The sequence below is a fragment of the Lacerta agilis genome, chromosome 16 (assembly GCF_009819535.1).
Source record: "Lacerta agilis isolate rLacAgi1 chromosome 16, rLacAgi1.pri, whole genome shotgun sequence".
Classification (NCBI taxonomy): domain Eukaryota; kingdom Metazoa; phylum Chordata; class Lepidosauria; order Squamata; family Lacertidae; genus Lacerta; species Lacerta agilis.
In genome coordinates this window covers 35,526,321-35,810,408 of record NC_046327.1, presented here as the reverse complement: position 1 = coordinate 35,810,408, position 284,088 = coordinate 35,526,321, and the positions used below count along the sequence as shown (strand labels likewise).

At 47.4% G+C, this 284,088-nt stretch overlaps 10 protein-coding genes and 1 long non-coding RNA gene across 21 annotated transcripts in view; 3 read left to right on the top strand and 8 right to left on the bottom strand.

Annotated features, from left to right (window-relative positions):
• Positions 1-19,700, bottom strand: part of ALAS2 (5'-aminolevulinate synthase 2) — a 24,082-nt gene extending 4,382 nt beyond the window's left edge. The window contains exons 1-8 of one of the 2 annotated variants that reach the window (XM_033173260.1): positions 19,594-19,700; positions 7,757-7,953; positions 6,720-6,860; positions 6,516-6,614; positions 5,296-5,521; positions 2,708-2,892; positions 1,529-1,708; positions 529-693 (exon numbers count right to left, since the gene is read on the bottom strand). In XM_033173260.1, coding sequence (XP_033029151.1) covers positions 529-693; positions 1,529-1,708; positions 2,708-2,892; positions 5,296-5,521; positions 6,516-6,614; positions 6,720-6,860; positions 7,757-7,931 — 1,171 coding nt within the window. In that variant the 5' untranslated portion in view covers positions 7,932-7,953; positions 19,594-19,700. Of the gene's footprint in view, positions 1-528; positions 694-1,528; positions 1,709-2,707; positions 2,893-5,295; positions 5,522-6,515; positions 6,615-6,719; positions 6,861-7,756; positions 7,954-18,717; positions 18,800-19,593 lie in introns of those variants that run through there. The other variant, XM_033173261.1, reaches the window with a different exon arrangement.
• Positions 19,701-27,035: 7,335 nt separating this feature from the next.
• On the top strand, positions 27,036-62,485 carry PRICKLE3 (prickle planar cell polarity protein 3). 4 transcript variants are annotated; one of them, XM_033173091.1, is made up of 9 exons: positions 27,036-27,080; positions 37,462-37,547; positions 39,525-39,708; positions 43,961-44,074; positions 52,858-52,995; positions 55,497-55,700; positions 58,007-58,193; positions 60,151-60,681; positions 61,486-62,485. In XM_033173091.1, the coding sequence occupies exons 1-9, from the start codon at positions 27,048-27,050 to the stop codon at positions 62,136-62,138; spliced, it is 2,130 nt and encodes a 709-aa protein (XP_033028982.1). In that variant the 5' UTR covers positions 27,036-27,047; the 3' UTR covers positions 62,139-62,485. The 4 variants fall into 4 exon arrangements, with proteins under 4 accessions (XP_033028982.1, XP_033028983.1, XP_033028981.1 ...); XM_033173092.1 differs by lacking the exon at positions 27,036-27,080 and adding an exon at positions 27,273-27,405 and having other exon boundaries at positions 60,151-60,666; XM_033173090.1 differs by lacking the exon at positions 27,036-27,080 and adding an exon at positions 27,273-27,405.
• Positions 62,486-66,949: 4,464 nt separating this feature from the next.
• PLP2 (proteolipid protein 2) lies at positions 66,950-86,313 on the bottom strand. Its single transcript, XM_033173477.1, has 5 exons — positions 86,115-86,313; positions 74,447-74,602; positions 71,987-72,082; positions 70,093-70,183; positions 66,950-67,672 (listed from the first exon to the last, which is right to left on the bottom strand). Exons 1-5 carry the CDS (start codon positions 86,202-86,204, stop codon positions 67,653-67,655), a joined length of 453 nt encoding a protein of 150 aa, XP_033029368.1. The 5' UTR covers positions 86,205-86,313; the 3' UTR covers positions 66,950-67,652.
• A 19,169-nt stretch (positions 86,314-105,482) lies between these two features.
• Positions 105,483-136,169, bottom strand: LOC117060925 (membrane-associated guanylate kinase, WW and PDZ domain-containing protein 3-like). Of its 2 annotated transcripts, none has more exons than XM_033173533.1 (10): positions 136,070-136,169; positions 130,669-130,844; positions 130,463-130,539; positions 126,401-126,946; positions 122,032-122,361; positions 113,451-113,600; positions 112,831-112,913; positions 110,346-110,489; positions 109,097-109,235; positions 105,483-106,185 (listed from the first exon to the last, which is right to left on the bottom strand). In XM_033173533.1, exons 2-10 carry the CDS (start codon positions 130,731-130,733, stop codon positions 105,680-105,682), a joined length of 2,040 nt encoding a protein of 679 aa, XP_033029424.1. In that variant the 5' UTR covers positions 130,734-130,844; positions 136,070-136,169; the 3' UTR covers positions 105,483-105,679. The 2 variants fall into 2 exon arrangements, with proteins under 2 accessions (XP_033029424.1, XP_033029425.1); XM_033173534.1 differs by lacking the exon at positions 105,483-106,185 and adding an exon at positions 108,196-108,408.
• Positions 136,170-145,031: 8,862 nt separating this feature from the next.
• On the bottom strand, positions 145,032-165,363 carry LOC117061190 (keratin-associated protein 5-1-like). Its single transcript, XM_033173876.1, is given in 9 exon segments — positions 145,032-145,477; positions 147,079-147,106; positions 147,109-147,214; positions 147,216-147,282; positions 149,185-149,202; positions 149,205-149,417; positions 150,053-150,178; positions 158,024-158,129; positions 165,244-165,363. Coding segments are annotated over 9 exon segments (1,053 nt in total). The 3' UTR covers positions 145,032-145,208.
• Positions 165,364-182,683: 17,320 nt separating this feature from the next.
• Positions 182,684-191,115, top strand: PCSK1N (proprotein convertase subtilisin/kexin type 1 inhibitor). Its single transcript, XM_033173991.1, has 3 exons — positions 182,684-182,845; positions 186,809-187,404; positions 190,252-191,115. Exons 1-3 carry the CDS (start codon positions 182,795-182,797, stop codon positions 190,511-190,513), a joined length of 909 nt encoding a protein of 302 aa, XP_033029882.1. The 5' UTR covers positions 182,684-182,794; the 3' UTR covers positions 190,514-191,115.
• An 851-nt stretch (positions 191,116-191,966) lies between these two features.
• Positions 191,967-198,654, bottom strand: LOC117061268 (LHFPL tetraspan subfamily member 5 protein-like). Of its 2 annotated transcripts, XM_033173993.1 has the most exons (3): positions 197,726-198,654; positions 194,510-194,752; positions 191,967-192,075 (listed from the first exon to the last, which is right to left on the bottom strand). In XM_033173993.1, the coding sequence occupies exons 1-3, from the start codon at positions 198,156-198,158 to the stop codon at positions 192,047-192,049; spliced, it is 705 nt and encodes a 234-aa protein (XP_033029884.1). In that variant the 5' UTR covers positions 198,159-198,654; the 3' UTR covers positions 191,967-192,046. The 2 variants fall into 2 exon arrangements, with proteins under 2 accessions (XP_033029884.1, XP_033029883.1); XM_033173992.1 differs by lacking the exon at positions 191,967-192,075 and having other exon boundaries at positions 194,179-194,752.
• Positions 198,655-202,941: 4,287 nt separating this feature from the next.
• Positions 202,942-238,873, bottom strand: HDAC6 (histone deacetylase 6). 3 transcript variants are annotated; one of them, XM_033173989.1, is made up of 29 exons: positions 238,724-238,873; positions 235,369-235,475; positions 234,197-234,301; positions 233,528-233,616; positions 228,661-228,745; positions 228,272-228,312; positions 227,130-227,226; positions 226,468-226,565; positions 223,252-223,356; positions 222,419-222,487; positions 222,104-222,230; positions 221,846-221,911; positions 221,693-221,752; positions 220,388-220,477; positions 220,154-220,260; positions 220,000-220,067; positions 219,461-219,635; positions 218,002-218,130; positions 217,671-217,839; positions 215,735-215,868; positions 215,329-215,397; positions 214,430-214,622; positions 213,129-213,278; positions 211,298-211,472; positions 208,870-209,228; positions 206,692-206,802; positions 206,440-206,586; positions 205,335-205,463; positions 202,942-203,091 (listed from the first exon to the last, which is right to left on the bottom strand). In XM_033173989.1, exons 2-29 carry the CDS (start codon positions 235,441-235,443, stop codon positions 203,023-203,025), a joined length of 3,291 nt encoding a protein of 1,096 aa, XP_033029880.1. In that variant the 5' UTR covers positions 235,444-235,475; positions 238,724-238,873; the 3' UTR covers positions 202,942-203,022. The 3 variants fall into 3 exon arrangements, with proteins under 3 accessions (XP_033029880.1, XP_033029879.1, XP_033029881.1); XM_033173988.1 differs by having other exon boundaries at positions 202,942-203,059; XM_033173990.1 differs by lacking the exon at positions 234,197-234,301 and having other exon boundaries at positions 202,942-203,059.
• Positions 231,214-246,148, top strand: LOC117061269. The gene is made up of 3 exons (XR_004428058.1): positions 231,214-231,229; positions 232,900-232,901; positions 246,011-246,148. It is a non-coding gene; the product is annotated as an uncharacterized LOC117061269 (long non-coding RNA).
• Positions 246,149-247,975: 1,827 nt separating this feature from the next.
• GATA1 (GATA binding protein 1) lies at positions 247,976-266,467 on the bottom strand. Of its 2 annotated transcripts, none has more exons than XM_033173665.1 (6): positions 266,270-266,467; positions 255,598-255,800; positions 253,419-253,811; positions 252,123-252,268; positions 251,343-251,468; positions 247,976-248,403 (listed from the first exon to the last, which is right to left on the bottom strand). In XM_033173665.1, exons 2-6 carry the CDS (start codon positions 255,767-255,769, stop codon positions 248,089-248,091), a joined length of 1,152 nt encoding a protein of 383 aa, XP_033029556.1. In that variant the 5' UTR covers positions 255,770-255,800; positions 266,270-266,467; the 3' UTR covers positions 247,976-248,088. The 2 variants fall into 2 exon arrangements, with proteins under 2 accessions (XP_033029556.1, XP_033029555.1); XM_033173664.1 differs by having other exon boundaries at positions 247,977-248,403; positions 266,252-266,467.
• A 13,236-nt stretch (positions 266,468-279,703) lies between these two features.
• The window catches only part of CDK20 (cyclin dependent kinase 20), a 9,902-nt gene continuing 5,517 nt past the window's right edge, over positions 279,704-284,088 (bottom strand). For both annotated transcript variants that reach the window (XM_033173662.1, XM_033173663.1), the window contains 3 exons: positions 283,841-283,964; positions 283,551-283,706; positions 279,704-280,260 (listed from right to left, as the gene is read on the bottom strand). In XM_033173662.1, coding sequence (XP_033029553.1) covers positions 280,072-280,260; positions 283,551-283,706; positions 283,841-283,964 — 469 coding nt within the window. In that variant the 3' untranslated portion in view covers positions 279,704-280,071. The remainder of the gene's footprint in view (positions 280,261-283,550; positions 283,707-283,840; positions 283,965-284,088) is intronic.

The following is a 284,088-nucleotide window of genomic DNA, read 5'->3' as shown; positions in this document are numbered from 1 at the left end:
GAATTTCGGGGCATGCGTAGTGGATCCAGCCGGCGTTGCTGCGAGCCGGCGAGTGAGTGGTGGCTCATGGGGCTGCCCCGTCTGGATAGGTTGCCGGGCGGCGAGGGAGGGGCCGAGGAGTGTCACCCCCCCTCTCCTGGAACCCTTCCTACGCCACTGTGCAGAAACCACCTTCTTGTCTCATCTGCTCAATCTGCCCAAGCCTGTCTTCACATGCAGGGGAAGTTCCTAACTCACCAAGGCTTTGAGACCCATTGGTTACCCTCACCTAATCTAGCATCCAGTCGAAGCTGTTCCAGGGTGTGGCCACTGGAGAACCACTTGCCTCCAACATGGTGTTCCTTCCTGACCAAGTCTGCCCCATCATCTTAACTTGCTACTCTGTGGCACCAAGGACCATAGAGTTTTAGGACACCTACTTCAGCTCAGTTCAGGAAATCTGGCACGAGAACATCCCAGACCTTCACCGTGGTCCATCCCTTCCTGATCCCCTCTTTGTTAGGGTCCGTGGCTCCCCCTCAAACTCACCCAGGGTGCCAGAGACGATATCTATCTTGCCCATCACTCCGTCGCGTTCACCAATGCCCGCCCCGTGGGCCCCGTAAAGTCCCACTGCGTGAACCTCATCCACGAAAGTGATGGCTCCATAGCGGTGTGCCACATCACACATTTCCTCCAGTGGGCAGATGGCACCTGCAGACAGAGGAGACTTTAATGCACGAAGGATGCTGACCTTTACTGGTGACTTTAGCCTGGATTGCAAAGGACGTGTAGCACGGAAACTGTGCAGAGTAGTGTTTTGAAGAACGGACCTCTTGGCTTTGATCAAATCCAACACAGGATTTCTTTTTCTTGGAGGGCCACAGTTTTCCAACCTCTAGGACAGGGGTGGCCAACACCCAAGAGACTGCGATCTACTCACAGAGTTAAAAACTGCCAGTGATCTACCCTCCTTTTTTGGGTTCGGGTCAAATTTGTTGAGCTTTTTTTAGGAAGGGGGAAGGGCCCATTTTGGCTGGGGTGGAAGGGGGTGTCGTGTCAAAGTTGTTGAGTTTTTTTCAGAGAGGAGGAAAAATGTTGAGCTTTTTTTTTAGGGGAGCCACAGTTGTTCAGCTTCTTTGGGAGGAGCCAATGATCTACCAGTGATCTACCGCAGATGTCCAGTGATCTACCGGTAGATCGCAATCTACCTGTTAGACATGCCTGCTCTAGGACAAATGAACTTTCTGCTGGTAATTGTTTGATCATTGCACGCTGAATTTGGATTTTAGAGGGAAATTTGATTGCCTTGTTATTGCTATTGTCATTAACTTAACTTATTACCCATGCTTCACCATAAGGTCCAAAGGTGGCTCACCAACAATTCAAAATACAACATTAAAAACAGTCACAAGAATAGGGTGGGTCCTAAAATATGAATTTCTTAATATGCTTAATTTTTTGTTTTATATTGATTTTGCCACGTTGTCTGGAAAATTCATTATGAAGCGAATAAGAAATATTAACAATATACAAATGTATTACCCACCATCCATGGAATGGACAGTCTCAAAGGCAACAATCTTTGGGGTGTTGGCATTGGCTTTGCTCAGGAGCTCTTCCAGGTGTTGGGGGTCATTATGCCGGAAGACATACTTCGGTGCTCCACTGTTTCGGATGCCCTGGATCATGGAGGCATGGTTGCCTGCGTCTGAATAGATCTCACACCCTGCAGGAGGAAAAGGAGCCTCAGGGTCACCCACCGAGTCTCTGCTCTCCCTGTAACTGCAAGAAGGACAAAGGAACCTGCCTTTCACTGAGCCAGATCCTTGGTATGGGGGAGAAATTTGATCCAGTTCATGTTTAGCTGTGATTCCTGTATCACAGGGACTTGGACTAGATGGCTTTGGGGTCCCTTCCAAACCTACAATCACATGATTCTAAATGATTTCTAGGTGGACCTACATCATTTGCACTTCCCAAATCAAATATGCAAACCTAAACACAGCCATCTTTTGAAATTCACCCTGTGCTGTATTTGCACTATGCTATCCCGGCGACGGGGTGAGCTCCCGTTGCTCGGTCCCAGTTCCTGCCAACCTAGCAGTTCGAAAGCACGTCAAAGTGCAAGTAGATAAATAGGTACCACTCTGGCGGGAAGGTAAATGGTGTTTCCGTGCGCTGCTCTGGTTCGCCAGAAGTGGCTTTGTCATGCTGGCCACATGACCCGGAAGCTGTACGCCGGCTCCCTCGGCAAGTAACACGAGATGAGCACCACAACCCCAGAGTCAGACATGACTGGACCTAATGGTCAGGGGTCCCTTTACCTTTACCTATATTTGCTACGCAGTTCTCCAGCAATGTATGCAAAATTGCACATGCTGGGGTACGTGCGTTGTTAAAATACTAGGAGAATTTTGCCTTAAAATGCTGATAGTTTTTCAGGAGGACTTTTAAAAACTAATGTAGAAACATGGAGAAATGAATTTAAGACTGGAAAAAATGAGAGAAACCAGCATGGTCAAATTTACCCATTCCAAGTCAGACCCACTGGTCTATCTAACCCAGTACAGTCTCCACAGGATTCCAGACCGGGGCTTCTCCCAGCCCAACTTGGAGATGCTGGGTATCGAATTTGGAACCTTCTCCATGCAAAGCCCATGGTCTTTCCCCTATCTTGGCTCCCAGCCGGGCCCTAAAGGCCAACCCACTACATTGTCCTGGTTACCTGGCATCATGCGGGCCAAAGTGAAGAGGGTGGAGTCATTGGCCACATAGCAAGAAGAGAAGAGCAGGGCAGCGTCTTTGCTGTGCAGGCTGGCCAGTTCTTGCTCCAGCTCCACGTGGAACTTACTGGTGCCAGAAATGTTCCTGGTGCCTCCAGCCCCAGCTCCATAAAGATCCAGAGTATCCCTGGTGGGGATAGGGTGGAAGAAGAGGAGAATGAGATTCGCTCCAAAAAGGGCTGATCACACCTGGATCACCAAACCAGATAATACCATGGAGACCCTTGATCAGATCTTGGGTCCCTTTTCCATTCCTGGGCACAGCAACTGTGGGAAACCTGGTTCAGGTTGGGGCCACCCTCAGTGCTAGGAAGGGAAGCATGTTCACGCTTCTTCTCCTTGCCACGATCCCATGAAAATTGCCTCCTCGGACCTGGAAGCTGTGGTTTGCGGCCACACCACTAGTGAAACCTACAGGTAAGTGCTCAAAGATGGTTACATTTTAAAAAGGGGGAGGTTGGGTTAAGTTGCACCCAGGGTTAATTCAGATCAGACCCATTCAAATCAAAGGACTTGTTTCCATCAGTCCTTATGTGTCTGCTCTGAGTAAGATTAATGTTGGATACAATCCATGATAACCCCAGTGGCGTAGCAAGCCTCTGCGCTGCTGGGGGCGGTGGTGGCGCAGAGGCACCCCCCTGGGGGAGGGGCACGGCGCATGCGCCGTGACGTCATCGTGACATCACAACGCACGTGGATGCAGAAAGGGGGAATTTCCCTTTCCACGACTTTTTTTCGGCGGAGGGTGGGCCAGCGAGGAGGGGGGTCATGCCAGTGACAAGCGTGACACCCCCCCTCGCTGGCCCGCGCCCCCCCGCCGAAAAAAGTGGCGGAAAGGGGAAAAAGAGAAGCAGAGCAGGCGCTTGAGAAGCAGAGCAGGTGCCTTTTCCCCCTCCCAGCGGTTTTTTTTCGGCGGGGGGTGGGCCAGCGAGGAGGGGGTGCCAGCGTGACACCCCCTCCTCGCTGGCCCACCCCCCCCCCCGCCGAAAAATAGCTGCTGGAAGGGGGAAAAGGCAACATGCCCCCGTTCGGCCTGCCCGGCGGGGCGGGATGAGGGTGGGCTGGCCAAAGTGTCACCCCCCTCCCCTGGAACTAGGGGCGGCCCGCCCCCCCTTGCTACGCTCCTGGATAACCCATAACAGAAAGTTCCCCAGACAGTTTACTGAGTAAGCTAAAAGCCACATTACAATAAAATACAAAAACCACACCATGTGCTACCTTCATGGGGCTGTTGAAAGAGGGGGTGGGCAGGATTATTAGGATGGGGGAGGGGGCTGACGCTGACAGGACAGGGTCTTGCCTAAGCCCACCCATTCATGGCTGATGTTAGCTTTGAATCAGAGGCTTTCCTGCTCATTCTCTTACTCACTAAGCTGCCTAGAGTCGGAGAAGAAAACACTTAAAAAAGGGTTTAAAGAGGATTGGGAAAGGGCCCCAAGGCATACACACATTGATTTTCTCTCTGCCCCCCCCCCCCGTCTCCTCTGTTTCAAACCAGCACATTTAAAGCTAATGGCTTCCCGCAAAGAATCCTGGGAACTGTAGTTTACCCCTCACAGATTATGTGGGTGAAGCCATGCACTTAAAAAGTGCTTTGAATGTATGGGGTGGACTCTAGTTTGCTCCCTCACAGAGCTACAATTCCCATTATTGATTTCCTACTGTCACCCCTGACATAATGCCTCTGCAGGGCATTGTGCGAAATTTAAATGGCAACTCCTGGACCCGGACACATTTTGATGGGAAAGCCAGGGTGGTCCTGGGTCCTGGGCAGCGGCCTCAGGATGTTGAGGCTGACCAGAGGTAAGAATTGGGGCAAGAGTTCACGGCACAAGCAGCCATCCATTTTTCAAATCTCCTTCATCTCTCCGGAGAAAACAAAAACGCTATTGTCTGGTTCCAGCCTAGGGACTAGAACATCTTTCCCTGTTTGCCCGACCCCATGATCACGTCAAAGGGCCATTACACTGAGTTTCAAAAGTAAACTGGGCAACCAAAATGGTCAAAGGCCTGGAAACGATGCCTTATGAGGAACGGCTTAGGGAGCTGGGTATGTTTAGCCTGGAGAAGAGAAGGTTAAGGGGTGATATGATAGCCATGTTCAAATATATAAAAGGATGTCATATAGAGGAGGGAGAAAGGTTGTTTTCTGCTGCTCCAGAGAAGCGGACACGGGGCAATGGATTCAAACTACAAGAAAGAAGATTCCACCTAAACATTAGGAAGAACTTCCTGACGGTAAGAGCTGTTTGACAGTGGAATTTGCTGCCAAGGAGTGTGGTGGAGTCTCCTTCTTTGGAGGTCTTTAAGCGGAGGCTTGACAGCCATCTGTCAGGAATGCTTTGATGGTGTTTCCTGCTTGGCAGGGGGTTGGACTGGATGGCCCTTGTGGTCTCTTCCAACTCTATGATTCTATGATTCTAGGTTGCAAGGGCAATGTAGAACAGCTTGAAACAGACCATTGGAACTAGACGAGGTGTGGGCCAGAGAGAGTTTGTACTGGAGACATTGCAGGGCAGCTGCCACTCACCGGATGGCCTTCATCACTCGAGGGTGGCGGCTCATTCCCAGGTAGTCATTACTGCACCAGACTGACACCTCACGGGCCTCCACCTGCGAGCCAGAATAGTCCTCAGCAAAGGGATAGGCGTCAGCCCGACGATTCACTGTCTTGAAGACCCGGTAGGTGTGATCTTGCTTCTTCGCTTGGATCTTTGCCTCAAAGAAATGGTCGTACTCAAACACTTTGCCCCCGGCTAGGAAAAACACAGGGCTGGTGAACACAATCCATGTGAATCACTTGATTTCTCTACAATAGATGACTAGCAGCTGCAAGGCTAAGCCCAGAACCTACTGAAAGACGGCAGGGAGGTTCTGTTTGCGTGGAGTCAGGGACAAGTTCTGATGGATCATGGGCCATGCTGTCAGACAGAGTGATGCAGACTCTCCAGGCAAAAGATATTAGGGGGTAGGGAGTGGTGGCAAGGGGTTGGAGGAGGCTGTCGGTTGCTTCTCTGCATGAGTTACTGCACTGACCTCGTGCCCTTCAAATCGGCCTCTCTTAAGAGGAAACTAATTCCACCCCATCTTTGCATAATAATAATAGTAATAATAATAATAATAATAATAACATTAATAATAATTTTATTTTTTATATGCCACCCATCTGACCGGGTTACCCCAGCCACATTAAGTTTGATTGGACATAATGGGTTGTATCCAAAGTACTACTATGTGAATGTCCCGTCAGTGCAAGGACTTCTGCTTGCACAATGGAACATTTTCTCCCTTTCCTCCCCTTGTACACACTCCTAAATCTTTTATAGGGGTTCCCCAACACTCTAGAACAGAACAGGGTGGGGAGTCCTGGCGCACAAGCAGAAATCCTTGAGCTGACAGGACACATTCGTTGGATACTGCTTTTTCAATCAGCCCAACAGGAGGCTGCCTGTTGTGTCTCTGTGTGACTAGCTGCTTTAGGTTTGCCTCTTTTCAATCAGACAGCATGTGTATAACATCAGGGATGGGAGAAAACCCCACAGGGTATGGCCTCCTCTAAAGGTGGGTATGCTTTATTTCTTACACAACTTAAAAGTAATTTTTTTGGTGTCAGGGAAAAAGTGATAGCCAATTCTGACAAGGCTGGAAATCTTAATTGCTAGCTCTGCGTCTGACACACATGGCAGGTGTGTGTGTTACTTACGCTGTCTCCCTGTCTGAGTAGTTTCAGGAGTCCTCCCATTCACTAACCTGGCATGTTGTCCCGAATGAGGTGTGACGCTTTGTCAGAATCGAGCAACTTCCTCTTGAGGCTGGACTGCACCTCCCTTACTAGGGAAGTCCACATACCTAGAAGGAGAAGGACAAGTGGGTCACAGCTAGGGGAAAGCCGAGGATGGGAGCTCCCCCTTCCGCTTCACTTCCCCATATGATGCAGGCCTCTTCATTCCCTACCTGACTTGAAAGGCCTGACGTCTTCCTGGACCTCAGGTTTTGCCTCCTGCACAAACGAATTCTGGCCGCTTTTGCGCTCTGACTCCATGAAAGGACACTGTGTGGAGGGGAGAAGCAGGGGCGCCCTCTGCGTGGTGGAGCCTAGAGGGCAGAAGAAGGAGAGGAGGTGAACCCAGCTGGTTCCATCTTTCAGATGGTGGCCCCCATAGGGACTGTACCCCACTGGCCCCCCCAGACTTTTTCAGAGCTGGATGTAGGAATCTGCTTTGTCGGGCTATAGGTAAAGGACCCCTGGACGGTTAAGTCCAGTCAAAGGCGACTATGGGGTTGCGGCGCTCATCTCACTGTCAGGCTGAGGAAGCCAGTGTTTGTCCACAGACAGCTTTCCGGGTCAGGTGACCAGCATGACTAAACCGCTTCTGGAGCAACGGAACACCATGACAGAAACCTGAGCGCACGGAAACAACGTTTACTTTCCTGCCGGAGTGGTACCTATTTATCTACTTGCACTTTGACGTGCTTTCGAACTGCTAGGTTGGCAGGAGCTGAGACAGAGCAACGGGAGCTCACCCCGTCATGGGGATTCGAATCGCCGACCTTCTGATCGGCAAGCCCTAGGTTCTGTGGTTTAACCCACAGCGCCACCCACGTCCCTATCTGAATAGGTAGATCCATTCATTTTCCACTGGGATTTCATACTGCCATATTGGATTCTTCCAGATCTAATAACTGTACGAAAGCAGCCCCCTGTGTTGAAAGAACGTATACTGTGTTTTGGGGGAGCCTTATGATAACATCCACATCATACATTCAAAGTGCAATGAAAGCAAATAGCTTTCTCCAAAGCATCCTGGGAACGGTATTTTGCCCCTCAGAGAGCTACAGTTCCCAGCACGTTTAACAAACTGCAATTCCCAGGATTCTTTGAGGGGAACCCTGTGCTTTTGGTGTGCTTTCAGCATGTGGACGAGACCTCTCTCCCCTCAGCTGGACATTTTATCCAGAGTTGTTGCCTGTGAGCCCATCCACTGCCTCACCAGTTTCTCCATGGGTCTCTTTTCCGTGCTGCTGGTCAGTATGAGAACGAGAGAAGGCTCGGGCCACCATCACAGGGCAGCGCTGGGCACTGCTGACCAGCAGGGGCCGACATCGGCGCAGGAAGTTGGCCGGGTCCCGGGTCAGGAAAGGGCAGCACTGGAGGATTGAGGCCATTGTGGGGTGCCAAGGTCTGGTGCTACACAGAGAAAGAGAGAAGTCAAGGGAGGTGCTGGGGGAGTCCCTTTGGCTGAGACTATACCACGGATCCATAGCCACAGAATGGGATCAGTATCAAAGAAGGAGCCTGGGCATTGCTCACCAATGTCCAAGCAATAACCATCTTGTACTTGTTGGTTAAAAAAGAGCTGCCACCTGGCTGGATTTGGACTGGAAAGAAGAAGGACTCCCAGCAAAAAGAGGAGCGGATACAAAAACTTATGGACTATGCGGAAATGGCGAAACTTACCGGAAAAATAAGAAATCAAGATAACAAACATTTTATAAAAGAATGGAAATGGTTTATGGAATATTTACAAAGGAACTGTAAACAGATAAGAAAATTGGCAGGATTATTGTAACAACCTGCAGTTTCACAGGAGTAAAGTAGATGAATAAATGAGCAAATTAAGTTAATTTGGACATGCAGAAAATATTAAAAATAAATTTAAAGAACAGCAGAAAGAAATGTTAAAATGACTGTAAAATGACTGATATGTATAAACCTGAAAATCATAAATCACACACACACACAGAGAGAGAGAGAGAGAGAGAGAGAGAGAGAGAGAGAGAGAGAGAGAGAGAGAGAGAGAGATTTGGACTGTCTGCCCCTGATCCCAAGCTGACAGTCTCACCAAGGCAAACATTTCGAGTGGAGAATATCTGATATGTGGCCATAAGGGCTGTGTGCATACTATACCTTCAAAGCACATTCAAAGAATTGTCCCTCAAAGAATTCTGGGAACTGTAGTTTGTTAAGGATTGCAGGTAATTGTAACTCTGCGAGGGGGCAAACTACAGTGCCCAGAATTCTTTTGTGGGAAAGAATGCACTTTGAATTCACTTTATAGTCTGTGCACAGCCATGGCCCAACCAAACATCCATCCCAGCGCTGAGGCAAATGCAGGTGGTTTAGGAGTATGGTACTTTGTGAGGAATGGGAACTCAATCCCCCCCCCCCTTTTCTCTTGCCTCATTCTCTTTCCGTCTTTCTCCTGCACTGTTGGAATATTGGCCGAAAGCTCCTTGCATATGGGGTCCTGAATTCATTTTCTCTTTTCATTGGCCTGATGACTCCCACCAGTAGTGTTTTAATTAATACTAATAGAACAATTTGAATAATGGTGCCTAGAGAGAGGGTTTTCTCAATTGTGGCCACTTGTATTTAGAATGGTCTCCCCAGAAAAGCTTGCTTTGATGACATGTCAGCACAAGGCAAAGATATTTTCTCTTTTTTTCTTTATTTCTTTTAATAAATCTTTATTTCATATTTTAAAATACAATCAATCAAACATGATCAATCTAAACACAAACATACAAAAAAGGAAAAATACAAATACAATTGTATCTCCCCAATAAAGAAAAAACAAAACAAAAAACTTAAAAATGACTTCTCATCATTTATATATCGTTTCCCTAGACTTATAAACAAAGCTTACTCCTCACAAAGAATATGACCGACATAAAAAGTAGACCACTCTATAATATACCTCTATATATTCCCTTGTATATCTCAATCCAAACATATCACCAACTCAGTTTTCATACCTTCTTTAATCAAATAATCATCCACATATTTCCACTCCATTTTGGTTTTTGTTTTGGGGTTTTGACATTTTCATTTTCCATGGGCAGATGTGGGAAACCGTTGGCTGTCCGGATGTAGCTGAACTACAACTCCCATTAATCCTGGCCATTGGACATGCATGCCGGGGCTGATGGAATTTGTAGTTCAGTAACATCTGGAGGGCCAGGGTTTCCCCACACCTAGCCTAGGGCATTCCAGCATGCTGAGATGAGCTGGATTTTGTGTTTTTTATGCCTTCTATTGAACTTGATTGCTTTGTTATAGTCTGCTGGTTTTGCAGTTTTATTGTTTTAATTACAGGTAGGTAGCCGTGTTGGTCTGTTGTAGTCGAAACAAAATATAAAAAATTCCTTCCAGTAGCACCTTAGAGACCAACTAAGTTTGTTCTTGGTATGAGCTTTCGTGTGCATGCACACTTCTTCAGATACAGTGGTGCCCCGCTAGACGAATGCCTCGCTAGACGAAAAACTCGCTAGACGAACGGCATTCGTCTAGCGGAAGCTGCCTCGCAAGACGAAAAAGTCAATGGGGCTGCTTCGCAAGACGAAAAATTTTCGTCTTTTTTTCCGTTTAGCGGAGCGCGGCTGTCATTGCCGCTTCGCTAGACGAAAAAACCGCTAGACGAAAAAATTCGTAGAACGAATTATTTTCGTCTAGCGGGGCACCACTGTACACTGAAACAGATGTCAACCAGACCCTTATATATAGTGAGAGGGTGGGGAGGGGTATTACTCAGAAGGGTGGTGGGAATGGGTGATTTATTTTATTGTTTTAAGTTTGCATTTTTCTGTGTGTGGTTTTTAAGTGAATGTTGCCCTGAAAGCCTACATATATCAAACAAACAAAATCAACTATTATTCTCACAAGAGGGCCTTCTCACTCACTCAGGAAAAATTTGTATGTTTGTGGCATGCATTCCCCCCCCCCCCAAGTAATCTTAAGGCTCTAGCTTCCTTTTAGACCACATAGGATCAGCATTAACTCCCCAGAGCAGGCAGGGAGTACCCTTTAATTAACCTTCAACCAGCTCCCTTCCTAGCACCCCTAAGGCCAGCAAGTTGAGCACTGAAACGTGTCATTGGGAGCTATCTTTTCAAGGTAGCAATGTGTGTTTTTTTAATAATAATAATAAAAAATAAACAGCTGCCTGACTGGCACACTAGTAGATACACACCCACTGTATAATATAAAAAGTGACAAGCTAAATCCACTTCTGCCAATGAGGATGAGGAGTGCCTTTTAGTTGCTAGTGCATCTACAAAAATAGAGGAAATATAGATTTGTGCAACATATAATTTAGGAAAGCAGCCATTTTTAATCTGAATGATGTGTCGTTAGAAAAACAGTCATGTAACGTGAACAATCTGGTCGGCAGGCTTTTTTGTTCCTGTGAAGAGGTGTGGTCCTGGCTCAGGGCAGATCTACCCTACCCAACAAACACAGCTGCTGTGTGTATACTGGTGTCACACCACTGATTCAGTGCTAAGTGTGGACGCCATACACATCTTGACACATGTCTGGGAACCCCGGCCATGTCGGAGTTCCCAGACATGTGTATGTAAGTGGATGCCTTCCTAGATTCCCTTGCTTTAAGTCCGGGATGGGGATCCTGTGGCCCTCCAGATGTACTTGGGCTCCCACCCCTATCACCCCTGACCATTGGCCATGCTGACTGGGGCTTGCCCATGCTGAAGTTGGAGCTGCACATCTGGGAAGCCACAGACATACCAATTGTCATAGCTGTGCAAAGTGTTGTTGTTGTTGTTCAGTCGTTCAGTCGTGTCCGACTCTTCGTGACCCCAAGGACCAGAGCACGCCAGGCATGCCTATCCTTCACTGCCTCCCGCAGTTTGGCCAAACTCATGTTAGTAGCTTCGAGAACACTGTCCAATCATCTCGTCCTCTGTCGTCCCCTTCTCCTTGTGCCCTCCATCTTTCCCAACATCAGGGTCTTTTCCAGGGAGTCTTCTCTTCTCATGAGGTGGCCAAAGTACTGGAGCCTCAACTTCAGGATCTGTCCTTCTAGTGAGCACTCAGGGCCGATTTCCTTGAGAATGGATAGGTTTGATCTTCTTGCAGTCCATGGGACTCTCAAGAGTCTCCTCCAGCACCATAATTCAAAAGCATCAATTCTTCGGCGATCAGCCTTCTTTATGGTCCAGCTCTCACTTCCGTACATTACTACTGGGAAAACCATAGCTTTAACTATGATGTCTTTGCTTTTTAAGATGCTGTCTAGGTTCGTCATTGCTTTTCTCCCAAGAAGCAGGCGTCTTCTAATTTCGTGACTGCTGTCACCATCTGCAGTGATCATGGAACCCAAGAAAGTGAAATCTCTCACTGGCTCCATTTCTTCCCGTTCTATTTGCCAGGAGGTGATGGGACCAGTGGCCATGATCTTAGAGCTGCCCTTAGAAAGGTAAAGTGCCCTACACTGCAAAGTGTAGAGCTGCCCTTAGAAAGGTCACCAGATACATTTTTATCCCAAGTCCTTAATTTTCACAATCTCTTACTTACCCTTGAATACTGATACAGTGGTACCTCGGTCTATGAACTTAATTTGTTCTGGAAGTCCATTCTTAAACCAAAGCGTTCTTAAACCGAGGCCTCCCGCTGCCAGTGCCCTTCCACCGTTCGGCTTCCGAGGCAAAGTTCACTAGCCGGAACACCTACTTCCGGTTTTGCGGAGTTCATTGCCCGAATAGTTCGTAACAGGACTGTTCGTAGACCAAGGTACCACTGTATTGCTAAATCTTTATATAAGTTGAGGTGATATTATTGGACTTCCCTGGGAAGAGGGAATGATTGTTAAACCGCTCTGAGAACTGTAGCTCTGGGAGGGGAGTAAGGGTCACCTAAGAACTCTCAACACCCTTAACAAACTACAGTTCCCAGGATCCTTTGGGGGATATCATGACTGTTTAAGGTGGGGTCTATAGCTAACTAGCTTCACTGTGGTTCCACAGAGGGAGATGACACTGGCAGTAGGACTGAGAAAAACCCATGGTGTGTCTACAAATGTAGCACCTGAACCTCTTTGCAAAGTTTACTCAGAAGTACATTGTAGGGTGTAGCTGAATTAACTCCTCTGCCTTGAGGAGCCCTTGTGAATGGTTGTTCTGGGAGTAGCAGAGAGACCAGCTGCTGCAGTACATGACAAGCTTCCTGTCCCTTTGATAATTGCACAGCAGAGGGAGTTTTCGGCAGGTGCAGGCTTTTCTACCCCTGCAGCACTCACGGCAACAGGACATCACAGCATGCAAGGCAGGGCATCCTGCAGAGCAGGTATGATTTAAGAGGCATTTTCCTGCTTCAAAGAGAACAATCTTCCAAATTCCCAAGGGGTCAAAAGGAAGCAGGGGAGAAACCCACAGGGAAAAAAGAGAGAAAAGAGAGCACCACACATGTGGGCCCCAGGAAATTAGGGGATGAAACTCAGACAATATGCGGCTCCATCTTGGGAAGGAAACGTACACCTAAAAGAGACCACAGGAGATGCAGGTGGTTCATGGAAGAACTTGGCTATTTTGTCACCTTTTTCTCCCCTCACTTTCCCTCTGAGAGCTAGATGACAGGCAGAAATCCTGTAGGTCCGTTAAGTTCAGCTTCTCCCAGCATGGAGAATCTACTGAATTTGCAATCAGTGGCGGAGGAAGCCTCTCCGCCGCCTGGGGTGGCGGAGCGGAGGCACCCCCCTGGGGGCGGGGCACCACTATGCGTGCGCCGTGACATCACAACGCACATCAGCTGCACTACGCATGCCCGCAGTGCATCCGGGCCGGTGCTGCTGCTCCCGCGGTGAGCCGGCGAGTGAGCGGCGGGTCGTGGGGCTGCCCCGGCTGTGCTGCTTTACGGATGGGGCAGCCCCATGAGCCGGCGAGCGAGCGGCCATCCGTAAAGAAGCACGGACAGGGTGCTGGGCGGCGGGGGAGTGGCGGGAGGGGCCAAGGAGTGTCACCCCCCTCCCCTGGAACACGGGGCGGACCGCCCCCTGCGCCCCGCCCTTCCTATGCCACTGTTTGCAATAACAAAACATCTCTCTCTCTACAGCCAGAGCAGGTTCAGTAACTCTCCTGTAACCCCCAAAGACACACTACTTCATTGTCTCCCAAGACAGACGGATGCCATCCATATAAATGATGAAGACAGAGGGTCTGTGTTAGGAGAAAGAAAGCGAGGAGGCAATGGCATTAATGTGAACGCAGAGTTAGATGGGGTCGCCAACAAGTGGGAATGGCTGTATTCGTTCACTTGAGATCTCTAGGCTGGGCATAAACTATACCTTTGAGAGAAAGAATGTGCTTTAGAGCCATAGCCTTTCACATGTGTTCATTCATAAGTCTGTTCCTTTCCCTTTCTGTGTCATGCTGCTGAAAATTACAAACCACATTAAAATGTGTGTTGTTTCTACAAGTTATCCCCCCTGTATGCATTTTCTTTTTGTTTTGTTGTGGTGGCAGTTTGGAGCAGAGAACTGTATCACAAAATCTGGAGAAGTTTCAATACGAAAAGGATAACCATGTTTTGACCCAGGAAGGGCAACTCAGGTCTGTCGGCTTTAAAATGTGGAGCAATCAGAATCCTTGAGTGTCCCTATGAAGGCGGTATCTGTTCGTTTCCACTTCTTCTCTGCTTATATTTCCAACTGGAACAAATATTGCCATGGCCCCCATTTTGCCATTGCACTCTCATGTGAAGGTAGCACTGCCAATGGAACCTCTTAGTGGGGAATGTGCAACAGTCATTCTGTGGAACTGCGACTGCGAGTGGCGTGAATGAGCACAACATTAGGGAGTGTGGGCAGTTATCCTGGATTAATTAATAACGGGATAAAACGGCACCTGTGTTTTTGTACGTGTGTCATCAGAGAAATGAAAAACGAGAGCAATGGCCATCTGACATGGAGCTCAGGCATGGGAAGGGTGCGCAAGTATGTTGGGAGCTGATAACTCCCTCTGAGTTTAATCTGACTTGTAAAAGATACACCCTAGGCCAGCTTGGATGATTAAAACTAAAGAACTCAAGATGCAGAGCTGCATCTTGGTCCTTAAGGGTGCATGCAAAAGATAAGGCTTGGTTCCTGGAAGTAGAAAAAAAAACTGTCTATCATCTGCTCCAGTCCTTGATGTGGAGCCGGATTGAAAATTGCCCCTGCCCCTGGAAGATTTCCTCCAGGTTCCAGTGCTGCTTCAATTATATGCGCCAGTAACACATACAATACAGTATATTAGAACCAAACCACTGAACCACAATCTTTCTCTTGTATTCTCTGTTTTGAAACTTTGGGTCTCTGTACTATAGAGTCTATATCACTGTCCTCCAACTTGGTGCCCTCCCCTCCAGATGGCTGTAGATCAGGGACGAGGAATGTGTAGCTCCCCAAATATTGTTGGACTACAACTCCCCATCGTCTGTGTCCGTGGGCCATGCTGGCTGGGACTGAGAGGGAGCTGGAGTCCCCAACAGCATCTGGAGGGCACCAGGCTGGGGAAAGCTGGTCTGTATCCACAGCAGGATACAGACCACTGAAAGAGCAGTCCAAAATGTTAAGTGGGCATCATAGTCCATCACAGACGCAATCAGTTTATTGTGTGTATGTGTAGCAGCCTTTTGTTGAGTTGCACTAGTGGGAATTGTAGGTTGAATTCCCCACCTCTTATAAGAATATCCTCAAATATCCGGGGGGGGGGGGTCCCCCACCAACAAAACAAAACAAAAAGCCTCGGTCCTGTATACCTGAAGGAGCTTCTCTACCCCCATCATTCAGCCCGGACACTGAGATCCAGCGCTGAGGGCCTTCTGGCGGTTCCCTCACTGCGAGAAGCAAAGCTACAGGGAACCAGGCAGAGGGCCTTCTCGGTAGTGCGCCCGCCCTGTGCAGAGCCGTCTTAAGGGGATCTGCGCCCTGGCGCGGCTATCCCTCCGGCGCCCCCGCCATGCCGCCTCTCCGCAGCCTCCCTCCCGCGCTTGCCGCCCCTTGGGAGGGGGGTGGGCGAGCGGGGGGGTGAGGGGCGTGGCGCTGGAGCGGCGCGGGGCTCTGCGCGCCTTCCAGCGCTTCCGGGATGGGAGGCGAGGGCGGCCGGCTCGCGCTCCGCGCGCAGCTGGACGGCGCGGCGCTGCTGGGCAGCTCGCGCTGCATTGGGCGGGCGGCCGGCTTCGCGCGGGAGCGCGAAGCCGGCCGCCCTCGCCTCCCAGAGCCCCAGCTGGAGTGCTGGAAGGTCGCGCAAAGCCCGCGCCGCTCCAGCGCTCCAGCTGGGGCTCTGGGAGGCGGGGCGGGCAGCTTACAGCCCGCCCGCCGGCGCGCGAGTGCCCGCCTGCCCGTGGGGGCGGGGGCGGGTTGGGGAGGAGGAGCCCGGTATGCCGGCGGGCTCGCGGGGGCGCCCCTGGGGCCCCAGCGCCCTGGCGCACCGCGCCACCGGCTTCTATGGATGAGACGGCTCTGGCCCTGTGGAATGCCCTCCCATCAGAGGTCAAGGAGATAAACAACTACCTGACATTTAGAAAATACCTGAAGGCAGCCCTGTTTAGGGAAGTTTTTAATCTGTGATATTTTAATGTATTTTAGTATTTGTTGGAAGCTGCCCAGAGTGGCTGGGGAGACCCAGCCAGATGGGCGGGGTACAAATAATAAATTATTATTATTATTATTATTATTATTATTATTATTATTATTATCATCATCATCATCATCATCATCAAAACAAAACAAAACAAAACATGGAGGCAAAATAGAGCTTTCCCACTGGCTACAGTAGCAGCAACTTTCACAGCAGCTTGAAGTGCAGATCTTAGCAAAAGATAATGTCCGTGCCCATGCTGCAAAAACGTCACCTGCTCAATTCTGCACATGGAGCTTCTCTTAAAGGCAGAAGAGCATGACAGGATGTTGATGCCTTTTATCTGGTCACTGGGCAATGCTTGGGGGGATTCCGACATGATTCCCTGAATTAGTAAAGTGCAGCCAAAGCAGTCCACTGTTGCAAAGTGAACTATACAAAGCTACGGAAGACTCTCAATTGAGTGTAAATATCATTGGCTACAAATCAGAGGTAGAACATGAGGAGAAGGAAGTAAGCAAGCAAATGCACAGATGCACTCTCTATTCTGCAAAACTTGCCGAAATCATACAGCACAATCTGCAAGTACCTTTGAAAACTAAACAGGAAGCCAGATGGGAAATACGTTTGCTTTTTATCTAGCCATTGTACTTTGTGCCAAGGGGGAAAGGAGTAAGGAGAGTAGAAGTTAAAGACAAGAAATAGTCCAAGGACAGGCCAGTTCATGGAATGGAAGGTAGGTGGGAGAGGAAGAATAAGATACGAATTTATTACATCAAAATTCACTTTAAATGCCAGTTTAAAATACGTTCCACTAATGAGAGTTACCCTTTCTGATACTATTCCCTGCTAGGGTTGCCTCCTTTTAAAAAGAAAAGAAAAAAAAGAAAAGAAAAGAAAAGAAAAGAAAAGAAAGAAAAGGGAAGAGCTGTTTGACAGTAGAACGGACTCCCTCAGAAGGTGTGGTGGACTCTCCTTCCTTGGAGGTTTTTAAGCAGAGGTTGGGTGGCCACCCGTCATGGATGCTTTAGCTGAGATTCCTGCATTGCAGGGGACTAGATAACTCTCGGGGGTCCCTTCCAACTCTACAATTCTATGATTCTATGACAGGGTCCAACGCAGAATGTTTTCTGACTCTCATGCAGCCCTTAAAGATACAGGACCTTGGCCCTTAAAAAGGTGGCAACCCCGATTCTCTGCACAGGTCTCGCAGCACCCAAACATGAAATGCAGTGTTCACAACACAGACTAGACAGTAGGAAAGAGTACATGGCACGATGGGGTGTGTTAAAGCAGTAGAAGATAGGTTACCAAAGACATTTTCACAAACACACACACATTATTATTATTATTATTATTATTATTATATATTTTAACCGCCTTTCACCCTAAGTTCCCAGGCCAGGTTAGAACATTAAAACACAACATTATTAACAATATTAAAAAGAGCTTATGATTACAGAAATAAGGTAGCTCCTAAAAATTCACACCTCAAGGCAAAGAGGCAATAAAAATGCATCTCAGTGTCTCCCAAAGGTTTGCCAACATTTAAACTGGCCATTGTAGCTGTGCCATCAAATAGAAGCCTGATTAACAGTTGATAAGACTCACAAGAATTTCTGCATGCTTATTCCCGAAGATTCAGCTGCAGTTAAAAGCATCAGGATTTTTTCCTGGTCAGATGGCAAGTCTACCCATTTACACTGGCGGAGGAAGGGGTGCAGCCTGCCCTGGGTTATTGCATTTTAATATACTGTTGGAAGCCGCCCAGAGTGGCTGGGGAAACCCAGCCAGATGGGCAGAGTATAAATAAATTATTATTATTATTATTATATTATTATTATTATATTATTATTATTGGCATCATGTGTGAAAATGAACTATTAGAAAGAGACAGGGATACTTCATAATATAAATGGGTTGGGAGGGGAATGAAGGTTAACTTCATAAGGCGAAACAGTGAGTCAATGGGCTGCTTTTGATGCCCTTAAGATGCACTGAGACTAGGAGCCAAGCTGTGCATTGCATATCAGAAATGTGCACCAATCTCCCGGCATTTTTGTTTTAATTAAAACTAAGTCCTGGAAGCTGTGACCCCAAGAGGAATGGCAGGGGTAAAGGATTCCTTACCCCTTCCCCTACCATTTATTTCCTGATCAAAATTGCCTTCATCCAGCTGCTTTTCTATTTGCACACGAAAAGATACTTGTAGCCATATCTTTGCAGTGGGGCATGAGCATAGAAACCAAGTCCTGGGGGCTGAGGTCCCTTCGCCCCAATAAAATATTTGAGGGAGCCGCCTCCCCAAAAGTTAATGGACATTATCATTCAAATGGATGATTATACCTGCCCCCCAATATTTTATTCAAATTGGCACCCCTGGGCACGAGAAAGCAGCTGTGAAGCAACTTAGGGTGGAAAAATAGCTAGGGGGTTAGCAACCCCCCCTCTTTGGATCACAGCATCCGCGTAGCTGTTTTTCAGAAACCATTACGTGCCTCTGCTATATAATGTCTGGTTTCTCCCTAAAGGAGAAACAGTTTAGTTATGCTGAATAATATAAAAATAAAATGAAATAGGAAAGATCAACCACACTTACCTCCTGGATGGCAACTACCTTTTTTTCAGGACAGCCCTTCGAGAAAGGTTTGAAGACTGCTGGGCCAAATGACGATTACCAGCTTTTGAAGCCATCGTTCAAGTTCTCCCTTTCATAGCACTGATAGGGGACGTGGTGCCCTCCAGATCAATGTTGAACTCCAACTCCCATTAGCCTTAGCCAGCACGGCCAATGTTCAGTAAAGATGGGAGTTGTAGTCCAACAAAATAACAGGATGGTTACAGGCCCCTCATCCCTAATTTACATCCATAAACCGATTACAGTGTTGAGCCCCATACCTTGCAAAGCTTCGCCTGTTGATTCCTGGAAATCAAGTCTCAAAAGCAAGCTAGACTGCTTGTTTCCCAGCTAGTTGGTAGTCTTGAGGCCAATGCAGTACACACGCCCACCCCGCCCCCGATTCCCTTCTTTATTTTGGAAGTTTAGTAGAGAAGGGAGACAGCCACCACTCCTCTGAGAGCCTGCATGGACCTAAGGGGCTTCCAGCTGCTGATCCTTAATTTAGGTGATGGGGTGGAGGGCGGGTGGAGAGAAAAGAAACAAACACTGACAGGTAACGGCACAAACGCTGTGTGCACCCTAAAAAGCACGTTCAATGGACATTCTTTCCCTCAAAGAATTCTGTGAAACGTAGTTTACCCCCTCATGGAATTTCAATTCGCAGCAGTCCTTAACAAACTACGGTGCCCAGAGTTCTTCGAGAGAAAAAGGTGCTTCAGATGTGCTTTCACAGTTTAGTATGCTCACAGCCAAAGAGCTGCCTCTATTTTTATCTGTTTTCATATTCAATGAGAGGTAGAAGAGAGAGAAATAAAATCCCAAAGCGTCCCGTTCTCCCCAGCCCTTTCTTCCTACCTGTTGACCTGCACTGAAGTCGAACAACTTCTGAGCGGTCTAGTTAGAGAGCTGAGAAGTCCCCTTGGATCTGCCTCTCCCCACCCACCAGCTGAAGGCAGAGATAAGGCAAGTTCATGGCTGAGGAGGAGATACGGGGAGACGAGAGAGAGAGGAGAGAGGAGTCACCCATGTCACAGGGCCAGGACAGACTTTTATAGGGAAACTTCAGCAGGGCAGAAAAATATAGCAGCTGTGGCCTGCTTCCTGCACCTTTTAGCACCTTGTCTCAAGGCAAATTTATAAAAATGTAACATAAACACCAACAATTGGGAAGCACTTGCCGGCGAGCGCTGCAATTGGAGAACAGCCTTTACCAAAGGTATCATGGGCTTTGAAGAAACCCAAACTCAGGACGCAAGGGAGAAATGTGCTAAGAGAGGAAGGCACATTTGGCAAATCCACACCGTGATCAACTCCCGCCTGGAAACCAATGTCCCCACTGTGGAAGGACGTGTGGATCCAGAATTGGCCTCCATAGTCACTTACGGACTCATTGTTAAAACCGTGTTTATGGAAGACAAACTTACTCGGCTATGAGTGATCGCCAAAGAAGAAGATACACTGCACCAAAGAATCTGGGGAACAGTAGTTTACTCCCCACAGAGCTACAATTCTGAGCATCCATAACAAACCACAATTCCCAGGGTTCTTGGGTGGGGGAAATATATGCTACTGTGTGTATTGTGTGTATGCAGCCTTAGAAAATGCCCACAATTATATTATTGCAAGGAGATTGTTAGCTGCTTTGAGACTCCTTAGGGTAGTGATAAAGCGGGATATCAAATCCAAACTCTTCTTCTTCTTCTTCTTAAAAGATGAAGCAGTCTCTCTGCCTGCAGGAAAAAGGAATGCAGAGGGAAGAAGACTCATCTCCTCACCAGTGCCTGTGTGGTGTAGTGGTTAAGAGTGGTAGACTCGTAATCTGGGGAACCAGGTTCACGTCCCCGCTCCTCCACATGCAGCAGCTGGGTGACCTTGGGCTAGTCACACTTCTCTGAAGTCTCTCAGCCCCACTCACCTCACAGAGTGTTTGTTGTGGGGGAGGAAGGGAAAGGAGAATGTGAGCCGCTTTGAGACTCCTTCGGGTAGTGATAAAGCGGGATATCAAATCCAAACTCTTCTCTTCTTCTTCTTCTTCTTTCTTCTTCTTCTTCTTCTTCTTCTTCTTCTTCTTCTTCTTCTTCTTCTTGTCGTAGAAGAATGAACGGGACCACTTCAGACTACAGATTAGGGAATAAACACACATACATGCACACACACACACACACACACACACAAACCCACAAAGAGAAAGCGAAATCTAACACACCAAGGACAAAGATATGGTCACCTAGAACATTGACTTATTTGCTGCTTTTCTATGTGGAGTTTAATAATAATAATAATAATAATAATAATAATAATAATAATAATTCAAAGCCCTCAAAGTTGTGGATCTCATCCCCCTGCAGTCAGCCCATTCCAGCACCTGCTGTAAATGTGGGAACAGTGTTTTTGTTTGCATCAGGTGACAAGCAAGTTCTATCTGTGATTATTAATCTGTTATCATGGCTAATTTGTGTCACTTTATACGGTCAAAAAGGGTGATGAGCTTTCTCGCGTGAACCAGACCCTGGTGGGCTGCCATGCTAATATGCTTGCAGTTCTGCTTTCCAACACATGGTGGGAGTAGGTTATCGGAGAAGCTCCCCCTCTCAGGCAGGGCCTCCCCAAACTATTAATTCAGCTAACATATTTTTTATTATTACCTGTGATGATTTAATCTATGGCGGTGACTCGTTTGCTCGTGGATGTCGCTGCTTGAAATTGCTGCAGCTATCCAATTAGCAATAGTGCATGCCTGACATGGGCACCCCCCGCTCCCCCCCCCCCCCGCTCAGAACTAGGCAATCCCACTGGGGCAATTTCCTCTTCCAAAGGGTGATGGTTGGATTGGTGGAGCTTCCTGCAATGCTTGGCGGCAGAGCTGTAGCTACAGGAAGAAGAAGAAGAAGAGTTTGGATTTGATATCCCGCTTTATCACTACCCGAAGGAGTCTCCAAGCGGCTAACATTCTCCTTTCCCTTCCTCCCCCACAACAAACACTCTGTGAGGTGAGTGGGGCTGAGAGACTTCAGAGACGTGTGACTAGCCCAAGGTCACCCCAGCTGCATGTGGAGGAGCGGAGACGCGAACCCGGTTCACCAGATTACAAGTCCACCGCTCTTAACCACTACACCACACTGGCTCTCAGGAGGGCTAGCCAGGCTTTTTTGCCCCGGGCGAAGCCTCCAGAGGGCTCCCAGCCTGCAGGTGGGTGGGTGTGCAAATGTGAGTTGTGGGGTGCCAAAATAGTTTCGCCCCTGCTTGGGGGTTCCCAAGGGATGAAGGCATGCATTGTGTGATACAGACCAGTTCACTGGGAAATGCATCCATTTCCTGAGACAGCTGGCCCCACTCTGTCTAATAGCAGAGCTGATCCTGATGCCACTGTCCTGCTGTGCCTCCTCAAGTAGCTCCAGTCTCCCCTCCCCAGCCTGTCTTCCTTGGCACTAGATTTTTTCTTCTTCTAAATTTGCTTGTATTCATAGATGAAGTTATTGTTGTTCTATTTATTTACTGCAAACAAAAGCCAGCCGTGCCCTTTTCCAGATTAAGAGTGTAAAAACTATAAGGGACCAATGGTTATATGTGCAATGCCAGTTCACAAAACGAATTGACCCTGTATAGATGTTCTAGCTCCTTCCCACTTCTCCCCTCCCTTCCAACGCACAAATCACACATTTTTCAGAGCCTGAAGGCAGGGATGCAAATCCACAATATCCCCCCCCATTTTTTCCCATTGCGCCCCTCCCTCATCCCAGCACCCAGCATTCTAAGGCCGCTGAGAATGCTCAGTTCCTACTGGAGTGTTTTGGAATGTGCTCCCACTTCACTTACAGCTTTTTTTCCTGAAATTTGTTTGTTTTGGTACTTCTTTGTTTTGGTAAAGTTGTGTAGAACCAACAATTTGCTTATAAATACAAAGAAAACAAAGGAGCTTTTGGTGGACTTTAGGAAGCAGAAAAGCGATGTCCAGCCTCTTTTGATTGATGGAACCTGTGTGGAGAGGGTGACAACGTTCAGATTTCTGGGCATTGAGTTACAGGAGGATCTGTCCTGGAGTGTCAACATAGGGGGGATTGCGAATAAGGCGCAGCACACAGGGCCGTCTTAACCATTGAGCCTACTGGCGCAACGCGCCAGGGCGCAATGGCCTGGAGGGCGCCTCCGCCCTCCAGCCCTGCCAGCAGCGCCCGCCAGCAGCACCCTCCAGCTGCCCGGCGGAGCGCGGGAGCATGAGTTAGCCGGCCGCGCCGCGCCCTCCGACTGCCTGGGGGAGCGCAGGAGCGTGAGTTGGCCAGCCGCGCCACACTCTTCGGCTGCCCGGCGGAGCGCAGGAGCGCGAGTTTGCCGGCCGCGCCAGGGCGCCTCATATACTTAAGATGGCCTTGGCAGCACAGATGGTATTTTTTTGAGAATTCTAAGGAAAAACCACCTTCCACAAAAGCTGTTGCTTGCCTTCTTTCTATCACTGTGCCATTGAGAGTGTGCTCACTTATGGTTTAAGTGTGTGGTACGGAAGCTGCACTTCTCACGATAGGATTGTGTTGCGAAGAATTATCAAAACAGCAGAGAGTATTATTGGCTGTTCAATCTCTACCTCAGAACGTATCTATACCATCAGGTGCCACAGAAAGGCATTAGATATATCAAGAGACCCATCACACCCAGGTCACCAATTCTTTGAGCTTCTGCCATCGGAACGGAGATACAGAACAATGAAGGCGAGAACGAGCCGTCTCAAGAACCGTTTCTTTCCTAAAGCAATTTTGGCCTTAAATGGAAACTCTGGACTCTGAAGTCATCTTATTTTATTTGTTATATTGTAATAAACTGTACTGTGTCAATAAGTATTTTAAATTATTTGGAGTGCCTTATTTGAGTTGATATAGCAACTGAGGAATTTCTTTGTTTCCTGCAAGGGGACAATGACAATAAAGAACTATTCTATTCTATTCTATTCTATTCTATTCTATTCTATTCTACACACAAAAGCTCAAACAAACTTAGTTGGTCTCTAAGGTGCTACTGGAAGGAATTTTTTTTATTTTTTATTTTGTTTTGACAATGGCAGACCAACACGGCTACCTACCTGTAACTATTCTATTCTATTCTATTCATTCTATTCTATTATTCTATTCTATTCTATTCTATTCTATCTATTCTATTCTATTCTTCAGACTTCTGGGTTTATCCAAGCCTAGGGTTGCATCCCTCTAATAAGTGGAGGTGCCATGACAGATGCGTAATGATCCACAGTTGGAGGATTGAGTTTGCTATGAGAACTTAAGGTGTACATGAACTACTATCAGCAGTACTTCCAACTGCCATGTAAATAAAATGCTGAGTAAAGGTGAGGTATTAGGAGTACGCAAATATAACTACCATTACTCTCTTGTGGATTTGCACCCCTGCCTTCAGGCTCTGAAAAATATGTGTTTTAGAAGGGAAGGAGAAGTGGGAAGGAGCTAGAACATCTATACAGGGTCAATTCGTTTTGTGAACTTACATCGCACATATAAGCATTGGTCCCTTATAGTGTTTTACACTCTTAATTGGCTGCTAGTCTGAAACAGCATGCTTCATTCTGTGTTAGATTGAGTCTACCAGTTTGTTGTATGTATGTATGTTTGTTTTTATGTACGTATTTTTACATGCAGTACATTTAAAGCCCATTTAAGGCACATCTCCCCCAAAAGAATTCTGGGCACTGCAGTTTACCCCTAACAGAGAAACAATTCCCATCATCCTTAACAAAGTACAGCTCCCAGGATTCTTGTTTGAGAGGTGTTTTAATTGTATGGTGTGTGCATGCAGCCTGTATCCTGCTCCTCCTCCTGGAGTTCAGGGTTTTTCTCACAACAGCTCTGCACGGTAGATCTCAGCATTCACAGAGTCAGAGCCGTCTTTCCCATAGGGCTTAGTGGTGCGTCGCGCCAGGGCGCTGGCCTCTCAGGGGCGCCCCAGCAAGAGGGGGAGCTGCGCGGCTTTGCCGAGGGCCTCCCCTTTCCCTGCATGCCCGCCAGCTTTGCCCTGCCAACCATATGGCTGGCGGGCATGCAGCTTGCTTCCCAAGCCTCCTTGGGAGAAGAGCGATCCGCACAGAGGCTTAGGATGGAAGCTGCGCCCCACCAACCATATGGCTGGTGGGCACACAGCTTCCCTCCCAAGCCTCTGCGGGAATCGCTCTCTTCCCAAGGAGGCTTGGAAGGGAAGCTGCTCTCCTGCAGTGGCATGGGGGAAAGTTGTGCCTCCCCCGAAGGCTGGCAGTGCGCAGCTTCCCCCCCCCCAGTATCCGTGGTAATTTGGGGTTGCTGGGCGGACATTTGCACCCTGGTGCCGCATCTGCTAATAAGCCCCTGCACAGAGTGATGGGCTAAGCTCAACAGGCCAAGTTCAGCCAGTGGAGATTTGGACCCAGGCCTCCCTTCGTCCATCCAACTCCAAGACTGCCCAACAAATCTGCTGGTGATGACAGTAGTTGTTGTTGTTCAGTCGTTCAGTCGTGTCCGACTCTTCGTGACCCCATGGACCAGAGCACGCCAGGCACACCTATCCTTCACTGCCTCTCGCAGTTTGGCCAAACTCATGTTAGTAGTTTGGGGAACACTGTCCAACCATCTCATCCTCTGTCGTCCCCTTCTCCTTGTGCCCTCCATCTTTCCCAACATCAGGGTCTTTTCCAGGGAGTCTTCTCTTCTCATGAGGTGGCCAAAGTACTGGAGCCTCAACTTCAGGATCTGTCCTTCTAGTGAGCACTCAGGGCTGATTTCTTTGAGAATGGATAGGTTTGATCTTCTCTGCAGTCCATGGGACTCTCAAGAGTCTCCTCCAGCACCATAATTCAAAAGCATCAATTCTTCGGCGATCAGCCTTCTTTATGGTCCAGCTCTCACTTCCGTACATACTACTGGGAAACCAAAGCTTTAACTATAAGGACCTTTGTCGGCAAGGTGATGTCTTTGCTTTAAGATGCTGTCTAGGTTTGTCATTGCTTTTCTCCCAAGAAGCAGGCGTCTTCTAATTTCGTGACTGCTGTCACATCTGCCAGTGATCATGGAACCCAAGACAAGTGAAATCTCTCACTGCCTCCATTTCTTCCCCTTCTATTGCCAGCAGGTGATGGGACCAGTGGCCATGATCTTAGTTTTTTTGATGTTGAGCTTCAGACCCTCTGACAGTAGTAGGATGATACCAAATATGAATTATCTCCCACAGAGGAAGGGGTTTGCTATCTTCAGGTAACCTGCAGGCCTGCAAGATGGAATTTAAAATTATACTCCCCAAGATGTTTTATTCACCAGTTATAATGGCATCCATTAGCAAATCTAGGCTTGCTCGCCTCCTTTGTTTTACTATGCTCAAGTACGAATATGGGCTATAATAAGTATATACTTAAACTTGGCTGCAGAAGAGCAGTTACACTGGCAAGTCTCCAAATGATGCCACTTTGGTAACTAGCCCAGACTTGGTAGGATTGCATAAACGTCTCACTTGTGCTACTGTGATAGTAATTGTCTTAGATCTTCCCCCACTCTTTGTTATTAGAGTCCACAGTCACAGAGCTGGAGAAGAAGCTCTCTCCCAGGTACACTAAAATCAAATATACTGGTCCTACTATAATTGAAATTTGCTCGGTAAACACTGAGATATCTTCTAAAGGGCCTTATCTGTTTTTGTGTGTGTGTCTATAGCCAAAATTTGACTCTGAATTTGTTTACCTTCATGTTGCAAATTAAGCAGGAGAGAATTAAAATTAATAAGCGATTAGCCTAGCTACTCGGTTGTGCCGCACTGGCACGTTGTTAGGGGCCAAGGGCTAAAGCAATCAAACTGAACGAAACATCTTTATACTGTAGTCTGTAGGTAAGAGCCGAGGAGGCCCGTAAAAAAAGGCATGGATGGAAGAGGGCAGGTGCCTTGTTCTAAAGCGGTGGGTGAAGGAGTGGCTGGGGGTCTGGATAGGAAGAATGTGGCAGGGAGGCCAGAGGAAGGGGAAACGGATGGCGCTGATAGGAAGTGACAGCAGCGGGCACAGAAAGGGTGCGGGGAAGGGGTTTAAAGAGGGTGATGGATGGGAGGTGACAGCGGGAAAGGACGGGGCTGGAGGGACTGGAGGGGTCCCGGCGGCTGCAGAAACCCAGGCTAGCTTGGTGGCGCAATGCAAAGCCACTTGCTCCTGCCCCCCCGCTACTCGGGGGTTCAATCCTGCATGGTGGGTGGCCCCCCCTGACCTCTTTCCGGGAGGCCACCCCACCGCGCGCGCAGAGGTCGCAGGAGGATCGCTCGCTGGATCCTTTTGCGCTCCTGTTCGGCTGCAGAGCCTCGCCATGCGCGACTCCAGCAGCAAACTGGAGAAGCCGGTAGGAGGAGAGCGGCGCGCGGAGAGGGAGAAGGCGATCCTGCGGGGAGGAAGGACGACGAGGAGGAGGAGGGACGGGGAGCCCTGCTGCGTGTAGCAGGGAAGGCGAAGGGGCGGGCCCGGGTGTCTGGCGGCGGGGAGGGAGGGATCGGAACGCAGCACCCCTCCCCTGGGGAGGGAAGAGCAACGCCGCCGCCGCCGTCGCCGCCGCAGCGCCCGGGCGCAAAGCGGGAGCCTGGAGGTGGCCGAGTCGCCCGGGCGCTGGAGACGGCGGGATCGGGGCCATGTTTCAGCGCGGGTCGCGGCGGCGTCGATCCACCCGAGCCGTGAGTCTCTCTCCCTGCGGAGGCGGCGGGGAGCCGGAGCCAGCCTGCCGGGACACCGACGAGGCCCGCGCCGGTGCAGCGCTCGCTGGCGAGGAAGGGGCGGGAGGGCCAAAAGGGGAAAGGGGTTTATTCGGAGGGCGGAGAAGGGGGTCCCTAAGGGGCGTTGCTACCCCCCCATTTCCTCTCCCCAAGGGCTAGTTGCCTCCGAGGGAATCGGGACCTCAGAAGAAGAGCCCCTGTGCCGGATCAGACCCGAGGCCTGTCTCGCCCGGCATCCTGTTCCTTACAGGAGGCGACCCCCCAAGCCGGACGGGAGCGCAGCCGGCCTCTCCAGCGACTGCTGCTCCCAGGAGGCTGCTTCTGAGCTCCTTCGTGGCCAGTGGCCATGGGTCGATTTATTCTCCATGCACTGGCCTGATCCTTTTAAAAAAGCCACCTTGGTGGTCACCACCACGTGTTGTGGTAGTGCATTCCAGTGTGGGAAGCAGAATTTCCTCTTGTCTGTCGCGAATCTCCCTCCCTTCATTTTATAATAGAGGGAGAAAAGCTTGTTTCTATCCACTGACTCCATGCTAGGTGTAATTTTATATACCTGTGTTATATCCCCAACCCATACTCACCTTTTTTTTTCCAACCCCCAAACTCTGCTCTCCTGTCCTCTGATCATCTTGGATTAGCACCTTTCTGCATTCCTCTTCCAACCCTGCCAAATCCTTTTTTGAGTTTTTGCAACTTGAATTATACACCGTATTCCCAGTGTAGTTCTACCATAGGCTTGCATCTTCAGTATTGACAGTTTATTTTTCAGTTTCTTTCCTTATGATTCCCTAAGGCGGAATTCACCCTTTTCACAGCTGCCACATGTTAAGCCAGCCATTTTCACTGACCTATCCTTCACAACCCTTACAGCCTCTTTTGGGGTCTGGGCATCACTATTTCCAGACCCCAAATAAGTTAAGTGCAATTAGGATTTTTGGAGAAACTTTGTGGAAAACCGTATAAAAACCCAAGTACACAGTTTTCCCGCATTTACTCAAAGTATATCTTCTACAAATATTTGTTGCACCTTTGAAGAACTCTAGGAGGATAATGAGACAGGACTTTCCTTTGCAGAAGCCGTGCTGATTCTTCTTCAGAAAGGCTTTTCTCTATTATGCTTGATAAGCTTATTTTTTAATAATTTCTGCAAATTTACCCAGAACAGATGTTAGGGCTAATCTGCAGGTACAGAGGTCAATTCTAGGGAGAAGTTAAAGACAGAAATTTCATATTGAGTTCTTCAGAACTTTTAGGTGGATACCATCTGGGTTCCGCATTGTGCTAAGTTTTAATTGTTACTCAGGCTTCAGCTCTAGTTCACGACCCAGCCTTGCTGGGAAAAAGCCACTTCCAGGTATAGGTGCTCACTTTGGCACTGACATATTGCGAGAATTTTTAAAAGGACTGTGTACCATAAATAAGGCTTTTTCTATGGCTGCGAGGTCGTGCAATAGGGCCTCCTCTGTCTTGTGCTTCAGAAGAAGCTATGGGATACGGGAGTTACACGAGATTGGCTGTGAAAAGCCATCTAGTTTGGAGGTAAAGGTATAAGGGTTTAGTGGGACACTGAGGTACAGGGCGTATGTGTTGTAAGATTTTCATTAAAGGGTTGCTACAAGATGTCGGGGTCTAACTGGGGCAATAATGGGTTCAGTGGGCCCCTGTGTTGTGCCATTGAGCACAGGCAATCCCAATAGGCAATTGCAGAGGAGGTATGTATGGCACCAGGATCTCTTCCTCGCTCCGACTTGTCTAAGGACCAGAGAAGATAGCTGTGAGAAAGGTTGAGGCCTAGACGTTCCCTAGAGCAGTACGGACCCTTGTGGGATAACATGTTGTCCAACTCATGGAAGGACTGCCGCTGCAGAAAATGCTGTCGGTTCCTGTGTTCCTTGGTTTGGTGGGGTGTGTGACCATGCACACCCTATAGAAACTAAGCTGTGGTTGATGACTTGAGGGAATTCTGATGAGAATTGTTGTAGCTGTTACCCAAGGTGATTATAATGGCTTACTCTGGGGTGCCAGGTCCCTCTAAGGCCCTAAAGAGGTGCTATGTTGTACTGTGTTGCAGAGTCCTCAAAAAGAGTTCATGAAGCAGCTCATGGACAGTGCTTGGGATACTTGCAAAGAATGTTATAGAGAGGCTTTTGGTTTGATGCAGGAAGACTGTTCTTAAACAAAGCATATTTTAAGGACCAGACTAGCTATTCCTAACCCTCCAGGATGTTGCTGGACTACAGTGCACATCAATCCTGGCCATCATGGCTAGTTGGTCAAGGATTATGGAAGTTGTAGTTCAACAACTCCTGTAGGGGCGCCATGTTGCCTACCGCTGCCTTAAGAGATCCTGGGTGTGCATTCTTACGGCTTTAAAAGAAATGTCTGGAGTGGGCCATGCAAGAGTAAAGTCAGCTTACTTGAGGACTGCAGCAAATTTACTTTCAGTGTAAATGGTTTGGTCCCTGCCTACATCTAAAGCGCGCACACCTCCACACCTATGTCCATCATGACCAATAACCAAGAGTGTCTGCCTTGCACATACCACCACTTGTACCTACAATTTGAGCAGCAGGCAACGGCATGTGGATTGATGATTGCGTGGGGCCACTTCTTCCTGAAGACAGCACCAGAGACAATGCTAACCTTTGTTTTGTGGGCAAGGTGGGGAAGCAGTCGGTGGCTGGAATATGAAAGTGTTTATTTTAATACATTTAAATATGCTGCATGTTCCTATGAAACACTGCCTTTAGTTGTTTTTATATCTAGCATATAAACATATTCTTGACATATCAGTGCTCTGAAATCGGAAGTATCTGAGAAGTGTGCATGCACACGAATCTCATACCAGGAACAAACTCAGTTGGTCTCTAAGGTGCTACTAGAAAGAATTTCGATTTTGTTCTGAAATCTGAGACTTATAGGCAAGGTACATAGGAACTTTTCCTCTACAGTACTGGATCAGGCCATTAGCCCATCAGGCCAGTATTGTCCACAACTGATTGACGGTGGCTCTCAAGGCCTAAAAAGAAACAATGAATTGTGTGTATGTGCTGGAGCTGTGGAGCATAATGTTGCCAAGATGATCCAAAATGCTTTGGGTTCAGTTCCAGGGCTCACGAGGGATTCTGTGGGTCTCTGAGCTTCTGGAGCTTCTACAAAAATTACAGGGTTTCGTCTCTTCAGTTCCTGTTTTGCAGAGGATATACGTCTTGTCCCTAAATCTTGCCGCTATGGCTGACACTGAGTTTTCCCAATGTATGGATTGTGTTGTTCTTATAGCATTCGTATCCACTTAGTCAAGTGGCATGACACTCTTGACACTAAATGAGTTAACAGGCAAGTAACGTTTAAAATTGTCTCTGTGTGCAATTCATTACTGGCATCCGACCCTGCCCTGTTGTTGTTGTTGGGGTCTGCAGCACAGGAAGAGGCGATTTATCTCTTCCTGCTGCAGCTCCTGCAAACTCCCTATCCCCACCCAGTGACTGCAAAGCTTGGGGGGTGGGGAGTGAAATTCCCACTGGTGCTATTAACTTCTCTTCAGCTGGAGTCTGGAGATGAGGACTAAGGAGTTAAACCAAAGGCTTAATGGAAGAGGTGGGTTTGCCAGAAGGAGGTGGAAAGGCGGCAGGTTGTGTGTGAGAGGGAGGGATTTCCTCCACCAAGGCCTAAGGGGCAAAGGGAGAATGGGCGGAGGTGTTTAAGAGAGCAGGTAACTTTTCGGCAGCTAACCCCAAAGTCCGTGGAGTCAGAGGAGTGAAGATCGCAGCTGGCAGGGATCTCTCCAGACGCAAAGGCAGGGAAATAAGGTGGGAAAGAGAAATCAAGCCTGTGGAGGTTGGGTTTGGGGTGACGGGGGAACTCTGTGCTGCTCCTGAAGAAGACAAACCGAGGCAATATACAGCAAGGTTCCTTTGCTGGAGCGCCCGAAGGAGATGATGCACCAGACGGGGTCAGCCAGTAAGGAAATATGAAGGTTGTGTTGACAAGAGAAGGCTCCCCTGTAGCCATGGCAAACAGATGTGGAGATGCTGTCATCTCAGGGCCTTCTTCGGGTGGGACTTATTGCAAGACCCCTTAGCAGGAGAGCTAGGGCGGTATTCAGCCAAGTTTTACTCAGAGCAGCCCTTTGCAATTAATGCGTCTAACTTAATTTCAGTGGGTCTACACTAATTAAGACTTAGTTAACGCTCACCTGTAGCCCTTAATTTGTTGTGCTCATGTCCCAGAGTTGGGGTGTCCATGGGAGTGGAGGTTTCTGTTGTTTTCCTGGCCTTGCCTCTGCCCCCCTTTGGGTGTGGATTGGGGACCAGGTTTGTTTAACTCTCTGACTGGCCATCCCGGATGACCTGGTTTTCCCTGTTTGAGAGCAGGTCCAGGTTAGGTGCACACCTCTTGTTGGTTCTGAGGCCTTGGGGCTGGACGGTGCAGTTCGGCGCTGCAGTGGACACCTTTTGTGGGTGCATATAAAACTCCAACCCCCCATGATTGCCACCCCAACGGGGCCACCTGTTGATTGTCCCGCTCCCTACTTCTCTGTTTCCACTCCTTTTCTTGGCACGTAGGTGTGGGTTTGAGGCAAGATATTGGCGGGCGGGCGGAGATCCAAACCTCAAGGTGAAATTGGGTCCAGAGACTCACAAAATTGTTTGTGTAGGTGTAGAATGGGTGCTGGTGGGTGGGTCGAGATTGAGCAAGAGAAAAGATAGAGAGATTGTGTAGGAGCAGGAGTTCAATAGGGTTCTCTGTCTATATTGTACAATTTGTAAATCGGCGCAACACTGCAGTTGAGAACTCCGCAGACCCAAATCCTGTCCTAACAGATCAGGAGAAGTATTTCCCTTTCAGTTAACACTGGGATTATTTAAGGCATTTTGGGGTCATGCCGGGCCATGGGGTGGGTGGAGGGCTGGTGGGATTGTCACAGGTGAAGGGGTTCTTGAACAGCGAGCAAACTGTTGTGTGGGAGAAAGCATAGGGGTCGTATATGATGTATCCCGAATCTGGGATTTGGGGAGGTGGGGGTGAGGGGAGATTGCTTATTACGTCAGTCCTGGCAGATTTGATTTCCCAAAGCTGCATCTGATGAAATAGATCTCCTCCCCCTTCCTTGAAATCCCTTCTAAGCTGCAGGAGGATGGGTAGTTGGCAGATGTGAGGGGGAAAGAATAATCTTGCTTGTGGGTACTGTGCACTCTCTCCAGCACCACGTAATAAGTTTTGGACACAGTTTTGCTTCTTCCTGGTGGGGCTGTCACCTTTTCGTTTCAAAAACCTTACCTCTGTGGGCATGGGTAAGGGGGCCTTTCCCTGAGCAGATAAATACTGTATATATTATAGAAGAATCAAAGGGTCACAGTTGTTCCTCTATGAACGGGCAGTTCCCTTCCGGTGGCAAGTTGTTTTTAAAGTTGCTACAACGGCAGAGCCTTTGAGCATATGCAGAGTGCTCCCCCACACTGAAGGGCGCACTCTTCTGTTGAGAACAGGTTCGTAACAACACACGCGTTTAACACACAAATGATCATTTGCTTTTGTATCTTTATGCTATGGCAACAGACTGAAATTCTGGTAGATGGGTAAAAATTCTGGCCAGGTAGAGATCGTGGTTCCCTAGTTTGCTTTTACTTACTTTAAAAGTTTTGTGATGCCTTTCCACAGCTTGAGATGGGTCACATTTTTTTTTTTAAATGAGAACAATATAAAGTCGACAGCAGGTAGTTAAAAGTGAAACTTCAGACTGGGGGGGGGCGGGTGTCCAGGGGTGCCAGGAATATTTTACCGAAGCTCCAAAGCTAGCCTGTTCTACTGCCTCCATCTTGATTCTGTTGTGCTCGGTTTGCCCTTTTTTCCAAAGGGATTTTTTCCCCCTGCCCAGTTTCCAGGCACTGCTTCAGCAATTTTTGCCTTGGGGGAAGTGGGAGCGGCTTCTGGCACCTTCTCTCCCCCCCCCCTCCACCTTCCTGGTGTGTCATCTCTCCTCTCTTTAGCTGTTCATTGGCGCAAGGAAACCCACACCAAAGAGGCAAGACGGATGAAAAGTTAGGAAAGTTCTTGTTCCACATCGAGGCCTTTCCACTTTTACCCTGTTTCTTCCCCCCCCCCCCAATTATTATTTTTTAAGGCACTTTGCTGCCCACTTTCTCAGCCACCTGCGGTGGCAGGAAGCCAACATCTGGCCTGTTTATTATGTCTTGTTGAGCTGAGCTGAGGCAGGTCCTGGCCTGTGGGTGGCTTCCGGCATCCAAATGAAGTTACGCTTCTCCCACAGTGCCTTGCTGCTCTCAGACAGGAATTTGCTTCCTTACAAATCCTTCTTTAGGCCAAAGTGCAGACAGGATTTCACCCACGAGTCTCCGGCTGCTGTGGTTAACAATAATAATAATAATACCGTGTTTCTCCTAAAATAAGACACCGTCTTATATTTTTTTTGGCTCAACAAAACACAGTATGGCTTATTTTCAGGGGACGTCTTATTTTAACCGCGTCGCATCGGTACGCTGCATAGCCACGCCTCTCCAGGCTGTTTTAATGGGAGGTACCACGTCACTATGGCCTATTTTCAGGGTATGGCTTATTTTTGGGGAACGGCTTATATTTCGCAAATGCATAGAAATCCTGCTATGGCTTATTTTATGGCTATGTCTTATTTTAGGAGAAACAGGGTAATAATAATAATAATAATAATAATAATAATAATAATAATAATAATTTATTATTTATACCCCACCCATCCAGCTGGGTTTCCCCAGCCACTCTGGGCGGCTTCCAACAAAATATTAAAATACAATAGTCTGTTAAACATTAAAAGCTTCCCTAAACAGGGCTGCCTTCAGATGTCTTCTAAAAGTCTGGTAGTTGGTTTTCTCTTTGACATCTGGTGGGAGGGCGTTCCACAGGGCAGGTGCCACTACCGAGAAGGCCCTCTGCCTGGTTCCCTGTAACTTGGCTTCTCGCAGCGAGGGAACCACCAGAAGGCCCTTGGTGCTGCACCTCAGTGTCCGGGCAGAACGATGGGGGTGGAGACGCTCCTTCAGGTATACTGGACCGAGGCCGTTTAGAGCTTTAAAGGTCAGCACCAACACTTTGAATTGTGCTCGGAAACGTACTGGGAGCCAATGTAGGTCTTTCAAGACCGGTGTTATGTGATCTCGGTGGCTGCTCCCAGTCACCAGTCTAGCTGCCGCATTCTGGATTAGTTGTAGTTTCCGGGTCACCTTCAAAGGTAGCCCCACATAGAGCACATTGCAGTAGTCCAAGTGAGAGAGCATGCACCACTCTGGCGAGACAGATAGGGTCTCAGCCTGTGTACCAGATGGAGCTGGTAAGCAGCTGCCCTGGACACAGAATTGACCTGCACCTCCATGTACAGCTGTGAGTCCAAAATGACTCCCAGGCTGCGCACCTGGTCCTTCAGGGGCACAATTACCCCATTCAGAACCAGGGAGTCCTCCACACCTGCCTGCCCCCTGCCCCCCCCAAAACAGTACTTCTGTCCTGTCAGGATTCAACCTCAATCTGTTAGCCGCCATCCATCCTCCAACCGCCTCCAGACACTCACACAGGGCCTTCACCGCCTTCACTGGTTCTGATTTGAAAGAGAGGTAGAGCTGGGTATCATCTGCATATTGATGAACACCCAGCCCAACCCCCCTGATGATCTCTCCCAGCGGCTGCATGGTGGAGAGGACAGAACCCTGAGGCACCCCACAAGTGAGAGCCCAAGGGTCTGAACACTCACCCCCCCCCCACTTCTGAACAGGGCCGATATTGCCATCAACAAACGTGCGGGCATCCTGATTTTGGAAGCACCTGTCCATGTTGGTAGAGACCCCTGTCACTGGGGCCGCAGTCAAGGGACCTTGTAGAAATGTCTCTAAGCTTAAGATGGTGCCGCCTGAAGGTTTGAAGGGCAGGCCTGAGGCCATCTGCTTTGCAAGAGCAGACCCTTGTTCCAAGAGACAGTTTAGCAGCCACAAAGTGGGTTCCGCATGAAGCTCACTGGGTTACCTTGGGCCAGTCAGTGTCTCTTAGCCCAGTGTTTTTCAACCACTGTTCCGCGGCACACTAGTGTGCCGCGAGATGTTGCCTGGTGTGCCGTGGGAAATTACTTTATATATAGTCAATATAGGCACAGAGTTAAATTTTTTAACATTTTCTAATGGTGGTGTGCCTCGTGATTTTTTTCATGAAACAAGTGTGCCTTTGCCCAAAAAAGGTTGAAAAACACTGTCTTAGCCTAACCCAGCTCACAGGGTTGTTGTGAGAAAAAAATGAGGAGGCACAGAGCCATGCACCCCAACTTTTGCTCCATGGAGAAATGATGCTGATATAAACACAGTAATTAACAAATAAATGCTAAATATCTTCTAGCTGCATTGTACCCGGCATTGGCTGAGAATTCTAAGAAAACACATTTTGTGGTTTTTTAGGAAGAATTCAACATGTAATCTTTTAACATTGTTATTCTTTGGTTATCGTTTGTTTTTTATTCAATGTTCTTTTTTTCTTTTGTATAGATGTAATAAAGTAAATAAAATTTAATTTTTTTAAAAAAGAGAATTCTAAGGAAACCCCCCCCCAAAAAAAAATCAGTGCAGTTTTGAAATCTGTGTTTTAAACCAGAGTTCCTTGATCTCAGGAACCATCATGTAAAATTTGGTTAACGCTTTCTTCGCCGCTGTACGTCCAAATGCACAGCGAGCTACCAAAATGTATAGTCGAAGATGGGAACAGTCACAAAGGCGGGGACAGCTGGTGTCAAAAGGGAACCGGTGTGTGGTTGCCGATTCCTGGTTATTCAGGATTCCTGACCGATGGGAGCAGATGGACAGAGCTGGTGTCAGTACTGGTGGTAATGGGGGTTCCATATTGATGGCAAACCATAGCGATGAGGGTGTACTGGCGAGATTGGCGGAGCTGGTGAATGGGTAGCGGTCCTGCTGATGTGTAGATGCTGAACCAAAAACAAACCCCTGTGTTGCAATAAGAACCAACCGCAACAATACAAACAGAACACGTAGGCTAATAGTTAGTAGGGAATATATAATAGAATAATGATATCATTCAAATTATAGGAATAAGCCAATACTATTGAGGTAGCTCAGTTTTGTTATCATTCATCGGTTGTATGCCTTGTATCTTATTTCCAGCTGATGAAGGCTATTACGAAACAGTAGTATCATTCTGGAGACACTGTCCTTTTGAGGCTTTTGAGATGTCTTCCATTGAAACTTTTGAAAGACTATTGTGAGACTGTCCTTAGACATCTGTTTTGAATACAGGGCTTGACGGTCCTCGCTACCACTCTGTTATATTGTACATATGAACTTTGATTGACTTATTCCTATAATTTGAATGATTGTTGTTGTTCAGTCGTTCAGTTGTGTCCGACTCTTTGTGACCCCATGGACCAGAGAACGCCAAGCACTCCTGTCTTCCACTGCCTCCTGCGCGCAGTTTGGTAAGACTCATGTTAGTAGCTTCGAGAACACTGTCCAACCATCTCGTCCTCTGTAGTCCCCCTCTCCTTGTGCCCTCCATCTTTCCCAACATCAGGGTCTTTTCCAGGGAGTCTTCTCTTCTCATGAGGTGGCCAAAGTATTGGAGCCTCAACTTCAGGATCTGCCCTTCCAGTGAGCACTCAGGGCTGATTTCTTTAAGGATGGATATATTTGATAATTTGAATGATATCATTATTCTATTATATATCCTCTACTATTAGCCTACGTGTTGTGTTTGTATTGTTGGGATGGGTAGATGCTGGCTTCCGGGTGGGAATGTTCACTATCATAATAATGCTAACAATTTTAGTATTTATGCCCTCCTATCTGGTTGGGTTTCCCCAGCCACTCTGGGCGGCTTACAGCATCTTTAAAAAACATAATAAAATATCGAGCATTAAAAACTTCCCGATACAGGGCTGTATAGGGTATTATCTGGTGATACTGGTAAGTGTGGATGTTGGTGCTACTGATGTTTCTGCGGCTGAATTCTTGCATCTCTGTCCCACACCAGCTGCCTGAGGTGGAGGACCCTGACCGGGGCCAACCGTGTCAGAGGTGCGGAGAGCAGTGCCCAGGCTTCCTAGTGCATGGATGGAGGTAGGAGAATGTGCTGCCCCTCCCTCCTCTGTGTGATTCCCCCCCCAACTGTCTCCATGTTTATTGGACCTCTAGGGATTATTTGTGCTGTGTTGCCCTCCTTTACCATGGGTTGTATCCAGCTGGGTCCCTTCTCTCACTTGATACCTCCCATGCTGCTTCGAAGGCTCCCCAACCCCCTGTTGGCACATTTTGGGGAGGTGGGCTGCAGAAGGAAAGGGGAGAATTGGCAAAAATGGCCTCTCCCCCCCCCAGCTGTCCATGGAAGCCTCCGCTGGATCCAAGAGCCTTCTATGGGCAGAGAAACACAGTTGGATCCAAACCCCTGTGGATCCACACCCTTTTCAGTCTTTCAGGCTGCCACCCCCTTTCTAGGGAGTAAGTCCCATTGAACATGGCAGGATGGATTTCTGAGCAAGAATCTCTTTCCTCCCTCTCTACCTTGCTGATTTGATTCGCTCTGTCTTGCACGCCTTTCATTCCTCCCGTCTTGTACTTAGCGCCCTGCCTGCTGCCCCTCAAGCCTTTCTGAACAGAAATCTAGATACGCAAGTTAAAACCTTGCCCCCTTTCCTCCTGTCACTTTGGATTCTCCTTATTTCACATCCTTATTCGTAGCTCTAATTTGTCCCTTGCCTCTCTGTTCACATTCATCTCTTCTCTTTTCCTCTTGCAGACACATCACTCCAGACTCATTTTTCCTCTCTCTTTCACATTCAGCCTCCCCCCTTCCTAAAAAAAAATTGAATTGCAGCAGGAAAGCAGTGGAGTGGAAGAGCCTTTCCTTTCTGTCTCTTTCCATCACTCGCTCCGTTTCCGCCCGCCCCCTGCCCCCCACCCTGGCGTAGCCCCCATCCCGCATCGTTCATTGTCCTCGTTCATTTCCAGGCGCTTGTCACACAGCTGCCTTGCTGTGGTCTTGCTGCCCGCAGAGACTGTAAGACTCTCTCCCCTTCCTCTCTCTCTAATGAGCTGATGGCCCCGTTTTGCAGGAGGAGCACAGCCTGCAGTTGGGGGCCCTTTTTACCCCACACCTGCATTCCCGTTTTGTGGGGCTGGAGTAATTCTCATGATGAACATTCGTGCTTAACAGCACGATTTGGGGTGGGAAGTAAGTGTGGTCTGTGTCATTCGCAGTGCAGGCTCCGTGGTAAAACACAAACGTGGGAACATGCACTGTAAGCTGTCCTTGGGGGATTTGCATGAAGGAGTGGGGCAGAAATGCCTATAATAAATAACCAAAAAATGAACTTGGTATGGAGTAAGGATGAATAAGCAGAGTGGTCCCCCACCACCCTGCTTTCTCCACATCGTAAAGTTTGAACATATCAAGCAGGGTATAAATAAATTATTATTATTATTATTATTATTATTATTATTATTATTATTATTATTATTATTTATTACAGTGGTGCCCCGCTAGACGAAAATAATTCGTTCTGTGAAAATTTTCGTCTAGCGGGTTTTTCGTCTAGCGAAGCGGCAATGACAGCCGCGCTTTCGCTAGACGAAAAAAAAAGACGAAAAAATTTCGTCTTGCGAGGCAGCCCCATAGACTTTTTCGTCTAGCGGGGCTGCCTTCCGCTAGACGAATGCCTTCGTCTAGCGAGTTTTTCATCTTGCGAGGCATTCGTCTAGCGGGGCACCACTGTATTATTATTATGATTATTATTATGATTATTATTTAGGCTACTCAAACATCCTGTTTCCCCCTTACAACTGGTGGTTACAGAGACTTTTCAGGTCTCTGCCTTTGTGTAGACTTGGTGCACCTTGTAGATTTATCAGGATTGTGTCTCTTAGGGCTCAACAGGTGGGCGAGTTATGGCAAAGCGTTGAGGAGCAGCGCCTGCCTATTGTGTTAAGAGGATCTTGAGGCAGCAGTAGAGCTGTGCTGGGCGGCTTGGTTGCCTCAGGGTCTAGGTGGTGTTTGGGGACTGTATCCCTGGAGGCCTTTCGTTTTCCCTTCCTCTGCAGGAAGATCTGCCAACACTGCAAGTGCCCAAGGGAGGAGCATGCGGTGCGCATGGCGCCCGTCGACCTGGAGAGGATGATGTGCCGCCTCATCTCTGACTTCCAGCGCCACTCGATCTCAGACGACGACTCTGGCTGCGCCTCTGAGGAATACGCCTGGGTGCCCCCAGGACTCAAGCCTGAGCAGGTAAAGCTAGAGCGTCGTCTGCACCAGGGTCCCTTGGGGATCCAGGATTTCTTTAAAATTATTCGCAAACAAATAATAGGCTCGTTATTGAATCACCGTACTTTTCTGTGTATAAGACACATGCTAAAAAGTAGGGGTCGTCTTATACATGCATAGTGCATAGGGTGGACGTTTGATTGGTTGCTGCCGAGGCTGTCAGCAGCAATTGTGCATGTTATTGGTTGCTGCGTCAAAGGTGTTATTGATTGGCTGACGCTCCGGCAGTTGGGCGGGTGATTGGCAGCTTCTGCCGGCGATGGAACAGACGGGAGGTGGATTTTGCGACGCACGCGGGTGATCCCCCTAAAAAAATCTCAACAACCCTGGGCAGTCCTCTGCCAAAAAAGCTGAACAACTCTGTGCCATCTCTCCCCATTTTCTTAAATTTGAGCCCCCCCCAAAATAGGGGGTGTTATACATGGAGGCGTCTTATAGACGGAAAAGTACGGTAATTTGTTGTAATGTTTATACCCTGGGGTTTTGTGTTCTCAAATGCAAAACTGTCTACTTTGGTCTCAGTTTTGTCCTAGTGTAACTGTCATGGCTCCCCCAACACACACACACACACAAAATCCGCAAGCCATAGTTTGGTGAGTGTTCTGAGAAATGTCGGCTGTCCTTGCCTTCCCATCCAACTTGAACTATAGTTCCCAGAGTTCTCAGGAAGAGGGAATGACTTCCAGAGCTAGTTTAGCTTTGTAGCATAAATTGGAGGCCTTCAAAGATGCAGTTTCATGTCACGTAGCTTTTCTCTTTGAAGGAAGTCACGGAGATAAGTGAGGAAGCGACTGGTAAATTTCAGAAGGGGTTGGGAAGGAGAAAAATATATGCTCTGTTCTGTTGGAGCCCTGTTAAGTCAAGAGGAGGCAGTTCTGATGAACCTCTCTGGGCCTTTCTGACCCAGAAGCCTTGCTACACCCTTGGCCACGTCATGATAATCTAAGATTATAATAATACCCTTTAAACTACAAGCTGTTCTCTTTGTGTTATTAAGGCTGGTTGTTAGAAGGGGGAGGGAAAAGCAGAGGCTGGTGACTATAGTAAAGAACCACACTGAGACACAAACGCTGGCCTTTGGGATCCAGGATTCCTGTTCCCCTTAAGGAGTTAAATTAGATCTACCGCCAGACAGGAGCCAATTCAACCAGGTAGGGAGTGCAAGGCAGCTGCCCTGGAGGGTAGAATTCCACAGGCTCCAGGTTAACTAGGAAAATCTTCTAGGGAGAGCCCAGTCCTCTGCCCACCCACTCAAGACATTGAGGGCTATTTGGTCTGGAGAGGGAGGGGAAATCGCCCACCCCCTTCCCTCTCATTTCATACAACTGAACGGAGGGAGAACCCCTTCCCTTAGGAACAGGTGAAAAGGAAAGTGCAGTCAGGAAAGCACTTGGGAAGGACATTCGGTATATATTTATTGCCTACCTTCGGCAGCATAAATCCTTATTCCCCCCCCCTCAAGTTTACCCTCACAATGACCCTGTGAGGCAGGCTGGGCTGAGAGATGATGACTGGCCCAAAGTCACCCAGAGAACTTTTTTTTTTTAAAGCTATTTTTTTATTAAAGCTTGAAAAACAAAGAAAAAGCAACATGCAGAAATAACATCAAATATCAAGCATTTTTTAACATAAAAACTAAAAGAAAGAAAAAGAACAGACTTCTGATTCTCCGTCTATCAGCTTAAAAAACTGATGCAAAACTCTTACTCTGTAATAACATCCGACTTGTCTACTTTCCTTAAAGTCACCCAGTGCATTTTTTTGAGTGGGTGGGGAATGGAACCCAGGGGTTGTATTGAGTGGAGGTTCTGCTCAGCATAGGTAAAGGTAAAGGGACCCCTGACCATTAGGTCCAGTCGTGTCCGACTCTGGGGTTGTGGCGCTCATCTCGCGTTACTGGCCGAGGGAGCCGACGTACAGCTTCCGGGTCATGTGGCCAGCATGACTATGCCGCTTCTGGCGAACCAGAGCAGCGCACGGAAATGCCGTTTACCTTCCCACTGGAGCAGTACTTATTTATCTACTTGCACTTTGACGTGCTTTCGAGCTACTAGGTTGGCAGGAGCAGGGACTGAGCAACGGGAGCTCACCCCGTCATGGGTATTTGAACCGCCGATCTTCTGATCGGCAAGACCTAGGCTCTGTGGTTTAACCCACAGCGCCACCCGCATCCTAGACCCGCTGAAATGAACAGACATTACTAAGTTAGGGCCATTAATAACTAGCAAATACTAATCATTATGAACATGTTCGCATGTCATGGTAAATCAGTGAATGGTTTACTGTAATACACCTACCATGCTCGCATCCAGAGAAAACAATTAAGCCAAACCAAGGATTGTGGTCTGTTTCATATCAACAAACGACAATCAATAAGCTGGAGCAAATCTTCGGTACATATCATAGTTCGTTGGGACAAAGCAAACCACAATTTCTAGTTCGGATGTAATGCTAAGCCAAGGATCTTGGTTCGTTTCCTTCCATCACAAGCAGTAAGGAGAAAGGCAGGTGCAATTCACTTAGACAATAAGCCGTGGATTATTCCTGGTTTACTATGACGTGCGAACTATGATGGGCTGTGTGTGGTATCAAAATCAGTGCAAGGATTCCCACTAGTTCAATGGGACTTTTCCCTCTTCTTCTCCCACCACACACACCCTGGACCTTCCTCAAATCTGCTCTGGGGGGTTTGGAGGGCAACCCCCAGAAGAGATTTAGGGGGCTCACAGTGGAGGTGAAGTCCTGTTGCACTGGAAGGATGGCTACATAGGATACAAGCTTCTTATCTTGCAAGGGGTAAGAATTTTTCACTGAGAGCTCATTGTTGAAAAGCAGTATATAAATGTTCCAAATAAATGGATGAAGGGTTCCCCCCCCTTTTGTCACAAGTGTTTTCCTTCTCTGACTAACCCATAATAGTGAATGGCCGCAATTTTTGTGTATTGAGAAGCGGGACTAATAGAACGCATTCAGGGACACATTTCTAGTGAGGAGAAAAACTACTTCTGTAAGATGCAAATTCAGTCCCTCCACTCATCCTCAGAGCAAAGATGACATAGGGTTGGATCCAGGCTAGCAGTGCAACCCCATAGGTATTCAGAATTGTGCCCCATTGAATTCAATGGGATCTACTCTCAGGTGAGTGAGCACAGAATTGCAGATTAAATTAGTTGTACTTAGGTCCCTTTGAAATCAGTGGATCAACTGATATTCTCAATTTCAGAAGCAATTTACTGGGTCAACTGATGTTCTAAATTTTTCAGGCTAGGATAATCGGTGCACTTTTTTATTTTAAAGGAAGTCATTTGGTCTGATCTTTAACTTAATAAAGTTGAGGATTGTTCAGAACAAAATGGTAGGAAGTTTTAAAAAAGAGGCGGTGTCAATTTAATTACAAACCAGTTGCTGCCTTCCCCCCCCTTTTTTGGTAGGAGGTGTGTTGTGAAACCTGATCACTTCAGCAAGGCCAGGCTGTAATCTGATTAGCACAGCTCTTGTTTTAAGCTGATTACTGAGAAACATTTCTTTAAGACTTTCCATTGCTTTCATTGTATAAGGTGTTTACCCTGATTATCTTGTTGATTATCAGGAGAACCCATGGGGCATGTTTGACCAAGAGAGAGTGCTTTTTCTGAGGCCATGCGATGAGCTCAGAGCGGTCTCTATCCGTTGCACCTGAGTAGCTCTCCCTGTGCTCTGTTTGGATGGAGCTTATAGAGCTACAATTCTCAGAGTTCCCTGTGAAGAAGGACTGATAGTTAAACCATTCCTGGAACTGTGGCTCTGTGAGGGCAATAGGGCATCTCCTAGCAACTCTCAGCACCCTTAGCAAACTACAGTTCCCAGGATCCTTGGGGGGGGAGCCATGGCTGTTTAAAGGGGCATCATTTTGCTTTGAACATGTGGTATGAATGTAGCCCAGGCCCTCCAGCTGTTTTGGGACTATAGTTCCCATCATCCCTGAACGCTGGTCCTGTTAGCTAGGGATGATGGGAGTTGTAGTCCCAAAGCAGCTGGAGGGCCAAGTTTGGCCGTGCCTGATGTAGCCTGAAGGAGATCACGTTCCTATAAAGAACTTGCCTTCCTTGGACTCCTGGAAAACTTGGAGATGGAGCAGAAGGCCTCTGCTTGGGCTGCTGGGCAGCAGGTCTAGCTCTTGTGAGCCTCACTTCTGGTCTCCCCTATTTGACCCACTAATGGCTCTCTTCACCTCCAGGTGTATCAGTTCTTCAGCTGCCTCCCAGAGGACAAAGTCCCCTACGTCAATAGCCCTGGGGAAAGGTACCGCATTCGCCAGCTGCTCCACCAGCTTCCTCCCCATGACAGTGAGGTGAGAGGGGCATTTTATTATTTCACACTGTTGTAAGAATATTAAGGTCTTTTATTTATATATAATAATTTTTATCAATTTTACCAAGCAAACAAGGCCACATGTCTGAAGCAGCAGGCCTGACACCATTTTTTGACTCCCAGCTGTGTTTTCCCTGTCAGGAGGGAGGAGGTGAGCAGCCCTCTGCCTGAGTGCCAGATGATGGGCCATTTCCCTCACAAAGGATGGCCATTAGCCTCGCATCAGCCCTACCCGCCAGGGCAGGAAACCTTTTGTTTTGCAGAAATGTGTGTCTGGGAGGGGTCAAGGAGGGATGGCACAGGTGTGAGAATTCTCAAGTTACCTCCTCTGACCCTCCCAATTTGTGATGTATGTATGATGTATGGAGGGGTGGTCTTGAGCTGGAGGGGGGCAATTTCAAAAGTCTATATAGGAGCTTGCGCTCCATTGTTCGAGGTCTTTTTGCCTACAAAAACACCCTGTTGCAACAGCGATAATAAAGACTTTGCTTCTCAATCTTCTCTGGTTGGCCTCTGTTATATTCTCCTACCGATGGAGAACCTAATAGTGCTCTTGTATACCCCATAAGGGAATAAGGGCAGATTTTTTCTCATAACAACACCGAGAAGGAACAGGGTTATTTAAGAGGGAAAGGGTGTGCTTGCGAGCTCAGAAGGGTAGTGTCGGCGGTACAGATTTTGCAGCAGAATTCAAAAGGATGCCGTAAACCAGGGTCAAACTGCGACTCTCATCAGTCCCATCCAGATTGGTTACAGGTATCCCTGTGGGTGGTGACCAGATATGTGTTTTGCAAGCCCCATCACTGAAGGCTGCAATTGAGGCCTTGCTGTTTAGTCCACTACTTTTAGAAATACAGCTGGCGGGCGCTACGGACCGGGCCTTTTTGGTGATGTTGCCTCACAGTTATGGAACTCCCTCCCTGGGGAGATCCAACAGGCTCCTTTTCTTTCTGTTTTTGAGATGGGTTTTGGAAAGTTTTCTTCATGCACGTATTTGTTGCGGATTTTCTCTCTGTGTCTGCTGTTTCCTTATTGCTGGTTTAGTGTTTTTATTAATATTTTTGTGTCTATATCGCTTTGAGTGCATTGGTGATAATATATTTTTAAATAATCATTTTATTATTTGTGCCCCAGCCACTCTGGGCGGCTTCCAGCAGATACAAAAACATTAAAAACTTCCCCATATAGCAGAATAGCAGAGTAGACTTTTTTGTTTTATATTAACATTCGTTTTCTTTGAGTAGGACCTGCCAACTCTCATTCATTCCTTTGTTTGTTTGTTCATTCATTCATTCATTCAAAGGCGGCAATGCCCTCTTATGTGGGGCTGCCTTTGATGAGTGCCTGGAGGTCTCTGTGCAACGTTCCTCCTCCTGGCAGGGGCAGGTTGCTGGGAGCACATCAGTCAGGGCTCAGCGTCTGCATCGGCTTCACATGACTTTCAGGACTCAATTCTATATGCGACTTTTGATTTATAAAGCTCTTAAGGCCTTCGGGCCTCATACCTCAGAAACTGCTTTCTTTCCTTTTCATCTTTGCCTTTTCAGATCTGCTGAGAGCACCTTTGTGACTGTCACAATCCAGGCACTGTGTTTGAACAGCAAGGGCGTGTACAGATGTGCCCTTGGTGGCTGCCCCACAGCTGTAGAAAACTCCCCTAGGGGCTGCTCCAAATCCAAAATTTAAGACCTTAAAGAGCAACTTTGCGAAAGGCTTCCATTAGCAGTCCAGGGTTCCTAATCACAAGGAAGAGACTTCTATGTGTACCGTCCTTTATTATTAATGTTGTATGTGGGACTGCCGGATGGCTGGGGGCTGCAGGCTGGGCTAGTCTAGGGGTTCGGCACACTTCTCCCTCACATGTTAGGGAATGGAGAAGAGAAGGTTAAAGGGTGATATGATAGCCATGTTCAAATATATAAAAGGATGTCATATAGAGGAGGGTGAAAGGTTGTTTTCTGCTGCTCCAGAGAAGCGGACACGGGGCAATGGATTCAAACTACAAGAAAGAAGATTCCACCTAAACATTAGGAAGAACTTCCTGACAGTAAGAGCTGTTCGACAGTGGAATTTGCTGCCAAGGAGTGTGGTGGAGTCTCCTTCTTTGGAGGCTTGACAGCCATCTGTCAGGAATGCTTTGATGGTGTTTCCTGCTTGGCAGGGGGTTGGACTAGATGGCCCTTGTGGTCTCTTCCAAGTCTATGATTCTATGAATGCATGTGGGGGTGCTTGTCTCCCCACACATTGCTTTTGAACTTCTTATCCTACAGGTGCCACATTAATACCAGTTCTGTATTCGTGAGAATTTGATCTTTTTAGCGTGGCAGCGCCTGTTAAAAACATCCTCATTTAGGCAAGCTGCTTCAAAATGCTGATGTGAATTTTAACATATTTTAGAATTTTAACCTTTGGTATGTTTTTAAAGTATTGTTGTAATTTTTTCTTGCTTTTATCTTTTTTATAAAATGCTTTGGGGGTGGTGTGTTGTTGTTGTTGTTTTACAATCAAATGGTATATAAATTTCATGAAATAAATGATGATGATTCCTTAACAACAATAACAAACAGTCCTACTTCCCTTTCCAAACTTTATTTTTCAAGACGAAACCCCCCCCCCCGCCCTCCTTTCCCCAACTTGGGCTTGCCATCCGTTTGGCAAGGGGGAGTTTACAGATCCGTTCACACAAACCAAGTGCCCACTGGGGTAGGAAACTAGTGACCTTCTGTATGTTGCTAGACTACAACTCCCATCATGCCTGGACCACTGACTATACTGGCCGGGGCTGATAGGAATTGGAGTCCAGCAAGATATCTGGAGGGCAGCAGGTTAGCCACTCTGCGCTTAACAATTGCCAGCTACAGAACTGGAAAGGAATTTCCCCAGGGTGGTTGTGTTTGTTTTGCTTGCTTCTTTTGTTGTTGTTCAGTCGTTCAGTCGTGTCCGACTCTTCGTGACCCCATGGACCAGAGCATGCCAGGCACTCCTGTCTTCCATTGCCTCTCGCAGTTTGGCCAAACTCATGTTAGTAGCTTCGAGAACACTGTCCAACCATCTCGTCCTCTGTCGTCCCCTTCTCCTTGTGCCCTCCATCTTTCCCCACATCAGGGTCTTTTCCAGGGAGTCTTCTCTTCTCATGAGGTGGCCAAAGTATTGGAGCCTCAGCTTCCTTCTAGTGAGCACTCAGGGCCGATTTCTTTAAGAATGGATAGGTTTGATCTTCTTGCAGTTCATGGGACTCTCAAGAGTCTCATCCAGCTTCTTTTAGGTGGGGATTATTGGTTTTTAAAATTATATATATATATATATATATATATATATATATATAGCCTTCTCACTTTCTGTGCGTGGCTTTTGTCCTCTTGCCTTCAGTCATCAGCAGGTATCTGCTCTGCAGGAAGTGTGTTCCCTCTTCCTCCCTCTTTGCGATCTGCACTACTGGGATTAATCTGCCTGCGTGTGGCGGGCTGATCATCACCGGTGGGGGAAAGCAGGCATTCTTCTCGAAAACGGGTCGTCGTGCGCTTTACGCTAATTAACGCACAGCACTTTGTGTACCCTGTTTCCCCACCGCTTTCCTTTTTAAAAAATTATTCGCCAAGGTAATCCAGATCTTTCATCAAGGGGAATTTGAACTTTTCAGAATGTAAAAATCATGCAAGTCACACAGTTGTGTTCCCTCCCCAGCCTCTGCCCTCTCACTTTGGACCCTTTTCACGAAGCGTGGTTCACATACTACGTCTCAATAAAGGCTAGAAATTTTTAATGAAAACTAGAGGTCTTAGGGCAGGGGTCAGCAAACTTTTTCAGCAGGGGGCCGGTCCACTGTCCCTCAGACCTTGTGGAGGGGGGGGGGGTGCGGAGTATATTTTGAAAAAAATATATGAATGATTTCCTATGCCCCACAAATAACCCAGAGATGCATTTTAAATAAAAGGACGCATTCTGCTCATGTAAAAACACCAGGCAGGCCCCACATATAACCCAGAGATTCATTTTAAATAAAAGGACACATTCTGCTCATGTAAAAACCCCAGGCAGGCCCCACATATAACCCAGAGATTCATTTTAAATAAAAGGACACATTCTGCTCATGTAAAAACCCCAGGCAGGCCCCACATATAACCCAGAGATGCATTTTAAATAAAAGGACACATTCTACTCATGTAAAAACACGCTGATTCCCAGACCGTCCGTGGGCCGGCTTTAGAAGGCGATTGGGACGGATCCAGCCCCCCCCCCCGGGCCTTAGTTTTCCTACCCATGTCTTAGGGGAAACTGTTTCCACACTTGAGCAGGGCTGCCGAGCATTTCCATTACTGATTGTATGTATGGGGGGGGAGCGAAGGGGGGGGAGAGATCTGTGGCCTGGGGGGTCTCCTCCACTTCAGATTGTAATCGGATGAAGGTTGCTGTGCTAAATACCTTTGCCCTTCCCATTCACAGCGCTGTTGTATGTTGCTCCCAGGGGGCTGGATTAATGATTAGGCTAAGTGCTCTCCAAAGGAGAGGGCCAGCGCAATGCCATTTCCCAGCCGGATTCCGCCTCTCGCTGCTCGAAATTGCTAGGCCAGGTCTGCACAAGGCAAGGCCAAGGACATTGCCAGCAAAACACTTTCCGTGGGGAAGGGCTGGCTTATGATGGGGACGCGGACAGATGGTATGTAGTGACCATTAACTGACTGGAAATGTAAAATGCTGTTTGGGCAGGCCTTTGTTTTTATTTTATTTCTATCCCGCCTTTTCGCTTGCCAGGAGCCTGGGGTCTTAACCTGGGTGTTTATGTGATATTATGGGCACACGTGTGTTGGGTTGCTTGGGTGAATTGTAGCGTTGCAAGGGACCCCCAAGGGTCATCTAGTCCAACCCCCTGCAATGCAGGAATCTCAGGTAAAACATCCACGACAGGTGGCCACCCAACCTCCGCTTAAAAATTGCCAAGGAAGGAGATTTTCTGCCACCTTTCATTGGAGTCCGTTCCACTGTCAAACAACTCTTACCGTCAGAATCTCCTTTCTTGTAACTTGAAGCCATGGGTTCGGGTTCTAGCCTCCAGAGCAGCAGAAAACAAGCTTGCTGCATCTTCCATGTGGCAGCCCTTGAGATATTGGAAGATGGTCTTCTTTTCTCCATTGTGCTTGTATTCAAACTACCAGGCTTGGGCTCTCTCTATACTTGCTTGTTATCAGGAACTGGTGTTTTGTCTGTTAATTGTCTGGATTTGATAGGCTGCCGGGTGGTGTCAGCCTGGCTTCACCTTGTGAGTGGATGGTTCTCCATTCACATCGGTGGCGAGGAATCTGTGGTGCCCTCCACCAACCGCAACCAACATCTGGAGGGTTGCAGGTTCCCCATCCCTGGTGTAGACACACAAACACAGAAACACCTTAAACTTTAGGACTCTGTGAGATTTGTAGAGGTAGGAGGAAAAAGTTGGCACCATGGCCACCGGCCATGATTCCTACGGGCGTGGAGTGGGATTGCTATCCCTTGGTGAAAATCCCCTGTATTTGGTGTTACAGTAGAAAACCACTTCTCTTTCATATTGGAAGTTCTAATAAGGATTATTTCCCAGGAAAGAGGCACCTGACTCCTACCATGTACCCTCCCCACCCTGTATAGACCCAGAGGCGTCTTAGCCATTGAGCCTACTGGCGCAAGGCGCCATGGCCTAGAGGGCGCCTCTGCCCTCCAGCCCCACCAGCAGTGCCGCCCTTGCCCACCTCTTCTTGGGGTGCGGACGCAGGGAGGCCATCGGCAAGCCTCCTGTCGGTGCGGCAGCCAGGGCTCCCTGGACGGCAGCACCGTGCCGCCGAGTGCCGCCGCGGTGCTGCTGTCCAGGGAGCCCCGGCTGCCACACCGACAGGAGGCTCGCCGACAGCCTCCCCGCGTCCGCAGCCTGGCCCTGCCCAGCGGAGCACGAGTTGGGCGTCCCCACCCGCCACACCGTGCCCTCCAGCTGCCCGCTGTGCCTGGCCCTGCCTGGCGGAGCGCGAGGGCTGCTGGAGGGATCTTCGCACCAGGGCGCCGGATATACTTAAGACGGCCCTGTATAGACCTAACGTTTGCTTTCCCCCATGCGGCAAACACTTTGTGGGTCCTTTCTCTGAAACCAAAGGAACAAGGCCAGCAAACACAGGGAGATGAGGGAACTGGAAGAGTTTCTGCACACGGAGAGATTGAAAAAGATTAGGGCTCTCGAACCTTCCCAAGATGATGAAGATGGGGAGGGGGGGAAAGGATCGGATAAAGATCCTGATTAGTGTTAGGGAAACCAGCTGTGGGGACTGAGGTTTATCCTGCCTTGTAATGAGAGGGCTGGAAGATGCCCAATGCCATTCAGCACGCTGGAAACAAGTGTACAGTAGGGATTTCCTCATTCAGGGTGCAATAAAACCACATGGCCCTTTGCCGAGGGATTTTGGGATGGCCAGATAGTGCCAGGCGCTGCACTCTGGGAGGGCAAGGACTGCAGTCCTCATCCGACAGGTGCCAGGTTAACAAAGCTGGGTTGCCATTCCAAGGGTGCGCCTTGTCCTGGGGCAATGGTTGGCTGGAGCCCAAGGCTGAGTATCTGGTGGGTTCCTCCAGGTGGGGAAGGAGGGTGGGGCAAGGACGAGACAGGTAGGCAAGCATTTGATGGGAGCTGCAGCGCTGTGCAACCCAAGAGGTTTCTATAGGCGCTGTCCCATGTCCATCGGTAGCCAGTCAGGATGGAAGGGATGGAGGGAGGGTTAAGGTGGCGTCTGTAGTTTATTTACCTCCCAAGACCTGGCCTAGAGTTCCCAGTTTGAATCTCACCACATTTTTAAACAGGGACTAAAAACCAAGTTTGGGTTTCAAAAAGTAAGACACAGCCTGCGATTGAGGCGATGGCTGTTAGGGGGACACAAGCTAGGAGTCAAGCGCAGCTCAGACTGTATTTTTTGAGAATTCTAAGGAAAAATTATCTTCCACAAAAGCTTGCCTTCTTTCTATCACTGTGCCATTGAGAGGATGCTCACTTATGGTTTACGTGTGTGGTACAGAAGCTGCACTTCTCGGGATAGGATTGTGTTGCGAAGAATTATCAAAACAGCAGAGAGTATTATTGGCTGTTCACTCTCTACCCTAGAACGTATCTATACCATCAGGTGCCACAGAAAGGCATTAGACATGTCAAGAGACCCATCGCACCCTGGTCACTGTTTCTTTGAGCTTCTGCCATCGGGACGGAGATACAGAACAATACAGGCGAGAATGAGCCGTCTCAAGAACAGTTTCTTTCCTAGAGCAATTTTGGCCTTAAATGGAAACTCTGGACTCTGAAGTCATCTTATTTTATTTGTTATATTGTAATAAACTGTACTGTGTCAATTAGTATTTTTAAATTATGTGGAGTGCCTTATTTGAGTTGATATAGCAACTGAGGAATTTCGTTGTTTCCTGCAAGGGGACAATGACAATAAAGATTGTTCTATTCTATTCTAAGTTCAGAATTTCTCGCGCCCCCCTCAAAAAAAACCCCTCCTATCATTGTCAAAAGCTGAAGGCGAACTCTTTATCGCAATCTGCACTTGCATGGAATGGGAAAGAAGACAGATATTTCAAAACAGCGGTGAGAGAGCAGGGATTGACTTGCACCTTTGCCCTGCTCTTGTGTCACAGACACCATTAGTTGCTGTACAGTAGTTAAGATGGTAAGCCAATTGGGGCAGAGCCCTGGCTTGCCTCTTAATGTTAACTCTGTAAAGCCGTGTTACGCCAGTGGTGCTTTGTAAATAATAGCATCATTCCAAAGGGGCAAATTCTTAGCAATTTGCAGCTTCACTGCAGGAAAAATACAATTTTCCAGGGAGAGTTTTGATGGTGGAGGCAGCGCTCTCTGAATCCCACCCACCTTCATTGTATGGGTAACCGCTGTGAATTCTAGTTACAGGTAGGTAGCCGTGTTGGTCTGCCATAGTCAAAACCAGTGTTTTTCAACCTTTTTTGGGCAAAGGCACACTTGTTTCATGAAAAAAATCACGAGGCACACCACCATTAGAAAATGTTAAAAAATTTAACTCTGTGCCTATATTGACTATATATAAAGTAATTCTCTTGAATAGGAATCAAATAAACACAAAGAAAGTATTGTATAATTACTTTTCAATTTTTCCCACGGCACACCAGGCAACATCTCGCGGCACACTAGTGTGCCGTGGAACAGTGGTTGAAAAACACTGGTCAAAACAAAATAAAATAAAAAAATTCCTTCCAGTAGCACCTTAAGAGACCAACTAAGTTAGTTCTTGGTATGAGCTTTCGTGTTCATGCACACTTCTTCAATTCTGTGAATTCTCTGTGTTAAGACATAGTCTTGAAAAAGACCTTCAGATATGCACTGACATATCTTTCCCACTTTGCGGTTTCAGCCTTGCAGGGCAAACGTTTTATTTATTTTCCTTCTTACAAAGTTTCACCTTCCCTCGAGTCACTGCTTGGCTGCAGGGCTGTGTGGATCTACTTGTTGCTTCTGCCTTTGATCTTTGTGCCCCAGGCCTGGAACCAGAGTGAGAGCTAAGCAGCTGAGTCCTCTTTTTTTGGTCTTGGTTTTAATTACAACATGTCTTCCTGGCCCCTTTTTCTTTGGGCGCTCCCTTTGGGGACATAGGCAAATTGCCTCTGGAACAGCAGCAGCCACCCTGTCCCAAAGAGAAGAAGACATCTTGGCGGTATTGCTTTGGGCCCTCGTTGACTAACTCTTCTCTCCCCCACCCCATCCCAAAAAAAATCTCTGCCCAGGCTCAGTACTGCAGCTCTCTGGAAGAGGAAGAAGCGAAAGAACTGAAGTTATTCTCACAGCAACGAAAGCGAGAGAACTTGGGACGTGGGACCGTCCGGCTCTTCCCCGTCACCATAACCGGAGCCATTTGCGAGCAGGTATTGGGCCTCACTCTGGCACTGCCAAGTGTCAACACAGTTTGAGAACCAGGGCAGGGTTGAAGGATGGTTGGGGGACTGAACACAGAAAAGTCTTCAGAGCCAAGCTAGATATCTGGCAGAAGACCTGGGGCTGGCAGCCCAGTCCACTGCTGAACATTGAGAAAGCAACAGCAGCAGGGAGGGTCTGTGATTTTGGAGAGGAGAAGTGGCAGGTGGGAGAAACTTGCTTAGCCCTTTTTCCGCTTGCCACTTCTCATCATGCATTCCACACTCCCTGGGTCAACTTTTGAAGAGGAGAAGAGGAGGTTAAGGGGTGATCTGATAGCCATGTTCAAATATATAAAAGGATGTCATATAGAGGAGGGAGAAAGGTTGTTTTCTGCTGCTCCAGAGAAGCGGACACGGAGCAATGGATTCAAACTACAAGAAAGAAGATTCCACCTAAACATTAGGAAGAACTTCCTGACAGTAAGAGCTGTTTGGCAGTGGAATTTGCTACCAAGGAGTGTGGTGGAGTCTCCTTCTTTGGAGGTCTTTAAGCGGAGGCTTGACAGCCATCTGTCAGGAATGCTTTGATGGTGTTTCCTGCTTGGCAGGGGGTTGGACTGGATGGCCCTTGTGGTCTCTTCCAACTCTATGATTCTATGAACGTTGCCCAGCTGGTGTCTCCAGACATGGCATACTCAGGCTGAGGGGAGGAGAGCAGGAAGAAGCGGTCACCCTTGCCCTTCAAATTGTGGCCTCCTCCTCTGCCCCACACTGGTTTTTAGTGGGAGACCTGTTAACTAGACAAAAATATTTCATCCAACGTTTAGCACTCGCAGCAGCAGATTCTCAGGGTTCAGCTCAATGTGTAGAAGCCATTACAAGCCTCTGGTGGCTTGCTAAATCCACTGTGCTGAACCTGAATCCAGACGTTCAGGTCTTATCAGTTGGGCTTCATTATTAGATCCATACTTAGGCCCAATTTGTGTCGTGCGAATGGTCTTTCCTGGTGCTCGGGACCAGCATCTCCATCCGTGGTCATGTGTGCAAGCGCTACTTAGGCTGGTCTCTTGATTCATGCTGTTCCTTCCCATGCTAGTGCTACAGGGAATTCTGCGCGAGTGGGGCTTGCATAAGTTGCTCTTTGGATGCTGAGGTTGCTTCACGGGAAGTTGAATCAGGGTTGTGATCTGTTGGCAAGGGCAGCAAATTCCAGGTTGATCCCAGAACACACCCTTGCTTATATTCCGGGTCATTCCTGGGCCATTGTGTGTTGGTAAAGAGCTCCATTCTCCACCCATCTCTGCATGTCAAAGATAAGAATTGTTGGCACGGCTCTGATTCACTCCTTGTTGCGAACCTGGGCAATTGTAGCAGCTAGCATTTCTGACAGCTGCTACAGTCCCTTGGCGAGAGCCTCCTTCCAGCCTTCTGTCAGTGTCGCTGCCACATGCCTCCTTCCTCGCCCGCTCATGTTGGTGGACGACAGTTCCCATCAGTCCCAGCGAGTGTGGTTGCAGGGGGGAGTCGCAGCCCCCCAAGCAACTGGAGGGCACCCAGCTGTCAGAGGCTGCAGTAGGCAGTGCGTTATGACTGCTGGATTCTGTGTGTGTGTGTGTGTGTGTGTGTGTGTGTGTGTGTGTGTGTGTAGACACACACACACACACACACAGACACACACACAGACACACACACACACACACACATGGCAATTCCCCAAGAAAGTTATGAAGGTAGCTCTGTTTCACTGTATTTGCGTTCAGTGATACACAGGAAGGGTTGGTCTGTCAAAAATTTGGAAGAGGAAATATGTGGGCCATGAGCTGCACCTCCCATATGGAAATTTTGAATTTTGGCTCCTGGTACAAGAGGAGTGTTAAAATACATTGGAGGAGCAACAGCAACATCTAGTGTTCAGATGAGGTACTCGGCTCTTTTAATACACACAAAAATCCCAACCCTTGGCTCTGTTCTCCTCTTTTTTTATTTAAATTATGTTGATTGCCTTTCAGCGAAAATTCTCAAATGAAACAAGAAATACAAACTGTGCACAAAAGCAATAGAGCGACAACAAGGTCATTTCAGAGCACGCTCACCCTCGTGAAGCTTCCTGTGCAAACCAAACTCTTTTTGTGAGCAGCCCCAGAAGAAGTGTGGCTTCCTAATGGAGGGTGACAGTTGTGGTGCCACCCCTGATGAGCCCCTGCCGTGAGCCTTGGGGAGTCTTTATTTCTGAAGAGGAAATACCCTTCCCTGAAGGCCTCTAGCCTCATAGGGTTATATGGGAGAAAACAGTAGCATGGTTAGGGCCTGGTCTGATTTATGGCACTCTGGGTAATAAGCAGCACCTTGAATTAAAAGTCTCGAAAGGTGACCACTGCCTTGGACAGTTTGGGTTTAAATTAGAGATGGAGAGCCTGTGGCTTCTGTAACGTATGTGCGGTGCTTCGAACCCTTTGCAAAGTGCTATATAAGTAAGTCTAAAGTGCTCTTGGTTTCTCATCCCTTGGCAGTGCGGGAAGCAGATATGTGGTGGGGACATTGCGGTCTTTGCCAGCCGGGCCGGGCATGGCGCCTGCTGGCACCCACAGTGCTTTGTTTGCACCACCTGCCGGGAGCTCCTCGTTGACCTCATCTACTTCTACCAGGGCGGCAAGATCTACTGTGGGCGTCACCACGCAGAGCGCCTCAAACCGCGATGTGAGGCCTGCGATGAGGTGAGGGTTTGTGCCAGACACTCTGAAGGCCACAGGGTGGGGATATTGGATGGATGGAGATAGATACCGTATTTTTCGCTCCATAAGACTCACTTTTTTCCTCCTAAAAAGTAAGGGGAAATATCTGTGCGTCTTAAGGAGCGAATGGTGGTCCCTGGAGCTGAATTGCCCAGGGGCCAAAAGAGGATCATGCTTTTTATTTTACAAAGAGAAAAGGGGGTGTTGAAAGGACCCCGCTCAGCAGCTGATCAGCAAGAGATCAGGAGAGAGATAAGAGTCCCCGACTCCCTTTCAGCCCTGCCCTCTTGCCCCGCCCTCCTTTGTTGAATGTGCTGCAGAGGGAGGTTGTTTGTTTCCCCAGCGACATGTGACTGGCTGATTAGATTATCTGTCTGGAAACTGTAGAAAAGGCTCCCTTTCCTTTAGAAGCTGCAGAAATGCGAGTTGAACCCCATAAAAACGGGGCTTTTCCTCTTTGCTTTTCCCCCTTTGCAAAAGGAGCTTTGCTTTCCCCCCTTTGCAAAAAAGCTGCAAAACTTTTAGCTGATCCTCAAAAAAACAGGGTTTTTCCCTTTGCAAAAAAAGTTGCTAAACTTTTAGCTGATCCTCAAAAAAACAGGGCTTTTAGAGGAGGAAAACCAGAAAAAACAAATCTGGGTTTCCTCCTCTAAAAACGAGGTGCGCCCTATGGTCCGGTACGCCCTATGGAGTGGAAAAATACGGTAGATAGATAGATAGATAGATAGATAGATAGATAGATAGATAGATACTAGGGTTGCCATACATCTGGAATTTCCCAGAGATACCCAGAATACTGCAGTCAGAAGCAGTGTCTGAGCAGAAATCGGCAAAATGCCCAGGATAATCCAGACGTATGGCAAGCCATGTTGGTCCAGATTTTCACTTTTTGAAATATGGCAGCCCGGATACACAAATGCGCGTGCACACACGTTTTGAGATTTCTCTCCAAATTGTGCACCAGGTTGCATGCTTTTATGCCAGACGTTGATCAGACCTAGCTTTGCTGAGTCAAGAAGCAAATTTCTATTTAATTTTTAAATTATTTAACACAACACAGAATGCTAGGAGATATGACTGTGGGACAGGGGGGCGATGACTAGTTTTTAGTTTTAAAAGCAAAAATTGGGCACTGGTTTACCATATATATACTTACTTACAGCGTTAGTATGAAACTCCACAATATTTCTGGTTGGCTTACAATGAAAACCAATGTAAATATAAAGCACAAAAGCATGAAATCGGAACTACATCTCCCTAGGAAGTGTAGTGATGGCCTTTTACAGTGTTGGCTGTAAAAGGGGTTTTGACCAATTCATGGAGGATAGATCCATAGATGTTCCACCTCCACTGTCAGAGGAAGTCGGCCTCTGAATACCATTAGCTAAGAGTTACAGGTTGGGGGAGCTCCGCTGAGCTCAGGTTCTGCTAGGATGGGCCTTGGGGACTCTTCTTACTCTTAAAATAAGGGAAACCTTTTTGGCTTAGCTCAGCTAGTATCTGCACCTGCCGTCTCATTTCTGCAACCTTGCGTTTTTGGAAAGCCTTAAAGTCTCAAGTCATTTTTGCCCTTGCTTCCTCGGTGGATCATTATTATGTCATTGGAATTTGGAGTCTGTTTTTATTTCTATGACTGTTTCATTCTTGGTTTTAGTAACACTGATTTTTTTAGTTACAGGTGGGTAGCCGTGTTGGTCTGCCATAGTCGAAACAAAATAGAAAATTCTTTCCAGACCAACTGAGTTTGTTCTTGGCATGAGCTTTCGTGTGCATGCACACTTCTGAAGAAGTGTTCATGCACACGAAAGCTCATACCAAGAACAAACTCAGTTGGTCTCTAAGGTGCTACTGGAAAGAATTTTCTATTTTGTTTCGACTGTTTTTTTTTTTTTTAATACCTGTCGTTTATATTATTGTAAACCACTTCCAGCGAGGAACCAAAGGGAAAGAGGCGTGAATTTCAGGTTCCCAAACCTCCCTGGCAGAGCAGATTTCTACACGTTCAGAAAGGGCAGTTGGTGCTGCTCTCCTGGGACTTTACTTCATGAAGAGGCGATAACTGTTTGCCATGCCTTGAGTTTCGGAAGGGATTTTCCGGTTGGCTTAATGCCGTTGGGCTCCCCTCCCCCACATTTCCCTCTTTGCCCCTTGGCTCACTTGCCTGAGTTGCTCGAAGTTGTTGCGTTGAATGTGAGTGGGATTCCCCACAAAGGGCTGCAGGCGCCTGCTTCTGTTTACTCCCCCCCCCCCCTCTGACTTGTGGCTCCCTTTCTTGCCCCGCCCAACAGATTATCTTTGCAGACGAATGCACAGAGGCTGAAGGCCGCCACTGGCACATGCGCCATTTCTGCTGCTTCGAGTGCGAGGAGGCGCTGGGTGGGCAGCGGTACATCATGCGCCAGAGCCGCCCCTACTGCTGCCGCTGCTATGAGAGCCTCTACGCAGAGTACTGTGACGCCTGTGGCGAGCACATTGGTATGGACGCCCAGAGTTATTTATTTTTTTCATAATCTTTTTTATTCAGTTTTACAAACATACAATATATTTATAATTCATTGCTTGTTGAACATTTTGTATTTTGGCCTCTCTGGGCCAGGACTTCCCTCAAGCCTTCCATATGGTTTCCAAAAAATTCTTTCTTTCTTTTTATATTTATTCCATATATTATTGCTTTGATATTCATAACTAACATAATCATTGCTTATTTCATCATACAATAATATTTATTCTTTACTACAAAGCCTCCTGTAATCCTACTAACGTACTTAATTGTGTATTTTTCTTCAAATAATTAACAAATTTTTTCCAATCCTCAATAAATTTCTGATCTCGCTGTTCTCTAACTCTCCCTGTCATTTTGTCTAACTCTGCATATTCCAACATTTTCATAATCCATTCCTCTTTCGTCGGCAATATGCCCTGTTTCCATTTTTGTCCCATTAGAATTCTGGCTGCTGTTACCATGTATTGGAAAAGTTTTATATCATCTTTTTTAATTTCTGTACATGTAATGCCTAATAATAAAGCTGTTTTTTTGACAAAATTATATCCTAATATTTTTTTCAATTCGTTATATATTTCATTCCAATAATTTTTAACTTTTTTACATTCCCACCACATGTGGTAGAAAGTTCCAACATTTTCTTTGCACTTCCAGCATTCCCCAGAGTTATTTTGAATAGGCAGGTGCTTTCCGCACAGTCTATTTGGCTCCCAGAACTAAGGTTTCCAGGTGGACTTTTTGTAAGAAATGGGGCGATAGATGAGATGGGCACTGGGCAAGGGGGGAGTTTGGGAAGAGGGTTCTCCTTGCGTTTCTCCTTAGATAATTGGATCAGGCTATGCTTTACGGGGAAGCAAGGCAAGGCTTGTCTCCAGAACATGGTTTCCATGCCAGGGCTCAGTCAACTTCAACGCTGTGCTTGCAGAGTGTTCCTTTAGCATTGGGAAAACTCAGTTTTGGCTACGGTGCAGCCACAGAAAGATACAATGGGAAAAACTCCCAGCAGTGGCAGACTCTGGGGGTTAGAATTTCAGCAGCGCCCTGTGAGCTGCCAAAATTTAGTGCCTCTCGCCTTGCAATGTTTTTCATTGTTGTGGCAGCCCCTCGGTGCCTAGCGCAGGCAGAAACCCGTCGCACTGCCCCGAAACCCACCTTTGCTGCCAGCCCAGAGATGACGTGATCCCCAGATAGGGTGGATTTGATTTAAATCTAATTGATTTAAATCACGTTTAAAATCACAGTTTAAATCACTGGTCAGTAAAACTTGATTTAAATCTTCTTTTTTACAGAAAGATTCGTTCTTGCTGGTATTATCTTAATATTTACAACCAGATGAAGGTTTCATTTTCGGAATAATAAATTTTCAGAGTAGTTTACTGATTTGGTTATACTATTAGAAATACATCATAGACAGATTATTATGAACTTACTGTGAGGTTTAATAAGTCAACTGTTTATATTTGGACAACTTTTCTGCTGTACTTTATTGGAAGGAGAAGAATAATCATTTCCTTAATAACAATTTATTATAACTAAAACAATAACATTATAGCATATGTATCCATGTTTGTTAACTGATGTGGTTAAACATTTTTTAAAAAACAACTTAGACTGAGTTTTAGCACACATGAAAAATTTAAAACAAATCCTTATTTCCTGATGAATAGCCTTTGGACTATAATGTAACTTAAATGGAAAACTTTCTTTAGAATTTTTTTCCTCCAAAAGCATTTTATTTTAAAAATCCAATTTAAAATTTTAAAAAATCTATTTTTTTAAAAAAAAAATCTGATGTAAAGCCAAAAAAATCCGATTTTTTTTTATTTTTTTAAATCATTGATTTTTATCCACCCCAGATCTCCATTGTGTGGTCTTGTAGAAATGAAGCACTGACCTGTCCCCTGCTCTGGCCTTGTCCTTTCCCCGCAGGCATTGACCAAGGCCAGATGACCTACGAGGGCCAGCACTGGCATGCCACAGATGCTTGCTTCAGCTGCTCCCGCTGCCACCAGCCTCTGCTGGGGAAGCCCTTCCTGCCCAAGCAGGGCCAGATCTTCTGCTCTCGGGCCTGCAGCCTGGGCGAGGACCCCAACGGCTCAGACTCCTGCGACTCGGCCTTCCAGAGTGCCCGCTCCCAAGACTCCCGGAGAGCCAGCTGGCAGCAACGGCGGGTTCAGGCCCAGCGCTCGCCCTCCTCCTCCCATGTCGCCCGCTCCATTTCCTTTGGAGGGCAGCCGGCACCCGCTAGTTCGGCCCCGAGGATCCGAAGGAGCTGGAGTGGCTTAACTGGCGCTGGGGAGGAGGTGCCCACGGAAACAGAGGAGCTCTCGGATCCAGATAGCAACGGCTCGGGCTGCAGCCAGAGTTGCGAGGAGCCAGTCAAATGTACATCTCGGGGTACTTCCACTTGCCCACCACCAGCCATGGACCAGGAGCCAGGAACAGGTGAGGCAGAACCAAGTGTGTGGGTGGATTGGGGGGACGGGGCGGATGTGGCATCTTACGACCACCACAAACTTCTGGGTGTTATTTGGGAAGGCCTTCTGCTTTGGAGTCTGGGCCTCTTTCTCTCTCTCTCTTTTTAAAATATTGTTTATTAAGTTTAGCATTTTACCTCATAATCCATTGGTTATACATATCACCAAAAACATTCCTCAAACTGAGCTTTCACTCCCCCCCCCTCCTTCCCACTCTCTGGCTTTCTTAAGAATTCACTTGAATCTTAGCATTTCCATAGCCACTTCTTTACCTTTCCCCCTATCTTAATTGAATTTACCTTATTAATTGTAAATCAGTTCCCAATATTAGCATTACAAAATATTTTAACTCAAACCTACGAACGTTTTTAAATGTTTACAATGCTCTTTCATATATAATATACAGTGGTGCCCCGCTAGACGAAAATAATTCGTTCTGCGAATTTTTTCGTCTAGCGGTTTTTTCGTCTAGCGAAGCGGCAATGGCAGCTGCGCTCCGCTAAACGAAAACAAAAAAAAAGACGAACATTTTTCGTCTTGCAAAGCAGCCCCATTGACTTTTTCGTCTTGCGGGGCAGCTTCCGCTAGACGAATGCCGTTCGTCTAGCGAGTTTTTCGTCTAGCGAGGCATTCGTCTAGCGGGGCACCACTGTAAATTTACTCCAGTCCTTATCAAGCAGTTCGTCGCGCTGGTTTCGGATCTTCCCCATCAACTTAGCCAGTTCTGGGTATTCCATTCCGGGCCTCTTTCTCTAACATCTTGTTTCTCTCTCCCCCACCCGCCCAGGGACTGAGAAGCGACCGTGTTTCCAACGCACATCCCCCTTGCGCCATTCTATGCCGGAGCTGGGCATACACCCCTCCAAGATCCCAGACTGGAGCAGCAGCTCCGCTTCCAAACTCCAAGCATCTGCTCAGCTGCGACCCAGCGAGGGGCCTGAGCTGGGGATGGCGAGCTTTGCCCGGGGAGGGGCACCCCGAGTTAGCTTCCGGGAACCCCTGGTCTCGGGAGAGCCCAGTGCTCCCGGTCTCGAGAAGACCTCCGTCGACGCCCAGCTGCTTCAGAACGGAAGCGTTAGCCGGGGACACCCTCGCTCCACCTCGGACAACTCTCTCAACCTGGGGAGCCAGGGCTGGCGGCCGCCAAGGAAAGGCGCAGTGGAGGGCAGAGGAGCGAGCCTCTCCTACTCTGCTTCCGAGGGGGCTTTTCCTGCCTGGCACCGGCGTTACCCACCCCGGGGATGGGACTTCAGCTCTTCAGATTCCTCCGATTCCTCCTCGGAGGAGGAAGGGTATTTTCTCGGGGAGCCGATACCCTTGCCCCCCCATTTACGAGGCGGAGCTAGCCCCACAGAGTCCACGCCACCCCCTGACTCGATACGTAAGCGGCAGCGCCGAAGGCTGCGAGTGGTCCGGGACAAGAATTGCATCATTGCATAGACCTGACTTCCACCTTCAGGACTTTGGCCACAAGAATCCACGTATGAAATCAGGATTTGGGCTTGGAACCACGGATCTTTGCTCCGTCCGCCATGACTGCTTTGCCAGGGATCCTCTTCCAAGTGACCTCTCCATCGCAACCATTGAAATTCCCTCACTTTTCCTCAGGGACCCTTGAGCTCTCTCTTTTCCATGGTGACCTTTGATCTTTAGATGTGACCCTTCTGTGAAGAATCTTAACTCCTTCTCTGGTGGTCTTTGAACTTTGGTTGTGTTTCTTTTCCATTGTGGCCTTTTGACCTCTCAACTGTGACCTTCTGAACATGAATTAACCCTTCTGTCTTGAACCTTCGGAGTGATGGTCTTTTGAACCTCTGCACTGTGCCCTATGAACTTCCAACTACAGTTTCTTACCTGGGAACCCTTGAACTTTGGTTTTGACCTTTCCACTGTGACCTCTGAACTTATCTCACCTCTCCTGGGTTGACCCTTGTTGATCATTGACTTTCAAGTTGCCATTATCAATTGCCTGCTTTCAAGCTCTGGGTGCTTTTTATTCTCTATAGATCAGGTGTTTGGTGTGTATGTGTTGTGGGGGTGAACTCCTTTCTAAATCTGGTACAGGTTTGCACCCAATCGAAGATGGGCACCAGGTGTCCTCTATAGGGCAAAGCCTGCAACAGATCTTCTCGATCCACCTCAAACTACTCTTCTCTGTCCTGTCTCCTTGCACTTTGTGCATCTCTTGAGTTCGCAATTTTTAAAAATTGGGTGTTGTTTTTTTTTCTAATTGAGGATTTAATTTAATTGAAATTTAAATAAAAATATATGAAAACACTTCTGTGCTGCAGTGGATTGTCGCAGGGTGTTGGGCCGTAACAAGGAAAGCAGGGTTCTGTGCAGCGAACACGCAGAATGGTCCTCTGTGCAGGAGGGATATGGTGACTTCTTGCATCCCCGTCTTGAACCAAGGAGGAAATGACAAAACACTCCAGTGCACTCTTCACTAGTTTCATAGTTTCATAGCGAAGCCCCTGGAAGCTAACCTAAACATACAAGGCAATTTTCTCTGTCCCCCAAAACTGTATGACAGGGTAAGGGACCCCTGACCGTTAGGTCCAGTCGTGAACGACACTGGGGTTGCGGCGCTCATCTCACTTTATTGACGGAGGGAAACGGCGTACAGCTTCCGGGTCATGTGGCCAGCATGACTAAGCCGCTTCTGGTGAACCAGAACAGCGGACGGAAACACCGTTTACCTTCCCGCCGGAGCGGTACCTATTTATCTACTTGCACTTTGATGTGCTTTCGAACTGCTAGGTTGGCAGGAGCAGGGACCGAGCAATGGGAGCTCACCCCATCGCGGGGATTCAAACCGCCAACCTTCTGATCCTTTGTTCCTTTGTATTCACCTCTTCTGTTTTACCCAAGGGTGCTTCCTTCACCAACATACCAGTACACTAATGTAGCCAAAAGCAGCCAGCTTTGGAGATTTCAGTGGGCAGGTGCCGATACACTTTTAAGACTGCCTTGTAAGCATATGGACAAGAAACGTGACAACTTGTTTTTAAGAAATCAAAATGATGATTCGTATGTTGCCCACTCTGTGTACCTACAGAAATACAAAATACACTCAGCCTTGATTACCATAGTAGACTAAGGACACTAAGTAATGCGAAAGTTTCAAACAACTCAGTGGAGGCTTGTACCCATTTATTTATTGGAGAATTTGTGTACACAGCACTTGGGTGTGTGAGCTGGCCCTCAAAGAATTCACGTTGAAGGATAAAAATAAAGCAGAGTCATTCACGCAGCAGAGTTAAGCTCAATATAGCCACAGTGTGCTGCTAAGTTAGACTTAGTCCTCCGGGGATAAGTCCCCTCCTTCCAGGGGGGCAGCCCATGTTTATTATTTATGCTCCTGTGCCAAATTCTTGGCCCCAACTATAACCGGCAACACATGAACTTCCCTGGCATATGAGTGCTTAAGGAGTTGGGCTGGGTTCACAGCCAGGTTGTTGCCATGCTGGGGTTCCCAGTCGGGAACCGTTGAGGTGTGTGAGCGTTTCAGCCTTGTTAAGTTTAGCGTATGAACATGTTGATGAAGTCCGTCCCTTGAAGAAACTACACTAGTGAAACGGTGATAACATAAGTTAGCCGCCCGTCGGAGGACACACGAGGACGCCTGAAAGACTTTGGCACTTTATTACATTGGACTCTTTGCACATTGTACGTTGCACTTTTTGAGCCTTATCTGGCTCTTCAGAGACATTTGTATTTGCTATGTATTTCATCCCCTCCGGTTGCACATAGAATCATAGAATCCTAGAGTTGGAAGAGACCACAAGGGCCATCCAGTCCAACCCCCTGCCAAGCAGGAAACACCATCAAAGCATTCCTGACAAATGGCTGTCAAGCCTCCGCTTAAAGACCTCCAAAGAAGGAGACTCCACCACACTCCTTGGCAGCAAATTCCACTGTCGAACAGCTCTTACTGTCAGGAAGTTCTTCCTAATGTTTAGGTGGAATCTTCTTTCTTGTAGTTTGAATCCATTGCCCCGTGTCCGCTTCTCTGGAGCAGCAGAAAACAACCTTTCTCCCTCCTCTAGATGACATCCTTTTATATATTTGAACATGGCTATCATATCACCCCTTAACCTCCTCTTCTCCAGGCTAAACATACCCAGCTCCCTAAGCCATTCCTCATAAGGCATTGTTTCCAGGCCTTTGACCATTTTGGTTGCCCTCCTCTGGACACGTTCCAGCTTGTCAGTATCCTTCTTGAACTGTGGTGCCCAGAACTGGACACAGTATTCCAGGTGAGGTCTGACCAGAGCGGAATACAGTGGTACTATTACTTCCCTTGATCTAGATGCTATACTCCTATTGATGCAGCCCAGAATTGCATTGGCTTTTTTAGCTGCTGCATCACACTGTTGACTCATGTCAAGTTTATGGTCTACCAAGACTCCTAGATCCTTTTCACATGTACTGCTCTCAAGCCAGGTGTCACCCATATATACAGGATTGAATGCTTTCACGGTTTACGTTATTTCTATACATCACATTCTATTTGAGTATATGTTATCATCTTCATTTGTTAGAGGAGCACACGTGAGGATATTACGCCAATTGAATTTTCCAGTAAATAACCCAAAGAATGACCAAGGCTATTCTGCCAACTTCATGGTGGAACATGGATCTGGCCCAAAATCCAGTGCTGTAGCTGCTGTTTCCCGCACCCTGTGAGTTGCCTTAAAAAAAAAAAAAAAAAGATTTCTCTGCATGTACCATGTCATCAAAGAACATGGAGCTTGGCGATAGCCCCTGTGTAGGCAGTTTGGGGGTTGGAAGGCTGGCCTAGCCTTCATTAATGTTTTCACTTCCCACTTTTCCTTTCGGGTGCAGCATGTATCTGGTTTTTTAGGTGGCCTCAGGCATTCTGTAGTGTCTGTTTCACTTCAGCAACGTACCTTTGGATCGCTTCCTAGCCCCAAACATTTCTGAGTGTAGAACGGCAATGGCCACATCAATCTAGCGCCCCTCTGAGATGGCAACAGCTTAAAGGAGGTCTTCAGTGGGATGCGAGCAAGCAAGGAGCTCATGATTGTCCTTCTGAAGGGGATCTTTTAGGAGACTTCTCTTTCCGCCACGTGCACAAAATCCAATGCAATTAAGAGATTTAAAAAACAGAAACCCCGACAAGCTGCTTCAGGGGCCACATTTGGCTGATGGGCTTCCATCTGGCCATCATGGCAGCAGAGAAACTAGACTGCGGCAAAGAAGGCAGCGGTGGAGGGGAGCAAGGAAAGTCTTACGGGGGGCTGTACAGAAAATTTTGTATGCGGCCAAAAGTCACTCAAAAGAGCAAGCAGATGTTAGTACTAAATCAGCCATGTTTTATTTGCATTTAAAAACATTTGTTTCACTGAACAAGCACACACACACACAAAATCAAGCTGCCTGAGGGACAGATAGGAAAGGGAAGAAAGAGCAATAGAGAAGGGGGTGGGGGGTTGGATAGTAAAAACATGCTCCCCCTTCCTCCCTTCTCTCTGCCCACAATCCATAGGGGGGAAAGATGATAATCTTAAGGATAATGTGATGCAACAGCTCCTCATTCCCCAAGAAGGAAAAAGCACCTGTACCCTTTTTGCATATATATCTATATTACCCAGAACCCAGAACCAAGGCTATGACCACTTTGCATGACAGCAAAATAAAAAGCAGAAAAAGCACTGGAGCCCAACTCTCTGACCCCCCCCCCCCAAATATGACTCAGACCCCCTCACCCTGATATAAAATTTCAGCAGGTGTCACCCACCCAGCTCCAAAACATATTTGCAACCACATTTTTGTTTATGCAGAATTGCAACACACGAAGCACAGAAGTGCAAGGAGTGGTGGGGGAAATGACTTGATATATTTATATTGTTGTGAGTTGTTTTGGGGGGGGGACTCCCCTAAACCCTTGAAATTAATAAATGGTAGGATTTTGATCATCTGGAGTACTGAAGGGAAGATTGCAGTCCAACGGAAAAATTTGGGCTAAACTTTTTCCAAGCCAGGGCCTCACCTGGAATAGAGGTGCTAACATGACAAAAACGTGTTGATGGCCCATTTCTGTCTGGGCCTGGGCAGACAGAAAGTTGCCAGGGTAACTGGATGTGAGGTGAAAGGTAAAGAATGTATTTAGCAAAATGTGCTGGGAAGAAGGAGGAGACCCATCTTGGGCAGGCTGGCTGAAGGCTGCCTGGGATAGATGAAGCTTGAGTGTTAATTCAACAACAAAAAAAAGACAATCACTTCCATTATAATTGGCTGTCAAGGTGGTTTAATAAATTCTCAACAACATTCAAAGGAACTAGGTCCATTGTCTTCTAGAGTCATCAAAACACCCGCTCCTTAAGCTTTTTTATTATTATGTTTCTTAAAAACAGTGATCTCTTAGGCTGGAGATCCCAGAGTGAGAATAAGCTAACTAGATGCAAGCACCAGCCTCTGGTCCACTCTCCCCATTTTAAATGAGGAGAAACTGAGGCACAGAAAAAGGAAGGCACTTAAAATGAGTCTGTGGAGTTCTCTTCCACTCCATTCTCCACCCCACATTTTCTAGAACTGGAGATAGAATCCAGGGGTCCCATTTCCTCCCCCCTCAGCCCACTGTGTAAACTGCTTGAGCCCCTAAACTGATTTGAAGCTTCCCCTCTCCGTCCTCCCTCAACAATCCCATTTATTGGGGGCCAATAATTATTTTGTCAAGTTGCCAAAAGCTGCCTTTGTTTTCCACAATTAAGTCAGACATAGGAGAGAGAGAGAGTTGGCGGAAATAAGAGTGGAATTATCTTTCTCAAGAATTGGTGAACCTCACTGAGACGTCCAGAAGAGAGGGATGACATTGTCAAATTTATAGACTGGGGTAGTTTTCTACCAGGAGATCCAGCAGGAAGCTAAAGGTGATGGGTCCAGGATTGGGGCCTAGTCACGATGTGGAAGCAAGAGAATGGCGTGTCTTCACACCCCATCTGAGGGACCTGTAAAGGAACAGACAAATGCCAAAAGTGTTTTTTTCCCCTTGTTTAACATTAAATCACCATGTTTTCAATGTAACAAGTAATGATAAAGAACAAGGAACAACAAAATCGGCAGAAAATAACGTAAGATAAAATAGCTCTATCACTAATACAGAGACAGAAGGAGAGAGATGGCAGCCCTCTCTCTGGAGGGCAAAAGAGGCAGACACCCCTGACTTGCATGGTTTCCACATGAAGAAAGTGATTCTTCACATCCAGTACCTCCAGTATATTTAACACAAATGACCATTCAATTTGGTCAAGTGCTTTGAGTACATCTAGTTACACTTAAGGGGATGGGGGTCTTCTGGGTATGACTTTAGTATATAAGCCAGTGTTAGAAACTCAGATATATAAGCTAAGGGCCAAATGTCTCCGTAAACCAGGGGTCAGCAAACTTTTTCAGCAGGGGGACGGTCCACTGTCCCTCAGACTTTTGGGGACGACGACTATATTTTTTGGGGGGGAAATGGAACAAATTCCTATGCCCCACAAATAACCCAGAGATGCATTTTAAATAAAAAGCACACATTCTACTCATATAAAAACACGCTGATTCCCGGACCGTCTGCGGGCTGGATTAAGAAGGTGATTGGGCCAGATCCGGCCCCTGGGCCTTAGTTTGCCTACCCATGCCCTAAACCAAGGTTACAATCGCCAAAACGGTATGTCTAGTTGCCATTTTGGGGCAAGACGGCTTTAAAGTCTTATTTTTCAAATGATGGGACTGACTGGGATTGGATCACAGTTAAACATCTGAGTAGTTCAGAGGACAACCTTGAGCTCAGTTCAGAGCTTTGAGAACTTAAAGAAGAAAAGTCCCTTGATCCAGGGACAGTCCACATAGATATTGGCCTATTCCGACCTCTTTTTCTTAACTGTTCCTGCTCCTGCTCAGGTTGCACAGAAAAAGCATTTTAGTTCCAGAAATTCATTCCGATTATGCAGATAAAATATAACGTATAGAATTTGACAGGATGGGGTATTAGTGTGTGAAAACAGTCCAGATCCAAGGATTCCCCAGGCATGTATCTCCAGGTGGTGGATATGCCAGACACCATCCTGGAGTCCAGGCATCTTCACTTGGTCAAAAGCCAGGTGCAAAATGTGCTAATTTCTAATGCTGTATATAGCAGTTAAATATCTGGTAGACTGGGCGAGACAGCAACAACAAACGAACAACCATCGCAGAAACACAGACAAGGCACCGTCAAGTGAGTGGTGTATTACTCGACCTACAAATGCCTGGATCTTGCAGTGCAGAAGAGGAGCCACTATGACTGTAATGCCATACAAAACATAGCTCCTGCCCCCCAAGTGGAACAGTGTACCTTCAACAAGGGAGATTAGACAAATGGTGTAAGCAGCAAAAAGATGAGTCAGTGTGACTTGCCAAATCACAAGATCAACTTGCAAAACTTCCCTTTTTCCTGGACTGTTGAATAGGACCTGGCTGCTGTTTCACAATGTTCCCTCTTCTCTCCCTTGCCTGACTTGTCCATCCTGCTTCTCCATCATCTGGTTTCACTGCATATTCTAATCCCAAATCCATCACAACTACAATGTGAAGGTCTGCAAGCACGGACATCGCCTCACACGGTAAAAGGGGAGAGAAATTTGCTCTGGGGTCAAACTGCTATTTTAAAACGGAAGCTCTAGCTGTGGGGAGGCCCGACGGGGCCCATCCCTGCCATGGGTAGGCCATGGAAGATTGAGGGGACCTAGTCACCTCCTTGAAAATTCACCCCCCCAGCCTCTTCTAAATGGTGCCCCTGTAGGGTTACATATCAGAACAGAGTGTTTATAGTACTCTCAATCTACCATGCTAGCAATGGAAATGAATTGTATGCAGAGTAAGTAAACAGGAAAGAGCACCCAGCTTCTGAAGAAGAAGAAGAGTTTGGATTTGATATCCCGCTTTATCACTACCTGAAGGTGTATCAAAGCGGTTAACATTCTCCTTTCCCTTCCTCCCCCACAACAAACACTCTGTGAGGTGAGTGGGGCTGAGAGACTTCAAAGAAGTGTGACTAGCCCAAGGTCACCCAGCAGCTGCATGTGGAGGAGCGGAGACGCGAACCCGGTTCCCCAGATTACGAGTCTACCGCTCTTAACCACTACACCACACTGGCTTTCTGAGTAGTTACAACTTGAATGGCAACTCAGCCTGGGGTTTGAGTGAGGAAGGCTGGGGCTTGCAAATGAAATGAAACCGAGCTGGGCTTGTTCAGCATGCAAACTCTTCAACCGTGTGTGCGTACTAGCTAGCAAGTTCTCTTATGTCTGTCTGTCTGTCTGATTACTGATGCACCAAGCAAAAGCCATCTAAGAGCTGCCCAGAGCCACAGGATCACACACTTCCTTGCAAAGAGAAGACCTACCAGTGGGAGCTGCTGCATGTGATTTCCTGAGGGTTGGTAAGATGGTGTAGGCATCGTAGCCAAAAAGGATTCCTGTCAGCATTCCAATCACCTGTCGGGAGGAAGTGCAAGTTTAGTATGGGCCTCTATCTGCTTTTAGGAGTACATTTCTGCAGTTGTACTTCAGGTAGGAAGTGGGCCTTTTTATATTATTAATGGCAGTTGCTTCTGGTAGAATAGTCCCATTTATTCCTCTGTTTGGGTTGTCAAGCTTCATTTTGCCTCTTCTAAATTAAAGTAGCTACTTGCGCCGAGAGGCATGGCAATTTTGATTCGGTTGCACTGATTGTGCATTTGTTTGGGGCATGAGCTGGACAAAGTTAAGCTCTCTGAAGTCCCACTGAGTGCAAGTGGGAGTGATTTATAGCGCATGCTCACCAAAAAAAAATCAGCATGGCTTGGAAGTACCCAACAGTATATCCATTGTTTCAGACTCCTGCTTGGGAAAACGGTGACTGCAAAAGTGAAAAGGCCATAAGCTAACTTCTTTGTGTTTGGGAGATGAAGAATAGACCCAAGAACTCAACAGGAGGAATCCCAGTGCAACACAAAGCTGTAGTGCACACTAGACCTTTGAAGACCCTGCAAAGTGCAGTTTATCCTTCTGAGTTACAACTCCCAGGAACCCTTAAACTTCAGTGCCCAGAATTATTTGAGGGAAACAATGTGCTTTGAAAGAATGCAGCACAATGGGCCCCAGTTGTGTTTATACAGGATTCACAGCCAATCAGTTTCTGAAAGGCACCAAATTTATACCACTGAAGGACCATATGCAGTGCTGTCAAGTATCCCGTTTCCCCCGGGAATCTCCCTTATTTCAAGCAGTTTCCCACTGCTATCCCTTGTTTTTTATATCCCTTTAATTTCCCGTTTTTTCAAAGGAAGCAGCTCCTCTCCCTCCCCCTGCTGGCCAGGGACTGGGAAGACCTCGCCTCCTTGCAGCCTCAAAGCAAGCGGGAGCCATTTCCCGCGCTTACAGGCATCGTAGCCCACGGGCAGCGTTTCCAAAATACAGTAAGCCTACTGCGTGCGTTCATACCAGTGCCGCCCACTTTTGCTTCTGGCTCCGCCCACCACTGCCATGTGACTGTCCCCGGGATAGGTGAGGCTGCTGATAACTTATTTTCAAATCCGAAACTTGACAGCTATGCATATGTAGTGATCACTTTTGGGTACGGAGGCATGCGATCTTGCACAGACAATTGGGCACAGTATTTGGGGATTACCCATGCACATTGACAAGACACCCGCAGCAGTGGTCCATGCTGGCTAATTTGCCACATACCGAAGAGGCAACGGGTTCATGGAGGCTAAGCCAGACTGCTTGCTGCTAGGGCTACGACACAGAATATGATACGAACCTGGACTGGTAGCTGGGCCTCCTGAAGGAACATAACAATAGCCTGCAGGATCAGGCCAAATGGCCCATGTAGTCAAGCATCCTGTTCTCAAACTGGCCAACCAGATGTCGGTGGGAAACCAGTGAGCAGAACAGGAGCACAAGAGCCCTCCCCCCTCCCGTGGTTTCAAGCAACTGTTATTCAGCTTCGTTGAAGTTCAGCTTCGTTGGGTGTCCACAAAGTGCTATGGGAAAGGATGAACAACTTTTATCTCTCCACGTACTGCATGCATGCCATATAGCTGTGCCTGCAGAGAGCCCTCTTATTGTGTCTGGAGGTCCTTTCTCATGGGGTGTGGAGGAGATCCTTACAGGAGTTCTCCAGCTAGCAAAGCCCAAATGTGCCACGTGTCTCCCCGTTCACAGCAACATCCCTACGTATTCCCGCTGCTGGCCAAACCAGCACTCCAGCTTCCTTTCCCTGCCCTCTGTGAATATTTGTTAGCTTTTATGTACCGCAGCTGCGATGCCAGCTCCATCTTTGTGTCCTATGAGAACGATAAGGGACGTGATGAGGAAAGCAACAGCCCCGATGAGAGCCCTCATGAAATCCTAAAAGGAGGCAACAGAGAGGGAGAAAAAAAGTTAATACTGGAACTAGGGATGTCAAAGAAGTTAAAGCAGGATTAGTTGAGCCAACCACCTACCTCTCAGCCAATCGTTGACACATATTTTAATACCACCATAACTTTAATGTAGATGGGGGGTTTTTTAGACTTAAGGTGGTCTGATAGAAAAGAGGACAGGGTCCTTGCTTTTTTAAAATAGCGAATTATAAAGGTAAAAGGGTAAAGGACCCCTGGACGGTTAAGTCCAGTCAAAGGAAACTATGGGGTTGCACTGCTCATCTCGCTTTCAGGCCAGGGGAGCTGGAGTTTGTCTGCATACAGCTTTCCGTGGCCAGCATGACTAAACTGCTTCAGGCACAATGGGACACCGTGACAGAAACGAGAGCGCACAGAAATGCCATTTACCTTCCTGCTGCAGTGGTACCTATTTATTTACTAGCACTGGTATGCTTCCTAACTGCTAGGTTGGCAGAAGCTGAGACAGAGCAATGGGAGCTCACCCTGTTGCGTGGATTCAAACCGCCGACCTTCTGATTCACAAGCCCAAGGGGCTCAGTGGTTTAGACCACAGCACCACCTGCGTCCCTAATAGCTAAGTAAAGAACATACAAACACATTGTATGGGTTGGCAGGAGGTCGCCCTCCCCTGTTCTACTCAGCGCAATGTAGGCAGGGTATTTTAAAATGCAGAATTTGGTTTGTTTCAGTGGAGAACCCTTGGCACAGACAGACACAGTGGCCCAGTTTGCCCATTGCTTTAAACCAGGGGTGGGAATCCTCAGGCCTGGGAACTCAGTGCTGTTTTCCAGGACTCTGCCTGGCCCTGGATCAACGTCCAAGTCCATGCACAGACCACCACTCTTCGCTGGTCCTGCTCCGCACTCTCCTCAGCTAGTAGGAAAGTCTCAGTACCAGATTACCAAATAGGTTGAGTAGGCACCAGTCTATGGGTCCCATGCCTTTTAGGGGCACCGTGACAAGGGGTCAAAATAATATTGATTTGATCTTGAAGGAAATGTACAATCAATCTTTCCTAGTTCAATGTCATCCCACCTGAGTGCCAGCACGAGGTGGTGGGGCAGGGTTTTGCTTGCCTAGGGGCCTCCGCAGGGCTTAATCCGGCATAGGGAAGTGTCCGTGAACCACAACAATGTCTGTTGCTTGCTTGGGTGGAGATGGGGAGCTGGTGTGTAGAAACCTCGGAAGCTTGCATGGCTGGAACAAAACCTACTGTACAAGGGCAAGAGTTGCCTCTTTCACCCTGACTGCCACTAGCCAAGCTACACCCAGATGGGTTGTCCAAGAGACACCCCCCCCCCGATCAAGTAAATCAATAGAAATACTTAACTAATTGACCAATCACATTGGTTCTGCCCCCCCCAACAAAGTCCTGCACCCTCAACAAAAATCCTGGCTATGCCCATTGTTCTCCACAAGGAAAACCTCCCCACCCCACCTCACATTTTAAGCCAGGGGTCAGCAAACTTTTTCAGCAGGGGGCTGGTCCACTGTCCCTCAGACCTTATGGGCCAGACTATATTTTTTTGGGGGAAATGAACGAATTCCTATGCCCCACAAATAATCCAGAGATGCATTTTAAATAAAAGGACACATTCTACTCATGTAAAAACACACTGATTCCTGGACCGTCTGCAGGCTGGATTGAGAAGGTGATTGAGCCAGATCTGGCCCCCGGGCCTTAGGTTGCCTACCCATGCTTTAAGCAGTTTCAAGTGAATGAACAGCAGGTCAGTGCACAGTGCTCGGATCATGGTCACTCCCTGTCCTCAGTCAGTCAGCATGGGGTGGGGGACAAACTGCAGAATGATTTCATATTGGTGTGCAAAGTGTTGTTCTTGAATTTGGAGGGGGGGGGACATCCCGTGAGTGCTGGTTGACAAGCAACCTGAAGACAGCCTCTGGTTTGTTTCCTCCCCAGCACACTGGAGGAAGGAGCAGGGCAGGAACAAAGCCTATACCAGGCGTAGGCAAACTCGGCCCTCCAGGTGTTTTGGGACTACAACTCCCATCATCCCTAGCTAACAGGACCAGTGGTCAGGGATGATGGGAGTTGTAGTCCCAAAACATCTGGAGGGCCGAATTTGCCTATGCCTGGCCTATACTTTTAAGCAACAGACACATGCAAGCTGCTCTCCCCCATTGAACCACAACCTAATCTGCCCTCCTCTCGCCTGCAGTCCAGATGATTTGGGCATGCGGACTGGGAATGATGGAAGTTGTAGTCCCAGGTGGGGAAGGCTCTTGTAAAGTGGCGTGGGCCCCACATTCCCAGGCTGTGCGAGTGCCCTGCCCCACCCCAGTGCCAGGGGCAGAAGAGAAGCCTTACCGTCCACCCCCAGTGGATGAAAGTGATCTGGTGGTGCAAGTTGCACATGAAGAGGATGAAAATGACAATGCCGTAAATGAGCATGAAGATGGCTAAACCCGTGTAGCCTGGTGTCCAGGAGGCTCCATAACAGATCAGGATGAGGATGCACGCAATCTGGCAGAGAAAAGGAGAAAAAAGAACAATCAAAGGGCAGAACTCATGAAAAGGAGAGGGGAAGACAGGCACCGAGAGAAGAACGGGGAGCCAGGTGGGTGGGGTACAAATAACAGACTTTTATAGTAATCATAAATGAAGCATTTTTCAAAGAGCTAATATTGTAGGTTGGGGTTCAGAAGTAGAACCCTGGGGCTGAAAATTACCTGTTCCAGCAAAAGGTTTAGGACACTTTAGGAACAGGGACTCCAAATGATCTCATGGCCTGCTCTGTAGAGCAGTGGTCCTCAACCCCCGGGCCACGGACCGCTACCGGTCCCTGGATCAAATGGTACCGGGCTGCCCAAGGAACACTGAATTATTTCCATTTTATTTACTGTGGTGTATTTATCTCGGGTTTGTGCGACTTTCCATGGACGAGAGGTTAACCGGGAGCTGAGAGACGTCACCTAAAGCCGCACCAATACCGTGCATGCGCAAAATCTCATGATTTCAGGGCCCCTCGCTGATATCTCCTTGCTGGCCCGCCCCTCTCCATTCCCCAGCTCCGCTCTGGGAGCCCAGCGGTCAAAAAAGCCGCTGAAAGGGGAAAGCCCCCTTTCAGTGGCTTTTTTCGCCGCTGGCTGGAGGTGCTGATCGCGAGGGGGGGGCACCCTGAGTGTCACCCCCCCAGGGTGCTACCCGGGACAACCTGCCCCCCGCCCCCTTGCTCCCCCCCCCAGCTATTACCCCCAGATGGAACCGTCTCATTGCAAAGAAACAAGCTCAGGGTTCTCATTGATTTAGCGTTCTAGTGAGTTAAAATGTTAAATCACTTTATATTCATTTTTTGGTGTAACTGTATTTTATTCTGAAGGCATGTTTAAATACAAATAAATTAAAATTATTAAATCAAAACAATCTAAAATATAAACAATCAACTACCCCCCCCCGCGGGCTGCAGTAAAACTATCAAACGTTGACCGGTCCGTGGCGATAAAAAGGTTGGGGAGTACTGCTGTAGAGCACAAATCATCATTATTATAATTAATTTGTATACTGCCCTTCACAACATAAAAATACAAAATGAGAACACAAAATATATAATATTTGTACAGACCAAGCTGCAAAAGCTGCAGCGAGGCCGGTGTGACATGTGTCTGTTTTTATCCTGTGAGAAAGCCAGTAGTCCTATATCTGCTTTCTCACACATGTGATGTTATTGTACTTTACTTTCAGTTCTGGCTCAAGAGACGCTAGACGCTTTTATGCGCAGCTCTGACTACCTGAGCTGGCTAGCAGAGACATATTCTGCATTTACCTACAATAAATAATTAAGCCTCATCAATGGCTCGCCTGTGTTGTTCTTCACACTGGAGAGCAATCGCCTATCGAATGTGCCACCGGTCGAGCGTAGCCGGGAATGTGCACAAGGCTTTGTTCCAGTCTCGGGGAAGTCTCACAACTGACCCCGGGCGGGATATTTGCCAACAGAACAAACTCAAACCAGTAACGCCCCCTCCCACAAACACATTTAAAAGGACGTAGAATGTTAATCAGCCAAAGGCCTGATTGAAGAGAAACATTTTTGCCTGGTGCCTAAAAACCTATCAACAGCCCTTGTTAGCTAGGCAGGCAGGTATTTCCCTTTTCCGTAGACCTATTGCTATTACTGCTCAGCTAGCAGCCACAACGGCTATGTTCTCCCTCCACTGATGGAGCCTGTGGGTGGAATTCAACATCGTGCTCAGGAGATTGTTCTGTCAGTGTGAGCATTTCTGCTTGTGCAGTGGAACCATCTCCCCACTCCTACCCCTGGCATAGATCAATATACACTGTATCATAATGTTTAGGTGGTGATATATCACAATGTTGAAAACAGGATTTCACCCAGCCCTGGTTAGTTTTTGTAAACAGGTAATATAATGACATATCATTTTACGAGGGGAGAGAGACTTTCTTCCTCATCATCAGGCAATGCCATTTCCACCTGCTTTGCCCCATATTCCAGCCCCGGAAGCCCTTCCCAGACCAACAGCTGGGAAGAGAAGAGTTCTGGGGTATTATTATTATTATTATTATTATTATTTTAAATAGTTTTATAAGTTGTGTGTCCTTGTTTCTCTGTTTGATCTTTTTACCTGGTTTTGTATGTTTCATGGTATTTTGTGCACTGCGATTTGCTATTGTTTTTATTGATTATAGATTGGTAATTCCTTATTGTGGTTGATAAGTGTAAACTGTTTAATTTTACTGTTTACTACAGTATTAGATTCTGATGGATTTTTGAATGTTGCTTTGTTTGATATAATTTATTTTAAAGTTAGTGTGACTTTTTATATTGGATCAGATTGTTACTATTAATGTTTGATGTTTTTATATGTGTTGGAAGTTGCCCAGAGTGGTTGGGGCAACCAGCCAGATGGACGGGGTAATAAATAATAATAATAATAATAATAATAATAATAATAATAATAATAATAAATTGGTATATAGTTGGAGTAGACAATTTATTTCTCTGATATCTGGTCAGGTTGTTGTTTAGTCGTTTAGTCATGTCCCACTCTTCATGACCCCATGGACCAGAGCATGCCAGGCACTCCTGTCTTTCACTGCCTCCCGCAGTTTGGTCAGACTCATGTTGGTAGCTTCAAGAACACTGTCCAACCATCTCATCCTCTGTCGTCCCCTTCTCCTTGTGCCCTCCATCTTTCCCAGCATCAGGGTCTTTTCCAGGGAGTCTTCTCTTCTCATGAGGTGGCCAAAGTACAGTGGTGCCTAGCTAGACGAAAATAATTTGTTCTACGAGTGTCTTTGTAGAGCGAATTTTTCGTCTAGCGAAGCGGCAATGCAGCACGGAGGTTTTCGCGCTGGAATTTTTTTTTTCATCTTGCAAGGCAGCCCCATTGACTTTTTCGTCTTGCAGGGCAGCCTTCCGCTAGCGAATGCCGTTCGTCTAGCGAGTTTTTCGTCTAGCGAGGCATTCGTCTAGCGGGGCACCACTGTATTGGAGCCTCAGATTCAGGATCTGTCCTTCTAGTGAGCACTCAGGGCTGATTTCTTTGAGAATGGATAGGTTTGATCTTTTTGCAGTCCATGGGACTATCAAGAGTCTCCTCCAGCACCATAATTCAAAAGCATCAATTCTTCGGCGATCAGCCTTCTTTACAGTCCATAAAGCCGAACTGGTCAGGTATTACCAGGATTGTTGCAGGATTAGCTGAGACTCAGTATAAACCATTAGTAATTCTGGTGTGAAAACAAAGAAATGAAAAATGCTCAGCAGCCTTCTTGGGACTGCATCACTTGGAACACCTGGGCAACAGCCACCTCAGGCAGCAGGATCGACAGGGGCAGCATATCTAGCCGCCAAGGAATTGCAGTGACAGCAACGGCTGCTGCATGCTTCTGCAAGGCTGGATCTGCCCCCTCCTTGGCCACCTCTATAGTGGCCTCTTGGCAAATCGGAGGTGCTGCTGGTTTCCTTCCATCCTTGTTCCCAATGTACCGGTAGATCTTCACTCAACCCTTCTTCCCTGCGGAGGGCGCCATTTTATGGTTCACCTCAGGTGCTGAAATTTCTTGGGCTTGCCAAGGTGGTCTGATATGCTCAGATCTTTTCTTTGTAAATACTCCAGCATATATTAGGGTACCTCTCCACCTGCCCCAGTACGCTAGCATTGCACAACATAGGCAAACTCGGTCCTCCAGATGTTTTGAGACTACAATTCCCATCATCCCTGACCACCAGTCCTATTAGCAAGGGATGATGGGAGTTGTAGTCCTAAAACATCTGGAGGGCCGAGTTTGCCTATGCCTGACCTCTAGATGCTTTTCACAAAGAAGCATTCAGCCATAACCCTCACGTGCATTTGAAACTAGTACATAGTATAGCCTAACCTCAGGTATCCCTTATATTTGGTCCAGTCTGCCAAACTTCTATCTCCAAAAGTGTCCATGCTCCATTGACCAGACGTTCCAGCCTTTCAGAAAAAAATTCTCCACAATCTCACAGGAAACTGGTGGGAAACTCTGAGTCAGTGAGTTGTGCTCGATGGCATCAGGGCCTGTTTTCCTTGCCAAGAATGTGATTCACGAAGCTACTTTCACAGCCCAAGAAAGGGGTGAGCGCCTTTAGAGATTGCTGAAGGCAGACTTTCAAAAGCGTGGCTTGGACACACGCTAGATCTCTCGCACTCGGGCCCTACCTGGCCTTGCTTCTCTGCGCAAAGCCAGCATGTTGGGCACCAGGATAAATTAACAGCTTAGTGGATTTCCAGCCCCCAAACCGAAAACCAGAGATTTATATTTGCTTGCATTCCAGGTAGCTGGCAGTATGTCTGGGTACACACACACCCACACCCAAATGCAAGCTACAAAGTGACATTATGCTGCATGTAAAATGAAAAAGTTTTCTAGCTTGGTAACATAATCTAGCAGCCATTTATTTTCATACGTCAATGTATCAAGAGGGGCACCACAAAGGATATCTGGGTGTGGTGGGGACTGTTGCTACATAGGTACCTTGGGGGAAGGGATTTTCCATCTGCTCTGTGGCAAATTAACCTGCCAGAGCCTGAAGAACTAGAATTCTATTTACGGGCAGATCTTGGAGAGAAAAATAAGCATGCCTTGGCCTCAAGTCTCTCTCACTTGTGCTCTCTATATATAGATGGGGCAGGGGGCAGAGTCTCTACCTCTCCAGTTCTCAAGTGTGGGTCTCCCTGCCTGGCACCCACCACCCAGCCTTGCTACCAAATATGTTTGTTTTTATTAAAGATTTTATTGATTTACAAAGGTGTGTGCAATGTCTCTCTCATATTTTTTCCATGTAATATTTTTACAAATCAGTTTTGGCTGTTGAGACATTGGGGAGAGAAGGGGGAAAGAGGTGGGTGGGATGGGTGAGGTGGGGTGACGATGTTTCTATTTTACTTAATATATGTAGGGTTTGGTGTCAGCGTTGTTTGTGTAGCTTCTCTGTTGTTCACTTGTGCTTCTTTGGCGGTGAGAGAGGTCGGGATTGGCGTGGGGGTGTGATTGTTCATTTGTGGTTAGCTGTGGTGATCTTTGGGCCAAATATGTTTTCAAGCTAAATATGCCAGGGATTTAACATGGGTTTCCTAGGCATGCATTCTCCAAATATGTCTGAGGGCACGGGGCTTCTCCTCCAAGGAAGGAAGAGCAGTTGCAGGAAATGTTCCAGCTGTGGCAACTGGGAGACACAATTACAGCTAGACATTCCAGTTGTGGACCTTGGAAACAAAGGGCCAATCTGTTCGTCAGCACACTGGGGTTGCCAGCACGCCAGGCGGAAACAGTGTGTGTGTGTGTGTGTGTGTGTGTGTGTGTAGGGAATCACTGGGGCAACAGCTAAACAAACCAGGAGCCTCCTGCCAAGTATGCCAAGGTCCAGAACAAAAAACGTAAAGGAACAGGCCTCCACGTTCACAGAGCAGGAATAAAGGGCGTGGAGAGAATTGCCACAGGAAGAGCCCAAGAGGCATGAATGCCGAAGCGTTAGAAGCAGCAGCGTAGACAGATCTTCTAATACAGGGGGTGGCAGAATCAAAGGAAATAAATGCACACGATAGAGCTGGAGAAGGATAGCAGCCAAGGGAAGAAAACATGCACCCCTTCAGGCACAATGCTGGAAGATGAAGCAAGAATGCAAGCCGGACCGTCGCCAGTTTAAAAACACCCCCTGAGCCATGAACTCACCAGGTTGCCTTACGGCACCAAACCGCTCTCATCCGCAAGATGGGCATAGCGAGGGTGCCCTACCTTGCAGGAGCAGCTGGATTATTATCAGGCTAATGTATGGGAGGTGCCTTGAGCACCAGGGAATCCCTGCATGTGCCAAATCATTGGATATGTTGGTAGGATATGTTGAGTTTTCCCATAACACATGGAAAGGAATTAAGCATGCGTCCTCCACCCCAGGCATGGGATACAGAGCTGTTACATGGGCAAAGTTGAGAGAGAAAAGGAAATGGGTTTTTTAAAAGGGCTTGGAACAGACAACTGAAGTTATCTTGCCAACTGTGCAGAAACGGATATAAGCTCTTGAGCAGATGAGGCCAACCAACCACTGCTTGTTGCATAAGCAAGTGAAGCTTGTGACAGAGTGGCAATCGCCATTACCGTATATACTTGAGTATAAGCCTAGTTTTTCAGCACATTTTTTGTGCTGAAAAAGCTGCCCTCGGCTTATACTCGAGTGAGGCGGGCGGTGGGGGCAACAAGAAAGAAGCCCTTTCTCTCCGCTCGTGCCGCCGCCCGCTCACCCCAGTCAACCATTCCTTAAGAAGTGTACAAGAACGGCGGTTCTTTACTCTCCCCAGGCAGCTTGTTCCATTCCTGAACTGCTCGCATAAATGCAAACTTGGCAAAGGAGGAAGAGGAAGGAGCAGCCCAAAGGGCTGCTTTCGGGCTGCTCGTTCCTCCTCCTCCTCCACAGCGGCAAAGGTGAACCAGCTTATACTTGAGTCAATAAGCTTTCCTGGGTTTTTGTAAGAAAATTAGGTGCCTCGGTTTATATTTGGGTCGGCTTATACTCGGGTATATACGGTATCTCCTGCGCATAGAGCTGCTTTCAAATACTGATCCGTGGGCTAGTTTAAAAACACCCAAAGCAAACCCAAACCCTATCGGAGACTGTGACATTCAAACAGTAGTGTGGTTTTTAGTTAGTCCCAACAGAAGTTTTGTGATATTTGAAAGTGTTCTCCCCACCCACCCCGAGTGGATCAACACTGCTGTCTGCATTTATTTATCTACTTTGGGCAATTCTGAATTTAGCTACCTGACAGGAGGAGGGGAATCACAGGACTCGGCAATTAGCTTAAATAATAGAAATGTGTCAGTGGGTAGGGGGAGACTACAGGCCCTCCAACTACTAAACTATACTACCCAATTTGGCTTCTGTGGATTCCACCCCTACTGTGATTTTTAATCCAGCTTTCGTAGGCCAAGAACCAGCCAAATATCTTCATACTTGCTATCAGCCTTACAAGGAACCCATTAGTTCCAATGAATGCTAACTGAATTAACTGCATGCTTGTACATTTTCCAAAAGGAAGAGTGCGTCTTGTTCTAACTAACTAACCTAATTCAACCCACAAGTCTCAAAACGACTGATGAAAAATACTGTATATTGTTAATATCTTCTGTTAATAACAGAATCTACTTTCCTGTAACATATAATAATAACTACTGCTGATCCATATTAGTCTGTGGATATTTGCAGACAGCGGTTCTCACATTTATTCTACCAGCAATGTATTTTCCTTCACTCTTCCCCCCCCCCTTTTAAGGCCTGAGGGATATTTCTGTGGAACTTGAAATATAGTTCACTGTTTTTCTATTCCATTGGTCCTTAGTAATGCTGGTTGGAATTCACACCCCCCCCCCACTCCCAAACCATGACTAAAAGATGATGGAGAGATGTGTGTTTTCTGCAGCTTGTCGTTTGCTCCAATTCACCAGTAAAATGTAGCTGTTCCTGGGGAAAAGCGCTAGGACAAAAAAACAAAAAACAAAAAAACAAAAAAAAAACCTGCTTGGTTGCAGAGCTTTAAAGTATGGACTTGTGTCTGGAAAGCACAGAGCAAAAGGAAGTCTGGAGGAACTCTAAGACCAGAGTCAGAAATCACCTAACTGCAACACAGAGCAGGAACAATTTCCCCTCAATTCCCAAATGACAGCCTCTTGCACACTGTCTCAGAACCATCCTTGCATGTGTGTCACCTGTATAGCATGGCAAGGAATACACTCGGAAGACACAAGGAATGCACTCAGAAGACACTGTCGACAAAAGACTGGGTAAAAGTAAAGAATGGGTTGAGTGGCCTAAAATATTAGTTTTCCTTTGCCAGGCTATATCAGGGGTGGGGAACCCGATATATAAGAAGGGGTAGCTCAGTCGGGAGAACAGGGCCATGGATTTGAGCCCCAAGTTGGGCCAAAGATTGGAGGCTGAACTAGATGACTTCATGGTCCCTTCCAACTCTACAATTCTTCAATGGTATGATTGGCCATAGCTCAATGGTAGAATATCTGTTTGGCATGCAAAATCTCCCCTGTTGAATGCCTGGCAGGTTTTAGGTGACATTAGGCTGCTACATTATTCCCAACTTCTCAACTAGCTCTCCAAGCAGTGCTGGACTCTGACTCCCATCAGCGCCAGCCAACAGGCGCCACGTTCAGACATGATGGGAGATGCAGTCCTGCAGCAACTAGAGCACACCAAGTTCCTCATCGCCAAACACTACACTGGCTTAATACAGGCAAAGCGTGGTTCTAATCTGACACAGCAACTGTACGTAGACTGAGCAGTAGGACTTACTTCACCTCAATCGATATGGAACAAATCCATGTTCTCTTCTGTATTTGGGCCTTAACGCGGCAGTCAGACACAGAGAGTGTTGTTTTGTGTGTCCCACGAAGATGGGAGCCACTGTGGCTTCCGATGGATAAAGAGAAATTGACTCAATGAACATGTGGTCTTTGCTTGCTATTTTAATAACAAGGCAGGGCAGCACCTGCACCCAGAGCCCTTGGGAGTGACAGGGCGTAGCACAGCACAGGCAAGCATAAATCCTTCCCTTGTTCTCTTCACCTTCCTTGTGGGCCTTGTTGGGACCTGCTGTTTATTCCTAGCCCCCGCTTTTTTGAAAAAGGGAAAACCCTCTGTCATTCCCATGCAGATACAACACCCAGCCCTGAAGCCTTAAAGAACATGCTCTCTTCTAAGATTAAAAAGTAGATTATTGGTGCTGCAGCATTTGAGTAATAGCAATCTCCTGTTTGGTTTCCATAACACAGAATTAGTGTGGTGCTGCGGTTTTAGAGGGCTGGATTAAGACTGTGAAATCCCAAATTATAAACCCAACTCAGCCATGAAGCTCAGCGAGAGTTGTTGGCCCGGTCACTCTCCTCAGCCCTACCTCACAGGGTTGTTGAGAGGATAACATGGCAAACAAGGAATCGTGCAAAAAGGAGGAAAGTCACAACTGTGCTTTAAGATGTCTAAAAAGCTGGCTAAAGCACATCCTTTTCAGACCAACCGCCTGACTTTGCATGAGGCAGCTTTCTACATTCCTAAGACCCTCCAGTTTGTGAAGGTAAAATACTTGTATTAGGACTCAAGACGTCCAGGTTCTGCTTCCAATTCTCAGGGCTGGAAAACTGAATTAGGAAAAAAAAAAACGGTTTCTGTTAATTATTAATGGAGGTGGCAAAGATTTGTGAAAGAGGGAGGGGGGAGAGCAACAACAGATGGCAGAAAAAGGGCTACACCCATAATGGAGACAGAAGCCATATTGTCCTATACCTCTTTGAAAAGACTAGGATCCTGCTCCACTCCTAAAAGTAGGTAGGTAAAGAATAGACAAGTGGGATTTGCACAGAAACATAGCAAGGTGCCTTTGACTGAATCAGACCTCTGACCACCAACACTGGCTGGCAGCAGCTCTCCAGGGCTTCAGGATCTCTCCCTGCTGTGTCTAGAGATGCCAGGGATTGAACCCTGGCCTTCTGCATGCAAATCAGATGCTCCGCCACGGAGTGACAGCCTTTCCCCAACGCAAAACATTACCCTGTACGTTGCTCAGGGTTCCTGCCAGCTAGCTACTGGTATTCACTGACGTTACTGCCACTGAACGTGGAAGCTCTACTTCCTTGTCTTGCTGTTAATAGATCTATTCTCCCAATGATTTGTCTAGAGGCTTTTAAATAAGCATTTTTTTGGGGGGGGGGAGGGGATTTAAAACCCCCAAGGGCTACAGAGCAAAGCTACCTGGTAGTGGCAACCTCTGGTCTGAAAGACCCCACTAATCCCAGGTGGGGGTGTGTGACTCCATTACCCACCCCTCATGCTCAGAAACACTCTTGTCCCTTCCACATATTCCAGCGCTGAACCCTGGTATTGAAATAGGCTGCGCAGCTTCCTTGCTCTGGCTTACATTGCCAAAACAGGTTTACTTGGAAGCAGTTCTTGTGGGCAAAGTACTACATGTACTAAGTCCCAGCCAGGAAAACTAGTGAGCATAAATATACAGCTATTCAGAAGGGTGGGGAGAACCTATCCTTTCCCTATGTCACAGGGAGGTGGAGCAGGACCACATGGTCCTACAAGCTTGCAACTGTTTAGCAACTACTGCTGTAAATTCAAACCGCAAAGAGACACTCCCCAGTTACAGTGCCAGACACACACACACTGTGCCCAGCGACCGGGAACGGTGAGTCACCCGCTTTCGCGCGCACCCGGCGCTCCGGGGAGGCGACCAGCAGCAAGGCACACGCTCAGCCGCACCCAAAACCAAGGCCCTTCGCGGGCAGGGAGAGGCAAGCAGCCAGACCGTCAAGCAGCCCAAGGCCGTCGAACAACGGCCAGCCGTGGGGATAGGAACCTGCCTGGGACTGCAAGCACCTTTTCCTCCTCTGCTTTTCCAAACCTGCAGGCATCAAGGGGAGCAGGGGAGGACTCCGGCTTGTTTTAAGTCTCTGGCTCCCTATGCTCGCCATGCCCCCGGCCCAAGGGACGCAGCAACCGACGGGTCTCTGCCCCGCGGAGCTTAACGATGCCGAACTCGCGCAAAGCAAAGCGAGATCGAGCTGCAACAGGGAACAGGAAGGGGAAAACGCATCAAGCGGCAGCGAGCAGGAAGAGAAAAGCGGGGCTGAGCGAATGCAAACCGACGCACTTAAGGCGTCCAGGGCTCACTCGCCTTTGGAAGAAACTTAAGGGACAACTGCCCTTCGCTCATCCATCCCCTTTGGGCTTGCGGGGCCCCCGCTCGGTCCCCAAACACTGTCCCTCCCTCTCTCCCCCTGGACAGCAGCCGTCCCGTGATCCTCCTCCTCCACTCGCGGCCCTACGACGCGCGGGAGACACGTCCGCCGCCCCTCCTCCTTAACTCTTCCTCAGCCAAGGCAGCGCTGCGCTGTCTGCCCAGTCAGGGCGTTTCCCTGCCCGGCACAATCTCCAGCGGGGCCGGAGAAGCCACCCTGGACGCCTGGGTTCCATCCCCAGCGCGGGGAAGCGGGCGGGCGCGGGCATCGAGGATACTGGGGAAGGTTTGGGTGGCGAGGGGCTCGAGGGAAGCACCTCCGCCCGGTGCCACACATGTCAACAACTTTCTGCGGGCGCCACTAACGGACGTGACCGCCTGTTCTTTCCTAGCCACTTATAAAGCGGAGGTGGGGGGGGGGGCAGAGCTGGGAGGGACGGGGTGGGTGCCAGGCTCCGTCCACCCCACACAGTCATGTTGGAGCACCCCAGCTGCAACTTATTCCCTCCGGCTCCGAACCCTCTCCTGAACCACTTTGGAAAGCCTGAACTTCGTCGATTTGCTGGACGTGGCGTCCGGAGGGAGCTGGGTTATAGAAAGGCGAGAAAGAAGTTTTCTGGGAAAAGCGCAGCAGCGTCCCCCCGCCCCGCGAAGTTAGAGACCCACCCAGTCTCCTGTCCTGGGCGCCCCCCCCCGCCTTTGCAGATCGCGCCATCCCGCCCGTGCGCGCCCCCTCTTACTATTTCGGCCAGGAGGATCATTCCCTTGTGAGTGCGCACGAAGCCGGTACATTGCCCCATGCACCCTTCGGAGTTGCTCGACGACTCCATGGCAGCAGCGCGGCGCCCCTCGTCGGAAAGGGGAGACGTCGGTTTCGCTTCCCGCCGCGGCTCTTCTCCTTCTCTTCGCTGCAGACTCCTGCCAAGCGCGGGCTCCGCAAGGCGAGGGAGGGAGGGCGGGGAAGGCGGCCCGCGGGGTGTGGCGGCGGCGGGCTGGGCAGAGAGTCTTGGGTAATCACCGCTGCCTCTTTAAGGGCAGCCGGAGGAAGAGGGCCGGCCGGGGAGCTTTCGGATAAGGAATCGAGGCGGGCAGGGGCGGCGCAGCAGAGCCGGGCTGGGTGGCACTGCCATGCCTCGCGCGGCGGTGGCAGCCATCCCCACAACTTAGCCCGCTTTTACTTCGGATTCAATCCTACTGAACGTAGCGGGCGGCGGGTTCCAGCTGCTTCAGCGACACCCCCCTCCCCGTACGTTTCCGCCGAAGGCCACGTGGGTAGAGGAGCCAGGGGCTGCGCACCTTTGGGTGCTAAAACGGAACGCCAAGTCCCGAGGCGAGATCGAGAATCGCCCACCCCACAGGTTAAAAAACCTCTGGGGAAGGAGAGTCCGCCACTTCCAGGGAAGTGTGCATGCACACGAAAGCTCATACCAAGAAAAAACTTAGTTGGTCTCTAAGGTGCTACTGGAAGGAATTTTTTTATTTTTTATTTTGTTTTGACTTCCAGGGATGTTACTGCAAGCCGACCAGAGATGAGATGAATCTTAGAATTATACACTTGGATAGATCCCGAGCAGGGGTGCCAGCTTGAATACAATATGGGGTGGGGGGTGGGGAGAGCAGGTAAGCCCAACCCCGCATAATCACAAAACGCTGTGTGCGCACACCATTGGAATGGCAATGCCCATTAGCTGGGGGGGGGCGCCCCCTCATATATTTTATTGTGGAGGCAAAGGTTCCTCGTTCCCTAGGAGTTGGCTGGTATGATCCCGAGGATCATTCTAGTCCTAGTCCAATCTCCTGCAATGCAGGAATCTGAAATAGATCATACATGATGGCACACCTGTGCTCCAAGCTCCCCCCCCCCCCAAGTTGGGCGGAACCTGGTGCCTGTGGTTGTGTCAGAAAAAGAGAAAAGATAAGAAGATGATAAGATATAGAATATATGTTAAGGAATATTTTGGTTTAGATAAATTTAAAAAATAATAGAATATTGAGTTTAAGTTAATGACAAAAGAAATGAAGCTACCTTAAAAGTATATTTGTTTTTGAAGACAGAGGAGGGACCAGGGGAAGTCCCCCTAAGAAGTTAAAACAAGTTTAGAAACAGAGATAAGTATTTAGCAAGGTTTGTACAAGTTTGTTTTGCTGTATGGTTTTGTTGTATTTTTGTATTGTTGATTGTCTATTATGTTTTTATGGTGTTTATGCATGTAGGTTTAATGTTGTTTTGTTTTGTTTCATGGAAAAATAATAAAATCTTATAAAAAAAAAAAAGAAAGTTCTTCCCATGGGTGTAGGAGGGGGGCAGCTGCCTCTCCCAATCAAGTAAATAAATAAAAACACTTAACTAACTGACCAATTGTGTCACAAATAACTTGGTTCTGCACACACCCACACACCCAACATAAAGTCTGTCCTCCCCCTGAAATAAATCCTAGCTGCGCCCATGGTGTCTTCTGATGTTTAGTTGGAATCTTGGTAGAGAATGACGTGTTTGTGTTGCAGAGGCTGTGATATGACTGAGCACAACTCAAGCAGCATTCCTCGATTCTCATTCATGCTGCCAGTACCAAAGAGGCTTATGCAGTTGTCCCATGTGTGATGTTCGTTCTCAGCTCTGCACTGAAATCTCCCAGCAGAAATAAGTATTCGCAATCTGGTTGTCTGTATATCGCTTCCCTTAATAATGAAACAAAACTTGTTATACCTTATACAATGATTGAAAAATATATAACTAAATAAATAGCTCACATTTTCATACAGACAATTGGAAGTCAATTTTTAATTGTTATTTATAATTCTTTGCTTTCTTCTGTGTGTTTTGTTTTTTCAAATATTATTTTTTGTGGATTATAATGTCTAGATTATATGTTTCTTAGGGGGTTTGTTTCTATTGGTTGATTTGATATGGTTGTATTTTAGAAGTCTGAAATTAAATAAAGCTATTTTTAATTTTTTTTAAAAAAAAAGTATTCACAATCTGGGAGCCTCCTGACAGCCTGGTCCAGTTCCTCATAAAACTGACCGTTGGTTTGTATGTCAGAGCACATAGACACTGAAGGTGTTAACCAGACTGGAAGTGGATGTGAGACGGAGGGAAAGCAAGTGTCATGAGTATCCTGAGGTCAGTGGTTCTATGAGGTCCGCACTGTGAAGCCTATTCTGGATGACCTCATTGCCAGAGGCAATGCATCTCAGAGGCCTGCAATCAAAGTGAGTCTGGTCTCCTGTAGAGCAGCAACATCAGTGTTGAGCTGCATTTTCGGTTCATGGTCAATGATGACCATGTTGACCTGCAGCAAGTCGGTAAACAAGCCACGACACGTGGTCCTGACATTCCAGCTTGCTAGGTGCAAGACGGTTTGCTTCCTTTCTTTTTTGCCTAATTTAGAAAGTTCAGGACACTTGTTGAGTCATGCTCTGAGCTCCAGGCACCCATTGAAGCAGTAGACAGTGGCAGGTCAGCGCTTTAAGGACCGTGGACTGTCTGATTTAAGGCAAGCTCACCAGTGAGACACGATGATCTCTGCCACCAACGAAGGTAACCCATAGTGCTTGTACCTCATGCCAATCAGGCTGAACCTATAACTGCTGCCTCCCCAGGGGCGTACGAAGTGGGGGGCGGAGGGGGTGGGCCGCCCCGGGTGCCACTCTGGGGGTGTGTGACAAGATGGCCCCTTCCTCCCCCCCAGCTGTAGAGCGGCCGAGGGCGTGCGCAGTCTGTAAGGGCGCTGCTTGTGCTGTGTCCGTACAGGCTGCCTCTCGCATGGCGTCCATACAGGCTGCTGCGCATGTGCACTCTGTACGGAATGCCACACATGCGCAGTCCGTATGGGATGCCACTCATGCGGCAGCCTGTACAGTCGCCATGCAAGCAGCAGCCCGTATGGAGACCGCACAAGAGCGGTAGCCCGTACGGAGTGTACATGTGCAGTATCCCATATGGACTGCGCATGTGCGGCATTCCGTACAGAGTGCACATGCGCACTCCGTACGGGCTGCCCCGCCCCAGATGCCGGAGAGGGTTCCTCCGCCACTGTGCCTCCCATATTATTTTTGTTGCATTTGCAAAGTGCAAGGGTTCAAGCCTGGGACTGCCCAGATGACAAGACCCCCCTCTTGGCCTCACTGTTGTGGTCCAAAGGAAAGCAAACTAATACGGCAGGAGTTGCTGGAAGAAGGCATACAAGGCATTAGGGACTTCACTCTGGATTTGTGTAGGGCAGTGTGTGGTGTTTCTAGTTGAATTACCACGGCACGTACTTAAAAGAATAGAGAAAAGACAAGGACGTTTGAACCAGCAAACGACCTGTATGAGGGTAAGTAAGAAAGAGAGAGAGAGCCTCCTCCCAGCCCTCATACAGGTATTTTTATTGACAAAAAACCCGCCTTCCAAGATTCAAATCATCCAATCACAGTGTCCAGAGCAAACTTCCCCCACAGGCCATGTGGCCACGAGGAGAACAAAGAATCTTTGAACTTAGCAGGAAACTGGTTTGATCTAACCCTACTTCCTAGGCTACAGGTAATTAGCATTCCAAGATCAGGTAGAAGAAAGACACAAGATTGATAGGAGGAAGTGAAAGAACAAGCATCCTGGCCATATTGACACTTCACAGGCCTCCAGGATGTTAGCAGATATACTTCAAAGAAACAAGAGGGACAGATGCTCTGAGGTTATCAAAGATACACTCATTGCCATGTAGTTGTAAATTAAACAGCAACCAAATTGGAAAAGAGAGACGTGACTCTGTTGCTAGCCAGCAATGGAGTTTTAAGACACAGCCAATTAATGCAGCCAGATTCAGGTCATGTAGGATAAATATGAAAATCATATTTTGCCACTGGAACCAGAAAGGAGCTTTGCACTCAAGCACAACCATAATTGGTCTCGGAATGTCCCGCTCTACTTCCACAATGTTCTTAGGCAATTTATTTATTCCTTATTTATCCAGTATGAACACCACAGCAGTGGTTTTCAACCGGTGTGCTGTGGCAAAGGTGCCTTGAATGACGGTCAGGGGTGCCGCAGGCAACACTGGCCTCTGTCCCTCTTTCCTTTCCTCCCTCCTCTGATGCCCTTTTGGGTCTCTGCCTCCCAAAGGCTTGCTTGCTAACAGCTTCTAGGAGCCACAGGTGAGATCTGAGTGCAGGATGGGGACCAATGGTAGGCAAATTACCCAGAGGAGCACAACTATCCCTCACCAGAGGTACAGCAGCCCACTGCAAAGGCACTTTTTCCTGTTTCTTACATCAGGCCAATGGTAAACCAACCCCAGAAGCTACAGGGCAGCGGGTCTTATGTTTTGCCAATGGCTTACTATTATCAAACAAAACAGGCCACATCAGCCTTTTGTTTCTTCAAAGAGGAAGCCAGCCAGTATTATTTCCAGCCCTTGCTAGATGCATGAATTTATGAGTTTGCTCAAATTCTAACCATTGTAGAGATTATGAGGGGTCTGTCCCCCCTGCAAAATCATAACAATGTTTTCTTTCTCTTTTTCCAGATTATTTAAATCTTTCGAAAATGTACTAGCTTTAAATCACCACGCCCTCATATAAAGTCTTTGCCAGTTTAATCAACATGGGTAGCGACACTTTATCAGGCCTTTCAGCAGGGCAGAGTGACACGGAAATCAGTCGGGATCTAGTCAAACAGGGTGGAAATGTTTGCATTTGACAAGAGCCTTACTCCACTTCCTGCCCTCAGACAGGAAGCCAACATCACGACACAAGGCAGAGAAGCAGGTAGCAGCCAGTGGGGAAGTGGGCTAGATGGAAAAGAGAACCGGGTGCCTATATCTTTAATAAAGGCAAAGGGACCCCATAAAATGGTAAAGAGACCCCTGACCATTAAGTTCAGTCACGGACGACTCTGGGGTTGCGGCGCTCATCACGCTTTATTGGCCGAGGGAGCCGGCGTACAGGTTCCGGGTCATGTGTCCCGCATGACTAAGCTGCTTCTGGAGAACCAGAGTAGCGCACAGAAACGCTGTTTACCTTCCCGCCGGAGCGGTACCTATTTATCTACTTGCACTTTGACTTGCTTTCGAACTGCTAGGTTAGCAGGAGCAGGGACCGAACAACAGGAGCTCTCCCCATCGCAGGGATTCAAACTGCCGACCTTCTGATCGGCAAGCCCTAGGCTCAGTGGTTTAACCCACAGCATCTTTAATAGTGGGATGGAATTTCTGCAGGTGCAGCCCTGTGCAATTTTCACCCATCCCCCGGGCAAAAGCGTCTGAGTTCCCAATTTGCACAGCACAAACAACCACAGTTCTGTGCATGCTTACCTGGAAGTAGAGATGGAATGATCTGCCAGTTGCAGTTCTCTCAATTCCTCATGTTTTCCAATGCTGTAGTAAATTCAGCTCCCTACATTTCTACAGCAATTTCTGATTACTATTATTTAGTGCGGATTTCACTTTTTGTTGTACGCTGATTTGACTGAAGTCAGCAATTTATCACAGTATAATGTCTTTTGTTATATTCAGGAATATATTCCTTTTGGTATGCACTTTCCCCTAATTTGTGCATTTTTGTAAACTTTGGTTGGTTGGAGAACTACATCACAATATTTGGCTGAGTGTGAATTTCAAAGGCTGGTTGTGTTTTGTTTCTCACATTGTTTTAGAAAGTGCAAATTTTATAGACTTGGGTTTAAATGAGAACAGAATCAAAATTTATCCCCCGTCCTGACTTGAAAATGAATCCCACTGTATGCAGTGGGGATTATTCCAAGCAAATGCATATAGGATTGTACCCTTAGGCAATCTAATCCAGAAAGCAGTCACAAGGGGTGTCCATTCGTCACCAAAATAAAAAATTCCTTCCAGTAGCACCTTAGAGACCATCTAAGTTTCTTCTTGGTATGAGCTTTCGTGTGCATGCACACTTCTTCAGATACATGCATGCACACGAAAGCTCATACCAAGAACAAACTTAGTTGGTCTCTAAGGTGCTACTGGAAGGAATTTTTTATTTTATTTTGTTTTGACTACGGCAGACCAACACGGCTACCTACCTGTAACATTCATCACCACTGAGTCCTCTCCTCTCCCGAAGTTACACCCAGAAGTGTTGGCCATCACCTAGTATAAAGTTACAGGTGCTTAGGAAGACCATTGGTTTAAAAACTGGCTTGTGACCAAGTTGCTTTTACATCAGGATTTGCACACATATCTCCACGTTAACCCCCTCTCCCCCCCCCACATATCCCTTTGTGAGAAACAATGTTTTTGTTAAAGGGAGGGGAAGAGTAATTTTTAATTTCGTTTTGCAAAATAAGAAGTGAGAGGTGGCAAGCCCACAGGACCATTTTTAGCTGTGTGCATGTGTGTATTTATGGAACTTAATGGCGTTGGGATATCAACTGCACATATTTCTGTTTTAAACTCTTTTGGGGGCTCTTTTGGCTAAAGAGTGGCTCAGATCAGCCAGTAGAGCATGAGACTGTTAATCTCAGGGTTGTGGGTTCGAGCTCCATGTTGGGCAATAAATTCCTGCATTGCAAGAGGCTGGACGACCCTCGTGGTCCCTTCCAATTCAACAATTCTATGAATGTGTCTATGTCCCAAACATTTTTTGAATTCAGGCAGTCGGCCATTTTTCCCTTGCACTTTCCCACATTATGGGACTTCAGGATTAACAGGCATTCCCCACTTATTCCCCTGTTATGTACTGAGTTGAATAGGATCCAAAATGCAGCAGTCTGATTGGTCCTAGAATAATATGATCCAGAATGCAGCAGTCTGATCGGTCCGCAGGAGCCACCCAATCCAGCTCCAGGTGGAAGTGAATCCGCAACCTGATTGGCATACAGGAGTATCCCGGAATTAGCCAATCACATGGGGCCCATTGTGTAAATAATGTATATAAAGCAGACGTTTTGGGGGAACTTCCATCTCTCGCTACTATGAGCTGAATAAAGAGCAAGAAATCCACACTTGACTCTGAGTATATTTCATCCCCAAAGTGCAGCCTTTGGGGGGGGGAATTGCAGGGGTAGGAGGCGCAGCCAGGGAAAATGATATTTTTCCCACCTCCTCATTTCTAGGCTATTGCTCTTGTCCAGGTATCTGCCAGCTTTGCCGGTCCCCCAGAGAGAAAAAACAAGGCAACAATTATTTCTACAGTGTCTCTTAAGCACCTGACTGTCCTCACTGGAGAGCAGGATTGAAACCCAGCTGCATTCAGCAGCTGCTTGGTCTGCAGAAATCAGCAGGTGATGTTTTTCTCTGCATGGCACGCCTAACAAACATTATCACCAACTAATGTCTGCGCAAATAAAAACTACCTGTCTTAAAGACACAAGTGCTGTGGCCAGTTGAGAAGATGGCAATCCTATGTGTAAGGAGTCTCCTCCCATGTGTTTTCATAACCCTGGACTGCCCAGATGACACTCCAAGTTGGCAGGAGCTGGGACAGAGCAATGGGAGCTCACCCTGTCACGTGGATTCAAACTGCCAAGCCCAAGAGACTCAGTGGTTTCGAACACAGCGCCACCCGTGTCCCATTTACCGTTGCAGCTTCCAGGAGCCACAGGTGAGAGCTGAGTGCAGGGTGGGGACCGAAGGTGGACAAACTACCCCAGAAAGAGCACAGTGTGTTCCACACTATAGGTGCTACCTGTACAGATACACCCTTATCATGGTGTAAAGGTACAATTCCCATAGTTCCCTGGGCAGAGGGATAGAGTGTCAGACCACTCTCAGAATTGTGCTGTGAGTGGAATAGGGATCTCCTATTAACTCTCAGGACCCTTAATGAATGACAGCTCCCAGAATTCTTTGGGGGGAAGCCACGACTGTTTGAAGTGGTAACCTAGAAGAAAAAGGATAGGCTGTCAAATATATAATTTGAATTAAATAATGTGAATTTTAGGAGAGCATAGAATGTAGAAATAGATTCAGAAAATGTTTTTTGTTTATTATTATTTTTAAAATATGTGATAGATTTAAATTGGGAAGTTACGTAAAATATTTTGTAAGGGACGCAATAAGGGGAAACAGGAGGAAGTCCATTTAAAGATGTGAAGAAAGTTGAGATTTTTAATACAATAGTTTATTTTTGTTTTTACTTTTTGTAGAATGTTTTGTTTTGTAGTTTTGTTCTTTTTTCATTTTTGTATGTATTTGTTGTTGTTTTTGGAAAATTTTAATAAATATCATTTAAAAAAATAAAAATAAAGTGGTAACCTAGTGCTTTAAATCAGGTGTGGCCAACTCCCAAGAGACTGCAATCTACTCACAGAGTTAAAAACTGGCAGTGATCTACCCGCTGTTTTGGGGGGGTTCAGGTCAAATTTGTTGAGGCATTTTTTAGGGAGGAGGAAAGCCCAATTTTTTAGGGGTTCAGGGCAAAAATGTTGAGCTTTTCTTAGGGGAGACAAATTTGTTGAGCTGCTTTGGGGGAGCCAGTAATCTACCAGTGATCTACCGCTGATATCCAGTGATCTACCGGTAGATCACGATCTACCTGTTGGACGTGTCTGCTTTAAATATACAGTGCGCATGTTGCGCTAGTCTCTTGTTCAACCCGTAGCTCTATGTTGAAGTCTTCTGGCAGATGGGAACCAGAAGCGTAAGCTCAGCTGGCCAGCAGGACACAACAAAGTTGACCAGGGCAGTAGTTGTGAGCACCATGTTAAACAGGCCGCAAACACCACCAGCTCTAGAAAATATTGAGGACAACAAACTTCTCCTCCAGTCAATTAATTAATATGGGCTAAATGCCACTGGTAGTTCTGTACTCATACAGACAACTCCACTTTAGGATGGGAGTGGACAAAACGTGGCTTCAGAGCCTGGGCCTAATTTCATGCAGGTAGTAGAAAGGAGGGAGGGAATACGAGAGGAAGACACAGCAGAGGGGGACAGAAGAGAGAGTCCCGCTCACTTTGCTTGCCTCAGTGGGGCAGGGTGGGGAGGTTCCCCTGGTTTATAATTTTTTTTCAACATGTCTTTGAACGAGGAGGGAAGCTGTAGGTCTGCACTGGTGTTACAGCTTTGGGGCAGTCTTGGTTCCAAACCACACAATCTTACTACTGTGGCCTTAGGGAAGCCATCCTCTCCCTGCTTTAGCAACTTGTGGAGAATATTGATCTTCCTTGTAGGATTTTTAAAGCCCGTTGATGCCATACAGTTGCCATGTTAAACACTTGGAAGACTTGGTTACAGGTAGGTAGCCGTGTTGGTCTGCCATAGTCATAACAAAATTAAAAAATTAAAAAATTCCTTCCAGTAGCACCTTAGAGACCAGCTAAGTTTGTTCTTGGTATGAGCTTTGGTGTGCATGCACATGAAATATCATTTTTTATTTTGTTTTGGAAGATTTGGGTGAATTATTGAAATGCAAAATGTTTTTATTGCATTCTGTAGTCTGTTTAAAAGCAGCCGAGAGTGACCTCTTGATGACAAAACTACTTCTTAGCTCAATTGCTGGAAATGACACCCAAATTATGGGGAGTTTATAGCCCTTTGGTGGCTGGAGCACCCATGTGTTCAAGAGCTTTGACACATTTTCTTGTGAAGACTGGGATTAAGGTGAGGCAGGATCTTAAAACACATTCAGATGCTTGTGGCGATAAGACCCTCATTGAAAAATCTTTCAGTGGCTGACAAGATTGTTGGAGTGAAGCATTGGGAGTCATTAACATGCTCCAGAATGGCTGAAGAAATCACTTTAGATGGGCAGAATTGGCAAATTGGCTGCTTTAATTAACTGTCGCAGAGATGGTTATCATGGTATCATTTTGCTGAGTAACTATGGAAAGTGTGCTCAGTTAGAAGAGCATATGTTTTCCATTTGGTTTGGGTAATGTATGATTTTATTTAAAACAAAACAAAACAAAACAAAACAGGACTTCGCTAATTTCACCTTCTATGGCTGTGTTTTTGTACTATGAAGACATGAATAAGAGAGATGAGTTTCCAGTGACCCCACAAGTATGAAACTCTGGTAGGTGGCTGCGATGTCACACCCTACTGTACTTTGTAGTGTGCCCAGCCACCTTGCAAGCAAAGGGTTTTTAATTTTAAGTGTTTAAAAGAAGTGAAGGGGCAGGAGATTTGTAGCCTCACACAAAATACCTTGGGCTCAAGTCCACACAACACCCTTGGGCTGTGTGCACATTATGCATTTAAAGCACATTTAAAGCGCAAACATACCAAAGAATTCTGATTTACTGCAGTTTCTTAAGGGTACTGGGAATTGTAGCTCTGTGAGGGGGCAAATTACAAGTCTCAGACTTCTTGGAGGGTGCATTAAAAGGATGGTGTATAATGCAGCCCCCTGGACAGGCCATCACAGTTTCAGAAATTCATGACCATCACAATTGCCTCGAATGTACGATGGACCTCTCAGAGTGTCAGAGACACCTGGCCCATTTGCAGAAGGGAAGGGAAGGTTTGTTTATATAATCAGCTGATCAGAGAGGAACATGTACATCATGATCTAAGCTTGTGCCATCATAATTTTTAAATAAAAATATCAATTAACAATTATTATTAACGAAGTAGCTATTAACAAAAATCTGTAACACATAACAAAAAGTATATCTTCTATCAAGTTACATATTTTATCCGCATAAATTTGTATCTCTAAGCAGCGAGTAACACATTTTAGTCTGATGTGCATAAAAACACAATATCAAATGCAGGAAAACCCACAAGGGTCTAAATTTGAGGGTCCCTTTGAGCTCAAGGCCATTTGGCCCTGAATGTGTGTCTACTTCAGTATATTTATGCAGAATAGAAAAAGCTACAACCTTGCGCCATCTCTTGTTAAATCCTGTCTCCATGCGATGACTCAGCCTAGGTGGGCTGATTCCTCAGACACTCCCTCCAGGTCTCTCCATTCCCAGGACCAACAGGATTCCCGGCTCTGCATTCCTCCTTGGCACAGATGGGTCCCAACACGCTTGCCTGGAATTCCACTGGAGCCCTCAACTCTGGCAAAGGAGGGGCATGGAAGAGCGGGCAACCTGCCGGGGCTGGCATGCTGCAGCTCGCCTGTTGCAAAGGAAACGAAAGTGGAACGGCGCAGACAGAAGAAACGCAGAGCTCCGAGTGTTTCATGCCAAACGTTTGGGTGGAAGACCTGTGTGGGTCCCTCTCCTGATCCTGTAAGGGCCAATTCACACAACTAAAGCTGAGGACATGTGAGTGGAATGAAGCGGGGCTGAGCTGCACTGTGTATAAACAGCAGGCCGGTTTCTATCCTGATTTATACCCAGTCGCCAGAGACTGCACTGCAATGTGCTATCTGCCACACAGTCCCAGAGGCATCCGCTTGCTGTTCCTTAGCTGCTGCAGTCAGTATCCACACTGGGAGCATCACACCGAGCTGTCTTTGCATAGTACTGTTGTCAACAGAGCCAAGCATTTTTGTTGATTAGTCACCTGCCTTTTAACCAGCTAGTTAACGGGCGAAGATGAAATACACGCATATGTTTTCAAATCACCTCTCACGAGGAAATTGGAAAAAAGCAGAGGAGACAACCCTCCCTTTCCTAGATACTTAAATGACTAGGCCCAGAGCAGTTGGTCATGGAACTGACCACAGTGACGCTGGACTTAATCTTGAGTGGTGTCCAGGATGTGGAGCGAGAGATGTCCGCATTGTCCAGGCAATTTGGAATATGGTCACATCGTGCTGTTAAATGGAATAGGCGTGTAGATGGGCAATTGCCAAGAAAATGCAACATGGTCTCGTGTGCTTTCAAAAGAGTGCTTTTGATCTTGGCAGCTGGCTGGGTCACTGCAAGAACAGGATGCAGGACTAGATGGGCCATTGCTCTTCAAATATTAAATAATAATAATAATAATAATAATAATAATAATAATAATAATGTGTGTTTTGGGTGTTATTGTTTATGTTTGTTACTATGTGATGCATTTTTTTGTGTTTTTACATTGTAAACCCCCCCTGTGATCCTCAGATGAAGGTGGTATAGAAATTTAATAAAAAATAAAATTATAAAATGTTCTCCCGTATATGTCCACCCACAGTGCTATTGGGGTGTGGGGGTTCACCCCCCCATTGGTAGGATTGCCTCCCACCTGTTTTCAAACTGACACACTGTACAGACTCAATGCGCAACGAGGTTTTATTTTTGGACTGAAACCTGTTTCTCAAGTAGCACTATTTGGGGGCCAAAAGATATGCAATAGATCTAATTTGTGTTTGTGGACTACATAGAAGAAACAATTCTGCACTGTCAAAAGCTTGTCATGTGCGTGCTGGTGTGTTGGGACTCATACTGGCTGACCATGTTTTGGCAGGGGTGGGAATCCTCAAGCCTCAGGGCCAAATGCAACCCTCAAGAACTGTCTGTCTGGCCCTCCAAATCCTCTTCTGGCCGATGCCTGACCATTTACTAGGTCTTGGTCACTTTGACATCCACATAAGAGCAGAATATATGTCATAAAGAACTAAGAGCATACAAGATTATTACTCTTATTTTAATTGTAGCTCACCTTTCCTGCAAGGAGCTCAAGGGAGTGTACATAATTCTGTCCCCTCTCTGGTTATTCACAACACCCCTGCGAGGTAGGTTAGGCTGCAAAACTATGACTGGCTCAAGGCAACGCAAGAAGTTTCATGGCTTGGTGGGGATTTGAACGTGTGCTAGTCTGACACTAACTACTATGCAACACACTGACATCAAGATGATACATGGTTTAGTTATTTACAAAGTCTTTCTTCATCTTCCTGTCAAGCACTTCAAATGATTATGCAATCATCTTGTCCTTAGCAAAAGCAAAACAAAGCGGTATTTGCCCCTAGATGAAATCATTGTCCCAGTTGCAGGTACAGGTACAACAAAACAGATGTATATCTTTTGCTACCTGTCTCGTTTTTTTACTGTTTGCAGGTGTGAGTTGGCCATGTGCAGCAAACCCCCTCCCCATCCCCAATTACTTAGGCAGTTTTCTAAGATGAATGAAAGTTCACAAAAGAAGGTAGGGAAAGGATTGCAAAGGCCTTCTCGGTAGTGGCACCCGCCCTGTGGAACGCCCTCCCATCAGAGGTCAAAGACATAAGCAACTACTTGACATTCAGAAAATACCTGAAGGCATCCCTGTTTAGGGAAGCTTTTAATCTGTGACATTTTAATGTATTTTAATATTTGTTGGAAGCCGCCCAGAGTGGCTAGGTGGACCTAGCCAGATGGGCGGGGTACAAATATAATAATAATAATAATAATAATAGTATCAGTAAGGTAAAGGTAAAGGGACCCCTGACCATTAGGTCCAGTCGTGTCCAACTCCGGAGTTGCGGCACTCATCTCGCGTTAATGGCCGAGGGAGCCGGCGTACAGCTTCCAGGTCATGTGGCCAGCATGACAAAGCCACTTCAGGCGCATGAAAACACCGTTTACCTTCCCGCTGCAGCGGTACCTATTTATCTACTTGCACTTTGACGTGCTTTCGAGCTGCTAGGTTGGCAGGAGCTGGGACTGAGCAACGGGAGCTCACCCCGTCGCGGGGATTCGAACTGCCGACCTTCTGATCAGCAAGCCCTAAGCTCTGGTTTAACCCACAGCGCCACCCGCGTCCCTTATAGTATCAGTAAGAGGGGCAAAATAGATGAGATGCCAGAGATTGGCAATGAAGATCTCTCCCCCCCCTTTTTTTAAATCTTAAAAGCTGCCACAGGGCAGGCCAAATCCATCTGCACTCTCACCAACTGAGCTGTCTCTTATTCTCCTGATTTAAAGCTCTCACCACAAGTTGCTCTTTGTCCTGCAAGTGCAAGCATTCTTCATATGGGTGATTTATATTTTTCCACTGCAGAACAAATGGGCGAGGCAGGGTAGGGATTGAACTGGGAAGATGACCAAGATGAGATTTTACACCCATCTCTCTCAAGTCTATGAAACCAGGCATGGAGGAAACCTCTTGGCCACCCAAGGGTGGGGGTGTCGTGACGTCACGGCGCACGTTGGACGGACTGCACATGTGCGGAAATGCCACGCATGCCGAGTCCATCTGGGCCGGCTCTGCTGTTCCCGCGGTGACCGAGCGAGCCGCTAAGCGAGCTACGGCTCGTGGGGCTGCCCTGTCCGTCCGTAAAGCAGCACGGATGGGGTGCCAGGCGGCAGGGCTCGGCTTGGGGAGTGGCGGGAGGAGCCGCTGAGTGTCACCCTGGAACCCGGGGCGCCCCGCCCCATCACCCCTCCCTTGCTACACCACTGTATGAAACTGATCTGAAGAGGTGAGGGAGCATGCTGAGGCTGTCTTTTAAACTTTTTAGGAAAGTCCTAATCTCAGATGTGGTTCTTCCTAATGGTGAATGTGTTCAGCAACCAAACTTCCTTCCCTGCCCCTCTCATTAGTTCACTGCCCCAGTATCACAAAAGCCCAGCCATTAAAACTTAGAATCCATTTATTCCTGGGCATCCCAAACGCAGCAATAACAACAGAACACACTCACAGTTGCAGTTGCAGTTCAGGATTTAGTTTCCCATGGGTGAGAGTGCACTGGATATTTATGCTGTCTTTTCCACAGTTGTGGATTCACTGACAAAATTAAAAGTGGAGTGCAATGGTAGCAATGTAAGACTCCTAACAGCAGGAAGTAGATCGACTAACCCACCCTCAAATTCTCAGAAAGAGGCCACCCCAAGCGCTTTCACCTTTGGCTAGCTCCTATCTCTGACCTTCTCTTTCTCTAGGAGGAATCTACACACATATAAAAAAACGCTGTGAAAATGTGTTTTTTGTAAAAAACGTTTTGAAAAATATATTGAAATTTGCAAAGCTCACTGTGGCCATCTAGCATCACATTTGCATATTGCATTTCACAATACATTTAAAATGTTTTATTTGCAGCTGTGTAGATGAGCCCATAGGATCTGGCTCCGAGCAGTCTGCCTCTCTCTCCCTCTGAGAGGTCACCCTCTGAAAGCAGGGGAAAGATTCTCCAACATTCAAACCTGGGGTCAGCAAACTTTTTCAGCAGGGGGCCGGTCCACTGTCCCTCAGACCTTGTGGGGGGTGAGTTGTTTCTGCTGTGTCCTCCACAGCCAGTTTCAAACAGTCTGCTGTCCTGGTGGCGCTGAGAGTGGATCTGTGTCCCCCTGAAATCTGTGACAGCCACTTCAGCAGAGGGCTTCAGGGCAGGCATCCCCTTCAGACATACCGGTATTTCTGGGAACACTTTAGGATTGGAAGGTTCCCAAGGCTTTGGAAATTCATGCTGAATAAACCAGTTTATGAGGTGGCAGGCAGGAGCCTTTCCTAGAAAACCAATCTAACCAGCAGGGCAGGAGTTGTCTCTGGCCGTTGAAATTGTTGGCTTGTGTGCTGATTTGTAAGGAGGTATTTATCCATATCCTCACTTTAGGGCATTCTGACTTCCGTACAAACTCTTTAGTCTGGACCAGGATGGTGCAACATGTGGCCCCAGGGTTGCATGTGGCCCTCGAGGCCTTTTTGGCAGCCCTTGGCAACATTTGACACCCCCCAGCCCCAGCCCTCATACTGCTGCCTTCCCAAAGCCGGGTGAGGCACTGGGCTTTGGGAAGATGACAGGGTCCTAGAGTCCTCCCACTGCTTTCCCAAAGCATAGTTACATACCCTCCAACATTTCTCCAATGAAAATAGGGATGTTCTATTCCATAACAATTATTATTTATGTCCTGCCCATCTGACTGGGTTGCCCCAGTCACTCTGGGCAGCTTCCAACATATATTAAAACATAATAACATAAAAACTGTTCGCTGTTTCCCTGTTGTTACACGGGACTGTAAACTGGATTGGGGGATTTCTTATCACCTGCAAACTACAGCTCACTTTATCGCTCTTGCTTCATTCAGTGAGTTCACCAGGCCTAGGCAATGATTTTTCCATCCCTAAAAAGGGTTCAGAACCTCGATCATGAATTATGCAGTTTGAGGAAGCAAAGACAATAAATCAAAAGCAATTTTTAAAACAAAATCAGAAACTTTTAATTTATAGATTTTATAAGATTTTATTTCCATTTTTTTAAAAAAGAACATTTCCTATGGCATAACTGCACTGCCAGACATATCTAAAGCAATTTCTTGTGTCGCCGACATTCCCACCTCCACCCGAATGGCACCTGCACAATTATCCAAAGCACAGGAGCCCTGTTCCTCCTCTTGTATCAGCTTAGCCAAAAGCCAGCTATTTCCGCATCTGGAACAGTAGAAGACCCAACCTGAGTCCTTGCAAGTGGGGGTTCAACCAGGGCAGGTCATAGAGCCTTAGGCTCTTATGTCATGCATTGCTTAAAACTGTGGGTTGGGATTGCAGAATGCTTCTGAGCATGTGAAGTGAGCCTTTCCTTCTCACCTCTGAGATGACCCACTCCTATAAATGCACCAGGAAATAGGTACCAGGAAATAGGTACTTGCAACCTCCAGGAAGAATTGTGACCCAGCACCTCTTTGTGTGGGTGGTAGTATTGCATGGGAAGATAGCTTCTGGGGCTTTGCATGGTGGGTTTCAAGCTTGACTGCCAGGTCCTCTGAAGGCCTCCTGAATGCAATGGGGCTGGGCTTCTGAGGTGCGCCATGGCCTTTGACATGCATATCCCCATGGGTTTGTCTTACATGTGCCCATTTATGTGAATCCCCCACCCCACAGTTGTATAAAGCAGAAGCCCTGCCAAGAGCTCATCCAAATGCACCCCGTGGACACATGCACATTTCATGTCAGTTCATGTTTTGCATACAGCATGCAATGCATATGACCTCCCATGCCCCCCTCCCCAGACAAAGGGTGGTGACACAAGGCAGAATTTTGGCCTGTGTGCCCCAGGATTGTGCTAGCACCCCCTTCGGATATGCTGCGAAATGTCTGCAGAGATATATATCAGAGAAGGAACGGAGAGCTAAACAGGAGATGCAATGTGAAACCACAATCTTTTTTTAAAAAAAAAAAGTAGCGAGAAATTTAGATTGTAAATTTCTCTTGGTTTTATTCCATCACGCCACCTGCAAAGAAAACCTAGGAGCGTGCCGTCTCACTTCTTTACCCCACAATCCTTTACCAACACAACAACCCCATGTTTGCTGTGCCTTTTCAGCACAGAAGGCCAAACAATGCTCACTAGTAGGGGCAAACGGTGCCCATGATTGATTAGGAGAAGCTGAAATAACTTGCCCGGGACAATACATTCTCCTTCGCAAATTAACAAGAATCTATATATTATACTCGTTTTCATAGCATCAGGTGGTGGCATGTCTGGGTGTGCACATGGCACAGAAATACATGGCTCTTCTGAGCCACAGGCATCCCGTATGGCATGCGAAGCCTGCGCTCTAGCACAGGAGGGCTCTCATGCACACCGTGGTTGGCACTAGCAGAGCGAAGAGTACCATTGCATTCTGAGCGGCTGGGGATGGATCACCAGCTCATGCAATTGTGGGGTGGCTTGAGGCACCAGTGGAGTGGAAAGGTCCGTGAGGCTGGTGGACCACTGCACAGCCTGAGGGAAGGAGGAGAATGAACTGTGGCTAAGGGGCAGCGAAGGGGAGGTGGTTCAGCAGCAGAGTGGCACGGACCACACTGCACAGCCTTGGAAAGTGATGTGATAAGGACACTAGGCCGGTGGTTTTCGAATCATGCTCCAGAGGTTCTCTCGGAAGCATGTGAGTCTTCTGGGAGAAGATCGGTCATGGCAGAAGAGGCCCCCCAAAACTGCCCACTCCAACCAATTTTCAACTTCCCGGCAAGGGAGGAGTGTTGGGCATGTTCCAGCAATGTGCTTTGCTTGTGTGGGACAACTGACTGCATTGCCCTAAAGTAATTCTACAGAATCATCTGAAATATGTGGGCTTTTCAAAAAACAACAGCAGGTGCTTAGGGGTTCCTTAGTAGATGAGTCACTATGGAATGGGTTTGTTTGTTGATCTGTTGCAATTATACCCAAGGAGCTCAAAGCACCATACCTAGTTCCTCCCTGCTATTTTATCCTCACAGCAAGCCTGAGTGAGAGGTTAGGTTGAAAGATAATGAGTTGCTCAAGGTCACCCAGAGATTCGAACCCTGAGCTCCCCAACACTGCTACCGAGTCCCAATGGATTTTGTGAATGGAACATTTGGGTCAGCGGTTTTCAAACAATCAAGTCTCAGGGAAACCCTTTTCCCATTAACTAACTGCTGACAGGCTTCCGGTGTGCCTCCCACCCACAGAACATTCTGGGCTTGTTGTTGGCAGCGTTGCACCTTCGGTTTGTGCCAAGTACCAGTGAGACCCGTTGGACGCAGTCACTGCCTTGTGCAAATTGAGAGCAAACCCTAGAACAGCAGCAGGAAAATGGATGCGGATGGAGGGCCAGTCGCAGCAGCCACCTGGTGTCAGGTGATCCAGAGGTGGCATGCCCCCTCCATCAGCCGCGTTGACAGTGGCCAGCTCCACCCTGCTGTCAGTCACCTGACGTCCAGTAATATTAATTTTGAAGGGACGCAGGTGGCGCTGTGGTCTAAACCACTGAGCCTCTTGGGCTTGCTGATCGGAAGGTCGGCGGTTCAAATCTCTGCAACGGGATGAGCTCCCATTGCTCTGTCCCAGCTCCTGCCAACCTAGCAGTTCGAAAGCATGCCAGTGCAAGTAGACAAATTTTGATCAGGGGCCACAAAGGAAGAATAAGGAGTGTACCCTAAGTGCACTTCCAATTCCTGCCTTTGCCGGCAAAAGTTGACCTTTTAAAAACCTGGTGCTGTCTTCTGTCGCTGTAAACCATAGTTTGAAGTTTCCTGTGCCTGACATCATGATAAAGGGGTGTGTGGTTCACTCAGCATGGCCTGGCGGGCCAACCTCCAAGGCCTGGCTGACCATATTAGGCTGCAGGTTCCCCACTACTGCCCTGGGTGGGCAATAGCGGGCAAGCCCATTTTCTGTCTGCCATTATGGATCTTCTCCCTGGATAAAACGTCTCATAGCCCCCCTGGGATCTTCGCAACGCAGCTTCAGTAGCACTGCAATAGGTTACAGTCCACCCAGGGCAGGAGGCTGCATAAGGGGTGTTACCACCGCAGTCCTTGGGAGCGGCGGAAGCAGCAGCAAAACGTAAGATTGCCTTGCAGAATCCCAAGGAAGGAGGCTTGTGTTTGTGTTTAATCATTGCATAGTATGGATGGGGGGGGGCCAGGGGGGCAGGGAGCGCAAGAAGGAAGCTGCCATTGCATAGTACGAATATGGGGAGCGGGCAAAGGAAAGGAAAAAAGAAAATCATATTGCATAGTCCGGATGGGGGTGGGCAGGGCCATTGCCCCAGGCACTGAGTAGTTCCCGACACGGCTGCGTTGCGGAGCCGCAAAGAGTGCTGGGTTTAGCTGCGCCTCTTCACCTCCATGCTTTTCCCTCTCCCCGAGTCACCCTTTTGCTCTTCCTCCTCCCCCTGGCCCATGCAGACGCCCCACAGAGCCCGGGACAGGCGCTCCTTGCTGGGCACGAGCCAGGGACCAGGGACCAGGTCTGAGCGCAGCTTCCTGCTCGGCCTGGGGGAGAGCAGCTTGCAGCTGTCCCCCCCTCCCTCCACGCCCTTCCCTTGCTCCCGCATCCTCCAGCCCCCTTCTCCATCTTCGTCTTCCTCCCCTAGAGCCTTGGTGGAGCTGCGGTGCGGCCAGCTGGGCTGGCGGGCTTTGGGGAGCTGGAGCTGGAGCTGCTGCCGCGGCTTGTTGCTGGGCGATGCCTCCCGGCTGCCCCCGTCACAGGGGGGCTGACCCAGATACTGGGGACCCCCAGGCGGGTTTGCTCTCCGGTGCCGGTGCCTGCCTTTGTCCTCGGTCTCTGGCGCCTGCTGCAACCTGGCAGGGCTCTGACTGTAGTCGCGGTCTGGGGGGAGGAAAACAAGAGGGGTGGGCAGAACAGGAGAGATTAGACCCTGAAGACATCCTTCCTCAGTATAAGGCATAGGCAAACTCGGCCCTCCAGATGTTTTGGGACTACAACACCCATCACCCCTAGCTGACAGGACCAGTGGTCAGGGATGATGGGAGCTGTAGTCCCCAAACATCTGGAGGGCCGAGTTTGCCTATGCCTGGTATAAGGCAAGGTGGGCTGCATGGAGGGAGTGGGTTTTTGGTTTTGTTTTGAAAAAGAAAAGAAAAACTTCTCATCTCAAGCTACACCTTGCCTTGGGGGTAAAGTTGCCAAGGTTTGATTTCAAAATGCTGGCATTCTGGGCAAGGCCAGGCAGGCAGATCCTGGTGGGGTGGAGACAGGACAGAATGTGGAATGCGGCTGCCTCTCTGTTACCTAAAATAATCACCAGCTGTATTTTAAAAATACTCCTTGGAGCAGGCTTCCTCAAACTCCGCCCTCCAGATGTTTTTGGCCTACAACTCCCATGAACCCTAGCTAGCAGGACCAGTGGTCAGGGATGATGGGAATTGTAGTCTCAAAACATCTGGAGGGCCGAGGTTGAGGAAGCAACGCTGTGGAGCTCCAGCGTCCAATTCTGCCCAGGAATCCACATCCCTCAGGATACTCTGGTATGATCCCTCATGTCTGAAACCTTAGGGCAGCCTTCCTTGACCTTTGGTCCCCAGGTACTGTTGGACTACATCTCCCATCATCCTTGACCATGGGGCCATGCTGGCTGGGTGTGATGGGGGTTGTAGTCTAACAACATGGGGACTCAAGATTTGGGAAGGCTGCTTTATTGGGGGGGGGAGATCTGCTGCTTTCTGGGTTTCTTCAGTCTGCTGCCCCTTGAGTCCTAGGCTCTAGGAGTATGGGAACTTGCCTCTGGAATGTTTTCCACTGAGAAGGCCTCTCTGCCCCACCAGTTTAAAGTGGTTCAGCTGTTGTGGCTTCCCTCCAAGGATCCCTGGGCAGCATCCTCACATCTCCCAGGCTGCTTTCCTGCCCTTTGGGCTTCTAGAGCAAGGATCCTATCCAAGCTTCCCTTCTGCCTTGGGGTGCCACCACAGGCCAGCTTGGCAACATGGCACTTGGGCGGTTTGTGTAGCTGGGATGGAGGGAGGCTTCTAGAGGGGGAAGGAGCTAGGTGGGGGCAGCGAGTTGGAGTTGGAAAGAGGTTTGGGAAGGAATCCAGTATTACAGGTACAGGTCTATAACGTCTCACAATGTGCTAATATGTGGAGGAGGAATTCCAGACAAATCAGTGAGAAATGGAAAACGGGGGAGGCAACCAGAGGCAATGGTAGCTATGGCCAGGGCACATACAAAAAAAAAAATCGCAATTCTGCACCATGAAAGCTGAATTATGCAAGCGTGAATATTTAGATTGCATAATTTATTCTGCTTCTACTAGTCAATGGCCTCCGCAGGTCACAGAAGTATCTGCCTTTTAAGTTTTTGTTTTTTTTAGCAAGCACTGTCCGCATGCTTTAAAGACGGTCTTCAAAACCCCAGGGGTAAGAAATTTGCTATTAAAAGAGAAATTATAATGTGTCACTCAGCCAAGACTTGCAATTTAACAAGTGACTGCATGGGGGAAATTGACTCTGTGACGTTACAGCCACCAACCAGGCAGTGCTGCTCGTGGCTGGCTTCTGCTATTTGAGCACTTCCAGCCCTGCAGAATGGAAGTATTTTTGGACAGAATGCACATGTGTCCCCTTGCTACGAAAAAGGGCACATCTTTCTTCAGCCCGGGAGTCTGAAGCGGCTGCGTTATGCAGCTCAAACCAAAATTCTGCTCCTTTTCTGTACTTGTGCAGAACTGCAGAATACACACAGCCTTGGCTTGGGGGGGGGGAGGTCTGTTGGGGTGATGCTGGGGAAACAGAGGCAGGGAGACTAGGGAAGGGGTCTAATGTGGTGGTGGGAAGTCAGGGGAAGGAGGAGAGGGGGCTCCACCTGCTGCAGAGTTCTTGTTGTTCTGGTTCTTTGAGGATGATTCCCTGGGAGACTATGGGAGAGAAAGGGACTGGGCTGAGTGGTTCTGCTGGTCCGACTGGGGGCTGGACACCCACCATTTATGTTCGACCCGTCCCACGAGGCAGAAGCAGGGCTCCCCCCGGGGGGAGTTGGTCACGCAGAGAGCCAGACTGGCCAGCGGCTGCCCTGTGGGGCGGAGACAGATGGAGACTTGGGGGGGAGGAGAGGAAGTGATAGGGAAGTTACAAGGCCAGCACAGACCGGGAATAGGGGATGATGGAGCCATCACAGACCAGGAAGGCAAAGCAGACCAGAAAGGTTAAGGCGAGGTTGGCACAGATTAGGCAGAGAAGTGGGGAGGGGGGGGAATAAGACAACACCATGGGTGGGTCGGGTGGTGTATGGTGGGTCAGACGGACGAAGGACGGCAGGGCAGGAAAGAAAAAAGAAGAGGAGAGAGGGGTGAATATTGCAGACCCAGAACCTGCCTCTCTGCAGACACCCTCCAAAGAGAAGAGACGGGGAGTTTGGAAAATCTGTTTTGTCCTTAGTTTTGTCCTTACTTCTTATTGTTGCAAGCCCCTCAGAAAAGCAGCAAATAAATATATATTTTTAAAGAAACTGGGAGAAGTCCATTACAAGGCCTATCAACCTGGGTAATGCCACCTCTCTTGCAACAGAGAAGCTAACCATGGTTTTCCTCCTCTCCCTTAGGGGTCAAGGGAAGAGTTGCTGGTGGGGCGGGGGAGCGTGCCAGACTATTCCCACCTGGGGCATCCCATCTTCCCTGCGATCATTTTTCACGTGCTGCATTAACCGTGGGGTCGGCTTGAGCCTGACTACTGTATCTCTACTGTGGAAGAAGCGAGGGCAGAAAAGACCAGGTCCGTGGACGTACCATAATCAGGAACGAACCCGTTGCCCCTCTTCAGCAACAGGCGTATCCGGCTCCCCCCGTTGCGGATGTGCTCCACAGCTTGAGCATGCGTCATTCCTGCCGTAGGCTCTCCGTTGATCTCTACCAGCTGGTCGCTCACCTGCCAAGGTGTAAAACTCACCATCACTGCCAAGAGCTGGCTGGGGTTTTGCTTTGTTCTGGAGATTTCACAATGTGTTAACACACATTGGATAGGCATGGTAATGGGCCGTCTCGGTAGCGGCGCCCGCCCTGTGGAACGCCCTCCCATCAGACGTCAAGGAAATAAACAACTATCTGACTTTTAGAAGACATCTGAAGGCAGCCCTGTAGCGGGAAAATTTTAATGTCTAATGTTTAATTATTTTCCATGTGCTGTAAGCCGCCCAGCGTGGCTGGGGAAACCCAGCCAGTTGGGCGGGGAATAATAATAATAATAATTGTAATGCTGGATGTAGGGGCGTGGGTGGCACAGTGGGTTAAACCACTGAGCCTAGGGCTTCCTGATCAGAAGGTCGGCGGTTCGAATCCCCGCGACCGGGTGAGCTCTCGTTGCTCGGTCCCAGCTCCTGCCCACCTAGCAGTTCGAAAGCACATCAAAGTGCAAGTAGATAAATAGGTAAAAGGCGTTTCCGTGCACTGCTCTGGTTCGCCAGAAGCAGCTTAGTCATGCTGGCCACATGACCCTGAAGCTGTACGCCGGCTCCCTCGGGCAGTAACGTGAGATGAGCGCCACAACCCCAGAGTCGTCCGCGACTGGACCTAATGGTCAGGGGTCCCTTTACCTTTACCTTTAATGCTGAATATAGAATATGCACAGCTCCACATAAAACACGCACATATTGGTGCCCATTCAGGGAACCTGATAATCCTAGTCTGTGGCATTAAGGTAACACTTTTTGAGTGTTCAGAATGTTCCACATGCATTATTCTTGTATATTCTTTTTAAAGCATGACTGTTAGGCCAGTATAATTATCCCTGGTGGAAAAAAATGTGTGTTGAGGATTAGTGTCTTGCTTAAGAGTAGTTAGCAAGTTCATGGATGATGGTAAAATTTGAGCTGGGCACTTCCTGACTCACAGATCACATTTTTAGAGCAGAACCACATTTCTGTAATCTTCCCAGGTGAGGCTCTTCTAGTGGTTTCCCATTCAAGGAACCAGCCAGGTTCGCACTTGCCCAGCGCCAGCATCACCGCAGCACTGGGTGTTCCCAGAGCGCATCACATACCTGAATCTTGCCACACTGCTGGGCTGGTCCACCCTCCATGAGGGCCAAGACATAGATGTCCATGTTATATTCACTTCCGCCTCTCAAACTGAAGCCAAAGCCGCTGGGTCCTCGTAGCAGCTCCACTGAATATTGGCCAGTCTCCTGAAGAGCAGAGAGCCAGAAACCACAAAGGCAGGTGTCAGGTCTGCGTTTGGTTGCTCACACGAGTAAGCAGGCATGAGTCCAAACTGTCTTTTAACAGTTTTATTGTGCAAACTATTTACAGTGGCAGGGGCGTTGCGAGGGGAGGCACGCTGGGGGTGGTCCGCCCCGGGTTCCAGGGGAGAGGGGGGTGACACATGTGCCAGCCCCGCCCCATGGGCGGAGCCAAGCAAGCCATGGAGCGAAGCCACTCCGCCCCACGGCCCGTCCGGGGTCCATCCACCGGCACCGCTATGGGGCTGCCCCACGCGATCCTTCCGACTTGTCCTCTCTATGTAGAACTCAGGCAAAACCTTATAGCTCCACTTTAACATCAATTTAGCTTTTTATCCAGAGAAAGACAGGTTTTATACTTACTGAACAATGTCACTGGAAATACAGCCTCCCAGGTGGCTAAATTTCTTTTTTCTTTTTTTAGCTTTTAAGCGTCATAAGATTTTAACTGATTGTATCGATATGGGGCTATCTGTTTAGCTCCATTCCATTGTGGGTTATGTTTTTACTTTTTTTCTTCAAGGTTCCTTCAGAGGTTTTTAATTCTGTACAAATGTTATTTTTTCTGACTGACTGTCGGATAAAAGAATGTATGTGTGTGTATGCGGCAGCCACGGCTGCTTTCGAAAGCTCACAAGTGTATGCACCAAGTTACAGCTGACTTTGGGGGGCTCATTGTGTGTTGGAAGGCCTGGTTGGGCCCTCCGCTACCGTGGGGAGTCCCGACAGGGCTTTCCACCATCGCAGCCCAGCCCCTCATGATTAGGGGAGGCTCAGCCCTGTCCCCACATACATTGGGGGGGGGGGAAGAGCTGAGGTGTCCTGAGCCCCATAGAGTTGGCACCTATGCTCACAAGGAGGGTTTGGAGGTGGCAGTCATCCCCCTTCTTGTTGCCTCCCCTCGTCTGATACTCAAAGAGGAATACTGCCCTAGATCACAACTGCTTCCACTTGGTTAGCTTGGGCAACAGGTGTGAATAGCTGCAAATTTCCCCAGTCCCTTTTCAAAACTATCTAAAGGGCCTGTTCACGCCTGAATGCAGGAGATGATGGAAGGTGCCTGCCTGTGGCAATAGGTTTGCAATGGTGCATTCACACCTGCAAGTCACCAGTGCAGTTATGTGTGAGGGGCCAATGCCAAGGCATTGCCACACCTTGTGGTGGCATTCCCACTTGGCTCAGAACTAAATCTGAATTATAGTGACACCCAGCAACCTAATCCAAACTAGAATTTAGTGGCTCTTGAGACATTATGTTAAAACTGAGCCATTTGCCCCTTTCTTCTACAGATTAGAGAAGCTTTCTCTTTCACAACCCAGACAGAAGGAAGTGAGGGGCAAGCATCCTTTGTAAAATATGACCCAGGATAAGGAACCGTGTCCAATTCATGAAAGAGATGAGCTGACTATGGTTTAGGCTGGCACAACACCCAATCAGATCACTTCATCTCTCGACATACTACAGTATATTTCGCTCCATAGGGTGCACCTCGTTTTTAGAGGAGGAAACAAGAAAAATAATAATCTGGTTTTCCTCCTCTAAAAGCCCTGCTTTTTTGAGGATCAGCTAAAAGTTTTGCAGCTTTTTTGCAAAGGGAGAAAAGCAAAGCTCCCTTTGCAAAGGGGGAAAAGCAAAGAGGAAAAGCCCCGTTTTTTATGGGGTTCAACTCACATTTCTGCAGCTTCTGAAAGAAAGGGAGCCATTTCTACAGTTTCCAGACAGATAATCTAATCAGCCAGTCACACGTCGCTGGGGAAACAAACAACCTCCCTCTGCAGCACATTCAACAATGGAGGGTGGGGCTGAAAAGGAGCCCAGACTCTTATCTCTTTCCCGATCTCTTGCTGATCAGCTGCTAAGCGGGGTCCTTTCAACACCCCCTTTTCTCTTTGTAAAATAAAAAGCATGATCCTCTTTTGGCCCCTGGGCAATTCAGCTCCAGGGACCACCACCAAGTCTGTCCAGCTCCACCAATCCTGGATCTCTTACAGGCAGCAACAGTGGAGCGGGCAAAGACAATGGAGCCCACAGGTCATTGTAGACACGAGAAACTGAGTGGCACAGGGGAGGGAAGTAAATGCAGAGCCTCAAGGGTGGGATCGGAAAAAAAGGGGTGCAGGGCCAGTCCTTGCCTGGGGCATAGTCTTGCCAGCCAGCCCTGACTCACCCTTCACTCTAGTTCCATTCCTCCCCCACCCCCACCTCTGACCACCTTTCAAACCTAGCACCCAGACAGCCCCTTCCCCATCCAGGGTCCCCAGCTACCCATTCCCAGGGCCTTCAATACCTGGGGCTGGGTGAGGCGGTAGGTGGGGCTCCGGGGACATTCACCTACATCAATATCAGCTGTGTTCAAATCGCTGGAAACTCCTGGAAGTGAATCGAAAGAGTCAGCATGAGGAGGAGATAGTCTCCACCGCCCTTTCTCCCCTTTCTCCCCTTCCTTCCTTCCTTCCTTCCTTCCTTCCTTCCTTCCTTCCTCCAACCCCCCTGCACCTGTCCTTCCTCCTCCCTCAGGCCTCCAGAAGAAGAGAAGAGTTTGGATTTGATATCCCGCTTTTCACTACCCGAAGGAGTCTCAAAGTGGCTAACATTCTCCTTTCCCTTCCTCCCCCACAACAAACACTCTGTGAGGTGAGTGGGGCTGAGAGACTTCAAAGAAGTGTGACTAGCCCAAGGTCACCCAGCAGCTGCATGTGGAGGAGTGGAGACGCGAACACGGTTCACCAGATAACGAGTCTACCGCTCTTAACCACTACACCACACTGGCTCTCCAGCTTCTGCAATGCTCCCACAACCCCCCCCCCTTTTCTATCCCTGCTCACCTTTCTTTCCTAGGCTCCTTTGCTCCTCACTTTATGCCCCTCGCCACCCCCTCCCCCCCAAACGCCCGCTGCAATTGCTTACCCGCGTCCTTGCGGTTCCGGACCCTCATTCGCACCCGGCTCCCCGCCTGCCGGAAGATGCCCCCGACATCGCCATGGGATAGCCGTGCTAAGAGCCCACCATCTTCCTGATGAGAGGGACCCTCTTCTGGATGGGGCAACAGGGAGCTGGCTGGGAGGAGAGAGAGCAGATGGATGAAAGCGCAGCCTCCCACTCTTTAGAAGGGCAGTAATTTGCCGTTTTCAGAACTGGGAGACACCATTAGCCCCAAGGTCCATTTGGGGACTCATTCTTCAGCCACCGTGGTGTGGCTGTTACCGGGAAATTGGAAGGGGGGGTGAGAAACTTCCTCCCATGAACCTTGCCTCTCCATGGCACGAGGCAAAGACAAAGAGACTCCGCTGCCTATTACCAAATGTAGCAATTCACTGATAAATGTATCTGTGTACTGGCTCAATGGGAAAACGCTAGAAATTCATAAGAAATCACATCGTTGTATCGATCTTCTCAGTTCCAATGGCATTTAGAACCCAGGGAAGTGATGTCTAAGGGGAGGTTGGTGAGCCCACCTTAATCCCCACATCAGCAGGGACTTCCCAAGGAGTCACACAGATGATATCCTGCCCCAAAAGTGCCAGACAGATAACCTTCTCAATCACAATGGCTACCCACCCCATAGTGGGATGAAGACCAGACAAGACAAAGGGGTGTATTTGACTTGACTCAGGTATGTGTGAAAGACTATATTTGAGTGACAGGGGCATGCCTGGATCTCAGGTTCTACCTGAGGCCACACCTTTTCTGTCACATATCTATGATGTCTTGATGATGCATCCGGAGGTGTATTATGGGGAACCTTGGGAAACTTTAAAATACGGATGTAAACCATCGCTCAGGGCTTCTGGCTGCTTCATCTCTATAGTGGTGGGAAGCCTTGTTGCAACAATAAAGATCATGCCTACAGGCCGCTGTTTCGCTTCTATCTCCTGGCTGAAGTCTCTTGCTTGTGACCCCCAACCTGAACCTATGGGAGTCGAGTCAAGGTTAGGCAATTGTGGGGTGCGCCAATGACTCCCTTATACAGGCCTACTTTGGGATAAGTAGGTGCAGCAGCGAGTGCTAAACTGAAGACGACTGCCTTGGAAAAAGACCCTCCTTCACCAAGAATCCTAGAATCCTAGAGTTGGAAGAGACCACAAGGGCCACCCAGTCCAACCCCCTGCCAAGCAGGAAACACCACCAAAGCATTCCTGACAGATGGCTGTCAAGCCTCCGCTTAAAGACCTCCAAAGAAGGAGACTCCACAACACTCCTTGGCAGCAAATTCCACTGCCGAACAGCTCTCACTGTCAGGAAGTTCTTCCTAATGTTTAGGTGGAATCTTCTTTCTTGTAGTTTGAATCCATTGCTCCGTGTCCGCTTCTCTGGAGCAGCAGAAAACAACCTTTTCACCTTTTATATATTTGAACATGGCTATAACCCAGCTGCCCCTCAGATTATGGCCCCTATACCAGAATCTTCTGCCCGTGAAGTCACATGAGTTGAGTCTGCCAGACTAGGAGTTCGAGAGGGAATTCACTTAAGAAATTCATTAGAACCAAGACAACTTATCTGATGTGGGACAGACCCAGTAACTGGTATAGAGGCATCATGCCTCTGGCAGGGAAGGCAGAACACAGCTCCCAGGGCTAGTAGCCTTCAACAGCCCTCTCCTTCAAGAACCTGCCTATTTTAAAGCCATTCCAGTTGGTGCTCATCCCTGCCTCTTGTGGCAGTGAGTCCCACGGGTTTAGCATTGCACTGCGTCCGCCCAATAACACTGGTCTCAGTCCGCCAGGAAATTTTCCTCACCCAAAGCTGCTAATCATACATGCATTTTGAATCACCTCAATTATCACCCGGGAATCTTCCCTTGCATCACCAAAGCTCACAAATCGCGCCTTTTTCTCACTTTAAATATCTTTACATCCCCTTGAGCTTATGTGGAAGAAGATTCTCCCCAATATGCCTGCTCTGGATGCTGGTCTCCACTGCCTTGTGACTTGACCCAGATGCAATCGGATTCTCTGTTCTCCATTGAAACTGGCAGGAACAGGAGAGGGACTTGGCAGCTTCACTGATGCCTGAACACTTGTTTTTTCTTTTCTTTTAAAAAGATCTGTGCAATGCTGTGTGCACCAGCAAGGTTATGCATGCCTGTCCTTGAAGGGTCAACCCGCCGCCACCCCGTCCTCCTGGGCATGACAGCCACAATGGTGGCAGGGAAAGGGGTGGAAAGCAGGTGAGAGACAAGGCTATTCCTCCAGTCTTGTTCAGTTCCTAGGAGAGCAGATTGGGGGAAAGTGAAAGAAATCAGGATAGCTGGAACACTATCTATTTTATAGGGAGATAAAAGTTAAAATGTGTTTTGGGAACAAAAAAAATATTATTTGTTTTCTTAAATTGCCCACTCGGATTAGACTAAACGTACATGCCATTCTTAAGTACAAAAATGAATGTGGCTTAGGTTTTTCCAGTCCAATGGAAGCTAGTTTTGGGAAAAGAGCATTAAATAGCTGTGTTTTCCAAGGAACTACAGGATTGGTATGGACTGTGGCTCACATCATGAGTGTGTGGCTTCAAAAACAAACAGTGGGAGCACACAAGATGTGGAGTATGGGGAAAGGTGAACATACCTGTAGTTCTTCTCTCCCCAAAATACTGAGAACGAGAGCTGGCTTTGAAACAAAAACAAGCATGTTCCAAAAATGCGCTTCCCCTTTCCACATACCCTGTCCTGGGTGTTTGTCTGGTCAATGTTTACGTGCCAGAACCTGAAAATTTAACTCAGCGCTGGGGCTCTCTCACAAGCAGGCTCACTTATGTCATGGAATCATAGAACAGAAGAGTTGCAGAGTTGGAAGGGACCCTGACAGCCATCTAGCCCAACCCCCTGCAATACAGAAATCTCAGCTAAAGCCATTCAACCTCTGCTTAAAAACCACCAAGGAAAGAGAGTCCACCACCTCCTGAGGGAGACCATTCCACTGTGAAACAGCTCTTACTGTCAGAAAGATATACCTGATATATCTCCTTTCTTGTAACTCAATCCCATTGGTTTTGTGTCCTTCATTCACATAAGTATATGCATGTACACACACACACAACCTAAGACACAGTCACTCTCTCTCTCTTGTCTTCAGTACAAACTTCATGCAACCTTTAAACACTAAAGGGATTCTCCAGGATGGTTCCGGCTGCTTTCTCATCTACACAACAGGTGATGCTGATGAACATTGCCAACAGAAAAATGGACAAGACCCAAGTTCACATCAAAGCCATGTTCTGCTAAACAATGTAGCTTTAATGATAGAAGTCAGAAATGCCATGGGCACCCTGCCCACAACTCCCCCCTCGATAAAGCTTTCCGTCTCATCTGGCCTCTAGGATATCCTCCATTCTTAGGTGGGTTCACATAACACCCTCACTGGCTCTTCAGCTTCACTCCCCCCCCCCCAAAAAAAATTAGTTGACTTGCCTGAACTCGAAAGACCAAGGGCTTTCGCAAGGCTGAAGTCGTGACTCCGATTCGTTACAGATAAACTTCACCCACCCATACGCACACATTTGCAACTTGAACAATATGCAACCACCCCAACCTGCACAAATCCTTCCTCTCCTGCACAACAAACCACAAGTCCTCCCCCGACACCCCGGTCTCACCCTTATAAGTACTGTAGAGAGCCCCCGCTCCCCCCCTTTGGCAGGAGAGACGAAATCACTTTGAAGTATTCCTCCCCGTTGCGCACCTCCCCCCCCCCGCCACACTTTCTACAAGGTAACACTTCCCTCCCGCCCTTCGACTACAAAGCAGAAAGTGGTTGCAGGAGTTAGGTATTTACGCTTGAAGTCCTGGATATGGCGCAGAAAGGTTTGGACTTGCTCAAACATTTCCAGGGTAGATGCAGAACTTAGGGAAGCGGCCAGGTCCAGGGGGAGAGTGGGGAGTGCTTTTTCCAGCAACCCTTCCCCACCCCTCTCTCCTCTGCCCCCTTCACAGGAATTTCTCCGCACAAGGCTTTGCCTGATAAGCCAAGGGCTTTTGGGGGAAGGGGTGGAGTGAGTGGCTGAAGCTTAACCTGTTCAGAGCCACGAGGGACATTTTGTTCCCTGTGTGTACAATGAGAGTTCCTGGTTACGCCACTTTCAGCACTTCCTGCTCCAGTTTCCCCAAGTACAGGGCAGTGTGAGAGACAGGTGCTTCTTCAAAAGCAGCAGAAACTGCCATTTCCCCATCATGAACTGTGGAGGAGAGAACTCTGCCTTTATTCCACCGGGACAGAAGACAAAAATGTATGTCTACACTGTTGCATATGCTTTTATATCAGTTTCCCTGTTGCAGCTTCCGCCAAACTATTCCAGGAGTTGTGAGGAAGGTGCCTGACAATCCTTAGCTATCCGATCCCAGCACCCAAGAGCCGGAGTTCTCTGAGTTCCATGGGGAAAAGGAATAGATGTCAAAACCAGCCCATCAAAGGCATTTGTGGCACCTTAAAGACAAACAGGCTCATTTGTCAGGTGCACCCAAACACTCTGGAAAATGACACCAGTTTTAAAATCTGTAGCATATATATGCCCAACGGGGATGGCAAACCAGCAGTTATGCCTGGCAATGTTATAGGAATTTTATGATCTTAGATATATAATAAATGTCCATAAGTGTATCAAGCAAACACATACATGAATGTATAGGCCGCATGTCTGAGAGGACAGTCCTGAAACCATTTTGACTCCTAAAACTGACCAAATGTTTCTCTGCAAGGAGGGAGGGGGTGAGGGAACCTTCCCATTGTCTCAGGAATGAAGTAATTACCACCTCAAAGGAACGGCCAGACTACCAGGAAAGGCAATCAGATAAGGCATTATCATATAACCTGGCAGACCGGAGATAAACAACGCACTCAGATTTCTGTTCTAGACACCCCTTCTGTGATGTATGTATGATGTTTCTGGGGGTGATCTTGAGCTCCAGGGCAGGGAAAGTAAAATGTCTATATAAGGGCAGACACACCTTTGTTTTGGGTCCTCCTCCAAACTCCTGTGCAACAGCTTTAATAAAGATCAGGCTTACTAGCTGCTTTGCTTCTCAATATTCTCTGATTGGCCTCTGTTATTTTCTCCTACTGATGGAGAACCTACAAGGGGCAGATTTTTGTTTATAACAGCAACCACTTGGCAGCGATGAAGAGCGGATGACACCATAGATGCAGACATTAACAAGTGATAGTTATATATTGGTGTCAACATTGGCAAGTGAAAGATCACTTGCCACACTGTGTTCAGGAGAAGCTTCATATTCTGCTTTGTGGGTGACTCTTTGCATTGTCCTATTCCAAATAAATTAGCTAATAAATTTTACTTCTTGGACCTTATCCATATGTTCACATAAGCAGCTCATTTATAGGAGTGCAGGAAGCCAGTGCCTCATACTGTGTCATACTGATTGGCAGCAGCTGCAGGGTTTCAGACCTGGAGATGGCCGGGATTGAACCTGGCAGCTTCTGCAGGTAAAGCGAATTCTCTACCACTGAACTCTGACCCTTTCCTTTCTATAAAGTTAAAGGGACCCCTGACCATTAGGTCCAGTCGCAAATGACTCTGGGGTTGCGGCACTCATCTCGCTCTATAGGCCGAGGGAGCCGGCGTCTGTCTGCAGACAGTTTTTCTGGGTCATGTGGCCAGCATGACTAAGCCGCTTCTGGTGAACCAGAGCAGCGCACGGAAACGCCGTTTACCTTCCTGCCAGAGTGGTACCTATTTATCTACTTCCACTTTGATGTGCTTTCGAACTGCTAGGTTGGCAGGAGTTGACTTCCTTTCTATAGGCATAATTAAAAGCCTAAATCCCTACATAGTCCTGCTAGGTTTCCAGTGTACCTGTAATGTATGATATGATGTAGCTTCGATGAGGGGCATGATCCTTAAATGCTCAGGAAGATCTAAAGCATGCATAGGCAAACTCGGCCCTCCAGATGTTTTGAGACTACAACAGGACTGGTGGTCAGGGGTGATGGGAGTTGTAGTCCCAAAACATCTGGAGGGCCAAGTTTGCCTATGCCTGATCTAAAGAAAGGGTGTATGAACAGTTCACATAATCCATAGCATCTGATACCGTAGCTGTTCAGCTTTCTGAAACTGAATAGCAGGGAAATTTGGAAAGGCACAGGCTGTATCTGCTGACTCACAAATCAAAGGGGAGCTTGGAAGTTTCCACTGAATAGGGATTCTATTCAGTGCATAGCAATCCATAGTTTCCAGGTTTTCTGGGTGCCACCGCTTTCTGTTCAGCTTTTTACCATCAATCACTGTAGAACATCTTCTAGATGGGACCCTGCTTTAACCCCCCCCCCTTCCTACCCAACTAGACTGATGGCAACAAGTAGAAGGCCCTTTGCAGCACAGACTGCTCTGAATGGCCCTCCCTCCCAAAGACTTGCTGTGTTTTAACTTTCAGTCTGATTCAGAGGGGGGCAGCTTTTCATTTCAGCTGGCTTTTGAAGCAAGAGAGAGAGAGGATGGCTGATTTAAATTTGAGGTGATGCGGTTGGGCTGCTTTTAGGTTATTTAAATTTCTTTAGCATGCTGCCTTTAAGAGGCTGAATTTGACGTGGGATTTTTGTGATCTTGTGTTTTTCTGTGTCCCTTGGCAGTGGTGGACCTCGGCGTCTCAAATTTCAATTGGCGCCCTGCCTGGCACCAAAATCCGGTGCCCCCCTGCCTCTTGCCTTCCGTTGGATGTCATAGTTGTGGTGCCCTAGCCCAGAAGCTCTGTACCCCATGCACCCAAACGGGTCACACTCCCCTAGATTGGCTTTTGCTCTTGGTATGTTGTGAACCACCGTGAGGGATTTGTAGAACAACACAGTGGGGTTTAAAAATAAAGATAAGAGAGCAAACGAGCCATTTTTTTCCTGATTCTGTATTAAAGCAATTACTTCAATGAATAGCACATTAAAACATGTCACTCAAATATGCAGAACCCATTTGGAGCAGACTGAATGCATAATTTGGAATGGGGGGGCAGTGGTAGGCGCAAACTATTCCTCAGTAGAGATAGGTCCATTACGGTGAATGGGATGCCACCAACATGTGTCTGCCCTCAGCAAGCCCCCACATGCCTGCCATAGCTGTCAACTTCTCCCTTTTCTTGCGAGGAATCCTATTCGGAATAAGGGAGTTTCCCTTTAAAAAAGGGAAAAGTTGACAGCTATGCTGCCTGCCTTCTTACTCAGTCACCCCAGAGAGTGGCTCTGCCTGTCTGCGTCCTCCTTTTGTGTGTGGAATCTATTCTACACACATATAAAAACAGTTCTGAAAATGCTTTTTTTCTACCAGTGGTTTTTAAAATACACAAGGCTCACTATCGCCATCTAGTGTCACATTGTGCACTGCGCTTCAAACACATAACATTTTACATCCTTGTGCAAATTAATTGAAACAACGCATGTTTGTGATTGCCACATCGATCAGTCTGTCAAGCACCCACAAAAGAAGATGTTTTGTAGATGCTTCAGTTATTATGGTTTCGGAAGCCTGCAGCCAATAGAAGGAATGATGTGCTCACCACAATATATTGAGGTTCTACGAAAGAGAGCTATTCCAGAGATGGAAAAGATGTATCCTGTTGGTACTGGGATATTGCAGCAGGACCTAGCCCCCTGTCACACATCGAAAGTGGTGAAGAAATTCATGACAGAGCAGCAAATACAGGTACTTGATTGGCCAAGGAATTCCCCAGACGTAAATCCCATTGGGAGACTCTTGAGAGTCCCATGGACTGCAAAAAGATCAAACTTATCCATCCTTAAAGAAATCAGCCCTGAGTGCTCACTGGAAGGACAGATCCTGAAGTTGAAGCTCCAGTACTTTGGCCACCTCATGAGAAGAGAAGACTACCTGGAAAAGACCCCGATGTTGGGAAAGATGGAGGGCACAAGGAGAAGGGGACGACAGAGGATGAGATGGTTGGACAGTGTTCTCGAAGCGACTGGCATGTTTGGCCAAACTGCGAGAGGCAGTGGAGGATAGGCGTGCCTGGCATGCTCTGATCCATGGGGTCACGAAGAGTCGGACACGACTGAACAACAACAAATCCCATTGAGAATTTGTGGGCTATATGCAAAAGTTGCCTCCATGCTGTAGACTGTACGACCATGGAGAAGCTCATTCAGGAGCTGATTCAAGTGTGGTACAGGGATCTGAAAATCAACAGTGACTGTTCGAAACTAGTAGACTCCATGCCAAACCGTGTTCAAATGCTGCTTAAAAACAGCGGAGCTCATGTCCGTTACTAATGTACGTATATGTGAGTTTTGTACTACTAAATTCATTGTTTGTTTCAATTAATTTGCACAAGGATGTATTTGCAGCTGTATCTCTGAGTCCTTAGTCTCAGTGTTGACTTCATGGAACTTAGTGGGGAAGAGGATGGGGCCAAAGCCAGAATGAGTTGGCTCTGCCTGTCATTTGGGCTCCTCTCCTTCCACCCAACCAGTCCCAATGGGCAACTGCCACCACTGCTCTTCCCTGCTGCAAAGGGACGTGCCTCTTACCACAGCCTCACCTGCTCTCACAGCTCCACTTCCATCTGTTGCTGTGGTGACGCCGCTGTTGCATCCATGGTCTTCTTTGGGGCCATCCACACCTCCTGTGGGCTCCCCAGCCCCTCCCGCTGGCCGGGGCCTCCTCAGCCTCTGGGAGCAACGAGCAGGACACACAAGTACATCCCGGGGCTCGGGGCCCACAAAACTGGTCACAGCCAAAGTGTCAGCTTGGGGGGCTCCCCAAGTGTTAGGAGTATCTCGGGAAACTCCTTTATTGTGACAAGAGTCAGGCAAGAGGTGTTCTCGTCTGAAAGAGCAGTTTTCCTGGGGATGTCTCCGGGAATGATGACCTGCAGGGACAAGAAGGTAGGGTTGAGTAGGTCTGAACTAACACCAGACCCCGTCACCTACCACAGCGATCTATCTGGGGCTTGCAATGGTTAGCAAGCCCTCACCTCAAGCTTGTATATCCACTTCTAGCTGTCAGAATCACATCATATTCCTGATAATTCACATTTGTTTCAGTTACGGGTGTTTTTTTGTGTGTGTAACTGCTCTGTCCACTTGGCAAATTGCTAGGAAAAAAACAGGTCATGGCTTTCAATAATGCTACTAAGCATGGCATTCATTTTGTAAGAGGTAGCGTCTTTCTGTTACAGCTGAAATGAATTTGCACCTCTAAAATTATCCCGTGTGAATTTTGACAGGCAATAGTTCCTTCATTACATTTATAGCCTACTTTTCTTCAGTTAAGGTGGGATCTGTGTGGATCCCAAGTGGTCTGCCATCCAGGTACTGACTGTGGGAGGATCTGCAGGCAAATCCCAGATTTCATGGTCTGTGACAAAGGACTCTAGGATGTTTAAGGATTGTTCCCTGCCTGACTTCCATCACTGCATCTGTTGAATCCTGGCAAGACTTTTGATGTGAGTAAACCTTGTATTTTTCTTGTTTACTAAATGGCCTGACAGTGATTTCTTTCATAAAAGGGAAACATAAAACAGGAAAAAGATAATCCAAGTCTGCCTATATCACCCTTGGATATCGTAATTGTTCTAGAAGGTTATGCAACCTTGTCCTAATAGCTTCTAGAGATAAGCTGTGCATTTTAACTCTGCTAAAATAGATATTTGCATTCTCACAAAAATGAAAAAGGAAGGGTAGTTATTAAATGGAATATCTGCTCCTACTCATCTAAATCCATCTAACACTGACCAGACCCAGGCCTGCCTCAGCAAAGTTTATGACTTTGCTCAGATCACAGCCCTCTGCATGTGTGCACGTTCACTGAATATTTGATATTTCACATTAGCGTTCATCATCCAGTGATCTTTTCAGTAGCTGTCAGACTTACAGTATCCATCAGGATTTGGCAGCTGACATACAGGAGGAGACAGTGCCTTGACAGTATCTTACATGTACCAATCAATATTTGACAGTATCTAACAGCGGGATGTGCAGTGGCATTTAATACATTTTGTACTAAAATAATTCATTTATTTACCCAACCATGGAAAAAAAATCCCACCCTTTGATAGATTTAAAAAACACATACACACTAAGCAAAACAGTTAAATTGCAAGTGTTGGTGTAAAAAATTGAGTTTGAAATTCAAATGTTGATGGGGGGGAGGGAATCAGATGTTGAAGTCAGCATTTTTAGATTCGTTGAACTTCAGTTAAGAAAAAAAGATTTCGTACTACTTTCTGTATAATCAGATGGTGTTGGTTTTGGGGTTTTTTGCCCAGCAAATTCCCATTGGTCTCGCTGCACATCTTTCTTTCAAGGTGCTTACTTTGGTTGGGAGATGGAGCTGTCTCCTGAGCATTTACCCAAGGGCACTACTTTGTACCTGGGAAAATGTGAGCCTCCTTCAGAAATCACTATTGGTTGCGATTGCGATTAGTGCATGGAATGAGATGGTGCAGGTGCCACAGGCAAGCTGTTTATTTATTTCCCACATCTATGCCCCACCTTTCCCACAAACCTGTGAGGTCAACACTCACAATCAAAGTAAGATGGCTTACAATCAAATACTGGATCTGATCTCTGCTGCATGTATATACAAATAAATCATTTTTATAGCACTTACAGAGAGACTGTCTCTGCGACTCGAGCATTACAACAAACTGGTACTGTATTGTTATTCCTATGCTAAGATGGTGTTTGAGGCTAAGGGAACAGTAGCCTCAAACTTTCTAAACCACAGGCTGCAGGTACAGGATTTACATGGCAGCTTCCTGCTATAAATACGCTAAACACGAATCACAATAGATGTGCCTACTTAAACACTTCAATAACAAATCCTTAACAGACCAAAAATCCTGTACATTATATTTAAACATAAACCAAGCACATTTTGGCACAAAGGTCTTCATCAATGGCCAAATATGATATCTAAACAAAAAAAAACTAAACATAGCAAATCTATAAAAAATAAAAAAGCTCATGAAATCAGCACTTTTTATTATTATTATTATTATTATTATTATTATTATTATTATTAACCGCATACCTAGCCACCTGCCCTGCCCCATCCCAATGAGCTTATGGCTTGTGTTGAAACATAGGGTACACAGGATTTGGCCTAAGAAGGATTTATGATTGGAGTGTTTGTATATGCGATCCCTCTTTATTGTAAGAAAGGGTTCTGATTCCCTCCTTCACTCCCTGTATACAAGTTTGGGGTTCTTTTTGTTGTTGTTAAAGATCATTCATTTGTTTGCAGGGCAAGCTCAACCATTTGATTGTGTGAGGTGAACGTCTCAGGAGGTACATTTCGAGAGAATTTAACATTGCGTTCTTCTGATCGTTCCGTCAGTGCAATCGTTTCAGCTTGCAAATGAAACAATCTCCCCTCATTATCCCCATATGTATTATCATTGCATTTTTATCTTTAGCTTAGCTTGCCTGGGTATTATACACTTTGACTTGGAGGGGTGGGGGCGTGGGGTGCAGTGGGAAGGGCGCCGTTTGCCGCTCTGCTTTGGGCAGCAAAATGTCTTGGGTCGGCCCTGGTTTTTCACACTTAAATAACCAAACACCTGCTTGAGAGTCCTGAGTAGACCACAGCTCCCTCACGCATGTAATGGGTCTTTCAAGCCAGTGCATCTGCCATTCACATCTGCCACGCATTTGCTACTGGGGGAGGGGAGAGAGGAGATAATACTCACACCCTCCAACATTTCTCTGATTAAAATAGGGATGTCCCATTCCATAATGATAATTTTACTATTTATACCCCACACGTCTTACTGGGTTGCCCCAGCCACTCTGGGCGGCTTCCGACATATATAAAAACATCATAAAACATTAAGAAAACTTCCCTTTACAGGATTGCCTTCGGGCGGCTCAGGGGTCGGATAGCTCCATACGCTCCAAATTTTCTCCAGTGAAAATAGGGACATTCTAAGGAAATGTGGGACATTCTGGGATCTATTTGGAAACCGGGACAGTTTCTCTAAATCAAGGACTTCCCTGGAAAATAGGGACACTTGGAGGCATAGCTGTCAAGTTCTCCCTTATTTTAAGGGAAATTCCATTATGCCAAATAGGCTTCCTCATGAGAAAAGGTAAAACTTGACAGCTATGCTTGGAGGGTCTGTGCCATATAAAGTGTGTACCTGCCCTGCCCCATGGTTTCGTGACTACAGGTCCAGTTTGAGCTGAGGCACCCTGGTCTCGTGGCTAGCACTGAAGTCACTTGACAACACCAGCTTATTATTATTACCATTAGCACAATTATCTCATGCTTGCAGACATTTCCATGATTTTTTTTTTTAATACTACATCTATTTGTTTATTTTAATCATTTCTTTGATGACTATCTATTGCCTCTTTTGCAACAGGGGATTTGACGACATCCAATGACCCGAAATGGTTGCCGGGTGCCAAGTTAGCCATAAAGGCAAACTTGGAACCCGCCTCTCTTGCTGAAAGAGCGGCGCCTGTCTCAGCAAAGCAAAACTCTTGGAGGAAGAGCCACGGCCTCTCTTCCTGGCGGAGGGGCACAAAGACACCTGGGGGGCATCTGTTGCATTTTTGAGGACATGCCTGAGCACCCCAACCAGCTGAAGAGGGCAGGGCAGACATCCATAGATGAGTGCCACGCTTCTAATCCCTTTCCGTTGTCCTGCGATTTGTTTTTTAAAAATATTTTTTGATTGATTTCCAAAGGGCTAGAAGCACGGCATTGTTATAGGAGCTGTTGGAATGGAAAAATCAAGATAATACCGGCGAACCCTTGGCCATTCTTGCTGCTACGGTTGCAAAGCAAGATGCTCAGCAGGTTGATAAGATGAGGGAGGATGGTGGGAAGGCCTGGCGAGACTTGAATCTGCCCTGGGCTGTGAAAACCTCGTGGTGGCCCTGCCTGCTGTCGCGGCTCACCTTTCCTTTCCACCAGAAGGATCACATCTCCTGTCCGCGTGTGCTCCTGCAAGACACTCTCCACTTCTCCAGGGCTCAGATCCCGCACGTCAGCCCCGTTCACCTTTGCAATGACATCCCCTTCCTCCAGCAAGGGGCATCGCTGTCGGTCCCAGATCTTCACAACCCGAGCCCCCGGCCTGCCCCCACTGAGAGACCCCACTCCAAACCACGGCCCAGAGGGGCTGCAGGGCAAGGGCACTGGGGTGAGGCGGCTGCAGGGTGCCCCCCGATGGAGGTGCCGCTCGGCATGTTCCTCTTCGTCGCCCAGGCAGGCCTTGGTGCAGCAGCGGACGCTGAGTCCACGGGTCCTGCGGGATGGGGGCGGTCCAGCTTCTTGGCCGCAAGCTGGGCCCCGGGGGACAGTGGGGCTGGGGGGCACAGCGCCGTACGTTGGCGGAGGGCGTCGGGACAGGAGAGGCTCCCCATCAGAAAGGCAGGAGCAGGGTGACTGGCGATGGGTATACTGCAGGATACAGTTGCCGTCCACCACTACTACGACATTCACTGAAAAGGTGGAAGGAAAATAAGAGAGAGGCAGGAAGACAGTACCTTTCAGAGCCAAGATTAGGGCTGAAACAAATTTTTTCCGCCATAAAAAAATCTCTTCCAGATTCTGCAGAAATTTAGTCAAATATTCATTTGCCAAACAGTCACCCGATATTTGATATCTGCATTTGACGTCCTATGATATTTGACGCTGCTTGGCATTATTTGGAACTAGGTGACATGTAATGGTATTTAGTACTTCATTTAATAACTGGCATGCAACATTTTTATGTTTTTTTAGTAGTCAATAATATTTAATAGCTAATAAGCAATGGGATTTAGTATTTGATGGTTGGCAAGCAATAGTATTTAGTATCTGATTGTATTTGGTAAGTGACATGTAATGGTATTTAGTATTTAATAAGACTTGATAGATGGCATGCTGTGGTGTTTAGTATTTGACAGCTGACAGCTTATGTGGTTTCGTATTTCTTTACGCTATATTATGGATGTATGTCATGAGCGGCTTTAATAATCTAGTGGAGCTGGTTTTAACGAAGTATATATGTGTAAATAAACAAAGAAATGCCTGCCAAAAGCACCAAGAGATGCCAGCAAATCTAAACAGTTTTAATTCAGAGGCACAATGTCACATTCCAAATGCACATGTAAAAATGGTGAAATTGGAAATTTCAGTGAATTTCAAATACCCATTTCAGCTCTAGGCAAGATGAGGCATTGCTATGGAATGCAAGGCCATAAACTCGTTATAAACTAGCCATTCATACATTTAGAAGGACTAATATTCTGGAATCGTCTGCTTGGAGCAGTTGCAGGAGCCAAGATACCCATTGACTGCAAAACAGAATTGGATACATTGGTAACAGGTATATCATTATTTCCTTTTCCGATATCTCATTGGGGGCCCTTTGGATTCAGAGAAGTTCTCCCCTTGCCACAAAGACCTTGGACATTTTAAATCCTTCCTCAGGAGCATCAGACATGACCACAGTTGAAGATGAGGTGCTGTGATTTTCCCCTGGGGGTAGGCTTGAGGGCATTGCTTTGGGATTGCAGCACATTGCCGTATTTGTGGCTGTGAAGGAACTGTTCCAGGTAATCCTAAATAATGTGGAATGTAGTTGTGCTGTGTTGTAATAAACAGGGATGATTCTTCCACACAGGAGTGCCAGCTTGGCCCTGCCACCATGGGTGCCCAGGGCTGTGGTTGGCATGCAGGGTGCATGGCCGTGCGACCAAAATTTTGGGGTGCCCAGTCCCTTCATGAGGAATTTTTTGGGTGCTTGGGCACTCGGGGCCCCAGGGAGTTGGCACCCCTGCTTCTAGAGAATGGTTTCATTAAAACAGACCGTCTTGACCAGGCATAGGCAAACTCGGCCCTCCAGATGTTTTGGGACTACAACTCCCATCGTCCCTAGCTAACAGGACCAGTGATCAGGGATGATGGGAATTGTAGTCTCAAAACACCTGGAGGGCTGGGTTTGCCTATGCCTGGTCTTGACTCTACTGCCAGAAAAAATATTTTTTTTAAAGTCAAAAAGCATTGAGGTCCCCCCCCCCATTGGGTTTTATTCCACAAGACGAAACTTTCAATGTTTCAGGCTTCTCTCTCTTTTTGCCTGTATTTCAGGAGAGAGGCTGGAATTCTGGCCGTTACATTTGGGTTGTACAGACTTTGCAAAGGCAGGAAAAACCGCCATAGCTCTGACAAGGAGGTCACGTTGTTTGAGGCGTTTTCTTTCCCTCAAAGAATTCTGGGAATAGTTTGTTAAGGGTCGCTGGGAACTGTAACTCCTGTGAGGTTAAACTAGAGGGCCCAGAATTAATGGAGAAAAAGAATCTGCCATGGATGTGCTTTAAAAATGTGTGCACAGTCTTTTCTAAAGGCTTTGGGGAATTCTTGTTCGCCACAGGCAACCCGTTATTTATCAACTGGAGGAGAGTAGGTTCTCCTGCTAGCATGACTTAATGGTGGCATTCACACAAACTCTAACTCAGGGATCAGCAACAGGAAACACAGGGGACAAATCTCCACCCCATGCAATCCACTTCACTTCTGGTTCCCAGCTGAGAGGCAGGTGAGGGATTCCTTCCTTTCAGCTTGGGCAGCAGAGGTGGCTTTGGCAGTGCTCTTCCTTAAATCACCTCAGCTGCTCATCGTCACATGCAAGCCAAGACACAAGGAAAATGGTAAAGAGAAGCATAGCTGTCAACTTTTCCCTTTCCTTGTGAGGAATCCTATTCAGAATAAGGGAATTTCCCTTTAAAAAAGGGAAACGTTGACAGCTATGAAGAGAAGGCCCTCAAGCGGAGGTCCTCAGCCTTTGGGGCGATAGGGACCCGAAATCCAAGAAATGGTTGGGGGCACCACAGACATACCCATTTCACAGAAGAAAAACTGGCAATGCTTAGACTCCCTGCCCCCCACAGAAAAACCAACCACATACCCCCTCAAAACAAATAAAACACAGAGGGGGGGAAAACAAGTGATAACCCCTTCAAAACAGAAGAATCAAAAACAAAACAAAGCTCACTCCTTGATTTAAAATATATCAGGAGGAGCAAGTCCCAAGAGAGTATTTTTTTCTCTCACACGCAGACCCAGGTTCTAAAGGAAGAACTCTACCAAGGCCTGCAAGGTGGAGGGAATAGAGTCCTTTGCCTCCATCTTGGTTTGAGTGGGAATTAGGCCCCATCTGCACTATCACTTTCAAAGCAGTATCACATACCCTCCAACATTTCTCCGATGAAAATAGGGACGTCCCGTTCCATTATGAAATTTTTACTATTTACACCCCCCCCCCATCTGACTGGGTTGCCCCAGACACTCTGAGCAGCTTCCAACATATATAAAAACATAATAAAACACCAAACATTTAAAAAAATCCTGCCCTATACAGGATTGCCTTCAGATGGTTTGGGAGGCCAGAAAACTCCATAACCGCCAACATTTCTCCAATGAAAACAGGGACATCCTAAGGAAAAGTGGGATATTCTGGTATCAAATCGGAAACCGGGACGGCTTCTCTAAACCAGGGGTGTCCCTGGAAAATAGGGACACTTGGAGGGTCTGGTATCATATCACTTCAAACAATCATGGCTTCCCACAAAGAACCCTGGGAGTTGTAGTTTGCTAAGGGTGTTGAGAAATGTTAGGCGATTCCTATTCCCCTCAAAGAGCAACAAATTCCAGAGTCTCCTGCAAAGGAGCGATTGACCATTAACCCACTCTGATAATTGTATCTCTGTGAGGGGAATAATGGTCTCCTAGCAACAATCAGCACCCTTAAGAAAGTGCAGTTTCCAGGTTACTTTGGAGGAAGCCATTACTGTTTAAAGTGCTATAATGTTGCTTTAAATGTACAATGCAGATGGGGGTCTTAAAGAGCCAATATTGCTGACCATTCTGCACTTACTAGGCTGAAAAGGACCCCATTAAAATCAATTGCCAATTGCGACCCCCACCGTAGGGTGTCCTATTTATAACAACACCCAAACTCCCTCCACACTCACCTCCTGCAGCTGGGGTGGTCTCTGTTGCAGGAATACGAGCCTCACAAGTCACCTGGGGGCTTTGTCTTGTGCTGCAGCTTTTGGAAGGGGGACAACAACGAGAGATGAGTATTTCTCAGGAAGGCGGACTCCTCCATTCCCTTGCTCCCCACTTCAGTTGATCAGCCCTCTCAGGTGGAGGAGCAGCAGCAGCGCATTGGACTGACCTGATGCCACAGGGCTCGATTCTCTCTGAACCCCAGTCATGGACATGGGGGCCAGCACCCCCCATGACTGCCCCACAGTCAGCGCAGCCAGGGATCTCACTTCGGGGACCCAAGCTCAGTCCCCCACATCCAACAGGGGGGCTTCGTAGGGTCCCCAGAGGTTGCCTCAATTTGTCCTGTGCAGAGACACAAATGTTGACACAGCTCAGATTCCAGTATGCTTTGTGCATTGACTAAGTTTTTACTCAGACTAGACCCACTGAAATAAATGTGTGAAGCGCCTTAACCCCAATAGGCCTACTTAGCTGAAAACCACCCAGTGAGACAAAAAATACATTTTTAAAAAGACCAGAATTGTTCCTGCTAAGTATCCTGCCAGAAGAAATTAAAAAGGAAAAAAGAGTATTATGTATGTATGGCACAACTGCAGCAAGAATGCTAGTGGCCAGGAATTGGAAAAATAAGGCGGTACCAACTATAGCTGATTGGCAAAACTTAATGATAGAATACTTGCAGTTACCCAAAACAACGGGTAAAATAAGAGGACAGACTACCCAGGAGGTATGGAGAGAATGGAGGATATTTAAAGAATATTTAATGGATAGTGGTTTAAACGGAATCCTAGTAGCAGACCTAGATTGAACCTTAGATTAAGCAAATAGAAATTGTGAGAAGTAAAATATGAGTAACAAATGGGAATTATAACTGTACGTTATGTTAAACAAAACAAAAAAAAGGTAATACAAAGAGGATAATTGGAAGTTTGAGAATGTGTGTGTCCAAGTGTTGAAAGTTGGTTTGCATGGTATGTGAGTATAAATGGGTGCATGTAAGTAAGTATGTAAGTAAGTATTTATGATTGAAGTTATGTATGTAAATAATTAGGTTTTAATATGTTTGAATACGTAGTTATATGTGATGAGTATGTTTTATTTGTTATGATTTTAAACAATAGAGATATTTAAAAAGAAAGAAAACCACCCAGTGAGAGCCATAAGAGGGCAGGGAACCTTTTTCAGCTGGAGGGCCACATTCCCTTCAGTACAATCTCCCAGGGGCCGCATGTTGGTTTTGTGCAGTGCCGGAGGCAAAAATGGGCAGAGCAATGAGTATAAAGTCCACCTTTGTACAGTAGTCAAGTTGCAAGCAAGGGTCGTTCGACAAAAAGGACTCAAGGAGGATGTGAAGCAAGGTCCCCAGGGCCCAGAGAGGTGTGGGAGGCTCCATTTGGCCTCCGGCTTGCGGCTCACCAGTCCTGCGTTGAAAGGCCCCCTGAAAGAGAGGTTCTGGCTAGTCCAGCTTCAAATGGCCCGCATGAGGGTGCTTGTGGGAACACCTTCTCTTGACCGCCAAGTGCTTGACACTCCCGCCTTGAGTTTGTTTGTGCAGCCACAGAAAAGCAGGGAATAAAGGAGGCTTCTCAAGCCCCTGACAGGCTGCCCTATAAAGCAGGTGGTCTGTGCCTAGCCTGGTGGGACACACTCTCCTGAATGAATCCCCTCTGTACCCAAAGAGAATATATTATGAGGAGGTTCTTGCCCTGCCCTCTTCCTTCAGAGAAGTGAAAGGTATGGCTTATTTGTTTGTTTGCAACATTTACAAGGTTATTACCAACAAAACGGGGGTCTAGCTAGCCGAAGAACACAAAAAAGAAATCACCTCAGACTGGTATTGTTACAAACAAAACCTGAAATTACTCCGCTCAGTAAAATAAACCCAATTGTAAAGCGTTTCAGAAAAAAATGAATCAAACCATGAAAAAGAAAATGTACATAGAAGGGCTTATTGAAAAGGGGAGAAGCTTTCTTGTCCATGGGAGGGGACTTTTTAAAAAAGCAGGGGGAGAAGAAGTGCTGCAGCCTGTTTGCTTCCTCTTTGCTTTGCTGCCTGCTGGCCTTGTGGAGCAAACAGCAGCCCTGTCCCTGGAGCAGTTTTTGGAAAGTGGATGTGAAGCACAGGAGCCATCATTTTGCTGCTCTGCTTGTTTTGTTTTGCTTGCTGCCAGCCACATGAAGCGGTAGGTCAGCAGCTACCTTTTTAAAAATGTGTGGGGTGTGTGTCAGGGGCAAGCATGGCAACTGCCTGTTGCCTCATTTTGCTGCCTGTCAGCCATGTGGCAGGCAGCTGCCTCATGGAAGTTTTGAGGGTTGCGAGAAGAAATGAAACCCATTGCTGCTACGTTTTTTTTGTTTGCTGCCACATGCAGCAGACACAGTGTTAGAAACTCAGGTATATAAGGTAGGCAGCAAATGTCTCCTTAAACCAAGGTTACAGCTGCCAAAACAGAATGTCTAGTTGCCATTTTGGGGCAAGACGGCTCTGAAGTCTTATTTTTCAAATGATGGACTGACTGTGATTGATTATCAGTTAAACATCTGGCTAGTTCAGATGACAATCTTGAGCTCGGTGAAGAGCTTTGAGAACTTAAAGAATAAAAGTTACTTGATCCGATGACAGTTCACATATATAACCCTTTTTTTCTTAACAATGACTGCTCCTGCTCAGGTTGTACAGAAAAAGCATTTTGGTTCCAGAAATTCATTCCGATTGTGCGGATAAAATATAACGGATAGGATGGGGTATTAGTGTGTAAAAACAGTCCAGATCCAAGGATCCCCAGACGGTGGAGATGTCAGGCGCTATCCTGGCACTCAGGCATCTTCACTTGGTTGCAAAATGCGCCTGGCTAAATTTGAACACAGAGCAGGCAGCAACCAGAGAATAGCATCCGTTGAATAGAAGGGTAAGGAGGAGATGTGGAAATCCTTTTTTGTTTATGTTGCATGTCATACAGCAGGAATTGTTCCAAAGCTGTTGGTGTGGGAAGGCCAGTGCAGGGGCACCTTTATCCCATTTTCCTTATATTTCACCAAGTTGTTTTGGGGTTGGGGCAAATTGCAGAGGCATTATCACTGTTACTGCTTCAGAGGTTTTGAGACCACCTCATCTAACCTCCCCACAAAAAACCCGGAACGATTGTTCATGAAATAGCCAGTGTTGTCAAATCGCCCTGTAAACAAATCAGGGTGAATGCTCAATAAACAGGGTATCTGGACATGCTCTGTGAAAAATGTGGCACAGCTGAGTACACACAATCTCACTCCTATGCATTAAAATAACATCTGAAAGGGGCCGTACAATCAGCAGAGTCAAGTGGGAAGCCTTTGTCAGGACTGCTCTCTCACTGAAAAAAATTCTCAACCCTGCACACTGAAAGCTAGCATGTCAGGGAGAAGCTGATATTCCAATGGATAAGTTTTTTTGTGCAAAGGGAGTTGGAGGGGAGTATTTAAAATGGTAAAAGTACATATAGTATGAGAGACAAAACATGCTGTGTTTTATACAATATGGCAATAATATTTTCTGAATGGCTTACTATCTCTTTTTGAATCATCCTAGAGCATGCTCAGTAGTAGATGGTATCTTTGGTTAGGTCACCTTCTGAGAGAGCTGGTGTGTAGCAAAGTGGCCATGAGGCAGAGCCCTGATCCCGGAAATATTTTGCTCAGGTGTCACCTCTGCCATAAAACACAGTTAAGTACCACCCCACTGGCAATATGAGAATAATAACAACACTATTTTACTGAACGAGGCTGTTGTAAGGATTACTGAGAATGCATGGGAATTATTCATAGGCTAAGTAATATTATTATATTTATAGGGTTAAACCTATTGTTGAACGCACTAAGACTGGGCCATTTGAAATTTAAATGCCCATTTTGAATCCCCATAAAGTAGAGCTGCATGAACTACCCTGCAGGATGCTTGCTGAAGTGTTATGTGTTACTAGAAAGCCTGCCTGAGGCCAGAGTATCCTTGATGCAAAATGGGCATTAAACCCCCACATAGCTGATTCATGTAAAACAACAGTAACATGCAAATTCACTTCTTTTCTGTCTCTAGAACCCATGCGATAATATCTGCACTGATAACTGATTTCTAAGATTCTCTCTCAGGTTCTGACAGCAAATACTGCAGTATCTTGAATGTTATCAGTGATAACAGTGATTCCAAAATCACAAATCCCTTTCTTTAGTGGCTACTACAACAGTCAGTTCAGACACTGCATATAATAATATTTTGCCTCAAAGTGCATGTCTTCTCACCTGTGCTGTGCTTCACCTGACATTTTACTGGCTGATCACCTATGCATACCACCTCCCAAGAATCCTGGGAAACGTAGTTCGCCCCTCACAGAGCTACAATTCCCAGGACTCTTGAAAAACTATAGTTCCCATGTTTTTGGGTGTGTGTGCGTGTGATTTAAATGCGCTTCAAATGTATGGCGATAGCTCAGAGAGAAAGACCATCTTCTGCAGACCACCACAGTGCATTTGGATTTCATTCTCTTGAGTCATATATCATCATGCAAAGGGCAAAGCATCACTGGGTCCTTTTCAGAACGGAGGCAATTGTTTGGGGGAAGGGGAGAGGGGAGAAAGACTTCTACTGCTGGGTCCTGGGCCCTCTGCAAAAGGAAGGGGTTCCTGTCAGGACCCATAAGCGGAACACTCTAGAAAGCAGGCCGATCCCAGGAGACCCAAGAAAAGGAAACACTCTGAGCAGTGGGCAGAGGAAAACAGAGACTGGGTTCAGCACCTAACCAGCCAGGTGGAAGGATGGAAACAGGGAGCAAATGCTCTGCTGAACAATCACAACCCCTCTCTTTTCCCTGTTCCAGGACCAGCAGTTAAAGAGTCCTAGGATATGGAGTGGGAAATCCCGGCACCACTCCATGTCAGGATCTGCTCCTTACCTGGGTCCAGGCTAATCCCCCCTCCCCCCTCTCCACCCAGAGCTGTCTGCCTTGTCAACCCCCTTGTTGGTTCGTGGGGTTGCAGCAGGTAATAAGCAGGTGGTTTCGCGGGGGTAGGGGGTTGCATGCCCATTGAACCCGCTGCTGGAAAGTGCCCTGTCACTTCCATTCAGCACCCACCGAGTCATCCATCTCCTCGCTGGCCTGTCACATCCTGTGCGTTCCCTGCTCGTCCCCAGCACCCCTCCCCTCCCCTGCCCGGCTGTCAGGTCCTATCCATCTCTTGACATCATCCATTCACCTGCCCCCGCCTCCCCGCCCCCGCCTCTCATCCCTTCCCTCTCCTCCTTTCTCCCCATCAGCAGCCACCCCCCTCCAGCCCAGGGCACCCATCCCCAACCCAGCAGCCAGCCACCTGGTTCTCCCAGTCCCACCCTCCCCCCACAACCCCACAACCAACTTTAACCCACTGCACTACAGGCCGGCTACTTATCTTCTCCTCATCCTCCCGCTACCCTTTCCCTCCCCCCCCCTGCAGAGTAGACCCGGGAATCCTATTAGATGGGCTGATCCTCCAGCCATCATCGCCATGCTGGGGAAAGAGAAGCGAGGAGGAAGGAAGAGGAGGGGGCGCCCTTTCCTTACCTCTGTGGGTGCCCCCGCCGCCAGCGCTGTTCTGGCTCGAAGCAGCCCCCGGCCTCGGGTCCCCTAACCTCCCAGGAGGGCCCCTCCAAGCAGCAGCAGCAGCAGCCGAGGCAGCAGCCAGAGCCAAGGAGGTTAGGAGCAACCTTGGATGCTGATGCTGCCCGAAATAGCAGCAGTTAGCAGGGGAGGGACCATGGGCCGTTGCCAAGGCAACGCGAATCGCTACCCTCCTTCTCCTCCTGCCCGGCAGAAAGTGATGCGGAGGGTGGGAGTGGGGGGGGGGAGAGAGAGAGACAGAGCGAGAGAAAGACAGAGACTCTGGCCAATGGCAGAGCGCAGCAGCGGATAATCCGCAAGGCTGTGGGACAGTCCCCCCCCCCTCCCCGCATCCTGCGCGCATCCCTCCCCGCCGCTGCAGCGCGTCTTCTCGCCTCTAGGGGGCGCATCGTGGGCAGCGGCCTCGGGTTGCAAACACTTTCTTCGCGAATGGGCACGAGCACGAATTAATTTCCTGCTTCCCCAGACCGCGTTGGTTTGTGAATGATGCCTGGTGGAAATAAAGGACAGGAGCTGGCACTATGGTTGCGTCGCGCTGCTCACCTAAGTTAAAAAAGAGAGAGAAAAAGATCCTTTTTCTTCAAGAGCCCTTTGAAAGAAGAAGCTTTTTCTCGGGTGAGTAGCGCGGCGGCAAGACCACATTCCCAATTCCAGCCCTTCCTTTCCACCATGCACGCCCTCCGCCGTCTTTTGGGGCATGTGCTGTCAGGGGTGCCAGATCTCCACTCCAGGGCTGACCCGAAGTCTCCAGGAGGCAGGTGTGGGGCTTGAAGATCTAGGTGGGCGACTGAGAGAGCACCTTTAAACAAGCATCGTTACTGATTCAGAAGTCTGTGCGGCGCGCAGCTTGCAAGCTTCATCCTTGCCAGGCAAGGAGCTGACTCTCAAGTTACAGCTCGGGAGTCTGTGGAGTCATGGAGTGGTGCCGACTGCGTCCACCTCTCGATTTTAAAACCTCTGCAGGAGTTCTCTCACCAAAAAGGAATTGCCCCTGGATCTTGGCATCCAGTAAATTCTCCTTTTTATACTCCCTTTCTTCTTGCCACAACCGACAACAATCTGGTTAGGGAGCGCCATGAACGTCTTCTTGAGCTCCTTGAAGGAAAGGTAGAATTATTAGAAATGTAATAAATAAATAAATAAATAAATAAATAAATAAATAAATAAATAAATAAATAAAATTGCTTAGAAATAAGCTCCACTGATATAGGTAAGAGTGTATTCAAGGTCACTTTTTCCCTGATGTGCTTCAAGGCACTTTTTAATGCTGTAGCACAGACCAGAGAGGGAGTGGGAGTATTTTCACCCTATGAGCAGGGGCATAGGAAGGGAGGGGCGGAGGGGGCGATCCTCCCTGGGTTCCATTCTGGGAGGGGTGACAAGATGGCTTCTGCCTCCCCACAGCTGTAGAGTGGCCGAGGACGCGCACTCACACGGCGTCTGTACGGGCTGCCGTTCACATGGCAGCCTGTACGGTCGCCATGTGTGAGCGGCAGCCCATATGGTCTCGAGCAAATCAGTATACAATAAGCAGCACACAAACGGCGCACACAAATCTACCAAACCACTCCACGTATTGAATTCTATATTGGTAGTCCAATCAAAAAGTGAGCAATACAAGAAGTCAAACAAAGAAGCCACAAACAGAAAACTCATTCAAGTTAGTACAACAGGACAATTTCAGTCTTTAAATGTCTTTAGCCAGGCTCCTGTAGATATTGATGAAAATCGGTCCAGTCAGATGATACGCACAGATGTTAATAGATGAAAGCAAGTCCAATCAGATGGAATATTGATTTTTTGATTGGACTACCAATATAGAATTCAATACGTGGAGTGGTTTGGTAGATTTGTGTGCGCCGTTTGTGTGCTGCTTATTGTATACTGATTTACCACGAGTATTGGCAGCATAGGTTTATTTTTTCAGCATATGGTCGCGAGCAGCAGCCTGTATGGACTGCACGTGTGGCATTCCATACGGAGTGCGCAGTCCATACGGGCTGCGCCACCCCAGCTGCCAGAGAGGGTTCCTCCGCCACTGCCTATGAGCATGACCTGATTTGTTTTGCTGCACCAAATTCCTATTCAGTGAGGTTTGCACATTCATCTGCGCATGTGCACCAACTGTCTCAAATGTACACACCTCAGCTTCACTGCATTTTACTTTTTCCAATCACACAGGACAGGCGTATTTCTCAATAAACTATAGGAACCACATGGATCGTAGCTAACATCATGCGTGCACAGCTTCAAACACGAGCAGTTGGGAGCGCACTTGCGCCTCTGTCTCAAGTGAATGTGTTTAGGTTTGGGGTATGAGAAAGGCAGGGACCAGGTGTGGGAATGTTCAGGGTGGCAGGAGAGGATATATTGTTTATTAATATCCTTCCTAAATTTTGGGCACCTTAAAACTAACAAATGTTATTATGGCACAAGCTTTTCGGTGAGTTCACAAAAGCATATGCCATAATCAAAAGTGGTGGTATTTAAGGTGTCTCATGAATCTTTCAGGGCCTCCAAACTGTCCCTATTTTGCAGGAGGGCTTCAAGTGACCAGATCTTTAGGTTTGTGCAGTTAATGGGGATTAAAGAACTCTGCCATATTAGCATGAAAAATCCACTGTTTAAAAAATGCACTTTTTGCAATTTGAAAAGTGAAGGGGGAAACGGACTGAAAAGTGTGGGAAGCACAAATAATGGGAAACAAACAAATCAGGATGAGTGATCTTTTTTCTTCTTCACTGGCAAGTTATTTTTATTAACGCATGAAAAACCAACAAAGAAAAAGCAGTATACAAAAGTTAACACCAAATACCAAACATTTTTTTAAACATAAAAACTAAGACAGGCTTCCTCAACCTCCAGATGTTTTCGGCCTACAACTCCCATGATCCCTAGCTAGCAGGACCAGTGGTCAGGGATGATGGGAATTGTAGTCTCAAAACATCTGGAGGGCTGAGGTTGAGGAAGCCTGAACTAAAAGAAAGAAAATAAATAAAAAGGAATAAAAGAAAAGAGAAAGAAAAGACTTGCAATTCCCTGTCTATCAGCTTTATAGATATATGCAAATGTCTTGCTCCATAATAGCATCAGAATCTCCTACTTTCCATAAACCAATTTCTTTTCAGACTTTAAACCCAGATACTACAAGCTCATTTTTTCTTTTTACTTAAGAAGTCCATAAGGGGTTTCCAACCATTAATAAATGTCAACAATGATTTTTCTCTAATTAAACATGTCAACTTTGCCATCACAGCCAAATCCATTAATTTCAATAACCATTCTTCCCTAGTAGGTAATAATAAGTCCTTCCATCTTTGTGCATATAATAGTCTCACCACTGTGATCATATATTGCAGTAATCTTTTATACTTTTTTCTAGTTGTACTGTATATCTACTTGTCCCAGCAGGACTAATTAATCCCAGCAGGAGTTCTGGTTTCAGTTGAACATTAACCTTCAAAAATTTCTGTATCAGTGTGTGCATTTGTATCACATTTTAATAGCTTTTTTTTTTAACAGGTCCACCAAGCAATGGTGGAGGAAGCCTCTTTGCCGCCCGGGGCGGTGGAGGGGAGACACCCCCTTGGGGGCGGGGCGTCACATGCGTGCGTCGTGATGTCACGACGCACGTCGGATGCACTGCGCATGCCCGGAATTTCCAGGCATGCGTAGTGCATCCGGGCCAGCTCTGTTGCCCCTGCGAGCGAGCGGCGGGTCGTGGGGCTGCCCCGTCCATGCTGCATTACGGACGGGGTAGCCCATGACCTGCTGCTCGCTTGCTTGCTGTGGGAGCAGCAGCACCGACTCGGATGCACTGTGCATGCAGGGAATTTCTGGGCATGAGTAGTGCATCCGGGCCAGCGCTGCTGCTCCCGCGGTGAGCCGGTGAGCGAGTGGCGGCTTGTGGGGCTGCCCCGGCCGTTCGTAAAGAAGCACGGACGGGGTGTCGGGCAGCGGGGGAGTAGCGGGAGGGGCCGGGGAGTGTCACCCCCCTCCCCTGGAACACGGGACGCCCCGCCCCCTACGCCCCTCCCTACGCCACTGCCACCAAGCAGGATAAAATGTCCCTTCATTAGGCAAATTTAAACATGTGCTTCATGGCAGATGTTGGGGGACAGTGGTGACAGGCCCCCCTTGCTCCTAAGATCCCTCACAGCCAGAGGAGGAGTGAAGAGATAGGGGGAAATGGGATAAACCCAAAAATATGATATGGCAAACGCATATGTAACCAATTTAGAAAGCCTTTTTGCTTTAGTTGGAAAGCAGATTTTAGCTCCGGGGAAAACAGCATGTCACCTGGTCATTAGAAACTTTGTGTGGCTCCTACCCCAAAAGTGAATATTGAGGTGGTGTGACCCTTTGAGTCTTATTAAGTGAGCTCTGTGTGTAGAAAGGCCTTTGCTTCTATCAGAATGCCATGCTCTCATTCGCCCAGCAAGAGGCAGCAAAGTTCTGCATCCTGGTCTGAGATTGCAGCCACTGACAAGGAAGAGAAGTAATTGTTTCATATATAATAAGCCCAGCTGTGACTGTTTTACGGAAGATATTAATAAGAGCGTTAAGGTGATCATATCACCCATGGTCAATGTACTCATTTTTCTGAAGCTTCCCATAGGAATAACTCCAATTGCTAGCGTAGTCATGAGTCCATTGGAAAAGAGAGGTGAAGCCTCTATTCTAGGGACTGGCACCCGAAAAGCTCTCTCTTGCTTGCTGTGCCTTGGGAGCAGAGCCTTGTTGTGCAAGGGAGAGCTGTAGCCCCCTTTGTATCCCACAAAGGCTCTCAAAGCAGCTTACGAAGAGTTCTTGCAACAAAATTAAATTTAAGGGTTGTGTACATGGGCGTAGCCAGGATTTATTGGAGGGGCAAGCTTTATGTTGGGGGTGGGGGGCAGAACTGAGCTATCTGCAATACAATTGATCAGTTACTTAAATATTTTTGTTTGTTTACTTGATTTGGAAGGGGTGCAGCTGCCACCCCTGGCTACGCCCATTTGCTATGGGGCATCCCTGGCCGTTGAACTTGCAGATTCAAAGGCATCCTGTTGGGCAGAATCTGCAAGTTCAACGGCCAGGGATGCCCCATAGCAAACAACCACTTCATATATTCTCTCCCACTCTCTCGCATGACACAAATTTCCCTGTGGGTCTTTGTTTTCACCCCCCTCAAGTTGCCAATGAAGAAACCAAACAGTGAGCTTCTATTTCAGGGGTCAGCAAACTTTTTCAGCAGGGGGCCCGTCCACTGTCCCTCAGACCTTGGGGGGGGGGGCAGACTATATTTTGAAGGGGGAAAAATGAACGAATTTCTATGCTCCACAAATAACCCAGAGATGCATTTTAATTAAAAGGACACATTCTACTCATGTAAAAACACGCTGATCGTCCATGGGCCGGATTTAGAAGGCGATTGGGCAGGATCTGGCCCGGGCCTTAGTTTGCCTACCCATGTTCTAGTTCTTTGACCATTCTATAATCTTCATTAACTGTGTATTTTCATTATAGTTGCAATCCCTTTAAAATTTAATGTCTAATTTTGGTCCATCTCAAGACCCCTCTCATGTTAAAAAATATTTCAGGGCTTTCTGCTCTTGGAAAACCACTGCCAGTCAGTGTAGACCTGGGATCCCCAATGTGGCACCTGTGAGCACCACAACATCCTCAGATACCACTGGCTGGTGTCTGACGAGGCCCCAGGCCCTTCCAATTTTTATTTTTAATCTGGGTTTTGTTGGACAAATTCCCACCTCTAGTATGGAGTGACTTCTTCCATGCTTATCTCCTTACTCCCCTCACCTGGCAAGTGCAGCCTGGCACCAGGTTCCCTTGTTTTGCTTGCTGCCGGATCAAAAACATTATGATGAAATGCCTTTTTTTAAATGCTGCAGACAGTCTCATTTTTAAATCAAGGTTTTTATTGCTGCTCTTTTTCTGTTTGTTTGTTTGCTTGTGTGTGTGTGTGTTTCCTCTTCTGAAAGCATAGTTTCATCGTATATGCTTTATGATTTGTAAATTGCCCCAAAGCACCTTTTAAAAGCAGAGGTCTTGATTACACAAGTTCCTATTATTATTTATTAAATATCTATACAGTACAACCGCCCTTCATCCGAAGATCACAGGAAGTTTACAATATAAAAACACAAAAATACATACCATAATAACAAACAAAAACTATAAACCCCCATAGTTTAAAAGGCCATAGATTTATTCTTATATATTAAGTTATAGATAAATAATGCATTTCTGAAGGAGGGTGCTGTGTTCATGTCAAGGTTCAGCCAGGCAAAAAGACATACCAGTATCCAGAGCCAAATGGAGGGCTGATGCTGCAAAGAATGTACTGTACAATATAGGAGCAGCCCAAAGCTTATTTTGAGGTGCAAAAGCATTTTGTGGGATATATCCAACCTCATATAACCAACATGCTAAACTCCGATTAATGCACGAGGGGTTAAGACCATAGAGTAAGCTGTCCTGCCAAGCTTAGCTAGGTTACACCCCCTCATCTCAGGAGGAAGCTTTAGCAAACTATTTGCTCTCTTTCTTTTCCACCATGTGAACCCTACCAGTAAGGATGTCTAAACTGGATATCCCAAGCTTCGACTGTGTGGCTTAAGCAAGCCTTGTGTTTCTATACAATTATTTCAGAAATATTTACCATTTGAAGCTAAGTCAGGCTGCCTGCCTTTTCTTGCTGCTGCATGGAAAAGCACTTGAATCTGACCCTTTATTTGTTTGTAAGTAAACCATTTTTAACTTACCAAACTTGTGGTCTCTTTCTATGCTAAGGGAAGTGGGGAATTTTGGAAGCAACTTAGAAGAGGCTATTTTAAAGGTCTAGCAGTCTATATTTCCATGCTTTATTTTGATGCATGTTTTGTGATTTTAAATTTCTGCCGGGGGCTCTCTCACCAAAGAGTACTTGCCCCAAACCTGGGTCTAGGCTTCCGGGGAATTCACCTTTTTATTTTACCGTATCTATTCTTTTCCTTATAACCCAGTTATAAAACACAAAACACCAACACATATAAATTCTGCTTCCTGTTCAGGCTGCAAATAGGGCAGAATCACAGAGTTGGAAGAGAGTCTGAGGATCATCTAGTCCAACCCTCTGCGATGTAGGAATATGCAGCTGTCCCTTATAGGGATCAAACTTTCAACCTTGGCAGAATCAGCACCATGCTCCAACCAAGGGATGCGGGTGGCGGTGGGGTCTAAACCACTGAGCCTCTTGTGCTTGCCGATCAGAAGGTTGGCGATTCAAATCTGCACAATGGGGTGAGCTCCTGTTTCTCTGTCCTGTCCAGCTCCAGCCTACCTAGCAGTTCGAAAGAACGCCAGTGCAAGTAGATAAATAGGTACCACTGTGGTGGGAAGGTAAATGGTGTTTCTGTGTGCTCTGGTTTCCGTCACGGTGCGCTTGCCGATCAGAAGTTTGGCGATTCAAATCTGCACAATGGGGTGAGCTCCTGTCTCTCTGTCCTGTCCCATCTCCTGCCTACCTAGCAGTTCGAAAGAACGTCATTGCAAGTAGATAAGTAGGTACCACTGTGGCGGGAAGGTAAATGGTGTTTCTGTGCGCTCTGGTTTCCGTCACGGTGTTCTGTTGCGCCAGAAGCGGTTTAGTCATGCTGGCCACATGACCCGGAAAGCTGTCTGTGGACAAACGGCGGCTCCCTTGGCCTGAAAACAAGATGAGCGCCACAACCCCATAGTCGCCTTTGACTGGACTTAACCGTCCAGGGGTCCTTTACCTTTACCTACCAATCAACTGAGCTATCTAGATGATATAATAATGTAGCTGTGTGTTGAATAAGGAACTGGGAACTTGTCATCAGAAGGAAGCAGTCTGCAGTTCACAAAGGCTTAGTATTTACAGCACTACAAGAGTCTTTGGGTCCCTCCAAACCAGGGCCAGGCATAGGAGTCCCAACACCTTCTGGAGGAAACCACTTTGGCTTCCAGACTGTAACATTACAGTCACACAACTCAGGCCCAACAACACAATAACTTGTGGGGAAGAGATGTGAGAACTTTTGGTGCAAGCAATGGTGGTACAGAAATAAAGCTGAATTAACAGATGCTGGCTTCATTAGTTTAATTTAAATTTATTTTACAATCAGGCATCCTGATCAGGCACAAAGAAATAGTCATGTGAGAAACACCAACCTGGAGCCTATAGCCCATTTAAAGTTCACATCAGAAAACACATCAGGCACTTCCAGACTGTATAGCTATTTTCAGGTGGGATTCAATCACACACTGGCAAATTCAGGGAGGTCTTGCACAACAAATCCACTCCCTGAAACAACTGGACATTTTGGAATTAGGAAAGTGACAAGAAAATGCACTGGAAAGAGTGGGACAAGACTTTTTTTTTTATGCAAGGCCTTCTAACTTCCTTGCAATCAAATAAAAAGCAATGCTCATTAAATATCCAACCCTGTCTAATCTCCCTGCAAACAAATAAGGATGAATGCTCTATAAGCGGGTAACCTGGAAGCATTCAGCACAGGAAGAGGAATTTCTTTGGCTCTGGGGCATATTCAGCTTCAGTCCATTCAGGTATATCACAGCATCAATGTGGTTTTTTTTGTCACAGTTAAAAAAAAGGAGCGAGATTCCATCCACAGTTACATGGTGACGTCTGTTGAAAATGCATGGCACGGATTTTTCTGTAATATTACAGTGCGTAGCAGAATAGGCTTGACCTGACAGGATTTTGTAGTGCGAGTGGAATTTATCCTGTCTTCAGTGCGAATGCAGCTTAGCCTTTTTGGTGACATCATCACAATGTCTGGGTGTGACATCACACAATTGAAACAATACTTAACGGGCCTCATCCCATCCAGTACAAACAACAGGCTCCAGCTGTGTGCATACAAGCAATGCGTTTTGGGCTGTTACCATGATATGGATGTTCAAAGGAGTTGGGGCTTTGGTAAGAAAAGAGGCCCAGATTAATCTCTTGCCATGCTTTGCAGTTTGGTGGGATGGGATTCCCAAAGGGATATACACACATCCCAACACAGTCCAGAACCACGGAGGACAGGTGGACACGATCTCCGGGTCCCTGAATTCAGGCTGGGAAGCAGATAGAACAGCACTCCAGGCAGATCTCAAGACAGTCAGAGGAGCCGCAGCAATCCTGCAACATCCCGCAGCCTAACCCACAGGGGCAATTTCCTTCACCTGCTTCCCCACAGCAGCTCTCGGCAAGGGACTCCCCTCCTTCTCCACCACAGCAAGCCTCTAGGCAGCCCCCGCAGCCCCCACAGTCCAGGGCAAGTGAGCAGAGGGACATAAACTCACAGAAGAGGCAGGCAAGAGCACAGTGTGCACAGCGATCTGGAGGAGGAGAGAGAAAGGGAGAAGAAGATGAGAATCTGGGAATCTCACCACAGTTTCCCGAACTTCCTACATAGCAGAAATTGCCTTCCAGGCATATCTTGACCTCAGAGTGCCACTGAACTTTTGCATGGAGTCCAATGTGATCCAGAAACTCAGTTCTTGGAAAACTAGGCGTATTTTTGTTTTGAGGTGAAATGAATGAATGAAAATCATAAACAGCTTGCACACCGAGACTAGATTTGCTAATCCCGATGTGGAGACCATTTGGCTCTCCAGATGCTGCCGAACTGCAGCTCCCACCGTCCCTGGCCATTGGCCATGATTCCTGGGGCTGATGGGAGTTGTGGTTCAGCAACACTGGGATGGCCAAAGGTTCCCCACCAACGGTCCTAACCAACAAATCAGCCAGAGACTGAGAGCTGCAGCAAGGCTGGCTCTTGGATTTTGGAAAAGTTGCCCTCGGAACATGCACAGAGAGAACGATCTCAGGAAATGCACAGGGATAATGATCTCCCACAATCTCTGGTCATCTGGGGTGCTCCATGTAATGTGAGGGTGGCAGGGATGTTAGGGCCACGGGCCCTTGGGCAGCCTTGAGGCCCCAGCAAATGCTCAGCCATGCCAGCCTCTGGAGCCAGGGATGTGTCAACCAGGCTGGGTTAGAGTCAATGTAAAGGTAAAGAGACCCCTGACCATTAGGTCCAGTCGCGGACGACTCTGGGGTTGCGGCGCTCATCTCGCTTTACTGGCCGAGGGAGCTGGCGTACAGCTTCCGGGTCATGTGGCCAGCATGACTAAGCCGCTTCTGGCGAAACCAGAGCAGCGCACGGAAACGCCGTTTACCTTCCCGCCAGAGTGGTACCTATTTATCTACTTGCACTTTGATGTGCTTTCGAACTGCTAGGTTGGTAGGAGCAGGGACCGAGCAACAGGAGCTCACCCCGTTGGGGGATTTGAACCGCCGACCTTCTGATCGGCAAGCTCTAGGCTCTGTGGTTTAACCCACAGTGCCACCCGCGTCCCTGGGAAGAGTCAGTAGATACTGTATAACTAGTTATTATTCAATTATCTATATGCCATTGAGGCAACTCATGCAATGAACAATCTAACAAGAATCAAAACTGACAAGGCAGCAAGAACAGTTGTTAAAAAGACTAATTAAAACAGCTAACAGAGATTAATATATCAACTATATTCAGTAACATAGTTCTCTAGGAGAGAAAACTTATTTATTTATTTTTTTAAAAAAAGTGTTTGGTTTTTTTTTTTAAGATAAATTAAAATCCACATTTTTTTAAAAAAAAAAGTGTTTGGTTTTTTTTTAAAGATAAATTAAAATCCACAGCACAGAAAGCCATAGGCACTTCTGAGGTGAGAGAGTCCCATAGTCTGGAGAAATATCCCCGGAAATGTAAAACAATCCTGCAAAGAGAATTGTGCACCAAAAAGCCAATCCGACTTAAATATATTCAGACCAAAGTTTGCTCACCTGCCAAAGGATCCCAGGAAGAAGTAAAGATTAGTAGGAGACATCTTTGGCAGCCAAGGTTAGTGATAGCACAGCTCAGACACTTCCAATGCAAGTTCGAGACAGTCACCAGTTTGGTAGCATAACTCCAGGCCGGCCCCTCAAACCGACAGCAGCAGCAGCAGCAGCAGCTCTGGGGGTCCGAGCAAAAGCCCAGAAGCCTGGAGCTGCAGGATGGCACAGGGAAGCAAGAGCAGAAAAGGCCCAGAGAAAAGCGGCAGGATGTCCGAGAAACGGCAGAAGAGGCAAGCTAAGAGGAGAGTGGCACACAGCTCTGTGGAAAGGAAGGAGAGCATGAAGGCAAAATAGGAGGGCTATTTGGAAGGCAAATTGGAAACACCCTGCAAAGTACAATTCTAAAGCATCATTCCTCTCCAGGTCAGACTCTGGAAATACCAGCTCATAGGTATCTGAAGAAGTGTGCATGCACACGACAGCTCATACCAAGAACAAAACTCAGTTGGTCTCTAAGGTGCTACTGGAAAGAATTTTCTATTTTGTTTCGACTATGGCAGACCAGCACGGCTACCCACCTGTAACCAGCTCATAGCTGTCAACCTTCCCCCCTTTTTGTGGGAAATTCCCTATTATAGCAGGGGAAACAGCAGGGAGGGTTGACAGCTACAGGTGAAACTTGAAAAATTAGAATATCATGGAAAAATCCATTTATGTAAGCAATTGTTTTCATTAGCTACTGGAGTTTAATATTGAGATAGACTCATGACACGCAACACGAGATATGTCAAGCCTTGTTTGTTATAATTGTGATGATTATGGCGCACAGCTGATGAAAACCCCAAAGTTGAGATTGTTAATTTGGGGTTCTCATCAGCTGTACGCCATAATCATCACAATTATAACAAATAAAGGCTTGACATACCTCGCTTTGCATGTCACGAGTCTATCTCATATATTAGTTTCACCTTTTAAGTTGAATACTGAAAGAAACGAACCTTTCCACGATATTCTAATTTTTCGAGTTTCACCTGTCTGTACCAGCTATGCATTTCTGCAGAAGCCAGCTGTGGATTATCATACGCAATCATGAAGCTGTCTCTCTCTCTCTGAACCCCAATCCCTTAGGCAATTTTGCTTTTTATTTTTTTAAAAGCAACAAGTGAATTTAAAAAAAAGTGGAAAACGTACTTTGGAAAGCATACAAGAGGAAAAACCAGTGGCTGAACTGCCATTAAAATTTGCTGGAATGCATATTTGTTATTTCATCTGAGAAGCTGGGAGCCAGGCTCACATGACAACAGCCGAGGCACACTGAGAGCCAGTGTGGTGTAGTGGTTAAGAGCAGCAGACTTGTAATCTGGTGAACCGGGTTCGCGTCTCCGCTCATCCACATGCAGCTGCTGGTGACCTTGGGCTAGTCACACTTCTCTGAAGTCTCTCAGCCCCACTCACCTCACAGAGTGTTTGTTGTGGGGGAGGAAGGGAAAGGGAATGTGAGCCGCTTTGAGACTCCTCGGGTAGTGAAAAGCGGGATATCAAATCCAAACTCTTCTTCTTCTTCTTCTTCTTCCTCCTCTTTAGGCGTGCGAAGGCAATTGGGAAACATCTGGCTTGATTCTCTTTAAACTCATTAGGCACTCAGCAACAGCTAGCCTGAAGAGTTGGTGTCTGAAGCCAGAACAGTCACATGGTGCAGCCCTGTTGGAAGGGCACCACTTAAGGCCACCAGCAGGGAAGGAGACTGCATGCTTAACTGCTCCCCTGGGTAAAAGAGTGCATTGCTCTTTAACCTCTGGGCTTCCCCAGGGTGAGCTGGCTAATGATCAGAGCCTCTTTTGCCTGTTTCAGAGCACACAAGAGGTAGGAGGTCTCTTAAGGAATGTAAGATGCCTCACTGTTGCCAGTTTTATAAGGTGTGCCGTTGCTTGGATTGGTTTCTGTTTGATACTTATGCTTCATTCTTTTATTGGTGGGCTATTTGAAAATGAGACTGCAGTTTTAATTTTGAATTTTTAAATTTGTATTTTAATCTGTATTTTAAATTGATTGTTTTTATGTTTTTGCTGTGATTTTAATTAGGTTAGCCGCCCTGAGCACCGGTTTTTGGCTGGGAAGGGCGGGGTATAAATAAAAATTATTATTATTATTATTATATTATTATTATTATTATTATTATATTCCCAAACTACCTCCCACCCTCAGTGCCCATTGCACTCACCATCCCCAGCTACTTCTGGATCTGAGATGCTGTGGACTTGCAGCTCTTCTTACTGCTGTTGGTGCAGACGGAGGCGGGTGAGCTGATGCGCTGCTTCTTGGAGACTCGCGGCTGCTGCCTCACGGAAGCCGGGGGGAGCCCACAGCCGTTGGCGCAGTAGGCAGGGTGGAGGGTAGCCTTCCCCGCTTGGAAAGAGGAGTTGTCGATGCCAGTGCCGATGGACTGGGGGAGCTCTGCAAAGAAGGGAGAAGTAACCTGAAGCCTGCAGGTGCAACGTTGGCACTGGGTGAAGTGGGTTCTGGTCTGCGAAAGCTTATGCTGCAAGAATAATAACTGGCCTACAGCAGTTTTAGGAGGGGGGCAACTTTTGGCGGCACCATTGACGGAGGGCAATGGTTAAACCTCCTCCTTGCACACTGTGGTTCCAATCCTTCTCAACCCCAGAGCCAGTGTGGTGTAGTGGTTAAGAGCGGTAGACTTGTAATCTGGGGAACCGGGTTTGTGTCTCCGCTCCTCCACATGCAGCTGCTGGGTGACTTGGGCTAGTCACACTTCTCTGAAGTCTCTCAGCCCCACTCACCTCACAGAGTGTTTGTTGTGGGGGAGGAAGGGAAAGGAGAATGATCTCCTGGGGACCAAACCCCGAGTGCAAAGTCTGCAAGCAAGTGTACAGCTTCTGTGTGCAGAGACTCAATGTGTGTGGCCTTGATCAAACATAAAGGGCTACAGTAGATAATAATGGGGCAGCAGGGGGATTACAGACCATTTACCGTAATCCAATAAAACCAAGATCTCTATTTAGGCTCTTGTTTCTTAGCTTCCTCTGTTTATGAAACTCTCTCTCCACTCCTCCCCACTTTAGTCTTACCATTTTCCGCTTTCTTTGGTAGCTGGGCTGAAGGAATGAGGGAGAAATCTTCACTGGAATTAAACTCCCCAGGCGAGTATCTCTGGTTTTCAGGGAAAGAGATGTTTCCAAATGATTCCTCATGCTCTGGCAATTGAAAGAAATAATTTGTTATTGTTATTTATTGATTTATATACAGATTATATGCCAAAATGGCTCCTAAATTAGGGTTGCCAGACGTCCAGAATTTCCCAGACATACCTAGCCAATATCTACCCTGGGGGGCAGCATGGGGGGGGGGACACATTGAAATGTGCAGGAAAATTTGGACATGTGGGAGCCCATGTCAGAAGCATAAATTTTGACAAATTTTATTTTCAGCAGGAGGCCAGTCCACTCTCCCTCAGACCTTGGGGGGGGGCAGACTATATTTTGAAAAAAATATATGAATGAATTCCTATGCCCCACAAATAAATAGTTAAAGCTATGGTTTTCCCAGTAGTAATGTATGGAAGTGAGAGCTGGACCATAAAGAAGGCTGATCGCCGAAGAATTGATGCTTTTGAATTATGGTGCTGGAGGAGACTCTTGAGAGTCCCATGGACTGCAAGAAGATCAAACCTATCCATTCTCAAAGAAATCAGCCCTGAGTGCTCACTAGAAGGACAGATCCTGAAGCTGAGGCTCCAGTACTTTGGCCACCTCATGAGAAGAGAAAAGAGAAGACTCCCTAGAAAAGACCCTGATGTTGGGAAAGATGGAGGGCACAAGGAGAAGGGGACGACAGAGGATGAGATGGTTGGACAGTGTTCTCGAAGCTACTAACATGAGTTTGGCCAAACTGCGAGAGGCAGTGAAGGATAGGCGTGCCTGGCGTGCTCTGGTCCATGGGGTCACGAAGAGTCGGACACGACTGAACGACTGAACAACAACAACAACAAATAACCCAGAGATGCATTTTAAATAAAAGGACACATTCTACTCATGTAAAAACATACTAATCCCTGGACCGTCTGCGGGCCGGATCGAGAAGGCGATTGGGCTGGATCTGCCCCCCGGGTCTTAGTTTGCCTACCCATGGCTTTCACACTCTAGCTTCTGCCTGCAGCCTGCTTCCAGATCACACCCAGCCTTGGCTTTTGTCTTCCTCACTGTCAGTCACATGAGCAAGGCAGCCCACCCATTTGCCCTCTGGGACAAAGCCACCTCCTTTGCTGTACTAAGGACCAGACTTAGGTGGCAATGACAGCCACATTATCTCGCAAAGGAACTGGCCTGGCTCGTTCAACAATGGAATTCTCCATGAGATTTCACCCTTTGTTGCATCCAGGACCCCTGGATACAGACTGACCCCCTCCCTTCCAAACTCACAACAATACATTAATAAAAACACACAATCACAATTCCATCGGAACATTAAAACACCATTCATTAAACGTTTTAAAAAGTAAAAACAAGAAGTTCAAGTTCAGAGGAATGCTGGCCTAACCAGGTGTGTCGTGGTGATGGAGCCTCTTGGATTTCAGCGAGGCCCCCCAGACAACCTATTTATTTAAAACACAGCCTGATTTGCTTGCACAAAGCTTACGTGCAGGTTATAATATATCTGGTCTTTATTCAGCATTCGGTTATATGACCCTGAGCATTCATTCTGATTTCCTTGAGGGGCATATCATTCATCCCACACTTTTTCTATGGATTTCCCCATCACTTTCCTAACCACAAAAATTCAATTTCTTTTAAAAGTGGATTAGCCTCACTAGGGCAGGGGTAGCCAACATGACACCCTCCTGATGTCATTGTACTACAACTCCCATAATCCCTTGACCATTGGCCATGCTGGCTGAGGCTGATGGGAGTTGTAACCTTTTGGCTACCCTGGTGCTTAGGCAACACCATGCTTTAATCCACTTTAACTGCACCAATATAAAGTTGCGGTATGCACTTGAATCCCCACTGCAGAATCCTAACAGCCTGGATGTGCTTGAATTCCTCCCGCAAAACGGAGGCAACCTCAGACTGACTTTCTCTCTCATTCTCACCGAAGTGCGACTTAATTTGAGCCTGATTCCATTTAGGGCTGAGGTTGCAATCCTATAGTACAGGGGTGGTCAATTCCCAATAGACTATGATCTATTCACAGAGTTAAAAACTGGGGGGTAAGTTGTTAAGCTTTTTTTTTTTTTAGGGAGGAGGAAGGCCCGTTTTGGGGGGTTCAGGTCAAAGTTGCTGCTGAGCTTTTTTTAGGGAGGAAGAAAGCCCTGTTGAGGTTTTTTAAGAGGAGCCAAAGTTGTTGAGCTTCTTTGGGACGAGCCAGTGATCTGCCACAGACGTCCAGTGATCTACCGGTAGATCACGATCTACCTGTTGGGACATGCCTGCTATAGTATACACAAATACCTGTAAGTCCCACTGAACGTGGCAGCACTTACCTCTGAGTGGACATGCCTAGGATCGCACTGCATGCCACCTAATCTTGTTTTCACAGCCCTGGAACACACATCATTTAGGAAAGGATGGGAGGGAAAGGAAGTGTCGCTGAGGGAAGGGTGGGCAGAGGAAGGGCTCGACCCACTCCCCTGCGCATTCGACTATGTGGTTATTCTTCAGGACCACTTAGACTGCTAATTATTATGAGGTAAAGCAACCACAAAAATGCTCTGGGAATACATGGCCATTTGGTGGAGGGGGATAATTTCCCCTTTATTTACTTATTTTTAGTTTGTCTTGTTTGCCTTTATTGCTATTTGTTTCTTTTTGTAAAATTCTGTCACAACAACATAAGATGGGGTTGCTTAAGGACCTACCCACGTGATGCTGACACAAAAACCCTATGCAATAGGTACCCGGTAGTTTTCCCTTCTTGACTAAATACAAACGAAGGCTTCTGAGCCTCATTATGAAGAGTCGGACACGACTAAACGACTAAACAGCAACAACAATGAAACTTGCCACCCTTCGGACGTAATGTTTTTGTTCTCTCTCTCTTTCACACACACACAAAAACGCCCAAGCCTGAAATAGCACCACTAGGAACACAAAAATGAAAGGCAAGGATGGTTTTGCCCTTTTGATGGCCTTAGAAATGCATCATGGGTGTGCTGGAGCCAGGAATCGCTCCTCTGCCCATGTGATGGCCTGGGATTCTGACTCAGATCCTGAACTTGAGGGATCCCAGCCTGCACAGGATTCCCCGCCTCCAGAACCAGCAGAGCCGGGGCTAGGGCCTGAGTCTGAAGGGTCCTCACCTGTGCTGGATCCTCAGGTGCAGGCATCTGCTGAGTCTGCTCTGGCTCCTGATGGGATGGAGGACCCATTGCCTGCAGGTGCTCCACTCCCAGCCCTGTCAGGAGAAGCTGAGGTTCTGGTGAGAGCGCCATTGCTGGCGGCTGGGAGCTGTCTTCATTCCGAGACAGCTCCGGTTTTCCCGGAGGCCAGGAGACCCGCAACCGCGCAGCGGGCTCCGGTAAGCCACAGGAGGGGCGTCCCGGGGTCTGGGCACTCCGGCGGGCCCCTTTGCGTCGCCCCATTCTCATTGTTGTTGTTGTTCAGTCATTCAGTCGTGTCACGATCTACCTGTTGGACATGCCTAAGAGCATCAAATCAACTTTAATTGCGCAATCTGAGTTTTCTAGTATGTGACTGAATCCCACCTGAAAATAGTGACAGTCTGGAAGTGCCCAAAATCTCAGAGGGACTCAGAGTGGGAACCAGATGCATTTTGTCTGCAGCATTAACACCAGGCATTGCAAATGGCAATTGGCAAGGTGCCTTTTGAGCTGTTGATGCTCAGCCATGGGATGGGAATTAGGTCCGCCCTTGCTAGACTCAGCTCAACTCTCTATCCAGCAACTCTCCTTGAGAGCTGAATGCAGCTTCCTTGCCATCTAGTTATGAAAATTGTGCCCTTACTGACAGGATGTGAAACTTTAAAATAATAGCTTTCATTATTTTAAATGAATAATGCAAAGACCCAATTAATCACTCCATGCACCCGTAATAGTAAAAGCCATAATTTAAACATTGAATTAAAAGGCACTTAATGGAAGTCTAATTGCCCCTTTTGAATTAACTTTAATTACAATTTCAGGGTTTTTTATTTTTTAAAAAATAGATTCATCAAAATAGAGTCTCATCAAATAGCAAATCGTAGCTTTAGATCCTCAAATTGCCTTTCGAGATATTAGTGCCACCAGCTTCAGTAGCAACTACGGTACATTGCTAAGTAGTAGCTGGAGGAAGGCGGAAGCACAACACAGCTCTACAACAGAGACCCTGCGTGGCTTTCCCTGTGGGGTGGGCGAGTGAGAAGAGTGCAGCCCTAGTGGCAGATGAAGATGGTGGACTTTGCAGAACTGCTGAAGCCGACAGGAAAAATCCGAAACCAGCACGATCCGGTATTCCAAAAGGACTGGAGTAAATTTATACGATATGTGAAAGATTATTGTAAGCAATTAACATCACTAGCAGGGCTGTCTGTAGACTTGTAAAGAGAAATTTCCTCTCTTTCTATTTTCATTTAAATTTTGAGCTATTTTGTAATGAGTGTAATTAGAACGGGAAAATGTACAAAATGCAATGATATAAAGGTTAATTTTGAAAGCCATGAGGCGGGAGGGAAGGAAGTCGATAGGCTCTAGAGAGCCAAAGCGGTAAAGTGGATAATGATGATGTGAATGTATAATATTAAATGGAAAATAAATAAAAATTATACATATAAAAATGAGAGCAGTGCAGCCCTTACGTCTCCCACAGAACATTGCTTCCTGGCTCTCCCACAATGGCTTGCAATAGAGATGTCATTTGTCACAGAGGGCCCTGTCCAAAACACTTTGGGTGCCCAAGACAGAAAATCCAAATGGTATTCCCCACAGCCATTAATCACCAACCAGCATGGGAGACTTGTGATATAGGGCTCCTATAATCTTTCTGAAACCCCAAAGCCTGTGAAGCCTGGCCCTTTCTCTGTTCCTCACATTCACCTTCAGGCATAATCCAGTGTGGCAGTTCAGGAAAATGGCAACAACCAGGAGGGAGTGGGTGGCTCAAGGTGAAGGGCCAGGCCGGAGCTGCTGCTCCTCCATTTCCCACAAGATTCACTATGCCTCTCAAAAGAACAAACAGAGCCCTGCTAAGTCACCTATATATGTTGTTGTTGTTGTTGTTGTTGTTGTTGTTGTTGTTGTTGTTGTTATTAATTAATTAATTAATAATAATAATAATTTATTATTTGTACCCCGCCCATCTGGCTGAGCTTCCCCAGCCACTCTGGGCAGCTCCCAAACGAAATGTTAAAACAATACAGCGTTAGATATTAAAAACGTCCCTAAACAGGGCTGCCTTCAGATGTCCCTTAAAAACAGGATAGCTGCTTAGTTCCTTGACATCTGATGGGAGGGTGTTCCACAGGGTGGGCGCCACTACCAAAAAGGCCCTCTGTCTGGTTCCCTGTAACCTCACCTCTTGCCATGAGGGAACTTCAGGTATACAGGACCTAGTGACCAGCCTCCTGTTTTCACAGTGGGCAACCAGATGCCCATGGACATTAGCATGGCAACACTCTCCCCACCAGCTCACGGTAGCGCCAGTAGGACGGGAGAGAGACTTTCTTCCTCATCATCAGGCAATCCTGTTTCCACCTGCCTTGCCCCATATTCCAGCCCTGGAAGCCTTTCCCAAACCAGCAGCTGGAAGAGAGGAGTTCAGGGTGTTGTTGTTTTTAAGTTTTATAAGTTGTGTGTCCTTGATTCTCAATTTGATATTTTTACATGGCTTTGTATGTTTCATTGTATTTTATGCACTGCGATTTGCTGTTATTTTTATTTATTGTTCAGTCGTTCAGTCGTGTCCGACTCTTCGTGACCCCATGGACCAGAGCACGCCAGGCACGCCTATCTTTCACTGCCTCCTGCAGTTTGGCCAAACTCATGCCAGTTGCTTCGAGAACACTGTCCAACCATCTCATCCTCTGTCGTCCCCTTCTCCTTGTGCCCTCCATCTTTCCCAACATCAGGGTCTTTTCTAGGGAGTCTTCTCTTCTCATGAGGTGGTCAAAGTACTGGAGCCTCAACTTCAGGATCTGTCCTTCCAGTGAGCACTCAGGGCTGATTTCTTTAAGGATGGATAAGTTTGATCTCTTTGCAGTCCATGGGACTCTCAAGCGTCTCCTCCAGCACCAACATTCAAAAGCATCAATTCTTCGGCAATCAGCCTTCTTTATGGTCCAGCTCTCACTTCCATACATTACTACTGGGAAAACCAAAAGCAGAGACATCACCTTTGTAGGCAAGGTGATTCTCCGCTTTTTAAGATGCTGTCTAGGTTTGTCATTGCTTTTATTGATTACAGATTGGTAATTCCTCCTTGTGGTTGATAAGTGTAAACTGTTTAATTATTATTTGCTGATGTTTAATTTTACTGTTTACTATTAGATTCTGATGGATTTTTGAATGTTGCTTTGTTTGATATAATTTATTTTAAAGTTATTGTGACTTTTTATTGGATCAGATTGTTACTATTAATGTTTTATGTTTCATCATGTTTTCATATGTGTTGGAAGCCACCCAGAGTGGCTGGGGCAACCAGGCCAGATGGGTGGGGTATAAATAAAATAATCATCATCATCATCATCATCATCATCATCATCATCATCATCCTCTACCAGTTTTTACTTTGCACCTCTAACCAGCTCAACTGCGTAATCTATTCTTAAAACAAAACAAACAACAACCCACGACTTGGCTTGTTTAGGAGTGGGAGAGCTGGCCTAGCACCTTCATTTTCTGGAAACTGCCCCAAAAGCACATGACAACGACAACAACAACAACAACAACAACAACAACAACAACAACACATACATTATTTCACTTAAACAAAAAAAGAAATTTCTAGTTGCTGTGGTGCCTGGACCCCATTGCGACTGGTAGGGCAAGAGACAGGGAGACCAACAGCAGGTGGAGCCAGAGCCAATTACAGGTTGGAAGTCAGAAGACAGGCAGACGGGCAGCGGCGGAGGAAGCCAATCAGGCACCTGGGGCAGGGCGAGCCACCCATAGGGGAGGGCGCACTGCAGGGCCTCCAGAGTCTGCCTGCCTCCTCCCACTTAGTTGCCCTACAGGGGGGGCAGTGGGCGAACCGTTTGGGCAGCGCGGAGCCTGCAAGCACCCAAGCCACTGCGTCTCTCCCAGGAGAGATGCATGGCTCAGGCATGCTGCAGACCCTGTGGTGAGTGCCGCCCGGCATTTTGTGACCCCCCCAGTGGTGACACCCGGGGCAGCCTGTACCCACCGCACCTGCCTTCCTCCGCCCCTGCAGACAGGGGCTGGCTGAGAGCAGGCTGTGCTTGGTGAGGCAGTGCCCCCTGGCAACACTGACTGTACAAGGCATGCAGCTGCTTGGCGTGGCAGAACACCGTGAGCTGGGCCAGTTCCTTCTAAGGCAAATTGCACTGCACCCAGTGGCGTAGCAAGGTGGGGGCGTTGAGAGCGGTACGCCCCCTGTTCCAGCCTGGAGGGGGGTGACACTCGGCGGTGCCCCCCCCCGCGACTCCCAAGCCGCCGGCTGGCACCACTTCCATGCGGCGGCTGCTCACACGCTGCAGCCTTACAAGTTGCCGCGTGAGCAGTTGCCGCACAGTTGGGCTGCCACAGCCCATCCGTGCGGCGGCTGCTTGCGCCCAGCAGCCTGGACGGACTGCACTCTGTAGCGCACATGTGTCGTGACATCACGCCGCACACGCGCTACAGAGCCGCCCCCGCCCCCAGCCGGTGTCTCCATGTTTGCCACTCCGAGTGGCAAAGCAGCTCCGTACGCCACTGACTGCACCCCCATTTCTGTTGCTCACCAATATCTTTTGCTGTGGCTAGCAGCAACAATTGACCCAGGGAGAGTATTCTACATGCATGGAGCTGGGAGCAAGGCTGAATATTCCATTTGGCTTACCTGTAACCCAGAATAATTTAGTATATTGAATTAAATGATCAGGTTACTCACCTGAATTGGGGGTGATTTTTGTAGCATCCCCTGTGTCCCTTCTGGATTCTGTCTTTGTGCCATCAGGCCTGTTAGGGACCCCTGAGTGACAGCTGACATCTGGGAACTAAAATAGGAATAGGAGAAGTTGGAAATCCCACATGGTATTATGCTTAGTGCCAAATGGTCTCCACCCCCCTCTACTTTGTTGATGGGTGGATGGGTCTACAACACTTATAGTCACAAGGGTGGCCATCCGTACAGAGGTCAGTCCTCTATTTCAGATGTGGGGCATTCTGCCCAGCAGACTGAGGTCACCTGGCTGCAGTCTTCCCAACTATGGTGAGATGCATTTCTAGAGAAATTACAGTAAGTATTTCTAAATTGGCATCTGTGTAATATGCTAGCACAAGCAAATTCTCTGCAACTCTGCATCTTCTTTTATGGTGATGCATTTCTTCTTTTTAAGCGATGCCTGAATAACATATGGGACGCGGGTGGTGCTGGGTTAAACCACAGAGCCTAGGGCTTTTGAATCAGAAGGTCGGCGGTTTGAATCCCATGACGCAGTGAGCTCCTGTTGCTCAGTCCCTGCTCCTGCCAACCTAGCAGTTCAAAAGCACATCAAAGTGCAAGTAAATAAACAGGTACCGCTCTGGCGGGAAGGTAAACGGCGTTTCTGTGCACTGCTCTGGTTCACCAGAATCGGCTTAGTCATGCTGGCCACATGACCCAGAAGCTGTAGGCCGGCTCCCTCAGAGATGAGCGCCGCAACCCCAGAGTCGTGTGCGACTGGACCTAATGGTCAGGGGTCCCTTTACCTTTCTAAATAACATATAGACCCTATAACATATAGACTCCCTCTTCATTGGGAACCCTTACCAGTTTTGACTCTTGCAATGCGGTCAGCTGACGTGGATGATAGTTTTGGCCTCTGCAAACCAACACAGCCACCTTCCTCCCTCCCTGAAAAGAAGCAAATGGGAGGCAGAACACTGTCAATCTATTTTATCAGAAGGACATGTCAGAACTCTTGACATGTGGTCTACTGGAAATGTTCTCATCCTCCATGACCCTACACATCAGTCCTTCCCGTAGGTATTTGCCACCATTATTATTGTTCATAGGCTTGTAGATAGCAGATCCCCTGAAACTGAGTTGTATTCAGTGTCGCATTAAGAAAATGGTTCCATCAGCACACAGATTTCTGCTTGCACAACAGAACGATCTTCCTCTCCTCCTGTGCACCCCCTGAATCTGTTCTGGGTTTCCCCACAAGCCTCCAGAGCAGATTTGGGGACAGTGTGTAGAGGGAGAGGGGGGAATCCTGTTGTGCCAGTACTAATCCTTGCACTAGCACAACCATCTCGTTTAATAACACCCATTGCCCGTTATGCTACCAAGCAGGGCATTGTAATTTAGAACCATTGTTTTCCCGCCATTCCCTGCTTCTCAGGTCAGCATCATAGTACAGTTGATCGCCGTATATCACCACCGGTGATTCCTTTGGCTGCCATGGTAGATGGGACAGGTACCGTTGGTTAGTAAAAAAGTAGGCAATATTTTTTATGGACTTGCCATCATCAGAACATCATCAGAACATCAGAGCATGGGAGGAGTGGGACTATGACTTCAATTAAGTCCCTTTGTGTTACCTTTAAGAAAGAAAGAAAGAAGAAAGAAGAAGAAAAGAAAGAAAGAAAGAAAAGAAAGAAGAGGAAGAAAGAAAGAAAGAAAAGAAAAAGAAAAGAAAAAGAAAGAAAGAAAGAAAAAAGAAAGAAAGAAAGAAAGAAAGATAGAGAGAAGCAACTAGTAATTTGAATGAATGAATGAATAAAAGCCATAATTTAAGCCAGAAGTGTGTCATGAAATAACATTGGGCTGTTATAACCACTTTGATTGTTAAACCACTTTGGGAACTGTAGCTCTGTTAGGGGAATAGGGATCTCCTAAAACACAGCAGTCCATCTTTTTCATACCAAGTAGGCCTCAAGAGTACTTCAACATGGAACCTGTGCTGGGAGTGAGGCCAGAATTTGACACACTTACCCATCCTTCCTGCTGCCTTCTCAAAGCTGAATAAGTGCAGACCCTCCAAGTGTCCCTGTTTTCCAGGATATCCCTGATTTAGAGAAGCCATCCCAGTTCTGATTTGTCCCACTTTTCCTTAGGATGTCCCTATTTTCATTGGAGGAATTTTGGAGGGTATGGGGTTATCTGACCCCCCCCCCAAGCCGTCTGAAGGCAATTCTGTGTATAGGGAAGTTTTCTTAATATTTAATGTTTTGTTGTGTTTTTATGTGTGTTGGAAGCTGCCCAGAGTGGCTGGGGCAACCCAGTAAGATGTGTGGGGCAGGGGCGTGCTGGGGAGGGGCGGTAGGGGCGGCATGCCCGCAGTGACAGGGTGACAAGCTGTGGGTGGGGGGTGACAAGTGTCTGCCCCTCCCACCACTCCCACGCGCCGCCGCTCCCTCCGTCACCCCGGGAGCAGCAGCGCTGCACGGCCGAGCGAGCACCCCGTCCGTGCAGCGCTGTTCCTCCCAGGGTGACCGGTGGTGTGTGGGGAGTGGTGGGAGGGGCCGCCGCATGTCACCCCACACACCGCCGCTCGCTCCGTCGCCGTGGGAGCAGCGCAGTGTGTGCGGTGCTGCTGCTACCGGGCAACGGAATGAACGGCGGCACGTGGGGTGACAAGCGGCGGCCCCTCGCACCACTCCCACGCGCCGCCGCGCCGCACCCTGCCCGCTGGGCTCAGGGGCGGAGCCCGGGGGAAAGGACAGGGGCAGGCCAGCTGGCCCAACCCCTCTCCTTTTCCCGGGACGGCTCCGCCCACGGAGCGCAGCGGGAGAGGGGCGGGCCAACTGGCCCCGCGGAGGCGTTGTTCCGTGCGCATGCGTCATGACGTCATGTGCACGGAGCGACGCCCCGCCCCCATGGGTGCCGCTGGGCTTGCCGCCCCTGGCAGCCCAGCGGCTAGCTACGCCCCTGGTGTGGGTATAAATAGTAAAATTATCATTATGGAATGGGATGTCCCTATTTCCATCGGAGAAATGTTGGAGGGTATGTAAGCAAGGAGCTTTGGCAAGGAGGCACAAGGCACTGGCAGGGTCCTAGAACCCTCCTACCTACCATCTTCCCAAAGCTGGGAAAGTGCTAACCAGGCTTTGGGAATGAGGTGGAAGGACGCTAGGACCCTGTCAGAGCCCTCACGCCTCCTTCCTAAAGCCTAGCACCTTGCATTCCTGGCTTTGGGAAGGCAGGGCAAAAGGGGGTGCCCAATGTTGCTGAGGGCCACAAAAAAATGGCCTCAAGGGCCGTGCTTTGGACCACCTTGTCCTAACAGCTGTCAGCTCCCTCAGCACTCTCTGAGGAGTCTCTAGGGAAATCCATGGTGAAATCTAGACACATATAAGAATGCTGTGATTTTTTTTTTAAAGTTTTGAAAAATATATGATTTTGCCATAAGCTCACCATTGCCATCTAGTGTCACATTGTATAAGGCACTTAAAACAGACTTAAAACGTTGTATTTGCAGCTGTATAGTTCAACGTGTGTGGTATAATGGTGCTTTTAAATGTATGGCGTGGGTGTGGCCTTATCCAGGGGCGTAGCAAGGGGGGACGTAGGGGGTGGAGCGCTCCATGTTCCATAATGGAGGGGGTGACAAATTATCAAGGAACAATTACTGTTCTACTAGGGCGGTTCATAAAAAAACTTTTTTTTTTTTAAATGCCTGCTCCAAAGGTCTTATCTTACTATACTAGGGATTGTATAGCTATATATGAAATTTCATGCATATCGGTTAATATCTTGACCCTCCTCCACCAAAATAGCTGTTCACTTGGCTGTTTCCCTATGTCTTGAAGGCTGAAATTTCAGTTCAGTGGAGCACTTACTATTCCCAACCCTAACCCTATGGAAAGCCATCTAATTAGACTTTAATTCGATTTTGAGATGTTTTTAGGAGGTAATTTAATTATTGTTTGATTTTACACCAATGTTATGTATCTGATGTTAGCCACCTTGAGCCTGACTTCGGCCGGGGAGGGCAGGCTATAAAATAAAGATTATTATTATTACTACTTGTATTATCCTTTGTAAGAAAATTGAAGTAACATAAAACCATTTTTGTCCGGGGGGGGGGAATCAATGGGGGGGGTGACAAGAAATTTTCCGCACCGGGTACCACCTGACCTTCCTACACCTCTGGCCTTATCTTGAGAGAAAAGCAAGAGTCCAGAAGAGCAGCTCACTGCAGCACATTTCAACTTGGCTGTTGTACTGGAGGACAGACAATGTGATAGAAATTAGACCCTCACAACAACAGTCGGCGCCCTTGAAGGGGTCACTCAGTTGCCCCTGAAAGACTGGAGGTGCACTGGGGTGTGTGGTTGGGGAGTTGGATTTCCCTTTTTTCTAGGATGGATGGATCAGCCTGGCCAAATATCCACCGCTGATATGAAACCGCTGATAAGAAGGCCAAGCATTTTTGGGCTGAAGCTACTGATGAGCCCAGTCAAAGTCAACTTCAAGTAAGTTTGGCATGTATTTCCGTTTAACTGGGTTATAGGATCAGGTTGTACGTGTGCGGCAGGGAGCTGAACGGGGCGGAGATGAAAGACACGAGGGGCTCAGAGGTGAGGCTGCCGCTGGGTTGCGGCTTCCTGAGCGCTCGCCAATCCTCCCCAACCAATCCAGTCAGTTCAAAGCCCTGGGAGGGGGAAACAGGAAACAACAGGCCCATTAACCTCCCACCCCACTGGGGCTAGAATAACAGAGGAAGGCAAAACAGCAGGAACAGAAACGTAGAAGCGGGAGGGGGGCCCCGGACTCCTGGGTTTTCAGGCAGGGAGGGCAGCATAGCTTCAGTGGGCTGGAGCGGAGGGGCTAAGAGGCCAGGCACATCACACACCCTCCAACATTTCTCTAATGAAAATAGAGATGTCGTTTAATAATATAATATAATAATAATAATAATAATACTCCACACATCTGACGGGTTGCCTTAGCAACTCTGGGCAGCTTCCAACAGATATAAAAAAAACCATAATAAAACATTAAACATTAAAAAAAAAACTTCCCTGTACAGGGCTGCTTTCAGATGTCTTCTAAAAGTTGGTTACTTAACTCCTTGGCTCAGGGGGTCGCACAACGCCATACCCTCCAACATTACTCTGATGAAAATAGCGACGTTCTAAGGAAAGCGAGACATTCTGGGATCAAAACAGAAACTGGGGCAGCTTCTGTAATTCTGGGACTGTCCCTGGAAAATAGGGACACTTGGACGGCGACTGAAACGTGATTTCTTCCTGCTAGGGTTCTGTGCCTTTTAATAGATGAATGACCAGCAGGAATTTCAATAGCAGAATCTTTTCCCAATATGGAGATACAGAGATGGGGGGGGGGGGGGGAAATCACCTGCTATGTTCTACAGGGTTGTCGTGTCAGCTTTCACAGCACATAAGCTGGGTGTGTGTGTGAGAGAGGAGGGGGAAAATATTGGCTACGCTAACCAGTACCCTGCCCGAGCAGCAGGTGTTCACTCTCCCATCGAAATCAACGAGACTGAAAAGTGCCCAGATCTGGCTTGCGCTCCAGGCTTCTGTATTTCCCCACAGACAGAAATGGCTCATCGTATAGCAGCAAGGGAGCTGCTTCCTTTCTGGTTAAGGATATGGATCCAGTAACGGTGAAGTGGATGGTTGCTGAACATTTGTGCCACATCCAGCCATGTCAAATGGCACCTTTTATATTATAGAGCCAATCTTTTCCCCTCCTTATGGGCGCACCATCTGGACAATGGGCAGCACATCAATGCACACCCATATCAGGGCTGCCTGCGTGCCAAACACTTAAAGCACATGACTTCTCCCAAAAGACTCCTGGGAACTATAGTTTCCCCCTGACATAATTACAATTCATAACACCCATACCCAACTACAGTTGCCAGATTTTTGGTGTGGCCTTTAAATGCATGGTGGCGTACATATCTTATATCTGTATAACGCCTACCCATCGTAATTTCCATTTGTTCCCATACACAGATTCTCATGAGGCACTGTTCTAAGTTAGTACTGCATTGAGGTCTCTCCACGAAGCCCCCTTCCTCCTTCCCACTTTTCATGCTGTTCAGATTGTATTTAATTTAGCTGTTTAATTTGGCTGCTGCACTACAGATCGCTATGATCCATTTCCGAGATTTCTTCTTATTGTTTTAATCCACCGTGAAGGGGAAAAGGGCAAACAATGAAAATATTAACAAACTAACAAAATGATGGTGTCAGGCTGTTTGGAGACGATAGACCTCTAACTTCAAAAGGCCAAGTACAATGTTATTATTTATTATTTTTTAAAGAAGGGTTCCCAGTACATCCAAGATCCCGAAAAACTTCAGATGCAGGCCTCTTCTCAACCGTGGTTATACATGCTTCTGGTATCCACCCCCCCCCCTACAGAGATACATTTTGCCAAGGTTCCTTGCAGCAACATAATTTGGTTTAATGGCTGTTTTGACTGCCCCTTCAGCATAACCAAGTATTTGGGTTTGGTCTCGGCCGCCACAGAAGACGTCTAGATGAGCCCATGGTAATTAAAACCAGTTTACAGGAGCATACGAAGCTGCTGTATACCAAGTCCATCCAGTCCAATACTGTCAACTCTGACTGGCAGCAGCTCTCCATTGTTTCAGGCAGGTGTCTCTCCCAGCTCCAACTGGAGATGTCAGGGATTGAACCGGAGACCTCCTGCAAGCAGAGCAGATGCTCTGCCAGTGAGCTAGAGCCCTCATCCTACGTTGCCGCAAGTAATGGTACAAGCAGAGATGGCTTTGCCCCCGAGATGAGATAAATGCCTCTTTTAAAGCAAGCTGTTTGAGCAGGAATTCTGGAGTGCCATTCAAGAAGGCAGATTGTGCAGAGACAAGTACCTTGCAAAATGCTGATTAAATAATTTTTTTAAAATGCATAGCTTTCATGCAAAGATTAGTGACATGATAAATGGCATGCAGAAGGAGGACCCCACCACCAAAGATAAACTTCCAGACTCCTGTCAAAAGGCATGCAGGGAAGCCTTCTGGAGAGAGCTGCCGGGATCACACTCATCCAGGAAAATGTCACAATTAAGTGCAAAAGAACCGGGTATTACGAGGGCGATGGGTGTTAGAGAATCTGGGCGCCAGCAAGCCTAGATTTACCTGCAAGCAGCTCAAGGGACAGGAATGGACCCCCGGGTTTCCTTCTCACTCCTCCACAGCACTTGGCCACGCCAAGCACACTCGGAGTTTGGCACAGGCTCTCCTCCCCCCCGCCTTTCACACTCGGTCCATTCTGGGCTGGCTGATGCTCCAGCTCGTCTGTCGTCATAACATCCTGACTGTAGCTCAGCCTGATAGCTGGGGAGGGGAACAAAATAGCCTAGGCTATCACACGAAATAGCCACTCCCCTGCGCCTGCCTTGGTGCTGGGCTGGGGTCCAGGGAGTGGGTGGGCTAAATTCAGTTTAAGGGAGCCGTTTTATCTCTGCACAAAATGCCACCAGACCAGAAGCTGCTCCACCCAAGTGCCACTGACTCTCAGCGCCTGGCATAATAAACAGCTGCCCTCCTCCAGAAGGAGCAGTTGCACCTCAATATATCTGGTCTCCTGCTACAAAATATATTCCTCCCAAGCCATTTTGTTGCCCGAGGCAGAACAAGTTTTGCATCTTGCTGTGTCTTAGGGGAGAACTGGGTTTTTCTTAAGCCTGTTCCCAAATTGCAGACCCTTTTTATTTTCCCTAGTAGTATTGATTTGTTACAGTCTCGCCTTACCTGTACTTTGAGGGGTACAGGGCAGCAATTGTGGTTTTGGCCCCTTCCACCCTGCTTTGTCCTCACAACAACCCTGAAAGGTAGGTTTGGCCAAGAGAGGGTACAGATTTGAAACCGAGTCACCCCAGTCGTTGTCCTAAGGGTGAGGAGAGAGACTGTCTCCCCCCCACAAGATTCTGACATCTTCAGCAGGGGCTTTTACCGATAATTGGTTTGGGGCTGCCCTGGTAAGAATATTACTGAGGTGGACGATGGCGACTCACTGTTGAAGTCTAACCACACCCTGAAATCACCGACTAGGCCGGCCCACTCATGAGGCAAGGTAAGGTGACTGCCTCAGACAGCAGGATCCACCGGGAGCAGATCCCGATGCAGATCTTTCTCCCCCTGCCCCTGTTCCTGATGGAGATCTTCCCTCACCCCTTCTTTCCTGGTGGAGAGGAGGGCACATTTGGGATACACCTCAGGGGCCAAAATGTCTTGGGTCAGCCTTGCTCACTGGGTAGCCCCAGTCAAGTGACTATTTTCCTACTCCACAGCCTGGGGATAATAATGACAGCCTAATCTAGAGGAAGAAGAAAAGAAGAAGAAAGAAGAAGAAGAAGAAGAAGAAGAAGAAGAAGAAGAGTTTGGATTTGATATCCCGCTTTTCACTACCCGAAGGAGTCTCAAAGCGGCTCATTCTCCTTTCCCTTCCTCCCCCACAACAAACACTCTTTGAGGTGAGTGGGGCTGAGAGACTTCAGAGAAGTGTGACTAGCCCAAGGTCACCCAGCAGCTACATGTGGAGGAGTGGAGACACGAACCCGGTTCACCAGATTACGAGTCCACCGCTCTTAACCACTACACCACACTGGCTACACCACACTAGAGGGCTGTTGTGATGATTACCATGATGTGAAATGCTTGGAAGGTTTAGTAGGAAATGTAGCATGTCAGTATTATTTCCACTCCCAAATTAGCTCCCAAAATTACTATTTTCATATGGGACCTAAAACTAGACACACACACACACACACACACACACACTTGTAGTTCCAACAATTGTAGATCAGTGGAACTTTTTATAAAATAGCTCTCTGTGGCGTTCTGGCTTCCACCTTTCTTTTCAGTTATCCTGCATGTATTATTACAGGAATGGAGAATCTCATAGCCAGGGTTAAATGCATCCTTCCACATCTCTTGATTTGGCACCCAGGGACTCTCCCAAGCAGGGGCATAGCAAGGGGGCGGGCCGACCCAGGTTCCATAATGGAGGGGGTGGCAAATTATCAAGGAACAATTACTGCCCTACTAGGGCAGTTCATAAAAAACTTGTTTTAAAAAATGCCTGCTCCAAAGGTCTTATCTTACTATACTAGGGATTATATAGCTTTATATGAAATTTCATGCATATCGGTTAATATATTGACCCTCCTGCACCAAAATAGCTGTTTACTTGGCTGTTTTCCTATGTCGTGAAGGCTGAAATTTCAGTTCAGTGGAGCACTTACTGTTCCCAACCCTAACCCTGTGGAAAGCCATCTAATTAGATTTTGAGGTGTTTTTAGGAGGTAATTTAATTATTGTTTGATTTTATGCCAATGTTATGTATCTGATGTTAGCCACCCTGAGCCCGACTTCAGCCGGGGAAGGCGGGATTTAAATAAAAGTTTATTATTATTATTACTTGTTATTATTCCTTTGTAAGAAAATATGAAATAACGTAAAACCATTTTTGCAGGAAGGGGGATGACAAGAAATTTTCCGCACTGGGTACCACCTGACCTTCCTACGCCTCTGCTCCCAAGGCCACACTGCCTCTCTCAAAGCCACTCCCCCCTCCAACCACACCCCCGCCACTATACAAAGGGCAAGTTTTGATTTATTGCCCCACCCACTCTGCCTCTGGCCCCACCCACCACTGGCATGTGGCCCCTAGAAGGCTGCTCAGAAGAGAATGGAGCCCTGGGGCTTATAAGGCTTCACGTCTGCATTCGACGTTTGCTACTTTTGGGCATCCCATGCTGCTAAACCAAATGGTTGCCTAGCAGCCCAGCCGTGGCCCAAGCATTTTGGGCACCTGAGGTGGACCCCAAAATTGGCCGCCCTCCTGCCTGCCAGAGAAGAAGAGGTGAGGGAAGATCTACATCAGGAACAAAGTGGGGTGGTGAGGGAAAGATCGACATTGGGGCTTGCTGCCGCAGTGATTCCTGCCTCACCTTGCCTCCTGGGTGGCCCTGATAGCCAGTGCTGTCAAGTATCCCGTTTCCCCCGGGATTCTCCCTTATTTCAAGCAGTTTCCCACTGCTCTCCCTTATTTTTATTTCCCGTTTTTAATGGAAGCAGCTCCTCCCCTGCTGGCCAGGCACTGGGTGGGAAGACCTCGCCTACTTGGAGAGAAAAGCCTCAGCCCTCAAAGAAAGTGGCAGCCATTTCCCGTGCTTACAGGGGGGTGTATTCCTCCCCCTGCATCAGCCCCTATCCGTTGCCGCCGGGCCCCTCAGCCGGCCTATAGGGTTAGCTGGCGGGTGGAGCCTGGCTGCCTTGAGCAGCTGCTGCTTCCTGGTCCTGTTTTGATGGGATCAGACAAGAAGACGATGGGGCTCCATCGCGCGGAGCACATGGCTGCCCTCCTCTTTGCTGGCTGCCCTCCTCTTTGCTCCGCTACCGAGCCCGAGCCCGCTTGCTTTTCCCCGGCTGCCGACACGTTCAATGCTGCTCCGCCCACTTTTGCTTCTGGCCCCGCCCACCACTGACAGTAACTGTCCCCAGGATGGGTGAGACTGCTGATCCTTTATTTTCAAATCCGAAACTTGACAGCTATGCTGATAGCAGCCAGCTGGCTCTCAACCTGAACAAAGCTACTTGCATGAGCTGAGGCCTTTGGCTGGTTCTGTGGGCTACAGCACCAACATTTTTTTAATGGTAATAAAGGTAAGAAATTATTGCTTGCCAGTAGAGGGCAAGGGCAAGGAATCAGGAAAACAAAAGTCTGTGCTTCGAGGGGCAGGAAGATGCAAACAGAGGGGTGGACCTAAAGAGGCAAAATTGAGCAGTGCAGTGCCTGGAGGAACAAGCATGTTCTCCAGGAATTTATCCATATTTCCCCAGCTATTTATGCAGAGTTATTATCACCCAACAGTGCTGGCTTCCAGGATTTGGGGACCCATCAAGTGTGGCAACCTCAGTTGACCTCCCTAACCCGTAAGAGGAGGGATGTGAACACTGAGAATGTGCCTGCATCAGATCTACTTGCAAAATGGAAAGCCCTGCTGTGGTGGGTTGGACACCTGTTGTTTTTGGTGTCCTGGGTAAATGCCCAGCCTTGCCACCCTCTTGTGCTGGCCCTGTTCTTCAATTCTGGGAGACAGATGCTTTGCACGGCTGTTTTGTTGCAGGATTCCTCACTTAGCTGCCTTTGGGGTATGACCAACAATCCTCAGCCAGCACACCCACTGGCCAGATATGATGAGAACTGTAGTCCCAAACAATGCTGGAGAGTGTTGTAGAGAGAGGTATGGAAGAGAGAGCTCTTACTCTCTTGTAGCCAAGTGAACTGATGGTGATTGCTCTAAGCCATTAAAACTTGGTTAGATTCTGCCTTCATCCACCTTTAAACAAAACGTTCCCCATGGAAATACTTAGGCTAGAATAAATCACAGACACTTTGCAAATAAATGAATATTTTACTCACAGAGTTTCCAGAAGTTGTATCAAACAAGTCTCTACATGTTGACAGTGAAATAAGAGATGAAAGAATGGTTCCAAATGACTTAAAAAGAACTTGGTTTTCTTACGAAAAGGATCATGCAGTCTTTGGATTAGCAAAGATGCAGGCTATAAAAATCTCATTTAGGGGAGATTCAGTTGACTTGTAGGGAGCCCAGGTTGTATGGCTTCTTGCTTGTTCCAGGAAGGCACAAAGAGAGAAGGGAAAAGGGGCAGAGCCTGCTGGGAGCCGGCTAAGCCACATCCACTGTCACCAAAGCTCAGGTTAACCCTTGTGAGTCAATACCTGTATATTACAAAAGAAGGGACCCATCTGGGGACGGCACTAAGATAGATAGACCAATGGTCTGACTCAGTATAAGGCACCTTCCCATTGTCCCAATTGCTTAGATCAAGCAACTGTTTCAAGATACAAGAGCAGAGAATGGTTTTAAAAAAAGAAGTTGGCAACCCTAGGCCCCTAATCAAAACAGTAGTCCAAAGGAGATGTGTGACAGCATTTGACAATGGAGTTCTCAGTCCAATTATTTCCCCCCATCTCACAGGGTAGCTGTGCCATCATCACCCCACTGAAGAGCCAGTTGAGCGCAAGAGGCAGCCACATTCGAGGGGTTGGCTGAGGGGAAGCGAGGTCAGGCAGTTCAAAGAAAGCTGTGTGGGAGACCAAAAGACACAACAGCAGCATAAGAGGTAATGGATTCAACCATAAGTAATTCATCCCACTTAGGAGAGTGTGAGAGCCAGTCTCCCAGGGGTGGGCTATGCCTCCCAGAGCCCCAGGCCAGGCTAGGATTACTTACAGATTTCTAAAAAGCCATTAACTTGAGGCGGAATGGGAAAACAGGCCAGCAGAGCTCAGCATCCACTCACGCCCTAGATGCTATAGGCTGGAAGAGAGAAGGGGCATCAAAGCCAGCCACAGAGAGCCTGTGGCTTCACAAAGAGAGCAGCGGAGGTACGTGGGGAGTTGTGGGCTCTTAACGGAGGGGCTTTGGCTGGAGTGTGGGTGTGCTGCAAGCCGTCTCCAGAAATTCTGCATCTCTTTGGATCCCAAGAGCATCATCGGAAGTGGGGATGCATCTGTTTCATTGCGGGTTGAGTCCAGGCCAATCCCATCGTGCACCACACCTGCCTCCTGCCACAACCCGCTCCAGTTCCTAAATGAGTCATTATGTCTCCATGGCGATGGATGCTGCAGAAAGCAAAATTGCAATAAATGTTTGGGTGAAGAGTGGGGGGGGGGGAGGACAGAGAGCACATAAGTGAGCTTGCGTTGCAAGGGTGTGTGTGTGTGTGTGAGAGAGGAGAGAGATGACAAGGCACAATATTCCAAAATCTACTGGGTCCAGTACACATTTGAGAGACAATCGCCACGAGGTATGCTGTTGCTATTGCCTTCCTTTTTTAAAAACAGAAAGATGGAAAAAACTAACCAGGATAGAGATTGGGACAAGGTCTTCCAAAAAGCATTTTTTTCCCCGATACAAAAAATAGAACTACAAATTCGAACAAGCATGGTTAAAAGAAGAAAATTATTGTTTAAATTAGAAGTACTGTTGTGGATTTGCTGTTGGACTCATTCTTAATAATCAATCCCTGTAGTTTTGCTTAAACTGACTTTGAATGAGAATCTGGGATTTGATGCAAAATAGTTTCATGACCAAATTAGACCTGGGATTAACTGCAATTAACAGTTCAAGTTTTATTTGTTTATTTAATGCAACTTCCAGGCTCCCCCCCACCCAACAGGATCAGATGAATGGGTTTTTTTTTATGCATTCCTTCAAGCTGATGAAAATGCTGCCCCACTCTTAAGCTGCTATTTACCCTGGAAGGGAAGCTTCCAAAGTCTGTATATATTTCCTGACTGGTCAATTCATCTGCAGGGCTGGGGCTGAGATGAGTGCTTGGGAGGCTGCCTGGAGTTGTCTGAAGGCTGGGGAGCTGGTGGTAGGAGTAGCAGATTTGCCTCCATGTAGCAGTGCCTGCAAGAAGATCAAACCTTTCCATTCTGAAGGAAATCAGCCCTGAGTGCCCACTGAAAGGACTGATCCTGAAGCTGAGGCTCCAATACTTTGGCCACCTCATGAGAAGAGAACATTCCCTGGAAAAGACCCTGATGTTGGGAAAGATGGAGGGCACAAGGAGAAGGGGACAACAGAGGACGAGAATGCATGGACAGTGTTCTCGAAGCTACTAACATGAGTTTGGCCAAACTGCGAGAGGCAGTGGAAGACAGAAGTACCTGGCATTCTCTGGTCCATGGGGTCACGAAGAGTCGGACACGACTGAACGACTGAACAACAACAACAAGCAGTGCCTGCTGTTTGCTTCCACTCGGGCTCCTGCTTGCATGTTCATAAATGAATGAAATATTACAAAGAGGCCATAATAAGTCTCCCATGCTTCCCCATCCAAAGGAAACCGAACCCAGGAGTGTTGCCCCTGGAACTTTACTGCCACTCAGCCAAAAGAGGGAGACTGGACACTGTTGCAAAGAGCATGCTGGCCAAGGCTGCATTTTCTAATATGAGCCCAGATCGCTATTATTCCCATTCTACAGATGGAAGAACTGATAGTGATTTGTTCAAGGCCCCTCCGGCTGTGGGCATACTTGAACTGGCATCTCCCAAGTTAAACTCCCCTTCCTACAGAGCCACAGACACTTTAGATTTTGATCGTACTTCCAGCCTGCAGTATTCTTGTGATCCCAGGTCTGTGTCTGTGTACGGATTGGGAAATACAACACTGAATTGCATTTAACTGGAATAAAGTTCATGTGTCAAATGAATTATACCCCAGATTTTTCATCATAGTGAAATAGGCAATACAGTAATCATAATAATGGAAACCTTGGGTATAATAATAATAATAATAATAATAATAATAATAATAATAATAATGGAATCATTGGGTTCCTTGGGTTCCATGATCACTGCAGATGGTGACAGTAGTCATGAAATTAGAAGACGCCTGCTTCTTGGGAGGAAAGCAATGACAAACCTAGACAGCATCTTAAAAAGCAAAGACATCACCTTGCCGACAAAGGTCCGTATAGTTAAAGCTATGGTTTTCCCAGTAGTAATGTACGGAAGTGAGAGCTGGACCATCAAGAAGGCTGATCGCCGAAGAATGGATGCTTTTGAATTATGGGTGCTGGAGGAGACTCTTGAGAGTCCCAGGGACTGCAAGAAGATCAAACCTATCCATCCTTAAAGAAATCAGCCCTGAGTGCTCACTCGAAGGACAGATCCTGAAGTTGAGGCTCCAGTACTTTGGCACCTCATGAGAAGAGAAGACTCCCTAGAAAAGACCCTGATGTTGGGAAGATGGAGGGCACAAGGAGAAGGGGACGACAGAGGACGAGATGGTTGGACAGTGTTCTCGAAGCTACTAACATGAGTTTGGCCAAACTGCGAGAGGCAGTGAGGGATAGGCGGCGTGCCCTGGTCCATGGGGTCACGAAGAGTCGGACACGACTGAACGACCTGAACAACAATAACAACAACAACAACAACAATAATAATAATTTATTTATACCCCACCCATCTGGCTGGGTTTCCCCAGTGCTAAAAGTGAGATTATTACTTACCCAGGCAAAAACCAGCAGCTTCAAGTCTGTAGCCAAGTCACAAAGCACTAACCTAATGTATTAATATTTGTGTTTGTTTACAAAACATTAACATATAAAACACTTTAACAGTGGGGAAGTGATTGCAGGTAGGGGGAATAAGCTACACAAATGAATACTTCTCTGTCTCCAAGACTTTCCTCATTTGCCCGATTCCTGACTTAGCCTAATATGAGAGCTTGGCATGTCATTTTAATGTCACGTTCATCATGGCAGTGTGTGCTTAGGACTGAAGCCTTAGATGTTCAGAAACTGGACACAGTACGCAAGAATCATCTCTCTCTATGTCTGTCTTTTTTATTTTTTATAAGATTTTATTATTTTCCAATAAAAGAAAAAGAGAACAAAATACAACATCAACACATAACATAAACATCAATAAAAACACAATAAACATTAAACATAATCAACAATAAACATAATCAACATTCAAAACAATAACAACAATAAAAACATAAAAATAACATATACAAACCTTAACCAGTATCTTTCTTTGAATATTTCTTGTTTCTAACTTCTCTGTTTGGGGACTTCCCCCGTTCCCTCCACTGTCTTCAGAAAACATATACTTCTTCAAGGTAGCTTTATATATTGTTCAATTCACTTTTACCCAAATTTTAATATACTTAGCTTTTACTTAGTCAAATATCTCAATAACTATGTATCTTATCTTAACAACCTATCTTAACATATTTTGACACATACATCTTCACCTAACAACAGTTCCTCTTACCATTCATATCTAACACATATCTATCAAAGCCGATGTTCTGTTTAATTCTGCTCAAATATTCAGTTTAACTGATTTAACTAAATAGTCTTTAAATTTTTTCCACTCCTGCGACGCCTTCCCCTCCCTCTGGTCCCGGACTCTGACGGTCAGTTCTGCGAGTTCCATGTATTCCATCATCTTCATCTGCCATTCCTCCACCGTTGGTATCTCTTCACCTTTCCATGTTCTCGCCAATAAAATTCTAGCTGCTGTTGTGGCATACATGAAAAACACTCTATCCTGACTGGGTATCTCTTCATTGGTTATGCTCAGGAGAAATGCCTCTGGTTTCTTACAAAAGGTAACTTTCATTACCTTCTTAAGCTCATTGTAAATCTTATCCCAGAAAGCGCTTACCGCTGGGCACAACCACCACATATGAAAAAAGGTACCTTTCGCATGTTTACATTTCCAACATACATCTGACATTTTGGTATTCATCTTAGCAATCTTAACTGGTGTCAAGTACCATCTATAAACCATTTTCATTATGTTTTCTCTTAAACCATGACAAGCAGTAAATTTGATACCTTTTTGCCACAATCTCTCCCAGTCATCCATCATAATATTATGTCCTACATCTTTTGCCCAATCTATCATTAAGGATTTAACCAGTTCATCTTTTGTATGCCACTCTAGCAGAAGGTTATACATTTTGGAAAGGTTTTTGAAGTTCGATTCTATCAGTTCTGTTTCCAGTTTTGATTTTTTCTACTTGAAAACCAACTTTTTGTCCATTTTAAATGTTTCATAAACCTGATAATAGTGCAGCCAGTCGGGGACCTGACTTTTTACTTGATCATAACTTTTTAGCTTAAAGGAGTCCCCTTCCTGCTGCAATATGTCCATATATCTTAACCAGTTTGCAGACATATTCGGTCTCTTATATGCCTTGGCCCAGGGGCGTTCCTAGCCCCTCGGCTGCCCGGGGCGGGAAGCCAAGGGGCACCCCTGGGGGGCGGGGCATCGTGGCGCGTGCGTGCATCATGACGTCATGACGCACGCGCGCGCGCGGCGACGGCCCGGCATCCCGGGGGCGGGGCATCGCTGCGTGTGCGTCATGACGCACGCACGTGCAGCGACGCCCCCGCCCCTGGGGTATGCCGGGCGGGGGCTTGGGAGCATCGGCGGGCTACAAAGAGCCCCGAAGCCGCAGCCATAGCGCAAAGGGCTGCCAGGCTGCGGCTTCGGGGCTCTTTGCAGCCCACCGAGGCTCCGGAAAGCGGCGGCCCGGCATCCCTGGGGGCGGGGCATCGCTGCGCGTGCGTCATGACGCACGCTGCGCGCAGCGACGCCCCCGCCCCTGGGGTATGCCGGGCGGGGGCTTGGGGGCATCGGCGGGCTACAAAGAGCCCTGAAGCCGCAGCCATAGCGCAAAGGGCTGCCAGGCTGCGGCTTCGGGGCTCTTTGCAGCCCACCGAGGCTCCGGAAAGCGGCGGCCCGGCATCCCTGGGGGCGGGGCATCGCTGCGTGTGCGTCATGACGCACGCGCGCGCAGCGACGCCCCCGCCCCTGGGGTATGCCGGGCGGGGGCTTGGGGGCATCGGCGGGCTACAAAGAGCCCTGAAGCCGCAGCCATAGCGCAAAGGGCTGCCAGGCTGCGGCTTCGGGGCTCTTTGCAGCCCACCGAGGCTCCGGAAAGCGGCGGCCCGGCATCCCTGGGGGCGGGGCATCGCTGCGTGTGCGTCATGGCGCACGCGCGCACAGCGACGCCCCCGCCCCTGGGGTATGCCGGGCCGCCACTTCGGGAGCCTCGTCCGTGCAGCGCTGCTGCTCCGGGGTGACGGAGGGAGCGGCGGCGCATGGGAGTGGTGGGACGCGCCGCTGCTCCCTCCGTCACCCCGGGAGCAGCAGCACTGCACACACCCGCCTAGGGGCGGCACCAGGGGCGGCCCGCCCCCACCGCCCCCACCCTACGACGCCCCTGCCTTGGCCTCCACTGGAGAGATCCATCTAGGAGTCTTTCTCTCTAACAAGTCTTTGTATCTAGTCCAAACCTGATATAGGGATTTTCTCACAATATGAGACTTAAAAGTTCTGTGGATTTTAACCTTGTCATACCAAAGGTATGCATGCCAACCAAACATATTATCATGTCCCTCCAAGTCCAACACATCAACGTTCTCTAGTTTAAACCAATCCTTTAACCAGCAAAAGGCCGCAGCTTCAAAATAAAGCCTTAAGTCCGGCAGGGCAAAGCCTCCTCTGTCTTTAGAGTCTGTTAAAATCTTGAATTTTATTCTTGGCTTTTTGCCCTGCCATATAAATTTCGATAGGTCCTTTTGCCATTTTTTAAAACAGTCTAGTTTGTCCAAAATTGGTATGGCTTGGAATAAGAACAGCATCCTTGGTAGGACATTCATTTTAACCACTGCTATTCTTCCCATTAACGACAGTTTAAGTCTTGTCCAGATCTCCATATCTTTTTTTATCTCCATCCACAATTTTTCATAATTATCCTTATACAGGTTCAAGTTCTTGTTTGTGAGATTGATACCTAGGTATTTTACAGATTTGACAAAATTGAGGCCTGTGGCTTCTTGAATTCTTTGGATCTGTTCTGCACTCAGATTTTTACCTAAAACTTTGGTTTTCTGCTTATTTAATTTAAAGCCAGCTACAAGTCCGAATTGTTCAATTAATTCCAAGGCTCTGGGGACACTGCCTTCTGGTTCTTGCAGGGATAGCATCAAATCGTCCGCGAAGGCACGTAATTTGTATTCCTTCTCTCCCACTTTAATTCCTTTTGTCTGTTTATCTTTCCGAATCATATTCAGAAGGACTTCCAGGACCGTAATAAAAAGTAAAGGGGAGATAGGGCACCCTTGTCTTGTTCCTTTCTCTACTTCAATCTCCTCCGATATCACACTGTTTACAATAACTTTTGCTCTTTGTTCTGTGTAAATGGCCTTAATGCCATTTAAGAATTTTTCTCCAACTCCCATCTTTTCCAAATTCTTTTTCATAAATGTCCAGGATACTTTATCAAAAGCTTTCTCTGCGTCCACAAACAATAGTGCTGCATCTGTGTTTATGTCTCTCTCCAGTTTTTCTAAAATGTCCACAATAATTCTCGTGTTATTGCTTATTTGTCTTCCTGGTAAGAAACCTGCTTGGTCTCTATGTATATGATCTTTCAACACTCTTTTCAACCTTGTAGCCAAAACATTTGCAAAGATTTTATAATCCACATTCAAAAGGGATATTGGACGATAGTTTTTCATTAGAGTCTTATCAGTATCTGGTTTTAAGATCAGTGTGATAAAGGCTTCTTTCCACGTCTCTGGTGCCCTATCTCCTTCTAGTATTCTATTGCAAATTTCTCTTAACGGCTGTGATAGCCAGTCTTTCAATATCTTGTAATATTTTGCTGTTAATCCATCCGGTCCTGGAGCCTTCCCCAGTTGCATGTTGTTTATTGCATCTTCTATTTCTTTGTGTCGTTATTGGGTGGTTGAGAATTGTTAGTTTTTCCTCTGGGACCTTTTGCAATCCGTTCTTCTCCAGAAATCGGTCTATCTCTACTTCATCTATCTTCTCCTCCTTGTACAGTTGTTTATAGAATCTCTGAAAACACCATCTGATTTCCTCCGGTTTCTCTACATTTTTTCCATTTACTACCAATTTACTGATGACATTTGCCTTTTGTCTTTTCTTTAATTGCCAAGCTAATAGTTTTCCACATTTATTTGCAGATTCAAATGTTCTTTGTTTCATCATTTTCACTTTCCATTCGATGTCTTGATTCATGATATTCGCGTATTGGGATTGCAAGTATTTGATTTCTTTTTGGATTTTAACACATCTGGGATGTCCTCTTAGTTCTTTTTCCTTTTCTTTGATTAATTTCAACAGTCTCTCCATCTCTGCACTTTGTTGTTTCTTCTTTTTTGCCTTTTCACTAATGAGGAATCCTCTCATTACCGCCTTACTTGCATCCCAGGCAATCCTTTTCTCCACATCTGAATTCCAATTAATTTGAAAATATTCTTTCATCTTTTTCGCCGCTCTTTCTACTAGCTTGGTATCTCTCATCAATGCATCATCCATTCTCCACCTGAAAGAATCCTTGGAAATCATTTTTAGGTTTACCTGTACCGGATTATGGTCTGAAAGCGTTTTAGGACCGATTTCTGCTTTTTGTAATTTTGGAGCCAATTCATTCGAGATCCAGATATAATCTATCCTCGACCATGACTGCTGAGATTCGCTGAAGTACGTTGCCTCTGTTTCTGTGGGATTTTTTAATCTCCAAGAATCTACCAAATTCAAATTGTCCACCATTTCAAAAAAAGTCTTTGGGAGTTTCCCATCATTTGTTAATTTTGTTCTTTGAGATCTGTCCATTAATGTGGAAACTGCCCCATTAAAGTCTCCAAGGCAAACTACCTTATAGTCCAAATAATCCAACAGCAAATCATGGATTTTTTTGTAAAAAATCGACTTTCCATCATTTGGTGCATAAAGTCCCAGAATCAAAAATTTTTCGCCTTGTACATTAATTTCAATTGCGATGTATCTCCCTTCTTCATCTTTAAATAGCTGTCTTGGGCTATATTTCTCCTTTGCATAAATCACTACTCCTCTCTTCTTGACCTTATCCGATGATATGAACTCTTGGCCTAATTTTTTGTTCTGTAGCAATCTTCTGTGACGCCGAACTATGTGGGTTTCCTGTAGACATATTATATCCAAATTCTTCTTTTCTATGCTGTAAAACACTCTGCGTCTCTTTGGTCTCTGATTTAATCCCCGAACGTTCCAAGTCATTAACTTGAGCGCCATTTCTTTGTTTATTCCTCTCCTCCAGTTGCCTGTCCTTTCTTATCTTGTTCTGGATCTTGGCTTGGTCCTGGTGGTCCCGGCGGTGGTGGAAATACTTCTGGAAACTTGTAAAGCTGTGCTGGATCCAATGGAGTTCCTTTGAAATGTTCCAGATGCTTGTCCAAAAACTTTTGCTTATCCGCCAAGGACCTTATTCTTATCTTTTTCCCTTCAAACGTGAATGCCAGGCCTTCTGGAAATTCCCAACTGAAGGAGATTTTTCTTCTTCTTAGCTCCGTCACCAGGTCGTTATAGGGAGCTCTTTTATCTAAAAAGAATCTGGGGATATCCTTGTAAAAAATTACTTTATTCTGCTGTACCACCAGGTTGTTTCTGTAGTGTAAATCCAGAAAATAGTCTCTGTCGTGTCTATCGTGTAGCACAATCAAACAGTCACTGACTGTTTTAGTGCTTTTCTTTCCTCTGGAACCTCTTGGTCCAAATCTGAAGGCCTTCACTATGCGTGCTGAGACGTTTACCTCTTCTAACTCCCAAAAAGTCGAGAATAGTTCCACAATATAGGCTTTCAGGTCTTCCCCCTCCAATTCTGGAAGACCCCTTATTCTTAGGTTTCCTTCTCTCTGATGTAGTTGCAGAAAAGCAAGAGACTCTTCCACAGTCCTCTGTCGTGTTCCAATATTTTCGATCTGCTCCAAATCCAAATTGTCCAATTTTTCCTCCACCTTTTTTATTTTTTCTCTGACCACTTTAATTTCCTCCGAGTCCTTTTTTAACGTGGTCACCTCCTGCCCAATTTTATTAATTTCGTCTCTGTTCTTTCTTACGTTTTCCTCAATTTGGCCAATCGATTTTTCTAACGTTTGGGTGGAGGCTTTAATATCGGCCTTAATATCCATTTGGAGCTTTTCTATTGCAGAGTTAACTGTTGTATTCACTGATGCACCAATAGCATTCACCGATTCTTGTGTTTGCTTCAACCCTTCGGTGACACTTTTCAAGCCTTCTGCAATTTCTGCCACACTTGCAGCCAATTTCTCCATTTGTTCCTGAAGAGTTAAGGAAACAGAGCCTTTCCTTTTTTCAGAGCCAGTTCCTTTAGATCTAAGTTCCATTCCTTGTGGGCTCTGTAACTGTAATCTCAAGGTCACTCCAGTTGCTATAGTAACAATCTCAGACATTCACAGCAGAAGACCAACAGTCCCAAAAGTAAACACCAGGTGGCCTGCAGCTAACTTTCTGAGAACAAAGAGGCTGCTGAGCCAGGAGTCCACAATAGTCCATTAATCCAACTTTTAGGCAAAGAGTTCAGATTTTTCAGAATTGTAAATTCCTTAAAGCCAAGAAGAGTCTATTTTAAATAGCCCAAGCCAGTAACTGTTTTCTCACTTGCAGTGTAACCACCAAGTCTTTAAAGTAGCTTGTATCTGGCTGTAAAAGAGTCAAAGTATCTCCACTGGTAAACAGTCACTGTAACACTGGAACACCAACAAAGAAAAAATGGCAACAATATATCCCAGCCCGCTACTGACCCGGAATCCTAATCCAGAGGGTGAGGGGCTTCTTCTTTTGCCATATCAACTGTTTTTGGATCTTCAAACAAACTTTAAACAACTTTTAAATCACTTTTAAAAAGTTTGGCAGAGTTCGCAAAACTTTCCCATTAGCCGCGGCTTTGATCCTTTAGCGCTACCAAGCTCGCGCAAACAGTTCAAAGGGAACAGGCTTCCTTTTGGAGTTTCCTCTGCAAGCAGTGCTCTTTAAACTTGTAAAATAATCCAAATTTTTGACTTACAGAGTTTCTTTGGAAGTTTCTATGTAGGAAGTGCCGGGTGCTCAGGTCTGGCGGGATCGCTGCTTTGATCCTCCGCAGGCAGCCGCTTCTTCAGTCCCGTGCTGGGGCTCCGCTCGCCCGATTCTCCCCCTTACGAGGGTAAATCAGGAGCGGAGACAGCACGTCTGGGACCCACGAAGCCGTCGGTCCACGGGACGCTCTTCCCGTGGCTTTAAGGGACCCGTGGCGCAGGCACGGAGCTCCCTATCGCCTAACGGAGGACGGAGCCGTCGGACTCCCGTCCGCCATTGACTCGGCACCTAACCGGAAGTCCCATCTCTCTCTATGTCTGTCTGTCTCTCTCTCTGGGTGGGTGGATCTAAGTTCTCCAAATGTCAAGACAAGATGAACCCACCATTAAGGAGAGAGAGAGAGAGAGAGAGAGAGAGAGAGAGAGAGAGATCTGGTTCCATTATGTGCAGATTATACACAGGAGGAAAATGTACCATTGACCTGAAGGGGTTGAGGGTGGATGCAGGAAAGGGAGAGAAGGATGGATACATTGAGACTAGAAAATATAGGCTATGGAGAGCAGAGCAGGGATGCTGCTTTTAAGGTGTGTGTCCCCGCTCCCCAGTGCGGAGAGCAGTGTTGCTTAGAGGGAGTTGCCCAATACATTTCCTTGACAAAGAAAGACAAGGGAGCAGACCTTCTAAACGCTGCTTCAGTAATGCAGTTAGGTCACTTTAGATAATACCCACCCCATCCTCTTTAGGTATATTGCTTTTTAAAAAAATCACAGAATCATAGAGTTAGAAGGGACCCCAAAGCCCATGGGTCATCTAGTCCAACCCCCGCAATGCAACGTTGTGGTATGGAAAGTTACAGGATTTCAGCAGGAAGAACATACGGGGCACGCACTGATTAGAAACGAAGAAGAATATCCATCCCAAAGCTGCAAATAGCATTGGAAGTGGAATTGTGAGTAACCACAAGAAGCACAAATCACCACGAATGCACAAATAGACTTTTAGAGTTGGCTAGTATCTTAAAGGTGATGCCAGAGGCCAGAGCCACTGTGTAGGGGACAACATACTGGACGTGAGAAGCTGCCTGGCCACATAACTCACTGGATGTTCCTTGGATTGGACGGTTGGTAACTCTCAGCATAATCTACATCGCAGGGTTGCTGTGAAGATGAAATGGGATATGTCCCTATCCCACCCTTGGTGGGTGCCATGGGTGCTAAAACATTTTTTAAAAGGGAAGGAAAAGGAGATGGGCTAAATGAGGCCCTGGAAGGAATAAGAGAGCATGAAAGGGGAATATAATGAGGGTTGGAAGGTTGGAAGCAGGAGGTGAAAGTAGGAGAGACGCCTGGAAGCTTCCCCCTTCATTTAAGTTCTCTCTAAGTGGCAAGGTGAATGCACTCTACACATGCTCAGAAACATTTGGTCAGCGTTGCTCTATCTATGCCAGAGAACCTGTGATCTTTGGATGAAATTAATAAATTTACTTTAAATTTAATTTAATGAATTTAATAAATAACTAATATAAAATTAAATAATATTGCACCCCCTTTCATGGCAAGCAGGCCAAAAGTGAGTTCTGTCTGAAATTAAACTCCACAGAGTGTGGGGTGGAGCTGGGGAAAGGGAGAGAGAGATTAACAGTATGATTCCCTTCAGGAAAAGGGTTTGTTCTTTAAAAATAATAATTTTTTAAAAAAAAAAAAAAATTTAAAATTAAAACCACACCTTGCTACAGTCACAGAGGCTGTGCCTGTGCTGATCGCTTGGCGCCAAAAGGGATGCACTTTGCACGCGCTCCGGGGCACCGCCTTCCTCGTGGAGCCCCCTGTCCTTGGCTGGTGAAATCGGACTCGGCGGCAGAGGCGTGGCCGTGATTCTTCTCCCCCCGCACCTGGCTAAGGGTGGCAACTTGAATAAAATATTGGGGGGGGGGCAGGAAAGCCTTGCCCGCCCGCATAATCAATCATAAGACCATTTGAATGAGACAATGCCCATTAACTTTGGGGTGGGGCTCAAATACAGCATGCTCAAATATTTGGGGGCTCGCGAAGGAACCTCGCCCTCCCCCCCCCTGTTGGCTCCTATGCCCCCCGCTGTCCTTGAGACCCGGGTGCGGAGCGATGGGCAGAGGCGGGGCCGCGACGGCGAGGCGGAGCTCCGGCTCTTGTCTGGCGCCGCCGCCGCCTCCTCTGGCGCAGTCCAGGCTCGGCTCCGTCGCTCGCTTGCTGTCGCCGCCGCCGCCGTCTGGGCAGCCTCGGCCTCCCGTCCAACCCAGAGGGAGAGATGGGCCCAGCGCTGCTGCTCGCGCTGCTTTCGGGCCTCGGAGCCGCCAAGGTAGGCGACTCGAACCCAGAACCGGCGCCTGAGCATCAGCCCGGCGGGCGGGCAGGATGACCGGGGAGACGCGAGCCACTTGCGGGATGGGCTAGCATCCGCGGAGGGGGCGAGGGATCGGATATTGCGAGTTACGGGTGCCGGGTTATTTGGGGACTCCACACCCAGAGGACACGTAGACGAGCCCCTGGCCCTGCGGCTTGGCTTCCTTGCTGGAGCGATCCAGAACCATTGGCTCTGCCAGCACCTTTCTGTGGCGCACCTGCTTTTCTGCCTCTGCGCAGCCAGCCGCGCTCTGGAGTGCGCGCATATGATTTCTGTAGAATGAAGCCGGGGCTGACTGAATAGTCGTCGTTGGCAGCCCAGGGGGGAGAAAGGAGACGGGGGGGGGGGCACCCAAAAGCCCAATTAATGGGGCACTGTGGGGATGGCAGGGGGGTGAGGAGCGTTCTTCGTCTAAATTTTGGTGATCTAGAACAAGGATGCTCTCTAAACTGTGCAGGACATCTGGCAATCTGTGTGCGTTTGTGTGTTGGGAAGCGAAAAACAGCGAGTCATTTGTGCATCTTTTTCACCCGCCGATCCAAAAAAAAGGCGCTCGTGTGTGTTTTTGTGCGTATGCTTGTGACTCATGCCTGTTCACTCTGTGAGCAACTGGAGGGTTTTGTGGGTGGAAAGGTAAGGGATTATGCGTTACGAATTCAGCTGCTCCATCGTTTCAAAGAATTACGCACAGCCGAATACGAGGGTGCATGTGTGCAAAGGGCCAAGCAAGTGCTGGGGGCGTTGCTGTGTACGAAGTGTGGGTCCGTGGGACTAAGGATGAGCTAAGGGTGTGGGGCTTTTGCGGGGTGTTTCTGTGTGTGTGTGATATCTGGGTGGGCAGATGGGCCACAAGGAAGTCCACCGTGATGATGATACCTGTTATCCATCTGTACAAGACCGAGTGTGTGCGTGTGTATTTGTGTGTAAAAGGAGGTGCAAAGTGAGGGGTACTGAAATACATGCCATGTACTATTTGTTTTAAAAAATAATTCAGGGCATGTATTTTGGGGCATTTTATTGAACAAAATTCATATACTGATGGATTGTAAATAGAGCCTCTAAACGAGTTACAGAACAATAAAACCTGCATTAAAATCAAAACATTTTTTTAAATGCCAACAAAAGACAAGAGTTAAAAGCAGGAATAAAACATATATCAAAGAATACTTAAAATCTGCAATAAACTGGAAACATATTAAGACACAATTTTCATCGGTGGGCTTTTATGTCAGTGGCCTGCCTGCTGTGCGTTGCCACCCATCTCAGCTGCAGGAGTCTTGACTCCTTATTAAGGGGCAGGGGTTGTTTGAACAAAGCCAGAAGCAGATTGGACGTTGCGGGGCTTTTGCACATATGTAGAATGCGTGTTTAAGGTGGGAGGGGCTGAAGGGAGCCCCCCTTAGCTCAGGAGAGCCTCACAACCACCAAAGTGATTTCTCAGTGTACCCAAAACAACCAGGCTTCGCAGCATCCGTCCTCCTGGCGGTTGTGACTAACTCTGCAGGAAGACTGCGGAGGACATTCCACTGTGACACATCCTCAAGGGCTTCTGTGCACATCCTTGCAGAGATGCCCAGCCTGAGTCTGGCCCATCTGCCTCCTCTACTGTCAGATCTCCCTTGCCCCCATTTCCAGAGGGTCTTTCAGCTCCTGAATCTCGATTACGGCTCAAGTCAATTTCTCCATTTGGGTAGGCGTTAGTCAGAGGAAGTTTGGTTATTGGTCATCAGATGTGAGATGGGAGCATGGTGCAAATCGATATCTTATTAATAATGATGATATTAATCATTATTAATAATTAGTAATGTCCTGTAATTTGGCTGCTGTTAGTTACATAGATATGGCTTATATATGGAGGACATGTGGTGATTTGCAATAATCAATCTGCAATTGGGAAAAGAGTGTGGCTGGTATAGATCATATTTGTGTGTATTAGGCTGGTAGGTCAGAACTTGGAAACAGGTTTCTATCTATGTGTGTGGTACACACACACACACACACAAACACACAAAATAAATAAATCAGCCTTTGTTGTTCTGTCTTCATCAAAGCCTTTTTACAAATGTGAAGAAAAATAGAAAAATTGATGTGATTCTAACCAATAATACTATCTGGAGATGCAGAAATATAAACTCCTACATTTACAAAGGGAGAAACAAAATGCCATACTATGGCAGTCTGGGGGCAAAATAGTTTATTGTGACATGAGCTTTTTGGTCCCTACAACTGGTCCTGCGAAAATCTACTGCAAATGATACACTAAACCAGTTGCCTCACCAGAAAACCAATCTCATTTGCTGTCCTTTGGCTGTTGCAGACTTATTGCAGTTGCCACAAATCTGACCAAAATCCAGAGTGAAACCAAGGAGAAAAATCTGGAAAGAGTCTAATAGAACAGGCTCGGGGATAGTCTAGTTTTCTGGCTTTTTTTTTTTTTTGAGTCTCTTAAGTTTTTTAAATGTCCTTCTAGACGTCACAGCAGGAAATGTGCAGGCAGTTTTCGGCTCAATTACTCACTCAAAATTAAATCTGCCTCTGCTTTGTAGTATTCACCTCCAAGCCTCCCCTAGCCATGAAGCTCACTGAGTAATGCTTGATAATTCAGCATAGTTGCGCCCAAATACCAGGGCTAATCCAAGAGGTTTTGCTGCTGGAGGCAGAACGTCAAATGGCACCTTCACCTCCAAAAGTCAAGGTGCTTCGTGAGCAAGACTGACCGAGTTACAATCGTAGAATTGTGGAGTTGAAAGGGACCTTGAGGGTCATCTAGTCCAACCCCCAGCAAAGCAGGAATCTCAGCTAAAGCATCCCTGGCAGATGGCCATCCAACCTCTCATTGAAAACCTTCTGCCGCATCCAAGGGAGACCATTCCACCATTGAGCAGCATTTATTCTTGGAAAGTTCTTACTAATGTTTACTTGGAATCTCCTTTCTTGTAACTTGGTTTGGGTCCTACCCTCCAGTCAGAGCAGGAGACAACAAGCTGATTATTGTGGCACCTGAGGCATAAAATCCCACAAATTCGTTTCCCTGGGAGTAAAAAAAAATACAATGACAATAAATTAGTTAACTAACCATTTGCTGTTCTTTTGGGACACTCAGAATTATCTTCCTGTGGCAGTTACCTCAACACCGTGTCCTGCCAGGACCTTGTTGATTTCATTTAGAAGGCTAAGCTAAAACCAATAAGGTCACATCCATGTGATTTATTTTAAGCACGTTGCTTCCCCCAAAGGACCCTGGGAACAGTAGTTTGTTGAGGGTACTGGGAATGGTAGCTCCACGTGGGATAAACTAGTTTCCAGAATTGCTTGGGAGAAACCAGGACTGTCAAAACCATTGTAAACTTGCTTTAAATGTATGGTTTGGATCAGGGGTAGGCAACCTAAGGCCCGGGGGCTGGATGCGGCCCAATCGCCTTCTAAATCTGGTTCGCGGATGGTCCGGGAATCAGCATGTTTTTGCGTGAGTAGAATGTGTCCTTTTATTTAAAATGCATCTCTGGGTCATTTGTGGGGCATAGGAATTGGTTCATTTTTCCCCTTCAAAATATAGTCCGGTCCACCACATGGTCTGAGGTTCGGTGGACCGGCCCACAACTGAAAAAGGTTGCTGACCCCTGGTGTGGATGTTACCTAAGATGTAAAAGTGCTTTGTTTTCGGTTGAATTTTGCCCTTTACCATTTTTGTTCTCACTTTAATTCTTAAGTGACTTTAAACATATCAAATGGCTTGCCCTTTTTCGTCCTTCGCTGTTCCATATTGACGTATAATGGCCAATACCACAAAATGCCCAGCGACTGGCTTGCTGTGGGGCAGAGGTGGTATCGTGTTCCCCTCCCTGCGGTTGCTGCCAGCCTGACTTCTGACCTTTCCTTAAAATTCAGTTTGCAATCTTTCCCCCCTGTTTCTTACAGCCTCTCCCCACCACAGGGGGCTCCCGCGGAGGGCTGAACCACAACTTATCTGGGGGAGCCCGAAGGGTTCGCCGGGAGCTGCAGGGAGTGCCCTACGAGGCGGTGGAGACTGCATTGGCCAATGAGGTGTATTACCCCGAACTCGTCCGGCTGGCAGCGCTGGAGAGAGCCATGTCGTCCCCTGGTGGTCAGCTGCAGGAAGAGCATCTGGCCCAAGCCTTAGAGAGAGCCATGGCATCCTCCGGTAACCAACTGCAAGATGACCGCTTGGCCCAGGCGCTAGAGAGAGCAGTGGCACCGCCCGGGAACCAGTTCCAACCGGACGAACGCCTGGCCCTCGCTCTGCAGCGCCTCCTTCAGGACGGGCATCGCCGGGACCAGGAGTCTGCCTATCTGGCCAACTTGCTCAGGCTTTGGGAAGAAGCAAAGGGTGCCCCATTGTACCCAGAGTATGATGAGACCGGCTTAGCAGGCAACTCCTTTCCACCTCAAACACAGCGAAATCGCCACTGGGTCCCAGAAGGAGGATTTGAACCCCAAGAGGAGCTGGGAGGGGAGGAAGAACCCACTGGGGAGATGGACCCTGAGATGCTGAGGTAGCTGGGATGGGATCCCTAGGGAGGGAGCGCAGGAGTCTTCTTTGAGCCCCAGAACCTGTTTGGAATGTCATTCTCAGCTGTGTAACACAGGAAGCAATAAAGAAGGGAGTGCCTATGAGCATGTGCAGAATGCCCACACATCGGCCTCCCTCGCTGAATAAACTCAGGCTGCCTTCATACACCTCTCTTTTTATATATAATTAAAATAACAAGATCGTACATTCAAGGAAACAGTTAATGGAACAGGAAGTGGTACATAACAAATTTAAGTGGCAGTTTATATTTTCACCAGAATCAAGCAGTAAAGCGTTTTCCTGGGCTGGTTTCAGGTTTCAGGTGTGGGGCTATGTATGCGTGATTATCTCCACTTTTTAAAAAAAGCAACACAAAAAACGCATGCATATAGAAAAGAAGAATGTCGTGGAGAAAAGCTCACCAAGCCTTCTCCCTGGCAAGCTCTTCGTCCAAATGCAGGGAGTTTGCTTTGCAAGAGGAACTCATTCAGCAATGCAAACCCTCACCTGAAATGGTGTAATCCAGTAATGACTTTCCATCTCTTGTATGATGAAACTGGCTTTTCGGAGTAGAAAAATAGTTATCAAATAATTCAAGAAGATTCAAACAATGCTTGGGAAATGTGTGGTTTTAAATAACACAGCCTGCCCTTTCCTCACGCACATGGAAACAAGGGGCAAGATTGCGAGGCTGAAGAACATGGCATGGGCTCCAGCACTTTCACCTTTTTTAAAGAAAACTACAGCCTGGGAAATATTCAGTGTAGGAAATCTGGGCCCTAGAACCGCCTTCTTCAGCCTGAGGTCCTCCTGAGGTCCTGGACTACAAAGTCCCCTCATTCCTGACTGCTCGCTATGCTAGCTGGCACAGATGAGAATTGTAGTTCAAAGCATCTGAAGGATGCTGCTGGGCTCAACGGCCCCTCCCCCACCAGGATATTCCAGGTAGGACCCCAGATTTGCACCTGCCGTCTTATTTGCAGGTGGAATTCTGCTATTTTAATTAGTGCATTGTGCAGTCACTAATTTCTCAGTAAGGAGGGAACCTGCTTCGCTTTAGGTAGATTTTGGCATGTAATAATTTTAGAAAAGGTAAAGGTAAAGGGACCCCTGACCATTAGGTCCAGTCGTGTCCGACTCTGGGGTTGCGGCGCTCATCTCGCTTTACTGGCCGAGGGAGCCGGCGTACAGCTTCCGGGTCATGTGGCCAGCATGACTAAGCCACTTCTGGCGAACCAGAGCAGCGCACGGAAATGCCGTTTACGTTCCCGCCGGAGCAGTACCTATTTATCTACTTGCACTTTGACGTGCTTTCAAACTTACATTTAGCAAAATGTAATAAAACCATGATATACAGCATTATAGGCTGTCTGGGTTCCATCTAATGCTGTCCTTCCATTTGTGAAAGGCTAGTTGATGTAGCAGTGGCACCTTCCGTGAGTGGAAAAGAGAGGGAGGAAGGGGGGGGGTTGAGGAATTTCTCCTTTTTCCTACAGCTCCTGCACTGCCTTCCATGCTATTCCAGAGGAATTGGAGCATGTGTGTGTGTGTGTGTGCAGAGGTCTGGAGAAGGATGGCAGGAGGAGCAGTAGAAATGGTCTACTCTCCATGCCCACTGGATCAAGGAGCCCTTTATAATGGAAGGACAGGGCTGAGTCTAAGTGCTTGCATTTCTCTGTTTGCTACTTTAAGGGAACCCTTTCCCACATAGACATGGCTGGTGAGGAAAGCTTGTCTATCAGCTGTGTAGAACCGCAGTGAGCCACAAAGTACAGTGCTACCTTGGGTTACAGACGCTTCAGGTTACAGACTCCGCTAACCCAGAAATAGTACCTCGGGTTAAGAACTTTGCTTCAGGATGAGAACAGAAATCGCAGGGCGGCAGGCCCCATTAGCTAAAGTGGTACCTCAGGTTAAGAACAGTTTCAGGTTAAGAACAGACCTCCAGAACGCATTAAGTTCTTAACCCGAGGTACCACTGTATTGTGGGGGACACACAATGGGAGATGGTCACTGCGGGGGCAAGCTGTTTCCCCTGCAAGTCTGGACACCAGTATTGATATTGTCAGTAAGAAATCTCAGATAAGCTTTCAACTTATCTAAGAAGCCATTATCCTAGGGTATGGAGAAGGGGAAGACTAATCCAAGGAAGAGAAAAATGCAGGTGTTAACTCTTGGAAATCTAGAAGCGCAGACCCAAACTAACCAATCCATGCCTGGGAGCTTCAGTGGCATCCTTGGGTTCTGTCAACGAAAGTTGGGTTTAGTGGCAAGTATGGGAGGGTATATATAGGGACGCGGGTGGCGTTGTGGTCTAAACCACAGAGCCTAGGGCTTGCCGATCAGAAGGTTGGCCGTTCAAATCTCTGTGATGGGGTGAGCTCCCATTGCTCGGTCCCTGCTCCTGCCAACCTAGCATTTCGAAAGCACACCAGTGCAAGTAGATAAATAGGTACCGCTCCGGCGGGAAGGTAAACGGCGTTTCTGTGTGCTGCTCTGGTTTGCCAGAAGCAGCTTAGTCATGCTGGCCACATGAACCGGAAGCTGTATGCCGGCTCCCTCGGCCTATAAAGCGAGATGAGCGCCGCAACCCCAGAGTTGTTCGCGACTGGACCTAATGGTCAGTGGTCCCTTTACCTTTACGGGAGGGTATAGTTGTATGCCATCAGGAATTGCAACTTCAGTCTCCAGCCTTTTTTGGGAGAGGGGAGATGGCAGGAAACTTTATGAGTCAAGGCCTATCCTTGGCTCCTGCAAAGGATTGTGGGGAAACGCGGAGAGGGCTCCTTCGTTCAACTCACCTCTTTCTTTTTCTTTCTTTTCTTTGCAGATACCTGGTTGGCCGGATCCTGGCAGGAGCGGGCAACCTGACCCCCCAGCGTTTCCCAGCAACCCCCCGGCGCCTACGGCGCGCCATCTTTGATGGAGGGGACCTACCTGAGCCCCCCAATCTTCTGCGGGTCAAACGACTAGGTGGGGAGGCTGTGGGGGAGCCCCAGCTGCAACGAGTCAAGCGGACAGAAGGGGAAGGGGCCGGCGGGAGGAGGGGGGTTTCTGGAGGGGTGCAGAGGCTTCGGTATCTGCCTGAATAGGAGGGATTGGCATAAAAAAGATTGGGGCAGCCACCTCGCCCCTGCCCCCCACCTCTCTGGCAGTCTCTGAATGTCAGTGGACTGTGACACCTAGTGTTTGTTCCTGCCTCTTTTCTGCCTTGTGACCCCAAATTACTGAGGAGGAAGGGGGGAGCCTTGCCTTGGGCTCCCCAAATCCCAGTTCTGTTATTGTATGGGGAGGGGCTCTTTCCCCCGCTAAACTTCTGGGCGTCCTGATAGAAAGCTGCAGTTTGATGGTGATCCTCCCTCCCATGTCAAATGCAGAGCTGGGGGCCATCTTGGCTAAAAGAAAAAGAAAAAGAAAAAGCTCAAATACCCCCCCCCCATCCTGATTTTCCTTCTGCCTTAATAGCCCCATTACTTCAACCCTGTCTCTCATCCCTTGCTCCTCCCTTGGCCCACCAGAGTTCCCTCCTGCTTGTGTATGTCCGGTTTGTAAGATGCCTTGTGCTCACCCACATTCATGTTACACAAAAGACATATGCGCCCCCTGCTGATTTGTCACCCTGTTTGATCCTGCTTGTGGCCAGAGTTTTTGGTGTTGATGAATTAATAAAGAGCCCGCCAGGTATTTTAATGTAGCGCTGACTTCATTGGTGTCATCTTCTCAAACCTTTTTCAAATACCCTACCGGTGTTCACTCTGTTGAACTACGGAGCTCAACTGAGGTTCAAGTCTCAATGCCCTTGGGAACTTTTTACAGGGCAGACTTGAGGCAACTCAAAACTTTCGTCCAGTCTCAAGTTTCTCATCTGTTAAAACAGGAAAAAATATTCACCGCTTTGGAGGGTTCCAGTGAGAATGAATAAGATAAATGATTTTCAAAGCTATAGAAATAACTAACAACCAAGGATGTCCGGAGGCACACTGTCCTGTGTTTGTCACAATCAGTGCTGTTTGTTCTCCTGCAGTTTGGCTCCCACTGAAACCTCCGTTGTTCATTTCGCTGTCCGCTATTGGCCAAAACTGAAAAAAATAAATTACGCAACTGACAGAATAATTGCATAATTAATTTCAGTGGAATGAAGAAAATCAAAAACTATGCAGAAAATAAAATGATTGTTTACATAATGATCAGAAACTTTAAAAAGTGGATTTCAACATAGTGCTAAGTGTGGAGTGCGTGTGTGCATGGGGGGTGGGGTGGAGCGTAACAAAATCTACGTAGGTTTCCCCCCCCCCCAACCCTCCAGAGAAGATTTAGCGGGTGGGATGGAAGTCCTATTGCACCAATAAAACTTGTTCAACACAAGCAGCGACTTAGTTGACTCTCACCCACTGATAGAAAAGATATATTTGCTCACATGACTTGGACAAAACATGCAACCTGCAGCAATTTCTGCTTCCGTTTCAGTTTCCACTAGAATTCTCCAACATCCCTACTAATAACACATCACAATGCAGCATTTTTTAAAATGAAAAATATCTTTATTGCAGCAGCTAGGCACAGCAAGAAAATGGTTCTGTTGTGGTGAGCGACCGGCTCTGAAGGATGTCCGTTGGGAGGTGAGATCAGTCCGGAGTCAGCGCTGAAGTCACACCTGTGTGCATACAGGGAATGGGGTGTGGATGGGAAGACAAAGACCTGGAAAGATACTGATCTTCTCGTGTCCCTGCCTAAGCAAGACATTTGCTCTCTGAAGGAGAGCCCCAATTCCCCCACCCCACCAAGGCCAACACATTTTATTCCTGCATTTCAGGGGGTTGGACTAGATGACCCTTAGGGTCCCTCTTCCAAGTCTACAATTCTTGGATGCACTGGTCAGAGAACTGTTCATGCCCTCATCTGTCCTGCGCTCCTTGTGCTACTGCCTGGAGCAAGTTGCTTTGTCCTACAACGAATGAATGCAGTGCTGAACCTGTCTGTCTTGCAACCTGCATTGGATCAGATGACTTTTGGGGTCCCTTCCGGCTCTACAATTCTACAATCCCATAACCTTCCCTCTGAACTCAGGCAGGCATCATCATAAGTGATATTGTGGCACATGCCCTGTGAGCATATTTGGGTACAGAGGCCTTGGCTAGTGTCACATTCCAGCGTACCAAATTTCAGCTGCCTCTATAGTGTACTAGCAGTTCGAAAGCACGTCAAAGTGCAAGTAGATAAATAGGTACCGCTCCGGCGGGAAGGTAAACGGCGTTTCCGTGCGCTGCTCTGGTTCACCAGAAGCGGCTTAGTCATGCTGGCCATAAGACCCAGAAGCTGTACACCGGCTCCCTCGGCCTATAGAGCGAGATGAGCGTCGCAACCCCAGAGTCGTCCGTGACTGGACCTAACGCTCAGGGGTCCCTTTACCTTTACCTTTAGTATGGTCATTATTTTTTCCTTGGTCTTTTAGGTTTTAAAATAAATATAAAACAGTGTCACCACCATTATTTTAAAGGCATTTTTAAGGACAAACTTCACACACCCAAGCTGCTTCCCCCCCAAAAAATAATAATTAAGTGCTTCTCCCATGCTGTGGGTCAGGGTTACAAATACTGAGGGAGGAGGTGTGAGCAGTTGCCCAGCAAGGCATGAATGACTCTCTCATTTCCTCCCTATATACGTTTTCATGTTCTATGTAACTCTCAGGCTGACCTTCACTTCAGACAGTCAGGCTGCATACAAACCACACATTTAAAGCACATGACTTCCCCCCAAGAATCCTGGGATCTATAGTTTCTTTAAAGTATGCTGGGAAGTGTAGCTCTGTGAGGGCAAACTATAGCTCCCAGGAGTCCTTGGGGGCAAGCTGTCTGTTTTAAATGTATTTGTGTGTATGCAGCCACAGTTAGATGATTTATTTTTCTGTTGTGGGGAGGTAGCTTACAGATTTTCTGCTTCAGGAACCAAACTGAGCGGAGCCTTCCCAGGTGAATATCCTGTGGCTTTAGTGCCAGGCCTGAGATCCTGAGACATACCTCATGTGGGGCTTGGCAGGGTCAGAGAAAATACACAGCCAGGCATCAAGTTACAACCAAGATGGGGGCATTGACTGCAAGCGGACCTCTGCACACAGGCCTCTAGCATGAGCAGTGGTGTAGCATGGGTTGCCAGTGCCCGGGGCAAAGCAAGTATCCTCAGCACCATCCACTGATAGGTTGGAACAAAGGGGCAATAGCTCTGTGACCTACCCAAGTGGCAGATGCAGCACCCTGTGAGTGTTTAGCCGGGTGGAAAGCAAGACAGGGGATTGGTATCTTTCTAAAGCCTTGCAACCGGCCATCACCCAAATCCGCTCCTCAGTCTGCCCATGTGAACACAGAGATTTTCTGTGTGGGAAGGGCACACTATTGTCTATTTATTATTACTTTTTAAAAAATTGTGTCCCTGAGAATTTTGAACCCAGGGCAACCGTCCCCTCCCCCGTGGCCCCACCCATGCTATGCCACTGAGAGTGAGTTCTGTATACTCTATACTTTCCCTTATAACCAGTTGAAATTGCACAAAAAAGCAATGTAGGCAAATCTGCAATTCACAGAGTGGCTGGGGTATAAATAATAAGATATTACTATTATCGCAGAATCCCAATTTTGGTGGTGGTGACAGTAGTAAGGCAAAGGAGCGCAGCCTTTAATTTCTTTACACAGGGACCAAGATAGTGCTTCGAAAAACACTGGAACGGGGTATGAGGAGAAAATGGTGCCTCCTCCCTCACTTTGGTGGCAGCAGAAAAGCCAGAGTCCTTAATCCCAGCTTGTGGCAGAAAGGGAGAGACTTCTGAACACATATGCATTAGCAGAAGCATCGTCACCAGTCTTATTTGTCTGGTTTGGAGGAAAGCGAGGGGCTTCAGAGGTTCCTGGAAGACTGGGCTTCTTTGCTGCAGCCTCCAGCCCCCTCCACTCCCCCCCCATTTCAGATGCATCCTTGTGTCTCATTGGCCGTTGCTAGGCAGCAGCTGACAATCCTGCCAGCCTTGCATCAGAGCATCTGTGTTGGCTCCCATCCTTGCCCAGAATAACGGGGACGGGGGCTATTCTGCTGCTTACCTCTTCCCCCCGAGGGTGGCACATAGCCTGCTGGTAGCAGAGCATCCTGCCGGTTCCCCAAGACGAAAGCGAGGGTAGCCAGCACCAGGGCATCGGCTATGCCCAGCAGGGCAAGGGTAAAGGCCCAGTGTATTGTGCAGGCGCCCAGAGTGTAGCTCCTGGCCCGAGGCCCACAAAGAGCCCTGACTTCAGGGGCACCCCAGCCATCTGGGAAAACCAGGCAGCCAAGAGCCTGACAAGTTGCTGTGAGACAGAGAGAGACAGAGTTAATAAAACTTATCAATTTGAGACTAGACGATATCGAACTGCAGCATAATCATATGTTGGGGGGGGGGAGTATGTTCCCATTGGCATTTGGGTATTACATCTACGCAGTATCTCCCATCTTACTTCTCATCCCTTACCACTGCAAAACATCGTTTTTGTGTTTATTAAGGCAAGGTGTAATGCCTTTCCTTCCGGGGTCATGTCACATAGATTCTCTAGGGGTCGTGTATCAGATTTATGCTCGTGTGATGAGTTGTCGAGGGAATACCTCCTGCATATTGTTTTTATCTGCCCTTTATACAGTGATGTCAGGAGAAATTTGTTGAGCCCACTGGTCCAAAAATTCTCTAGACTTCCAGTTGAGATCCAGCTTACCCTTTTACTCCAGGATTCTAACCCAACAGTAACCTTGCAAGTGGCAAGGTATCTGACTTCGGTTCTGAACCCTAAGAGGCGAAATGGCCTATTACAGGAGTCCTAGTGGTTCTTTTCCACCCCTTTTGGGCCTATAACTCCTGATAGTATCATAGGTTGAATTTATATTTATTTCTCCTGATTGTAAATATTTTATATTATTATTTTTATTTTAATGTAATTATTTTAGCTGTTTTTGCATGGATTGTAAGGCAGGTATGATTTGCATGTCTATTTATGTATGAGCTTATAGCTGCAATAAAGTTTTATTATTATTATAAAGCTGATGTCCTTACACACACACCCCATAGGATGATAATCTACTATTGATTCCCGCCCCCGCCCCCCATTCTTGATGCTTAACCCATAGCCTTGGGACCTACTTTCCCCATGCTAGCTCCAGAGGGATGAAAAGATTGGGCATTTGCCAGGACCCTGAAGACCAGCAGAGGTCCATTGCCCCCACCCACAGTACTATAATTCACACTTTGCTCAGAATGTTCTAGGAGATCAGGCGCCGTCTAAGAGAATTCTCTGTTTGCACATCACACCTCGTCTAGGTTTGGGGGAGCTCAAAGAGGGGCACTATGTCCGAAGGCCCTCAGCATCCTGGAACCAGCACTGTTCCCTCCCTCTACTCCAATCCTGGTGGCGCAAGACAGGACCCCATTCCTTTGCCTCAAACATTTTGGTACTTAAGGGGGAAATCTGAATGGTGCCGCCCTCCTGCTAATTTATAAGGGGCACAATCCACCAGGAAGTTGTTTTGCAGAAGCCTTATTGAAATGCATAGGAGCTGCACAAGAGCACTCCAAGGGAACTCTGGCCCTCGGTCGGGGCTCTGTGTATACTGCAGTTGAGCAGGAACACAGAAAAAGCACGGAATGTGGTAATGGGTACAAAATTCAGCTTTCCAAGAAGGGTAGCTTTTACTCTTCACAGCAGGTTTCTGGCCCTTAGGGCAGCAAAAGATATGCTAGAAAGAGTGCAGGTGGCATCTGCAGAAATCTCAAAAGATGGATGGTTAATCTGGAGTCCTGCATAACTCCTTGCCCCGCCCCAGTGGCTAGCAAAACCAGAAGAAGACATTGTTCAGAAATAGTGACAATTGCAGACTGAATTCTGCAAAAGAAGAAAATTATGCAAATTTGCTCAACTTGCATAGTTCATAGGAAAATCTCTGCTGAGTCAGAACAAAGGCTTGCCTACCCCACGGTGGCCAACAGGATGCCTCTTGGAAGCCCAAAGCAGAGCATGAGGGCAATAGCTCTCTCCAGCTGTGGCTCCACTGTTGTCCCTCAATGGACAGGTATTCAAAATACCAATGACTGGTATTCGGAAAGGTATTAATGGTACCTCTGATAATGGAGGAAGCATATAGTCATCAGATTCATGACTAGTAGCCGTCCTCCCTGTCCATTGGCCTTGCTGCCTAAGAGTTGAGAAGCCAATGGCATCTAGAGGGTCGCACATTCTAAAACAGATACATTTTGGTGGTCATGGTATTACACCCTTTTAAAGGGCAGGCTTTTTATCTGTCTCACTTCCACTTCCATATTGGCCTGACAAAACATGAGAGTAGCTCTGTCTTACTTGTGATCCTCTTCATCTGATATTTGGAGCTGTTGTGTCTCTGATAGTGGAAGTAATACTACATGCTCACCATGTTTAGCAGCCCCTGAGAGTCTTCTCCTCCATAAATTTGTCCAGCCTACTTCAAGTCAGTGGCCATCGCAAAGCCTTGGGGGAGTGAATCCCACAGTTTAACTGTGTGTTGCGTAAAGAAGGGCTTTCTCTTATCTGTCCCCATTCTGCTTAAGCCGATGACTCAGAGTTCTGGACTTATAAGATGCAGAAAATACCAGAACCCAGGATTCCACCAATAAGACTGAACATAGGGGGAGATTCTGGGGAGATAAAAGGAAGGAGCCCACAGCTCAAGGACCTTGTTGGTCAGGCCAGGCAACCCACAGTCAAGGGTAGCAGTCAAGGTTTATTCTCACTGCAGTTGAGTATTGGGGGATCCCACTTAGGTGGGGAGACACCTGCTGCCAGGGAATCCTACTTATTGAGAATCAAGCCTACCTGTGGGTGCATAGCCTCATATTGGATTGGGTCTGTTGGTCACACCAGCACGTGACTCACACTGTTGTTTGCCTTCTAAATATGTTACCAAGCAATCACATGACTGGTTTCTGCAGGATATGACCCCGGGCAACCAGAGTTGTGTGTGTGTGTGTGTGTGTGTGTGTGTGTGTGTGTGTAAGAGCTGTTTGGCAGTAGAAGAGATTCCCACAAGAGGCGGTGGAATCTCCTCCCTTGGATGTTTTTAAGCAGAGGTTGGGTGGCCATCTGTCATGGATTCCTGCATTTCAGGGGGTTGGACCAGATGACCCCTGGGTCCCTTATTCTATGAATTCATTGCCCTCCCACCCATTCCTTTCTAAAAGAAGGTAGCCCAGGCCTGCCTGCTCTCATCGCACCCAGCCAGGAAACCTGCCATTTGCTCCCACTGAGAGGCACATTCTCTCTCACCTGCTGAAAGCTGCTGCCAGGCACACACCTTGTAGACAGTCCCAGGGCTGCAGACCCAGAAGAGGCCCAAGGAAGCCACACTGCCCATCACCAGGACCAGGGCCATCAGGACAAAGACCGCGGCTGCCTTGAAGGATGGGATCGGGGTGAGGGTGACCAGTGACCCCTCGCACTCGAGAGTGCCATCTCGCTCCTTGCAGACTTGGTAGAGGCCAAAGGAGCCCACGGCGCTGATGCTGGGGTCAAAAAGGACCCCAGAGGGGGGCAGCTGGTAGGTGAGCGGCGCTGTCTGCACCCACGCCGGCTGGATCAGGACCACGACCTCCAGGACCCCGAAGCAGAGGGTGCAGCCAGCCCAGAGAGCGCCCACCGCCCTTGCATTGCGCACGAAATCCGTCTGGTACAGAGCAGCTGCTTCTCGGGCTGCCAGCATGGCTCAGCCCTCTTTCAAGGGGCCTGCCCGTCCTCTCTTGCACCCGGGACAACCTCCACGAGGGAGAAGCTTTCCAGAGAAGGATAAAGTTTGGGTGTGTGTGTCGCCGTGTCCCTTTTGCTCCACAATCCGGCGTGTACCCACTCCCTCCGGCTGCGGATGTCCTGCTTTCGTTTTCAGCTCCTGGCTCTTCTCCTCCTCTGGGCAAATTTCTGCATCCCTCGTCTCCAGCAGCTTAAGCTTTCCCTGTCGCTGGTTCCAGGCTCCCTCTGGGGCGAGGGAGGGCTGCTCGGCTCGCTTCCTCTGCAGTCTCTCTGCATTCCTTTGCTGGGGCTGCTACCTTCCTTCCTTCCTTCCCCGAGATTGGCTACCTTCCTTTGCGGGGCGCCGAGGGAGGGAGATGCTGCTCCCCGGCTCTTCCCATCCTCATTCCACAAACCCGGATTTATTTCCTCCAGCGACGGAGGCAAAAGCAGCTGAGCTGCCACTTGGCCCGGCGCCCAGGTCGAGTTGGCCGCTTCGTCCTCGCCTCTCTCTCTCTCTCGGTCGCTCAGCAAGGAGCTGCCGGGAAGATGCTCCTCTGCGCTCCCTCCACCTGCCCAGGGCGAGCTCCCACACGGCGAGGATGGAGGCACGCTTTCATTTCCTGGGCTTGGAAAAACAAGGAGCAGTGGTTTGGGGCTGGGGAGGAAGAGGGCCCAGAATAGCTGTTCCTCTCCTCCAAAATGCACATCGGCTACAAAATGCAGGAATGCAGACAGACATATATTATGGTCCTCTGCAGACAAGGGATTGGCGTTTCCAGCAGGGGGCAGGCAGCACAGTAGGTTTTTAAATATTAGTAATGACTTACATACGGCATATATATCCACATGGTCATAGATCTTGGGTACCAGAGTCTGTTAGTGAATGGTAAATATAATAATAAAGGGTAGTATTTAAATAACCTTTGGGATATTAAAGGGAAAATACAGACTGCTGCAAGCACTTCTCCTGAACTTGGCCAAACATCCAGTTACAGGTGGGTAGCCGTGTTGGTCTGCCATAGTCGAAACAAAATAGAAAATTATTTCCAGTAGCACCTTAGAGACCAACTGAGTTTGTTCTTGGTATGAGCTTTCGTGTGCATGCAGAAAATCTGAAGAAGTGTGCATGCACACAAAAGCTCATACCAAGAACAAACTCAGTTGGTCTCTAAGGTGCTACTGGAAAGAATTTTCTATTTTGTTTGCCAAACATGCAAACTATGAAACAATGGACATCAAAGGAGGATCTTTGGGTCTCTGCAAAACAGGGGTGCCAAGGTTGGCGGGTGGGGAGGCAGGCGTGATGTCACACAGGAAAAATGTGCCCATTTAAAATTAGACTTGGAATAGCAAACAGAAAGAGGAGGAGTTGCTTGTTCCCAGCGGGTTTCTGGGAACAAGAAAGGAAGTAGACAGACCTCCATGCGGGGGCCAAAGGGCAGAGCCATCTTGGCAGGTTGCAACAGAGGCAGAGAGATGGCTGCAATGCTGGGGGAACAAGCCCCTCTCAAGATGCAAATGCTTTAAAACTGTGCACTCCCTCCGTTGAAAGCTTCTGGTGTAAATGTGTGTAGAATAAATAGTATTTCTTAATGGCACGGCAGTCGCCACCGCACCTTGATTCCCAGTGGAAATGCACCCCAGGGTAAGCGCCTGGGACTCCAGGGAATCTCCTACTGCTTGGCGGAGATTGGGAGTTGTGCGCAACTTTCGCAACAATATGTTATAAAGAACAACCGTACAATGTTCTAGTTCACGGAAGTTACAAACCTGTGCCTGGGCTTCGGACTGCTAGGGCTCACATGCTGGGAGGCTCCTCCATACAAAGAATTTAAGCCATTACTGACCCCCAATTACAGACGAGCATTCAGCTATGTCAGTTGCGGTGATGCAGTTCAGACACAAGGCGAGCATCACAGCGAAAGCTAGACTTAAATACTGAGCTCTGAGTTCTCTGTGAAGACCTTGTCGCTGCTGTGCATTCAAGTAGGTGGTGCTGGCAGTGGTGTAGGAAGGGCGGGGTGTAGGGGGCGCTCTGCCCTACAACTGGGATGCGGGTGGCGCTGTGGGTTAAACCACAGAGCCTAGGGCTTGCCGATCAGAAGGTCGGCAGTTCGAATCCCCGCGACAGGGTGAGCTCCCGTTTCTTGGTTCTTGCTCCTGCCAACTTAGCAGCTCAAAAGCACGTCAAAGTGCAAGTAGATAAATAGGTACCGCTCCGGCGGGAAGGTAAACGGCATTTCTGTGCGCTGCTCTGGTTCGCCAGAAGCGGCTTAGTCATGCTGGCCACATGACCCCGAAGCTGTACCCCGGCTCCCTCGGCCAGTAACACGAGATGAGCGCCACAACCCCACAGTCAGACACGACTGGACCTAATGGTCAGGGGTCCCTTTACCTTTACCTATGTGCGAAACCAAGTATCTATTGTAAACTGCCGTGGCTTACTCAAAGACTGCATCCAGTGAACTGGCATTTGCCAGACAGGGATAAGGAGGTGAAGGAAACTTGCCTGAATCTCTGGAACAGACTGGGATAAGTACAAATTTAGAAGCAGAATGATAAACCCACACATCTGGCAAAACACCCCCCAGCCTCAGCCCCAGCTGCATCCTGCACACAGTTCTGACAGATGGCCAAGGGGGGATGTGTCAGAAACGGAAGAGAATGAGTTTCTATTACACACAGAGGTTCTGGCAGGTCGTCAGGTGTGCAAAGCCTCCCCAAGGGTATACATGTATATGCAGTCACGAGGAAGCAGAGAGGGCACTGGCAGGCAGTGGGCGGAGCACAGGCCCCAGTGGCAGCCCACAAGGAGGGCATAGTCATGGGATCACAGTTTAAATGGCTTAACATTGGACCAAGAGATCTGTCCCCGCTCCCCAGATCTAAAACACAGCCACTCCATTCACAGAAACACTTTATTTGAATAATTAGAAAGATTATAAAATCGAGCAGAGAAACAATGGCAAAGGAAGTAATCATATGCAAGGGATTTTTTTAGGCTATAATGTAACTAACTTCCCACTTCTAAAGGTTCAGTGAAACCCCCCCCCCTCCTTTATATCATGGTATGAGTTCAGCCCCTTTAGCAAGGAATAGGGGAGAACTGTGACCCTCTAGGTGTTGAACTCCCCAGTCCCAGCCAGCATGGCCAATGTGGTCAGGGATGATGGGAGCTGAAGCCCAATAACATCCGGAGGATGACAGGTTCCCCATCTCTGTCCTATAGCCACGCCTCCCCTGCCCCCCAGCTTACCAGGGCCGGCCCTGATAAAACTGACACCCCACCACCACCCTCCCCATAAGCCCTTTACAACCCACCTTTTCCCAAACATATTTTTTTAGGGACAGTGATGTGTTGCCTTGGCCCTGGCCCCATTCAGTTTTTTTAATTAGTTCAATTGGGGGTTGCCTGGAATCCAGTAAGGAAGGTGGACCTCTGAACCACTTTGAGCCAGATGGGGTAGCCAAAACCTTTTCCATTTGCCCCCCCCCCCCGCCACTCATTGCCCAGGATACAGCTCTCGGTTGCCCTTTGGAAGGACTGGCCATGCTGCTTGCTTAAGACGACAGCCCAGCAAACATTTCCTACAAACACAGTAACCAAGGCCCAATCCTCACATTCTCCTTTTGCAGCAGAACTGCAGGATGCCCAAATACTGCAGGAAACAGTGTGCGAATAATGTAGCTCTGGCACGCTGAAAGCAGTTTTAAATGGCCCCATTTCACACCCACCTTCACAGATGAGCTGCAACACACACACACGCACACACACAATTTTGAGTCCACATACAGTGATGGGGCAGGAATGGGAAGAATGTGAGAATCTGGCCTTAGAAGAATGATAAGATACCCTTCACGGCATCAGACGAGAGCCTTTTAGATCCCATGCTCCTGTCTCTATAATCTAGAGAGAAAGACCCCTTAGGCCACCCTCTCAAGCATCTTGCATGTTCTCTGCTAACATGCAGCACCAAATGCTGTAGAACATTGGAACAAGCAAACCAAAGACTCCCATCAAATATATATAGGTGTATATAATTGCGGGATGTCACCCAGTTTAGAGGAACTTGGACCTCCAGCCGTTTATATTTCAAGCCTTCTGGAGATGAACCTCTCGTAGCCACAGGATTCCACCTGCCCAAAACATGCTTTTGTCTCAACTAGTTGAAGAAACATTCTTGATTAATGGGGGGGGGCAAAGGGGAGAGGAGATAAGAGGAATACATCCCTCTAGAGTGGCTGGGGAAACCTAGCCAGATGGGTGGTATATAAATAATAAATTTTCATCATAATCATCATTATCACCCCTCCTTTCTCAGTTCAGCATGGTCTCCCTCCAACCTAGCATAAAGCAACTTTAGTATGGAGGAGAGAGGGTGATTGGGGAAAAAAATATGTGGCAATTTGAGACAGGATGGAATAGGTGTGTTGTGCAATCAGACTCTGGAAATGTGAGCAGAGATAAGTGCCTGCCCCCACCCCAACCCTTCCAAGAAAAACATGCGCTTCTTTAGCATCAGGGAAAGCAAGTCACCTCTGCCCGGAAGTGAAGAAATCCCCAGTTGATTTGAAATGGACCCAATCGTGGAATACCCCAGAAAGGAACATTCTGATGTTTTGCTTGTGGAAGCAATGAGGTCGCTGGTGTTTGATTCGTGGCTGCTGGTGGTATTGCATTGATGACTGCGGACTATTATTTGGCACATCAAGAGCCCTTGAAGCATCAGGTTCAATTCAGTGAGGTCAAACGATGGTAGATTGTGCTGCATTCTGTATTAGCTGCTCCTTACAAAGGGAGTTGCTTTAGGAAGGTACTGCCACGTCCACGCCAAACTTCAGCAGGTGAGCCTGTCTCTTGGCTTCAAAGAGAATCTGGGAGAGGGGAGAAGCCCAAAGGAACAATACTACTACTACCAATGATAATAAACACACAAAATAGTGTAAAAATCAGACCACAATTCAAGAAAGCATCAGGCACAAAGAGCATTGCTGGTGGTGAGGGTTCCTCTGCAGTGGATTCTACCACTGCACCCGGGTGGGCAGCCACCTCCCACTAGTGGAAGGAAGTGCAAATCCCCCAAAAAGGGGAATGTGGAGCCAGGGCCCTGGAAGATTTCTGTTGTGTGAGCACTAAGTTGTTTAACTCATATAATGTCTTGGTTGAAGTCAACCCAGAAAATAGTCCCATTAGGAACAATAGAAATCACTCCCTAGTCTAGGGGTAGCCATAGAGAGTGCCTTCCAGATGATGGGAGTTGTGATCCAAAACATCAGGAAGGTAGCACAGGGGCTGCTCCTGCCGTAGTCAAGGAAAGAGGAGCCTGTGCTCTTTCAGATGTTGCTGAAATCCAACTCTCATCATCCCTGTCCTGGTATTCAAGAGGGGCACTGCTGCTGAACACGGAGGCTCTGTTTAACTATTCTGGCTGATCAGTGGCATTTCTAGCAGCACAGCCGGAGAGAGAAGAAGAAGAAGAGGAGTTTGGATTTGATATCCCGCTTTATCACTACCCTAAGGAGTCTCAAAGCGGCTAACATTCTCCTTTCCCTTCCTCCCCCACAACAAACACTCTGTGAGGTGAGTGGGGCTGAGAGACTTCAAAGAAGTGTGACTAGCCCAATGTCACCCAGTAGCTGCATGTGGAGGAGCGGGGATGCGAACCCGGTTCACCAGATTACAAGTCCACCGCAGGTGCAGTGGGAGGGGCCTGGCACTTGGAGCACCTCCCACTTTTTGGACGCATCAGCTGCCACTATTCCAAAGCAAGAGCCTAGGATTATTCAGGAGACGGGGCTGGAAAAGAGAAGTCACGTGCTTTCAAAATACTACTTCCCACCATGCTGTTTTCCTGAAGAAGTATGGCTCCTGTTTTGTTTCTCTTTCTCATGAAGGGAAAATAATTCCTTTGAAGGAGTGTAGCTTCTTACTGGGTGGAACTTTGCACTCTCCCTCCTACAGGAATGTTGGAAATTTCCAATGGGCATGAGAACAGAAACGGCCAGTGTTCGCTTATTCATCCCATGTCCGGAAAGAAAATCAATCCAGTGAAAATGATTGGCATTCACTGTAGCTGTTTTCAGTCTGCAAATGATGACATTTTTACCCCATTTGCACTGGTTTCCTTTGCATTAAAATGAATGGCCTCTGTGTTGAAATCAGTGGTGTGGGTTAATGTCATGATAAAGTAATTAACTACATCATTAATTACATAAAATTCCACCATAGCAGACAGCGAGGCAAAAAACCTTCAGTGCTGCCAGCAGAAACACATTCTATGCAGTTCACAGAATCCTCTCTGCAAAGGGCGAATTTGCTATGCTCTCAGCAAAATGGAATGGAATAGCCCCAGATGGGAGAGAAATCCCTCTGGAGTCTCTGTTAATGGAAGAAGTTGGCCCCATCAGAGAACAATCTCCTGTCAATAATAATGGAACATTCCACTCACACTCTTCTTTAATGCTGCTGTCAATCAAACTCTTTTCTTAAAAAAAAGCTAGAATGAAACAAAGCCCTTATTTGCTGTTCCCAGTGCTTATTTTCTGGGGGTACGCAGGAGTACGCATACATTTTATGAAACTTTGTACTTTTGTCCATTTACTGTATTTATTTTTCCCGATTTGAACTATAAAATGGTGATTTTCTTGAGTCAAAATGAGAGTACCCCTAAACATTTTTTAAAGGGAAAAAAGCACTGGCTGTTCCTGTTCAAAAGCTGCCACGTGGGTGGCAGGGCTGTGGGTGGAGGAATCATTTTGCCTTTGTATCTCAATGGGGGAAAGCATAATGCAAGCAGTGAATTCAGTACCCAAGTAACCTAGTTCAGTGGCAAACTAGATTATGTCACTCGAAGTGCACTGGGGCTGGATCCCCTTAAAAGCAACAGCCATCAGATTATCTTGGGGCTCCCTTAGAGGGGTGCAAGCTCTTCACACCACCTCCCAAGCCTCAAGTAATGATTTGCAACCCCAGCTGATGTTTCACCAAGCAATGCAGCTCAGATGGTTGTGTATCATTTGTGTTGAATGACAGGACTGACAGGGGTGGGTGTCCGTTCCCCAAGCAAATGTGCATCTCATCACACTGGTTTGGTATTTCCAAGCTGAAGGGCAAACCCCTGGGAAAGGACCAAAGCATGACACAACTCACCGGGTGGTGGACATAGGCTTGGCATCCATAGCACCAGACAGAGAGGTCTGCAAAGCTAAGAACCAGCGGATGCCCAGATTCTGAGTTGTGAGCTACCATGTGTTGCTTAATGTAGCGGCCACAGCAAACCTGAATGGGGTGGAAGAAGGTAGGCTTAGATAATGATGGAAACGGCTCCAAAAGACAAGACTAACCTTGGGAATGGACCAAACAGACCCATTTGAAAATGAATATATAGTTGTACCTCTGGTTACAATTGCTTCAGGTTGCGTTCGTCACGGGATACGAACGCGCCGAACCCGGAAGTACCGGAATGGGTTAATTCTGGGTTCAGCAATTCGCGCATGCGCAGAAGCGCTAAATCACACTTCACGCATGCGCAGAAGCACCAAATAGTGTCGCGCACATGCGCAGATTCGGCGCTTCATGTTATGTGTTGCTCATGTTGCAAACGGGGCTCCGGAACGGATCCCGTTCGCAACCAGAGGTACCACTGTGCCAAGGAAAGCTACCTGAAGCTCAACTCTTCTGCTCTTAGAGGATGAACCACACATCAGTAGCCCACCTGGCATGTATCAGAAGCAGAGGAGGAGGACAGAAAGCAGATACTGTGGAGTGGATCACCTCAGAGAAATCAAGGGGGCAAGTCAGCAGGCCGCAGAAGGCAGTCTGCACAGGGCCTCAATGTGTTTAAGGACAACACAACATGGAGAGAAATCTCCTTGCCTTGCATACAACAAATACAGTGAACCCCACAGCAAGGAAGGAAAGGGGGGGGGAATCAATCTTTCCCAACGAAAATGTAACTGGGGTACAAAAAGACAGCAAAGTGTGGCAATTAAGAGCACTGGACTGGGACTGGGGAGATAAAGGTTCAAAACCCCACTGAGTCATTAATAAATCTCACCCTAATCCCCCCACCGACTGCCATCATTTGAGGTTCCCCCCATTACCGAAGCTCCAGTAGTGACAGCTTAGCTGTTAAACCAACTAAAACACAACCCTAAAAAAAAAGCTAAAAACCAGGCACCGTTAATTCACTTTATGGATGGTGGGGGTCACTCCTAGTTTACCTAAGCCCCCGCCCCCCGCTTGCCCACCTTACCTTGTAGCAAATGAGACAGACCCAATTCTCTGCCACGCTGCCACATTCTGCACAGGGCTCCAGCACATTCAAGCCAACGGAAGGCACAGGGAGCACCGAGTCAAGGTGGGGGCACCATTGCAAGGGAGTCACAGCATAAAACAGCCCCTAGAATGAGAGAGAGATTATCATCTCTGCATCCTGGCACCCATTCCCAACCTCAAGCCCAGAAAATCCAACCCCAGGTACCCTCCCATCTCTTTCCAAACTCACTTCATCTACCAGGTCTTCTTCAAGCGGCTCACAGGAGGAAGAGCAGCCACCTGCAGCTTCGTCAAGCAGAACAACCTCCACTTGCATTGGGGGTACAGCCGGTGGGCTTACCTGGTTGAAGGAGGGGCGATGGAGGAAAGAGAATAGAGATTTAGGGTCAAGTCTTGCCTCAGATATCAGAGAGACCTGAAATCCTGTGATTTTCCATTCCAAGCACACCACGGGCAACGCTACAGTTCTAGAATAAAGGAGCCTCCAGTATGTAGAAACACAGGCAGTGAAGGGGGGGGAGCACAACCAGCCCCCTGCCCTCTTTTTGGAGGAAAAGGTTTGTGGGAGAGCAGCTTAGCCCCCCCCCTTTCTGTTGAGTTTTCTTATTTAGAAAATAAATGTTGTTTCAGGGGGAGGAGAAAGAAGACAGAGATTTGGGAAAAAGTTGAGTGGGCATCATGCCACAGGATGCGGTACTGGGTCCAAAAAACCAGAAGGATTTAGAGTAGTGGTTCAACGCCACCGTCCCCCAAAACAGGGCTCTTTATAGCAGGCATCCCCAACCTGCAGCCCTCCATATGTTTTGGCCTACAACTCCCATGAGCCCTAGCTAAGAGGATCAGTGGTCAGGGATGATGGGAATTGTAGTCCAAAACATCTGGAGGGCCGAAGGTTTGGGATGCCTGCTCTATATGACCTAGGACAGTGGTGGCGAACCTTTTAGAGACCGAGTGCCCAAACTGTAAACCAAACCCCACTTATTTATCACAAAGTGCCCAAACTTGTTGAGCTTTTTTGGGGGGATCGCACAAAAGTTGCTTTGCTTTTGGGGGGGCACCCCAAAGCTGCTGAGCTTTTTTGGGGGGGAGAGAACAGAAATAAATGACAAATAATACCTTCGCTGGAATTAACATGCAGCGCCGACATCATCGTCTGCCAAAGCGCCAAAAAAACCACACACACAGCACAATAAGGGTTAAAAAACGAACGCTGTTATGCCCAATCAGAAACAACTACTGACGCAGCAAATTGAAAAACAAATCAATCGCCGAACACAATCTCCAGCGACTAGCAAAAAAAAAAAAAAGTTCAAGGTTTCAACAGCGGACGCAAGCCTGGGGAAAAAACAACAACAGCAGCACGGATGGGCCGATGGTGCGCATGCCAGCAGTGAGGGCTCTGTGTGCCAAATCTGGCACGCGTGCCATAGGTTCGCCACCACTGACCTAGGACAAGTTCCCAGAATAAGCTTGCCCAGCACTATCAATCTTCTCCCTCCAACTTGAAGCCACGGAGGATGGTTGGGTGGTTTCTGGGTACATTCTGCGTACAAGTAGGGCTGGTACCTCAGAATCCTTTTCACTGTGCAGGAACCATGTGGCAAACAAGCCAATGGGGAAATTATTCCCTAAAGAAAAAAAGTGGGTAGTCTGGAAAAGCTACTGATCTAGAGAAGAGCGTGTGGCAGGTACAGCAAGATTCAACTGAGCACAGGCCGCCGTCACAGCATACATTTAGATCTCAGGGACAGCACTACAAAAAGTCATGGCTTCCCCCAAAGAATTCTGGGAGATATAGTTGTTAATGGGTGCTGAGTTACTACCTCACAGAGCTACAATTCCCAGAGTGGTTCAATAGTCCATCCCTCTTTCCAGGGAACTCTGAGAATTGTAGCTCTGAGAGGAATAAGGCTCTCTTAACAACTCTTAGCACTGTTCATGAATTACAGATCTCAGAATTCAAGGATGCCGAATTTTGTTAGGAGTTGCTAAGAGATTACTATTCCCCCTCACAGAGCTACAATTCCCAGAGATCCCTCGCAGGATCACTCCTCCTTTGTCCCTGACAAACCTTCAAATGTCTGTTCCATTTTTAAAAAGCTCCAGTCAGATTTACAACACAAATCAGGGCTCATCCACACCTCTGCTTCTCCCATGCCGAGAAAGCACAGGCCCAAGCAGTTTTCCATTTGTCTCTTGCTTTCCAGGCATGGGTTTGCCTTCCCCCCAGAAAACCTGCTCTTTCGCGCTAAATCGGAGCTAACGCCAATCCGGAGAAAACCCAATTGCTTTGCTCTGATTCAGCAGTAAACAGCGTGTTTCCCTGGGGGAAAACAGCAAGGCAAGCACAAATGTGGATGAGCCCTCGCACCATCGCTTGCACTGGCCACAGCTCCGTGGCACCTACCTCTGCCTCTTTGCCAGGAGACTCCGCTCCACCTGTGGAACTTCCCGTCGACATGCTTTCCTTCTGGGTATCCACCGCTGGCTCAGCTTCTCCAGGGGAGGCCCCAACCTTGTGCCCAGCCTCTTCGCCCACCGGACTGGAATCGGGAGAGAGGGAACTGGAAGCTGTCTCGGCCTCCTCAGCAAGACGGTCTTCCAGCTGGAGGGAGCTCAGAGCCAAAATGGCATCATTCAAGGTATTCACAGGTTGAGTACTGGGGCTCTGAAGCAGCTCCTGGGGGGCCTCCGGAGGGATTTTATCTGGAATGGGAGTTCCTTTCCCAGCTCGAGTCCTGGGCTTCTCCCACAGAGGAGCAGGCACTGGGGAGACAAGATTTAGGTTACTCCTCTTCCCACACCCACTGAGCTACTGTCTAAATGGTCCAAACCAGGGGTAGGCAACCTAAGGCCTGTGGGCCAGATGCGGCCCAATCGCCCTCTCAATCCGGCCCACGGGCGGTCCGGGAATCAGCATGTTTTTACATGAGTAGAATGTGTCCTTTTATTTAAAATGCATCTCTGGGTTATTTGTGGGGCCTGCCTGGTGTTTTTACATGAGTAGAAAGTGTGCTTTTATTTAAAATGCATCTCTGGGTTATTTGTGAGGCACAGGAATTCGCTCATTTCCGCCCCAAAAAATATAGCCCGGCCCACCACATGGTCTGAGAGACAGTGGACAGGCCCACGGCTGAAAAAGGTTGCTGACCCCTGGTCCAAACGGAGCCAGGGAGGTAGGAGAGTGCCAACTCCAGCTTCCCTTCCTGGCCTGTTTTGCCTCGTCTTTCTGTCTCCTGGCACCTGCTTCTCACCCCTATCCACAGGCCCCTGCCTCCTCCCCCAACTCTCTCCGGTCCTATTCTGAAGCTCACCCCCCTGGCAGTGTCATGTAGAGAAGGGGATTTTGTGACATCAGCAGTTATTCTACCAATCCTCAGTGCCATCTCAAGAGGAGACTTCTTTGCCCTCCTCCTGAGGTGTGCTGGTTGCTAGGTGTGCAGGATCATAGAACTGCAGAGTTGGAAGGGACTGTGAGGATCATCTAGTCCAGGGGTCAGCAACCTTTTCCAGCCGTGGGCAGGTCCACTGTCCCTCAGACCATGGGTGGGCCGGACTATATTTTGGAAAAAAAATGAACAAATTCCTTTATCCCACAAATAGCCCAGAGATGCATTTTAAATAAAAGCACACATTCTACTCGTGCAAAAACACCAGGCAGTTCCCACAAATAACCCAGAGATGCATTTTAAATAAAAGGACACATTCTACTCATGTAAAAACACGCTGATTCCCGGACCGTGCGCAGGCCGGATTGAGAAGGCGATTGGGCCGCATCTGGCCCACGGGCCTTAGGTTGCCTACCCCTGATCTAGTCCAACCCCCTGCAATGCAGGAATCTTTTCTCCAACGTGGCGCTCGAACCCACGACCTTGAGATTAAGAACTGCTGACATCACAATCGCCCTGAAATATCCACCCCCAACAAGCTGTCCTACTTCCTTCCCTATGTTGTTTTTGCAGAAGAGGCAGATATCACCGGAGATTACTCCCAGATGAATGGTTGAAGCTTGCCTAACATGCACCTCAAAGCTTCAGGAGGAAATAAAGAGAGGCTGCCGTGAGCTGCAGTGATCTTCCACAAGTGGCTTAGCAAAGGAAATGTGGGGCATTCCCCACATGATGTGAGAAGGCAAGGCATGTGCCCTGTGGAGAAGGTGGCTTCGACCCACACTTTCTACATTCCAGGGCATTTTCGTTAGAATAGCCACGGAACTATTCCACCACAAAGCCTTCTTCCCCCTCCATCTCTTTGGAGTCTCAGGTCTGATCACTGCCTTACCTGTGCACTTTTAACTCCAGGCCTCTCCTCTCTGCTTCCCCGTAGACTTATTCAGCTGCAGCCTCTCATTTTGCAATGAGTATTGAAACATGGCCCACACAGAGACTGGGCTGCACCTATGTGGGAGAGTCAAACCCAATCTCCACCCCCTGTCTCACGTATTGGCACTTTCTTGGCAGTTCCCCTCAGGCCCTTTAAAGCTGCTCAGCAGGTTGAGATGTGCCCTGCTGCTGCCTTTCATCTGCAGCGGACACCCAACTTGGCAGGTTGGAACTGGTAACATTTGATATGCAAAGGTGACAGAGTCCAGAATTCACCACCCCTGCAGTAATGTTTACATTAACCCATTAGTGTTGCTCCCTGACCCACAGGAGAGGCGAGGGGGGCAGGGTGATGAGGCTGACAGACAGAGCTTTGCCTAAAGGCCACTCTGTGTATTCATAGCAGAGGCCTGTCAACCCCCAGCTCACACCCTTAACCTCTACATTGCAATAGTTCTGATGCAGAGCATTTGCCACCAAGAAACAGAGGAGGGCAGGAGAGAGACAATTCACCTTCCAGTCGGAGGCTTGCCCAGTACTTGCGGTGCACAGTGGCTGCATTGGCCAAAGACTGCAGGGCGCTGGGGTGGGGGGCCTTGAGGCGTCCCAGCGGGGGGAGAGGGTCCCCCAGGAGGCTGCGTGTGCACATGGTCATGGATTCCGAGATCGATTCTAGGTTGTAGCCGCCCTGGAAAAGGGGGGAAGGGAAAGTTCAGAGAAATTGCGCCCCAGATGCAACCACGTACGAGTCTGCTGGACAAGTCCTGCATGTTCAGGATGGAGGTGTGGAATTTGCTATCCCAAAGAACCTCTGTTGGCATTCAAAACACAAAAAAGGAGCTTCTAGTCCTCGTGACCCACTGTGAATGGGTGCACTGGGGAGGTGGTGCCATGAATGATGATGGCTGCTGAGTGCCATGATGGAGGGGAAAACATGAGGAAGCAACAATGAAATGAAGGCCGAACTTTACTTTTCTGTCTGTAAAATGCCCCCATGTATAAGATGCTCCCTATTTTGGGGAACTAAAATTAAAGAAAATGGGGGGAGATGGCCCAGAGGATTGACCAGAGTTGTTGAGCTATTTGGGGGGGGGGGGGTGATGCAGAAAATCACTCACCCAACTGACAAACACTAATAATTGCAAGCAACGCACACGAAATTGCCAAAGCAGCAGCCAATCCAAAGCAGCCCTTGACACATCCACAAATAACCCACCCAATCCCTAAACCCTGCTCACGGCTGCAACCAATCACCCGTCCCCCCCCCTGCACTATCCATGTATAAGATGACCCACCCCCATTTTAAACTTTATTCTAGAGTAAAAAAAAAAACCTTGTCTAATACACGGAAAAGTACGGTGCATAATTCTCGAGGGTACAACAGACTTTGCACCTATGTGGTAATTGTCACAACAAATATTTTAAAGCAGGCCAAAAATGATTATAGTCAGGCTATCATATCACCCCTTAACCTTCTCTTCTCCAGGCTAAACATACCCAGCTAGTAGTAGATACTACGGGGAGGGTAAGTGCAGAAATGCTGGCCTTGATAACTCAGGGCTCGTTCACATTTGCCCCACTGCTTTCCACCAGGAAAACCCACTCATTAGCACTCAATGAGAACAAACGACAATTTGGGTTTTCTCCAGATGGACGTTTGCTCCTATTTAAAAGCTAAGGAGAGGGTTTACCCTGGGAAAGGAGCAGGCCAAGGGAGAAACTGCTTGGATCTGTGCTTTTTAGACATGGGGACTAGCCCTCACTTGCTATAAAAGGAAGAGGGCAAATGAGGACTGTTTCTACTACAAGTAAAATGCCCACTGCTAATGCCTTGCCAGGACCCCTGAAGGTGACATTCAGGTTTGCATCACGGCTGTCATCTCTTCTTCCCTGTCAAAGCAGCCAAGGCTGAACCCAGGGCAGAGTCCTGCCCCACAGCACAGGTGCCTCCAAGTGCAGAAGTTTGCTTTCCGCACAGCCATTCACTGAGAGTCAAACTCGAGTCACTGTGCTGCAGTGCCAACCCCGGCAGCCCTTTCACCTTCGCAAAATGTCCAGGCCTTGAAATGGAGAAGGTGTACTTAAATATTTCCCCGTCGGCCTGTTTCCACCTGAAACATTCCCCCCCACACACACACCTTTTACCACCCCGCAGGGTTCCAGCTCCGAAAATAAATATTACTTATTTTCACCACTCTGTCAGAATCGTTTGCTGTGGATGCCAGCCCCGCATTTACTTTCCTGCAGTACTCCACCCCTTTCTGAACAACCAGGTGTTTCCTGGCCCTGGATATGGCTCACAGGCTGTGCTCCCCAAGAAATAAAAGATGGCACTCTGTCCTACCTCCAAGACAACTACCACCTTGCCTCCGGCCAAACCCAGGAGCAGATGGGTCATGTGTGCGTAGCATTCTGGTGTCACGAGGCATCCGCCCAGCGGGTCCCCTCGAGCAGCGTCAAAGCCGGCAGAAACCAGGACCAGCTCTGGATTAAACTGCAAATGGAAGAGGTGCAAGTGGGCAGGCATTCCTAACAACAACAACAACAACAACAACAACAACAACAACAACAACAACAATTTATTTGTACCCCGCCCATCTGACTGGGTTGCCCCAGCCACTCTGGGCAGCTACCAGCATATATAAAAACTTAAACCTTGAAAAGCTTCCCTATACAGAGCCGCCTTCAGATGTTTCCTAAATGTTTTATAACCACTCATCTCCTTAACATCTGATGGGAGGGCATTCGGGGGGGGGGGGACTACCAAGAAGGCCCTCTGCCCTCTTCCCTGTAGCTTCATTTCTCGCTCTTCCTCCCTGGCCAGAGATGCAATACAAAAGGATGCTGCTTCCATCAGCCCCTTTCTAACTCCTCAGATCTATTAGGCATATTCATCTACCTCGGACTGGGATGGCCCTCCAGACTCCAGCTCCCGTCAGCCCCAGCCAGCACTGTCAATGGTGAGGACTAGGTCAAATACTGCTTGCACTTAACCAAACTGGTTGCCCACCCCATTTTCCATTGCTTCAGTCTAGCACTTATTTACAAGTTTGAAGGCACAACCACACTACTGACTAGTTCACCGATCATTTTCTCTTTCTAGCACTTATAGAGAAAGGAGCAGTGCTGGTTAGGAGCCTCTTAACAGCATTGTCACACCCTCCCCAAACTACCCATTCTTTGGGAGAAGCCATGGCTGCTCCTTGAGGAAGGGCCATACAGTAGCTCAGTGGTTAGAACATCGGCTTTGCATGGAGAAGGTTCCAGGTTCAATCCCTGGCATCTCCAGATAGGGCTGGGAGAGACTCCTGCTGGAAACCCTGGAGAGCTGATATCAGTCATGGATTCCCTCTTCCCCTGCTGCTTTCCCCCAGGGAATGCCATTCTTTAGCGCTCAATCAGAACAAATAGCAATCAGGTTTTACAGCTAAAGAGTGAGTTTTCCTTGGGAAAGGAGCAGGACAAGGGGGAAACTGCTGGGATCTGTGCTTTCTAGGCAAGGGACAAACGGAAGTGTGGATGAGCCCTTACTATGTCCCTGTGTTGAACCCTATCTGTACCACAAGCCTAAGAGTGTGCCTGGGCTTCCAGGAAGTGGAGCCTGGCACCAATCCACCCTCATTCCGTGCCCCAAACATTGCCTACCTCATAGCTGACAGGCATGACTATCTGATGGAAGGCAGCCAGGTACTCAGGGTCCCCCATGCGGGGACAGTTCCAAGGCACGTTAAGGGTGAAGCCCTCCCCAGGCCCCAGGCCCACACGATCATAGTCTGCGTCCTCGGAGGTGGGGAAGAAAGTTCCATTGTCATAACGATGGAGGGAGACATACAGGACACTAATTTGGAAGAAGGGGAAGCAATCAGAGAAAGGGGACATTGCAGCTTCACTTGCCCCCCCCCCCATCATAAATCAGGATGCCTAGGAATTGCACAGCCAGAATAGGAGTGCAAGTTGTTCCTGATCCCACCACTGAGCTTAGCGTCAAAGGGGCTTACACACCTTCCATCTCTTCTTGTGGCCTCTGCCACCTTGCATAGATGACTTGTGCCCTTCCCCTTGCTATTCTGGTCTGTTGACCGTAACAAAATAAATGTACATATACTTCTAACCGGAAGTTTTAAAGTTTGTTTAAAAGACAAAACTCTGTTCAGCAGGAAGAAAAGCACACAGGCTATTCTTATCTGTTGTTGCTTGTTTAAAACTTTTATTTATGATGTTACTTTATTTCTCTGTTTTTAACACTGCCTTGCATGTTTTTTTAAAATGGAAGACAGGATTTAAAACATTTTAATTAATAAGTAAGTAGTTCTGTGATCCACATGGCTTATTCCAGCTATGTATAAGGTGGGTGAGTTTCTTGATGCAGAGTATTAAGGCGTTTTGCCCCAATTCACAACCTCCATCGAAAAGGAATTAGAACTACCCATTTCAAGTCTGAAGCTGAGTAGAAATCTCCACCACCAGACCTGCATCTGCAACCTTGGAAGAGATCTGGTGCCAGAGTTTCTGTGAACAGGGGAGAGGGAAGCAAAATGCGTTACCTGGGATCATCTTCAAACATGTGCTGTGTCCCATTGCCATGGTGAACATCCCAGTCTAGTATCATCACCCTGAGGAAAAGAACCAGAATTGGACAAGCAGCTACACATCCGTGCTAGAAACTGAGTTGCAAATGGGCTGCCAGGCCACCAGCACTACAATTCCCAGGACTCCTGGTGGGGGACAAAGAACAGCTAAACCTGCTGAAGTTTGTAGAACAAGATGCGCTCTGTGGGGCTATGCAGATAGACTGATGGAGCGAATCTGGAACTGTCCTCAGGTGCTGACCTCATCACCAGCAAGCCCCGCCCCCTCTCAGCACACAACAGCAATGCTATTGCTATAGTCCAGTGGCTATTCCTCTCTGGGTGCCCTGTGCCTCTTGGAGTTAGCCAGGTGCCACTGTACCTCATAGGTCGTCCAGCAAGGCGCTGTGCATATCGTGCTGCCAAGGCCACAGAGTTGAAGAAGCAGAAGCCACAGGCGGTGTCTGATTCAGCGTGGTGCCCAGGGGGACGGACAATGGCCACAGCATTTTGGACCTGATGCCCCAAAGGAAGAAAAAGTGAACTTGGATCAGTACCATAGTGTCAGTGCTGGAGTCAGGGATAGGTCAGCAACAAAACAATATTTCAATGTATCGTTGGTATTTAGGTAAAGGCCACATGACCCGGAAGCTGTATGCTGGCTCCCTCGGCCAGTAACACAAGATGAGCGCCGCAACCCCAGAGTCGGACACGACTGGACCTAATGGTCAGGGGTCGTTTATCTTTAAAGGGACCCCTGGCCATTAGGTCCAGTCGCAGACGACTCTGGGGTTGTGGCGCTCATCTTGTGTCAGGGGTCGTTTATCTTTAAAGGGACCCCTGGCCATTAGGTCCAGTCGCAGACGACTCTGGGGTTGTGGCACTCATCTTGCTCTATAGGCCAAGGTAGCCGGCGTTTGTCCACAGACAGCTTCCAGGTCATGTAACCAGCATGACTAAGCCGATTCTGGTGAACCAGAGCAGTGCATGGAAACAGTGTTTACCTTCCCGCCGGAGCGGTACCCATTTATCTTGCACTTTGACTTGCTTTCGAACTGCTAGGTTGGCAGGAGCAGGGACCGAGCAACGGGAGCTCACCCTGTTGCGGGGATTCGAACTGCCAACCTTCTGATCAGCAAGCCCTAGGTTCTGTGGTTTAACCCACAGCGCCACCCGCGACCCGTATCGTTGGTATTTAACTCCTAGCAGATTAGCTAAGATGTACAAACCAAAGTCTAAAATGTGCTGGAAATGTAAAGAAAAAGAGGGTACTTTTTATCTTATGTGTGGTCATGTATGATGATAAAAGACTTCTGGGAAATGATATATAATGAACTGAAGAAAATGTTTAAAATAAGTTTTCCTAAGAAACCAGAAGCCTTTCTTTTAGGTATTATAGGACCAGAGAGCCAGTGTGGTGTAGTGGTTAAGAGCGGTAGACTCGTTATCTGGGGAACCGGGTTCGCGTCTCCACTCCTCCACATGCAGCTGCTGGGTGACCTTGGGCTAGTCACACTTCTCTGAAGTCTCTCAGCCCCACTCACCTCACAGAGTGTTTGTTGTGGGGGAGGAAGGGAAAGGAGAATGTTAGCCGCTTTAAGACTCCTTCGGGTAGTGAAAAGCGGGATATCAAATCCAAACTCTTCTTCTTCTTCAGACAAAAATATTTATGTATGTGACCACAGCTGTGCGGACTCTCTTAGCCCAGAAATGGAAAGATGGTATAACTCAGAGCAAAGAAGAATGGCAGACAAAATTGATGAACTATGCCAAGAGGGCAAAACTTGCAGGAAGAATTAGAAGCCACAAGGAGGAGGTATTTAATAAAGAATGGTGAAAGTTTATAATTTATTTGAAAAGCTATTGTAAACAATTACATATACTGGTAAGATTGACAGAAAACTTGAACTATGGATTGGCAAAGGATTTATAAAAATAAAGTTATGATAGAGATGCAGAGGGGGAAATCATTACATTAAGATCTACAATTGGGGGGAGGGAAATCAGAAGGGATTATATGCTTATGTAAAATTGAAAATGAAAAAATATACATCAATTAAAAAGTTAATTCTTTATTGAAGGAAACAAACCACAGCTCCAGCCTAGTGGTCTCAGCAACTCTTTCTAGGAGGTCTTGCCCTGATGAAGCAGTTGTGAGGACTGAAAGTCCTTGCTTTCCCAGTGCCCACTAGAACTCCTCTCCAGGGTCTTTCCCTGAATCCCCCACCACTCAGTCCTGCTTTCAGGCCTCCAGGATGGTCTTCACCTTGAGCGAGATGACTGGCCACCCCCTCCCCCACTAGGCTGCCGGCACTCACCTGCCCAGAGAGCACAGCCTCTACCGCACTGAACGCGGAACCAGCCGCCAGCCGAGCGCACTCATAGGAGCTGGCGCAGATGAAGATGGAATTGTACTGGTCGCCCTGGCGATGCAGGTCACGGGGCTTCATGGCCGCCGTCGACTTCACCGTCTCCACATAGGCCAGGCTGCAGAGAGGAGACGCAAGACAGAGTCGGCCCCCCTCCCACGGGAAGAGGGAGGGGATACGGAGCCTCAGAAGTTACTAGCCCACCCATTCCGGGACACCCACCCTAACCCACTCCCAGAAGCTGCAAAGGCTCTTGCAATCTGGGGACGCATCTCTCCACCTGTGGCACATCCGCAGCTCCTCTTCAGAGGCGAGCCGGGCCGGGAGCCGGCAGCACCTTTCCGTCAGGCGAAGCTCCCCGTGGCGCTGGAAGATCCGGGAGACTCTCTGAGGCAGCTCTGGATGCTGACTATGGAAGAGAGGGAGCACTAAGGGAGGGCCTGGAGCTGGGACTCGGGAGGAAAGTGGAGGACAAGGGGGTGTGAGAACTTGCCCCCCAACCTTCATGGGAGAGATGGCGAGGACTTCACTTGCCCACTTTTTAGGGACCAGCTATGTAATTCCCCCCTCCCCCCCTCCACAAATAGCCACCTGGGGAGGATATAGATTTGAGACCCCATTCATCCCTACACTGTGGTCCTGATCTGGAAGAGCCACCTCCCCACATCCTTATTTGCATACATAGGAAAAAAACTCTTGGGAATTTCTCAACACAATGTTGTTGTTGTTTAGTCGTTTAGTTGTGTCTGACTCGTGACCCCATGGACCAGAGCACGCCAGGCACTCCTGTCTTCCACTGCCTGCTGCAGTTTGGTCAGACTCATGTTGGTAGCTTTGAGAACACTGTCCAACCATCTCGTCCTCTGTCGCCCCCTTCCCCTTGTGCCCTCCATCTTTCCCAACATCAGGGTCTTTTCCAGGGAGTCTTCTCTTCTCATGAGGTGGCCAAAGTATTGGAGCCTCAGCTTCAGGATCTGTCCTTCCAGTGAGAACTCAGGCCTGATTTAATTCAGAATGGATAGGTTTGATCTTCTTGCAGTCCATGGGACTCTCAAGCACCATAATTCAAAAGCATCAATTCAACCTTCTTTAATGGTCCAGCTCTCACTTCCATACATCACTACTGGGAAAATCATAGCTTTAACTATACCGACCTTTGTCGGCAAGGTGATGTCTCTGCTTTTTAAGATGCTGTCTAGGTTTGCCATTGCTTTTCTCCCAAGAAGCAGGCGTCTTTTAATTTCATGACTGCTGTCACCATCTGAAGTGATCATGGAGCCCAAGAAAGTAAAATCTCTCACTGCCTCCATTTCTTCCCCTTCTATTTGCCAGGAGGTGATGGGACCAGTGGCCATGATCTTAGTTTTTTTGATGTTGAGCTTCAGACCATATTTTTCACTCTCCTTTTTCATCCTCATTAAGAACCCCACAATAGCTTTATTTCCTGGGTAACTGCTGGTGCAGCTCCAACCTTGACAGCAACCCTGTAAGTATTATCGTTCTCCCATATTGCATGGACAAGGAAAGGGTGTATGTGTGGGATGCTCCTACTGAGAGGACAGTAGTTAACCCTTTCCAGAGCCACCCCCTGCAACTGTATTGGGGCTTTGGGGGGGGACTTTCCACTGGCTCCCACAGGAGGCTTTGTTCATGCCTAACTGCAGCACAGGATGGTGGCAGAGGCCCCACAAGCCACATCTGGCCTTGCGTTAAAAGCCATGCATGGAATTGATTCCTACCTGTCCCACATGTTGTAATGCTCCGTCATCTTCTCATCATAGACCAGTCCAGTGCAGGAAGGGGGCCGGGGTAGCATCAGCTCAGCCGCTGACTTGGAAAGGATCTCGGCTGCTGGCAAGGGTGGTGGCAAAACTATGCCTGCCTCTCCTCCATTCTCCCGAGGCACATCAGTACCTGAATCATTACGGGGGGAAGGCAGGGAAAAGTAGGTGACTTTGGGTTCCTCTGCTTCCTGGAAGGAGCTGCAGCTTGTGGGGCTAAGAAGACAGGCTGGCCCAGGATATATCGTTGATTGAGGCAAGGGCACCAAGAGCCACAAGCAGCATGTACTGCCACAAGGGCTAGTGCCCCCCACTTCCTGGCAATAATAAAACAAATTAAAGAGTTAACCATTTGCTGCCTTTTCATGACACCCCAAATCAAGCTGTCTGAGGCAGGACCAGCCCTGGCAGGAAGCGAGCAGAACCAAAGAGGACCAGGTTTGCTTCTTGCTGCTTGAGAAAGAGGGCAAAACAGAGGTAGAGGCTGCAGAACTCACTGGTTCTCCGGAGGTTCTTCCAGTACTTGCTGTGAACTGCAAGGGTCTGGGAAATGGAGCAGAGGGCACTGTTGGGAGGGAAAAGTGAAGGTGGCCATCAGAAAACACTCAGGCAAAATGCTTGGGAGGGGGCCCAATGCACCCTGTCTCTTACCTGGTACACGGGGTAAGAGGAGACTCCAGCAGAGGACAGGGGTCTCCTAAAAGAGCCTTGAGGACTGCGCAGGTTCCCTCTGCCAGGGACTGGAGATTGTAGCCACCCTGAAGAGGAGGAGGAAAGGGAGACGATAAGATGGCCATAAACCCTTCACTGGGAAAGCAGCTGTAGATCTGTACTGGAGCTGCTCTCCTTTGCCCAGGGATAAGACAGAAAGTGTACATTGCTCACCTCCAGAGACAGAACCAGCTTGCCTCCAGACAGCGGCATCAGCAGATGTGTCAGATGAGCAAAACATGCTGGCGTGGCTGACATCTCCCCCTACGGATGCAAGAAAAGTGGAGGATTTTGCTCTCATGTCTTACTTTTGGGGTACAGGCTGATTGGGTGGGGAGTGGTTTCTACTAGAGGAGATTTAAAAAACCCAGAAAAAATATGAGGATCAGGTGAGTTAGTTGCCTCCACTGCAGGCCCCTGAGAAGCCCTTTAGAGGGCCTCCAGCAGCTCCATGTGCTAGATATACAGGACTAATTAATATATTGTGTTTTAGGCCCCATAAAAGCAACCTAACCAATGTGCCCTCCAGATGTTCTCCAATTCCAATCAGGTTTAGCCAGCATGCCTGATAGTCAGGGATAACAGGAGCTGGAGTCCAGCGTCACCTGGGGGGAGCCAAGCTGGGGACAACTGCTGGAAGGGATGGAGGACCCCTCTGCCTCCTAGTCAGATGGAAGTGCCACGATGTTGTCTACCTAGAGCTCAAGCATGCCTCAGATCTAGATAAGCAACACAGAAGCAGCAGGGACCAGAGGATTTGCAGAATGAGAGGTGGGGAGAAGATTCCTTCCCTCCCTCTTCCTGCCCCTGCAATCCTTCACCCCAAATCATTTTCACCAACACGGAAGAACATGAGCAGGCCCAGCACACCCACACACCCCAATCGTGGCTTGAATGAAAAGCTGAAGCTGGGAGAGCAATCTGCTCCTTCCCACCTGGTGCCAGTAGCTCTTCACTCAAGCTGCTGCCACCACTGAAGTTGGAACCAAGAGGGAGAGAACGGGGCTTGCAGCCTGGCCTCATCTTGTCACTAGTGTTCACAAAGTGCAAAGTGGCCAGAGAATCACTTCATTTCCTGTTCTCTCTTTCACGTCTTCAAGATGGGAGACAAGAAGCCTTGGCTATCAGCTGGTCTGGGGGGGATTTAGGACAGCAGGGCAGGAAGAATAGCACAGCTATGTTGAGCAGATGCAGTGGAGAAGACAGTCTGTCCAGCATTGCAGATTGTTCCCTGCAACGTGCAGCAACAGGGCTGGGCACATACTAAGCCAAAAAGTTCCTTCTTACAGGGCAAATGTGTGGCCCAACAGACTCTGCATGGAAAATGTGAGCCCAGGACACACTCCTAAATCCTCTTTGGGGTAATAGGTATTCTGCAAGAAATTTGTGTAGAACGGTTCCCTTCAGACAGAAGCCTGAAAACTGCCGGGGGGGGGGGGGGGTGCTGTTCTGTAGAGTTTGCGAAAGATGTTTTCATACCTTGGGGTCACCGATTACAGAGTCAAAACCAGCAGCAACCAGGACCAACTGGGGCTGAAACTGCAAGAAACAAACAACCCAAAAGGAAACGGGTAAGCCAAAGATCTCACTTGATCTCCCATTAACCAAACAATTCCACTTCCCAATGCTCACCTCCAAGGCCACAGGCAGCAGGATATGCAAAAAGGCAGAGAGGTAGTCAGCATCCCGCATTCCTATCTGGAGGGACAGACAGAGCACATTAAAACTCTTGAAGGAGATCCCTAATCCATAAGCAACTCATTGAAACACAAACACACACAAAAACCCTTGTCTTAGAGCAGCCACTATTGAGTTGGGGCCAGTAGCAATGAGACACACAGGTAAATCACTCCACAGGTAAAGGGCACCCCGCCCACTAGCATTTCCTACCTGGTTCCAGGGCAGGTTGATGTTGTAGCCCTCTCCCCGACCTCTGCCCACAGCATGACTGTCAGAGTCTAAAAGGTGGGGCCAGAAGCTGCCCCCTTCATAACGATGGATGGAGAAATAGAGGATGCTATGAACAGAAACCATGGCAGATACAGCAGTGAGGAGAAATATTGCCCATCGGCCAAGCTCCAGCACTCTTAGGCCAGTTGGACTACAAGCCTTCCAGCCTGCAACTGGACTGCCCCTTCTTTTGCAAACTCCTGTCCACCCCCAAACAGTCTTGCCCGATACCCTCTGATCCCTTTTATTCTGCACCTGGGATTGTCCTCAAAGAGGTACTGGGTGCCTTGTCCATGATGCACATCCCAGTCAACAATAAGCACCCTAGAAGGGAAAGAAACATGAAGGGTCACCAATAATAAAAGGGAACTACATAGAGCTCAGCTTTCTGAAAAAAGAAAAGTTACCATCAATGCTCACTGTCAATGACATCCCTCAATATTGCAGACCTGCAAAATTTGGGATAAGATGCCATTTCTCTGTAATTATTAGCATTTTTATTTCTAGTATTCAGGCACCCCCTAATTACTGCAATGCTGTTTTTAACAGCCCTGTAGGCCAATATTATTACCCCCAACAGAATAGATGAATTTTCTGAAGCCGAGAGAATACTGGCTAGCCTTAGGACAGCTAACAGGTCAGTGGCAAAGATGACATTGGAACCAGGGGCTTCTTAGCTGCTATGCTATTCACAATTTGACACAAATGCACCAGCTGCATTTTACTTTAAAAGAAAAGGCAAATTGTTACTGAAACTTCAGCTCAGGATAATTCTACACTCCCTTTCTGCACAAGTACAAGGCGGGTGGCTGCTGTGTTTTCTACAAAGCAGCTACAACTTGCCATCAAGAGCAGCCAAGTTTCTTTGTAAAAAGGGAGGCAAAGATCCACCGCTGGAAAAGTCTGGAAAAGGGACATTAGAAGACTCCTCTTTGGTAGATTCATTGCCTTGATCCTTGCTCAACAGAGAACCAAAGTCCTGGATTGCTCTCCTATGAGAAAGGTTTGAGGATATGTGCTCTAAAATGAAGGATTTCATTTAGGAGACCTGTCTCTATGCATCTCTGATGTGGATGCATGATACTCACCGCTCCACTCCCAATTTTTGCCGCGCATATTGGGCTGCGATGCCTACATTGTTGAACATGCAGTAGCCATCCATCTTGTCATGTTGAGCGTGGTGTCCAGGTGGCCTGAAACCAAAAAGGTAACATTGGCTAACCCCAGAATGAGAATGTCACACCAGGAAGGGAGACTTGGTGATTCCAGAAAGTGTCCAGCCTTATACTTTGGTGGGCCTCCAGGGGATGTTCCCAAAACTGTTGGAGACAACATGCCTTCTCCCATAAGATGAACTGTCTTGTGAGAAAGCACCATGAAAAGGAAGCAGCTGAAAAGCACAACCACACACATGCTCCTGGATCAGACAAAAGGGGCTCCTTCCATTAGCCCCCCAGCCCTCGTTCAGAGGAACTAAATGTTTTCCAGGTGTGGATATTTTTACTATAATATTCTTATTCTTAGAATCCTAGAATCTTAGAGTTGGAAGAGACCACAAGGGCCATCCAGTCCAACCCCCTGCCAAGCAGGACACACCATCAAAGCATTCCTGACAGATGGCTGTCAAGCCTCTGCTTAAAGACCTCCAAGGAAGGAGACTCCACCACACTCCCTGGCAGCAAATTCCACTGTCGAACAGCTCTTACTGTCAGGAAGTTCTTCCTAATGTTTAGGTGGAATCTTCTTTCTTGTAGTTTGAATCCATTGCTCCTTGTCCACTTCTCTGGAGCAACAGAAAACAACCTTTCTCCCTCCTCTATATGATATCCTTTTATATATTTGAACATGGCTATCATATCACCCCTTAACCTTCTCTTCTCCAGGCTAAACATACCCAGCTCCCTAAGCTGTTCCTCATAAGGCATCGTTTCCAGACCTTTGACCATTTTGGTTGCCCTCCTCTTGTTTGCTCTTTGTTTTGTTCTTGAATTCTGTGGGAGGGGGCAGGGTATTGGTTCAATGTTTACTTCCTCTCCCCCAGGGAACCCCTGATTCTTTGTGGGAGGGGACCAGGAACCTCTGGGAGTCCCGTGGCATCCTAAATGTGTTAACATTTATTCCGGCATAAGCTTTTGTGAGAATTCTCAGAACTACCGTGTCAAGTCATGAGAATTATTAAAGTGGCATAAATCAGATATGTTTTGCAAGGTTAGTATACTCTCTGTTTCAATTCTGTGTCAGAGCCATATATGGAGGGGCTGGAAGCAGGTCGCCAGCAGGTGGCACTGCAGTGGCATTAGAGAAAGAGGAGCCGGCCAAAGCCAGACTTTTCCTATGCTGTGTCAGCGAAATAAATAAATTATATACCTAAATCCTATGATAAAATAAGTTTCCATTGCTGAAGCACTATATATATATATATATATATATATATATATATATATATATATATATATATATATAAAAATAAATTAAGCTGTAGATATCATGCAGCAAACACAGAAGTCATGGCCTCACTTTCCTTGTGTTGTGTGTGCAGTGCCAGATTTACGTATAAGCTAAACAAGCTACAGCTCTTGGGGCCCCCCAAAAAATTTAAAGGAAAAAAACCTGGATGTACATTTCCAAAATATAAGATAAAAAACAAATAAAATTAAACCTACATACAGCAACAATATTTTGTGTTGTGTAGGCTCCTATGATGTAAGTAATGGGCCCCGCCTGCTAGCCTGCTCCCTAAAATATCACTGGTAATGATTTCACTATTAATATCCTTCTTCTTAATTGTATTTCACTATTAATGCACTTCTTCTTTACTGTATTTCAGTTCAACAATTACTTTGATAAAATACATATTTTGTTATGTGCAAATGGCTTTAGATCCCTTATTAGGTCCATAAATTACTACTGTATTTGGCACATATTCAACACAAAAAACAGTGACAATTTGTTGTTGACAAAGGACAGCTGGACATATAAAGGGCCCCATTACCTTCAGTAGCTTAGGGCCTCATCAAACCTAAATCTGGCCGTGTGTGTGTGTGTGTGCACGCACCAGGGATATTCATCTTCCTTCCTCAACACTCCTCCACTGCATATTAAAGCAGGTAGCAAACAAAACACTGGTTCTGGCTTTGTTTTTTAAATCAGGGACAGCCATCATGGTGCCCGCCAGAAGTTCTTGGACTCCAACTCCCATCTGCCCCAGCCAGAGTGGCCAATAATCTCCTCAGCTGGGGAACCAGACCCATTGCCTGCTCTCATGCTTTCCCTACCAGAGGAATCGGCAGAAAACAAGGGACTAAACTAAGTGCCCTCTGCGCCATCATGTAACTGATTAACTTCACTGCACTTTCAAATACTGCAGGCCTCTCGCCTGACTTGCACTGGGAGCTAGGCAGGAAGGAGCTGGGGTGGGTACAGATGTTTCATTTGCACCTGACCTGCCTAGTGCAGCAAGTGCGAGGGATGACCCATTCGAGGACCCTCTCTCCTCCTTGCAGCAAAACTGACACCCAGCAATGTATAGTGGGCATGATGCTGCGTACTCTGGTCTAGTTTCTGCCTGAGCATGGGACAGGCACACCCAACATTGCAGGGGCCTGGCGTGCATGTGTGATGTCACACGGTGGGAAGAGGCCCCATGGGGGCTGCTGTGCCCTCTGAAAGGCCTGACAGGGCATAGTCACAGCTGTGGAAGGGCCCAATGGGGACCAACCAGCTGCGAAATATTGAGGGGGCCCAGACCCCTCAGTGAAATTGGGGGGGGGCCTTTGGCCCTCATAGCCCTGCATAGATGGCACACCTGAAATGGGAGGTTCTCTTAAATATCAGCTTAAATCTGTTTTCCTAGTTTCTGGGTTATTTGTTTTTTGGGTTTTTTTGCATATAGAGAAACCTTCCTCCTGGCTTGTGGTGTGAAGAGAAAGAGAGAGAGGAAGGAAGGACAGACACACCAAAGAGAAGCACACGTGTCCTTTGCGCATAACACACTGGGATAATTTATGTCCCTTCATACACTTGCGAGGGAACCTGTTAAACTGAGGAGCCAAATGTGCTCCTTTTTTTAAAAAAATTGTTTATTGTACGAGAATTTTTACATACATTGTATAATCTCCGTCAAGTATTGAATTACCCGTACAGTTTTTTTCCTTTTTCCCTTCCCACCCCTCTCCCCACCCATTGGGCAATGGGCCAAATGTGCTCCTGATGGAGCTCCAGGGCCACATTTAAGCACGACTCCCCCCCCCCCCCCGCCACCGCCCAAAATCAAAAAACACAAAGGGTCCTTGTTTCTGCCATACCTGACCAGAGCCAGGCCGTTACGCAGCTTCCCGGCCAGCACCTTCTCCACAAGTTGCAGGACAGAACCAGCAGCAAGGCAGGCACAGCGGTAGGAATTCTGGGATAGGGGACAGAGAGCCAGGTTAACAGATGCTGTACCCTGCATCCCATAAACAGGCTACCCACTCAAGAGCTTAAGGGCGCTCTTGCCACCTATACATTTTCACTATACATCCTCAAGGGATTCTCTCAGGCTCCATAGACACAGCGTATATTTAAAGCAATCCCTTCACCCACCCAAAGAATCCTGGGAAATGTAGTTCATCTCTCACAGAGCTGCAACTCCCCTCACTCTTAACAAACAACAGTTCCCAGGATACTTTTTTTGGGGTGTGTGCTCTAGATGCACTTTAAATATATGGTATATATGCAGTCTCAGACTGAAGGCAAATACAGTATGAAGGAGGGGAGGGGGATGCTCTTGCAAAGGAGTGATTTAATTCAGAAGAAGCTTCGAGAGCCACAACAGAGGTGTCAACTGCTCTGGGTCAGGAAACAGCAAGTCTAACCAAAAGAGCTAGAAACCTGCTCTTCTTTTTATTTGTAAAAAAGCTCAGATGACTAGATTATTGTTCAGATACCAAGTGCCACGGGGAACGTACAGAGCTTTGTGGATACTCACTGGGTGCAGATAGACAGAATCATATGTGTCCGACAGAGATCTCAGCTCAGCCTCACTCATGGTTTCCGTAGATTTCATCAGGGCCAAGTACTCGGGGCTGTTAAAAATGTGGGATAACCAGCCTCATATAACCATCATGTTTAAGTCACATTATAATGCATGAATGGGTCAGTACCATGGAGAAAGCTATCCTGCCAGCCTTAGCAAGGTCACTTCCCCTTATCATGGGAGAAAATGGGTAATCAACCTCCAACTTACCTGAGTAGCTCAGTGAATAAAAAGGTTTGAGCTGGGTGCTCCAGCTCAGACCGTAAGGCTCTAACAAGTCTCTCTTGAGTTTCAACACCAATAGTTTAGGAACTTTCACCACTTTGGAACTAAGCCAAGCTTTACTGCCTATGCAACTTTTTCTGAATGCTAAATGGAAAAACACATGAACCTGACCTTTGGAAAGTTTGTAAGTAAACCTTTTTAAAAAATAGTTTTTTATTAAAGATTTTCTTATGTTACAAAACAAACAAATAAACAAGGAAAAGTACATATAGGCCCTTCCAGTGTCTAGTTATGATGTTTCTAGCTGCTGAGAGTGTGACATGAGTTCCTTGTCATGGGCATGTCTGTTGTTTTCCTGGAAGGTATTTAATAGAGCTAGTTCTGGAGTTGCTTCTGTTACATGGTATCTAACACCACGGAAGCTGGCACTGATTTACCAAGGAACTTCATCTAAATACTGGAGAGGCTGAACCTCCATAGGCACATACCTCCACATGTGGTGGTAAAGAAACCATTTCATTTCATGTGGCCTTTTTCTATGCTAGGGGAAGGAACTTGGAAGGACATATTTTAAAGGTCTAACAGTCTATATTTCCATGTTGTACTTTGCAGCATATTTTGCGATTTTAAGTCTTTGCTGGGGTTCCCCAACAAAAAGTACTTGCCCCCAATGTGGATTTTGGCATCCAGGAATTCTCCTTTCTATATACTCATTTTATCTTGAACCAACAAAAAATGCAACACTTATGAGCAGGACCAGGCTTTCCAATGAGGCTTTCCAATGATGCACAATCTCCATATCTCCTCAACAAGTCCATGAACTAGCTCCCTGCCCACCCCCACCCTACAGCTCGAACATCTGCTTTTACCTGTGAGCCAAGAGGATTTCTTCCTCAGAAATTTCTTGCGCCTGTAAAGAAAGAGATGAACATTTAGTACCTGGGATAAATATTCTGGATTTCTCATTATTTATTAGATTTTACCCTGTCCTTCCTCCAACCAGCTCAGGGAGGTTTATGTAGCTCATTCCCCTCCTGCTTTCATCCTCACAGCAATCCTGCAACGTGGGTTAGGCCAAGAGTGGGTGACTGGCCCAAGGACACCCAGCTGAGCTTCACAGTCGATTGAGTGAGCATTAGAACTCAGGTCTCTCCAAGTCTTAGTCTGATATTCTCAGTCACTACACCACACTGACTCTCAAGCCTTCTCCCCCCCCCCCGAGTTCCTCTTTGCCCCCACCTGCTCCCCTTCTTCTCACCTCAACTGGGATGCAACGTTCCAGCAGTCCACATTGCAGCAATTTGTCTCGTATGGCCACCAGCCGCTCTGGACACTCTGGGAAACTGGGGAAAGAGGTAACAAAGAGGGGTGTAGGATAAGTCAAAAACACATTAAGTTGGAAGAAGGTAGAAGGATCAGGATGCGTTGGGTCAACAAACAAACTAAGGAGTCAGGAAGGATTTGGGTAGAAGGGGTGTTGCAGGGAGATTCTCACCCTGAGAAGAAAGGGAGAAATAACAACAACATCCAACCTGAACAAAATACACACAGGCACAACTGATACCTCTTGACCCAAGGCAGACTCTGATGATGTCTGATTAGAGGCAGGTTGGTAATCTTTATCAAGATCCCAGCCCTTTAATCTGACAGATTAAAAATGACAGCAAAACAAGCAGGGTTGGGTAAGGAAAGCCTTATTATCAAGACTTTTTAAACCACCATCATCATAATGGAAGGAGCACAATGAAAAAAGACAGGAAGGGATATAGGAGAGACTGGAATTAAAGTGGAAGGGAATGAGATATTAGGGTTGCAGATTATGGATGGCAGTGGGGAGAACAGGTGAGGAGCGTGAACAACAGACTACAATCAGAAGCTACTGTTGAGTAGTCTGAAGTGTGAGACTTTTGAAATTGGAATAGATGTGCAGAAGATGGCAATTTTCAGAGAATCTGGTAGCTTACGAAGACACATGGCAACTCTGAGCTTTTATGATTAAAAAAAGGCAAGTTCCCAGCCTTTATGGTAATGGATAAAAGCTCCTGCTTAAGATATGGGAAACTCAATCCTCAGTGCTTCTCAAACAATTCTCTATTCATTCATTTATTACCGGTATATTTCAAATACTGTATATAGTTTACTGCTCTGTCCCTAACTAGGCTTGATGGCAATGGATTTATAAATAAAAGGAAACCAGCAGCCTTCCAGATGTGGCCAGACTACAGCTCCAGTCACCCCTGACCACTGGAGTCATGCTAGCTGGGGCTGATGGGAATCAAGGACTGTCCACCAGGGGTACCATCTTGCTGTCAGGACTGTGGGTGCCCACCGCCGTAATGCGGACATGCGACATGACACACACACATCTGCACATAGTGCTTGTGACGTCACATGCATGATGCACAGTGGGGAGCTCCTCCAAAAACGTAACGTGACGTTGCATGCCATGCATGTGATGTCACAAGCACATTGTGCAGGTGTGTGTGTGTGTGTGACGTTGCATGTCTGCATTGCGGCATCCGCCACCAGCTCCTCTTCCTCCTCCTCTCCGCAGCCAGCAAGGCACCCTTTTTCGCACAAGGGGCTCGGACACAGGAAGAGGATGCATTGTTTGTTGGCTGCAGAGGGTGGAGCTGAACTGCTTCTCAGATGCAGTGCTGCAGAGGCTGCCTGCCTTTCTCTGGCTTTGCTCATTGACTTTCTGGGTGCCCAGCCCCCATAATGATATTATTGTGGGTGCCCAAGCACCCATGACCACCAGGAGTTGGCTCCTATGCTGTCCATAGAGAGGCCCTGCTTGAATGCTCTCATGTGGAAAAGAAACACATACCCCAATATTATTATTATAAATTGGGGGGGGGGGAGGAATAACACCAGGGAGAGTGGCTGAACTCTTCCCCCTGGTACACTAATACTTGTAGAGGGGGTTGTATTGTGGGAGGTGGGGCGGGGGCTGCACTTGGAGGACCATTCAATTATGCAAAATACACACACACAAAACATTCCAAAGAAAAAGATTCCTTCCAGTAGCACCTTAGAGACCAACTAAGTTGGTTCTTGGTATGAGCATGCACATGAAAGCTCATACCAATAACAAACTTAGTTGGTCTCTAAGGTGCTACTGGAAGGAATTTTTTTTTATTTTGTTTCAACTACGGCAGACCAACACGGCTACCTACCTGTAAACAAAACATTCCCCACCTTCAGCCTGAACTGGTACAATCCAAGTGGGGGTGGGTGGGAAAGGACTCCTTTGTTTCACTGATTCTAGGAAACGGTCTCTCCATTGTGGGAGTGGTGTGACAGCCTCTTTGGCATGGCCAAATCTCATGCTACTCCTGTAATATCTATTGGAAGGAACCAGTCTCCTGCTTTATCAGTTACCTTTCCTGCCTCACATGGATGTGGCTCCCAGAATGCTGTGGCAATTTACGAAACAACCAAAATGGTACAGGAGAAAGAATCTGTGTAGGAATCAGGAGATAGGTGCTTGTGGGTAGTCACACAGGTATCGTGAAGTGGCCGGCATGGTGCCATGCCAATGCTCTCCTGACAGCACTTACTGGCATGATGCAGGGTTAAGGTCAGGGCTGTGCAAGTGTTGAGTGGAAGGCACCACCTACGCACTCACAAAGCCTCACCCTCAGGAGGGCAACAGTGCAGTACCGTCCCACCGCACCAGTTGCACCTGCCAAGTACAAAACCAGATTCTAGATCAGGGATGCAAAACTTGTGGCTTTCCAGGTGTCACTGGGCTCCAACTCGCATCAGCCCCAGTCAATGTGGCCAATGGGAACAACTGTCCATCAGCATCTGAAGGGCCACAGGTTCTCTCCCAATCTCTGTTGCGCTGGATTGCAGCCTAAATGATGAAATTGCAACTGCTTCTCTCCAAGTGTGAGAAACACAGACCCTACAGAGGAAGAGTACCATGAGATTTGCACTGGAGCAGAGGCCAAGAATGCAGGGGCAACACAATGACCAGGTATTAAGGACAAGAGGGGTAAGCCAAGAGTGCGAGGAAGAATCGTGGAGAGTGTGTGGTGGAATTGTGTTCAGACTACACTGGAAGTGTGAGTCAAGTGGGATGAAATAATAACAACAATAATAAAAACAGCATGGATGTACAGGCAGCACAAAGGAGGATAAGTTCAGGATTATATATTTACCCACATCCAAACCAAGGGTACTTTTCCCCCCCTGCCGGGAAAAAAATAATCAATGGGTTTGGAATTAGGAAACATACATTAGATTCCCAAACTGCTAGCAGCGGAGTGCATAATAGGGGGAAACATAGCCTAGCAGGGTAACATTATCCACATATATCTTAGCATGTGTTTTCAAACCAACCAACTTTCCCCCACAACTTCCCCCCTCCCATTCTCTTTCAAGGCATTCAAACATCAGTAGAAACAATCATAAGGAGGTTGACACCAAGTTAACAAGGGCATATGGAGTACTTAAAAGCTGCAATTGGGGGGGGGGGTGCTTTGGAAGTGCAATCATGCACACTGTTTTTGGTCTGGTATACATTGTCCTCCAAGGATTGAATTTGGGGAAGGAGGCGGAGGGAAGAGAGAGAAACCTGCAACACCCGTTTGCAGCAAGAACAAGCAGTACAAGGGGCTCATTTGCTGGTATTTGGGGCATCATCAATCCCCTTTCCTGATATTCCTGGAGCTTATATTCTCTACTGACCCACCTCCAAATATGATGCCAAATAAGCTTTCAAAAGCACAGCTTACAAGCATCATTTTAAATAATAAAAAGGCAGACAGCCCTCTTATGTTGAGAATCAAAACTGGAGACTAACAGTGCTATCCTAGACATGTCTACTCGGAAATAAGCCGCATCAGCTTCAGTGGGTCTTTCTCCCAGGTAAGTTTGTATGGGATTGTGGCCAAGTCAATGTTTGACTTGGAAGCGAGAATGTCTGTCTCCTGAAGTAGGAAGTGGGGAAGGGAAGTAAGATTCACCTTGAAGAAGAAAAACACACACATCCCAACTCCTGATTTTAGGCATGCCTATATAATACACCCCATATTATATTAGGGTTTTAGAGAGTAGGACACTGAAACTGAGGTTAGATGCAAGGAATAACAACCTGGTCTGAGGAAAGCGGTTACAGCTGTGACAATTGTTTGGTCTGAAATGGACACTTCAGCATTGGTGACATCAGATTTTAGAAGCGATGGATCAGTCCATGTAGATCAAAGCTGGGGAACGTGTAGCCCTCCAGGTGTTGTTGGACTACAACTCCCATCATCCCTGACCACTGGCCATGCTAGCTGAGCTGATGAGAGTTTGGGTCCACTGACTTCAGTGCAGGAGGTGGGGGCGGAACAGGTTCCCTGGTGTCAATCTAGACTGTAGAACAGCTTGCGGAGATAGCTTCAGTTGGCTCTTTCCCTGCTTGTCTTTTGACAGGCAACAATTTTTAAAATATATACCATATATATATCTGGGTGTATAAGCATTTTTAATAATTTGTCATAAGAAGTGGCCAAATTCATTACTTTTTGCCTTATGGTTTATGTCTGAAATGGGCTCCAATTTCAAATGGAGACTCTTTTTGGATTTGGACATAGCCATAAAGAGTTGTTTGATATAAAAGAAAATTATGAAAATTTTATGCAACTTAGGGTCAGGATCAGCTCCATCTTAATCATGTTGGTTCACACAGCATGATGGTCTATTGGTCGATCAGATCAACGTCCAAAGATCGGTTTCAGACAGTGACCAATAAATGGCCTTTTGGGAAACCTACAAACGGGGCAGGAAGGCAGGAGTCTTCTAACATTCAGCTGAAGAACATAAGGAGAGTCTGTTGGATCCATCTAGTTCAGCATCCTGTTCTCATGGTGGCCAGTCAGGCACCTATGAGAAGCCCACAAGCAGAACCTAAGCACAACCGCACTCTCCCCTTCTGTGGCTTTCAGCAACTGGTATTTGGAAGCATCCTGGCTCCAGCTGTGGAGCCAAAGTATGGTAGCTTCCTTGTATGGCCCTGGGTTCTAGTATCATGAGAGGGAAGAAGTCCTGAAATCTAAACCACTTTAAGTTTTCTGGGTACACTCAAGCTATCAAAACAAAGACTTGAAAACCACGCTTTCACTCCTAAATACCTTTCATCCCATGTGCAGCGAAACTGTGTCATCCGTTCATCCCAAACCAGGCCGGTCCCTACTGGTGCAGCACATTCTGTGGTGAGATCCTAGTTGGAAGGCACAATATTGAACAGCGCTGTAAGTAAAGTGTGTGGGGAGTCTCCTTTAACCCCCAACTGCACACATATAGCACCACTCCCATCCATCACAATCATGCTTTTCACTTAAAAAGAAATCAGGTAACATCTTAAGATACCAATAGCTAAATTTTTTACTAAGGTGGCCAATCCTTCAGCAGCTAAAATTGCAGCTCCCTGGAAAAAGGGCAGAGCAGTCTGCTTAACATCCTGAAGAGGAATGCTTTACCCAGAAATGTTTTGATACAGGACTCACTCGTTACACAATATAGGAAGGTACTTCTGTGCATTTACAGGGCACCTTCTCAACAGCACTGAGCCAAAGCATTCTGCCCCCAAGGGCTTATGAGAACAAATGAGGGCATATTTCCAGAACAAAGACCAAACACAGTCCGTCAGTTCATGTTCCCCAGCAAGAGTGCCATCTTCCAAGGTCCCTCTGGCCACACAGGCGCATGCATGTGTACACACTCCACACAAACAAACACTCCCCAACAGCCAATGCTGCTTCCTCAGCACCAAAGCTCAGGTGTCCAAGTGCTCAACCTACCAATCGCTGCATGCTTGAGAGCAGATCCTCCGCATCTTTGTTCAACCGCTTGGCCCGCCCTTTCCGTTTGGCGTCTGGCAACCCTCCCTTCTTCTTAGTCTTCCTCTGGAGAAGCCAAGAGGTAGCACAGGGTAGCACAGCAAGCCTCTCCTCTCTTTCACAGAGCAGAAAGGGCAGTTTCTTTTCTTACCCAACCCTGACTTACAAAACTGGACTCTAGGCATTGCCTCCCATCTCCCACCACCCCAATAAGGTAAGGTTACCAGATTTTTTTCAATGACTCCGGGGACACAATCAACCAATCAATCTTTTTTAAAAAGGAAATAAGTTATTAAAAAATAAAGAAGCAATATCTTCTCTTCTGTGGTCTCCTCTGTTGCGCGGCCTTCCGCTGGGTCCTGGCCTTCCTTGGAGCGCTAGCCATGCTTCCCACCCTCCCTCTACCTCCTTGCACAGCGATCCCCTACATGCTTACTCAGGAGTAAGCGTTAGCAGAAACCCTCCCCCCTCCTGCTGCTGCCTTGCCCACCTGTCTGGGCATCTTCTGCTCGTCTGGCAGTCACCCATCCGCACCACGGCACGCCCCATCAATGAGTCCAGGGCAGAGCCAGCGGCAAGCGAGTGGGAGGAGGCGCGCTTGGGCCGGATCAGCTCGTCTCCTGTTCACCTCTCGTCCGCGATGGCCAATGACAAGCAATGACAAGTTGAGGAGCACAATGGCGAAGCCAAGCAGCAGCCACAGCAGCCCAAGCACCACCCGGAGGCCAAGGCGGAGGCAGAGCTGCCGGTCTTGGACAGCGACGGCAATGGCAAGCTGAGTGCCAAGTTACAGTGGCGCACCCAGCTCAACGACCCTGCGCAGTTCTTACCTGGCGGCAGCGCCCAACACCACATCTCCAGCCCCTACACCGAGTCCCCGTATGATGTATCTTGTGCGCAACACATCAGATGGGGACTTCCAGGAAGGCAAAATGGCGGGCACCATGGCAGCAGGTAGCTCCTGAAGCCAGCCAGAGCCAACTGTGCTACCAGGCTGGCTCCGGGGTGCTGAGACTGCCGCTGCCACATTTCCCGGGGACATTCGATGAAATCTGGGGACAAATTTGCAAATCCGGGAACTGTCCCCGGGAAACGGGGACGTCTGGTAACCCTACAATAAGGGGCTCCTTTACCGTGGGTGCGCGAGTCTCCAAAGGCGACACAGAAGAGGGTTCCAATATTTGGGCATCTCCAACATCAGAAGCCATTGTGGGGGCAATAGATGCCCCCTATTCCAGCCCTGTGGAAGGGAAAGGAAGAAAAACTCATGTTACAAAGAGAACCTGGAGCTCACATGAGCAACCCATCCATTGCAGCCAACACCCCAAATTCAAACACTAGATTCCCCTCAAACAGCCAGCCATATCATGCATTTGATGAAGCAGATTGTAGTTTATAAAACACTTATGCCATAATAAAGGTGTTAAGTCTTTAAGATTGCCACAAGATTCTTTTCTGTTCTTAGTGACAAAAGACATCACTTGTGAGGAAAGTACATAGATCCCATTGGATAGCCTCCCACCCCTTGAAATAACCCCACCTACTGATGTTAGGATTGTCATGGAACCAGAGGCCCATGGAAAGGGAAAACTCCATCTGCCAAGGAATTGGCCTTCCAGGTCCTATTATCTAGGGCCTGTTTAATAGAGCCTATTAAGATAAGTGTCAGAGTAGGGAATGCCTGTAAAGTAATAAAGAAAATAATGTAATAGGGCTCATTGGACAGACCCATAAAGAAAATAAGAGGCTAGCTAATGGGGGAGACTCAAGAGGGGGAAATGAAACAATATTGGCATGCAATTAGCAAGAGGGGAAGCACACCAACACCTATTTTACTAAGATCTGAGGGCAGGGTTGCTTAAATGGGGAATTCATTGTCATTTTAAAATATATACTCTGCTTAAAGTACAGGCCCCGGGGCTCTTGATGCAGCTTAGAACAAGATACACTGTTAAACCCATTTAAAAACTCTTCTAACATATACCCCCCAAAGCCAACTGATCAAAAAAGCAACAGCAAATTACAACTAACTTAATCACACCTCCAGCATTCTAGAAGCTTTCCTAAAGGTTTTCATAAGCCTTCTGAAAGTTCATCAAATTCCAGAGAAGGGGAACCACAACAGATAAGACCCTGCATAATCAGCACGGCAGGTGAATGCTAAAGACCTTTAGACATGAGGAGAAGGCATCGACAGAAACCAAATTGCTGGCATTCAAGTGACAAAGTACAGTGGAACCTCAGAAGCTGAACACCTGCAAACTTGAACGTTTCGGCTCCTGCACAATCGAAAACCGGAAGCGATTGTTCCGGTTTTCAAATGATTTTTGGAAGCCAAATGTCTGGCGCGGCTTCTGCAGCTTCTGATTGGCTCCAGGACGCTCCTGCAGCCAATCGGAAGCCACACCTTGGAAGTCAAACATTTTGGAAGTTGAACAGACTTCCAGAAGAGATTCCATTCAGCGTCCAAGGTACAACTGTAATAATTTCTCAGCAGCAATTCCAAAAGGCTCCCTTCCCACAGAGGTTCACCAAAGCCTTCCTAGTGCTGGCAGGATGAGGCATAGTTTAGCCACTAAAGTCAATCAATTACAAAACCCTTGGTGGACCACAACTCCTGTCGTCCCTGACCATTGGCCCTGTTGGGTGGGGCTGATGGGAGAGGAAGTCCAGCACTGTCTAGAGCAGGGGTGGGCAAAGTAAGGCCCGGGGGCCGGATCCAACCTGCAGACGATCCGGGAATCAGCGTGTTTTTACATGAGTAGAATGTGTGCTTTTATTTCAAATGCATCTGTGGGTTATTTTGGGGGCATAGGAATTCGTTACCTCAGCTTTTTGTAGCTGGAATGAGCCCTCCCAGGCCAGGTGGAAAAGCCTGCAAGGCAGGGAGCAGGTGTTCTGGGACTCACAGCGAATGGTCTCCAGCTTAAAAAGTACCATCCCAAGCATCCATAGCTTTGTGGTAGAGCATCTACCTTGCACGCATAAGGTCCTGGGTTCTAATCCTGCTGTCTCCAGGTAGGGCTGGCAGAGACTCCTGCCTGAAACCCTGGAGACCCACTGCCTTGTCAATATGGAAAATGCTGAGCTAGATAGACCAAAGGTCTGACTCAGAATAAAGCAGCTTCCTATGGTCTTATGTACTGAAAGAAGCAGCAAGAAGAGGCAAAAAAGAAATGCTCCGGATAGAGTGCCACCTATTCACAATTGCCACAAGGATTGCTGGAAGGTTGAAACTAAGATTCCAAAAAACATTCAAGGATGGCCATTCAATGGCTTTACAGTCTTTGGGTGAGCAGATTTAAAACCCCATTCCTGTCTTTCACACAGGCACATCAAACGGAGAGAGATTCACACATGCTTTACATAGCATGTGTAAAGTCTGTTATATCCTTAAAGGGGAAAAAGCAATTGATGCCCTAGTGATGCTACACAGTCTTTCTCCAATTGCCAGACAGCTCCTACCCTTTCCCCAAAGACAAAAACATTTCTCTTGGTCTCTATCCTGCTTTTGTCTCTATTGTGTGCTCTCCGCTTGTACTATAGGTCTGTTTATGCCACCCTTTCCCTTTCCTCAGTCCAGGCTCTGAACCTAGGCACGCTTGGCCTGAGAGCCGTTCCCAGAGACATCAACAGGATTTTCTCTCTCTCTCTCTTTTTAAAAATATGATTTTTATTAAATTTTCTGTTTTACAATTTCAGATAAACATTTTACCTACTCAAGATACCAATGACTTCCCTTCTTCTCTTTCCATGGTTGATTTAACATATCTTACATCCCTGCATATGTCACAAAAACTGTACTTATCGGTTTTCCATTGTTACATCCATCAAAACTTACTTGCACCGTTGAATTTATCTTAATACAGTACTGCAGGCGTTTTCAGCTGTATGCAATTATTTTCCATATATGCAATAAATGTTCTTTAAACGTATGTTCTTCTTGCTCTCTTATTCTAGATGTCAACGGGATTTACTCTCAAGTAGACACGCACAGGGTCGGGCTGTCAAAAGCTTGACCTTGGCCCCTTGACGAATTCCTCCCTCCATCCCTTAACCACACACACCCAAAGCAGCACCCTTTTAGATTTCTAGCCATGGCAAGAAACAAATACAGATTCAGCTACGACAAAGAACGCAGGAGGGGACCCCCCCACCCCCCTCACCCCGCCAAGAGGTCGGACTAGATGACCCTCGGGGGTCCCTTTCCAATTCTATTATTCTGCAACCTCCCTTCTCCTCAGAGGCAAGGCCTGAGGGGAGGACACACCCCGACGCCATCCCCACCCCCAGAGCCCCCCACAAACACCCAGCCCCCACACCCGAGGGGGGCGGGTCCCGTTCACAGGGCCAAGAGGCTGAGAAAGGAAAGCGGGGCGTAGCCCGTTGACAGCCATGGGGTGGGCGGTCGCGGGCCGTCAGCGAGGAAGACAGCGGCCCCCGACTACCCTCCCGGCCCGTGGGGGGGGCGTTGTCCCTTCTCCTCACCTGAAGCTCCCGCTATCCCAGGGCGCGCGCACACCCCTCCGGCTTCCAGGCACTTGGTTCCTTCCCCAGGGCGCCGCCGGATGCTGTCACCTGGCGCCGCCCGGGCCCTGAGAGGGAAACCGTTCGCGGCGCGAGGGAAAGAGCTGGGCGGGACCATTCCTCTCGGGCGGGGAGGGGAGCGCGCTGGGAAGTGGGCGGCGCCGCGGAGGAGACGGGCAGAAAGCGGTCAGTAGTAGGGGAAGGAAAGCGAGGGGGCCGGGGACAGAAAGCGAACTTGCCTTTTTGGCTTTGTGCTTATGTACTTTAAGCCTGACAAAGGTCCGTATAGTTAAAGCTATGGTTTTCCCAGTAGTAATGTACGGAAGTGAGAGCTGGACCATAAAGAAGGCTGATCGCCGAAGAATTGATGCTTTTGAATGATGGTGCTGGAGGAGACTCTTGAGAGTCCCATGGACTGCAAAAAGATCAAATTTATCCCTCCTTAAAGAAATCAGCCCTGAGTGCTCACTGGAAGGACTGATCCTGAAGTTGAGGCTCCAGTACTTTGGCCACCTCATGAGAAGAGAAGACTCCCTGGAAAAGACCCTGATGTGGGGAAAGATGGAGGGCACAAGGAGAAGGGGACGACAGAGGATGAGATGGTTGGACAGTGTTCTCGAAGCTACTAACATGAGTTTGGCCAAACTGCGAGAGGCAGTGAAGGATAGGCATGCCTGGCGTGCTCTGGTCCATGGGGGTCACGAAGAGTCGGACACGACTGAACGACTGAACAACAACAACTTTAAGCCTAGATTGGTTTTATGGGGGAGGAGGCGGCGAGCGGGAGGTTTGGTGATACTGAATTTGTCCCGCGTTTTGACTAAATTGCTCTGGTTTATGTTGTTTTCGAATTCACGGGCATGTATATCCACCCATCTGAAGACAGCCTTTGATAGGGAAGTTTTCTTAATGTTTCTTAATGTTTTATGATTTATATATCACACCTACCTCCCTGAGGCTCAGCACTGGCACTCCACAGGGATGCGTGCTAAGTCCATACCTGTATTCCTTGTACACATGGGATTGCATTTCATCTGACCCATCTACTGCAATTATTAAGTTTGCTGATGACACCGCCATAATGGGTTTAATTACAGGTGGAGACGAAACAAAATAAAATAAAAACTTCCTTCCAGTAGCACCTTAGAGACCAACTAAGTTTGTTCTAAGGGACCAGGTGGCGCTGTGGGTTAAACCACAGAGTCTAGGGCTTGCTGATCAGAAGGTTGGCAGTTCGAATCCCTGCCACGGGGTGAGCTCCCGTTGCTCGGTCCCAGCTCCTGCCCACCTAGCAGTTCGAAAGCACATCAAAGTGCATGTAGATAAATGGGTACCGCTCCGGCGGGAAGGTAAACGTGCGCTGCTCTGGTTCACCAGAAGCGGCTTTGTTATGCTGGCCACATGACCCGGAAGCTGTCTGCGGACAAAGGCCGGCTCCCTCGGCCTATAGAGCGAGATGAGCGCCGCAACCCCAGAGTCGGACACGACTGGACCTGATGGTCAGGGGTCCCTTAAGTGTGCATGCACACGAAAGCTCATACCAAGAACAAACTTAGTTGGTCTCTAGTCTAAGGTGCTACTGGAAGGAATTTTTTATTTTATTTTGTTTTGACTACGGCAGACCAACATGGCTACCTACCTGTAGGTGGAGATGAATCTGCATACAGGGGGGAGGTTCAAAAGGTAATCACATGGTGCTCAGAGAACAATCTGCACCTAAACATTGGCAAGACAAAGGAGATGATGTTGGACTTTTGGAGGAAGAGAGAGGAGCTAGCCCCGTTGTATATGGAGGGGGGCTGTGTGGAGAGAGTCTCTTCCTTAAAATTCCTGGCAGTCAATCTTAGTGAAAAGTCAGGAAAGCCCAACAGAGACTTCATTTCCTTAGGGTCTTGCGAAAGAACAGTGTTAGACAACAACTAATGATTTCCTTCTATCGGTCCGCGATAGAAAGTGCTAATTCATACTGTATCACGGTGTGGTACGCTGGTTTGACAGTCATGGACAGAAAGTCCCTACAGAGGGTGGTGAAGACAGCACAAGACATCATGGGCTTTCCACCTGAGTCCGCTAGATGTTATCGCAGAAGACCATTGCCTCAGAAGAGCGAGGAACATTCTCAGGGGTGACTCACACCCTGGCCAGCACCTTTTTAATCTCCTGCCCTTGGGCAGGCCGAACCAACAGGTTAAAGAACAGTTTCTACGTGTGGGCCGTGAGGCTGCTGAATGGAAGACAGCAACATTGGAGCTGATATTCAGGGTCGGTGGTTGTACGACAGCACCTAGAGTGTAACAAGGACTGAGAGATTGTGTGGGGGAGGGGGCTCGTTTAATCTCACTGTAAACATGTGGTACACTGACAATAAAGTATTTCATATATATATATATATAAATATATATATATATAAATATATATATATATATATATATATATATATGTTGGAAGCTACCCAGAGTGGCTGAGGTAACCCAGTCAGATGGTTGGGGTATAAACAATAACATTTATTTACAGTCTTTATTTGTTTGTTTGTTTGTTTATTCACTCACTCATTCATTGGAGTAGGATGTCCCTATTTTCACCAAAGAAGTGTTGGAGGGTATGATTTTGCATATTTGCGTTTTTTTCCAAATCTTGTCTGCTTTTGGTGGTTTTTGAATGTTTGGGCGCAGCTTGTTGTGGGGAAAACACAGTTATAGGCTGCTTCCAAAATAAACTCAGGCTGGGTGAACACAGGCAAGCTGACACAGCACAAGAGACACATCCACTTTGTCATGTGCTATGGGAGGTGACAAAAATGGCCCTAGAGCTGTGATAGTTGAATGACAGGCAAGTCTCACATATTTTAAAAATAATGCAGGACTTGTGAATTGGAAGGGAGGCAGAGTAGGTGGCAAGACTTAAGCTGCAGCTACAAAAGGACAGAGGCAGTCTCGAGCTACAATCTTCCATCTGATCAGAAACATGGTGATATATCCTTTTTTTAAATGCACATTTATTTGGTCTTCTCTTTCCCTAATCCCCAAGCTTCTTCATTTTCTAGGCATCTTCATTTTCCAAATAACTCTGTGTGAGATATGGTACTATTCCCATTTTGCAGATGAGGAGAACTGAGGTTGTCAGTTTATCATAGCTGAACGCTGCACCAAGCCAAAAATACTTTCCCTCTGAATCGCAGCAGCCTCAATCCAATTTAAGTTGGCAGTGACCAATGGAATAAAGTAACGGAACAAGTCAGTTCCAACTGACTTGGGCTAGCCAACATGGTGCCCTCCAGTTGTTAGGGACTCCAGCTCTTCTCAGCCCAAACCAGCATGGCCAATAGTCAGCCAGGTCAAGCACTGGCCTGAGCTGCTGACTGCGTGCAGGTGGCAGTGGGCAGGCACCACAGTCAGCTTTGCTTAGGAACCACACTTGGCTGTCATCCACAGCAGCTGGCTGGGACATTGCCTTGTTCCAGATGCTGGTATGCACCTTTTTTCAGCCCAAAGGGCCACTTTCTATCACAAGCAGCCTTTCAGGGGCCACGTGGTAGTGGGGGCGGGCAGAGCTATTGGAAACACAGTGAGTGCACAGTATATGGGCATGTGAACACACAACCATTATTGCCATTCAAGAACGCATTCTAGCCAGGCAAAAGGAGACCCGATGCAGAACAGGTCTGGTGAGCATGGTCTGAGAGGGGGTGTGAACTGGGGGAGACTAGTGGGTAGGCAGATCCAAGGCCTAGACAGGGCCTCAGATTCCCTTCCCTTGCTGTGCAATATTTAGCTAGGGGTAATCACCCATTGACCTCAGCAGGACACACTACTGAGTACACATGCATCAGGCTGATATGCATATTGCACAGTGTATATTCGACCTATTTTCATGGGATAAGATCTGGTGCGTTTCCAGCCCTTCCAACAACAGAGAGAAATGAAAAACACACAGCAGCAAAGCCATTCCACCACCACCCCCAGCTGCTGTTCAAGCCTCATTTGCAGAGTGTTGTTCACATGAGAGAGGGGGCAAGGATGTCTTAACCTGATGTGCTTTCCATGTCCCTCCAGACACCTGCCATCTGCGCTCATCTGCACGTGCACAGTTGATGTTAGGGTATTTTCCCATAAACACTCCACATCCAGTTTTTATGGTCAGATCAAAGGTGGCGAATGCATCAAACCAGTATTTTCCAAGAAGCCATGAGCTCAATATGGATTGTGGTGAGAATGTGGCATCAGAAGCTGGCAGGTGGTGTGCGCTGCATGCAGAGTATACCCTAAGTCTCCGTCGTGGTCCCAGGATCTTGGCTTCTTTGGTTTTGGAATATCCAAAACCTGGATTTTCTCTAGACTCCCTCTTATGCACAGCTCATCCTGCATATAAGTTGCCCGTGTCCTTGCAAGGCTCCTGTGGCAGAAAGCAGTGAAGTGAGTCCTGCATTTTCAGAACATACAACGCAGGGAAATAATCTGTCTTTGACTGAGAAACCTTCTGAACCACCCAGCAGCAGCAACTTGCTTTTCTTCCTTATTAGCCCCAGAAGGGTTTGTCTCAGTAGGTCAGCCTGGTGCTACCCGCTGCTGGGATGGAATGAAACCCATGTTTGGGCCAGAGCCCAGGAGAGAGGGAGGCACTGCAGCCAATCCTCCTCTTCCTGCCTTCTGCAACCTTGTTCCCAGCACCCGTGCCAGCCCCTTATCTGCAGAGGAGGGGACTGCGTGGGGAGCGATGATCTCATTCTGCAGACCTCCAGAGACCGTGACTTGATGGGCCAGATAAAGTCCCCACTGACTCCTTTGATGGCTCTACTGAAGGATGTGGGAAAAGGGGTGGGAGAGATGCTGGGAGATAGGCAGCCTCCACCACCGGCACTTCAAGGGAGAGCGAGAGCCAAAGCTGTCCTTGGACAGATTCTCCGGGAGTCCCCTAACAGCTCTGGCAAAGGAATCATGTTGTGTGTGGGATGAGATGAGAGAGTGCTAAGAATCGGGGTCCCTGGAGAGGGTTGCTGTGTCCCAGCTGGGGAGATGGTGCTCTTTTTCTTCTCCAAGAAGCAGAGTAGCAAGTAGATGTCAAGAAGAACTCCCATAGAGCAGGGGGTGGCTAACCTGCTTTTCTCCGCCTGATGTTGTTGGATTCCAACACACCCATCACTCCCTCCCAGGCAGCATGGCCAGTGGTGAGTGGCAATGGGAGTTGCAGTCAAACCACAGGCTAGCCACACCACTGGAGAGCATTTCCACCACAACCTGCTACCTACAAGTCTTGTCTCATAAACACTTCTGCCCCTTTCCCCCTCCTTGCTGGTCTTTATCCCTCTCAAAATCCACCTGCTTCATGAATCCTTACCTTGAGCTGAAAAATAGCTTAAGCACACATAACTGCATTTGTGCAGACCCATCCTTCTGTTACCTGTATATCTCATTAACCTCACCCCTCCCCTTACCTCGGCCCACTGTAGACACTAGACAGTAAGCTCATTGGGGCAGGGACTTGCTTTTTTTCTTCTGTTACCCATGTTCAATGATAGCGCCATAAGTAGATATTTATAACAATCTCCAAAGCACTTTGGAACTCTGAAGAATGCAAAGTTGGGCTGAGGTGTCTGGCATCTGAAGAAATAGGCTATAGCTTACAAATTGTTTTGTTGTGCTTTTAGGAAAAAAACAGGGTCGGTCCAGACTGGTGTTTCATTGTGATGGCATTCTGCAAAACGTTATCAATACAATAATATTGCATTAGTATGGATTTATTCTGCTTCATCAGATGTTCCAGAATGCTTCCCCAGTGCTACCACAGGATCACTGGCCAGACAGACTGTAGCACAACAAAAGTGAGATAACACTGCCTGACCCCTTGCTTGTAGTATGAGAAATTTCAGCAGGAAGTTACAAGATATGCACTGATTGGAAATGAAGCAGTCTAGCCACCCCAAAACCTTTATAGGTGCCAATAGTATTGAAAGAGGGATCATTTATAACTGCCCCAACAGCATCCTGAGGACAAATTATCATGGATGCACAATAAAAGGGGTATCAGGAGGGACCTTAAAGGCATTACTGGACTCAGACTTTGAATGCCTACAAGTCACATTTAACTTGTGTGGTTTTTCCCCCTGGAAGGATATCAAATTTTTAGCTTTGATACTAGAATCAACAGCTTTCCTTGTTGGTGAAATTGTGGGAAAAGGGATCTGGGACACTGGCATTTATGAGCACAACTAGGCACAATCCGGGCAGCCTCCCACCACTTCACTGATTTCAATCTTCCTCACCCAAAAGTGGCTTTCAAAGGAGAATGGGGTCTTGGGTTTGTTTGTTTTCTTATAAGTAGCTGCAGCACAAGTAATGTATATTTTGCCCCTAAATGGTATTATTTCCGTGGTGTGGTTCTAGAGTCAGTTATTATTACTGCTGCTTCATATTTTAACCAGTTTGTTGGTTTTAAGACTGTTTTATTGCAATTATGGTGTTTTGTCTGTTATTGTTGTAAGCTGTCCACGTTGAATGAAGGGCAGGTATGCAACATAAACTATGTTCCTTGGTGTTTAGTGAAGAGAGCCACAGGCTGTGCAGGTCTACCCTCCCCACTCCTTTTTACAGGAATCATGTGTCTTTATGATCAATTTAATTTCGCACAAAAATTACTTAAGACACTTGAAGAAGCCGGCATTCCACTGTGGAATCTCCTCCCAGGCAGCCCAAGCCATGCCATAGCTGGACCTTGCCGAAGACAAAACTCACTCGCACACCCCTGTCGTTAACACAAATTAGTATATATATTTTCCCCTCTGCAGCTTTGAAACAAATTTAAGCCCCCCAAAGAGCAGGGCACCAATGGAAGCTCAGTGGCAAATTTACAAAGCCAGTGAAGAGTCAACAGGGTGTGTTATCTCTGCTCAACGTCAGCGTGTGTCCCCTTCTCTTTTTTGTCTCCTATTGTGATGCTTTAGAGATGGGAATGAATATACCCATGGAAAGGGAGGATTAGGAGATGTACAGGGAAGCGGATCTGGGCCAGTGCATTTCAGGATGGATTTTGAGGTGCAGATAAATTAATTCCTTGCGTGCATTAGAAGATGGGTGAATGGTGAGATACCAGGATGGAACAGGAGTTGGTAGAAGGTAGTCCAATTGTAGATCACCAGGTGACTTTGGGTGGCCTGCCTAGTGCAGGGATAGGGAACATGTCCCCCCCCCCGACTCCAGCTCCCATAATCCCTGATGATTGGCTATGCTGGGCAGTGCCAGTGAGAGTTGGGAGTCCCTAGTCCACACCCAGCTATCCAACTATAAGCGTCTGCTTATAGTTGGAATCCTTTCAAAATAATGACAGGCCAGGTGGACTCTGGTCTGACGCTCACTGAGAATGGTAGGGCACAAGGCAGAGAGGCCAGCAGGAGGTGAAACCAGAGCCAATGGCAGGCAGAGGTGACTTAATTCCAGGTCCGCCCCTTTGGGTTAGAAATGGAGTATGTAATAAAGCAGATTAGTTGTGCCTTAACTGTTAAAGAGATCCTGAGTGTGCATGTTTGCTTTGTAAATTGAAAGACATTGATGGATGTTCCCCCGTTTTTCAGTAGATGGTGCAGGACAAAAGTCAGTTCACTCCAGTACCAAACATGTACAGATTGCCCTGCTCAGCAACTAATTTTTAACAGGTCGGTTTAGACAGTCAGCAGAAACGAGTGGAAAGGCTCCCCCCCCCCCGGATTGAACAATGTAGGTGGGAGTGGCATGCCCAAGTGCAGCGTTCCCCAAGGCGAAGGAGTCCCAAAACAAAACTCTGTGTCCCACAACAGGCAGGCAGTAGCGAGCAGCTGAGATGTACATGGAACAACTTTTCCCAAATCTCTACTGATAGCCACACTTTTGCCAGTGTATTGGCTTGCCCAGGGTGGGGGGCAGTTGAGATACATATTAGGGGGGGTGACTATTAGGATTGCCACTTGCATTGCAGGCAGATATACAGGAACATAGGTAGGATTCAGGATGGAGTGACTGACTTTAAAAGGCAGGGCCAGTTTACCATATACATGACAAATAGGGTGAGTGGAAGCACTATTTCTCACAAGCATAAAACTGGATTTCTTTTTGCATTTGTACACGTGGTTCCCTAAGACGAGAAGGGAGGCACTTTGCAAAAGTATGTGCTTTGCTTATGATGGGCCAATTCACCAGTCTGGCAGCGGTGGAGGTGCAGAGGACAGGTGCTCATTGTGAACTAGTTGTTGTCATGCAATCCAGGCTGCAGGGGAAGCATCCGACCAAACGCAGAGCACTCATCCGAATTATTCCACGGGGGAAACATAGCTGTGAGGGCAAGAAAAGCAGGTGCAGATACTCCTGGAGTATGTAAGGTACGCAAATGAGCTGGGCATGCTTAGCCAAACAGGCAAGGGAGAGAATGTGGTTGGAGATAATTGGACAGCAGCTCTTTACAGATGGGGTGGAGAAAGCTGGGCGGAGGGATCAGTAGATCGCTGATCAGTAGTCTATGGCTTAGTAGGTGGAGGGACTGCACAAAAATCTTCTTTCATGCATAGGAAACAGTGGATGTCAGAGAGGAGGGTTGCCCTTCTGTTGTTTCTTCGTAGCCCGAATGTAACATGAATACCTTGCATGCAGTTCTACCCCCAGCACTTCCAGAATGACCAGAAAAGTCCCCTGGCTGGAATCCTTGCCAACTGCTGCCAGCCAGTGTAGCAAATGCTGAGCTCGATGGACCAGTGGTCTGACTCTGTGTGAGACAGCATCCTGTGTTCCCTTGCATGGGCAGCACATGTTCCCACCACCTGCATTCAGCCCCAGCATTTCTCACAGTTGCACAGTCAGCCTGGAAAACAGCTCGACTGCTTTATCAGCACCTCATCCGCCGCTTGGGGGAACTACCCCATAACATATGTCTTCTCTGATGACGAGCTGCGGGATCAGAGCACCCTCCCATTGTTATTCTTTTCACCTGTTCTTCCAAGGGGCCCATGCTGCAAGCAGTTAATACACGTGCTCCAAAAAGTTATCAAGAGAAGAAGAAGAAGAGTTTGGATTTGATATCCCGCTTTTCACTACCCAAAGGAGTCTCAAAGCGGCTAACATTCTCCTTTCCCTTCCTCCCCCACAACAAACACTCTGTGAGGGGAGTGGGGCTGAGAGACTTCAGAGAAGTGTGACTAGCCCAAGGTCACCCAGCAGCTGCATGTGGAGGAGCGGAGACGCGAACCCGGTTCCCCAGATTACGAATCTACCACTCTTAACCACTACACCACACTGGCCCTCCTTGCTTATTGGTCCCAGAGTCACTGTACATGAATGCCGTGGGTTGTTGTGTGGTTGTCGGGCTCTTTACCCCAGTGCAGAAACAACCCCAGGAGAGCCATGTGGGGCAGGAGAAGCCTGCGGAGGAAAGCCTGGTGGAGAGCCTAGAAGGTGTGGATTGGGTCCAAAAGGGAGCAAATGTCCTGGCAACATCATGGGGCTGAGAGTATAGAGGGCAGCTGCTTCTTCCCCCATCAGAGGCGGTGGCATCATCTCCAAGGGGGTTGGGGTGGACATGGCAGCTTCCGCAGAATTCCCCTTGCGCTTTTTGGACTTGGCTGAAGAGACCTTGCGGTTCCGGGTCTGGATCCCATCCTTGCGCATTGCCAAGGGACGATTCACCTGGAAGGCAGAAGATGGAGCCGTGAGCAAGCGTGAGAGCAGTGCTGCAGAGTGGTCGAGAGCCAGCGAGCAGAAGGAATAGCAGGAAGATCATAGAGTAAAGAAGAGGATAGAGCAATAGCTGTTTGCAGAGCAATTGCATGGTTCAGATAGAGGGCAGAGAGGCACGGGGCTGGCTATGGAGCCATACTAACTCAGAAGTAAACCCCACCAAGTTTCACAGGATCACTCTCAAGGCAGAGGGCCTTCTCGGTAGTGGCGCCCTCCCTGTGGAATGCCCTCCCTTCAGATGTCAAGGAGATAAAGAATCACACAACTTTTAGAAGACATCTGAAGGCATCCCTGTATCAGGAGGTTTTTAACACTTGAAGAAGAAGAGAAGAAGAAGAGTTTGGATTTGATATCCCGCTTTATCACTACCCGAAGGAGTCTCAAAGCGGCTAACATTCTCCTTTCCCTTCCTCCCCCACAACAAACACTCTGTGAGGTGAGTGGGGCTAAGAGACTTCAAAGAAGTGTGACTAGCCCAAGGTCACCCAGCAGCTGCATGTGGAGGAGCGGAGACGCGAACCCGGTTCCCCAGATTACGAGTCTACCGCTCTTAACCACTACACCACACTGGCTCTCTTGATGTTTTTATTATGTTTTTAGATATGCTGTCAGCCACCCAGAGTGGCTGGGGAAACCCAGCCAGATGGGTGGGGTATAAATAATAAAATTATTAATAATAATAATAATTATTATTATTATTTTGCTTGCTTGCTTGCTTGGTGTAGTGCAACATAATGATACCATTACTGTTCTGGAAAGCAAATGAAAACAATTCCTTCCTGACTTTAGTGTGCTAAAATGCTGCTGCACATACTCACACCGCCTGAAGCGGCCCGAGGAATAAACAGAGATGGGGTGAGTGTGCATGTTGTAGGAGCATGTGCGTGCGTGGCAGCTGGCAGATCCACAGCCTGAGGCAATTGCCTCATCCTGTGTCCTGGCCGTGACAGCTCTGCAGGACAGGCTACAGGGTAGGCACCCCCGGGGTCTAAGGATGATGGGAGAGGCACATCCTTGGTCTGGGAAAAGGGTGCTGAAGGCCCTCCCTTTGGAACGGTATAAAGTCACCCAAATCTGAGTCCTCCTCGAGGCAACATGGGAACCGAGATGCAGGGAGTATGATACATATGGTAGAAGCCTACCAATTTGTTCTCAAATATCTGGGGGTGGGGGGTCAGAATTATTTTCCACAATATAAGCAAACTAGGAGGGAACACATTCTTTTAAAATCCATAGGTTGTATCCAACTAAGTCTTGCTTAGAGTAGACCCACTGAAATTAAGGGGCATTAAGTTAGCCGCCAAGTGTATTCATTTACTGTGGTACCTCGGGTTGCATACACTTCAGGTTACAAACTCCGCCAACCCAGAAATAACGCTTCAGGTTAAGAACTTTGCTTCAGGATAAGAACAGAAATCGTGCTCTGGCGGCGCAGCGGCAGCGGGAGGCCCCATTAGCTAAAGTGGTACCTCAGGTTAAGAACAGTTTCAGGTTAAGAACGGACCTCCGGAACAAATTAAGTACGTAACCAGAGGTACCACTGTACATGGATCTGTTCTGGGTACTACTGGACACAACACTATGTACCTTTTATCAAATAAAACACTTGGGGCTTATCCACACGTAATTTTTGTCCTGTTCTTTCCAGGTACACATTTGCACTTAAAAGCTTCGTGTCGTTTGCTCCCCTGCCCCAAGCTTTCCCCACAGAAACCCACTCTTTAGCTCTCAATTAGAGCAAACGACAATTTGGGCTTTCCACAGATTGCCATTTGCTCCGATTGAGCTTTAAAGAGCAGGTTTTTGCAGAGAAAGTTCAGGGGCAAAAAAGAGGGAGGGGGGTTGCTCGGACACGGAGCTTTTTAGCATAGACCATGCCTGGGAAGAGCAGAGGAAAGGTGCATAAGCCCTTAGCCTTTTGCTTATTCTGAAATGACACAGAACAAGGGTGAAAACACTTCAGAAAGCCAGAAAGAGTAGGGAGGACAAGAAGGAAGGAATGCTGATGGAATAGCAATGTGTGATATTTTAATGTATTTGATTTTTGTTGGAAGCCGCCCAGAGTGGCTGGAGAAATCCAGCCAGATGGGCGGGGTACAAATAATAAATATTATTATTATTATTATTAGGTGGACGAGGCAGCTTCATGAAGTGTCTGGGCCATATAAATTGCTGTTAGGAGCTACAGGCGGTTCAGGCAGCAGAAAACAGGTGGGCAAAGGGGAGAGCCTCTGCAGGTTCCCCTCTGAAAACCTCTTCAGAAGAAGAAGCCATCAGGTTTAAGAAACAAAGTGTGGTTTGTCAGGATGGCTCATTCAAGGCCATGGCATGCATTTATGGCAGTGCCAAGTTTTGAACAGCAGACTTCCTGTTTCTGTGCTCATGCAGCCTTGTCCACAATGCCATACCGTTTCTGGTTATCCTGTCCACCAGCTTTCAAACAGAATTTGACAGCTATCACAGCACGCTAAACATCTGAAATGTTAGCATTTGGGGAGGTGTTTAATGACACAAATGGGTTTTCTCAAGTTCTAGGGAAATGCAGATTTTGAAGTTAGTTGCGCACACTTATTTGGTGTGGCAGGTCTACTAGGCCAAAACGGTCCTTAAGTCACTTGACATAAAATCAGTGTAATGCTTTTTATCCATTAAGTGTGTGTGAGAGAGGGGGGGGGGAGAGAGAGAGAGAGAGAGAGAGAGAGAGAGAGAGAGATGTTTTTACATGAGTAGAATGTGTGCTTTTATTTAAAATGCATCTCTGGGTTATTTGTGGGGCATAGAAATTCGTTCATTCTTTCCCCTTCAAAATATAGTCTGGTCCCCCACAAGGTCTGAGGGACAGTGGACCGAAAAGGTTTGCTGACCCCTGCTCTACTGCTTTGGCTTACATTGTGCAGCTTGAAATAGAGACCGCAGGCGTTGCATACAGGTTCTCCGTTCACGTTTCGGCGCCAGAGGGTGGTGGTTGTCGTTTGGCAGTTACTGCACTGGGTGCCGGCTCGCTTGCTGACAATCTGCATGGTTGAATGTGATGAGGATTGTTACATACAGCGACACCCACCCTGATGGTCCATTCCTGCCCACCCCGTCAGTCAGATTTCCATGCCCATTGAAAATACTTAGCCCTCATTGGGTGGGAGTCGGTTGCTCCCTTAATTCACCACCCCCATACACACACACACCAGAATGTACCATACTTTTCCATGTATAAGACTAAGGTTTTTTCCTTAGAAATCATGTTAAAAAGCTGAGGTCGTCTTATACATGGGTGGTGCATAGGGTGAACGTTTGATTGGCTGCTGTCACGGCTGTCAGCGGCTATTGTGCATGTTATTGGTTGCTGCATCAATGGATGATGTTGATTGGCCAACGCTATGACAATGGCAGCTTCTGCCGGGGAGGGGACAGAGATGGGTGAGCGAATTTCGGCATCCCCTCTAAAAATACCTCAACAACCCTTGGTAATCCCCCCCAAAGAAAGCTCAACAACTCTGGGCCATCCTCCCCCCATAAAAGCTCAACACGTTTGTGCCTTCTCCCCCCCCCCATTTTCTTAAATTTCAGTCCCCAAAAATAGAGGGCATCTTATGCATAGGGGCATCTTATAGATGGAAAAGTGTGGCACTTCTGCAAACCTCAATGTTGCCCTGAACATAAAAATATATTACCAGGCGTTTCTTTGGCCGGATGAGAGGCCTGTTCTGCCCATTCATCTTGTGGTAGAGCCCACAGGCATTGCAGAGGTAGTGACCAGTGCCGTCCCTTCGCCACAGTGGCGTGGCTGTGGCTCCACAGTTCACGCACTCTCGCGCCTCTGAGGAAAGAGATGGGGAAAAGCAGTCAGTGGGGAATTGGCAGAATAGCTCGGGGGGGGGGGGCATGAGGCCCGTCACTTTGAGGAGATGCTACTAGCAGTATGTCTGATGCAGCGCCGGGCTGGAGAAGGCCAGACAGAGAAAGTTCAAAAAAGACGCCAAGAACAACGATTCGTCAGAACCTGGGTAGAGGAATATTAATTCATTTACATAATGGGTAAAGGAAGCCAATCTTTGCATGTCTGATAAATGCTACTAGAACTTAATCTCCATTATCGATCCGTCTTGGTCTATAAGCTCATCCCAGAACCTAAGAGGTCAGCTTCAGAACGTGTTTTCAATGCCAGAGTCCAGACCTGGAACCTGTAAGGTCATAACAAAATAGAAAATTCTTTCCAGTAGCACCTTAGAGACCAACTGAGTTGGTCTCTAAGGTGCTACTGGAAAGAATTTTCTATTTTGTTTCGACTATGGCAGACCAACACGGCTACCCACCTGTAACTGTAAGGTCATAAATATTGTGCCACTAAGCACATGCAGAGTATAATGTGGGAAAGAAATATGTACTACATTTAATGAGCAGAACTTTACAGTTCAGAGGTGGCAATTCATGACCAAGATTAAGCCACAGGCACTCTAGCATTTTATAGATTTTGCCTGTGGATATCGCTTCTCCTAAACACATTTTTCACGCTAACTATGTCTTGCAGTTGCCTCTGGTAAACAGCTTCATGGTTGGTCAGCTCTGACGTCCAAGCAGCACACAAAAAAAAGTGCTGATCAGCTGTGCCGGCTAGAACACATAAACTCTTTCAACATCATGGCCAAACTTCCCAATGGGAAATGTCATCTGAGGGATCCACACATTTGGCATGTTTAGGTTTTTGTTTTTTTGTTTTTTGTTATTGTTGTTGTTGTTTTTAATCGCATTAAAATATTCACATTAGGACTGTAATGAAAAAGTATTTGGTGCAAATTTTAACAAATTTGAAAACGCACATGCTGCCTTTCCAGTCTGCACCATTTTACCAAGGAGTTTTTGTTTTACAGGCAGGTGAGCTTTTGAAATAGGTATGGAATGTCCATTGTATCATATCGTTCCCGCTTTCCTCTGCAGCCCATGTGATGGTCCCCAGCAAAAATCCTCACCGGTAGGAGAGAGCTGTGTTGCCCCCCGCAGTTTAGGGGAGTACCCAGCTGCCAGGGGACTCCCAGACGGCTGGAAGTATCCAAAGTCCTGCCCCATTGCGTAAGCGGCGTGGGCTGCTCCGGTTGCGGTTCCCAAAGGCAGCAGTTCGGCATGGGTGGGGCTCATCCGTTCCGTCTTCAACATCTCCAGGTATCTGGGGCTCCCCTTGTCATCGGGGCTGAGGTCCTTGGGCGAGGGAGGCGCTTGGAGGGTCTGATATGAGGACGTGGCAGAGGTGTAGATTGGGAGTCCAGCATGGGGCTTTCCAGAAGAACTGGAGACCCAAGCTGCTGTGCTGTAAGGGTGCCCATCCACCCACTGCAAACCATTGAGGATGGGATACAGCTGCCGCACTGTTGGAGAGGAGGGGAAACAAAAGGAAACATTAAGAAGGGTGTGAAGGTGTTCAGGGCAGTGGGCCTACACTAGAGTTGGCCAAGCAGGCCCTGCTGGATCAGAATAAGGGGCTCCCTCACGCAGGTGGCACTGTGGGTTAAACCACAGAGCCTAGGGCTTTCCGATCAGAGGAAGATCAGCGGTTCGAATCCCCGTGACGGGGTGAGCTCCTGTTGTTCGGTCCCTGCTCCTGCCCACCTAGCAGTTCGAAAGCACTTCAAAGTGCAAGTAGATAAATAGGTACCGCTCCAGCGGGAAGGTAAACGGTGTTTCCATGCGCTGCTCTGGTTCAGCAGAAGTGGTTTAGTCATGCTGGCCACATGACCCAGAAGCTGTCTGCAGACAAACACCGGCTCCCTCGGCTTATAGAGCGAGATGAGCGCCGCAACCCCAAGGGCGTTCGCAACTGGACCTAATGGTCAGGGGTACCTTTACCTTCATTCGGTACACTTTTACCAGCAGCGGCCAGTTAGATGCTTCCAAGAAGCCCACAGCCAGGGTATAGGGACAGCCTCGCTCCCTTCACATGCTTGCACCTGCTGCAGTATTCAGAAGCATGCAGCCTCTTGTCCTGTTCTGGTCCCATGGAGGCCTCCATGGGGCTAGAGGGCAGGTGGTGCAGCACCACGGACAGCTCCCAGACTCTGTCCACACCAAGACATGGGTTCCCCCACAAGAAGCCTGTGAGCGAGCTGTAGTTTGTTCGGGGTGCGGGGAATTGTGGGTGTAATTAAGAATTGGGAGTCAATTCTTCCTTCCTTTGCTTTTATTTCATAAAATTTATTCCTTCCTTGACTGCAAGGAAAAACCTCAAAGCGGTTTCCTTTGCAGCTGCAAGTTTAAAATTGAACTACATGATGTAATATGACATCAGGTGATTGACTGGTGGGTGGACCTTTCAAAGATGGGCCAGTTTAGGATACAGCCCTCTGGCCGGATCCACATTCCCACAGTGAGGACTGTGAATGCTCAATGGCCGTACAATGCTGAGATTGCAATCTTAGCCGTGTCTACTCTGAAATATAGCAGTTCGAAAGCACGTCAAAGTGCAAGTAGATAAATAGGTACTGCTCCAGCGGGAAGGTAAACGGCATTTCTGTGCGCTGCTCTGGTTCGCCAGAAGCGGCTTAGTCATGCTGGCCACATGACCCGGAAGCTGTACACCGGCTCCCTCGGCCAGTAAAGCGAGATGAGCGCCGCAACCCCAGAGTTGGACACAACTGGACCTAATGGTCAGGGGTCCCTTTACCTTTACTCTGAAATAAGTCCTGTGGAATTAAGTGGGGCTGGGTACCTTTCGTGGGGGTATGGAAAACGGGGGTCAGAGGAGGTAATGAAACAGAGTATCTTGGGAAAGAGCATGGCAGTCTATCAGGAACCCTGAATAGAAGCAGCCCACACTGTTGATAGTTTTTGCTTTAATTGAAGGTTTGACATATACACTGTACTTTTATATTTGCAATGCGAAAACACAACGGTATCACTGTAAGCCAATCAGCCGGAAATTCTGAGAATGAGGCGTCTACAGAGATGCACTAGCACACTCCTTTTGCCTCCAAAGTAATAGTAAAAGTCCCTTTGAGTGCACAGAGGGCCTTTGCCAAATGCAGCATACCCGCCTATGATTCAAAAGGGTGACTATAAGGGCTAATAGCTTGCAGGCAGAGGGAGGTGGGGAGGGTACTGGGATCAGCTGCTTCGTGTGTATAAAGGTATATCCTCTTGCAATCACTGTATACCTACCTGGAGAGTGTCTGTAGGATTCAGACATACGAGAGAAGTAGGTGGGCATGGCCCCAGCATCAACACCCTCTGAAGCAGGGAAGAATAGGTCTGCGTCATCATTTGCTTGCAAATGGGGATGTTCAAAATACTGGGGGGCAGGGTCCTCACTCCCCACAGTAGAGTAATCCATTCTTAGAATCTTCCTCCACAGATGATAAAACCTGCAATGAATTTTTATTTATTTTTTAAAGCCTGGCACATGAGGCAAGGAGCTGAGAGTGCAGATTCCTGACTGAGAAGTGAATGTAATCGAGTACATGGCTAGGGCCTAGTGATTAGTGATAGGAACCAGCATTCATGAGTTTTATCTTGGTTCGCCTTTACTTCTAGAACACTCTGCAGCAGAGGTCGCCAATGTGTTGCCCTCCGGATTATGGAAGGTGTAAATAGGTGAATAAACCATAATTCCTAAAGCACAACAGTTTCCACTGTGTCTTCTAAATATTCTCCAAAGGGGCACAGTAATCCCATGTGCTCTTGCCTCCACTTGGCAGAGAGAGAGGCAGGCACCGGGCTTCTGTAACACTATTTATCCAATGATAAATTTATTTATGTGCCTCTTCTTTTGGCAGCTGCCAATTCCTGAGCATGCCAGTTTCTAGATACCTAGTAGCTCTATTACTGGCAACCAAGCTACTTCAAACCAAGATCAGTTTGAAGTTTGCCCCGTATTGCATTTTGGTTTTTGTGAGGTGACCTGAAAATCCCACTTCAAAGTCCATAGTGCAGTACCCAGACTACACATAAAGGAAGAGAGAGTATGAGTAGTAATAATAATAATAGCAAATAAAATATAATATTAATGTTGCTTTGCTCACCTGCCCCCTTTCAACTAAAGCTGAGCCAAAATTTCTCAGAAGACATTTTTTTCTGAGAAAATTCCATCCCAGAAGAAAAAAAAATGGCAATTCTGCAGAAATGTTATCTGAATATCTCCACACACAGAGGGAGAGAGAAAGAGAGAATCAACCACCATTTCCTCCCTCCCACAGTGTCCCAGAACGATGCCAGGTCTGGCGCATTATAGGGGGGTGCAAAACAGTGGTCAGTCTACCTAAGGAGGTGCTCTTACAGCTGCTTGCAGAAGCAACGATAACAAGCTGTGCTGCTGACACTTTTTTTTGGCCAGTTAAAAAGGTAAAAGTAAAGGGACCTCTGACCATTAGGTCCAGTCGTGTCCGACTCTGGGGTTGCGGCGCTCATCTTGCGTTACTGGCCAAGGGAGCCGGCGTACAGCTTCCGGGTCATGTGGCCAGCATGACTAAGTTGCTTCTGGCGAACCAGAGCAGCACACAGAAACGCCGTTTACCTTCCCGCCGGAGCGGTACCTATTTATCTACTTGCACTTTGACGTGCTTTCGAACTGCTAGGTTGGCAGGAGCAGGGACCGAGCAACGGGGGCTCACCCCGTCGCGGGGATTCGAACCACCGACCTTCTGATCAGCAAGACCTAGGCTCTGTGGTTTAACCCACAGCGCCACTTATGTATTGCCAAAAAGGAGGATCTGCATCACCAAAAAGAAAAAGAAAAGAAAAAGAATTGAAGAGGGCATCCAATTTGAACAACATTGTAATATCCTAGTTCAAATGTTCAGACAAATGTAGAAATTATTACTGTAATAGAAATAAAATACATATCAACATTGTGGGGAAGACAACAGGTGGCTTTTGCTGCCTGCTCCATCTGCTGACCAGGCGCTACTAACTGCTGATGGACAATGTCAAGGCCTCTGCTGTTCTCAGTTATCCTTAAATCAAACTTTGACTTCAAAAAGAGGACTGTCTTTTGTAAAGCACAACACATCCTGCACTTACGCACAAGGGTTTCTATCCAACTAAGTTATATGCAGAGTTAGATTCACTGAAATTAATGGACCAAAGTTAGTCATGTCCATTATTTCCAATGGGTCTATACTAAATAGGGCTAACACTGGCTACAAACCAAGCATTTCTAACTACCTCTAGGTTTCAGAGTCTAGAATCACATCTGTAAATGTGTGCCTCTGCGTGTTCAGTTCTCCACCCGGCAGCCTATCCTTAAGCCACACTGGAACTGAAAAATAAAATGAAACCGGTGTGACTGCATAAGGAGCTTACAGATGAGCTGAGAATTAAGAAGGGCATGTATAAGAAGTGGAAGAAAGGGGAAATCACAAAGGAGGAGTATACACGAGTAGCCAACAGTTGCAGGGGGGAAGTCAGGCTGGCTAAAGCTCAGAATGAGCTCAGGCTTGCAAGAGAGGTTAAAAATAATAAAAGGGATACTTTAGCAGGGGGTTGGACTAGATGACCCTGGGGGTCCCTTCCAACTCCAAGATTCTATGATTATGCAGTGCCCAAAATGGGGTGGTGATAAAAAGTGGAATGATTTCAGTGGGTGAACAAGAGGAAAGTAGGAAGGTAAGCCAACTGTGTCCACCTGAAAAGATGTGAGATGCCATCCTACACAACTGTGAGCACTGGGTGTAGAAATATTTGGTCCTCCACCAGATATTTGCAACTCTATCCAAAAGATGTTTAGGGTGGTTTGGTGGGGAGGTGGCGAAAGTCTTGGTTTTTGCAGCCCATCCTTTACTTCTCTGCAGTGTTAAAAAGGGAACACACTGCCCCCATTTTGATCCCTACCATTAAAACAGCATGGCAAAGATACATTGGGGCACAGCAACAGATTCCCATGGGATAAACAAAAAGAATTGTGTGATAAATGTAGTGCAGGTTTTGCTCTTCCTAAGGCTGTTTGTTGGCAGTGGAGAGCAACCAGGGCCTTGTGCTTAGATGGGAGTTGGATTTAATGGGAACCCAGGTGAGATAAGTGCTTGCAAAGCCTTTGTGGATTTGCCTCCTTGGCCTGTTGGAGGAACCCCTTTCCTAGTGACTCTGCAATCTCCTCCCTCCCTCTTATCTCTTTCTCTAACCAGTCTCTCTTTCTCAGAAGTGACATCTTCTCTTTCCTCGTCAATATCAGCTTCCGGATCTGATGAGGCTCCAGAAAAAAAAGTGTGTGGGTTATTTGAGTTTGCTTGCAGTGTGTGTCCCACGTAATATACTGAGTGTGTCAAGCAAAGACTGGACAAGGACGGAGAAGACCTAGGTTCGAAACCCCAGGCAGCCCCAAAGCTCATGTTTGTGGGGCAGCAGGGGCAGGACTCTCTTGGGCTTCCCAGAGCTAAAATTGTGAGGCTAAAATTGGGGAGGGCTGGGGAAAGAGAAGCAACGTTTGTCACCTGAGACTCCTTTGGGGGAAACACAGATGTCTGTATTGTTCTTGTATTTCTCTCTTACACTCTGGATAATTTCAGCTTTGGTAGTAGAGAATCAAATCAGGAACCCGATTCGGGGGCTGCTGAACCAGAGCAAACAGCAACCCATGGATAACCTGAATTGCCCTTTGTTGCACTTCAGCTTTAAAGAGCCGGTTTTCATGGGCAAAGCTCGTGGGCAAAAACAGGGCGCTCGGACATGGAGCTTTCAAGGGTGGACTTGTGCCCAGAAAGCACAGGGCAAAAGGTAAGTGTTGATAAGCCTTTAAGAGGCAGTTGGCAGGCAGAGTCACCCCCTGGGCTAGTTGTAAGAAAGAAGGCAGGTGATTGGAGAAAGACTAAGGGGGATGGGGCAATGCCCCATGTCCCCTAGTGGACCAGCCTCCACTGCCCCAAGGGAGCACCACCTGCTTTCAAATCTGCTGGAGGTAGAACCAAGAAAGACCCCATCGCATTTAGCTGCCATTGCAGCTCCTTGCCTGCCAGGTTCTTTGGGGGCTTCCTGCAGAAAACTGTGCATCCTCAGCTACCGTACATCTTTCTAGGACCCTGTTCCTCTGCCCTGTGAATGGCAGTTGGATCCGGTGCCAGGCCTCCTTATCACCCGATCTTTGCAGTGTGTTCAGTCATGGGGTACCAAAGGAAGCCTTTTGAAATCAGCCTTGTACACATGCCAGCTTCCTCTGAACGTGGGACTAGTGGCGCTGTTGTCTTCTGATTCATTTCCTCCCCCTTTGCACCTCTGGGGCCTTTAAAGGACCTCCTCGATTCTGCTCTGTGGGAGGGGAATGAGGGACCATTCTGAGTCATAGGCTAGGTTGCGGAATTCAGATACACATTTTTATATGTGGGTATTCTTTGCAGCGCCGTACCTGCTCTGCAGCCCCCGTCCTGGGCCAAGGGAGATCAAGGTGGCTTACCAATCATTTTAAGCCGAGCAACAAACTGACAGCAAGGCAGTACAGTGAAAAACAAACTTCAAAACCAGATACTGTAAAAACAAAGATTGTTTCAATTCAAACCTTTGCAGCATCTTCGGCAGCATGTCTTAACATCCGTATCCATCTAAAGATCTGCATCTTCAGACAGCAGCAGTAGAGAGGGAGCCAGGGGTATTTTTAAGAACCCCAAATCGCAGGTCTTTTGCACCAGGCTTTGCAGACCCTTCCAACTCTGCAAGTTTTTGATTCTATGAAACCAAGAAGTCTTCAATTTGGTATAGCTTCCCATTTCATCTGAATCAGGAAACTACAATTAACGGCTTCAAAACAGGCCAAGAGATTAAGCCAATTGAAAACCATGATTTAATACTTTGGCTTGTTCTGAAGCTGTTAACCATGGTTTCCTGGTTCAAATCAGGTTGCCAAATTGTTACTCTCCAGATACTGTTGGACTACAGTTCCATTGGCCATGCTGCCTGGGACTGCTGGGAGTCCAATAACATCCAGAGAACATCACATTGGCAATTCCTGTGATGGTTAACAAAAAGATTCAATGTTGTTTTTTGCTTGCTTGTACAAAGAGAGGAATGGAAGGAGCTCTGTGTGTGGCTGAAAGGCTCGTTCATATCTCCGCTTTCAAAGGCAAGATATGATTATCCAAACATGATCATTATCTCCATATTGTATTTGGGAAGCCTGAAACTGCCTACAGCCAGTCAGTGGGTTCATTGCTGAGGCTACTTTTGAATGCAAGACTTTGCAGCTCACATTCCTATACCATATATACGCAAACACCCCTCATCAATTGCCCCTTCTGAAAGCAGCTGTTCCAAGTAGTATGTTGGCATCTGTCCGTCTCGAGAGACAATGGAGGAGTGTGCTGTTAGGGGCAAAGTCAAACCATCAAGAGTTACAGCACCTGCTGTGGCTGTAGAGACCGATATGGGAGAGACATGTTTTGTTGCAGCTGGGGCAGAGGAAGGCATCCATCCGGTTGTGCTGTTGCAGATACACCACAGCGTTTCTTCTCCCTGCGCTTCTCCCGGTGGCCACTTCTCCTCTGGTCACTGCTATGGATGCACAGCCAGACTGTCTGTCTCCAGGAGCTGCAGTCATCTACCAGGGATTCCCACACCATGCGCTTGATGTTGTCAGCCTTCACGTCACATTTGCAGACATCTTTGTAATGCAGAACTGGTCTGCCAATGGACCTGGTGCCTGAAGCCAGCTCCCCGTAGAGCATGTCCTTGGGGATCCTGCTGAGGAAGAGCCATCATACTGGACAGAGTCGCACATCATGGAAGGACACAATCATCTCGTGGAGCTTAGGTGAGCTTTCTATCTTGTTGAGCAGAGTCATTTTCAGCTGATGGGGTCAAAGACCTGACGGAGGCCATGTACAAGGCTCTCGCTCTGCTCTCGGCAATTCTCCTGCAGCTGGCCCAGTGGAGAAAGCATGTCTACTGCAGACCTCTAAGCTCTAAAACTGCATTGGGACTCAGGATAGACCCTGTCAGTGAGTGACTTCAGTCTATTGAGAACTACAAGGCTTTCCACACAGTACTGAGCAGGGAGATTCCACTGCAGCTGCAACAGCTATGGCGGTCTCCTTTGTTATTCTAGAGGGTCACAATGCTGGAGTCACACATGTCTTGTGATACTGCTTGAAATGTATGGTGCAGGTGGGGCCCTAGAATCCATCATTACTCCCCAAAATGTGCAACAGGCCTTCACAACTTGTCACCCACTAGCAGAATGCAATCTGCACCAACCATGTGTGATGATTCAGTTACAGGTGGGTAGCCGTGTTGGTCTGCCATAGTCGAAACAAAATAGAAAATTCTTTCCAGTAGCACCTTAGAGACCAACTGAGTTTGTTCTTGGTATGAGCTTTCGTGTGCATGCACACTTCTTCAGATACACTGAAACGGAAGTTACCAGACCCTTAAATATAGTGAGGGAGTGGGGAGGGGTATTACTCAGAAGGGTGGTGGGAATGGGTGATCAGCTGATAGGTGTGGAAAACCTGTTGACGACTCTTAACGGCTGCAATTAGGCAAGGGGTGAGATGGCTAAAGATAGCTTTGTCATGTATAATGAGATAAGAATCCAATGTCTTTGTTCAGACCAGGTTTCTCCACGGTTTTAAGTTCGGTGATAAGTTGCAATTCAGCCACTTCTCTTTCCAGTCTATTTTTGAAATTTCTTTGTATTAAGACAGCTACTTTGAGATCTTTTATAGAATGTCCTGGGAGATTAAAGTGTTCTCCTACTGGTTTCTCTGTCTTGTGATTCCTGATATCAGATTTATGTCCATTTATCCTTTGGCGTAGGGTTTGGCCTGTTTGTCCAATATAGAGAGCTGAAGGGCACTGTAACTGCTGCTCTTGATAACATATTGTAGAAGAAGCATGTGTCCTGTCCCCCCCAGAACATCTCTAAACAAAGGGACAAAATTCTGAATTTAAATAGTATAGAAGGTCCTGAAGTCGATAAGGAACATGCTGTGTTGGATTTTCAACCAGTGGAAGGCAGGGTAAATAAATGCAGGATCTATAGCAGGTCAATGAGAGACTTTGACAATGTGTAATAATAATCTGTGGGGTGGGGGGGGAGAGCTCAAATAGTGAACCTTCTTTTGAAAATAGGGGTGTTAATATAGAGCCTGTGCTGTATTCATCTGTGGAAATGTGAAATATGCCATGCCACACAGCATAGCGCCAAACAACTTACGTCCTAGGCTTTGTATGAGTGTGTGTGTGTGTGTCCACGCACACGCACGCACAGAAATACATATATACATCAAAGCAACACTGCCACAAACATCTATGCCACACACATCAAAGGCATCACCTTATCTCTGGGCCACACCAGTCCTTATCAGCAGGAATGAAATTTCCTTTTGAATATTTTCATTTCAACCAAAATTACAGTTGTGCCCGTAGCCATTTAGTAACTCCACTCTGCACACTGTTACCGAGCTGGGCATGGGGGCCCCCAGAGATAGTTCCAGAACCTTATCGCCAGCTTCACCGGCTTCAGATAATTATCTGTGGGGTATTTGTTATCGGGGCACTATTTGAATCACAGGCAGCAGTTTTAATCCAGCCTGAAACCGTTCAGATGCTGCTCCCACAGAGAGACCAGCTTGCATTTCAGCCTACTACAGCTTCCCCCATCAGAAACTTCACAAGAACATGGGACCTTCCAAAGAACCCAGGTGTCCGAGAGCCTAGGCAGAAGGTAAACCAGGAAGATTTCCTGGCTTTGCTCTTTCTAGTAGTAGAGTCCATCCTCTCAGGCCCTCTGCTCCTTCCCTAACTCCATAGATCCCAAATGGAAAAGTGGAACTGAGAAGTCTTAAGAAGTCAGGAGACAAGAATGGAAAACCCAGCCCTCTCCCGTTTCTTGAACTCCATTTTCCTGCCACCGTTCCATTTGGATCCTCACCAGGACAAAAATTGGAGGCAAATGCATTAGTCTCTGGGATCAGATGTTAATGGGAAGGTGGTTATATGGAGAGCAAAAGAAATTAACATGGCCCCCCTCCTTTCACTATATTCCATTCTTGTTTACCTGTCCTCTCTGCCTCTGCGTTTATCCATCAATCCATTTTCTTTCTACCTGTTGAGTTTCCCAGTACAAGGTCATCCTACTCTCCTTTCCTCATGCAGGGGGGTTTTCACCCACTCTTTTTCTGTAGCCACCAGTTTCATGTGGGTTGATCTTTAGTTTTGTATCATTCTGTACAGAGGTATGTCCATCTCTAAAGCTTAAGTGTGTGTGTGTGTGTTTGCATGGCATTATTTCCATATTTGGTGCAGTGCGGGGACAAGAGTGTGAGCGGGGAAGTCCCCAGTTCAGAATGCACAGCACACATATAAAGAATTCTCAGAACTGCAGTTTACCCCTCAGAGAACTACAGTTCCCAGGATTCTTTGGGGTTCCTTTAAATGCACGGTGTATATGCAGCCTCGGTGTCCTTAAGCATGCTACACTCGCTCAGTCTCAGTTTCCCCACCACCGTCTGCAACGTGGGGATAATAACACTGGCCTACCTTATAGGGTTGGTCTAAGGATGACTGCGATAATGCATGCGAAGCAGTTTGGGTGCTCTGATGTGCAACATTAATGCTAAAAGCGCAAGAGTCTTGCGGCACTTGAAAGACTTAGCAGATATATTTTGGCAAATGCTTTGGTGAGCGAGAGTCTGTTTCATCGGATGCTTGAAACATAATCCTCTGCTGGCAACTATATAAACACACACAGGTATAGAGATGATCCTAGTTCCATTGAAATAAGTAAATAAATATTAAATGTTATTAATTGTCTTTCCCATCCGTGACTCTCAGGGTGGAATCCTCAGAACATTGTCTTGCAGGAGGAGTTCAATTGGAACCAACAGGACTTCCTTACAAGTCAGTTGGTTTCGAATAGAGACGTGACTCCCATTTTACAGATGAGAAATTGAGTCACTGCTTGCGTTTGAGATGGGATTTTTCGAACCCAGTCCCCCCACGCCGAAGGACTGACTTCCTTCCACCACATTGACCGGCTTCCTTCTCACGTATAATTCTTTTTGCCATGTGAGGCTTGAGAACAGCCCAATCCTGCATGTAAAACCTACTGCATCAAATGGGACTGCAGCTGCTGGACTGTTTGCTTAAAATGCTCTCTCAAGTGAATGCAAAAACTCCACTTGTTATTTGCTTGCACGCAGCGCATCATCATAACAGGGCAAAAGAGGATCAAACGTTCCCTTGTGGAAAAGCATGTCTGTCTGTGAAGAAACTGGTTGATGTGTTTGTCTGAAACTCCCATGGCATTGGTTTGGAACTCTGGGTGGCACATTTTGCCTCTAGTGCACAAATGCTTTTCCAGTGCCCTGTCCCTGTCCTCTCCAGTCACCATGCTTATTATTATTATTAATAATATTATTATTAAATTACTAAAGCGTCCTTCAGCCAAATATCACAGGGTGGTTTGCAATATTAAAATACAAAAAAATACATACCATAATTACAAGCAATAACAATAATGTACCTCGGTTATTATTATTTAATAATTTTATGTACACCTAAGAATAGTCCTGTGCTCTTCCCTTCCTTGCACAACACTGATCCTTTCAGCATCTTTACACAAACAGCAACCTTCACATTTGCCTTCTCTGCCACGTCCAGGCAATCCACTCTCCCCCTTCCCCATTGTGTTCTTGCAGGCACCTTTCTGACCTCGGCAGGTTCTGCCAGCCTTTGTGTTTCTTACTTGCAACAAGTCTGCCCTGCCATTTCTCAGCCATCCCAGTGTGTTTCTCTCATGGCTTTCATGCTCATTTTTCTGCTCCTGTGCTCCTAATTCACTTCATTATCTACCTCTTTTTTTTTGTAACAAAATTTGGGAGCTTGTATGTGCACTACTAGAAGTCGGTGCAAGGAACTGTAGATCTGCTCTGGGTTTTTGGTGCAGTTATTTTAACTTTCCAGCACAAATGTAAATAATAGAACTCGAAACCTAGCACATTTTGCCTGAGCCTATGCCTGTTTGCGTCAGAAACGTGTCCCCTGCGATCTAGTGAGACCTAGGCACCAATAAGTACGTGTTTATAGGATTCCAGCCTTAACTCTTTCCCAAAGGATCTACAAGGATTATTTTCTTGAATTCACTCTCCATGTTCAAAGCCCTGACTCGCCATCAAATCAGACTTAGAAATTGACAAAGATTGCAGACTGGCTCATCTATTAATCTGTTTACTCCCTCCTCTCAGTTATCACAATCTGTTAGGATACCACTACTCCTTTTTAATCTGTGGAGTGATAATCACATCTAGATGTAACTTTTTTAAAAAAAAATCAACCATACACATTCCTAACAATTTATACCTCGGTCCGTTGTGTGATTGCTTTGCGTCTAGCGTTCTCGAACTCACTGCACTTTGGCCATGCACTGCCAATTCCAACACCCTTTTTCATTTGAAGAGGGAAAAGTTTGCCTTGTCTCTAGCCGACCCATGCTTAGAAATGCTCGTTGTGTCAAGGCAGCCAGCCGCAGGAGAAAATGGCCAACACCGGGGCTTAGCCTTTGAAGCTCTTTTCAGTCCCAAAGCTCAGACATAGACCATGCAAAATAATAACGATGATGAGGACGTCTCTACCCGTGTGCAGAGTGCACTTCTCTCAGCCCCAACAATACAGTAGCAGTGAAGGGCATCCAAAGCAGAGGATAAATTTTTGAGGCCAAACACGTCTCATCTTCAGCACTTTGCCCTATCCACCCATGTTGCAATCCTGCATTCCTCTATCCATATCTATTACTATTCTTAACAATTCCTCGCCTTTATCCATTACTCAAAGAGAAATCAACAACTGTACTTCAAACAACTGGATTTTGGGGCATGCATTGAATCAAACTGACCTGGTGCAGAGCACAAACCTTGGCAAATTTTTGAACGCGTCTTGGTCCACGGAGCCTAGAAAACGTGGGGAAAGGGCTGGGTTGACACTGGAGAAAGTGTCCCCACTTCAGCCGGTTGATCTGCCTCAACCAAGTCCTCCTACGATGTCCCAGGCTGTACTGGTGGGACAGAGAGAGAGAGAGACTCAAAGCAGCAGGGAGGGGACCGATGACCAAAAAAAAAAAAAAAGTCACAGCAGCAACCACCCAAGTGATGTCTCCGCCTCCTCCAAAGGCGGCCGGCAAGGAGGATGAAGAAGAGGGAGAGGGAATTGGAGGAAATGCATAAAGAACCCATATGCAGACCAAATAAAATCAACACCCTTCGCTTGGAAACAATTCAAGGGATAATAAGTTCAAGTGTGTGGAGTGGGAGAATTGGAGGGCCAAAAGTTCTGGAGATTGCATGAAGCCTTGGAAGGGAAGCTGCATTTAGTGGGTTGGTGACAAGCCTGGAAGCCCAAACTCCTAGATCTCATCCCAATCTATGGGGTGAATTTGGGGCCTGGGCTTGTGCAGGGAGAAAAGAGACGGTAGGAAGTCAGCAATGTGAGTTACTGTATCTTTTATGCTCTTATCTCTCGCTGTTTGGATCCACCGGCACAAGATATCTTTTGCTCAGGCCTCCACGGAGGGAGGGATGTAGCTGAGCATTTCCCCCCCCCCCACCCCAGCCTGATAGAAGCAGACATCTTATTACAGCTGTTCACATGGATGGAGAAATCATTGAAGGTTGTGCAGAGAGGGGGGTGGAAAATCCTGACCACTGCCAGTGGTGGTGTAGTGGTTAAGAGCGGTAGACTCGTAATCTGGGGAACCGGGTTCGCGTCTCCACTCCTCCACATGCAGCTGCTGGGTGACCTTGGGCTAGTCACACTTCTTTGAAGTCTCTCAGCCCCGCTCACCTCACAGAGTGTTTGTTGTGGGGGAGGAAGGGAAAGGAGAATGTGAGCCGCTTTGAGACTCCTTCGGGTAGTGATAAAGCGGGATATCAAATCCAAACTCTTCTTCTTCTTCTTGCCCACCTACTTGCCCTCCTCCCCACTGTGTTTCTATATGGATCCTCAAAAGAGTAGCCCCCATAGAATGCAAATATAAAGCTTTGCAGCTTGGCCTACCGGATAGCATCTATTACGGTATATTGTTTCATTCAAAGACTCACATTGCTTCTACAGACCTTCTGAGATTTACAGACCTTTGTTTATTTGGCTTTAGATTCACAAGAGAACCTTATAGGTGTCTATATTTGTTTATGTTGTACTATGTCATGTATAAAATGCAATAAGAATTGTAGTGCTATCACTGTTATTGGTCATCATGTTGCCTGTATTGTCGTTGATTCCAGTTTGCAACACAGGGGTTAGTTGTTTGGAAAGGATGGAAGTAAAGGCCTTTGTCTGACACACGTTTATAGCAAGTTTGCTTGGTGGCAGAGCACATGTTTTGCAGGCCAAAGGTTCAATCCTTGGCATCGCCAGGTAGGGCTGGAAATGTCTCCTGTCTGGAAACCTGGGGAACTCTGAAACACTAGTCAGTGTACTGTATTGAGAGAATTGAGCTCGGATGGACCTGTGGCCTGACTCTGTATGGCAGCTTCGTATGTGGGATTATGCAGCTGGATGCCTGTGGCCTGAGAACAAGTAGTCAGGCAGAACCATTGCTGACTGTTTTTACTTCCCAAATAATGCCACACCCTCCAGCTTTCTCTCTTTTTCTGACAACTGCCCCTGGTAAGCCATTGGTCCTATTCAATTTGTCTTTGGGGAACCCAGTCAGATGGGCAGGGTACAAATAAAATATTATTATTAGTATTAGTATTATCATCATCAGTGTCTTTTACAAGTTAGTTGCCAGCATTGTCGTTCTCTAAGGTCCAGCTACCTCCCAGCTCTCAAGGGGTTAAAATTGCACAAGATGTGCAAGCATGAAGGCACAGGTCTGTAAATATAACACACATGAAGAGAAAACACCAGCGCAGGGTTTTCCTTCCATCTGCCATCCCTTCGCCACCTGTCTGTCCCTGACCCCACCTAGTCAGAGCTGCCAGTCAATGACAGTAAATGGTGTTAGATATTGTTTGAGCTGGAGCTGTTTGATAAGCATGGCCAGATTCGTGGCAAAGGAAATAGTCAGTTTATTCACATCATTCAGGAGCCAATGCTGAGCAGGCTATGATTGCCAAGTAAAGGACTCACCAACCTTTGTTTTTCTTTCCTCCTTTTCCCCTGCAATAATGTTTTTTCTCCTTCTTTGCACAGAATCTCTTAAAAAACTTGCAGTTCTGTTTCATGCAGGCCACATTTCCCGCACACTGAAATACTGGGCTTCTTTTCCCCTGCAGGAGTTAGAATGCAAAAGAGTACCGGTATATGCGTCTAGGCTAATGATGTTGCCTGATTTGTTGTTGTTCAGTTGTTCAGTCGTGTCCGACTCTTCGTGACCCCATGGACCAGAGCACGCCAGGCACACCTATCTTTCACTGCCTCCCACAGTTTGGCCAAACTCATGCTAGTCGCTTTGAGAACACTGTCCAACCATCTCATCCTCTGTCGTCCCCTTCTCCTTGTGCTCTCCATCTTTCCCAACATCAGGGTCTTTTCTAGGGAGTCTTCTCTTTCTCATGAGGTGGCCAAAGTACTGGAGCCTCAACTTCAGGATCTGTCCTTCTAGTGAGCACTCAGGGCTGATTTCTTTAAGGATGGATAAGTTTGATATTTTTGCAGTCCATGGGACTCTCAAGAGTCTCCTCCAGCACCATCATTCAAAAGCATCAATTCTTTGGCGATCAGCCTTCTTTATGGTCCAGCTCTCACTTCCATACATTACTACTGGGAAAACCATAGCTTTAACTTTACGGACCTTTGTCAGCAAGGTGATGTTGCCTGATTAGGTAGGGGAAATTACAAGAGACCCTCTTTTTCTCCCTCTTCAAAATCCTTGTTGCGTCCACTTCTGGCTGCCATCAATCAGGGTTTCCCAAAGCTCCGATATCCAAATAAACTCCTCCCCATCTCTGGATTTCCATTCTTCCAGGGTGTGTAAGAGAATTACACCTGCAAAGGAGTCAACACTTGTGTCTCCATGTGAGTCACTGTTCTAATTAGAAGGAAGCCAGCTCAGAGGAGGGACTTGCACAGAGGCACAACATGCATCTTGGAGGAAGGGCCGTAGCTCAGTGAGCTTTGGATGCAGAAGGTCCCAGGTTCAACCCTTGGCAGCTGTGAGAAAGACTCATAACTGAACCTCTGGAGAGTTGCTAATACTGCAAGTCAGTGTAGGGACAACACTGAGCTTGATGGTCTGACTCAATAAATGTAGCTTCCTATGTTCTCCATTCTCTTAGAGCGGGTGATTTCACATCTTTAGCACCAGCAACGATCCACTTGCAGCCCATGTAGAGACAAGACATAATCCCACCCTAGCTTGGCGGATGAAATAGATGACTGAATGGAAGGAAGGAAGGCCAAAGCAGTGACTCATGCAGGAACACAACAGGCACCCTCCTCTGAGGGAGAGTGATTGTGCTGTGCCTTTACACTGGGAATGATCCACCTGCAACTAATGAAGAGACAGGGCAGAATCCTACCCCCCTCCCAATAACAGATGGAAAGAGTCAGAGCTAGAGCAATATATACGAGACATCTTCCTTTCCAAGTGGATACTTTAGACTCACAGGAGCGCTTTTGTCTGTCTGTCTTACTTTTATTAAACTATTTGAAATGTTACAAAAACAAATGTATACCCAGCAAAATAAAGTCAAAGACAGACTACATTGCATTATGAAAGGAGACCATTTATCTACAGTAAACAATGAAACTGAAGTGGTGAATCCCTTTCTCTTTTGCATGCTGTCAGTGGGTTTATTCATCTGGAGGATCTTGGGCATTTAATAGGATTTAAGTACATAGCCCATGTGATCCAGCTGTCTCTTCTCACAGTGGCCAGTCAGATTCCTGTGGGAAGCCTAAAAGCAGGGCCTGAGTGCAACATCACTCGCCTCACCTGGTATTCTGGTTTTCAGCTGCACAGTGCCTCTGACAATGGGGGTGGAACACAGCCATGGCGGCTAGTTGCCATTGACAGTCTTATTCCCCTTATTGCCATTGACAAGATGAATTTTAACAGGGATAAATGTAAAGTACTGCACTTGGGCAAAAAAAATGAAAGGCACAAATACAGGATGGGTGACACCTGGCTTGAGAGCAGTACATGTGAAAAGGATCTAGGAGTCTTGGTAGACCATAAACTTGACATGAGTCAACAGTGTGATGCAGCAGCTAAAAAAGCCAATGCAATTCTGGGCTGCATCAATAGGAGTATAGCATCTAGATCAAGGGAAGTAATAGTACCACTGTATTCCGCTCTGGTCAGACCTCACCTGGAATGCTGTGTCCAGTTCTGGGCAGCACAGTTCAAGAAGGATACTGACACACTGGAAGGTGTCCAGAGGAGGGCAACCAAAATGGTCAAAGGCCTGGAAACGATGCCTTATGAGGAATGGCTTAGGGAGCTGGGTATGTTTAGCCTGGAGAAGAGAAGGTTAAGGGGTGATATGATAGCCATGTTCAAATATATAAAAGGATGTCATATAGAGGAGGGAGAAAGGTTGTTTTCTGCTGCTCCAGAGAAGCGGACACGGGGCAATGGATTCAAACTACAAGAAAGAAGATTCCACCTAAACATTAGGAAGAACTTCCTGACAGTGAGAGCTGTTTGACAGTGGAATTTGCTGCCAAGGAGTGTGGTGGAGTCTCCTTCTTTGGAGGTCTTTAAGCAGAGGCTTGACAGCCGTCTGTCAGGAATGCTTTGATGGTGTTTCCTGCTTGGCAGGGGGTTGGACTGGATGGCCCTTGTGGTCTCTTCCAACTCTTATGATTCTATGATTCCCCATGAATTTGCTTTGTCCTAGATCTTCTTTACTTTGTTTGTTTTCCTTATAGTGCAGGGGTGCCCAAACTTTTTTCAAAGAGGGCCAGATTTGATGAAGTGAACATGTGAGGGCCAACTGAAGTTGCTGAGCTTTTACCCCAGGACATATACTGCCCCGGGGGCCTGATTAAATCGACTGCGCAGGCCAGATTAGGCCTCCGAAATGGACTTTGGACATGCCTGTTATAGTGCTTTATGTTTAGCCGTGTGAATGGTAATTCTCAAGATAAGGGGTAGAGGAGTTCATTACAAGGGAGAGCTCCTTTGAATACAGCATACAGTATTCTCAAGGCACACATCCAGTCTGGATTTGTTTATATTTGTGAGAATATAAAGTAGTACTATTATGATGCCTATGAGCCAGTTCTTCCTCTTGCCCCCTTCAACTGCTCAAGCTGCGCATCATGCAACTTTTGGCAGCGCTAGGCTCTGGGTGGTGGAGACAGCAGTTCTGAGCTAGCAGAGCTGGACAGCTCTGATAAGGCCTTATCAGATGTCAGAGCTGACGGTTTGGGCTCTTGGGTGACGGGGCGGAGCTGGGAGGCAGGACGTCAAGTGGAAAATCCTTCAGGGTGTGTGCGTGCGTGTGCGAATGCATGTGTGCGGCAGGTGGGCAGGCATTTAAGCATGAGCTAGCTGTGTCTCAACAACCAAAATTGATCTGTAAAAATGTTACATGGAAAAATACGAAAGAGGCATTGCACACACTTTTGTAAATCAATAAAATCTTTAATTAAAAAAAAACACACCAAGCTTTTCCTGAAACATTCATAGCCCTTCTTTGTTAAATGGGAGACCAGGGAAGGAGCTGCACATCTGTAGCTGCAAATCCCTGCCCTCTGAGGAGGAATCCCATTTTAAATCCTTCACAACCATGATGGCTGGAAACTTAAGATCGTTTATTTTTTAAAGAAATGATACCAGATGTTCCGTCGAGGTTGTGGAAATACAGGGGTGTGTGTGTGATGTTTATAAGGCCATGTTCTGACAAACTTCTGTTCTTGCCCTCGAGTATAAAGCCAAACATTTCTGGCTTTGTGCTTGCTGGCAATGTGTAAAAACAAGTATGGTGTTTGTGTGTGTGTTGAAGAGTCAGTTTTCCTCTGATGTAAAATTCGAGGGAAAGCGTCAGCCAGTTCTCTGAAGTGTTGTTATCTCCGGGGCCAGATAATGCGAAGAGTCTCCGCAAGAGGAGGATGAGCACATCTCAACACGACAAGTCTGGTCACTGGCTTCGCTCCTGCGCTTGCTCCGCCGACAGTCCTCGGTTCCTGGAAGCGCATGGCTGGGACAGAGCAGAATGGGCTGTAATGAATCCACACTGCAGTATATTCTGAGGAAGAAAAGAGACTGTCGGGATCCCAGCTTGGCTGACTCCCATCAGCCATAGTGCAAGTAGACATAAATAAAGACCGACGAGATGGTATCTTTTTATCGGATCAGCCATTTGCTCAAAGATGTTACAAGTGTTTGAGCTTCTGTAATTATTTTTATTTATTTGCCTGGCAACATCAGCGTGCATAGCACTTTGCAGTGAGGACAAGATCATAGGTCCCTGCCCCGAGGGGCTTACAGTTTAAAATCTGACACAGGGCAAACAACAAGGAGAAGGACATGGAGGTAGGAGAAGGCCGTGGTCATTTCAGTGGCCAATGCTCAGGCTTCATTTGCCTCCAGACTGCCAGGATTTGCAGGAGGGATCCCAGCGCGTACCAAAAAAACTTTAGATTTTTGCAATTAAGGTGGATTAAAGTGCTCTGTTGCCCTTGTGCAACAAATCCACTTTTTAAAAAGCAACAGACGTTTTGCAGTTTGGAAAGTAATAAGGAAATGCATTGGAAAGTATGGGATGAACGGATGATTAATGGGAATGCATGTAGACAGTCCCCAAGCAACTCAGGATGCATGCTCATTGTTGTGGCTGTTAGCCATGTTGCCTATGCTTTGGAGCTAGAGTCAGTAACTATTCAGAGTGAACATAGGTGACTCTTCGGGAACTTAGGGTTCTCAACAATCCAGATTTTGGACTTGCAGAAGAGGGCTTGGCATATACAGCAATTACTTTTCTCCCAGAGATCAAGGCGTATCGCTTCCCTTCTATGCAATTGTTTTTCACGGTCAACATCTGATCCTGGAATCTCATGTGTTGGGAGCTACTGAAACGAGAAGCTATTTCACAATGCAATAATGGACGTTCCCCACATCAGATGGGGTGCGCATTTTGCGTGGTCGCGAGTAGCCCCCTTGGATCACGGAGCAGCTCCTGGCAATTGGGCCTGGCACCACCTTCCCAGGTTGGATACCTGTGGACTCCACCTATTCCAGCAGCCCGCCCAATCCCAGCTGGGGAGGTGTTGCCGGGGGGATTGGCCAGGTAGAAGGAGAATCTCATGTGTTGGGAGCTACTGAAACGAGAAGCTATTTCACAATGCAATAAAAGCACCAGGGCCGTCTCATCCATAGGAGCTGGTGGCGTGGCGCGCCAGGGCGGCGGCCCCCCCAGGGGTGCCCCTGCGAACCCGCCGGCATGCCGGGTGCCCCCCTCCCCAACCCGCCCCCGCCCCCACGGGCGGGCTGTCGGCCGGGCGCAGCCGCTGCCGCCCATGCCGGTCCCGGGCTTTGGCTGCGAGCCGGCCGCCCTCGCCTCCCGTCCTGGGAGCACTGGAAGGGCACGCAGAGCCCCGCGCCGCTCCAGCACCACGCCCCTCATCCCCCGCTCGCCCACCCCCCCTCCCGAGGGGCGGCAAGCGCGGGAGGGAGGCGGCGGAGAGGCAGCCGATCTCCCTAAGATGGCCCTGAAAAGCACACACGAAATAAGTGCGCGCACACATTAAATAAGTTTCTATTATTCTAAGCATAAAAACTATTTCAAATCCAACATGGATACCGGCTAATAATAAATATTAATGCAGTTTCAATGTTTAATGCATCAATGGCTCTTTTAAGATGCATGAACCAACCGTGATTCACTATGGCAGGGGTGGCCAACACCCAAGAGACTGCAATCTACTCACAGAGTTAAAAAACTGGCAGTGATCTACCCCCTTTTTTGGGATTCAGGTCAAAGTTGCTGAGTTTTTTTCAGGGAGGAGGTAAAATGTTGAGCTTTTTTAAAGGGAGCCACAGTTGTTCAGCTTCTTTGGGGGGAGCCAAGATCTACCAGTGATCTACCGCAGACGTCCAGAGATCTACCGGTAGATCACGATCTACCTGTTGGACATGCCTGCACTATGGTAAAGTGAGGTTGGGCCTTTAGAAGATGATTTGAGCCAAGAAAGGTATCTGCCCTGGTCTGCCAAAGGAGATCTGCGGTGTGAGGCTCAGCTGGCCCCAAATGATTGTCATGTATATTTGTATTTTAATGCCTCTCTCCCTCCAGTGATCTTCTAGCAGCATACACATCCTCTTCTCCTACCATCCATTTTATCCTGTGAGATAGGCCAGGCAGAGAGACAGTAGCTGGCCCCAGATCATAAACATCCATGAATGAACAAGGAGCTGAGTCTTGGTTTCTCTGGTTCAAAGCTGACACTCCCAGACCTTCCAAGTGTCCCTATTTTCCAGGGACAGTCCTTGATTTAGAGAAGCCACCCCAGTTTCTGATTTAATCCTGGAATGTCCCACTTTTCCTTAGGGTGTCCCTATTTTCATTGGATAAATGTTGGAGGGTATGGAGTTATCTGACCCCTGAGCTGCCTGAAGGCAATCCTGTACTGTATAGGGCAGTTTTTTTAATGTTTTATTCTGTTTTTATATACAGGTGAAACCCGAAAAATTAGAATATCGTGGAAAGGTTCATTTCTTTCAATAATTCAGCTTAAAAGGTGAAACTAATATATGAGATAGACTCATGACATGCAAAGCGAGATATGTCAAGCCTTTATTTGTTATAATTGTGATGATTATGGTGTACAGCTGATGAGAACCCCAAGTTAACAATCTCAACTTTGGGGTTTTCATCAGCTGGACGCCATAATCATCACAATTATAACAAGCAAAGGCTTGACATATCTCGCTTTGCATGTCATGAGTCTATCTCATATTAAACTCCAGTAGCTAATGAAAACAAGTGCTTACATAAATGGACTTTTCCATGATATTCTAATTTTTCGAGTTTCACCTGTATGTTGGAAACTGCCCAGAGTGGTTGGGGCAAGCCAGTTGGATTGGCAGAGTATAAATAGCAACATTGTTATTCTGGAATGGAACGTCCCTATTTTTATAGGAGAGAATTCGGAGAGTATGCACTCTAACCACTGCACCACATTGCCTCTCTTGAATAGGAATATGCCATACGTTGACACAGTAAGACACGTTTCCATGAGGTCCAACACAAAGTAGAAGAAGCACAAGTGAAGCTGGATCAGAACTGCTGCCTCACTGGCTCTCACTTGGCCTGTACTGGAACTGATGTAGCCACGAACATTGCTTTAGAGCGGCTTCCTATTAATTTCACCAGTTTCTTCCTCAGCCCTTTGAGATGACAAACATTAAATAAAACAGCTTCATGGTCAGTTGTCTGCACATTGTCCATGACATCTCCTTGCCATTGGCTTCACTTTCAAATGAAGAAGCCCCCCACGTAACTTTGAAGCCTTCAGCCCCATTGTTCTCAACAAGACTTAACAGTGCAATCCTAGCCATGTCTACTCAGAAGTAGGTCCTACCAAATTTGGTGGGGCTTAGGCCAAGGTAAGGGAAATTTGGATTGCCCCCTAAGGCACATGTTCTCCCTGGATGGAGGTCATTCTTTTGGCCCTCTTTGAAGTAACGGAACCATCTTGCTTTCTCTTCCAGTTCCATTAAGATTTTACAGATCTTGATAAACGAAGTGCTGCTTTAAACGAACAAATGAGAGAAGGACACACACACGGGGGGGGGGGGGAGATGGGGCAAAGTGCACTTTAAGAGGAACAAACCCTGTCCCATCTGTTAAGATTTCCTTAAAAAAGAGGCATAACAGTATATTTGACATTGGTGCGCACATAAACATATTCTCTGTGAACAGGTCCCGTTGGTTAGATGGCTTTCATGTTCAATTAAGCATGCTTAGAATACCCCTATTTATGATCCATTCTCAAAGAAATCAGCCCTGAGTGCTCACTAGAAGGACAGATCCTGAAGTTGAGGCTCCAGTACTTTGGCCACCTCATGAGAAGAAAAGACTCCCTAGAAAAGACCCTGATGTTGGGAAAGATGGAGGGCACAAGGAGAAGGGGACGACAGAGGATGAGATGGTTGGACGGTGTTCTCGAAGCTACTAACATGAGTTTGGCCAAACTGCGAGAGGCAGTGAAGGATAGGGGTGCCTGACGTGCTCTGGTCCATGGGGTCACGAAGAGTCGGACACGACTGAACGACTGAACAACAGACTATTTCTTTGTGAAAAGTGCCTTTCCGTCAAAGAACCACAGGGATCCAGCGATGGAGTTGGGGGGTTGCTGCTGGCCTGGGAGCGGTGGTGGCAGCGTCCAAATGTTTGGTGCTGCCTGTGGCATTGGAAAAGCTCAGTGCCCCAAGTCTCTCGGCTTTGCAGCTACCCGAGAATTGTAAACAAGGACCAAGGTGGTGTGGGGACTCTGGGGTAATCGTGACTAGTGGGTGGGGGGGTGTTCGCAACAAGGCTGTGAGGCGAGGCAGGATGAATGGCTGCAAGCGAGAAAGGGAAACCACCCAGGAATGGCTGGCCCTTCGCCCTCTCGGTGCCCCCAGGCCCCACCCGTTGCGCTGGAAGCAAGCAGCTTGTCCATGATGCAGCAGCAGAGGCAGGCAGAGATAAAGTTATCTGCAGAGGCCAGGAAGGGCTGGTGGTAGAATGGGCCGTGGGGCCTTGTCATATGCCCGAGTGCAAGGAAACCCCAGCCGGGAGGACTGTCACCAAGGAGTTCCAGGCCATCAAGAGCCACAGTTCTTGCCCATCCCCGCCTTTCGTTCAACTCGCCTTGCAGAAATAATAATGAAATAGCAGCGGCGACCATAAGTGGAGCTTATCATTTCTTAAACATTTCTTACTAGAATTGAATTTTTACAATCTGGACTCCTTCCCTCCCTCCCTCCTATTTTCTAACTTAAGAGAAGCCAGTTTGCTGCGTGGCTGTGACTGTACTGCCTCAGTTAGGATTCCTGATGGTTTCGAAGGAGGACGACAAGTTTCTAGTCCTCGTGGCTGAGGAAAGAACTAGAAAGCCAGTTGCCACATTCTAGCAGCGCACCAGGGCCCACGTCACAGCGGCGCCAATGTGTTGGTGGAACTTTGGGTACACATACACACACACACACATACAGAGGGTGTCCTGCAATTTTCTTATTACCTAGAAAACACCTGCTTAGAATAAAATGCGCAGTGTTTCTGTGCATATGGAGCCTCACATGTACCTCAGGGTCCCACAGAGGTCCTGACTGTAGTCAGTACTCACTAAAGCCTTCAAGTCTAGACATGGCCTTGGAAAGATGTTCTAGTGAGCTCAGGGCATATTGAATTCTCGGGAAGCTACTTTTCACTGATTCAGACCACTAGATAGTGTGCACAGATCAGTATTGTCTACAATACACTGACCAGAGGCAGCTCTCCAGGTTTCAGACCAGTGTCTTTTGCTGGAGATGCCAGGATTTGAACCTGGGACCTTCGGGGTGCAAATCATGCGTTCTGTCACTGAGCTACAGTCTCCAACCCTGCAATTCTTTGCAGTTTCTTTCCTACATCCTTGCCTGTCTTTGACTTGTTTCTCTATGTCTTTTTTTTTGCAGTTTGGCACAACATTCAATTTGAGGCTATGTGGTCCTGGCATCTCAGATAAATTATTGCTACTTCCGTTGAATGAAGTTTGTTTCTGAAACATTCAAATATGATTGACTTCTTAGATCACATCACCAAACCACATTCTTTTGTGTAACTTGCATAATTCACCACCCAGTCAACGTGAAGACAGAAATTTTGAATTACTGGGCTGTGGAAGGTTGGGTTTTCATCCTAGTGAAACTGGCAATGCATACCTCACCCCAAGGGGAAAAGAAGGGATCAGAGCCTCTGCAATGGAACGGAGAGAACAACAGGAAATTGTTTGAAAAAGCAGAAGGGAAGAACGATCAGCTCAAGGGGTACTTTAAGGCAGGGAGAGGTAGTCTACTGGTGAACTATTAACTAATTTCTGCAGGACTGCCTAGTAGTGCTTGCAGGAATCTGGGATTCTTGCAATGGTCAACAGGATGGCAGTTGGGATGGGGAATAAATTTGGTTTGGTTCACTTTTAAAGGTGGACCTAACAAATTTGCACTTTCTGAAACTATAAACAAATCAAAACACAGCCATTTTTTCAAAATTCTCACTTCTCTGGATTTTGCAATGCAGTTCTATAGCCAAGTAATATGTATAAAATTGCATAAACCAGAGGCAGTGAAAATAGCACGCAAGAATTCATTATATTATATTATATTATATTATATTATATTATATTATATTATATTATATTATATTATATGGGGGAATTGTTTTGCAAAAACATGCAATACAAAAATGTGCAGCTGGAGAAATCCACACTAAAATGGTAGCAAATTTTCATGAGAACGTTTTAAATATAAACTCACAAACTGGATGTGGAAATGCGCAGAACTGAATTTAAGATTGGGAAAATGAGAAACTAAGAAAAACTGAAATTGGCGGATTTGCCCACTCCTAGGTTCTTAAGCAAGAGGGCAGACTCTGGATTTCCCCACAAAGACTGATTATGTTTTGAACTATTAAGAGATCCTATATTTGAGCTTTTGCTTTAACACATTTAAAAAATCAAAACTACAGGAAAGGGGGTAAAGGGGGTCACTGAAGCCAGCCCACCCACACCTCTCCTTTAATGGGCCCAAGAAAGAAGACAGAAGGAACCCAGGCCAGGGTGGGGGAAGATGGAATGAAAAACTGTATTGCCAAGAGGGTGGAGTGGCAAATCTAATCAAAATGAACACAGAATCCAGGATTTATGTTGGGAAATCGAAGAGTTTTCTCTAGCAACTCTTTTGTATCACTTTGGGAGATGACACTTCACACCTTAATATCATTTAATGACTCAGATTTCTTTCTCACGCTATAAAGCTAATGGCTGTGACATCTGAATGACTATTCCTACTTTTTTCTACAGTGGGGACCATCTACCCATCAATTCCTCTTGGTTTGTTCCCTTCCCCTCTTATGGCTGCCCCCACAAAACAATCGTTTCTGCATCAGCTCCGGAGTTTACACACGAGATAACTTTCTAAACCATGCCAGGACTGAAAAGCCTTTTGAACAGAGCAAAGCAAACACCCAAAAGAACGACTGGGATATTTTAATGGCAAACATACAGCCCAGCAAGCCACACCCACCAGGTACCGTATTCCTTAACAGAGTTCACCATCTTTGATCCAAGAAAGGGAACAGGAATTTGACTCACTGTTTTACCAAATCATTTAATTACAAAACGTCGCTACGGAGCTGCTACAAAAGAGCTTAGCCGGGAGCTAAAAGCACCCCAAAGTCCTGGAAGGAAAGGTCCAAAGGGGTGGTTTTTATGGAGAAGAGGCTGTCAAGGCCAACCTGCCTGGCAGCCCTTTGTGTCCAAGGTTTCCAACTCTGCTCCAGAGGAATAAGGAATTGGCCCACTCCTGCCCTGAACGGGGCTCCTGTCTCTTTCACGGCAGGATAAAGGGGGACTTCAGGCAAGAGGAGTTTCCCTTGTCCACATTGCCAGCTGCCCCTGCTCAAGTTCTGACTTCTGCCACCCCATTCCTGCCAGTTCAATGAAGCGGCTCAATCCTGCTTAAGATGAACATAGCTCTCCTGACAGAAATCCCGCTGCCCCACGGAGAGCAAAGAGATCCTCTTTTCACACATCAACCACGTAAGGCGCCACAAGCTCCAGGTCCACCACCGACTCCTCCAGAGGCTGCTCCACGTGGAAGTCACGCTGGTGCTGGGGGCCCTGGTGGGCTTTTTTGCCCCCACGCTGAGGGATGGGCAGCTCCAAGTGGTGGGCAGGCAGCGGGGGAGTGAAGAAATAGGGGTGCAACAGCGCCTGGAAGACAAAAGGAAGTACAGAATGGCTGAGCTGGATAAAGCCAAGGGCCAACTAGCCCAGCAAGCAAATCCTCCACCAAGAATCTAAGGAGCGGTAGCTTATCCCTCAAAGAGCTACAGTTCCACCAGAGGGAGGAGAAGGTGTCGCAGGATTGGAAAAAATTTAAAGACCATTTAGTTAAATCTGTAAAATTGAATATTTGAGCAGAATTAAGCAGAAGATTGGCTTTAGTAGGGTTATGTTAGTAAAAACTGGTTAGAAGAAATTTTTTGTATGAATGATTCAATGGTTAAAAAAGTATCTTAAGATTTTTATGTTTAAGTTATGATCTATATTTGATTAAGTAAAGCTAAGTGCATCAAGAAATATGGTAAATGTTAATGGAATAAGATATAAAGCTACCTATGACATATATATGATTTGGAAGACAGTGGAGGGAACAGGGGAAGTCCCCTGAATAGAGAAGAATGCAATAAGTAAATTACAAAGATAAGTGTTGGTTAAGGTTAGTATATGTTTCTCTTTACGTTCGTTTATATTGTTATTGTTTTTATTGTGTTTATGTATTGTGTTTTTATGTTTATGTTTATGCTATGTTTTTCTTTGTTTTAATGGAAATTAATAAAATCTTTATAAAAAAAAAAGAGCTACAGTTCCCGCACCCTTAATAAACCACGATTCCCAGGATCCCTTGGGGGGACCCATGTGCTTCAAGTGTCTGGTGTGCGTGCAGCCCAGAAGCAGCCAGCAAAAAGAGGTCTCTGCCAGCTCACAGGCTTGAAGGCGAGGATGGGCTTCTCCATATTTGCTTTAACATATGGTATTCAGAGGTAAACCAGTGTGGTGTAGTGGTTAAGAGCGGTAGACTCGTAATCTGGGGAACCAGGTTCGCGTCTCCGCTCCTCCACATGCAGCTGCTGGGTGACCTTGGGCTAGTCACACTTCTCTGAAGTCTCTCAGCCCCACTCACCTCAGCGTGTTTGTTGTGGGGGAGGAAGGGAAAGGAGAATGTTAGCCACTTTGAGACTCCTTTGGGTAGTAAAAAGCGGGATATCAAATCCAAACTCTTCTTCTCTTCTTCTTCTAAACCAAGTTGTGCATGGAGGCTGAGAAGGGTCCTGTGATTGCAAACTGGGATCTCATCCATACCGTACATTTAAAGCATATTTAACACACATTCAAAGACTTTCCTCAATGAATCCTGGGAACTGTAGTTTGTTAAGGGTGCTAGGAATTATAGCTCAGTGAGGGGCAAGCTACCATTCCCAGGATTCTCTAGGGCAGTAGTTTTCAACTGGGGTGCCTTGAATGGTAGTCAGGGGTGCTGCGGGCAACACTGGCCTCTGTCCCTCTTTCTTTCCTTCCCTCCCTCCCTCTCCTCTGATGCCCTCTTTTGTCTCTAACTCCCAAAGGCTTGCACAGCAGTTTGTTGCAGCAGCCCTGGCTGCAAGTTCCCCAGGCGAATGGTGCCTCTGGGGCTGGTTGCCAGGAGCTAAGCAAGCAAGCAGGTGAGGAAGCCTGGCCTGCCAGTTCACCAGCCCTTGCTGTTGGGAATGCACAGACAAGTCCCAGGCCCCTAAGGGGCAGTGTGAGGAGGCACCTCTCTTTGGGGCGGAGGTGGCCAGATCAGAGACCAGGGACGGTAGCAGTGGCTGCCCAGAGAACTCCCAAGGAGAGGGGAGAGGAGGCTGAGGGAACACAACACAAAGGAGGGTGTTTTGAAAAGGGGCGAGGGGCTGCCAGCTCTGCAGGCAAGGGGTGACATAACTGGGCTCCTGAGCCCCACAGGGGTGCCGCAGAAATAATGGAGTTGGTCAAGGGAGCCATGGACCCAAAAAGGTTGAAAACCTCCGCACAAGGGGAAGACTTTTAAGTGTATGGTGTAGAAATGACCCTGGAGTCTAGACTTCCTCTTCCCTTCCCCTCCATTACCCCCCCACACACACACACACACATTTCTTCGTTATCTGAACTTCAGTTACTAATTGCCATTCATGCATCTATTTTTTTATAAGAATTTATTAGTTTTGAAAATACAAGAAAAAATAAACATACAAAATACAAAACAAAACACTACCACAACACTACAATACAACTACAATACAGAAAACAAAACCTAACAAACAAACAATAATTTAACTATACTTATCTTATTTATAACCTTATTTTTGGACTTCCTCACGTCCTCTCTTCTGCGTTCATTTCAACTATACTATAGTAACTTTATAACATTTTTAAATTCTTCTTTCTCAACTATTCTTAATCCTTATCTATCATCATATATCTATAATCTTATTCCCAACAAAGATAAACATAACACAATTCTAACTTCTTATATCCTATTTTAACCTGACTTTTTATTACTGTCGCCTAAAATGTCCTCTGATTTCAATTTCAAACAAGCCATTCATGCATCTAAATAAATAGCCACATTCAAACAGTGAGTAGGGTGTCCTCTCACCCCCTCACTCGGGGAACGTGGGAAAGCCAGGTCCCTTTAAAAGTCATGAAAGGCCTCTGGAAATAGACCGGGGTGGGGTGCCCTCTGATGGCAATTTGAAGCAAAACAACTGCCCTTTCCATAGAGGGTTCCAAGTGTGCGTTGATATGAGATGCATCTCCCCTGGCCCAGAAAAGAACGCACGTGTTTAAAAGGGGCATGCATTCATGGTGAAGGGCTCTTCCAGGACACCCGGAGAGCACATTCTAGAGGGGAATGGGGTCTCTTGGGAGCACAGAATCCCCCCAGTTGGCCAGTTCCCCATGCTCCCCAAAGGGACCAAAGGAAGGAAGCACGTGGCAAGGACAACCCAATGCCAGGGCTACTCCAAGCACCAATTCTGCAATCATCCATCTGTGAGATTCCTGCTAATCCCACATCTGATGAGCTGCACTGAACTCGGAGGCTCACAGAGGTGTGCAGGTCTGACTTTGCTATTTATTAAACAGCATTCAACTGAAGTATCAGTTACAGGTGGGTAGCCGTGTTGGTCTGCCATAGTCAAAACAAAATAAAAATTTGTTTCCAGTAGCACCTTAGAGACCAACTAAGTTTGTTCTTGGTATGAGCTTTCTGAAGAAGTATGCATGCACACGAAAGCTCATACCAAGAACAAACTTAGTTGGTCTCTAAGGTGCTACTGGAAATAATTTTTTATTTTGTTTCAACTGAAGCATGGCGACCATTACACCAATTACTCGCGTCCTTCAGCCCAACAGAATTCCTCGCCCTGTTCCCTGCTCTGGTGTCTGCAAAGGCCAGCTAGGAACCTCCCTGCATCTCTTACCTGTGCTGCCTGCACACGCTGCTTGGAAGGATAGACCAGGAACTGTTTCAGGAGCTGCACGGCTTGTGGGGAGGCATCGGGCACCACCTGCTCCAGGGGAATTGGCAGCTTCTCTTTGAAGGAAATCTTGTTGTAATCGGGCAACTCTGTGATCTCCTGCTCTCAAACAGTTGGGAAACATGAGCTCTCAAGCTTCTTCCTTTTTAAACTGCCCCCATTCCTCCCAGAGACAGACGCACGGGACGCTGACCCACAACCTCTGTGGCCAATCCCGTAACTACCAAACCCACCGGCCAGATCTTCTGGTTTGGGGTCCCAAGGACTCGGAGGACACAGCACAGCTGCTCAATATCATTTTCTCCGGGGAAAAGTGGGGAGTTGTTGAGAAGTTCAGCAAAGATGCATCCCACAGCCCTGGTCAAAGGAGAGAGAGGGTGGGCTCGGTCAAAACAGAGGCGAAATGCACAAGGCTCAGAAACTAACCACATCCTTGTTGCGGGTTCTGCACTGCATATTCAAACTGGGGTGGAACTGGATA

Coding starts and splice junctions, on each gene's coding strand:
- PRICKLE3 (XM_033173090.1), top strand. CDS start 27,364: ATGTTTCAGCGCGGGTCGCGGCGGCGTCGATCCACCCGAGCC. Junction 27,406..37,461: donor GGCGTCGATCCACCCGAGCC/GTGAGTCTCTCT, acceptor GTCCCACACCAG/CTGCCTGAGGTGGAGGACCC. Junction 52,996..55,496: donor CCGGAGCCATTTGCGAGCAG/GTATTGGGCCTC, acceptor ATCCCTTGGCAG/TGCGGGAAGCAGATATGTGG.
- PLP2 (XM_033173477.1), bottom strand. CDS start 86,204: ATGGAGTCGTCGAGCAACTCCGAAGGGTGCATGGGGCAATGTACCGGC. Junction 74,603..86,114: donor TGATCCTCCTGGCCGAAATA/GTAAGAGGGGGC, acceptor TTTCTCTGCCAG/ATTGCGTGCATCCTCATCCT. Junction 72,083..74,446: donor TCATCCACTGGGGGTGGACG/GTAAGGCTTCTC, acceptor GCCTCCTTTTAG/GATTTCATGAGGGCTCTCAT.
- LOC117060925 (XM_033173533.1), bottom strand. CDS start 130,733: ATGGGGGGTGCTGGCCCCCATGTCCATGACTGGGGTTCAGAGAGAATC. Junction 122,362..126,400: donor CCTTCTGGTGGAAAGGAAAG/GTGAGCCGCGAC, acceptor TTGTCCCTGCAG/GTCATCATTCCCGGAGACAT. Junction 113,601..122,031: donor AAGTGGAGCTGTGAGAGCAG/GTGAGGCTGTGG, acceptor CTCTCCTCCCAG/CCAGCTCCCTGTTGCCCCAT.
- PCSK1N (XM_033173991.1), top strand. CDS start 182,795: ATGGGCCCAGCGCTGCTGCTCGCGCTGCTTTCGGGCCTCGGAGCCGCC. Junction 182,846..186,808: donor CGGGCCTCGGAGCCGCCAAG/GTAGGCGACTCG, acceptor TGTTTCTTACAG/CCTCTCCCCACCACAGGGGG. Junction 187,405..190,251: donor ATGGACCCTGAGATGCTGAG/GTAGCTGGGATG, acceptor TTTTCTTTGCAG/ATACCTGGTTGGCCGGATCC.
- LOC117061268 (XM_033173992.1), bottom strand. CDS start 198,158: ATGCTGGCAGCCCGAGAAGCAGCTGCTCTGTACCAGACGGATTTCGTG. Junction 194,753..197,725: donor CTGGCAGCAGCTTTCAGCAG/GTGAGAGAGAAT, acceptor TCTGTCTCACAG/CAACTTGTCAGGCTCTTGGC.
- HDAC6 (XM_033173989.1), bottom strand. CDS start 235,443: ATGGCTTCTGATGTTGGAGATGCCCAAATATTGGAACCCTCTTCTGTG. Junction 217,840..218,001: donor GAGCTGCGGATGTGCCACAG/GTGGAGAGATGC, acceptor TCCTCTCTGCAG/CCTGGCCTATGTGGAGACGG. Junction 214,623..215,328: donor ATGTTTGAAGATGATCCCAG/GTAACGCATTTT, acceptor CTTCCAAATTAG/TGTCCTGTATGTCTCCCTCC.
- GATA1 (XM_033173665.1), bottom strand. CDS start 255,769: ATGGATTACTCTACTGTGGGGAGTGAGGACCCTGCCCCCCAGTATTTT. Junction 251,469..252,122: donor TCCGGCCAAAGAAACGCCTG/GTAATATATTTT, acceptor TCAACCATGCAG/ATTGTCAGCAAGCGAGCCGG. Junction 248,404..251,342: donor TCTATTTCAAGCTGCACAAT/GTAAGCCAAAGC, acceptor TCTGCCTTCCAG/GTGAATCGTCCCTTGGCAAT.